Source organism: Phyllobates terribilis, unplaced genomic scaffold (genome assembly GCF_046119375.1).
Source record: "Phyllobates terribilis strain yellow unplaced genomic scaffold, ASM4611937v1 Scaffold_28__1_contigs__length_16237799, whole genome shotgun sequence".
Taxonomy (NCBI): Eukaryota; Metazoa; Chordata; class Amphibia; order Anura; family Dendrobatidae; genus Phyllobates; species Phyllobates terribilis.
In genome coordinates this window covers 6256212-6544569 of record NW_027362788.1, presented here as the reverse complement: position 1 = coordinate 6544569, position 288358 = coordinate 6256212, and positions in this window count along the sequence as shown.

Sequence of the window (288358 nt, the reverse complement as noted above, 5' to 3'; positions counted from 1 at the left end):
AGAACAATGGAAGAGTTCCGAAGCATTTTTAAATGTCAGCGGAATTCTGAGAACAATGGAAGAGTTCCGAAGCATTTTTAAACTTCAGCAGAATTCCGAGAACAATCGAAGAGTTCCGAAGCATACTTAAACTTCAGCAGAATTCCGAGAACAATGGAAGAGTTCTGAAGCATTTTTTAAAGTCAGCGGAATAACGAGAACAATGGAAGAGTTGTGAAGCATTTTTAAACGTCAGTGGAATTCCAAGAACAATGGAAGAGTTCTGAAGCATTTTTAAACGTCAGCGGAATTCCGAGAACAATGGAAGAGTTCCGAAGCATTTTTAAATGTAAGCGGAATTCTGAGAACAATGGAATAGTTCCGAAGCATTTTTAAACTTCAGCAGAATTCCGAGAACAATGGAAGAGTTCCGAAGCATACTTAAACTTCAGCGGAATTCCGAGAACAATGGAAGAGTTTCGAAGCATTTTTAAAAGTCAGCGGAATTCCGAGAACAATAGAAGAGTTGTGAAGCAATTTTAAGAGTCAGCGGAATTCCAAGAACAATGGAAGAGTTCCGAAGCATTTTTAAACGTCAGCGGAATTCCGAGAACAATGGAAGATTTCCGAAGCATTTTTAAACTTCAGCGGAATTCCGAGAACAATGGAAGAGTTCCGAAGCATTTTTAAACGTCAGCGGAATTCCGAGAACAATGGAAGAGTTCTGAAGCCTTTTTAAATGTCAGCGGAATTCCGAGAACAATGGAAAAGTTCCGAAGCATTTTTAAATGTCAGCGGAATTCTGAGAACAATGGAAGAGTTCCGAAGCATTTTTAAACTTCAGCAGAATTCCGAGAACAATGGAAGAGTTCCGAAGCATACTTAAACTTCAGCGGAATTCCGAGAACAATGGAAGAGTTTCGAAGCATTTTTAAAAGTCAGCGGAATTCCGAGAACAATAGAAGAGTTGTGAAGCAATTTTAAGAGTCAGCGGAATTCCGAGAACAATGGAAGAGTTCCGAAGCATTTTTAAACGTCAGCGGAATTCCGAGAACAATGGAAGAGTTCTGAAGCATTTTTAAAAGTCAGCGGAATTCTGAGAACAATAGAAGAGTTGTGAAGCATTTTTAAGCGTCAGCGGAATTCCGAGAACAATGGAAGAATTCCGAAGCATTTTTAAACTTCAAAACTTCAGCGGAATTCTTAGAACAATGGAAGAGTTCCAAAGCATTTTTAAAAGTCAGCAGAATTCCAAGAACAATAGAAGGGTACCAAAGCATGTTTAAACTTCAGCGGAATTCTGAGAACAATGTAAGCGTTCCGAAGCATTTTTAAACTTCACCGCAATTCCGAGAACAATGGAAGAGTTCCGAAGCATTTTTAAACGTCAGCGGAATTCCGAGAACAATGGAAGAGTTCCGAAGCATTTTTAAACGTCAGCGGAATTCCGAGAACAATGGAAGAGTTCCGAAGCATTTTTAAACTTCAGCGGAATTTGGAGAACAATCGAAGAGTTCCGAAGCATTTTTAAAAGTCAGCGGAATTCCGAGAACAATGGAAGCTTTGTGAAGCATTTTTAAACGTCAGCGGAATTCCGAGAACAATGGAAGAGTTCTGAAGCATTTTTAAACGTCAGCGGAATTTTGAAAACAATGGAAGATTTCCGAAGCATTTTTAAATGTCAGCGGAATTCTGCGAACACTGGAAGAGTTCCGAAGCATTTTTAAACTTCAGCGGAATTTGGAGAACAATCGAAGAGTTCCGAAGCATTTTTAAAAGTCAGCGGAATTCCGAGAACAATGGAAGCTTTGTGAAGCATTTTTAAACGTCAGCGGAATTCCGAGAACAATGGAAGAGTTCCGAAGCATTTTTAAACGTCAGCGGAATTCCGAGAACAATGGAAGAGTTCTGAAGCCTTTTTAAATGTCAGCAGAATTCCGAGAACAATGGAAGAGTTCCGAAGCATTTTTAAATGTCAGCGGAATTCTGAGAACAATGGAAGAGTTCCGAAGCATTTTTAAACTTCAGCAGAATTCCGAGAACAATCGAAGAGTCCCGAAGCATACTTAAACTTCAGCAGAATTCCGAGAACAATGGAAGAGTTCTGAAGCATTTTTTAAAGTCAGCGGAATAACGAGAACAATGGAAGAGTTTTGAAGTATTTTTAAACGTCAGTGGAATTCCAAGAACAATGGAAGAGTTCCGAAGCATTTTTAAACGTCAGCGGAATTCCGAGAACAATGGAAGAGTTCCGAAGCATTTTTAAATGTAAGCGGAATTCTGAGAACAATGGAAGAGTTCCGAAGCATTTTTAAACTTCAGCAGAATTCCGAGAACAATGGAAGAGTTCCGAAGCATACTTAAACTTCAGCGGAATTCCGAGAACAATGGAAGAGTTTCGAAGCATTTTTAAAAGTCAGCGGAATTCCGAGAACAATAGAAGAGTTGTGAAGCAATTTTAAGAGTCAGCGGAATTCCGAGAACAATGGAAGAGTTACGAAGCATTTTTAAACGTCAGCGGAATTCCGAGAACAATGGAAGAGTTCTGAAGCATTTTTAAAAGTCAGCGGAATTCTGAGAACAATAGAAGAGTTGTGAAGCATTTTTAAGCGTCAGCGTAATTCCGAGAACAATGGAAGAGTTCTGAAGCCTTTTTAAATGTCAGCGGAATTCCGAGAACAATGGAAGAGTTCCGAAGCATTTTTAAATGTCAGCGGAATTCTGAGAACAATGGAAGAGTTCCGAAGCATTTTTAAACTTCAGCAGAATTCCGAGAACAATCGAAGAGTTCCGAAGCATACTTAAACTTCAGCAGAATTCCGAGAACAATGGAAGAGTTCTGAAGCATTTTTTAAAGTCAGCGGAATAACGAGAACAATGGAAGAGTTGTGAAGCATTTTTAAACGTCAGTGGAATTCCAAGAACAATGGAAGAGTTCTGAAGCATTTTTAAACGTCAGCGGAATTCCGAGAACAATGGAAGAGTTCCGAAGCATTTTTAAATGTAAGCGGAATTCTGAGAACAATGGAATAGTTCCGAAGCATTTTTAAACTTCAGCAGAATTCCGAGAACAATGGAAGAGTTCCGAAGCATACTTAAACTTCAGCGGAATTCCGAGAACAATGGAAGAGTTTCGAAGCATTTTTAAAAATCAGCGGAATTCCGAGAACAATAGAAGAGTTGTGAAGCAATTTTAAGAGTCAGCGGAATTCCAAGAACAATGGAAGAGTTCCGAAGCATTTTTAAACGTCAGCGGAATTCCGAGAACAATGGAAGAGTTCTGAAGCCTTTTTAAATGTCAGCGGAATTCCGAGAACAATGGAAAAGTTCCGAAGCATTTTTAAATGTCAGCGGAATTCTGAGAACAATGGAAGAGTTCCGAAGCATTTTTAAACTTCAGCAGAATTCCGAGAACAATGGAAGAGTTCCGAAGCATACTTAAACTTCAGCGGAATTCCGAGAACAATGGAAGAGTTTCGAAGCATTTTTAAAAGTCAGCGGAATTCCGAGAACAATAGAAGAGTTGTGAAGCAATTTTAAGAGTCAGCGGAATTCCGAGAACAATGGAAGAGTTCCGAAGCATTTTTAAACGTCAGCGGAATTCCGAGAACAATGGAAGAGTTCTGAAGCATTTTTAAAAGTCAGCGGAATTCTGAGAACAATAGAAGAGTTGTGAAGCATTTTTAAGCGTCAGCGGAATTCCGAGAACAATGGAAGAGTTCCGAAGCATTTTTAAATGTCAGCGGAATTCTGAGAACAATGGAAGAGTTCCGAAGCATTTTTAAACTTCAGCAGAATTCCGAGAACAATCGAAGAGTTCCGAAGCATACTTAAACTTCAGCAGAATTCCGAGAACAATGGAAGAGTTCTGAAGCATTTTTAAAGTCAGCGGAATAACGAGAACAATGGAAGAGTTGTGAAGTATTTTTAAACGTCAGTGGAATTCCAAGAACAATAGAAGAGTTGTGAAGCAATTTTAAGAGTCAGCGGAATTCCGAGAACAATGGAAGAGTTCCGAAGCATTTTTAAACTTCAGCAGAATTCCGAGAACAATGGAAGAGTTCCGAAGCCTACTTAAACTTCAGCGGAATTCCGAGAACAATGGAAGAGTTTCGAAGCATTTTTAAAAGTCAGCGGAATTCCGAGAACAATAGAAGAGTTGTGAAGCAATTTTAAGAGTCAGCGGAATTCCGAGAACAATGGAAGATTTCCGAAGCATTTTTAAACGTCAGCGGAATTCCGAGAACAATGGAAGAGTTCCGAAGCATTTTTAAACTTCAGCGGAATTTGGAGAACAATCGAAGAGTTCCGAAGCATTTTTAAAAGTCAGCGGAATTCCGAGAACAATGGAAGCTTTGTGAAGCATTTTTAAACGTCAGCGGAATTCCGAGAACAATGGAAGAGTTCCGAAGCATTTTTAAACGTCAGCGGAATTCCGAGAACAATGGAAGAGTTCTGAAGCCTTTTTAAATGTCAGCGGAATTCCGAGAACAATGGAAAAGTTCCGATGCATTTTTAAATGTCAGCGGAATTCTGAGAACAATGGAAGAGTTCCGAAGCATACTTAAACTTCAGCGGAATTCCGAGAACAATGGAAGAGTTTCGAAGCATTTTTAAAAGTCAGCGGAATTCCGAGAACAATAGAAGAGTTGTGAAGCAATTTTAAGAGTCAGCGGAATTCCGAGAACAATGGAAGAGTTACGAAGCATTTTTAAACGTCAGCGGAATTCCGAGAACAATGGAAGAGTTCTGAAGCATTTTTAAAAGTCAGCGGAATTCTGAGAACAATAGAAGAGTTGTGAAGCATTTTTAAGCGTCAGCGGAATTCCGAGAACAATGGAAGAGTTCTGAAGCCTTTTTAAATGTCAGCGGAATTCCGAGAACAATGGAAGAGTTCCGAAGCATTTTTAAATGTCAGCGGAATTCTGAGAACAATGGAAGAGTTCCGAAGCATTTTTAAACTTCAGCAGAATTCCGAGAACAATCGAAGAGTTCCGAAGCATACTTAAACTTCAGCAGAATTCCGAGAACAATGGAAGAGTTCTGAAGCATTTTTTAAAGTCAGCGGAATAACGAGAACAATGGAAGAGTTGTGAAGCATTTTTAAACGTCAGTGGAATTCCAAGAACAATGGAAGAGTTCTGAAGCATTTTTAAACGTCAGCGGAATTCCGAGAACAATGGAAGAGTTCCGAAGCATTTTTAAATGTAAGCGGAATTCTGAGAACAATGGAATAGTTCCGAAGCATTTTTAAACTTCAGCAGAATTCCGAGAACAATGGAAGAGTTCCGAAGCATACTTAAACTTCAGCGGAATTCCGAGAACAATGGAAGAGTTTCGAAGCATTTTTAAAAGTCAGCGGAATTCCGAGAACAATAGAAGAGTTGTGAAGCAATTTTAAGAGTCAGCGGAATTCCAAGAACAATGGAAGAGTTCCGAAGCATTTTTAAACGTCAGCGGAATTCCGAGAACAATGGAAGATTTCCAAAGCATTTTTAAACTTCAGCGGAATTCCGAGAACAATGGAAGAGTTCCGAAGCATTTTTAAACGTCAGCGGAATTCCGAGAACAATGGAAGAGTTCTGAAGCCTTTTTAAATGTCAGCGGAATTCCGAGAACAATGGAAAAGTTCCGAAGCATTTTTAAATGTCAGCGGAATTCTGAGAACAATGGAAGAGTTCCGAAGCATTTTTAAACTTCAGCAGAATTCCGAGAACAATGGAAGAGTTCCGAAGCATACTTAAACTTCAGCGGAATTCCGAGAACAATGGAAGAGTTCTGAAGCATTTTTTAAAGTCAGCGGAATAACGAGAACAATGGAAGAGTTGTGAAGTATTTTTAAACGTCAGTGGAATTCCAAGAACAATGGAAGAGTTCCGAAGCATTTTTAAACGTCAGCGGAATTCCGAGAACAATGGAAGAGTTCCGAAGCATTTTTAAATGTAAGCGGAATTCTGAGAACAATGGAAGAGTTCCGAAGCATTTTTAAACTTCAGCAGAATTCCGAGAACAATGGAAGAGTTCCGAAGCATACTTAAACTTCAGCGGAATTCCGAGAACAATGGAAGAGTTTCGAAGCATTTTTAAAAGTCAGCGGAATTCCGAGAACAATAGAAGAGTTGTGAAGCAATTTTAAGAGTCAGCGGAATTCCGAGAACAATGGAAGAGTTACGAAGCATTTTTAAACGTCAGCGGAATTCCGAGAACAATGGAAGAGTTCTGAAGCATTTTTAAAAGTCAGCGGAATTCTGAGAACAATAGAAGAGTTGTGAAGCATTTTTAAGCGTCAGCGTAATTCCGAGAACAATGGAAGAGTTCTGAAGCCTTTTTAAATGTCAGCGGAATTCCGAGAACAATGGAAGAGTTCCGAAGCATTTTTAAATGTCAGCGGAATTCTGAGAACAATGGAAGAGTTCCGAAGCATTTTTAAACTTCAGCAGAATTCCGAGAACAATCGAAGAGTTCCGAAGCATACTTAAACTTCAGCAGAATTCCGAGAACAATGGAAGAGTTCTGAAGCATTTTTTAAAGTCAGCGGAATAACGAGAACAATGGAAGAGTTGTGAAGCATTTTTAAACGTCAGTGGAATTCCAAGAACAATGGAAGAGTTCCGAAGCATTTTTAAACGTCAGCGGAATTCCGAGAACAATGGAAGAGTTCCGAAGCATTTTTAAACTTCAGCGGAATTCCGAGAACAATGGAAGAGTTCCGAAGCATTTTTAAACGTCAGCGGAATTCCGAGAACAATGGAAGAGTTCTGAAGCCTTTTTAAATGTCAGCGGAATTCCGAGAACAATGGAAAAGTTCCGAAGCATTTTTAAATGTCAGCGGAATTCTGAGAACAATGGAAGAGTTCCGAAGCATTTTTAAACTTCAGCAGAATTCCGAGAACAATGGAAGAGTTCCGAAGCATACTTAAACTTCAGCGGAATTCCGAGAACAATGGAAGAGTTTCGAAGCATTTTTAAAAGTCAGCGGAATTCCGAGAACAATAGAAGAGTTGTGAAGCAATTTTAAGAGTCAGCGGAATTCCGAGAACAATGGAAGAGTTCCGAAGCATTTTTAAACGTCAGCGGAATTCCGAGAACAATGGAAGCGTTCTGAAGCATTTTTAAAAGTCAGCGGAATTCTGAGAACAATAGAAGAGTTGTGAAGCATTTTTAAGCGTCAGCGGAATTCCGAGAACAATGGAAGAATTCCGAAGCATTTTTAAACTTCAAAACTTCAGCGGAATTCTTAGAACAATGGAAGAGTTCCAAAGCATTTTTAAAAGTCAGCAGAATTCCAAGAACAATAGAAGGGTACCAAAGCATGTTTAAACTTCAGCGGAATTCTGAGAACAATGTAAGCGTTCCGAAGCATTTTTAAACTTCACCGCAATTCCGAGAACAATGGAAGAGTTCCGAAGCATTTTTAAACGTCAGCGGAATTCCGAGAACAATGGAAGAGTTCCGAAGCATTTTTAAACGTCAGCGGAATTCCGAGAACAATGGAAGAGTTCCGAAGCATTTTTAAACTTCAGCGGAATTTGGAGAACAATCGAAGAGTTCCGAAGCATTTTTAAAAGTCAGCGGAATTCCGAGAACAATGGAAGCTTTGTGAAGCATTATTAAACGTCAGCGGAATTCCGAGAACAATGGAAGAGTTCTGAAGCATTTTTAAACGTCAGCGGAATTTTGAAAACAATGGAAGATTTCCGAAGCATTTTTAAACGTCAGCGGAATTCTGCGAACACTGGAAGAGTTCCGAAGCATTTTTAAACTTCAGCGGAATTTGGAGAACAATCGAAGAGTTCCGAAGCATTTTTAAAAGTCAGCGGAATTCCGAGAACAATGGAAGCTTTGTGAAGCATTTTTAAACGTCAGCGGATTTCCGAGAACAATGGAAGAGTTCCGAAGCATTTTTAAACATCAGCGGAATTCCGAGAACAATGGAAGAGTTCTGAAGCCTTTTTAAATGTCAGCGGAATTCCGAGAACAATGGAAGAGTTCCGAAGCATTTTTAAATGTCAGCGGAATTCTGAGAACAATGGAAGAGTTCCGAAGCATTTTTAAACTTCAGCAGAATTCCGAGAACAATCGAAGAGTTCCGAAGCATACTTAAACTTCAGCAGAATTCCGAGAACAATGGAAGAGTTCTGAAGCATTTTTTAAAGTCAGCGGAATAACGAGAACAATGGAAGAGTTGTGAAGTATTTTTAAACGTCAGTGGAATTCCAAGAACAATGGAAGAGTTCTGAAGCATTTTTAAACGTCAGCGGAATTCCGAGAACAATGGAAGAGTTCCGAAGCATTTTTAAATGTAAGCGGAATTCTGAGAACAATGGAATAGTTCCGAAGCATTTTTAAACTTCAGCAGAATTCCGAGAACAATGGAAGAGTTCCGAAGCATACTTAAACTTCAGCGGAATTCCGAGAACAATGGAAGAGTTTCGAAGCATTTTTAAAAGTCAGCGGAATTCCGAGAACAATAGAAGAGTTGTGAAGCAATTTTAAGAGTCAGCGGAATTCCAAGAACAATGGAAGAGTTCCGAAGCATTTTTAAACGTCAGCGGAATTCCGAGAACAATGGAAGATTTCCAAAGCATTTTTAAACTTCAGCGGAATTCCGAGAACAATGGAAGAGTTCCGAAGCATTTTTAAACGTCAGCGGAATTCCGAGAACAATGGAAGAGTTCTGAAGCCTTTTTAAATGTCAGCGGAATTCCGAGAACAATGGAAAAGTTCCGAAGCATTTTTAAATGTCAGCGGAATTCTGAGAACAATGGAAGAGTTCCGAAGCATTTTTAAACTTCAGCAGAATTCCGAGAACAATGGAAGAGTTCCGAAGCATACTTAAACTTCAGCGGAATTCCGAGAACAATGGAAGAGTTTCGAAGCATTTTTAAAAGTCAGCGGAATTCCGAGAACAATAGAAGAGTTGTGAAGCAATTTTAAGAGTCAGCGGAATTCCGAGAACAATGGAAGAGTTCCGAAGCATTTTTAAACGTCAGCGGAATTCCGAGAACAATGGAAGAGTTCTGAAGCATTTTTAAAAGTCAGCGGAATTCTGAGAACAATAGAAGAGTTGTGAAGCATTTTTAAGCGTCAGCGGAATTCCGAGAACAATGGAAGAATTCCGAAGCATTTTTAAACTTCAAAACTTCAGCGGAATTCTTAGAACAATGGAAGAGTTCCAAAGCATTTTTAAAAGTCAGCAGAATTCCAAGAACAATAGAAGGGTACCAAAGCATGTTTAAACTTCAGCGGAATTCTGAGAACAATGTAAGCGTTCCGAAGCATTTTTAAACTTCACCGCAATTCCGAGAACAATGGAAGAGTTCCGAAGCATTTTTAAACGTCAGCGGAATTCCGAGAACAATGGAAGAGTTCCGAAGCATTTTTAAACGTCAGCGGAATTCCGAGAACAATGGAAGAGTTCCGAAGCATTTTTAAACTTCAGCGGAATTTGGAGAACAATCGAAGAGTTCCGAAGCATTTTTAAAAGTCAGCGGAATTCCGAGAACAATGGAAGCTTTGTGAAGCATTTTTAAACGTCAGCGGAATTCCGAGAACAATGGAAGAGTTCTGAAGCATTTTTAAACGTCAGCGGAATTTTGAAAACAATGGAAGATTTCCGAAGCATTTTTAAATGTCAGCGGAATTCTGCGAACACTGGAAGAGTTCCGAAGCATTTTTAAACTTCAGCGGAATTTGGAGAACAATCGAAGAGTTCCGAAGCATTTTTAAAAGTCAGCGGAATTCCGAGAACAATGGAAGCTTTGTGAAGCATTTTTAAACGTCAGCGGAATTCCGAGAACAATGGAAGAGTTCCGAAGCATTTTTAAACGTCAGCGGAATTCCGAGAACAATGGAAGAGTTCTGAAGCCTTTTTAAATGTCAGCAGAATTCCGAGAACAATGGAAGAGTTCCGAAGCATTTTTAAATGTCAGCGGAATTCTGAGAACAATGGAAGAGTTCCGAAGCATTTTTAAACTTCAGCAGAATTCCGAGAACAATCGAAGAGTCCCGAAGCATACTTAAACTTCAGCAGAATTCCGAGAACAATGGAAGAGTTCTGAAGCATTTTTTAAAGTCAGCGGAATAACGAGAACAATGGAAGAGTTGTGAAGTATTTTTAAACGTCAGTGGAATTCCAAGAACAATGGAAGAGTTCCGAAGCATTTTTAAACGTCAGCGGAATTCCGAGAACAATGGAAGAGTTCCGCAGCATTTTTAAATGTAAGCGGAATTCTGAGAACAATGGAAGAGTTCCGAAGCATTTTTAAACTTCAGCAGAATTCCGAGAACAATGGAAGAGTTCCGAAGCATACTTAAACTTCAGCGGAATTCCGAGAACAATGGAAGAGTTTCGAAGCATTTTTAAAAGTCAGCGGAATTCCGAGAACAATAGAAGAGTTGTGAAGCAATTTTAAGAGTCAGCGGAATTCCGAGAACAATGGAAGAGTTACGAAGCATTTTTAAACGTCAGCGGAATTCCGAGAACAATGGAAGAGTTCTGAAGCATTTTTAAAAGTCAGCGGAATTCTGAGAACAATAGAAGAGTTGTGAAGCATTTTTAAGCGTCAGCGTAATTCCGAGAACAATGGAAGAGTTCTGAAGCCTTTTTAAATGTCAGCGGAATTCCGAGAACAATGGAAGAGTTCCGAAGCATTTTTAAATGTCAGCGGAATTCTGAGAACAATGGAAGAGTTCCGAAGCATTTTTAAACTTCAGCAGAATTCCGAGAACAATCGAAGAGTTCCGAAGCATACTTAAACTTCAGCAGAATTCCGAGAACAATGGAAGAGTTCTGAAGCATTTTTTAAAGTCAGCGGAATAACGAGAACAATGGAAGAGTTGTGAAGCATTTTTAAACGTCAGTGGAATTCCAAGAACAATGGAAGAGTTCTGAAGCATTTTTAAACGTCAGCGGAATTCCGAGAACAATGGAAGAGTTCCGAAGCATTTTTAAATGTAAGCGGAATTCTGAGAACAATGGAATAGTTCCGAAGCATTTTTAAACTTCAGCAGAATTCCGAGAACAATGGAAGAGTTCCGAAGCATACTTAAACTTCAGCGGAATTCCGAGAACAATGGAAGAGTTTCGAAGCATTTTTAAAAATCAGCGGAATTCCGAGAACAATAGAAGAGTTGTGAAGCAATTTTAAGAGTCAGCGGAATTCCAAGAACAATGGAAGAGTTCCGAAGCATTTTTAAACGTCAGCGGAATTCCGAGAACAATGGAAGAGTTCCGAAGCATTTTTAAACTTCAGCGGAATTCCGAGAACAATGGAAGAGTTCCGAAGCATTTTTAAACGTCAGCGGAATTCCGAGAACAATGGAAGAGTTCTGAAGCCTTTTTAAATGTCAGCGGAATTCCGAGAACAATGGAAAAGTTCCGAAGCATTTTTAAATGTCAGCGGAATTCTGAGAACAATGGAAGAGTTCCGAAGCATTTTTAAACTTCAGCAGAATTCCGAGAACAATGGAAGAGTTCCGAAGCATACTTAAACTTCAGCGGAATTCCGAGAACAATGGAAGAGTTTCGAAGCATTTTTAAAAGTCAGCGGAATTCCGAGAACAATAGAAGAGTTGTGAAGCAATTTTAAGAGTCAGCGGAATTCCGAGAACAATGGAAGAGTTCCGAAGCATTTTTAAACGTCAGCGGAATTCCGAGAACAATGGAAGAGTTCTGAAGCATTTTTAAAAGTCAGCGGAATTCTGAGAACAATAGAAGAGTTGTGAAGCATTTTTAAGCGTCAGCGGAATTCCGAGAACAATGGAAGAATTCCGAAGCATTTTTAAACTTCAAAACTTCAGCGGAATTCTTAGAACAATGGAAGAGTTCCAAAGCATTTTTAAAAGTCAGCAGAATTCCAAGAACAATAGAAGGGTACCAAAGCATGTTTAAACTTCAGCGGAATTCTGAGAACAATGTAAGCGTTCCGAAGCATTTTTAAACTTCACCGCAATTCCGAGAACAATGGAAGAGTTCCGAAGCATTTTTAAACGTCAGCGGAATTCCGAGAACAATGGAAGAGTTCCGAAGCATTTTTAAACGTCAGCGGAATTCCGAGAACAATGGAAGAGTTCCGAAGCATTTTTAAACTTCAGCGGAATTTGGAGAACAATCGAAGAGTTCCGAAGCATTTTTAAAAGTCAGCGGAATTCCGAGAACAATGGAAGCTTTGTGAAGCATTATTAAACGTCAGCGGAATTCCGAGAACAATGGAAGAGTTCTGAAGCATTTTTAAACGTCAGCGGAATTTTGAAAACAATGGAAGATTTCCGAAGCATTTTTAAACGTCAGCGGAATTCTGCGAACACTGGAAGAGTTCCGAAGCATTTTTAAACTTCAGCGGAATTTGGAGAACAATCGAAGAGTTCCGAAGCATTTTTAAAAGTCAGCGGAATTCCGAGAACAATGGAAGCTTTGTGAAGCATTTTTAAACGTCAGCGGAATTCCGAGAACAATGGAAGAGTTCCGAAGCATTTTTAAACATCAGCGGAATTCCGAGAACAATGGAAGAGTTCTGAAGCCTTTTTAAATGTCAGCGGAATTCCGAGAACAATGGAAGAGTTCCGAAGCATTTTTAAATGTCAGCGGAATTCTGAGAACAATGGAAGAGTTCCGAAGCATTTTTAAACTTCAGCAGAATTCCGAGAACAATCGAAGAGTTCCGAAGCATACTTAAACTTCAGCAGAATTCCGAGAACAATGGAAGAGTTCTGAAGCATTTTTTAAAGTCAGCGGAATAACGAGAACAATGGAAGAGTTGTGAAGTATTTTTAAACGTCAGTGGAATTCCAAGAACAATGGAAGAGTTCCGAAGCATTTTTAAACGTCAGCGGAATTCCGAGAACAATGGAAGAGTTCCGAAGCATTTTTAAATGTCAGCGGAATTCTGAGAACAATGGAAGAGTTCCGAAGCATTTTTAAACTTCAGCAGAATTCCGAGAACAATCGAAGAGTTCCGAAGCATACTTAAACTTCAGCAGAATTCCGAGAACAATGGAAGAGTTCTGAAGCATTTTTTAAAGTCAGCGGAATAACGAGAACAATGGAAGAGTTGTGAAGCATTTTTAAACGTCAGTGGAATTCCAAGAACAATGGAAGAGTTCTGAAGCATTTTTAAACGTCAGCGGAATTCCGAGAACAATGGAAGAGTTCCGAAGCATTTTTAAATGTAAGCGGAATTCTGAGAACAATGGAATAGTTCCGAAGCATTTTTAAACTTCAGCAGAATTCCGAGAACAATGGAAGAGTTCCGAAGCATACTTAAACTTCAGCGGAATTCCGAGAACAATGGAAGAGTTTCGAAGCATTTTTAAAAATCAGCGGAATTCCGAGAACAATAGAAGAGTTGTGAAGCAATTTTAAGAGTCAGCGGAATTCCAAGAACAATGGAAGAGTTCCGAAGCATTTTTAAACGTCAGCGGAATTCCGAGAACAATGGAAGAGTTCCGAAGCATTTTTAAACTTCAGCGGAATTCCGAGAACAATGGAAGAGTTCCGAAGCATTTTTAAACGTCAGCGGAATTCCGAGAACAATGGAAGAGTTCTGAAGCCTTTTTAAATGTCAGCGGAATTCCGAGAACAATGGAAAAGTTCCGAAGCATTTTTAAATGTCAGCGGAATTCTGAGAACAATGGAAGAGTTCCGAAGCATTTTTAAACTTCAGCAGAATTCCGAGAACAATGGAAGAGTTCCGAAGCATACTTAAACTTCAGCGGAATTCCGAGAACAATGGAAGAGTTTCGAAGCATTTTTAAAAGTCAGCGGAATTCCGAGAACAATAGAAGAGTTGTGAAGCAATTTTAAGAGTCAGCGGAATTCCGAGAACAATGGAAGAGTTCCGAAGCATTTTTAAACGTCAGCGGAATTCCGAGAACAATGGAAGAGTTCTGAAGCATTTTTAAAAGTCAGCGGAATTCTGAGAACAATAGAAGAGTTGTGAAGCATTTTTAAGCGTCAGCGGAATTCCGAGAACAATGGAAGAATTCCGAAGCATTTTTAAACTTCAAAACTTCAGCGGAATTCTTAGAACAATGGAAGAGTTCCAAAGCATTTTTAAAAGTCAGCAGAATTCCAAGAACAATAGAAGGGTACCAAAGCATGTTTAAACTTCAGCGGAATTCTGAGAACAATGTAAGCGTTCCGAAGCATTTTTAAACTTCACCGCAATTCCGAGAACAATGGAAGAGTTCCGAAGCATTTTTAAACGTCAGCGGAATTCCGAGAACAATGGAAGAGTTCCGAAGCATTTTTAAACGTCAGCGGAATTCCGAGAACAATGGAAGAGTTCCGAAGCATTTTTAAACTTCAGCGGAATTTGGAGAACAATCGAAGAGTTCCGAAGCATTTTTAAAAGTCAGCGGAATTCCGAGAACAATGGAAGCTTTGTGAAGCATTATTAAACGTCAGCGGAATTCCGAGAACAATGGAAGAGTTCTGAAGCATTTTTAAACGTCAGCGGAATTTTGAAAACAATGGAAGATTTCCGAAGCATTTTTAAACGTCAGCGGAATTCTGCGAACACTGGAAGAGTTCCGAAGCATTTTTAAACTTCAGCGGAATTTGGAGAACAATCGAAGAGTTCCGAAGCATTTTTAAAAGTCAGCGGAATTCCGAGAACAATGGAAGCTTTGTGAAGCATTTTTAAACGTCAGCGGAATTCCGAGAACAATGGAAGAGTTCCGAAGCATTTTTAAACATCAGCGGAATTCCGAGAACAATGGAAGAGTTCTGAAGCCTTTTTAAATGTCAGCGGAATTCCGAGAACAATGGAAGAGTTCCGAAGCATTTTTAAATGTCAGCGGAATTCTGAGAACAATGGAAGAGTTCCGAAGCATTTTTAAACTTCAGCAGAATTCCGAGAACAATCGAAGAGTTCCGAAGCATACTTAAACTTCAGCAGAATTCCGAGAACAATGGAAGAGTTCTGAAGCATTTTTTAAAGTCAGCGGAATAACGAGAACAATGGAAGAGTTGTGAAGTATTTTTAAACGTCAGTGGAATTCCAAGAACAATGGAAGAGTTCCGAAGCATTTTTAAACGTCAGCGGAATTCCGAGAACAATGGAAGAGTTCCGAAGCATTTTTAAATGTAAGCGGAATTCTGAGAACAATGGAATAGTTCCGAAGCATTTTTAAACTTCAGCAGAATTCCGAGAACAATGGAAGAGTTCCGAAGCATACTTAAACTTCAGCGGAATTCCGAGAACAATGGAAGAGTTTCGAAGCATTTTTAAAAATCAACGGAATTCCGAGAACAATAGAAGAGTTGTGAAGCAATTTTAAGAGTCAGCGGAATTCCAAGAACAATGGAAGAGTTCCGAAGCATTTTTAAACGTCAGCGGAATTCCGAGAACAATGGAAGAGTTCCGAAGCATTTTTAAACTTCAGCGGAATTCCGAGAACAATGGAAGAGTTCCGAAGCATTTTTAAACGTCAGCGGAATTCCGAGAACAATGGAAGAGTTCTGAAGCCTTTTTAAATGTCAGCGGAATTCCGAGAACAATGGAAAAGTTCCGAAGCATTTTTAAATGTCAGCGGAATTCTGAGAACAATGGAAGAGTTCCGAAGCATTTTTAAACTTCAGCAGAATTCCGAGAACAATGGAAGAGTTCCGAAGCATACTTAAACTTCAGCGGAATTCCGAGAACAATGGAAGAGTTTCGAAGCATTTTTAAAAGTCAGCGGAATTCCGAGAACAATAGAAGAGTTGTGAAGCAATTTTAAGAGTCAGCGGAATTCCGAGAACAATGGAAGAGTTCCGAAGCATTTTTAAACGTCAGCGGAATTCCGAGAACAATGGAAGAGTTCTGAAGCATTTTTAAAAGTCAGCGGAATTCTGAGAACAATAGAAGAGTTGTGAAGCATTTTTAAGCGTCAGCGGAATTCCGAGAACAATGGAAGAATTCCGAAGCATTTTTAAACTTCAAAACTTCAGCGGAATTCTTAGAACAATGGAAGAGTTCCAAAGCATTTTTAAAAGTCAGCAGAATTCCAAGAACAATAGAAGGGTACCAAAGCATGTTTAAACTTCAGCGGAATTCTGAGAACAATGTAAGCGTTCCGAAGCATTTTTAAACTTCACCGCAATTCCGAGAACAATGGAAGAGTTCCGAAGCATTTTTAAACGTCAGCGGAATTCCGAGAACAATGGAAGAGTTCCGAAGCATTTTTAAACGTCAGCGGAATTCCGAGAACAATGGAAGAGTTCCGAAGCATTTTTAAACTTCAGCGGAATTTGGAGAACAATCGAAGAGTTCCGAAGCATTTTTAAAAGTCAGCGGAATTCCGAGAACAATGGAAGCTTTGTGAAGCATTATTAAACGTCAGCGGAATTCCGAGAACAATGGAAGAGTTCTGAAGCATTTTTAAACGTCAGCGGAATTTTGAAAACAATGGAAGATTTCCGAAGCATTTTTAAACGTCAGCGGAATTCTGCGAACACTGGAAGAGTTCCGAAGCATTTTTAAACTTCAGCGGAATTTGGAGAACAATCGAAGAGTTCCGAAGCATTTTTAAAAGTCAGCGGAATTCCGAGAACAATGGAAGCTTTGTGAAGCATTTTTAAACGTCAGCGGAATTCCGAGAACAATGGAAGAGTTCCGAAGCATTTTTAAATGTCAGCGGAATTCTGAGAACAATGGAAGAGTTCCGAAGCATTTTTAAACTTCAGCAGAATTCCGAGAACAATCGAAGAGTTCCGAAGCATACTTAAACTTCAGCAGAATTCCGAGAACAATGGAAGAGTTCTGAAGCATTTTTTAAAGTCAGCGGAATAACGAGAACAATGGAAGAGTTGTGAAGTATTTTTAAACGTCAGTGGAATTCCAAGAACAATGGAAGAGTTCCGAAGCATTTTTAAACGTCAGCGGAATTCCGAGAACAATGGAAGAGTTCCGAAGCATTTTTAAATGTAAGCGGAATTCTGAGAACAATGGAAGAGTTCCGAAGCATTTTTAAACTTCAGCAGAATTCCGAGAACAATGGAAGAGTTCCGAAGCATACTTAAACTTCAGCGGAATTCCGAGAACAATGGAAGAGTTTCGAAGCATTTTTAAAAGTCAGCGGAATTCCGAGAACAATAGAAGAGTTGTGAAGCAATTTTAAGAGTCAGCGGAATTCAGAGAACAATGGAACAGTTCCGAAGCATTTTTAAACATCAGCGGAATTCCGAGAACAATGGAAGAGTTCCGAAGCATTTTTAAACTTCAGCGGAATTTGGAGAACAATCGAAGAGTTCCGAAGCATTTTTAAATGTCAGCGGAATTCCGAGAACAATGGAAGCTTTGAGAAGCATTTTTAAACGTCAGCGGAATTCCGAGAACAATGGAAGAGTTCCGAAGCATTTTTAAACGTCAGCGGAATTCCGAGAACAATGGAAGAGTTCTGAAGCCTTTTTAAATGTCAGCGGAATTCCGAGAACAATGGAAAAGTTCCGAAGCATTTTTAAATGTCAGCGGAATTCTGAGAACAATGGAAGAGTTCCGAAGCATTTTTAAACTTCAGCAGAATTCCGAGAACAATGGAAGAGTTCCGAAGCATACTTAAACTTCAGCGGAATTCCGAGAACAATGGAAGAGCTTTGAAGCATTTTTAAAAGTCAGCGGAATTCCGAGAACAATAGAAGAGTTGTGAAGCAATTTTAAGAGTCAGCGGAATTCCGAGAACAATGGAAGAGTTCCGAAGCATTTTTAAACGTCAGCGGAATTCCGAGAACAATGGAAGAGTTCTGAAGCATTTTTAAAAGTCAGCGGAATTCTGAGAACAATAGAAGAGTTGTGAAGCATTTTTAAGCGTCAGCGGAGTTCCGAGAACAATGGAAGAATTCCGAAGCATTTTTAAACTTCAAAACTTCAGCGGAATTCTTAGAACAATGGAAGAGTTCCAAAGCATTTTTAAAAGTCAGCAGAATTCCGAGAACAAAAGAAGGGTACCAAAGCATGTTTAAACTTCAGCGGAATTCTGAGAACAATGTAAGCGTTCCGAAGCATTTTTAAACTTCACCGCAATTCCGAGAACAATGGAAGAGTTCCGAAGCATTTTTAAACGTCAGCGGAATTCCGAGAACAATGGAAGAGTTCCGAAGCATTTTTAAACTTCACCGGAATTCCGAGAACAATGGAAGAGTTCCGAAGCATTTTTAAACTTCAGCGGAATTTGGAGAACAATCGAAGAGTTCCGAAGCATTTTTAAAAGTCAGCGGAATTCCGAGAACAATGGAAGCTTTGTGAAGCATTTTTAAACGTCAGCGGAATTCCGAGAACAATGGAAGAGTTCCGAAGCATTTTTAAACGTCAGCGGAATTCCGAGAACAATGGAAGAGTTCTGAAGCCTTTTTAAATGTCAGCGGAATTCCGAGAACAATGGAAAAGTTCCGATGCATTTTTAAATGTCAGCGGAATTCTGAGAACAATGGAAGAGTTCCGAAGCATACTTAAACTTCAGCGGAATTCCGAGAACAATGGAAGAGTTTCGAAGCATTTTTAAAAGTCAGCGGAATTCCGAGAACAATAGAAGAGTTGTGAAGCAATTTTAAGAGTCAGCGGAATTCCGAGAACAATGGAAGAGTTCCGAAGCATTTTTAAACGTCAGCGGAATTCCGAGAACAATGGAAGAGTTCTGAAGCATTTTTAAAATTCAGCGGAATTCTGAGAACAATAGAAGAGTTGTGAAGCATTTTTAAGCGTCAGCGGAATTCCGAGAACAATGGAAGAGTTCTGAAGCCTTTTTAAATGTCAGCGGAATTCCGAGAACAATGGAAGAGTTCCGAAGCATTTTTAAATGTCAGCGGAATTCTGAGAACAATGGAAGAGTTCCGAAGCATTTTTAAACGTCAGCGGAATTCCGAGAACAATGGAAGAGTTCCGAAGCATTTTTAAACGTCAGCGGAATTCCGAGAACAATGGAAGAGTTCTGAAGCCTTTTTAAATGTCAGCGGAATTCCGAGAACAATGGAAAAGTTCCGAAGCATTTTTAAATGTCAGCGGAATTCTGAGAACAATGGAAGAGTTCCGAAGCATTTTTAAACTTCAGCAGAATTTCGAGAACAATGGAAGAGTTCCGAAGCATACTTAAACTTCAGCGGAATTCCGAGAACAATGGAAGAGTTTCGAAGCATTTTTAAAAGTCAGCGGAATTCCGAGAACAATAGAAGAGTTGTGAAGCAATTTTAAGAGTCAGCGGAATTCCGAGAACAATGGAAGAGTTCCGAAGCATTTTTAAACGTCAGCGGAATTCCGAGAACAATGGAAGAGTTCTGAAGCATTTTTAAAAGTCAGCGGAATTCTGAGAACAATAGAAGAGTTGTGAAGCATTTTTAAGCGTCAGCGGAATTCCGAGTACAATGGAAGAATTCCGAAGCATTTTTAAACTTCAAAACTTCAGCAGAATTCTTAGAACAATGGAAGAGTTCCAAAGCATTTTTAAAAGTCAGCAGAATTCCAAGAACAATAGAAGGGTACCAAAGCATGTTTAAACTTCAGCGGAATTCTGAGAACAATGTAAGCATTCCGAAGCATTTTTAAACTTCACCGCAATTCCGAGAACAATGGAAGAGTTCCGAAGCATTTTTAAACGTCAGCGGAATTCCGAGAACAATGGAAGAGTTCCGAAGCATTTTTAAACTTCAGCAGAATTCCGAGAACAATGGAAGAGTTCCGAAGCATACTTAAACTTCAGCGGAATTCCGAGAACAATGGAAGAGTTTCGAAGCATTTTTAAAAGTCAGCGGAATTCCGAGAACAATAGAAGAGTTGTGAAGCAATTTTAAGAGTCAGCGGAATTCCGAGAACAATGGAAGAGTTCCGAAGCATTTTTAAACGTCAGCGGAATTCCGAGAACAATGGAAGAGTTCTGAAGCATTTTTAAAAGTCAGCGGAATTCTGAGAACAATAGAAGAGTTGTGAAGCATTTTTAAGCGTCAGCGGAGTTCCGAGAACAATGGAAGAATTCCGAAGCATTTTTAAACTTCAAAACTTCAGCGGAATTCTTAGAACAATGGAAGAGTTCCAAAGCATTTTTAAAAGTCAGCAGAATTCCGAGAACAAAAGAAGGGTACCAAAGCATGTTTAAACTTCAGCGGAATTCTGAGAACAATGTAAGCGTTCCGAAGCATTTTTAAACTTCACCGCAATTCCGAGAACAATGGAAGAGTTCCGAAGCATTTTTAAACGTCAGCGGAATTCCGAGAACAATGGAAGAGTTCCGAAGCATTTTTAAACTTCACCGGAATTCCGAGAACAATGGAAGAGTTCCGAAGCATTTTTAAACTTCAGCGGAATTTGGAGAACAATCGAAGAGTTCCGAAGCATTTTTAAAAGTCAGCGGAATTCCGAGAACAATGGAAGCTTTGTGAAGCATTTTTAAACGTCAGCGGAATTCCGAGAACAATGGAAGAGTTCCGAAGCATTTTTAAACGTCAGCGGAATTCCGAGAACAATGGAAAAGTTCCGATGCATTTTTAAATGTCAGCGGAATTCTGAGAACAATGGAAGAGTTCCGAAGCATACTTAAACTTCAGCGGAATTCCGAGAACAATGGAAGAGTTTCGAAGCATTTTTAAAAGTCAGCGGAATTCCGAGAACAATAGAAGAGTTGTGAAGCAATTTTAAGAGTCAGCGGAATTCCGAGAACAATGGAAGTGTTCCGAAGCATTTTTAAACGTCAGCGGAATTCCGAGAACAATGGAAGAGTTCTGAAGCATTTTTAAAAGTCAGCGGAATTCTGAGAACAATAGAAGAGTTGTGAAGCATTTTTAAGCGTCAGCGGAATTCCGAGAACAATGGAAGAGTTCTGAAGCCTTTTTAAATGTCAGCGGAATTCCGAGAACAATGGAAGAGTTCCGAAGCATTTTTAAATGTCAGCGGAATTCTGAGAACAATGGAAGAGTTCCGAAGCATTTTTAAACGTCAGCGGAATTCCGAGAACAATGGAAGAGTTCCGAAGCATTTTTAAACTTCAGCGGAATTCCGAGAACAATGGAAGAGTTCCGAAGCATTTTTAAACGTCAGCGGAATTCCGAGAACAATGGAAGAGTTCTGAAGACTTTTTAAATGTCAGCGGAATTCCGAGAACAATGGAAAAGTTCCGAAGCATTTTTAAATGTCAGCGGAATTCTGAGAACAATGGGAGAGTTCCGAAGCTTTTTAAACTTCAGCAGAATTCCGAGAACAATGGAAGAGTTCCGAAGCATACTTAAACTTCAGCGGAATTCCGAGAACAACGGAAGAGTTTCGAAGCATTTTTAAAAGTCAGCGGAATTCCGAGAACAATAGAAGAGTTGTGAAGCAATTTTAAGAGTCAGCGGAATTCTGAGAACAATGGAAGAGTTCCGAAGCATTTTTAAACGTCAGCGGAATTCCGAGAACAATGGAAGAGTTCTGAAGCATTTTTAAAAGTCAGCGGAATTCTGAGAACAATAGAAGAGTTGTGAAGCATTTTTAAGCGTCAGCGGAATTCCGAGTACAATGGAAGAATTCCGAAGCATTTTTAAACTTCAAAACTTCAGCGGAATTCTTAGAACAATGGAAGAGTTCCAAAGCATTTTTAAAAGTCAGCAGAATTCCAAGAACAATAGAAGGGTACCAAAGCATGCTTAAACTTCAGCGGAATTCTGAGAACAATGTAAGCGTTCCGAAGCATTTTTAAACTTCACCGCAATTCCGAGAACAATGGAAGAGTTCCGAAGCATTTTTAAACGTCAGCGGAATTCCGAGAACAATGGAAGAGTTCCGAAGCATTTTTAAACGTCAGCGGAATTCCGAGAACAATGGAAGAGTTCCGAAGCATTTTTAAATGTAAGCGGAATTCTGAGAACAATGGAAGAGTTCCGAAGCATTTTTAAACTTCAGCAGAATTCCGAGAACAATGGAAGAGTTCCGAAGCATACTTAAACTTCAGCGGAATTCCGAGAACAATGGAAGAGTTTCGAAGCACTTTTAAAAGTCAGCGGAATTCCGAGAACAATAGAAGAGTTGTGAAGCAATTTTAAGAGTCAGCGGAATTCCGAGAACAATGGAAGAGTTCCGAAGCATTTTTAAACGTCAGCGGAATTCCGAGAACAATGGAAGAGTTCCGAAGCATTTTTAAACTTCAGCGGAATTTGGAGAACAATCGAAGAGTTCCGAAGCATTTTTAAAAGTCAGCGGAATTCCGAGAACAATGGAAGCTTTGTGAAGCATTTTTAAACGTCAGCGGAATTCTGAGAACAATGGAAGAGTTCCGAAGCATTTTTAAACGTCAGCGGAATTCCGAGAACAATGGAAGAGTTCTGAAGCCTTTTTAAATGTCAGCGGAATTCCGAGAACAATGGAAAAGTTCCGAAGCATTTTTAAATGTCAGCGGAATTCTGAGAACAATGGAAGAGTTCCGAAGCATTTTTAAACTTCAGCAGAATTCCGAGAACAATCGAAGAGTTCCGAAGCATACTTAAACTTCAGCGGAATTCCGAGAACAATGGAAGAGTTCCGAAGCATTTTTAAACTTCAGCGGAATTTGGAGAACAATCGAAGAGTTCCGAAGCATTTTTAAATGTCAGCGGAATTCCGAGAACAATGGAAGCTTTGAGAAGCATTTTTAAACGTCAGCGGAATTCCGAGAACAATGGAAGAGTTCCGAAGCATTTTTAAACGTCAGCGGAATTCCGAGAACAATGGAAGAGTTCTGAAGCCTTTTTAAATGTCAGCGGAATTCCGAGAACAATGGAAAAGTTCCGAAGCATTTTTAAATGTCAGCGGAATTCTGAGAACAATGGAAGAGTTCCGAAGCATTTTTAAACTTCAGCAGAATTCCGAGAACAATGGAAGAGTTCCGAAGCATCCTTAAACTTCAGCGGAATTCCGAGAACAATGGAAGAGTTTCGAAGCATTTTTAAAAGTCAGCGGAATTCCGAGAACAATAGAAGAGTTGTGAAGCAATTTTAAGAGTCAGCGGAATTCCGAGAACAATGGAAGAGTTCCGAAGCATTTTTAAACGTCAGCGGAATTCCGAGAACAATGGAAGAGTTCTGAAGCATTTTTAAAAGTCAGCGGAATTCTGAGAACAATGGAAGAGTTCCGAAGCATTTTTAAACTTCAGCAGAATTCCGAGAACAATGGAAGAGTTCCGAAGCATACTTAAACTTCAGCGGAATTCCGAGAACAATGGAAGAGTTTCGAAGCATTTTTAAAAGTCAGCGGAATTCCGAGAACAATAGAAGAGTTGTGAAGCAATTTTAAGAGTCAGCGGAATTCCGAGAACAATGGAAGAGTTCCGAAGCATTTTTAAACGTCAGCGGAATTCCGAGAACAATGGAAGAGTTCTGAAGCATTTTTAAAAGTCAGCGGAATTCTGAGAACAATAGAAGAGTTGTGAAGCATTTTTAAGCGTCAGCGGAATTCCGAGTACAATGGAAGAATTCCGAAGCATTTTTAAACTTCAAAACTTCAGCAGAATTCTTAGAACAATGGAAGAGTTCCAAAGCATTTTTAAAAGTCAGCAGAATTCCAAGAACAATAGAAGGGTACCAAAGCATGTTTAAACTTCAGCGGAATTCTGAGAACAATGTAAGCATTCCGAAGCATTTTTAAACTTCACCGCAATTCCGAGAACAATGGAAGAGTTCCGAAGCATTTTTAAACGTCAGCGGAATTCCGAGAACAATGGAAGAGTTCCGAAGCATTTTTAAACTTCAGCAGAATTCCGAGAACAATGGAAGAGTTCCGAAGCATACTTAAACTTCAGCGGAATTCCGAGAACAATGGAAGAGTTTCGAAGCATTTTTAAAAGTCAGCGGAATTCCGAGAACAATAGAAGAGTTGTGAAGCAATTTTAAGAGTCAGCGGAATTCCGAGAACAATGGAAGAGTTCCGAAGCATTTTTAAACGTCAGCGGAATTCCGAGAACAATGGAAGAGTTCTGAAGCATTTTTAAAAGTCAGCGGAATTCTGAGAACAATAGAAGAGTTGTGAAGCATTTTTAAGCGTCAGCGGAGTTCCGAGAACAATGGAAGAATTCCGAAGCATTTTTAAACTTCAAAACTTCAGCGGAATTCTTAGAACAATGGAAGAGTTCCAAAGCATTTTTAAAAGTCAGCAGAATTCCGAGAACAAAAGAAGGGTACCAAAGCATGTTTAAACTTCAGCGGAATTCTGAGAACAATGTAAGCGTTCCGAAGCATTTTTAAACTTCACCGCAATTCCGAGAACAATGGAAGAGTTCCGAAGCATTTTTAAACGTCAGCGGAATTCCGAGAACAATGGAAGAGTTCCGAAGCATTTTTAAACTTCACCGGAATTCCGAGAACAATGGAAGAGTTCCGAAGCATTTTTAAACTTCAGCGGAATTTGGAGAACAATCGAAGAGTTCCGAAGCATTTTTAAAAGTCAGCGGAATTCCGAGAACAATGGAAGCTTTGTGAAGCATTTTTAAACGTCAGCGGAATTCCGAGAACAATGGAAGAGTTCCGAAGCATTTTTAAACGTCAGCGGAATTCCGAGAACAATGGAAAAGTTCCGATGCATTTTTAAATGTCAGCGGAATTCTGAGAACAATGGAAGAGTTCCGAAGCATACTTAAACTTCAGCGGAATTCCGAGAACAAGGGAAGAGTTTCGAAGCATTTTTAAAAGTCAGCGGAATTCCGAGAACAATAGAAGAGTTGTGAAGCAATTTTAAGAGTCAGCGGAATTCCGAGAACAATGGAAGTGTTCCGAAGCATTTTTAAACGTCAGCGGAATTCCGAGAACAATGGAAGAGTTCTGAAGCATTTTTAAAAGTCAGCGGAATTCTGAGAACAATAGAAGAGTTGTGAAGCATTTTTAAGCGTCAGCGGAATTCCGAGAACAATGGAAGAGTTCTGAAGCCTTTTTAAATGTCAGCGGAATTCCGAGAACAATGGAAGAGTTCCGAAGCATTTTTAAATGTCAGCGGAATTCTGAGAACAATGGAAGAGTTCCGAAGCATTTTTAAACGTCAGCGGAATTCCGAGAACAATGGAAGAGTTCCGAAGCATTTTTAAACTTCAGCGGAATTCCGAGAACAATGGAAGAGTTCCGAAGCATTTTTAAACGTCAGCGGAATTCCGAGAACAATGGAAGAGTTCTGAAGACTTTTTAAATGTCAGCGGAATTCCGAGAACAATGGAAAAGTTCCGAAGCATTTTTAAATGTCAGCGGAATTCTGAGAACAATGGGAGAGTTCCGAAGCTTTTTAAACTTCAGCAGAATTCCGAGAACAATGGAAGAGTTCCGAAGCATACTTAAACTTCAGCGGAATTCCGAGAACAACGGAAGAGTTTCGAAGCATTTTTAAAAGTCAGCGGAATTCCGAGAACAATAGAAGAGTTGTGAAGCAATTTTAAGAGTCAGCGGAATTCTGAGAACAATGGAAGAGTTCCGAAGCATTTTTAAACGTCAGCGGAATTCCGAGAACAATGGAAGAGTTCTGAAGCATTTTTAAAAGTCAGCGGAATTCTGAGAACAATAGAAGAGTTGTGAAGCATTTTTAAGCGTCAGCGGAATTCCGAGTACAATGGAAGAATTCCGAAGCATTTTTAAACTTCAAAACTTCAGCGGAATTCTTAGAACAATGGAAGAGTTCCAAAGCATTTTTAAAAGTCAGCAGAATTCCAAGAACAATAGAAGGGTACCAAAGCATGCTTAAACTTCAGCGGAATTCTGAGAACAATGTAAGCGTTCCGAAGCATTTTTAAACTTCACCGCAATTCCGAGAACAATGGAAGAGTTCCGAAGCATTTTTAAACGTCAGCGGAATTCCGAGAACAATGGAAGAGTTCCGAAGCATTTTTAAACGTCAGCGGAATTCCGAGAACAATGGAAGAGTTCCGAAGCATTTTTAAATGTAAGCGGAATTCTGAGAACAATGGAAGAGTTCCGAAGCATTTTTAAACTTCAGCAGAATTCCGAGAACAATGGAAGAGTTCCGAAGCATACTTAAACTTCAGCGGAATTCCGAGAACAATGGAAGAGTTTCGAAGCACTTTTAAAAGTCAGCGGAATTCCGAGAACAATAGAAGAGTTGTGAAGCAATTTTAAGAGTCAGCGGAATTCCGAGAACAATGGAAGAGTTCCGAAGCATTTTTAAACGTCAGCGGAATTCCGAGAACAATGGAAGAGTTCCGAAGCATTTTTAAACTTCAGCGGAATTTGGAGAACAATCGAAGAGTTCCGAAGCATTTTTAAAAGTCAGCGGAATTCCGAGAACAATGGAAGCTTTGTGAAGCATTTTTAAACGTCAGCGGAATTCTGAGAACAATGGAAGAGTTCCGAAGCATTTTTAAACGTCAGCGGAATTCCGAGAACAATGGAAGAGTTCTGAAGCCTTTTTAAATGTCAGCGGAATTCCGAGAACAATGGAAAAGTTCCGAAGCATTTTTAAATGTCAGCGGAATTCTGAGAACAATGGAAGAGTTCCGAAGCATTTTTAAACTTCAGCAGAATTCCGAGAACAATCGAAGAGTTCCGAAGCATACTTAAACTTCAGCGGAATTCCGAGAACAATGGAAGAGTTCCGAAGCATTTTTAAACTTCAGCGGAATTTGGAGAACAATCGAAGAGTTCCGAAGCATTTTTAAATGTCAGCGGAATTCCGAGAACAATGGAAGCTTTGAGAAGCATTTTTAAACGTCAGCGGAATTCCGAGAACAATGGAAGAGTTCCGAAGCATTTTTAAACGTCAGCGGAATTCCGAGAACAATGGAAGAGTTCTGAAGCCTTTTTAAATGTCAGCGGAATTCCGAGAACAATGGAAAAGTTCCGAAGCATTTTTAAATGTCAGCGGAATTCTGAGAACAATGGAAGAGTTCCGAAGCATTTTTAAACTTCAGCAGAATTCCGAGAACAATGGAAGAGTTCCGAAGCATCCTTAAACTTCAGCGGAATTCCGAGAACAATGGAAGAGTTTCGAAGCATTTTTAAAAGTCAGCGGAATTCCGAGAACAATAGAAGAGTTGTGAAGCAATTTTAAGAGTCAGCGGAATTCCGAGAACAATGGAAGAGTTCCGAAGCATTTTTAAACGTCAGCGGAATTCCGAGAACAATGGAAGAGTTCTGAAGCATTTTTAAAAGTCAGCGGAATTCTGAGAACAATGGAAGAGTTCCGAAGCATTTTTAAACTTCAGCAGAATTCCGAGAACAATGGAAGAGTTCCGAAGCATACTTAAACTTCAGCGGAATTCCGAGAACAATGGAAGAGTTTCGAAGCATTTTTAAAAGTCAGCGGAATTCCGAGAACAATAGAAGAGTTGTGAAGCAATTTTAAGAGTCAGCGGAATTCCGAGAACAATGGAAGAGTTCCGAAGCATTTTTAAACGTCAGCGGAATTCCGAGAGCAATGGAAGAGTTCCGAAGCATTTTTAAACTTCAGCGGAATTTGGAGAACAATCGAAGAGTTCCGAAGCATTTTTAAAAGTCAGCGGAATTCCGAGAACAATGGAAGCTTTGTGAAGCATTTTTAAACGTCAGCGGAATTCTGAGAACAATGGAAGAGTTCCGAAGCATTTTTAAACGTCAGCGGAATTCCGAGAACAATGGAAGAGTTCTGAAGCCTTTTTAAATGTCAGCGGAATTCCGAGAACAATGGAAAAGTTCCGAAGCATTTTTAAATGTCAGCGGAATTCTGAGAACAATGGAAGAGTTCCGAAGCATTTTTAAACTTCAGCAGAATTCGAGAACAATGGAAGAGTTCCGAAGCATCCTTAAACTTCAGCGGAATTCCGAGAACAATGGAAGAGTTCCGAAGCATTTTTAAACGTCAGCGGAATTCCGAGAACAATGGAAGAGTTCTGAAGCATTTTTAAACGTCAGCGGAATTTTGAAAACAATGGAAGATTTCCGAAGCATTTTTAAACGTCAGCGGAATTCTGCGAACACTGGAAGAGTTCCGAAGCATTTTTAAACTTCAGCGGAATTTGGAGAACAATCGAAGAGTTCCGAAGCATTTTTAAAAGTCAGCGGAATTCCGAGAACAATGGAAGCTTTGAGAAGCATTTTTAAACGTCAGCGGAATTCCGAGAACAATGGAAGAGTTCCGAAGCATTTTTAAACGTCAGCGGAATTCCGAGAACAATGGAAGAGTTCTGAAGCCTTTTTAAATGTCAGCGGAATTCCGAGAACAATAGAAGAGTTCCGAAGCATTTTTAAATGTCAGCAGAATTCTGAGAACAATGGAAGAGTTCCGAAGCATTTTTAAACTTCAGCAGAATTCCGAGAACAATCGAAGAGTTCCGAAGCATACTTAAACTTCAGCAGAATTCCGAGAACAATGGAAGAGTTCTGAAGCATTTTTTAAAGTCAGCGGAATAACGAGAACAATGGAAGAGTTGTGAAGTATTTTTAAACGTCAGTGGAATTTCAAGAACAATGGAAGAGTTCCGAAGCATTTTTAAATGTAAGCGGAATTCTGAGAACAATGGAAGAGTTCCGAAGCATTTTTAAACTTCAGCAGAATTCCGAGAACAATGGAAGAGTTCCGAAGCATACTTAAACTTCAGCGGAATTCCGAGAACAATGGAAGAGTTTCGAAGCATTTTTAAAAGTCAGCGGAATTCCGAGAACAATAGAAGAGTTGTGAAGCAATTTTAAGAGTCAGCGGAATTCCGAGAACAATGGAAGAGTTCCGAAGCATTTTTAAACGTCAGCGGAATTCTGAGAACAATGGAAGAGTTCCGAAGCATTTTTAAACTTCAGCGGAATTTGGAGAACAATCGAAGAGTTCCGAAGCATTTTTAAATGTCAGCGGAAATCCGAGAACAATGGAAGCTTTGAGAAGCATTTTTAAACGTCAGCGGAATTCCGAGAACAATGGAAGAGTTCCGAAGCATTTTTAAACGTCAGCGGAATTCCGAGAACAATGGAAGAGTTCTGAAGCCTTTTTAAATGTCAGCGGAATTCCGAGAACAATGGAAAAGTTCCGAAGCATTTTTAAATGTCAGCGGAATTCTGAGAACAATGGAAGAGTTCCGATGCATTTTTAAACTTCAGCAGAATTCCGAGAACAATGGAAGAGTTCCGAAGCATTTTTAAAAGTCAGCGGAATTCCGAGAACAATAGAAGAGTTGTGAAGCAATTTTAAGAGTCAGCAGAATTCCGAGAACAATGGAAGAGTTCCGAAGCATTTTTAAACGTCAGCGGAATTCCGAGAACAATGGAAGAGTTCTGAAGCATTTTTAAAAGTCAGCGGAATTCTGAGAACAATAGAAGAGTTGTGAAGCATTTTTAAGCGTCAGCGGAATTCCGAGAACAATGGAAGAATTCCGAAGCATTTTTAAACTTCAAAACTTCAGCGGAATTCTTAGAACAATGGAAGAGTTCCAAAGCATTTTTAAAAGTCAGCAGAATTCCGAGAACAAAAGAAGGGTACCAAAGCATGTTTAAACTTCAGCGGAATTCTGAGAACAATGTAAGCGTTCCGAAGCATTTTTAAACTTCACCGCAATTCCGAGAACAATGGAAGAGTTCCGAAGCATTTTTAAACGTCAGCGGAATTCCGAGAACAATGGAAGAGTTCCGAAGCATTTTTAAACGTCAGCGGAATTCCGAGAACAATGGAAGAGTTCCGAAGCATTTTTAAATGTAAGCGGAATTCTGAGAACAATGGAAGAGTTCCGAAGCATTTTTAAACTTCAGCAGAATTCCGAGAACAATGGAAGAGTTCCGAAGCATACTTAAACTTCAGCGGAATTCCGAGAACAATGGAAGAGTTTCGAAGCATTTTTAAAAGTCAGCGGAATTCCGAGAACAATAGAAGAGTTGTGAAGCAATTTTAAGAGTCAGCGGAATTCCGAGAACAATGGAAGATTTCCGAAGCATTTTTAAACGTCAGCGGAATTCCGAGAACAATGGAAGAGTTCCGAAGCATTTTTAAACGTCAGCGGAATTCCGAGAACAATGGAAGAGTTCTGAAGCCTTTTTAAATGTCAGCGGAATTCCGAGAACAATGGAAAAGTTCCGAAGCATTTTTAAATGTCAGCGGAATTCTGAGAACAATGGAAGAGTTCCGATGCATTTTTAAACTTCAGCAGAATTCCGAGAACAATGGAAGAGTTCCGAAGCATTTTTAAAAGTCAGCGGAATTCCGAGAACAATAGAAGAGTTGTGAAGCAATTTTAAGAGTCAGCAGAATTCCGAGAACAATGGAAGAGTTCCGAAGCATTTTTAAACGTCAGCGGAATTCCGAGAACAATGGAAGAGTTCTGAAGCATTTTTAAAAGTCAGCGGAATTCTGAGAACAATAGAAGAGTTGTGAAGCATTTTTAAGCGTCAGCGGAATTCCGAGAACAATGGAAGAATTCCGAAGCATTTTTAAACTTCAAAACTTCAGCGGAATTCTTAGAACAATGGAAGAGTTCCAAAGCATTTTTAAAAGTCAGCAGAATTCCGAGAACAAAAGAAGGGTACCAAAGCATGTTTAAACTTCAGCGGAATTCTGAGAACAATGTAAGCGTTCCGAAGCATTTTTAAACTTCACCGCAATTCCGAGAACAATGGAAGAGTTCCGAAGCATTTTTAAACGTCAGCGGAATTCCGAGAACAATGGAAGAGTTCCGAAGCATTTTTAAACGTCAGCGGAATTCCGAGAACAATGGAAGAGTTCCGAAGCATTTTTAAATGTAAGCGGAATTCTGAGAACAATGGAAGAGTTCCGAAGCATTTTTAAACTTCAGCAGAATTCCGAGAACAATGGAAGAGTTCCGAAGCATACTTAAACTTCAGCGGAATTCCGAGAACAATGGAAGAGTTTCGAAGCATTTTTAAAAGTCAGCGGAATTCCGAGAACAATAGAAGAGTTGTGAAGCAATTTTAAGAGTCAGCGGAATTCCGAGAACAATGGAAGATTTCCGAAGCATTTTTAAACGTCAGCGGAATTCCGAGAACAATGGAAGAGTTCCGAAGCATTTTTAAACGTCAGCGGAATTCCGAGAACAATGGAAGAGTTCTGAAGCCTTTTTAAATGTCAGCGGAATTCCGAGAACAATGGAAAAGTTCCGAAGCATTTTTAAATGTCAGCGGAATTCTGAGAACAATGTAAGAGTTCCGATGCATTTTTAAACTTCAGCAGAATTCCGAGAACAATGGAAGAGTTCCGAAGCATTTTTAAAAGTCAGCGGAATTCCGAGAACAATAGAAGAGTTGTGAAGCAATTTTAAGAGTCAGCAGAATTCCGAGAACAATGGAAGAGTTCCGAAGCATTTTTAAACGTCAGCGGAATTCCGAGAACAATGGAAGAGTTCTGAAGCATTTTTAAAAGTCAGCGGAATTCTGAGAACAATAGAAGAGTTGTGAAGCATTTTTAAGCGTCAGCGGAATTCCGAGAACAATGGAAGAATTCCGAAGCATTTTTAAACTTCAAAACTTCAGCGGAATTCTTAGAACAATGGAAGAGTTCCAAAGCATTTTTAAAAGTCAGCAGAATTCCGAGAACAAAAGAAGGGTACCAAAGCATGTTTAAACTTCAGCGGAATTCTGAGAACAATGTAAGCGTTCCGAAGCATTTTTAAACTTCACCGCAATTCCGAGAACAATGGAAGAGTTCCGAAGCATTTTTAAACGTCAGCGGAATTCCGAGAACAATGGAAGAGTTCCGAAGCATTTTTAAACGTCAGCGGAATTCCGAGAACAATGGAAGAGTTCCGAAGCATTTTTAAATGTAAGCGGAATTCTGAGAACAATGGAAGAGTTCCGAAGCATTTTTAAACTTCAGCAGAATTCCGAGAACAATGGAAGAGTTCCGAAGCATACTTAAACTTCAGCGGAATTCCGAGAACAATGGAAGAGTTTCGAAGCATTTTTAAAAGTCAGCGGAATTCCGAGAACAATAGAAGAGTTGTGAAGCAATTTTAAGAGTCAGCGGAATTCCGAGAACAATGGAAGATTTCCGAAGCATTTTTAAACGTCAGCGGAATTCCGAGAACAATGGAAGAGTTCCGAAGCATTTTTAAACGTCAGCGGAATTCCGAGAACAATGGAAGCGTTCTGAAGCCTTTTTAAATGTCAGCGGAATTCCGAGAACAATGGAAAAGTTCCGATGCATTTTTAAATGTCAGCGGAATTCTGAGAACTATGGAAGAGTTCCGAAGCATACTTAAACTTCAGCGGAATTTCGAGAACAATGGAAGAGTTCTGAAGCATTTTTAAAAGTCAGCGGAATTCTGAGAACAATAGAAGAGTTGTGAAGCATTTTTAAGCGTCAGCGGAATTCCGAGAACAATGGAAGAATTCCGAAGCATTTTTAAACTTCAAAACTTCAGCGGAATTCTTAGAACAATGGAAGAGTTCCAAAGCATTTTTAAAAGTCAGCAGAATTCCGAGAACAAAAGAAGGGTACCAAAGCATGTTTAAACTTCAGCGGAATTCTGAGAACAATGTAAGCGTTCCGAAGCATTTTTAAACTTCACCGCAATTCCGAGAACAATGGAAGAGTTCCGAAGCATTTTTAAACGTCAGCGGAATTCCGAGAACAATGGAAGAGTTCCGAAGCATTTTTAAACGTCAGCGGAATTCCGAGAACAATGGAAGAGTTCCGAAGCATTTTTAAATGTAAGCGGAATTCTGAGAACAATGGAAGAGTTCCGAAGCATTTTTAAACTTCAGCAGAATTCCGAGAACAATGGAAGAGTTCCGAAGCATACTTAAACTTCAGCGGAATTCCGAGAACAATGGAAGAGTTTCGAAGCATTTTTAAAAGTCAGCGGAATTCCGAGAACAATAGAAGAGTTGTGAAGCAATTTTAAGAGTCAGCGGAATTCCGAGAACAATGGAAGATTTCCGAAGCATTTTTAAACGTCAGCGGAATTCCGAGAACAATGGAAGAGTTCCGAAGCATTTTTAAATTTCAGCGGAATTTGGAGAACAATCGAAGAGTTCCGAAGCATTTTTAAAAGTCAGCGGAATTCCGAGAACAATGGAAGCTTTGTGAAGCATTTTTAAACGTCAGCGGAATTCCGAGAACAATGGAAGAGTTCCGAAGCATTTTTAAACGTCAGCGGAATTCCGAGAACAATGGAAGCGTTCTGAAGCCTTTTTAAATGTCAGCGGAATTCCGAGAACAATGGAAAAGTTCCGATGCATTTTTAAATGTCAGCGGAATTCTGAGAACTATGGAAGAGTTCCGAAGCATACTTAAACTTCAGCGGAATTCCGAGAACAATGGAAGAGTTTCGAAGCATTTTTAAAAGTCAGCGGAATTCCGAGAACAATAGAAGAGTTGTGAAGCAATTTTAAGAGTCAGCGGAATTCCGAGAACAATGGAAGAGTTCCGAAGCATTTTTAAACGTCAGCGGAATTCCGAGAACAATGGAAGAGTTCTGAAGCATTTTTAAAAGTCAGCGGAATTCTGAGAACAATAGAAGAGTTGTGAAGCGTTTTTAAGCGTCAGCGGAATTCCGAGAACAATGGAAGAGTTCTGAAGCCTTTTTAAATGTCAGCGGAATTCCGAGAACAATGGAAGAGTTCCGAAGCATTTTTAAATGTCAGCGGAATTCTGAGAACAATGGAAGAGTTCCGAAGCATTTTTAAACTTCAGCAGAATTCCGAGAACAATCGAAGAGTTCCGAAGCATACTTAAACTTCAGCAGAATTCCGAGAACAATGGAAGAGTTCTGAAGCATTTTTTAAAGTCAGCGGAATAACGAGAACAATGGAAGAGTTGTGAAGCATTTTTAAACGTCAGTGGAATTCCAAGAACAATGGAAGAGTTCTGAAGCATTTTTAAATGTAAGCGGAATTCTGAGAACAATGGAAGAGTTCCGAAGCATTTTTAAACTTCAGCAGAATTCCGAGAACAATGGAAGAGTTCCGAATCATACTTAAACTTCAGCGGAATTCCGAGAACAATGGAAGAGTTTCGAAGCATTTTTAAAAGTCAGCGGAATTCCGAGAACAATAGAAGAGTTGTGAAGCAATTTTAAGAGTCAGCGGAATTCCGAGAACAATGGAAGAGTTCCGAAGCATTTTTAAACGTCAGCGGAATTCCGAGAACAATGGAAGAGTTCTGAAGCATTTTTAAAAGTCAGCGGAATTCTGAGAACAATAGAAGAGTTGTGAAGCATTTTTAAAAGTCAGCGGAGTTCCGAGAACAATGGAAGAATTCCGAAGCATTTTTAAACTTCAAAACTTCAGCGGAATTCTTAGAACAATGGAAGAGTTCCAAAGCATTTTTAAAAGTCAGCAGAATTCCGAGAACAAAAGAAGGGTACCAAAGCATGTTTAAACTTCAGCGGAATTCTGAGAACAATGTAAGCGTTCCGAAGCATTTTTAAACTTCACCGCAATTCCGAGAACAATGGAAGAGTTCCGAAGCATTTTTAAACGTCAGCGGAATTCCGAGAACAATGGAAGAGTTCCGAAGCATTTTTAAACTTCACCGGAATTCCGAGAACAATGGAAGAGTTCCGAAGCATTTTTAAACTTCAGCGGAATTTGGAGAACAATCGAAGAGTTCCGAAGCATTTTTAAAAGTCAGCGGAATTCCGAGAACAATGGAAGCTTTGTGAAGCATTTTTAAACGTCAGCGGAATTCCGAGAACAATGGAAGAGTTCCGAAGCATTTTTAAACGTCAGCGGAATTCCGAGAACAATGGAAGAGTTCTGAAGCCTTTTTAAATGTCAGCGGAATTCCGAGAACAATGGAAAAGTTCCGAAGCATACTTAAACTTCAGCGGAATTCCGAGAACAATGGAAGAGTTTCGAAGCATTTTTAAAAGTCAGCGGAATTCCGAGAACAATAGAAGAGTTGTGAAGCAATTTTAAGAGTCAGCGGAATTCCGAGAACAATGGAAGAGTTCCGAAGCATTTTTAAACGTCAGCGGAATTCCGAGAACAATGGAAGAGTTCTGAAGCATTTTTAAAAGTCAGCGGAATTCTGAGAACAATAGAAGAGTTGTGAAGCATTTTTAAAAGTCAGCGGAGTTCCGAGAACAATGGAAGAATTCCGAAGCATTTTTAAACTTCAAAACTTCAGCGGAATTCTTAGAACAATGGAAGAGTTCCAAAGCATTTTTAAAAGTCAGCAGAATTCCGAGAACAAAAGAAGGGTACCAAAGCATGTTTAAACTTCAGCGGAATTCTGAGAACAATGTAAGCGTTCCGAAGCATTTTTAAACTTCACCGCAATTCCGAGAACAATGGAAGAGTTCCGAAGCATTTTTAAACGTCAGCGGAATTCCGAGAACAATGGAAGAGTTCCGAAGCATTTTTAAACTTCACCGGAATTCCGAGAACAATGGAAGAGTTCCGAAGCCTTTTTAAATGTCAGCGGAATTCCGAGAACAATGGAAAAGTTCCGAAGCATACTTAAACTTCAGCGGAATTCCGAGAACAATGGAAGAGTTTCGAAGCATTTTTAAAAGTCAGCGGAATTCCGAGAACAATAGAAGAGTTGTGAAGCAATTTTAAGAGTCAGCGGAATTCCGAGAACAATGGAAGAGTTCCGAAGCATTTTTAAACGTCAGCGGAATTCCGAGAACAATGGAAGAGTTCTGAAGCATTTTTAAAAGTCAGCGGAATTCTGAGAACAATAGAAGAGTTGTGAAGCATTTTTAAGCGTCAGCGGAATTCCGAAAACAATGGAAGAGTTCTGAAGCCTTTTTAAATGTCAGCGGAATTCCGAGAACAATGGAAGAGTTCCGAAGCATTTTTAAATGTCAGCGGAATTCCGAGAACAATGGAAAAGTTCCGAAGCATTTTTAAATGTCAGCGGAATTCTGAGAACAATGGAAGAGTTCCGAAGCATTTTTAAACTTCAGCAGAATTTCGAGAACAATGGAAGAGTTCCGAAGCATACTTAAACTTCAGCGGAATTCCGAGAACAATGGAAGAGTTTCGAAGCATTTTTAAAAGTCAGCGGAATTCCGAGAACAATAGAAGAGTTGTGAAGCAATTTTAAGAGTCAGCGGAATTCCGAGAACAATGGAAGAGTTTCGAAGCATTTTTAAACGTCAGCGGAATTCCGAGAACAATGGAAGAGTTCTGAAGCATTTTTAAAAGTCAGCGGAAATCTGAGAACAATAGAAGAGTTGTGAAGCATTTTTAAGCGTCAGCGGAATTCCGAGTACAATGGAAGAATTCCGAAGCATTTTTAAACTTCAAAACTTCAGCGGAATTCTTAGAACAATGGAAGAGTTCCAAAGCATTTTTAAAAGTCAGCAGAATTCCAAGAACAATAGAAGGGTACCAAAGCATGTTTAAACTTCAGCGGAATTCTGAGAACAATGTAAGCATTCCGAAGCATTTTTAAACTTCACCGCAATTCCGAGAACAATGGAAGAGTTCCGAAGCATTTTTAAACGTCAGCGGAATTCCGAGAACAATGGAAGAGTTCCGAAGCATTTTTAAACTTCAGCAGAATTCCGAGAACAATGGAAGAGTTCCGAAGCATACTTAAACTTCAGCGGAATTCCGAGAACAATGGAAGAGTTTCGAAGCATTTTTAAAAGTCAGCGGAATTCCGAGAACAATAGAAGAGTTGTGAAGCAATTTTAAGAGTCAGCGGAATTCCGAGAACAATGGAAGAGTTCCGAAGCATTTTTAAACGTCAGCGGAATTCCGAGAACAATGGAAGAGTTCTGAAGCATTTTTAAAAGTCAGCGGAATTCTGAGAACAATAGAAGAGTTGTGAAGCATTTTTAAGCGTCAGCGGAGTTCCGAGAACAATGGAAGAATTCCGAAGCATTTTTAAACTTCAAAACTTCAGCGGAATTCTTAGAACAATGGAAGAGTTCCAAAGCATTTTTAAAAGTCAGCAGAATTCCGAGAACAAAAGAAGGGTACCAAAGCATGTTTAAACTTCAGCGGAATTCTGAGAACAATGTAAGCGTTCCGAAGCATTTTTAAACTTCACCGCAATTCCGAGAACAATGGAAGAGTTCCGAAGCATTTTTAAACGTCAGCGGAATTTCGAGAACAATGGAAGAGTTCCGAAGCATTTTTAAACTTCACCGGAATTCCGAGAACAATGGAAGAGTTCCGAAGCATTTTTAAACTTCAGCGGAATTTGGAGAACAATCGAAGAGTTCCGAAGCATTTTTAAAAGTCAGTGGAATTCCGAGAACAATGGAAGCTTTGTGAAGCATTTTTAAACGTCAGCGGAATTCCGAGAACAATGGAAGAGTTCCGAAGCATTTTTAAACGTCAGCGGAATTCCGAGAACAATGGAAGAGTTCTGAAGCCTTTTTAAATGTCAGCGGAATTCCGAGAACAATGGAAAAGTTCCGATGCATTTTTAAATGTCAGCGGAATTCTGAGAACAATGGAAGAGTTCCGAAGCATACTTAAACTTCAGCGGAATTCCGAGAACAATGGAAGAGTTTCGAAGCATTTTTAAAAGTCAGCGGAATTCCGAGAACAATAGAAGAGTTGTGAAGCAATTTTAAGAGTCAGCGGAATTCCGAGAACAATGGAAGTGTTCCGAAGCATTTTTAAACGTCAGCGGAATTCCGAGAACAATGGAAGAGTTCTGAAGCATTTTTAAAAGTCAGCGGAATTCTGAGAACAATAGAAGAGTTGTGAAGCATTTTTAAGCGTCAGCGGAATTCCGAGAACAATGGAAGAGTTCTGAAGCCTTTTTAAATGTCAGCGGAATTCCGAGAACAATGGAAGAGTTCCGAAGCATTTTTAAATGTCAGCGGAATTCTGAGAACAATGGAAGAGTTCCGAAGCATTTTTAAACGTCAGCGGAATTCCGAGAACAATGGAAGAGTTCCGAAGCATTTTTAAACTTCAGCGGAATTCCGAGAACAATGGAAGAGTTCCGAAGCATTTTTAAACGTCAGCGGAATTCCGAGAACAATGGAAGAGTTCTGAAGACTTTTTAAATGTCAGCGGAATTCCGAGAACAATGGAAAAGTTCCGAAGCATTTTTAAATGTCAGCGGAATTCTGAGAACAATGGAAGAGTTCCGAAGCTTTTTAAACTTCAGCAGAATTCCGAGAACAATGGAAGAGTTCCGAAGCATACTTAAACTTCAGCGGAATTCCGAGAACAATGGAAGAGTTTCGAAGCATTTTTAAAAGTCAGCGGAATTCCGAGAACAATAGAAGAGTTGTGAAGCAATTTTAAGAGTCAGCGGAATTCTGAGAACAATGGAAGAGTTCCGAAGCATTTTTAAACGTCAGCGGAATTCCGAGAACAATGGAAGAGTTCTGAAGCATTTTTAAAAGTCAGCAGAATTCTGAGAACAATAGAAGAGTTGTGAAGCATTTTTAAGCGTCAGCAGAATTCCGAGTACAATGGAAGAATTCCGAAGCATTTTTAAACTTCAAAACTTCAGCGGAATTCTTAGAACAATGGAAGAGTTCCAAAGCATTTTTAAAAGTCAGCAGAATTCCAAGAACAATAGAAGGGTACCAAAGCATGCTTAAACTTCAGCGGAATTCTGAGAACAATGTAAGCGTTCCGAAGCATTTTTAAACTTCACCGCAATTCCGAGAACAATGGAAGAGTTCCGAAGCATTTTTAAACGTCAGCGGAATTCCGAGAACAATGGAAGAGTTCCGAAGCATTTTTAAACGTCAGCGGAATTCCGAGAACAATGGAAGAGTTCTGAAGCCTTTTTAAATGTCAGCGGAATTCCGAGAACAATGGAAAAGTTCCGATGCATTTTTAAATGTCAGCGGAATTCTGAGAACAATGGAAGAGTTCCGAAGCATACTTAAACTTCAGCGGAATTCCGAGAACAATGGAAGAGTTTCGAAGCATTTTTAAAAGTCAGCGGAATTCCGAGAACAATAGAAGAGTTGTGAAGCAATTTTAAGAGTCAGCGGAATTCCGAGAACAATGGAAGTGTTCCGAAGCATTTTTAAACGTCAGCGGAATTCCGAGAACAATGGAAGAGTTCTGAAGCATTTTTAAAAGTCAGCGGAATTCTGAGAACAATAGAAGAGTTGTGAAGCATTTTTAAGCGTCAGCGGAATTCCGAGAACAATGGAAGAGTTCTGAAGCCTTTTTAAATGTCAGCGGAATTCCGAGAACAATGGAAGAGTTCCGAAGCATTTTTAAATGTCAGCGGAATTCTGAGAACAATGGAAGAGTTCCGAAGCATTTTTAAACGTCAGCGGAATTCCGAGAACAATGGAAGAGTTCCGAAGCATTTTTAAACTTCAGCGGAATTCCGAGAACAATGGAAGAGTTCCGAAGCATTTTTAAACGTCAGCGGAATTCCGAGAACAATGGAAGAGTTCTGAAGACTTTTTAAATGTCAGCGGAATTCCGAGAACAATGGAAAAGTTCCGAAGCATTTTTAAATGTCAGCAGAATTCTGAGAACAATGGAAGAGTTCCGAAGCTTTTTAAACTTCAGCAGAATTCCGAGAACAATGGAAGAGTTCCGAAGCATACTTAAACTTCAGCGGAATTCCGAGAACAATGGAAGAGTTTCGAAGCATTTTTAAAAGTCAGCGGAATTCCGAGAACAATAGAAGAGTTGTGAAGCAATTTTAAGAGTCAGCGGAATTCTGAGAACAATGGAAGAGTTCCGAAGCATTTTTAAACGTCAGCGGAATTCCGAGAACAATGGAAGAGTTCTGAAGCATTTTTAAAAGTCAGCGGAATTCTGAGAACAATAGAAGAGTTGTGAAGCATTTTTAAGCGTCAGCAGAATTCCGAGTACAATGGAAGAATTCCGAAGCATTTTTAAACTTCAAAACTTCAGCGGAATTCTTAGAACAATGGAAGAGTTCCAAAGCATTTTTAAAAGTCAGCAGAATTCCAAGAACAATAGAAGGGTACCAAAGCATGCTTAAACTTCAGCGGAATTCTGAGAACAATGTAAGCGTTCCGAAGCATTTTTAAACTTCACCGCAATTCCGAGAACAATGGAAGAGTTCCGAAGCATTTTTAAACGTCAGCGGAATTCCGAGAACAATGGAAGAGTTCCGAAGCATTTTTAAACGTCAGCGGAATTCCGAGAACAATGGAAGAGTTCCGAAGCATTTTTAAATGTAAGCGGAATTCTGAGAACAATGGAAGAGTTCCGAAGCATTTTTAAACTTCAGCAGAATTCCGAGAACAATGGAAGAGTTCCGAAGCATACTTAAACTTCAGCGGAATTCCGAGAACAATGGAAGAGTTTCGAAGCACTTTTAAAAGTCAGCGGAATTCCGAGAACAATAGAAGAGTTGTGAAGCAATTTTAAGAGTCAGCGGAATTCCGAGAACAATGGAAGAGTTCCGAAGCATTTTTAAACGTCAGCGGAATTCCGAGAACAATGGAAGAGTTCCGAAGCATTTTTAAACTTCAGCGGAATTTGGAGAACAATCGAAGAGTTCCGAAGCATTTTTAAAAGTCAGCGGAATTCCGAGAACAATGGAAGCTTTGTGAAGCATTTTTAAACGTCAGCGGAATTCTGAGAACAATGGAAGAGTTCCGAAGCATTTTTAAACGTCAGCGGAATTCCGAGAACAATGGAAGAGTTCTGAAGCCTTTTTAAATGTCAGCGGAATTCCGAGAACAATGGAAAAGTTCCGAAGCATTTTTAAATGTCAGCGGAATTCTGAGAACAATGGAAGAGTTCCGAAGCATTTTTAAACTTCAGCAGAATTCCGAGAACAATCGAAGAGTTCCGAAGCATTTTTAAACTTCAGCGGAATTTGGAGAACAATCGAAGAGTTCCGAAGCATTTTTAAATGTCAGCGGAATTCCGAGAACAATGGAAGCTTTGAGAAGCATTTTTAAACGTCAGCGGAATTCCGAGAACAATGGAAGAGTTCCGAAGCATTTTTAAACGTCAGCGGAATTCCGAGAACAATGGAAGAGTTCTGAAGCCTTTTTAAATGTCAGCGGAATTCCGAGAACAATGGAAAAGTTCCGAAGCATTTTTAAATGTCAGCGGAATTCTGAGAACAATGGAAGAGTTCCGAAGCATTTTTAAACTTCAGCAGAATTCCGAGAACAATGGAAGAGTTCCGAAGCATCCTTAAACTTCAGCGGAATTCCGAGAACAATGGAAGAGTTTCGAAGCATTTTTAAAAGTCAGCGGAATTCCGAGAACAATAGAAGAGTTGTGAAGCAATTTTAAGAGTCAGCGGAATTCCGAGAACAATGGAAGAGTTCTGAAGCATTTTTAAAAGTCAGCGGAATTCTGAGAACAATGGAAGAGTTCCGAAGCATACTTAAACTTCAGCGGAATTCCGAGAACAATGGAAGAGTTTCGAAGCATTTTTAAAAGTCAGCGGAATTCCGAGAACAATAGAAGAGTTGTGAAGCAATTTTAAGAGTCAGCGGAATTCCGAGAACAATGGAAGAGTTCCGAAGCATTTTTAAACGTCAGCGGAATTCCGAGAACAATGGAAGAGTTCCAAAGCATTTTTAAACGTCAGCGGAATTCCGAGAACAATGGAAGAGTTCTGAAGCCTTTTTAAATGTCAGCGGAATTCCGAGAACAATGGAAAAGTTCCGAAGCATTTTTAAATGTCAGCGGAATTCTGAGAACAATGGAAGAGTTCCGAAGCATTTTTAAACTTCAGCAGAATTCGAGAACAATGGAAGAGTTCCGAAGCATCCTTAAACTTCAGCGGAATTCCGAGAACAATGGAAGAGTTCCGAAGCATTTTTAAACGTCAGCGGAATTCCGAGAACAATGGAAGAGTTCTGAAGCATTTTTAAACGTCAGCGGAATTTTGAAAACAATGGAAGATTTCCGAAGCATTTTTAAACGTCAGCGGAATTCTGCGAACACTGGAAGAGTTCCGAAGCATTTTTAAACTTCAGCGGAATTTGGAGAACAATCGAAGAGTTCCGAAGCATTTTTAAAAGTCAGCGGAATTCCGAGAACAATGGAAGCTTTGAGAAGCATTTTTAAACGTCAGCGGAATTCCGAGAACAATGGAAGAGTTCCGAAGCATTTTTAAACGTCAGCGGAATTCCGAGAACAATGGAAGAGTTCTGAAGCCTTTTTAAATGTCAGCGGAATTCCGAGAACAATGGAAGAGTTCCGAAGCATTTTTAAATGTCAGCAGAATTCTGAGAACAATGGAAGAGTTCCGAAGCATTTTTAAACTTCAGCAGAATTCCGAGAACAATCGAAGAGTTCCGAAGCATACTTAAACTTCAGCAGAATTCCGAGAACAATGGAAGAGTTCTGAAGCATTTTTTAAAGTCAGCGGAATAACGAGAACAATGGAAGAGTTGTGAAGTATTTTTAAACGTCAGTGGAATTTCAAGAACAATGGAAGAGTTCCGAAGCATTTTTAAATGTAAGCGGAATTCTGAGAACAATGGAAGAGTTCCGAAGCATTTTTAAACTTCAGCAGAATTCCGAGAACAATGGAAGAGTTCCGAAGCATACTTAAACTTCAGCGGAATTCCGAGAACAATGGAAGAGTTCCGAAGCATTTTTAAACGTCAGCGGAATTCTGAGAACAATGGAAGAGTTCCGAAGCATTTTTAAACTTCAGCGGAATTTGGAGAACAATCGAAGAGTTCCGAAGCATTTTTAAATGTCAGCGGAAATCCGAGAACAATGGAAGCTTTGAGAAGCATTTTTAAACGTCAGCGGAATTCCGAGAACAATGGAAGAGTTCCGAAGCATTTTTAAACGTCAGCGGAATTCCGAGAACAATGGAAGAGTTCTGAAGCCTTTTTAAATGTCAGCGGAATTCCGAGAACAATGGAAAAGTTCCGAAGCATTTTTAAATGTCAGCGGAATTCTGAGAACAATGGAAGAGTTCCGATGCATTTTTAAACTTCAGCAGAATTCCGAGAACAATGGAAGAGTTCCGAAGCATACTTAATCTTCAGCGGAATTCCGAGAACAATGGAAGAGTTTCGAAGCATTTTTAAAAGTCAGCGGAATTCCGAGAACAATAGAAGAGTTGTGAAGCAATTTTAAGAGTCAGCAGAATTCCGAGAACAATGGAAGAGTTCCGAAGCATTTTTAAACGTCAGCGGAATTCCGAGAACAATGGAAGAGTTCTGAAGCATTTTTAAAAGTCAGCGGAATTCTGAGAACAATAGAAGAGTTGTGAAGCATTTTTAAGCGTCAGCGGAATTCCGAGAACAATGGAAGAATTCCGAAGCATTTTTAAACTTCAAAACTTCAGCGGAATTCTTAGAACAATGGAAGAGTTCCAAAGCATTTTTAAAAGTCAGCAGAATTCCGAGAACAAAAGAAGGGTACCAAAGCATGTTTAAACTTCAGCGGAATTCTGAGAACAATGTAAGCGTTCCGAAGCATTTTTAAACTTCACCGCAATTCCGAGAACAATGGAAGAGTTCCGAAGCATTTTTAAACGTCAGCGGAATTCCGAGAACAATGGAAGAGTTCCGAAGCATTTTTAAACGTCAGCGGAATTCCGAGAACAATGGAAGAGTTCCGAAGCATTTTTAAATGTAAGCGGAATTCTGAGAACAATGGAAGAGTTCCGAAGCATTTTTAAACTTCAGCAGAATTCCGAGAACAATGGAAGAGTTCCGAAGCATACTTAAACTTCAGCGGAATTCCGAGAACAATGGAAGAGTTTCGAAGCATTTTTAAAAGTCAGCGGAATTCCGAGAACAATAGAAGAGTTGTGAAGCAATTTTAAGAGTCAGCGGAATTCCGAGAACAATGGAAGATTTCCGAAGCATTTTTAAACGTCAGCGGAATTCCGAGAACAATGGAAGAGTTCCGAAGCATTTTTAAACTTCAGCGGAATTTGGAGAACAATCGAAGAGTTCCGAAGCATTTTTAAAAGTCAGCGGAATTCCGAGAACAATGGAAGCTTTGTGAAGCATTTTTAAACGTCAGCGGAATTCCGAGAACAATGGAAGAGTTCCGAAGCATTTTTAAACGTCAGCGGAATTCCGAGAACAATGGAAGCGTTCTGAAGCCTTTTTAAATGTCAGCGGAATTCCGAGAACAATGGAAAAGTTCCGATGCATTTTTAAATGTCAGCGGAATTCTGAGAACTATGGAAGAGTTCCGAAGCATACTTAAACTTCAGCGGAATTCCGAGAACAATGGAAGAGTTTCGAAGCATTTTTAAAAGTCAGCGGAATTCCGAGAACAATAGAAGAGTTGTGAAGCAATTTTAAGAGTCAGCGGAATTCCGAGAACAATGGAAGAGTTCCGAAGCATTTTTAAACGTCAGCGGAATTCCGAGAACAATGGAAGAGTTCTGAAGCATTTTTAAAAGTCAGCGGAATTCTGAGAACAATAGAAGAGTTGTGAAGCGTTTTTAAGCGTCAGCGGAATTCCGAGAACAATGGAAGAGTTCCGAAGCATTTTTAAACTTCAGCAGAATTCCGAGAACAATCGAAGAGTTCCGAAGCATACTTAAACTTCAGCAGAATTCCGAGAACAATGGAAGAGTTCTGAAGCATTTTTTAAAGTCAGCGGAATAACGAGAACAATGGAAGAGTTGTGAAGTATTTTTAAACGTCTGTGGAATTTCAAGAACAATGGAAGAGTTCCGAAGCATTTTTAAATGTAAGCGGAATTCTGAGAACAATGGAAGAGTTCCGAAGCATTTTTAAACTTCAGCAGAATTCCGAGAACAATGGAAGAGTTCCGAAGCATACTTAAACTTCAGCGGAATTCCGAGAACAATGAAAGAGTTTCGAAGCATTTTTAAAAGTCAGCGGAATTCCGAGAACAATAGAAGAGTTGTGAAGCAATTTTAAGAGTCAGCGGAATTCCGAGAACAATGGAAGAGTTCCGAAGCATTTTTAAACGTCAGCGGAATTCTGAGAACAATGGAAGAGTTCCGAAGCATTTTTAAACTTCAGCGGAATTTGGAGAACAATCGAAGAGTTCCGAAGCATTTTTAAATGTCAGCGGAAATCCGAGAACAATGGAAGCTTTGAGAAGCATTTTTAAACGTCAGCGGAATTCCGAGAACAATGGAAGAGTTCCGAAGCATTTTTAAACGTCAGCGGAATTCCGAGAACAATGGAAGAGTTCTGAAGCCTTTTTAAATGTCAGCGGAATTCCGAGAACAATGGAAAAGTTCCGAAGCATTTTTAAATGTCAGCGGAATTCTGAGAACAATGGAAGAGTTCCGATGCATTTTTAAACTTCAGCAGAATTCCGAGAACAATGGAAGAGTTCCGAAGCATACTTAATCTTCAGCGGAATTCCGAGAACAATGGAAGAGTTTCGAAGCATTTTTAAAAGTCAGCGGAATTCCGAGAACAATAGAAGAGTTGTGAAGCAATTTTAAGAGTCAGCAGAATTCCGAGAACAATGGAAGAGTTCCGAAGCATTTTTAAACGTCAGCGGAATTCCGAGAACAATGGAAGAGTTCTGAAGCATTTTTAAAAGTCAGCGGAATTCTGAGAACAATAGAAGAGTTGTGAAGCATTTTTAAGCGTCAGCGGAATTCCGAGAACAATGGAAGAATTCCGAAGCATTTTTAAACTTCAAAACTTCAGCGGAATTCTTAGAACAATGGAAGAGTTCCAAAGCATTTTTAAAAGTCAGCAGAATTCCGAGAACAAAAGAAGGGTACCAAAGCATGTTTAAACTTCAGCGGAATTCTGAGAACAATGTAAGCGTTCCGAAGCATTTTTAAACTTCACCGCAATTCCGAGAACAATGTAAGAGTTCCGAAGCATTTTTAAACGTCAGCGGAATTCCGAGAACAATGGAAGAGTTCCGAAGCATTTTTAAACGTCAGCGGAATTCCGAGAACAATGGAAGAGTTCCGAAGCATTTTTAAAAGTAAGCGGAATTCTGAGAACAATGGAAGAGTTTCGAAGCATTTTTAAAAGTCAGCGGAATTCCGAGAACAATAGAAGAGTTGTGAAGCAATTTTAAGAGTCAGCGGAATTCCGAGAACAATGGAAGATTTCCGAAGCATTTTTAAACGTCAGCGGAATTCCGAGAACAATGGAAGAGTTCCGAAGCATTTTTAAACTTCAGCGGAATTTGGAGAACAATCGAAGAGTTCCGAAGCATTTTTAAAAGTCAGCGGAATTCCGAGAACAATGGAAGCTTTGTGAAGCATTTTTAAACGTCAGCGGAATTCCGAGAACAATGGAAGAGTTCCGAAGCATTTTTAAACGTCAGCGGAATTCCGAGAACAATGGAAGCATTCTGAAGCCTTTTTAAATGTCAGCGGAATTCCGAGAACAATGGAAAAGTTCCGATGCATTTTTAAATGTCAGCGGAATTCTGAGAACTATGGAAGAGTTCCGAAGCATACTTAAACTTCAGCGGAATTCCGAGAACAATGGAAGAGTTTCGAAGCATTTTTAAAAGTCAGCGGAATTCCGAGAACAATAGAAGAGTTGTGAAGCAATTTTAAGAGTCAGCGGAATTCCGAGAACAATGGAAGAGTTCCGAAGCATTTTTAAACGTCAGCGGAATTCCGAGAACAATGGAAGAGTTCTGAAGCATTTTTAAAAGTCAGCGGAATTCTGAGAACAATAGAAGAGTTGTGAAGCGTTTTTAAGCGTCAGCGGAATTCCGAGAACAATGGAAGAGTTCTGAAGCCTTTTTAAATGTCAGCGGAATTCCGAGAACAATGGAAGAGTTCCGAAGCATTTTTAAATGTCAGCGGAATTCTGAGAACAATGGAAGAGTTCCGAAGCATTTTTAAACTTCAGCAGAATTCCGAGAACAATCGAAGAGTTCCGAAGCATACTTAAACTTCAGCAGAATTCCGAGAACAATGGAAGAGTTCTGAAGCATTTTTTAAAGTCAGCGGAATAACGAGAACAATGGAAGAGTTGTGAAGCATTTTTAAACGTCAGTGGAATTCCAAGAACAATGGAAGAGTTCTGAAGCATTTTTAAATGTAAGCGGAATTCTGAGAACAATGGAAGAGTTCCGAAGCATTTTTAAACTTCAGCAGAATTCCGAGAACAATGGAAGAGTTCCAAATCATACTTAAACTTCAGCAGAATTCCGAGAACAATGGAAGAGTTTCGAAGCATTTTTAAAAGTCAGCGGAATTCCGAGAACAATAGAAGAGTTGTGAAGCAATTTTAAGAGTCAGCGGAATTCCGAGAACAATGGAAGAGTTCCGAAGCATTTTTAAACGTCAGCGGAATTCCGAGAACAATGGAAGAGTTCCGAAGCATTTTTAAACTTCAGCGGAATTTGGAGAACAATCGAAGAGTTCCGAAGCATTTTTAAAAGTCAGCGGAATTCCGAGAACAATGGAAGCTTTGTGAAGCATTTTTAAACGTCAGCGGAATTCTGAGAACAATGGAAGAGTTCCGAAGCATTTTTAAACGTCAGCGGAATTCCGAGAACAATGGAAGAGTTCTGAAGCCTTTTTAAATGTCAGCGGAATTCCGAGAACAATGGAAAAGTTCCGAAGCATTTTTAAATGTCAGCGGAATTCTGAGAACAATGGAAGAGTTCCGAAGCATTTTTAAACTTCAGCAGAATTCCGAGAACAATCGAAGAGTTCCGAAGCATTTTTAAACTTCAGCGGAATTTGGAGAACAATCGAAGAGTTCCGAAGCATTTTTAAATGTCAGCGGAATTCCGAGAACAATGGAAGCTTTGAGAAGCATTTTTAAACGTCAGCGGAATTCCGAGAACAATGGAAGAGTTCCGAAGCATTTTTAAACGTCAGCGGAATTCCGAGAACAATGGAAGAGTTCTGAAGCCTTTTTAAATGTCAGCGGAATTCCGAGAACAATGGAAAAGTTCCGAAGCATTTTTAAATGTCAGCGGAATTCTGAGAACAATGGAAGAGTTCCGAAGCATTTTTAAACTTCAGCAGAATTCCGAGAACAATGGAAGAGTTCCGAAGCATCCTTAAACTTCAGCGGAATTCCGAGAACAATGGAAGAGTTTCGAAGCATTTTTAAAAGTCAGCGGAATTCCGAGAACAATAGAAGAGTTGTGAAGCAATTTTAAGAGTCAGCGGAATTCCGAGAACAATGGAAGAGTTCTGAAGCATTTTTAAAAGTCAGCGGAATTCTGAGAACAATGGAAGAGTTCCGAAGCATACTTAAACTTCAGCGGAATTCCGAGAACAATGGAAGAGTTTCGAAGCATTTTTAAAAGTCAGCGGAATTCCGAGAACAATAGAAGAGTTGTGAAGCAATTTTAAGAGTCAGCGGAATTCCGAGAACAATGGAAGAGTTCCGAAGCATTTTTAAACGTCAGCGGAATTCCGAGAACAATGGAAGAGTTCCAAAGCATTTTTAAACGTCAGCGGAATTCCGAGAACAATGGAAGAGTTCTGAAGCCTTTTTAAATGTCAGCGGAATTCCGAGAACAATGGAAAAGTTCCGAAGCATTTTTAAATGTCAGCGGAATTCTGAGAACAATGGAAGAGTTCCGAAGCATTTTTAAACTTCAGCAGAATTCGAGAACAATGGAAGAGTTCCGAAGCATCCTTAAACTTCAGCGGAATTCCGAGAACAATGGAAGAGTTCCGAAGCATTTTTAAACGTCAGCGGAATTCCGAGAACAATGGAAGAGTTCTGAAGCATTTTTAAACGTCAGCGGAATTTTGAAAACAATGGAAGATTTCCGAAGCATTTTTAAACGTCAGCGGAATTCTGCGAACACTGGAAGAGTTCCGAAGCATTTTTAAACTTCAGCGGAATTTGGAGAACAATCGAAGAGTTCCGAAGCATTTTTAAAAGTCAGCGGAATTCCGAGAACAATGGAAGCTTTGAGAAGCATTTTTAAACGTCAGCGGAATTCCGAGAACAATGGAAGAGTTCCGAAGCATTTTTAAACGTCAGCGGAATTCCGAGAACAATGGAAGAGTTCTGAAGCCTTTTTAAATGTCAGCGGAATTCCGAGAACAATGGAAGAGTTCCGAAGCATTTTTAAATGTCAGCAGAATTCTGAGAACAATGGAAGAGTTCCGAAGCATTTTTAAACTTCAGCAGAATTCCGAGAACAATCGAAGAGTTCCGAAGCATACTTAAACTTCAGCAGAATTCCGAGAACAATGGAAGAGTTCTGAAGCATTTTTTAAAGTCAGCGGAATAACGAGAACAATGGAAGAGTTGTGAAGTATTTTTAAACGTCAGTGGAATTTCAAGAACAATGGAAGAGTTCCGAAGCATTTTTAAATGTAAGCGGAATTCTGAGAACAATGGAAGAGTTCCGAAGCATTTTTAAACTTCAGCAGAATTCCGAGAACAATGGAAGAGTTCCGAAGCATACTTAAACTTCAGCGGAATTCCGAGAACAATGGAAGAGTTCCGAAGCATTTTTAAACGTCAGCGGAATTCTGAGAACAATGGAAGAGTTCCGAAGCATTTTTAAACTTCAGCGGAATTTGGAGAACAATCGAAGAGTTCCGAAGCATTTTTAAATGTCAGCGGAAATCCGAGAACAATGGAAGCTTTGAGAAGCATTTTTAAACGTCAGCGGAATTCCGAGAACAATGGAAGAGTTCCGAAGCATTTTTAAACGTCAGCGGAATTCCGAGAACAATGGAAGAGTTCTGAAGCCTTTTTAAATGTCAGCGGAATTCCGAGAACAATGGAAAAGTTCCGAAGCATTTTTAAATGTCAGCGGAATTCTGAGAACAATGGAAGAGTTCCGATGCATTTTTAAACTTCAGCAGAATTCCGAGAACAATGGAAGAGTTCCGAAGCATACTTAATCTTCAGCGGAATTCCGAGAACAATGGAAGAGTTTCGAAGCATTTTTAAAAGTCAGCGGAATTCCGAGAACAATAGAAGAGTTGTGAAGCAATTTTAAGAGTCAGCAGAATTCCGAGAACAATGGAAGAGTTCCGAAGCATTTTTAAACGTCAGCGGAATTCCGAGAACAATGGAAGAGTTCTGAAGCATTTTTAAAAGTCAGCGGAATTCTGAGAACAATAGAAGAGTTGTGAAGCATTTTTAAGCGTCAGCGGAATTCCGAGAACAATGGAAGAATTCCGAAGCATTTTTAAACTTCAAAACTTCAGCGGAATTCTTAGAACAATGGAAGAGTTCCAAAGCATTTTTAAAAGTCAGCAGAATTCCGAGAACAAAAGAAGGGTACCAAAGCATGTTTAAACTTCAGCGGAATTCTGAGAACAATGTAAGCGTTCCGAAGCATTTTTAAACTTCACCGCAATTCCGAGAACAATGGAAGAGTTCCGAAGCATTTTTAAACGTCAGCGGAATTCCGAGAACAATGGAAGAGTTCCGAAGCATTTTTAAACGTCAGCGGAATTCCGAGAACAATGGAAGAGTTCCGAAGCATTTTTAAATGTAAGCGGAATTCTGAGAACAATGGAAGAGTTCCGAAGCATTTTTAAACTTCAGCAGAATTCCGAGAACAATGGAAGAGTTCCGAAGCATACTTAAACTTCAGCGGAATTCCGAGAACAATGGAAGAGTTTCGAAGCATTTTTAAAAGTCAGCGGAATTCCGAGAACAATAGAAGAGTTGTGAAGCAATTTTAAGAGTCAGCGGAATTCCGAGAACAATGGAAGATTTCCGAAGCATTTTTAAACGTCAGCGGAATTCCGAGAACAATGGAAGAGTTCCGAAGCATTTTTAAACTTCAGCGGAATTTGGAGAACAATCGAAGAGTTCCGAAGCATTTTTAAAAGTCAGCGGAATTCCGAGAACAATGGAAGCTTTGTGAAGCATTTTTAAACGTCAGCGGAATTCCGAGAACAATGGAAGAGTTCCGAAGCATTTTTAAACGTCAGCGGAATTCCGAGAACAATGGAAGCGTTCTGAAGCCTTTTTAAATGTCAGCGGAATTCCGAGAACAATGGAAAAGTTCCGATGCATTTTTAAATGTCAGCGGAATTCTGAGAACTATGGAAGAGTTCCGAAGCATACTTAAACTTCAGCGGAATTCCGAGAACAATGGAAGAGTTTCGAAGCATTTTTAAAAGTCAGCGGAATTCCGAGAACAATAGAAGAGTTGTGAAGCAATTTTAAGAGTCAGCGGAATTCCGAGAACAATGGAAGAGTTCCGAAGCATTTTTAAACGTCAGCGGAATTCCGAGAACAATGGAAGAGTTCTGAAGCATTTTTAAAAGTCAGCGGAATTCTGAGAACAATAGAAGAGTTGTGAAGCGTTTTTAAGCGTCAGCGGAATTCCGAGAACAATGGAAGAGTTCCGAAGCATTTTTAAACTTCAGCAGAATTCCGAGAACAATCGAAGAGTTCCGAAGCATACTTAAACTTCAGCAGAATTCCGAGAACAATGGAAGAGTTCTGAAGCATTTTTTAAAGTCAGCGGAATAACGAGAACAATGGAAGAGTTGTGAAGTATTTTTAAACGTCTGTGGAATTTCAAGAACAATGGAAGAGTTCCGAAGCATTTTTAAATGTAAGCGGAATTCTGAGAACAATGGAAGAGTTCCGAAGCATTTTTAAACTTCAGCAGAATTCCGAGAACAATGGAAGAGTTCCGAAGCATACTTAAACTTCAGCGGAATTCCGAGAACAATGAAAGAGTTTCGAAGCATTTTTAAAAGTCAGCGGAATTCCGAGAACAATAGAAGAGTTGTGAAGCAATTTTAAGAGTCAGCGGAATTCCGAGAACAATGGAAGAGTTCCGAAGCATTTTTAAACGTCAGCGGAATTCTGAGAACAATGGAAGAGTTCCGAAGCATTTTTAAACTTCAGCGGAATTTGGAGAACAATCGAAGAGTTCCGAAGCATTTTTAAATGTCAGCGGAAATCCGAGAACAATGGAAGCTTTGAGAAGCATTTTTAAACGTCAGCGGAATTCCGAGAACAATGGAAGAGTTCCGAAGCATTTTTAAACGTCAGCGGAATTCCGAGAACAATGGAAGAGTTCTGAAGCCTTTTTAAATGTCAGCGGAATTCCGAGAACAATGGAAAAGTTCCGAAGCATTTTTAAATGTCAGCGGAATTCTGAGAACAATGGAAGAGTTCCGATGCATTTTTAAACTTCAGCAGAATTCCGAGAACAATGGAAGAGTTCCGAAGCATACTTAATCTTCAGCGGAATTCCGAGAACAATGGAAGAGTTTCGAAGCATTTTTAAAAGTCAGCGGAATTCCGAGAACAATAGAAGAGTTGTGAAGCAATTTTAAGAGTCAGCAGAATTCCGAGAACAATGGAAGAGTTCCGAAGCATTTTTAAACGTCAGCGGAATTCCGAGAACAATGGAAGAGTTCTGAAGCATTTTTAAAAGTCAGCGGAATTCTGAGAACAATAGAAGAGTTGTGAAGCATTTTTAAGCGTCAGCGGAATTCCGAGAACAATGGAAGAATTCCGAAGCATTTTTAAACTTCAAAACTTCAGCGGAATTCTTAGAACAATGGAAGAGTTCCAAAGCATTTTTAAAAGTCAGCAGAATTCCGAGAACAAAAGAAGGGTACCAAAGCATGTTTAAACTTCAGCGGAATTCTGAGAACAATGTAAGCGTTCCGAAGCATTTTTAAACTTCACCGCAATTCCGAGAACAATGTAAGAGTTCCGAAGCATTTTTAAACGTCAGCGGAATTCCGAGAACAATGGAAGAGTTCCGAAGCATTTTTAAACGTCAGCGGAATTCCGAGAACAATGGAAGAGTTCCGAAGCATTTTTAAAAGTAAGCGGAATTCTGAGAACAATGGAAGAGTTTCGAAGCATTTTTAAAAGTCAGCGGAATTCCGAGAACAATAGAAGAGTTGTGAAGCAATTTTAAGAGTCAGCGGAATTCCGAGAACAATGGAAGATTTCCGAAGCATTTTTAAACGTCAGCGGAATTCCGAGAACAATGGAAGAGTTCCGAAGCATTTTTAAACTTCAGCGGAATTTGGAGAACAATCGAAGAGTTCCGAAGCATTTTTAAAAGTCAGCGGAATTCCGAGAACAATGGAAGCTTTGTGAAGCATTTTTAAACGTCAGCGGAATTCCGAGAACAATGGAAGAGTTCCGAAGCATTTTTAAACGTCAGCGGAATTCCGAGAACAATGGAAGCATTCTGAAGCCTTTTTAAATGTCAGCGGAATTCCGAGAACAATGGAAAAGTTCCGATGCATTTTTAAATGTCAGCGGAATTCTGAGAACTATGGAAGAGTTCCGAAGCATACTTAAACTTCAGCGGAATTCCGAGAACAATGGAAGAGTTTCGAAGCATTTTTAAAAGTCAGCGGAATTCCGAGAACAATAGAAGAGTTGTGAAGCAATTTTAAGAGTCAGCGGAATTCCGAGAACAATGGAAGAGTTCCGAAGCATTTTTAAACGTCAGCGGAATTCCGAGAACAATGGAAGAGTTCTGAAGCATTTTTAAAAGTCAGCGGAATTCTGAGAACAATAGAAGAGTTGTGAAGCGTTTTTAAGCGTCAGCGGAATTCCGAGAACAATGGAAGAGTTCTGAAGCCTTTTTAAATGTCAGCGGAATTCCGAGAACAATGGAAGAGTTCCGAAGCATTTTTAAATGTCAGCGGAATTCTGAGAACAATGGAAGAGTTCCGAAGCATTTTTAAACTTCAGCAGAATTCCGAGAACAATCGAAGAGTTCCGAAGCATACTTAAACTTCAGCAGAATTCCGAGAACAATGGAAGAGTTCTGAAGCATTTTTTAAAGTCAGCGGAATAACGAGAACAATGGAAGAGTTGTGAAGCATTTTTAAACGTCAGTGGAATTCCAAGAACAATGGAAGAGTTCTGAAGCATTTTTAAATGTAAGCGGAATTCTGAGAACAATGGAAGAGTTCCGAAGCATTTTTAAACTTCAGCAGAATTCCGAGAACAATGGAAGAGTTCCAAATCATACTTAAACTTCAGCAGAATTCCGAGAACAATGGAAGAGTTTCGAAGCATTTTTAAAAGTCAGCGGAATTCCGAGAACAATAGAAGAGTTGTGAAGCAATTTTAAGAGTCAGCGGAATTCCGAGAACAATGGAAGAGTTCCGAAGCATTTTTAAACGTCAGCGGAATTCCGAGAACAATGGAAGAGTTCCGAAGCATTTTTAAACTTCAGCGGAATTTGGAGAACAATCGAAGAGTTCCGAAGCATTTTTAAAAGTCAGCGGAATTCCGAGAACAATGGAAGCTTTGTGAAGCATTTTTAAACGTCAGCGGAATTCCGAGAACAATGGAAGAGTTCCGAAGCATTTTTAAACGTCAGCGGAATTTCGAGAACAATGGAAGAGTTCTGTAGCCTTTTTAAATGTCAGCGGAATTCCGAGAACAATGGAAAAGTTCCGAAGCATTTTTAAATGTCAGCGGAATTCTGAGAACAATGGAAGAGTTCCGAAGCATTTTTAAACTTCAGCAGAATTCCGAGAACAATGGAAGAGTTCCGAAGCATACTTAAACTTCAGCGGAATTCCGAGAACAATGGAAGAGTTTCGAAGCATTTTTAAAAGTCAGCGGAATTCCGAGAACAATAGAAGAGTTGTGAAGCAATTTTAAGAGTCAGCGGAATTCCGAGAACAATGGAAGAGTTCCGAAGCATTTTTAAACGTCAGCGGAATTCCGAGAACAATGGAAGAGTTCTGAAGCATTTTTAAAAGTCAGCGGAATTCTGAGAACAATAGAAGAGTTGTGAAGCATTTTTAAGCGTCAGCGGAATTCCGAGAACAATGGAAGAATTCCGAAGCTTTTTAAACTTCAGCAGAATTCCGAGAACAATGGAAGCGTTCCGAAGCATACTTAAACTTCAGCGGAATTCCGAGAACAATGGAAGAGTTTCGAAGCATTTTTAAAAGTCAGCGGAATTCCGAGAACAATAGAAGAGTTGTGAAGCAATTTTAAGAGTCAGCGGAATTCCGAGAACAATGGAAGAGTTCCGAAGCATTTTTAAACGTCAGCGGAATTCCGAGAACAATGGAAGAGTTCTGAAGCATTTTTAAAAGTCAGCGGAATTCTGAGAACAATAGAAGAGTTGTGAAGCATTTTTAAGCGTCAGCGGAATTCCGAGTACAATGGAAGAATTCCGAAGCATTTTTAAACTTCAAAACTTCAGCGGAATTCTTAGAACAATGGAAGAGTTCCAAAGCATTTTTAAAAGTCAGCAGAATTCCAAGAACAATAGAAGGGTACCAAAGCATGTTTAAACTTCAGCGGAATTCTGAGAACAATGTAAGCGTTCCGAAGCATTTTTAAACTTCACCGCAATTCCGAGAACAATGGAAGAGTTCCGAAGCATTTTTAAACGTCAGCGGAATTCCGAGAACAATGGAAGAGTTCCGAAGCATTTTTAAACGTCAGCGGAATTCCGAGAACAATGGAAGAGTTCCGAAGCATTTTTAAATGTAAGCGGAATTCTGAGAACAATGGAAGAGTTCCGAAGCATTTTTAAACTTCAGCAGAATTCCGAGAACAATGGAAGAGTTCCGAAGCATACTTAAACTTCAGCGGAATTCCGAGAACAATGGAAGAGTTTCGAAGCACTTTTAAAAGTCAGCGGAATTCCGAGAACAATAGAAGAGTTGTGAAGCAATTTTAAGAGTCAGCGGAATTCCGAGAACAATGGAAGAGTTCCGAAGCATTTTTAAACGTCAGCGGAATTCCGAGAACAATGGAAGAGTTCCGAAGCATTTTTAAACTTCAGCGGAATTTGGAGAACAATCGAAGAGTTCCGAAGCATTTTTAAAAGTCAGCGGAATTCCGAGAACAATGGAAGCTTTGTGAAGCATTTTTAAACGTCAGCGGAATTCTGAGAACAATGGAAGAGTTCCGAAGCATTTTTAAACGTCAGCGGAATTCCGAGAACAATGGAAGAGTTCTGAAGCCTTTTTAAATGTCAGCGGAATTCCGAGAACAATGGAAAAGTTCCGAAGCATTTTTAAATGTCAGCGGAATTCTGAGAACAATGGAAGAGTTCTGAAGCATTTTTAAAAGTCAGCGGAATTCTGAGAACAATGGAAGAGTTCCGAAGCATTTTTAAACTTCAGCAGAATTCCGAGAACAATGGAAGAGTTCCGAAGCATACTTAAACTTCAGCGGAATTCCGAGAACAATGGAAGAGTTTCGAAGCATTTTTAAAAGTCAGCGGAATTCCGAGAACAATAGAAGAGTTGTGAAGCAATTTTAAGAGTCAGCGGAATTCTGAGAACAATGGAAGAGTTCCGAAGCATTTTTAAACGTCAGCGGAATTCCGAGAACAATGGAAGAGTTCTGAAGCATTTTTAAAAGTCAGCGGAATTCTGAGAACAATAGAAGAGTTGTGAAGCATTTTTAAGCGTCAGCAGAATTCCGAGTACAATGGAAGAATTCCGAAGCATTTTTAAACTTCAAAACTTCAGCGGAATTCTTAGAACAATGGAAGAGTTCCAAAGCATTTTTAAAAGTCAGCAGAATTCCAAGAACAATAGAAGGGTACCAAAGCATGCTTAAACTTCAGCGGAATTCTGAGAACAATGTAAGCGTTCCGAAGCATTTTTAAACTTCACCGCAATTCCGAGAACAATGGAAGAGTTCCGAAGCATTTTTAAACGTCAGCGGAATTCCGAGAACAATGGAAGAGTTCCGAAGCATTTTTAAACGTCAGCGGAATTCCGAGAACAATGGAAGAGTTCCGAAGCATTTTTAAATGTAAGCGGAATTCTGAGAACAATGGAAGAGTTCCGAAGCATTTTTAAACTTCAGCAGAATTCCGAGAACAATGGAAGAGTTCCGAAGCATACTTAAACTTCAGCGGAATTCCGAGAACAATGGAAGAGTTTCGAAGCACTTTTAAAAGTCAGCGGAATTCCGAGAACAATAGAAGAGTTGTGAAGCAATTTTAAGAGTCAGCGGAATTCCGAGAACAATGGAAGAGTTCCGAAGCATTTTTAAACGTCAGCGGAATTCCGAGAACAATGGAAGAGTTCCGAAGCATTTTTAAACTTCAGCGGAATTTGGAGAACAATCGAAGAGTTCCGAAGCATTTTTAAAAGTCAGCGGAATTCCGAGAACAATGGAAGCTTTGTGAAGCATTTTTAAACGTCAGCGGAATTCTGAGAACAATGGAAGAGTTCCGAAGCATTTTTAAACGTCAGCGGAATTCCGAGAACAATGGAAGAGTTCTGAAGCCTTTTTAAATGTCAGCGGAATTCCGAGAACAATGGAAAAGTTCCGAAGCATTTTTAAATGTCAGCGGAATTCTGAGAACAATGGAAGAGTTCCGAAGCATTTTTAAACTTCAGCAGAATTCCGAGAACAATCGAAGAGTTCCGAAGCATACTTAAACTTCAGCGGAATTCCGAGAACAATGGAAGAGTTCCGAAGCATTTTTAAACTTCAGCGGAATTTGGAGAACAATCGAAGAGTTCCGAAGCATTTTTAAATGTCAGCGGAATTCCGAGAACAATGGAAGCTTTGAGAAGCATTTTTAAACGTCAGTGGAATTCCGAGAACAATGGAAGAGTTCCGAAGCATTTTTAAACGTCAGCGGAATTCCGAGAACAATGGAAGAGTTCTGAAGCCTTTTTAAATGTCAGCGGAATTCCGAGAACAATGGAAAAGTTCCGAAGCATTTTTAAATGTCAGCGGAATTCTGAGAACAATGGAAGAGTTCCGAAGCATTTTTAAACTTCAGCAGAATTCCGAGAACAATGGAAGAGTTCCGAAGCATCCTTAAACTTCAGCGGAATTCCGAGAACAATGGAAGAGTTTCGAAGCATTTTTAAAAGTCAGCGGAATTCCGAGAACAATAGAAGAGTTGTGAAGCAATTTTAAGAGTCAGCGGAATTCCGAGAACAATGGAAGAGTTCCGAAGCATTTTTTAAACGTCAGCGGAATTCCGAGAACAATGGAAGAGTTCTGAAGCATTTTTAAAAGTCAGCGGAATTCTGAGAACAATGGAAGAGTTCCGAAGCATTTTTAAACTTCAGCAGAATTCCGAGAACAATGGAAGAGTTCCGAAGCATACTTAAACTTCAGCGGAATTCCGAGAACAATGGAAGAGTTTCGAAGCATTTTTAAAAGTCAGCGGAATTCCGAGAACAATAGAAGAGTTGTGAAGCAATTTTAAGAGTCAGCGGAATTCCGAGAACAATGGAAGAGTTCCGAAGCATTTTTAAACGTCAGCGGAATTCCGAGAACAATGGAAGAGTTCCGAAGCATTTTTAAACTTCAGCGGAATTTGGAGAACAATCGAAGAGTTCCGAAGCATTTTTAAACGTCAGCGGAATTCCGAGAACAATGGAAGAGTTCTGAAGCCTTTTTAAATGTCAGCGGAATTCCGAGAACAATGGAAAAGTTCCGAAGCATTTTTAAATGTCAGCGGAATTCTGAGAACAATGGAAGAGTTCCGAAGCATTTTTAAACGTCAGCGGAATTCCGAGAACAATGGAAGAGTTCTGAAGCATTTTTAAATGTCAGCGGAATTTTGAAAACAATGGAAGATTTCCGAAGCATTTTTAAACGTCAGCGGAATTCTGCGAACACTGGAAGAGTTCCGAAGCATTTTTAAACTTCAGCGGAATTTGGAGAACAATCGAAGAGTTCCGAAGCATTTTTAAAAGTCAGCGGAATTCCGAGAACAATGGAAGAGTTCTGAAGCCTTTTTAAATGTCAGCGGAATTCCGAGAACAATGGAAGAGTTCTGAAGCCTTTTTAAACGTCAGCGGAATTCCGAGAACAATGGAAGAGTTCTGAAGCCTTTTTAAATGTCAGCGGAATTCCGAGAACAATGGAAAAGTTCCGAAGCATTTTTAAATGTCAGCGGAATTCTGAGAACAATGGAAGAGTTCCGAAGCATTTTTAAACTTCAGCAGAATTCCGAGAACAATCGAAGAGTTCCGAAGCATACTTAAACTTCAGCGGAATTCCGAGAACAATGGAAGAGTTCCGAAGCATTTTTAAACTTCAGCGGAATTTGGAGAACAATCGAAGAGTTCCGAAGCATTTTTAAATGTCAGCGGAATTCCGAGAACAATGGAAGCTTTGAGAAGCATTTTTAAACGTCAGCGGAATTCCGAGAACAATGGAAGAGTTCCGAAGCATTTTTAAACGTCAGCGGAATTCCGAGAACAATGGAAGAGTTCTGAAGCCTTTTTAAATGTCAGCGGAATTCCGAGAACAATGGAAAAGTTCCGAAGCATTTTTAAATGTCAGCGGAATTCTGAGAACAATGGAAGAGTTCCGAAGCATTTTTAAACTTCAGCAGAATTCCGAGAACAATCGAAGAGTTCCGAAGCATACTTAAACTTCAGCGGAATTCCGAGAACAATGGAAGAGTTCCGAAGCATTTTTAAACTTCAGCGGAATTTGGAGAACAATCGAAGAGTTCCGAAGCATTTTTAAATGTCAGCGGAATTCCGAGAACAATGGAAGCTTTGAGAAGCATTTTTAAACGTCAGCGGAATTCCGAGAACAATGGAAGAGTTCCGAAGCATTTTTAAACGTCAGCGGAATTCCGAGAACAATGGAAGAGTTCTGAAGCATTTTTTAAAGTCAGCGGAATAACGAGAACAATGGAAGAGTTGTGAAGCATTTTTAAACGTCAGTGGAATTCCAAGAACAATGGAAGAGTTCTGAAGCATTTTTAAATGTAAGCGGAATTCTGAGAACAATGGAAGAGTTCCGAAGCATTTTTAAACTTCAGCAGAATTCCGAGAACAATGGAAGAGTTCCGAATCATACTTAAACTTCAGCGGAATTCCGAGAACAATGGAAGAGTTTCGAAGCATTTTTAAAAGTCAGCGGAATTCCGAGAACAATAGAAGAGTTGTGAAGCAATTTTAAGAGTCAGCGGAATTCCGAGAACAATGGAAGAGTTCCGAAGCATTTTTAAACGTCAGCGGAATTCCGAGAACAATGGAAGAGTTCCGAAGCATTTTTAAACTTCAGCGGAATTTGGAGAACAATCGAAGAGTTCCGAAGCATTTTTAAAAGTCAGCGGAATTCCGAGAACAATGGAAGCTTTGTGAAGCATTTTTAAACGTCAGCGGAATTCCGAGAACAATGGAAGAGTTCCGAAGCATTTTTAAACGTCAGCGGAATTTCGAGAACAATGGAAGAGTTCTGTAGCCTTTTTAAATGTCAGCGGAATTCCGAGAACAATGGAAAAGTTCCGAAGCATTTTTAAATGTCAGCGGAATTCTGAGAACAATGGAAGAGTTCCGAAGCATTTTTAAACTTCAGCAGAATTCCGAGAACAATGGAAGAGTTCCGAAGCATACTTAAACTTCAGCGGAATTCCGAGAACAATGGAAGAGTTTCGAAGCATTTTTAAAAGTCAGCGGAATTCCGAGAACAATAGAAGAGTTGTGAAGCAATTTTAAGAGTCAGCGGAATTCCGAGAACAATGGAAGAGTTCCGAAGCATTTTTAAACGTCAGCGGAATTCCGAGAACAATGGAAGAGTTCTGAAGCATTTTTAAAAGTCAGCGGAATTCTGAGAACAATAGAAGAGTTGTGAAGCATTTTTAAGCGTCAGCGGAATTCCGAGAACAATGGAAGAATTCCGAAGCTTTTTAAACTTCAGCAGAATTCCGAGAACAATGGAAGCGTTCCGAAGCATACTTAAACTTCAGCGGAATTCCGAGAACAATGGAAGAGTTTCGAAGCATTTTTAAAAGTCAGCGGAATTCCGAGAACAATAGAAGAGTTGTGAAGCAATTTTAAGAGTCAGCGGAATTCCGAGAACAATGGAAGAGTTCCGAAGCATTTTTAAACGTCAGCGGAATTCCGAGAACAATGGAAGAGTTCTGAAGCATTTTTAAAAGTCAGCGGAATTCTGAGAACAATAGAAGAGTTGTGAAGCATTTTTAAGCGTCAGCGGAATTCCGAGTACAATGGAAGAATTCCGAAGCATTTTTAAACTTCAAAACTTCAGCGGAATTCTTAGAACAATGGAAGAGTTCCAAAGCATTTTTAAAAGTCAGCAGAATTCCAAGAACAATAGAAGGGTACCAAAGCATGTTTAAACTTCAGCGGAATTCTGAGAACAATGTAAGCGTTCCGAAGCATTTTTAAACTTCACCGCAATTCCGAGAACAATGGAAGAGTTCCGAAGCATTTTTAAATGTCAGCGGAATTCCGAGAACAATGGAAGAGTTCCGAAGCATTTTTAAACGTCAGCGGAATTCCGAGAACAATGGAAGAGTTCCGAAGCATTTTTAAATGTAAGCGGAATTCTGAGAACAATGGAAGAGTTCCGAAGCATTTTTAAACTTCAGCAGAATTCCGAGAACAATGGAAGAGTTCCGAAGCATACTTAAACTTCAGCGGAATTCCGAGAACAATGGAAGAGTTTCGAAGCACTTTTAAAAGTCAGCGGAATTCCGAGAACAATAGAAGAGTTGTGAAGCAATTTTAAGAGTCAGCGGAATTCCGAGAACAATGGAAGAGTTCCGAAGCATTTTTAAACGTCAGCGGAATTCCGAGAACAATGGAAGAGTTCCGAAGCATTTTTAAACTTCAGCGGAATTTGGAGAACAATCGAAGAGTTCCGAAGCATTTTTAAAAGTCAGCGGAATTCCGAGAACAATGGAAGCTTTGTGAAGCATTTTTAAACGTCAGCGGAATTCTGAGAACAATGGAAGAGTTCCGAAGCATTTTTAAACGTCAGCGGAATTCCGAGAACAATGGAAGAGTTCTGAAGCCTTTTTAAATGTCAGCGGAATTCCGAGAACAATGGAAAAGTTCCGAAGCATTTTTAAATGTCAGCGGAATTCTGAGAACAATGGAAGAGTTCCGAAGCATTTTTAAACTTCAGCAGAATTCCGAGAACAATGGAAGAGTTCCGAAGCATCCTTAAACTTCAGCGGAATTCCGAGAACAATGGAAGAGTTTCGAAGCATTTTTAAAAGTCAGCGGAATTCCGAGAACAATAGAAGAGTTGTGAAGCAATTTTAAGAGTCAGCGGAATTCCGAGAACAATGGAAGAGTTCCGAAGCATTTTTAAACGTCAGCGGAATTCCGAGAACAATGGAAGAGTTCTGAAGCATTTTTAAAAGTCAGCGGAATTCTGAGAACAATGGAAGAGTTCCGAAGCATTTTTAAACTTCAGCAGAATTCCGAGAACAATGGAAGAGTTCCGAAGCATACTTAAACTTCAGCGGAATTCCGAGAACAATGGAAGAGTTTCGAAGCATTTTTAAAAGTCAGCGGAATTCCGAGAACAATAGAAGAGTTGTGAAGCAATTTTAAGAGTCAGCGGAATTCTGAGAACAATGGAAGAGTTCCGAAGCATTTTTAAACGTCAGCGGAATTCCGAGAACAATGGAAGAGTTCTGAAGCATTTTTAAAAGTCAGCGGAATTCTGAGAACAATAGAAGAGTTGTGAAGCATTTTTAAGCGTCAGCAGAATTCCGAGTACAATGGAAGAATTCCGAAGCATTTTTAAACTTCAAAACTTCAGCGGAATTCTTAGAACAATGGAAGAGTTCCAAAGCATTTTTAAAAGTCAGCAGAATTCCAAGAACAATAGAAGGGTACCAAAGCATGCTTAAACTTCAGCGGAATTCTGAGAACAATGTAAGCGTTCCGAAGCATTTTTAAACTTCACCGCAATTCCGAGAACAATGGAAGAGTTCCGAAGCATTTTTAAACGTCAGCGGAATTCCGAGAACAATGGAAGAGTTCCGAAGCATTTTTAAACGTCAGCGGAATTCCGAGAACAATGGAAGAGTTCCGAAGCATTTTTAAATGTAAGCGGAATTCTGAGAACAATGGAAGAGTTCCGAAGCATTTTTAAACTTCAGCAGAATTCCGAGAACAATGGAAGAGTTCCGAAGCATACTTAAACTTCAGCGGAATTCCGAGAACAATGGAAGAGTTTCGAAGCACTTTTAAAAGTCAGCGGAATTCCGAGAACAATAGAAGAGTTGTGAAGCAATTTTAAGAGTCAGCGGAATTCCGAGAACAATGGAAGAGTTCCGAAGCATTTTTAAACGTCAGCGGAATTCCGAGAACAATGGAAGAGTTCCGAAGCATTTTTAAACTTCAGCGGAATTTGGAGAACAATCGAAGAGTTCCGAAGCATTTTTAAAAGTCAGCGGAATTCCGAGAACAATGGAAGCTTTGTGAAGCATTTTTAAACGTCAGCGGAATTCTGAGAACAATGGAAGAGTTCCGAAGCATTTTTAAACGTCAGCGGAATTCCGAGAACAATGGAAGAGTTCTGAAGCCTTTTTAAATGTCAGCGGAATTCCGAGAACAATGGAAAAGTTCCGAAGCATTTTTAAATGTCAGCGGAATTCTGAGAACAATGGAAGAGTTCCGAAGCATTTTTAAACTTCAGCAGAATTCCGAGAACAATCGAAGAGTTCCGAAGCATACTTAAACTTCAGCGGAATTCCGAGAACAATGGAAGAGTTCCGAAGCATTTTTAAACTTCAGCGGAATTTGGAGAACAATCGAAGAGTTCCGAAGCATTTTTAAATGTCAGCGGAATTCCGAGAACAATGGAAGCTTTGAGAAGCATTTTTAAACGTCAGCGGAATTCCGAGAACAATGGAAGAGTTCCGAAGCATTTTTAAACGTCAGCGGAATTCCGAGAACAATGGAAGAGTTCTGAAGCCTTTTTAAATGTCAGCGGAATTCCGAGAACAATGGAAAAGTTCCGAAGCATTTTTAAATGTCAGCGGAATTCTGAGAACAATGGAAGAGTTCCGAAGCATTTTTAAACTTCAGCAGAATTCCGAGAACAATGGAAGAGTTCCGAAGCATCCTTAAACTTCAGCGGAATTCCGAGAACAATGGAAGAGTTTCGAAGCATTTTTAAAAGTCAGCGGAATTCCGAGAACAATAGAAGAGTTGTGAAGCAATTTTAAGAGTCAGCGGAATTCCGAGAACAATGGAAGAGTTCCGAAGCATTTTTTAAACGTCAGCGGAATTCCGAGAACAATGGAAGAGTTCTGAAGCATTTTTAAAAGTCAGCGGAATTCTGAGAACAATGGAAGAGTTCCGAAGCATTTTTAAACTTCAGCAGAATTCCGAGAACAATGGAAGAGTTCCGAAGCATACTTAAACTTCAGCGGAATTCCGAGAACAATGGAAGAGTTTCGAAGCATTTTTAAAAGTCAGCGGAATTCCGAGAACAATAGAAGAGTTGTGAAGCAATTTTAAGAGTCAGCGGAATTCCGAGAACAATGGAAGAGTTCCGAAGCATTTTTAAACGTCATCGGAATTCCGAGAACAATGGAAGAGTTCCGAAGCATTTTTAAACTTCAGCGGAATTTGGAGAACAATCGAAGAGTTCCGAAGCATTTTTAAACGTCAGCGGAATTCCGAGAACAATGGAAGAGTTCTGAAGCCTTTTTAAATGTCAGCGGAATTCCGAGAACAATGGAAAAGTTCCGAAGCATTTTTAAATGTCAGCGGAATTCTGAGAACAATGGAAGAGTTCCGAAGCATTTTTAAACTTCAGCAGAATTCGAGAACAATGGAAGAGTTCCGAAGCATCCTTAAACTTCAGCGGAATTCCGAGAACAATGGAAGAGTTCCGAAGCATTTTTAAACGTCAGCGGAATTCCGAGAACAATGGAAGAGTTCTGAAGCATTTTTAAATGTCAGCGGAATTTTGAAAACAATGGAAGATTTCCGAAGCATTTTTAAACGTCAGCGGAATTCTGCGAACACTGGAAGAGTTCCGAAGCATTTTTAAACTTCAGCGGAATTTGGAGAACAATCGAAGAGTTCCGAAGCATTTTTAAAAGTCAGCGGAATTCCGAGAACAATGGAAGAGTTCTGAAGCCTTTTTAAATGTCAGCGGAATTCCGAGAACAATGGAAGAGTTCTGAAGCCTTTTTAAACGTCAGCGGAATTCCGAGAACAATGGAAGAGTTCTGAAGCCTTTTTAAATGTCAGCGGAATTCCGAGAACAATGGAAAAGTTCCGAAGCATTTTTAAATGTCAGCGGAATTCTGAGAACAATGGAAGAGTTCCGAAGCATTTTTAAACTTCAGCAGAATTCCGAGAACAATCGAAGAGTTCCGAAGCATACTTAAACTTCAGCGGAATTCCGAGAACAATGGAAGAGTTCCGAAGCATTTTTAAACTTCAGCGGAATTTGGAGAACAATCGAAGAGTTCCGAAGCATTTTTAAATGTCAGCGGAATTCCGAGAACAATGGAAGCTTTGAGAAGCATTTTTAAACGTCAGCGGAATTCCGAGAACAATGGAAGAGTTCCGAAGCATTTTTAAACGTCAGCGGAATTCCGAGAACAATGGAAGAGTTCTGAAGCCTTTTTAAATGTCAGCGGAATTCCGAGAACAATGGAAAAGTTCCGAAGCATTTTTAAATGTCAGCGGAATTCTGAGAACAATGGAAGAGTTCCGAAGCATTTTTAAACTTCAGCAGAATTCCGAGAACAATCGAAGAGTTCCGAAGCATACTTAAACTTCAGCGGAATTCCGAGAACAATGGAAGAGTTCCGAAGCATTTTTAAACTTCAGCGGAATTTGGAGAACAATCGAAGAGTTCCGAAGCATTTTTAAATGTCAGCGGAATTCCGAGAACAATGGAAGCTTTGAGAAGCATTTTTAAACGTCAGCGGAATTCCGAGAACAATGGAAGAGTTCCGAAGCATTTTTAAACGTCAGCGGAATTCCGAGAACAATGGAAGAGTTCTGAAGCCTTTTTAAATGTCAGCGGAATTCCGAGAACAATGGAAAAGTTCCGAAGCATTTTTAAATGTCAGCGGAATTCTGAGAACAATGGAAGAGTTCCGAAGCATTTTTAAACTTCAGCAGAATTCCGAGAACAATGGAAGAGTTCCGAAGCATCCTTAAACTTCAGCGGAATTCCGAGAACAATGGAAGAGTTTCGAAGCATTTTTAAAAGTCAGCGGAATTCCGAGAACAATAGAAGAGTTGTGAAGCAATTTTAAGAGTCAGCGGAATTCCGAGAACAATGGAAGAGTTCCGAAGCATTTTTTAAACGTCAGCGGAATTCCGAGAACAATGGAAGAGTTCTGAAGCATTTTTAAAAGTCAGCGGAATTCTGAGAACAATGGAAGAGTTTCGAAGCATTTTTAAACTTCAGCAGAATTCCGAGAACAATGGAAGAGTTCCGAAGCATACTTAAACTTCAGCGGAATTCCGAGAACAATGGAAGAGTTTCGAAGCATTTTTAAAAGTCAGCGGAATTCCGAGAACAATAGAAGAGTTGTGAAGCAATTTTAAGAGTCAGCGGAATTCCGAGAACAATGGAAGAGTTCCGAAGCATTTTTAAACGTCAGCGGAATTCCGAGAACAATGGAAGAGTTCCGAAGCATTTTTAAACTTCAGCGGAATTTGGAGAACAATCGAAGAGTTCCGAAGCATTTTTAAAAGTCAGCGGAATTCCGAGAACAATGGAAGCTTTGTGAAGCATTTTTAAACGTCAGCGGAATTCTGAGAACAATGGAAGAGTTCCGAAGCATTTTTAAACGTCAGCGGAATTCCGAGAACAATGGAAGAGTTCTGAAGCCTTTTTAAATGTCAGCGGAATTCCGAGAACAATGGAAAAGTTCCGAAGCATTTTTAAATGTCAGCGGAATTCTGAGAACAATGGAAGAGTTCCGAAGCATTTTTAAACTTCAGCAGAATTCGAGAACAATGGAAGAGTTCCGAAGCATCCTTAAACTTCAGCGGAATTCCGAGAACAATGGAAGAGTTCCGAAGCATTTTTAAACGTCAGCGGAATTCCGAGAACAATGGAAGAGTTCTGAAGCATTTTTAAACGTCAGCGGAATTTTGAAAACAATGGAAGATTTCCGAAGCATTTTTAAACGTCAGCGGAATTCTGCGAACACTGGAAGAGTTCCGAAGCATTTTTAAACTTCAGCGGAATTTGGAGAACAATCGAAGAGTTCCGAAGCATTTTTAAAAGTCAGCGGAATTCCGAGAACAATGGAAGAGTTCTGAAGCCTTTTTAAATGTCAGCGGAATTCCGAGAACAATGGAAGAGTTCTGAAGCCTTTTTAAACGTCAGCGGAATTCCGAGAACAATGGAAGAGTTCTGAAGCCTTTTTAAATGTCAGCGGAATTCCGAGAACAATGGAAAAGTTCCGAAGCATTTTTAAATGTCAGCGGAATTCTGAGAACAATGGAAGAGTTCCGAAGCATTTTTAAACTTCAGCAGAATTCCGAGAACAATCGAAGAGTTCCGAAGCATACTTAAACTTCAGCGGAATTCCGAGAACAATGGAAGAGTTCCGAAGCATTTTTAAACTTCAGCGGAATTTGGAGAACAATCGAAGAGTTCCGAAGCATTTTTAAATGTCAGCGGAATTCCGAGAACAATGGAAGCTTTGAGAAGCATTTTTAAACGTCAGCGGAATTCCGAGAACAATGGAAGAGTTCCGAAGCATTTTTAAACGTCAGCGGAATTCCGAGAACAATGGAAGAGTTCTGAAGCCTTTTTAAATGTCAGCGGAATTCCGAGAACAATGGAAAAGTTCCGAAGCATTTTTAAATGTCAGCGGAATTCTGAGAACAATGGAAGAGTTCCGAAGCATTTTTAAACTTCAGCAGAATTCCGAGAACAATGGAAGAGTTCCGAAGCATCCTTAAACTTCAGCGGAATTCCGAGAACAATGGAAGAGTTTCGAAGCATTTTTAAAAGTCAGCGGAATTCCGAGAACAATAGAAGAGTTGTGAAGCAATTTTAAGAGTCAGCGGAATTCCGAGAACAATGGAAGAGTTCCGAAGCATTTTTTAAACGTCAGCGGAATTCCGAGAACAATGGAAGAGTTCTGAAGCATTTTTAAAAGTCAGCGGAATTCTGAGAACAATGGAAGAGTTCCGAAGCATTTTTAAACTTCAGCAGAATTCCGAGAACAATGGAAGAGTTCCGAAGCATACTTAAACTTCAGCGGAATTCCGAGAACAATGGAAGAGTTTCGAAGCATTTTTAAAAGTCAGCGGAATTCCGAGAACAATAGAAGAGTTGTGAAGCAATTTTAAGAGTCAGCGGAATTCCGAGAACAATGGAAGAATTCCGAAGCATTTTTAAACGTCAGCGGAATTCCGAGAACAATGGAAGAGTTCCGAAGCATTTTTAAACTTCAGCGGAATTTGGAGAACAATCGAAGAGTTCCGAAGCATTTTTAAAAGTCAGCGGAATTCCGAGAACAATGGAAGCTTTGTGAAGCATTTTTAAACGTCAGCGGAATTCTGAGAACAATGGAAGAGTTCCGAAGCATTTTTAAACGTCAGCGGAATTCCGAGAACAATGGAAGAGTTCTGAAGCCTTTTTAAATGTCAGCGGAATTCCGAGAACAATGGAAAAGTTCCGAAGCATTTTTAAATGTCAGCGGAATTCTGAGAACAATGGAAGAGTTCCGAAGCATTTTTAAACTTCAGCAGAATTCGAGAACAATGGAAGAGTTCCGAAGCATCCTTAAACTTCAGCGGAATTCCGAGAACAATGGAAGAGTTCCGAAGCATTTTTAAACGTCAGCGGAATTCCGAGAACAATGGAAGAGTTCTGAAGCATTTTTAAACGTCAGCGGAATTTTGAAAACAATGGAAGATTTCCGAAGCATTTTTAAACGTCAGCGGAATTCTGCGAACACTGGAAGAGTTCCGAAGCATTTTTAAACTTCAGCGGAATTTGGAGAACAATCGAAGAGTTCCGAAGCATTTTTAAAAGTCAGCGGAATTCCGAGAACAATGGAAGCTTTGAGAAGCATTTTTAAACGTCAGCGGAATTCCGAGAACAATGGAAGAGTTCCGAAGCATTTTTAAACGTCAGCGGAATTCCGAGAACAATGGAAGAGTTCTGAAGCCTTTTTAAATGTCAGCGGAATTCCGAGAACAATGGAAGAGTTCCGAAGCATTTTTAAATGTCAGCAGAATTCTGAGAACAATGGAAGAGTTCCGAAGCATTTTTAAACTTCAGCAGAATTCCGAGAACAATCGAAGAGTTCCGAAGCATACTTAAACTTCAGCAGAATTCCGAGAACAATGGAAGAGTTCTGAAGCATTTTTTAAAGTCAGCGGAATAACGAGAACAATGGAAGAGTTGTGAAGTATTTTTAAACGTCAGTGGAATTTCAAGAACAATGGAAGAGTTCCGAAGCATTTTTAAATGTAAGCGGAATTCTGAGAACAATGGAAGAGTTCCGAAGCATTTTTAAACTTCAGCAGAATTCCGAGAACAATGGAAGAGTTCCGAAGCATACTTAAACTTCAGCGGAATTCCGAGAACAATGGAAGAGTTTCGAAGCATTTTTAAAAGTCAGCGGAATTCCGAGAACAATAGAAGAGTTGTGAAGCAATTTTAAGAGTCAGCGGAATTCCGAGAACAATGGAAGAGTTCCGAAGCATTTTTAAACGTCAGCGGAATTCTGAGAACAATGGAAGAGTTCCGAAGCATTTTTAAACTTCAGCGGAATTTGGAGAACAATCGAAGAGTTCCGAAGCATTTTTAAATGTCAGCGGAAATCCGAGAACAATGGAAGCTTTGAGAAGCATTTTTAAACGTCAGCGGAATTCCGAGAACAATGGAAGAGTTCCGAAGCATTTTTAAACGTCAGCGGAATTCCGAGAACAATGGAAGAGTTCTGAAGCCTTTTTAAATGTCAGCGGAATTCCGAGAACAATGGAAAAGTTCCGAAGCATTTTTAAATGTCAGCGGAATTCTGAGAACAATGGAAGAGTTCCGATGCATTTTTAAACTTCAGCAGAATTCCGAGAACAATGGAAGAGTTCCGAAGCATACTTAATCTTCAGCGGAATTCCGAGAACAATGGAAGAGTTTCGAAGCATTTTTAAAAGTCAGCGGAATTCCGAGAACAATAGAAGAGTTGTGAAGCAATTTTAAGAGTCAGCAGAATTCCGAGAACAATGGAAGAGTTCCGAAGCATTTTTAAACGTCAGCGGAATTCCGAGAACAATGGAAGAGTTCTGAAGCATTTTTAAAAGTCAGCGGAATTCTGAGAACAATAGAAGAGTTGTGAAGCATTTTTAAGCGTCAGCGGAATTCCGAGAACAATGGAAGAATTCCGAAGCATTTTTAAACTTCAAAACTTCAGCGGAATTCTTAGAACAATGGAAGAGTTCCAAAGCATTTTTAAAAGTCAGCAGAATTCCGAGAACAAAAGAAGGGTACCAAAGCATGTTTAAACTTCAGCGGAATTCTGAGAACAATGTAAGCGTTCCGAAGCATTTTTAAACTTCACCGCAATTCCGAGAACAATGGAAGAGTTCCGAAGCATTTTTAAACGTCAGCGGAATTCCGAGAACAATGGAAGAGTTCCGAAGCATTTTTAAACGTCAGCGGAATTCCGAGAACAATGGAAGAGTTCCGAAGCATTTTTAAATGTAAGCGGAATTCTGAGAACAATGGAAGAGTTCCGAAGCATTTTTAAACTTCAGCAGAATTCCGAGAACAATGGAAGAGTTCCGAAGCATACTTAAACTTCAGCGGAATTCCGAGAACAATGGAAGAGTTTCGAAGCATTTTTAAAAGTCAGCGGAATTCCGAGAACAATAGAAGAGTTGTGAAGCAATTTTAAGAGTCAGCGGAATTCCGAGAACAATGGAAGATTTCCGAAGCATTTTTAAACGTCAGCGGAATTCCGAGAACAATGGAAGAGTTCCGAAGCATTTTTAAACGTCAGCGGAATTCCGAGAACAATGGAAGCGTTCTGAAGCCTTTTTAAATGTCAGCGGAATTCCGAGAACAATGGAAAAGTTCCGATGCATTTTTAAATGTCAGCGGAATTCTGAGAACTATGGAAGAGTTCCGAAGCATACTTAAACTTCAGCGGAATTCCGAGAACAATGGAAGAGTTTCGAAGCATTTTTAAAAGTCAGCGGAATTCCGAGAACAATAGAAGAGTTGTGAAGCAATTTTAAGAGTCAGCGGAATTCCGAGAACAATGGAAGAGTTCCGAAGCATTTTTAAACGTCAGCGGAATTCCGAGAACAATGGAAGAGTTCTGAAGCATTTTTAAAAGTCAGCGGAATTCTGAGAACAATAGAAGAGTTGTGAAGCGTTTTTAAGCGTCAGCGGAATTCCGAGAACAATGGAAGAGTTCCGAAGCATACTTAAACTTCAGCAGAATTCCGAGAACAATGGAAGAGTTCTGAAGCATTTTTTAAAGTCAGCGGAATAACGAGAACAATGGAAGAGTTGTGAAGTATTTTTAAACGTCAGTGGAATTTCAAGAACAATGGAAGAGTTCCGAAGCATTTTTAAATGTAAGCGGAATTCTGAGAACAATGGAAGAGTTCCGAAGCATTTTTAAACTTCAGCAGAATTCCGAGAACAATGGAAGAGTTCCGAAGCATACTTAAACTTCAGCGGAATTCCGAGAACAATGAAAGAGTTTCGAAGCATTTTTAAAAGTCAGCGGAATTCCGAGAACAATAGAAGAGTTGTGAAGCAATTTTAAGAGTCAGCGGAATTCCGAGAACAATGGAAGAGTTCCGAAGCATTTTTAAACGTCAGCGGAATTCTGAGAACAATGGAAGAGTTCCGAAGCATTTTTAAACTTCAGCGGAATTTGGAGAACAATCGAAGAGTTCCGAAGCATTTTTAAATGTCAGCGGAAATCCGAGAACAATGGAAGCTTTGAGAAGCATTTTTAAACGTCAGCGGAATTCCGAGAACAATGGAAGAGTTCCGAAGCATTTTTAAATGTCAGCGGAATTCCGAGAACAATGGAAAAGTTCCGAAGCATTTTTAAATGTCAGCGGAATTCTGAGAACAATGGAAGAGTTCCGATGCATTTTTAAACTTCAGCAGAATTCCGAGAACAATGGAAGAGTTCCGAAGCATACTTAATCTTCAGCGGAATTCCGAGAACAATGGAAGAGTTTCGAAGCATTTTTAAAAGTCAGCGGAATTCCGAGAACAATAGAAGAGTTGTGAAGCAATTTTAAGAGTCAGCAGAATTCCGAGAACAATGGAAGAGTTCCGAAGCATTTTTAAACGTCAGCGGAATTCCGAGAACAATGGAAGAGTTCTGAAGCATTTTTAAAAGTCAGCGGAATTCTGAGAACAATAGAAGAGTTGTGAAGCATTTTTAAGCGTCAGCGGAATTCCGAGAACAATGGAAGAATTCCGAAGCATTTTTAAACTTCAAAACTTCAGCGGAATTCTTAGAACAATGGAAGAGTTCCAAAGCATTTTTAAAAGTCAGCAGAATTCCGAGAACAAAAGAAGGGTACCAAAGCATGTTTAAACTTCAGCGGAATTCTGAGAACAATGTAAGCGTTCCGAAGCATTTTTAAACTTCACCGCAATTCCGAGAACAATGGAAGAGTTCCGAAGCATTTTTAAACGTCAGCGGAATTCCGAGAACAATGGAAGAGTTCCGAAGCATTTTTAAACGTCAGCGGAATTCCGAGAACAATGGAAGAGTTCCGAAGCATTTTTAAATGTAAGCGGAATTCTGAGAACAATGGAAGAGTTCCAAAGCATTTTTAAACTTCAGCAGAATTCCGAGAACAATGGAAGAGTTCCGAAGCATACTTAAACTTCAGCGGAATTCCTAGAACAATGGAAGAGTTTCGAAGCATTTTTAAAAGTCAGCGGAATTCCGAGAACAATAGAAGAGTTGTGAAGCAATTTTAAGAGTCAGCGGAATTCCGAGAACAATGGAAGATTTCCGAAGCATTTTTAAACGTCAGCGGAATTCCGAGAACAATGGAAGAGTTCCGAAGCATTTTTAAACTTCAGCGGAATTTGGAGAACAATCGAAGAGTTCCGAAGCATTTTTAAAAGTCAGCGGAATTTCGAGAACAATGGAAGCTTTGTGAAGCATTTTTAAACGTCAGCGGAATTCCGAGAACAATGGAAGAGTTCCGAAGCATTTTTAAACGTCAGCGGAATTCCGAGAACAATGGAAGCATTCTGAAGCCTTTTTAAATGTCAGCGGAATTCCGAGAACAATGGAAAAGTTCCGATGCATTTTTAAATGTCAGCGGAATTCTGAGAACTATGGAAGAGTTCCGAAGCATACTTAAACTTCAGCGGAATTCCGAGAACAATGGAAGAGTTTCGAAGCATTTTTAAAAGTCAGCGGAATTCCGAGAACAATAGAAGAGTTGTGAAGCAATTTTAAGAGTCAGCGGAATTCCGAGAACAATGGAAGAGTTCCGAAGCATTTTTAAACGTCAGCGGAATTCCGAGAACAATGGAAGAGTTCTGAAGCATTTTTAAAAGTCAGCGGAATTCTGAGAACAATAGAAGAGTTGTGAAGCGTTTTTAAGCGTCAGCGGAATTCCGAGAACAATGGAAGAGTTCTGAAGCCTTTTTAAATGTCAGCGGAATTCCGAGAACAATGGAAGAGTTCCGAAGCATTTTTAAATGTCAGCGGAATTCTGAGAACAATGGAAGAGTTCCGAAGCATTTTTAAACTTCAGCAGAATTCCGAGAACAATCGAAGAGTTCCGAAGCATTTTTTAAAGTCAGCGGAATAACGAGAACAATGGAAGAGTTGTGAAGCATTTTTAAACGTCAGTGGAATTCCAAGAACAATGGAAGAGTTCTGAAGCATTTTTAAATGTAAGCGGAATTCTGAGAACAATGGAAGAGTTCCGAAGCATTTTTAAACTTCAGCAGAATTCCGAGAACAATGGAAGAGTTCCGAATCATACTTAAACTTCAGCGGAATTCCGAGAACAATGGAAGAGTTTCGAAGCATTTTTAAAAGTCAGCGGAATTCCGAGAACAATAGAAGAGTTGTGAAGCAATTTTAAGAGTCAGCGGAATTCCGAGAACAATGGAAGAGTTCCGAAGCATTTTTAAACGTCAGCGGAATTCCGAGAACAATGGAAGAGTTCCGAAGCATTTTTAAACTTCAGCGGAATTTGGAGAACAATCGAAGAGTTCCGAAGCATTTTTAAAAGTCAGCGGAATTCCGATAACAATGGAAGCTTTGTGAAGCATTTTTAAACGTCAGCGGAATTCCGAGAACAATGGAAGAGTTCCGAAGCATTTTTAAACGTCAGCGGAATTTCGAGAACAATGGAAGAGTTCTGTAGCCTTTTTAAATGTCAGCGGAATTCCGAGAACAATGGAAAAGTTCCGAAGCATTTTTAAATGTCAGCGGAATTCTGAGAACAATGGAAGAGTTCCGAAGCATTTTTAAACTTCAGCAGAATTCCGAGAACAATGGAAGAGTTCCGAAGCATACTTAAACTTCAGCGGAATTCCGAGAACAATGGAAGAGTTTCGAAGCATTTTTAAAAGTCAGCGGAATTCCGAGAACAATAGAAGAGTTGTGAAGCAATTTTAAGAGTCAGCGGAATTCCGAGAACAATGGAAGAGTTCCGAAGCATTTTTAAACGTCAGCGGAATTCCGAGAACAATGGAAGAGTTCTGAAGCATTTTTAAAAGTCAGCGGAATTCTGAGAACAATAGAAGAGTTGTGAAGCATTTTTAAGCGTCAGCGGAATTCCGAGAACAATGGAAGAATTCCGAAGCTTTTTAAACTTCAGCAGAATTCCGAGAACAATGGAAGCGTTCCGAAGCATACTTAAACTTCAGCGGAATTCCGAGAACAATGGAAGAGTTTCGAAGCATTTTTAAAAGTCAGCGGAATTCCGAGAACAATAGAAGAGTTGTGAAGCAATTTTAAGAGTCAGCGGAATTCCGAGAACAATGGAAGAGTTCCGAAGCATTTTTAAACGTCAGCGGAATTCCGAGAACAATGGAAGAGTTCTGAAGCATTTTTAAAAGTCAGCGGAATTCTGAGAACAATAGAAGAGTTGTGAAGCATTTTTAAGCGTCAGCGGAATTCCGAGTACAATGGAAGAATTCCGAAGCATTTTTAAACTTCAAAACTTCAGCGGAATTCTTAGAACAATGGAAGAGTTCCAAAGCATTTTTAAAAGTCAGCAGAATTCCAAGAACAATAGAAGGGTACCAAAGCATGTTTAAACTTCAGCGGAATTCTGAGAACAATGTAAGCGTTCCGAAGCATTTTTAAACTTCACCGCAATTCCGAGAACAATGGAAGAGTTCCGAAGCATTTTTAAACGTCAGCGGAATTCCGAGAACAATGGAAGAGTTCCGAAGCATTTTTAAACGTCAGCGGAATTCCGAGAACAATGGAAGAGTTCCGAAGCATTTTTAAATGTAAGCGGAATTCTGAGAACAATGGAAGAGTTCCGAAGCATTTTTAAACTTCAGCAGAATTCCGAGAACAATGGAAGAGTTCCGAAGCATACTTAAACTTCAGCGGAATTCCGAGAACAATGGAAGAGTTTCGAAGCACTTTTAAAAGTCAGCGGAATTCCGAGAACAATAGAAGAGTTGTGAAGCAATTTTAAGAGTCAGCGGAATTCCGAGAACAATGGAAGAGTTCCGAAGCATTTTTAAACGTCAGCGGAATTCCGAGAACAATGGAAGAGTTCCGAAGCATTTTTAAACTTCAGCGGAATTTGGAGAACAATCGAAGAGTTCCGAAGCATTTTTAAAAGTCAGCGGAATTCCGAGAACAATGGAAGCTTTGTGAAGCATTTTTAAACGTCAGCGGAATTCTGAGAACAATGGAAGAGTTCCGAAGCATTTTTAAACGTCAGCGGAATTCCGAGAACAATGGAAGAGTTCTGAAGCCTTTTTAAATGTCAGCGGAATTCCGAGAACAATGGAAAAGTTCCGAAGCATTTTTAAATGTCAGCGGAATTCTGAGAACAATGGAAGAGTTCCGAAGCATTTTTAAACTTCAGCAGAATTCCGAGAACAATGGAAGAGTTCCGAAGCATCCTTAAACTTCAGCGGAATTCCGAGAACAATGGAAGAGTTTCGAAGCATTTTTAAAAGTCAGCGGAATTCCGAGAACAATAGAAGAGTTGTGAAGCAATTTTAAGAGTCAGCGGAATTCCGAGAACAATGGAAGAGTTCCGAAGCATTTTTAAACGTCAGCGGAATTCCGAGAACAATGGAAGAGTTCTGAAGCATTTTTAAAAGTCAGCGGAATTCTGAGAACAATGGAAGAGTTCCGAAGCATTTTTAAACTTCAGCAGAATTCCGAGAACAATGGAAGAGTTCCGAAGCATACTTAAATTTCAGCGGAATTCCGAGAACAATGGAAGAGTTTCGAAGCATTTTTAAAAGTCAGCGGAATTCCGAGAACAATAGAAGAGTTGTGAAGCAATTTTAAGAGTCAGCGGAATTCCGAGAACAATGGAAGAGTTCCGAAGCATTTTTAAACGTCAGCGGAATTCCGAGAACAATGGAAGAGTTCCGAAGCATTTTTAAACTTCAGCGGAATTTGGAGAACAATCGAAGAGTTCCGAAGCATTTTTAAAAGTCAGCGGAATTCCGAGAACAATGGAAGCTTTGTGAAGCATTTTTAAACGTCAGCGGAATTCTGAGAACAATGGAAGAGTTCCGAAGCATTTTTAAACGTCAGCGGAATTCCGAGAACAATGGAAGAGTTTCGAAGCATTTTTAAAAGTCAGCGGAATTCCGAGAACAATAGAAGAGTTGTGAAGCAATTTTAAGAGTCAGCGGAATTCCGAGAACAATCGAAGAGTTCCGAAGCATTTTTAAATGTCAGCGGAATTCCGAGAACAATGGAAGCTTTGAGAAGCATTTTTAAACGTCAGCGGAATTCCGAGAACAATGGAAGAGTTCCGAAGCATTTTTAAACGTCAGCGGAATTCCGAGAACAATGGAAGAGCTCTGAAGCCTTTTTAAATGTCAGCGGAATTCCGAGAACAATGGAAAAGTTCCGAAGCATTTTTAAATGTCAGCGGAATTCTGAGAACAATGGAAGAGTTCCGAAGCATTTTTAAACTTCAGCAGAATTCCGAGAACAATGGAAGAGTTCCGAAGCATTTTTAAACTTCAGCGGAATTTGGAGAACAATCGAAGAGTTCCGAAGCATTTTTAAATGTCAGCGGAAATCCGAGAACAATGGAAGCTTTGAGAAGCATTTTTAAACGTCAGCGGAATTCCGAGAACAATGGAAGAGTTCCGAAGCATTTTTAAATGTCAGCGGAATTCCGAGAACAATGGAAAAGTTCCGAAGCATTTTTAAATGTCAGCGGAATTCTGAGAACAATGGAAGAGTTCCGATGCATTTTTAAACTTCAGCAGAATTCCGAGAACAATGGAAGAGTTCCGAAGCATACTTAATCTTCAGCGGAATTCCGAGAACAATGGAAGAGTTTCGAAGCATTTTTAAAAGTCAGCGGAATTCCGAGAACAATAGAAGAGTTGTGAAGCAATTTTAAGAGTCAGCAGAATTCCGAGAACAATGGAAGAGTTCCGAAGCATTTTTAAACGTCAGCGGAATTCCGAGAACAATGGAAGAGTTCTGAAGCATTTTTAAAAGTCAGCGGAATTCTGAGAACAATAGAAGAGTTGTGAAGCATTTTTAAGCGTCAGCGGAATTCCGAGAACAATGGAAGAATTCCGAAGCATTTTTAAACTTCAAAACTTCAGCGGAATTCTTAGAACAATGGAAGAGTTCCAAAGCATTTTTAAAAGTCAGCAGAATTCCGAGAACAAAAGAAGGGTACCAAAGCATGTTTAAACTTCAGCGGAATTCTGAGAACAATGTAAGCGTTCCGAAGCATTTTTAAACTTCACCGCAATTCCGAGAACAATGGAAGAGTTCCGAAGCATTTTTAAACGTCAGCGGAATTCCGAGAACAATGGAAGAGTTCCGAAGCATTTTTAAACGTCAGCGGAATTCCGAGAACAATGGAAGAGTTCCGAAGCATTTTTAAATGTAAGCGGAATTCTGAGAACAATGGAAGAGTTCCAAAGCATTTTTAAACTTCAGCAGAATTCCGAGAACAATGGAAGAGTTCCGAAGCATACTTAAACTTCAGCGGAATTCCTAGAACAATGGAAGAGTTTCGAAGCATTTTTAAAAGTCAGCGGAATTCCGAGAACAATAGAAGAGTTGTGAAGCAATTTTAAGAGTCAGCGGAATTCCGAGAACAATGGAAGATTTCCGAAGCATTTTTAAACGTCAGCGGAATTCCGAGAACAATGGAAGAGTTCCGAAGCATTTTTAAACTTCAGCGGAATTTGGAGAACAATCGAAGAGTTCCGAAGCATTTTTAAAAGTCAGCGGAATTTCGAGAACAATGGAAGCTTTGTGAAGCATTTTTAAACGTCAGCGGAATTCCGAGAACAATGGAAGAGTTCCGAAGCATTTTTAAACGTCAGCGGAATTCCGAGAACAATGGAAGCATTCTGAAGCCTTTTTAAATGTCAGCGGAATTCCGAGAACAATGGAAAAGTTCCGATGCATTTTTAAATGTCAGCGGAATTCTGAGAACTATGGAAGAGTTCCGAAGCATACTTAAACTTCAGCGGAATTCCGAGAACAATGGAAGAGTTTCGAAGCATTTTTAAAAGTCAGCGGAATTCCGAGAACAATAGAAGAGTTGTGAAGCAATTTTAAGAGTCAGCGGAATTCCGAGAACAATGGAAGAGTTCCGAAGCATTTTTAAACGTCAGCGGAATTCCGAGAACAATGGAAGAGTTCTGAAGCATTTTTAAAAGTCAGCGGAATTCTGAGAACAATAGAAGAGTTGTGAAGCGTTTTTAAGCGTCAGCGGAATTCCGAGAACAATGGAAGAGTTCTGAAGCCTTTTTAAATGTCAGCGGAATTCCGAGAACAATGGAAGAGTTCCGAAGCATTTTTAAATGTCAGCGGAATTCTGAGAACAATGGAAGAGTTCCGAAGCATTTTTAAACTTCAGCAGAATTCCGAGAACAATCGAAGAGTTCCGAAGCATTTTTTAAAGTCAGCGGAATAACGAGAACAATGGAAGAGTTGTGAAGCATTTTTAAACGTCAGTGGAATTCCAAGAACAATGGAAGAGTTCTGAAGCATTTTTAAATGTAAGCGGAATTCTGAGAACAATGGAAGAGTTCCGAAGCATTTTTAAACTTCAGCAGAATTCCGAGAACAATGGAAGAGTTCCGAATCATACTTAAACTTCAGCGGAATTCCGAGAACAATGGAAGAGTTTCGAAGCATTTTTAAAAGTCAGCGGAATTCCGAGAACAATAGAAGAGTTGTGAAGCAATTTTAAGAGTCAGCGGAATTCCGAGAACAATGGAAGAGTTCCGAAGCATTTTTAAACGTCAGCGGAATTCCGAGAACAATGGAAGAGTTCCGAAGCATTTTTAAACTTCAGCGGAATTTGGAGAACAATCGAAGAGTTCCGAAGCATTTTTAAAAGTCAGCGGAATTCCGATAACAATGGAAGCTTTGTGAAGCATTTTTAAACGTCAGCGGAATTCCGAGAACAATGGAAGAGTTCCGAAGCATTTTTAAACGTCAGCGGAATTTCGAGAACAATGGAAGAGTTCTGTAGCCTTTTTAAATGTCAGCGGAATTCCGAGAACAATGGAAAAGTTCCGAAGCATTTTTAAATGTCAGCGGAATTCTGAGAACAATGGAAGAGTTCCGAAGCATTTTTAAACTTCAGCAGAATTCCGAGAACAATGGAAGAGTTCCGAAGCATACTTAAACTTCAGCGGAATTCCGAGAACAATGGAAGAGTTTCGAAGCATTTTTAAAAGTCAGCGGAATTCCGAGAACAATAGAAGAGTTGTGAAGCAATTTTAAGAGTCAGCGGAATTCCGAGAACAATGGAAGAGTTCCGAAGCATTTTTAAACGTCAGCGGAATTCCGAGAACAATGGAAGAGTTCTGAAGCATTTTTAAAAGTCAGCGGAATTCTGAGAACAATAGAAGAGTTGTGAAGCATTTTTAAGCGTCAGCGGAATTCCGAGAACAATGGAAGAATTCCGAAGCTTTTTAAACTTCAGCAGAATTCCGAGAACAATGGAAGCGTTCCGAAGCATACTTAAACTTCAGCGGAATTCCGAGAACAATGGAAGAGTTTCGAAGCATTTTTAAAAGTCAGCGGAATTCCGAGAACAATAGAAGAGTTGTGAAGCAATTTTAAGAGTCAGCGGAATTCCGAGAACAATGGAAGAGTTCCGAAGCATTTTTAAACGTCAGCGGAATTCCGAGAACAATGGAAGAGTTCTGAAGCATTTTTAAAAGTCAGCGGAATTCTGAGAACAATAGAAGAGTTGTGAAGCATTTTTAAGCGTCAGCGGAATTCCGAGTACAATGGAAGAATTCCGAAGCATTTTTAAACTTCAAAACTTCAGCGGAATTCTTAGAACAATGGAAGAGTTCCAAAGCATTTTTAAAAGTCAGCAGAATTCCAAGAACAATAGAAGGGTACCAAAGCATGTTTAAACTTCAGCGGAATTCTGAGAACAATGTAAGCGTTCCGAAGCATTTTTAAACTTCACCGCAATTCCGAGAACAATGGAAGAGTTCCGAAGCATTTTTAAACGTCAGCGGAATTCCGAGAACAATGGAAGAGTTCCGAAGCATTTTTAAACGTCAGCGGAATTCCGAGAACAATGGAAGAGTTCCGAAGCATTTTTAAATGTAAGCGGAATTCTGAGAACAATGGAAGAGTTCCGAAGCATTTTTAAACTTCAGCAGAATTCCGAGAACAATGGAAGAGTTCCGAAGCATACTTAAACTTCAGCGGAATTCCGAGAACAATGGAAGAGTTTCGAAGCACTTTTAAAAGTCAGCGGAATTCCGAGAACAATAGAAGAGTTGTGAAGCAATTTTAAGAGTCAGCGGAATTCCGAGAACAATGGAAGAGTTCCGAAGCATTTTTAAACGTCAGCGGAATTCCGAGAACAATGGAAGAGTTCCGAAGCATTTTTAAACTTCAGCGGAATTTGGAGAACAATCGAAGAGTTCCGAAGCATTTTTAAAAGTCAGCGGAATTCCGAGAACAATGGAAGCTTTGTGAAGCATTTTTAAACGTCAGCGGAATTCTGAGAACAATGGAAGAGTTCCGAAGCATTTTTAAACGTCAGCGGAATTCCGAGAACAATGGAAGAGTTCTGAAGCCTTTTTAAATGTCAGCGGAATTCCGAGAACAATGGAAAAGTTCCGAAGCATTTTTAAATGTCAGCGGAATTCTGAGAACAATGGAAGAGTTCCGAAGCATTTTTAAACTTCAGCAGAATTCCGAGAACAATGGAAGAGTTCCGAAGCATCCTTAAACTTCAGCGGAATTCCGAGAACAATGGAAGAGTTTCGAAGCATTTTTAAAAGTCAGCGGAATTCCGAGAACAATAGAAGAGTTGTGAAGCAATTTTAAGAGTCAGCGGAATTCCGAGAACAATGGAAGAGTTCCGAAGCATTTTTAAACGTCAGCGGAATTCCGAGAACAATGGAAGAGTTCTGAAGCATTTTTAAAAGTCAGCGGAATTCTGAGAACAATGGAAGAGTTCCGAAGCATTTTTAAACTTCAGCAGAATTCCGAGAACAATGGAAGAGTTCCGAAGCATACTTAAATTTCAGCGGAATTCCGAGAACAATGGAAGAGTTTCGAAGCATTTTTAAAAGTCAGCGGAATTCCGAGAACAATAGAAGAGTTGTGAAGCAATTTTAAGAGTCAGCGGAATTCCGAGAACAATGGAAGAGTTCCGAAGCATTTTTAAACGTCAGCGGAATTCCGAGAACAATGGAAGAGTTCCGAAGCATTTTTAAACTTCAGCGGAATTTGGAGAACAATCGAAGAGTTCCGAAGCATTTTTAAAAGTCAGCGGAATTCCGAGAACAATGGAAGCTTTGTGAAGCATTTTTAAACGTCAGCGGAATTCTGAGAACAATGGAAGAGTTCCGAAGCATTTTTAAACGTCAGCGGAATTCCGAGAACAATGGAAGAGTTTCGAAGCATTTTTAAAAGTCAGCGGAATTCCGAGAACAATAGAAGAGTTGTGAAGCAATTTTAAGAGTCAGCGGAATTCCGAGAACAATCGAAGAGTTCCGAAGCATTTTTAAATGTCAGCGGAATTCCGAGAACAATGGAAGCTTTGAGAAGCATTTTTAAACGTCAGCGGAATTCCGAGAACAATGGAAGAGTTCCGAAGCATTTTTAAACGTCAGCGGAATTCCGAGAACAATGGAAGAGCTCTGAAGCCTTTTTAAATGTCAGCGGAATTCCGAGAACAATGGAAAAGTTCCGAAGCATTTTTAAATGTCAGCGGAATTCTGAGAACAATGGAAGAGTTCCGAAGCATTTTTAAACTTCAGCAGAATTCCGAGAACAATGGAAGAGTTCCGAAGCATCCTTAAACTTCAGCGGAATTCCGAGAACAATGGAAGAGTTTCGAAGCATTTTTAAAAGTCAGCGGAATTCCGAGAACAATAGAAGAGTTGTGAAGCAATTTTAAGAGTCAGCGGAATTCCGAGAACAATGGAAGAGTTCCGAAGCATTTTTAAACGTCAGCGGAATTCCGAGAACAATGGAAGAGTTCTGAAGCATTTTTAAAAGTCAGCGGAATTCTGAGAACAATGGAAGAGTTCCGAAGCATTTTTAAACTTCAGCAGAATTCCGAGAACAATGGAAGAGTTCCGAAGCATACTTAAACTTCAGCGGAATTCCGAGAACAATGGAAGAGTTTCGAAGCATTTTTAAAAGTCAGCGGAATTCCGAGAACAATAGAAGAGTTGTGAAGCAATTTTAAGAGTCAGCGGAATTCCGAGAACAATGGAAGAGTTCCGAAGCATTTTTAAACGTCAGCGGAATTCCGAGAACAATGGAAGAGTTCCGAAGCATTTTTAAACTTCAGCGGAATTTGGAGAACAATCGAAGAGTTCCGAAGCATTTTTAAAAGTCAGCGGAATTCCGAGAACAATGGAAGCTTTGTGAAGCATTTTTAAACGTCAGCGGAATTCTGAGAACAATGGAAGAGTTCCGAAGCATTTTTAAACGTCAGCGGAATTCCGAGAACAATGGAAGAGTTTCGAAGCATTTTTAAAAGTCAGCGGAATTCCGAGAACAATAGAAGAGTTGTGAAGCAATTTTAAGAGTCAGCGGAATTCCGAGAACAATGGAAGAGTTCCGAAGCATTTTTAAACGTCAGCGGAATTCCGAGAACAATGGAAGAGTTCCGAAGCATTTTTAAACTTCAGCGGAATTTGGAGAACAATCGAAGAGTTCCGAAGCATTTTTAAAAGTCAGCGGAATTCCGAGAACAATGGAAGCTTTGTGAAGCATTTTTAAACGTCAGCGGAATTCCGAGAACAATGGAAGAGTTCCGAAGCATTTTTAAACGTCAGCGGAATTTCGAGAACAATGGAAGAGTTCTGTAGCCTTTTTAAATGTCAGCGGAATTCCGAGAACAATGGAAAAGTTCCGAAGCATTTTTAAACTTCAGCAGAATTCCGAGAACAATGGAAGAGTTCCGAAGCATACTTAAACTTCAGCGGAATTCCGAGAACAATGGAAGAGTTTCGAAGCATTTTTAAAAGTCAGCGGAATTCCGAGAACAATAGAAGAGTTGTGAAGCAATTTTAAGAGTCAGCGGAATTCCGAGAACAATGGAAGAGTTCCGAAGCATTTTTAAACGTCAGCGGAATTCCGAGAACAATGGAAGAGTTCTGAAGCATTTTTAAAAGTCAGCGGAATTCTGAGAACAATAGAAGAGTTGTGAAGCATTTTTAAGCGTCAGCGGAATTCCGAGAACAATGGAAGAATTCCGAAGCTTTTTAAACTTCAGCAGAATTCCGAGAACAATGGAAGCGTTCCGAAGCATACTTAAACTTCAGCGGAATTCCGAGAACAATGGAAGAGTTTCGAAGCATTTTTAAAAGTCAGCGGAATTCCGAGAACAATAGAAGAGTTGTGAAGCAATTTTAAGAGTCAGCGGAATTCCGAGAACAATGGAAGAGTTCCGAAGCATTTTTAAACGTCAGCGGAATTCCGAGAACAATGGAAGAGTTCTGAAGCATTTTTAAAAGTCAGCGGAATTCTGAGAACAATAGAAGAGTTGTGAAGCATTTTTAAGCGTCAGCGGAATTCCGAGTACAATGGAAGAATTCCGAAGCATTTTTAAACTTCAAAACTTCAGCGGAATTCTTAGAACAATGGAAGAGTTCCAAAGCATTTTTAAAAGTCAGCAGAATTCCAAGAACAATAGAAGGGTACCAAAGCATGTTTAAACTTCAGCGGAATTCTGAGAACAATGTAAGCGTTCCGAAGCATTTTTAAACTTCACCGCAATTCCGAGAACAATGGAAGAGTTCCGAAGCATTTTTAAACGTCAGCGGAATTCCGAGAACAATGGAAGAGTTCCGAAGCATTTTTAAACGTCAGCGGAATTCCGAGAACAATGGAAGAGTTCCGAAGCATTTTTAAATGTAAGCGGAATTCTGAGAACAATGGAAGAGTTCCGAAGCATTTTTAAACTTCAGCAGAATTCCGAGAACAATGGAAGAGTTCCGAAGCATACTTAAACTTCAGCGGAATTCCGAGAACAATGGAAGAGTTTCGAAGCACTTTTAAAAGTCAGCGGAATTCCGAGAACAATAGAAGAGTTGTGAAGCAATTTTAAGAGTCAGCGGAATTCCGAGAACAATGGAAGAGTTCCGAAGCATTTTTAAACGTCAGCGGAATTCCGAGAACAATGGAAGAGTTCCGAAGCATTTTTAAAGTTCAGCGGAATTTGGAGAACAATCGAAGAGTTCCGAAGCATTTTTAAAAGTCAGCGGAATTCCGAGAACAATGGAAGCTTTGTGAAGCATTTTTAAACGTCAGCGGAATTCTGAGAACAATGGAAGAGTTCCGAAGCATTTTTAAACGTCAGCGGAATTCCGAGAACAATGGAAGAGTTCTGAAGCCTTTTTAAATGTCAGCGGAATTCCGAGAACAATGGAAAAGTTCCGAAGCATTTTTAAATGTCAGCGGAATTCTGAGAACAATGGAAGAGTTCCGAAGCATTTTTAAACTTCAGCAGAATTCCGAGAACAATGGAAGAGTTCCGAAGCATCCTTAAACTTCAGCGGAATTCCGAGAACAATGGAAGAGTTTCGAAGCATTTTTAAAAGTCAGCGGAATTCCGAGAACAATAGAAGAGTTGTGAAGCAATTTTAAGAGTCAGCGGAATTCCGAGAACAATGGAAGAGTTCCGAAGCATTTTTAAACGTCAGCGGAATTCCGAGAACAATGGAAGAGTTCTGAAGCATTTTTAAAAGTCAGCGGAATTCTGAGAACAATGGAAGAGTTCCGAAGCATTTTTAAACTTCAGCAGAATTCCGAGAACAATGGAAGAGTTCCGAAGCATACTTAAACTTCAGCGGAATTCCGAGAACAATGGAAGAGTTTCGAAGCATTTTTAAAAGTCAGCGGAATTCCGAGAACAATAGAAGAGTTGTGAAGCAATTTTAAGAGTCAGCGGAATTCCGAGAACAATGGAAGAGTTCCGAAGCATTTTTAAACGTCAGCGGAATTCCGAGAACAATGGAAGAGTTCCGAAGCATTTTAAAACTTCAGCGGAATTTGGAGAACAATCGAAGAGTTCCGAAGCATTTTTAAAAGTCAGCGGAATTCCGAGAACAATGGAAGCTTTGTGAAGCATTTTTAAACGTCAGCGGAATTCTGAGAACAATGGAAGAGTTCCGAAGCATTTTTAAACGTCAGCGGAATTCCGAGAACAATGGAAGAGTTTCGAAGCATTTTTAAAAGTCAGCGGAATTCCGAGAACAATAGAAGAGTTGTGAAGCAATTTTAAGAGTCAGCGGAATTCCGAGAACAATGGAAGAGTTCCGAAGCATTTTTAAACGTCAGCGGAATTCCGAGAACAATGGAAGAGTTCCGAAGCATTTTTAAACTTCAGCGGAATTTGGAGAACAATCGAAGAGTTCCAAAGCATTTTTAAATGTCAGCGGAATTCCGAGAACAATGGAAGCTTTGAGAAGCATTTTTAAACGTCAGCGGAATTCCGAGAACAATGGAAGAGTTCCGAAGCATTTTTAAACGTCAGCGGAATTCCGAGAACAATGGAAGAGTTCTGAAGCCTTTTTAAATGTCAGCGGAATTCCGAGAACAATGGAAAAGTTCCGAAGCATTTTTAAATGTCAGCGGAATTCTGAGAACAATGGAAGAGTTCCGAAGCATTTTTAAACTTCAGCAGAATTCCGAGAACAATGGAAGAGTTCCGAAGCATCCTTAAACTTCAGCGGAATTCCGAGAACAATGGAAGAGTTTCGAAGCATTTTTAAAAGTCAGCGGAATTCCGAGAACAATAGAAGAGTTGTGAAGCAATTTTAAGAGTCAGCGGAATTCCGAGAACAATGGAAGAGTTCCGAAGCATTTTTAAACGTCAGCGGAATTCCGAGAACAATGGAAGAGTTCTGAAGCATTTTTAAAAGTCAGCGGAATTCTGAGAACAATGGAAGAGTTCCGAAGCATTTTTAAACTTCAGCAGAATTCCGAGAACAATGGAAGAGTTCCGAAGCATACTTAAACTTCAGCGGAATTCCGAGAACAATGGAAGAGTTTCGAAGCATTTTTAAAAGTCAGCGGAATTCCGAGAACAATAGAAGAGTTGTGAAGCAATTTTAAGAGTCAGCGGAATTCCGAGAACAATGGAAGAGTTCCGAAGCATTTTTAAACGTCAGCGGAATTCCGAGAACAATGGAAGAGTTCCGAAGCATTTTTAAACTTCAGCGGAATTTGGAGAACAATCGAAGAGTTCCGAAGCATTTTTAAAAGTCAGCGGAATTCCGAGAACAATGGAAGCTTTGTGAAGCATTTTTAAACGTCAGCGGAATTCTGAGAACAATGGAAGAGTTCCGAAGCATTTTTAAACGTCAGCGGAATTCCGAGAACAATGGAAGAGTTTCGAAGCATTTTTAAAAGTCAGCGGAATTCCGAGAACAATAGAAGAGTTGTGAAGCAATTTTAAGAGTCAGCGGAATTCCGAGAACAATGGAAGAGTTCCGAAGCATTTTTAAACGTCAGCGGAATTCCGAGAACAATGGAAGAGTTCCGAAGCATTTTTAAACTTCAGCGGAATTTGGAGAACAATCGAAGAGTTCCGAAGCATTTTTAAAAGTCAGCGGAATTCCGAGAACAATGGAAGCTTTGTGAAGCATTTTTAAACGTCAGCGGAATTCCGAGAACAATGGAAGAGTTCCGAAGCATTTTTAAACGTCAGCGGAATTTCGAGAACAATGGAAGAGTTCTGTAGCCTTTTTAAATGTCAGCGGAATTCCGAGAACAATGGAAAAGTTCCGAAGCATTTTTAAATGTCAGCGGAATTCTGAGAACAATGGAAGAGTTCCGAAGCATTTTTAAACTTCAGCAGAATTCCGAGAACAATGGAAGAGTTCCGAAGCATACTTAAACTTCAGCGGAATTCCGAGAACAATGGAAGAGTTTCGAAGCATTTTTAAAAGTCAGCGGAATTCCGAGAACAATAGAAGAGTTGTGAAGCAATTTTAAGAGTCAGCGGAATTCCGAGAACAATGGAAGAGTTCCGAAGCATTTTTAAACGTCAGCGGAATTCCGAGAACAATGGAGGAGTTCTGAAGCATTTTTAAAAGTCAGCGGAATTCTGAGAACAATAGAAGAGTTGTGAAGCATTTTTAAGCGTCAGCGGAATTCCGAGAACAATGGAAGAATTCCGAAGCTTTTTAAACTTCAGCAGAATTCCGAGAACAATGGAAGCGTTCCGAAGCATACTTAAACTTCAGCGGAATTCCGAGAACAATGGAAGAGTTTCGAAGCATTTTTAAAAGTCAGCGGAATTCCGAGAACAATAGAAGAGTTGTGAAGCAATTTTAAGAGTCAGCGGAATTCCGAGAACAATGGAAGAGTTCCGAAGCATTTTTAAACGTCAGCGGAATTCCGAGAACAATGGAAGAGTTCTGAAGCATTTTTAAAAGTCAGCGGAATTCTGAGAACAATAGAAGAGTTGTGAAGCATTTTTAAGCGTCAGCGGAATTCCGAGTACAATGGAAGAATTCCGAAGCATTTTTAAACTTCAAAACTTCAGCGGAATTCTTAGAACAATGGAAGAGTTCCAAAGCATTTTTAAAAGTCAGCAGAATTCCAAGAACAATAGAAGGGTACCAAAGCATGTTTAAACTTCAGCGGAATTCTGAGAACAATGTAAGCGTTCCGAAGCATTTTTAAACTTCACCGCAATTCCGAGAACAATGGAAGAGTTCCGAAGCATTTTTAAACGTCAGCGGAATTCCGAGAACAATGGAAGAGTTCCGAAGCATTTTTAAACGTCAGCGGAATTCCGAGAACAATGGAAGAGTTCCGAAGCATTTTTAAATGTAAGCGGAATTCTGAGAACAATGGAAGAGTTCCGAAGCATTTTTAAACTTCAGCAGAATTCCGAGAACAATGGAAGAGTTCCGAAGCATACTTAAACTTCAGCGGAATTCCGAGAACAATGGAAGAGTTTCGAAGCACTTTTAAAAGTCAGCGGAATTCCGAGAACAATAGAAGAGTTGTGAAGCAATTTTAAGAGTCAGCGGAATTCCGAGAACAATGGAAGAGTTCCGAAGCATTTTTAAACGTCAGCGGAATTCCGAGAACAATGGAAGAGTTCCGAAGCATTTTTAAACTTCAGCGGAATTTGGAGAACAATCGAAGAGTTCCGAAGCATTTTTAAAAGTCAGCGGAATTCCGAGAACAATGGAAGCTTTGTGAAGCATTTTTAAACGTCAGCGGAATTCTGAGAACAATGGAAGAGTTCCGAAGCATTTTTAAACGTCAGCGGAATTCCGAGAACAATGGAAGAGTTCTGAAGCCTTTTTAAATGTCATCGGAATTCCGAGAACAATGGAAAAGTTCCGAAGCATTTTTAAATGTCAGCGGAATTCTGAGAACAATGGAAGAGTTCCGAAGCATTTTTAAACTTCAGCAGAATTCCGAGAACAATGGAAGAGTTCCGAAGCATCCTTAAACTTCAGCGGAATTCCGAGAACAATGGAAGAGTTTCGAAGCATTTTTAAAAGTCAGCGGAATTCCGAGAACAATAGAAGAGTTGTGAAGCAATTTTAAGAGTCAGCGGAATTCCGAGAACAATGGAAGAGTTCCGAAGCATTTTTAAACGTCAGCGGAATTCCGAGAACAATGGAAGAGTTCCGAAGCATTTTTAAACTTCAGCGGAATTTGGAGAACAATCGAAGAGTTCCGAAGCATTTTTAAAAGTCAGCGGAATTCCGAGAACAATGGAAGCTTTGTGAAGCATTTTTAAACGTCAGCGGAATTCTGAGAACAATGGAAGAGTTCCGAAGCATTTTTAAACGTCAGCGGAATTCCGAGAACAATGGAAGAGTTTCGAAGCATTTTTAAAAGTCAGCGGAATTCCGAGAACAATAGAAGAGTTGTGAAGCAATTTTAAGAGTCAGCGGAATTCCGAGAACAATGGAAGAGTTCCGAAGCATTTTTAAACGTCAGCGGAATTCCGAGAACAATGGAAGAGTTCTGAAGCCTTTTTAAATGTCAGCGGAATTCCGAGAACAATGGAAAAGTTCCGAAGCATTTTTAAATGTCAGCGGAATTCTGAGAACAATGGAAGAGTTCCGAAGCATTTTTAAACTTCAGCAGAATTCCGAGAACAATGGAAGAGTTCCGAAGCATCCTTAAACTTCAGCGGAATTCCGAGAACAATGGAAGAGTTTCGAAGCATTTTTAAAAGTCAGCGGAATTCCGAGAACAATAGAAGAGTTGTGAAGCAATTTTAAGAGTCAGCGGAATTCCGAGAACAATGGAAGAGTTCCGAAGCATTTTTAAACGTCAGCGGAATTCCGAGAACAATGGAAGAGTTCTGAAGCATTTTTAAAAGTCAGCGGAATTCTGAGAACAATGGAAGAGTTCCGAAGCATTTTTAAACTTCAGCAGAATTCCGAGAAAAATGGAAGAGTTCCGAAGCATACTTAAACTTCAGCGGAATTCCGAGAACAATGGAAGAGTTTCGAAGCATTTTTAAAAGTCAGCGGAATTCCGAGAACAATAGAAGAGTTGTGAAGCAATTTTAAGAGTCAGCGGAATTCCGAGAACAATGGAAGAGTTCCGAAGCATTTTTAAACGTCAGCGGAATTCCGAGAACAATGGAAGAGTTCCGAAGCATTTTAAAACTTCAGCGGAATTTGGAGAACAATCGAAGAGTTCCGAAGCATTTTTAAAAGTCAGCGGAATTCCGAGAACAATGGAAGCTTTGTGAAGCATTTTTAAACGTCAGCGGAATTCTGAGAACAATGGAAGAGTTCCGAAGCATTTTTAAACGTCAGCGGAATTCCGAGAACAATGGAAGAGTTTCGAAGCATTTTTAAAAGTCAGCGGAATTCCGAGAACAATAGAAGAGTTGTGAAGCAATTTTAAGAGTCAGCGGAATTCCGAGAACAATGGAAGAGTTCCGAAGCATTTTTAAACGTCAGCGGAATTCCGAGAACAATGGAAGAGTTCCGAAGCATTTTTAAACTTCAGCGGAATTTGGAGAACAATCGAAGAGTTCCAAAGCATTTTTAAATGTCAGCGGAATTCCGAGAACAATGGAAGCTTTGAGAAGCATTTTTAAACGTCAGCGGAATTCCGAGAACAATGGAAGAGTTCCGAAGCATTTTTAAACGTCAGCGGAATTCCGAGAACAATGGAAGAGTTCTGAAGCCTTTTTAAATGTCAGCGGAATTCCGAGAACAATGGAAAAGTTCCGAAGCATTTTTAAATGTCAGCGGAATTCTGAGAACAATGGAAGAGTTCCGAAGCATTTTTAAACTTCAGCAGAATTCCGAGAACAATGGAAGAGTTCCGAAGCATCCTTAAACTTCAGCGGAATTCCGAGAACAATGGAAGAGTTTCGAAGCATTTTTAAAAGTCAGCGGAATTCCGAGAACAATAGAAGAGTTGTGAAGCAATTTTAAGAGTCAGCGGAATTCCGAGAACAATGGAAGAGTTCCGAAGCATTTTTAAACGTCAGCGGAATTCCGAGAACAATGGAAGAGTTCTGAAGCATTTTTAAAAGTCAGCGGAATTCTGAGAACAATGGAAGAGTTCCGAAGCATTTTTAAACTTCAGCAGAATTCCGAGAACAATGGAAGAGTTCCGAAGCATACTTAAACTTCAGCGGAATTCCGAGAACAATGGAAGAGTTTCGAAGCATTTTTAAAAGTCAGCGGAATTCCGAGAACAATAGAAGAGTTGTGAAGCAATTTTAAGAGTCAGCGGAATTCCGAGAACAATGGAAGAGTTCCGAAGCATTTTTAAACGTCAGCGGAATTCCGAGAACAATGGAAGAGTTCCGAAGCATTTTTAAACTTCAGCGGAATTTGGAGAACAATCGAAGAGTTCCGAAGCATTTTTAAAAGTCAGCGGAATTCCGAGAACAATGGAAGCTTTGTGAAGCATTTTTAAACGTCAGCGGAATTCTGAGAACAATGGAAGAGTTCCGAAGCATTTTTAAACGTCAGCGGAATTCCGAGAACAATGGAAGAGTTTCGAAGCATTTTTAAAAGTCAGCGGAATTCCGAGAACAATAGAAGAGTTGTGAAGCAATTTTAAGAGTCAGCGGAATTCCGAGAACAATGGAAGAGTTCCGAAGCATTTTTAAACGTCAGCGGAATTCCGAGAACAATGGAAGAGTTCCGAAGCATTTTTAAACTTCAGCGGAATTTGGAGAACAATCGAAGAGTTCCGAAGCATTTTTAAAAGTCAGCGGAATTCCGAGAACAATGGAAGCTTTGTGAAGCATTTTTAAACGTCAGCGGAATTCCGAGAACAATGGAAGAGTTCCGAAGCATTTTTAAACGTCAGCGGAATTTCGAGAACAATGGAAGAGTTCTGTAGCCTTTTTAAATGTCAGCGGAATTCCGAGAACAATGGAAAAGTTCCGAAGCATTTTTAAATGTCAGCGGAATTCTGAGAACAATGGAAGAGTTCCGAAGCATTTTTAAACTTCAGCAGAATTCCGAGAACAATGGAAGAGTTCCGAAGCATACTTAAACTTCAGCGGAATTCCGAGAACAATGGAAGAGTTTCGAAGCATTTTTAAAAGTCAGCGGAATTCCGAGAACAATAGAAGAGTTGTGAAGCAATTTTAAGAGTCAGCGGAATTCCGAGAACAATGGAAGAGTTCCGAAGCATTTTTAAACGTCAGCGGAATTCCGAGAACAATGGAAGAGTTCTGAAGCATTTTTAAAAGTCAGCGGAATTCTGAGAACAATAGAAGAGTTGTGAAGCATTTTTAAGCGTCAGCGGAATTCCGAGAACAATGGAAGAATTCCGAAGCTTTTTAAACTTCAGCAGAATTCCGAGAACAATGGAAGCGTTCCGAAGCATACTTAAACTTCAGCGGAATTCCGAGAACAATGGAAGAGTTTCGAAGCATTTTTAAAAGTCAGCGGAATTCCGAGAACAATAGAAGAGTTGTGAAGCAATTTTAAGAGTCAGCGGAATTCCGAGAACAATGGAAGAGTTCCGAAGCATTTTTAAACGTCAGCGGAATTCCGAGAACAATGGAAGAGTTCTGAAGCATTTTTAAAAGTCAGCGGAATTCTGAGAACAATAGAAGAGTTGTGAAGCATTTTTAAGCGTCAGCGGAATTCCGAGTACAATGGAAGAATTCCGAAGCATTTTTAAACTTCAAAACTTCAGCGGAATTCTTAGAACAATGGAAGAGTTCCAAAGCATTTTTAAAAGTCAGCAGAATTCCAAGAACAATAGAAGGGTACCAAAGCATGTTTAAACTTCAGCGGAATTCTGAGAACAATGTAAGCGTTCCGAAGCATTTTTAAACTTCACCGCAATTCCGAGAACAATGGAAGAGTTCCGAAGCATTTTTAAACGTCAGCGGAATTCCGAGAACAATGGAAGAGTTCCGAAGCATTTTTAAACGTCAGCGGAATTCCGAGAACAATGGAAGAGTTCCGAAGCATTTTTAAATGTAAGCGGAATTCTGAGAACAATGGAAGAGTTCCGAAGCATTTTTAAACTTCAGCAGAATTCCGAGAACAATGGAAGAGTTCCGAAGCATACTTAAACTTCAGCGGAATTCCGAGAACAATGGAAGAGTTTCGAAGCACTTTTAAAAGTCAGCGGAATTCCGAGAACAATAGAAGAGTTGTGAAGCAATTTTAAGAGTCAGCGGAATTCCGAGAACAATGGAAGAGTTCCGAAGCATTTTTAAACGTCAGCGGAATTCCGAGAACAATGGAAGAGTTCCGAAGCATTTTTAAACTTCAGCGGAATTTGGAGAACAATCGAAGAGTTCCGAAGCATTTTTAAAAGTCAGCGGAATTCCGAGAACAATGGAAGCTTTGTGAAGCATTTTTAAACGTCAGCGGAATTCTGAGAACAATGGAAGAGTTCCGAAGCATTTTTAAACGTCAGCGGAATTCCGAGAACAATGGAAGAGTTCTGAAGCCTTTTTAAATGTCATCGGAATTCCGAGAACAATGGAAAAGTTCCGAAGCATTTTTAAATGTCAGCGGAATTCTGAGAACAATGGAAGAGTTCCGAAGCATTTTTAAACTTCAGCAGAATTCCGAGAACAATGGAAGAGTTCCGAAGCATCCTTAAACTTCAGCGGAATTCCGAGAACAATGGAAGAGTTTCGAAGCATTTTTAAAAGTCAGCGGAATTCCGAGAACAATAGAAGAGTTGTGAAGCAATTTTAAGAGTCAGCGGAATTCCGAGAACAATGGAAGAGTTCCGAAGCATTTTTAAACGTCAGCGGAATTCCGAGAACAATGGAAGAGTTCTGAAGCATTTTTAAAAGTCAGCGGAATTCTGAGAACAATGGAAGAGTTCCGAAGCATTTTTAAACTTCAGCAGAATTCCGAGAACAATGGAAGAGTTCCGAAGCATACTTAAACTTCAGCGGAATTCCGAGAACAATGGAAGAGTTTCGAAGCATTTTTAAAAGTCAGCGGAATTCCGAGAACAATAGAAGAGTTGTGAAGCAATTTTAAGAGTCAGCGGAATTCCGAGAACAATGGAAGAGTTCCGAAGCATTTTTAAACGTCAGCGGAATTCCGAGAACAATGGAAGAGTTCCGAAGCATTTTTAAACTTCAGCGGAATTTGGAGAACAATCGAAGAGTTCCGAAGCATTTTTAAAAGTCAGCGGAATTCCGAGAACAATGGAAGCTTTGTGAAGCATTTTTAAACGTCAGCGGAATTCTGAGAACAATGGAAGAGTTCCGAAGCATTTTTAAACGTCAGCGGAATTCCGAGAACAATGGAAGAGTTTCGAAGCATTTTTAAAAGTCAGCGGAATTCCGAGAACAATAGAAGAGTTGTGAAGCAATTTTAAGAGTCAGCGGAATTCCGAGAACAATGGAAGAGTTCCGAAGCATTTTTAAACGTCAGCGGAATTCCGAGAACAATGGAAGAGTTCCGAAGCATTTTTAAACTTCAGCGGAATTTGGAGAACAATCGAAGAGTTCAGAGCATTTTTAAATGTCAGCGGAATTCCGAGAACAATGGAAGCTTTGAGAAGCATTTTTAAACGTCAGCGGAATTCCGAGAACAATGGAAGAGTTCCGAAGCATTTTTAAACGTCAGCGGAATTCCGAGAACAATGGAAGAGTTCTGAAGCCTTTTTAAATGTCAGCGGAATTCCGAGAACAATGGAAAAGTTCTGAAGCATTTTTAAAAGTCAGCGGAATTCTGAGAACAATGGAAGAGTTCCGAAGCATTTTTAAACTTCAGCAGAATTTCGAGAACAATGGAAGAGTTCCGAAGCATACTTAAACTTCAGCGGAATTCCGAGAACAATGGAAGAGTTTCGAAGCATTTTTAAACGTCAGCGGAATTCCGAGAACAATGGAAGAGTTCTGAAGCATTTTTAAACGTCAGCGGAATTTTGAAAACAATGGAAGATTTCCGAAGCATTTTTAAACGTCAGCGGAATTCTGCGAACACTGGAAGAGTTCCGAAGCATTTTTAAACTTCAGCGGAATTTGGAGAACAATCGAAGAGTTCCGAAGCATTTTTAAAAGTCAGCGGAATTCCGAGAACAATGGAAGCTTTGAGAAGCATTTTTAAACGTCAGCGGAATTCCGAGAACAATGGAAGAGTTCCGAAGCATTTTTAAACGTCAGCGGAATTCCGAGAACAATGGAAGAGTTCTGAAGCCTTTTTAAATGTCAGCGGAATTCCGAGAACAATGGAAGAGTTCCGAAGCATTTTTAAATGTCAGCAGAATTCTGAGAACAATGGAAGAGTTCCAAAGCATTTTTAAACTTCAGCAGAATTCCGAGAACAATCGAAGAGTTCCGAAGCATACTTAAACTTCAGCAGAATTCCGAGAACAATGGAAGAGTTCTGAAGCATTTTTAAATGTAAGCGGAATTCTGAGAACAATGGAAGAGTTCCGAAGCATTTTTAAACTTCAGCAGAATTCCGAGAACAATGGAAGAGTTCCGAAGCATACTTAAACTTCAGCGGAATTACGAGAACAATGGAAGAGTTTCAAAGCATTTTTAAAAGTCAGCGGAATTCCGAGAACAATAGAAGAGTTGTGAAGCAATTTTAAGAGTCAGCGGAATTCCGAGAACAATGGAAGAGTTCCGAAGCATTTTTAAACGTCAGCGGAATTCCGAGAACAATGGAAGAGTTCCGAAGCATTTTTAAACTTCAGCGGAATTTGGAGAACAATCGAAGAGTTCCGAAGCATTTTTAAATGTCAGCGGAATTCCGAGAACAATGGAAGCTTTGAGAAGCATTTTTAAACGTCAGCGGAATTCCGAGAACAATGGAAGAGTTCCGAAGCATTTTTAAACGTCAGCGGAATTCCGAGAACAATGGAAGAGTTCTGAAGCCTTTTTAAATGTCAGCGGAATTCCGAGAACAATGGAAAAGTTCCGAAGCATTTTTAAATGTCAGCGGAATTCTGAGAACAATGGAAGAGTTCCGAAGCATTTTTAAACTTCAGCAGAATTCCGAGAACAATGGAAGAGTTCCGAAGCATACTTAATCTTCAGCGGAATTCCGAGAACAATGGAAGAGTTTCGAAGCATTTTTAAAAGTCAGCGGAATTCCGAGAACAATAGAAGAGTTGTGAAGCAATTTTAAGAGTCAGCGGAATTCCGAGAACAATGGAAGAGTTCCGAAGCATTTTTAAACGTCAGCGGAATTCCGAGAACAATGGAAGAGTTCCGAAGCATTTTTAAACGTCAGCGGAATTCCGAGAACAATGGAAGAGTTCCGAAGCATTTTTAAATGTAAGCGGAATTCTGAGAACAATGGAAGAGTTCCGAAGCATTTTTAAACTTCAGCAGAATTCCGAGAACAATGGAAGAGTTCCGAAGCATACTTAAACTTCAGCGGAATTCCGAGAACAATGGAAGAGTTTCGAAGCATTTTTAAAAGTCAGCGGAATTCCGAGAACAATAGAAGAGTTGTGAAGCAATTTTAAGAGTCAGCGGAATTCCGAGAACAATGGAAGATTTCCAAAGCATTTTTAAACGTCAGCGGAATTCCGAGAACAATGGAAGAGTTCCGAAGCATTTTTAAACTTCAGCGGAATTTGGAGAACAATCGAAGAGTTCCGAAGCATTTTTAAAAGTCAGCGGAATTCCGAGAACAATGGAAGCTTTGTGAAGCATTTTTAAACGTCAGCGGAATTCCGAGAACAATGGAAGAGTTCCGAAGCATTTTTAAACGTCAGCGGAATTCCGAGAACAATGGAAGAGTTCTGAAGCCTTTTTAAATGTCAGCGGAATTCCGAGAACAATGGAAAAGTTCCGATGCATTTTTAAATGTCAGCGGAATTCTGAGAACTATGGAAGAGTTCCGAAGCATACTTAAACTTCAGCGGAATTCCGAGAACAATGGAAGAGTTTCGAAGCATTTTTAAAAGTCAGCGGAATTCCGAGAACAATAGAAGAGTTGTGAAGCAATTTTAAGAGTCAGCGGAATTCCGAGAACAATGGAAGAGTTCCGAAGCAATTTTAAACGTCAGCGGAATTCCGAGAACAATGGAAGAGTTCTGAAGCATTTTTAAAAGTCAGCGGAATTCTGAGAACAATAGAAGAGTTGTGAAGCGTTTTTAAGCGTCAGCGGAATTCCGAGAACAATGGAAGAGTTCTGAAGCCTTTTTAAATGTCAGCGGAATTCCGAGAACAATGGAAGAGTTCCGAAGCATTTTTAAATGTCAGCGGAATTCTGAGAACAATGGAAGAGTTCCGAAGCATTTTTAAACTTCAGCAGAATTCCGAGAACAATCGAAGAGTTCCGAAGCATACTTAAACTTCAGCAGAATTCCGAGAACAATGGAAGAGTTCTGAAGCATTTTTTAAAGTCAGCGGAATAACGAGAACAATGGAAGAGTTGTGAAGCATTTTTAAACGTCAGTGGAATTCCAAGAACAATGGAAGAGTTCTGAAGCATTTTTAAATGTAAGCGGAATTCTGAGAACAATGGAAGAGTTCCGAAGCATTTTTAAACTTCAGCAGAATTCCGAGAACAATGGAAGAGTTCCGAAGCATACTTAAACTTCAGCGGAATTCCGAGAACAATGGAAGAGTTTCGAAGCATTTTTAAAAGTCAGCGGAATTCCGAGAACAATAGAAGAGTTGTGAAGCAATTTTAAGAGTCAGCGGAATTCCGAGAACAATGGAAGAGTTCCGAAGCATTTTTAAACGTCAGCGGAATTCCGAGAACAATGGAAGAGTTCCGAAGCATTTTTAAACTTCAGCGGAATTTGGAGAACAATCGAAGAGTTCCGAAGCATTTTTAAAAGTCAGCGGAATTCCTAGAACAATGGAAGCTTTGTGAAGCATTTTTAAACGTCAGCGGAATTCTGAGAACAATGGAAGAGTTCCGAAGCATTTTTAAACGTCAGCGGAATTCCGAGAACAATGGAAGAGTTCTGAAGCCTTTTTAAATGTCAGCGGAATTCCGAGAACAATGGAAAAGTTCCGAAGCATTTTTAAATGTCAGCGGAATTCTGAGAACAATGGAAGAGTTCCGAAGCATTTTTAAACTTCAGCAGAATTCCGAGAACAATGGAAGAGTTCCGAAGCATCCTTAAACTTCAGCGGAATTCCGAGAACAATGGAAGAGTTTCGAAGCATTTTTAAAAGTCAGCGGAATTCCGAGAACAATAGAAGAGTTGTGAAGCAATTTTAAGAGTCAGCGGAATTCCGAGAACAATGGAAGAGTTCTGAAGCATTTTTAAAAGTCAGCGGAATTCTGAGAACAATAGAAGAGTTGTGAAGCATTTTTAAGCGTCAGCGGAATTCCGAGAACAATGGAAGAATTCCGAAGCTTTTTAAACTTCAGCAGAATTCCGAGAACAATGGAAGCGTTCCGAAGCATACTTAAACTTCAGCGGAATTCCGAGAACAATGGAAGAGTTTCGAAGCATTTTTAAAAGTCAGCGGAATTCCGAGAACAATAGAAGAGTTGTGAAGCAATTTTAAGAGTCAGCGGAATTCCGAGAACAATGGAAGAGTTCCGAAGCATTTTTAAACGTCAGCGGAATTCCGAGAACAATGGAAGAGTTCTGAAGCATTTTTAAAAGTCAGCGGAATTCTGAGAACAATAGAAGAGTTGTGAAGCATTTTTAAGCGTCAGCGGAATTCCGAGTACAATGGAAGAATTCCGAAGCATTTTTAAACTTCAAAACTTCAGCGGAATTCTTAGAACAATGGAAGAGTTCCAAAGCATTTTTAAAAGTCAGCAGAATTCCAAGAACAATAGAAGGGTACCAAAGCATGTTTAAACTTCAGCGGAATTCTGAGAACAATGTAAGCGTTCCGAAGCATTTTTAAACTTCACCGCAATTCCGAGAACAATGGAAGAGTTCCGAAGCATTTTTAAACGTCAGCGGAATTCCGAGAACAATGGAAGAGTTCCGAAGCATTTTTAAACGTCAGCGGAATTCCGAGAACAATGGAAGAGTTCCGAAGCATTTTTAAATGTAAGCGGAATTCTGAGAACAATGGAAGAGTTCCGAAGCATTTTTAAACTTCAGCAGAATTCCGAGAACAATGGAAGAGTTCCGAAGCATACTTAAACTTCAGCGGAATTCCGAGAACAATGGAAGAGTTTCGAAGCACTTTTAAAAGTCAGCGGAATTCCGAGAACAATAGAAGAGTTGTGAAGCAATTTTAAGAGTCAGCGGAATTCCGAGAACAATGGAAGAGTTCCGAAGCATTTTTAAACGTCAGCGGAATTCCGAGAACAATGGAAGAGTTCCGAAGCATTTTTAAACTTCAGCGGAATTTGGAGAACAATCGAAGAGTTCCGAAGCATTTTTAAAAGTCAGCGGAATTCCGAGAACAATGGAAGCTTTGTGAAGCATTTTTAAACGTCAGCGGAATTCTGAGAACAATGGAAGAGTTCCGAAGCATTTTTAAACGTCAGCGGAATTCCGAGAACAATGGAAGAGTTCTGAAGCCTTTTTAAATGTCAGCGGAATTCCGAGAACAATGGAAAAGTTCCGAAGCATTTTTAAATGTCAGCGGAATTCTGAGAACAATGGAAGAGTTCCGAAGCATTTTTAAACTTCAGCAGAATTCCGAGAACAATGGAAGAGTTCCGAAGCATCCTTAAACTTCAGCGGAATTCCGAGAACAATGGAAGAGTTTCGAAGCATTTTTAAAAGTCAGCGGAATTCCGAGAACAATAGAAGAGTTGTGAAGCAATTTTAAGAGTCAGCGGAATTCCGAGAACAATGGAAGAGTTCCGAAGCATTTTTAAACGTCAGCGGAATTCCGAGAACAATGGAAGAGTTCTGAAGCATTTTTAAAAGTCAGCGGAATTCTGAGAACAATGGAAGAGTTCCGAAGCATTTTTAAACTTCAGCAGAATTCCGAGAACAATGGAAGAGTTCCGAAGCATACTTAAACTTCAGCGGAATTCCGAGAACAATGGAAGAGTTTCGAAGCATTTTTAAAAGTCAGCGGAATTCCGAGAACAATAGAAGAGTTGTGAAGCAATTTTAAGAGTCAGCGGAATTCCGAGAACAATGGAAGAGTTCCGAAGCATTTTTAAACGTCAGCGGAATTCCGAGAACAATGGAAGAGTTCCGAAGCATTTTTAAACTTCAGCGGAATTTGGAGAACAATCGAAGAGTTCCGAAGCATTTTTAAAAGTCAGCGGAATTCCGAGAACAATGGAAGCTTTGTGAAGCATTTTTAAACGTCAGCGGAATTCTGAGAACAATGGAAGAGTTCCGAAGCATTTTTAAACGTCAGCGGAATTCCGAGAACAATGGAAGAGTTTCGAAGCATTTTTAAAAGTCAGCGGAATTCCGAGAACAATAGAAGAGTTGTGAAGCAATTTTAAGAGTCAGCGGAATTCCGAGAACAATGGAAGAGTTCCGAAGCATTTTTAAACGTCAGCGGAATTCCGAGAACAATGGAAGAGTTCCGAAGCATTTTTAAACTTCAGCGGAATTTGGAGAACAATCGAAGAGTTCCGAAGCATCCTTAAACTTCAGCGGAATTCTGAGAACAATGGAAGAGTTCCGAAGCATTTTTAAACGTCAGCGGAATTCCGAGAACAATGGAAGAGTTCTGAAGCATTTTTAAACGTCAGCGGAATTTTGAAAACAATGGAAGATTTCCGAAGCATTTTTAAACGTCAGCGGAATTCTGCGAACACTGGAAGAGTTCCGAAGCATTTTTAAACTTCAGCGGAATTTGGAGAACAATCGAAGAGTTCCGAAGCATTTTTAAAAGTCAGCGGAATTCCGAGAACAATGGAAGCTTTGAGAAGCATTTTTAAACGTCAGCGGAATTCCGAGAACAATGGAAGAGTTCCGAAGCATTTTTAAACGTCAGCGGAATTCCGAGAACAATGGAAGAGTTCTGAAGCCTTTTTAAATGTCAGCGGAATTCCGAGAACTATGGAAGAGTTCCGAAGCATTTTTAAATGTCAGCAGAATTCTGAGAACAATGGAAGAGTTCCGAAGCATTTTTAAACTTCAGCAGAATTCCGAGAACAATCGAAGAGTTCCGAAGCATACTTAAACTTCAGCAGAATTCCGAGAACAATGGAAGAGTTCTGAAGCATTTTTAAATGTAAGCGGAATTCTGAGAACAATGGAAGAGTTCCGAAGCATTTTTAAACTTCAGCAGAATTCCGAGAACAATGGAAGAGTTCCGAAGCATACTTAAACTTCAGCGGAATTCCGAGAACAATGGAAGAGTTTCGAAGCATTTTTAAAAGTCAGCGGAATTCCGAGAACAATAGAAGAGTTGTGAAGCAATTTTAAGAGTCAGCGGAATTCCGAGAACAATGGAAGAGTTCCGAAGCATTTTTAAACGTCAGCGGAATTCCGAGAACAATGGAAGAGTTCCGAAGCATTTTTAAACTTCAGCGGAATTTGGAGAACAATCGAAGAGTTCCGAAGCATTTTTAAATGTCAGCGGAATTCCGCGAACAATGGAAGCTTTGAGAAGCATTTTTAAACGTCAGTTGAATTCCGAGAACAATGGAAGAGTTCCGAAGCATTTTTAAACGTCAGCGGAATTCCGAGAACAATGGAAGAGTTCTGAAGCCTTTTTAAATGTCAGCGGAATTCCGAGAACAATGGAAAAGTTCCGAAGCATTTTTAAATGTCAGCGGAATTCTGAGAACAATGGAAGAGTTCCGAAGCATTTTTAAACTTCAGCAGAATTCCGAGAACAATGGAAGAGTTCTGAAGCATTTTTTAAAGTCAGCGGAATAACGAGAACAATGGAAGAGTTGTGAAGCATTTTTAAACGTCAGTGGAATTCCAAGAACAATGGAAGAGTTCTGAAGCATTTTTAAATGTAAGCGGAATTCTGAGAACAATGGAAGAGTTCCGAAGCATTTTTAAACTTCAGCAGAATTCCGAGAACAATGGAAGAGTTCCGAAGCATACTTAAACTTCAGCGGAATTCCGAGAACAATGGAAGAGTTTCGAAGCATTTTTAAAAGTCAGCGGAATTCCGAGAACAATAGAAGAGTTGTGAAGCAATTTTAAGAGTCAGCGGAATTCCGAGAACAATGGAAGAGTTCCGAAGCATTTTTAAACGTCAGCGGAATTCCGAGAACAATGGAAGAGTTCCGAAGCATTTTTAAACTTCAGCGGAATTTGGAGAACAATCGAAGAGTTCCGAAGCATTTTTAAAAGTCAGCGGAATTCCTAGAACAATGGAAGCTTTGTGAAGCATTTTTAAACGTCAGCGGAATTCTGAGAACAATGGAAGAGTTCCGAAGCATTTTTAAACGTCAGCGGAATTCCGAGAACAATGGAAGAGTTCTGAAGCCTTTTTAAATGTCAGCGGAATTCCGAGAACAATGGAAAAGTTCCGAAGCATTTTTAAATGTCAGCGGAATTCTGAGAACAATGGAAGAGTTCCGAAGCATTTTTAAACTTCAGCAGAATTCCGAGAACAATGGAAGAGTTCCGAAGCATCCTTAAACTTCAGCGGAATTCCGAGAACAATGGAAGAGTTTCGAAGCATTTTTAAAAGTCAGCGGAATTCCGAGAACAATAGAAGAGTTGTGAAGCAATTTTAAGAGTCAGCGGAATTCCGAGAACAATGGAAGAGTTCCGAAGCATTTTTAAACGTCAGCGGAATTCCGAGAACAATGGAAGAGTTCTGAAGCATTTTTAAAAGTCAGCGGAATTCTGAGAACAATAGAAGAGTTGTGAAGCATTTTTAAGCGTCAGCGGAATTCCGAGAACAATGGAAGAATTCCGAAGCATTTTTAAACTTCAAAACTTCAGCGGAATTCTTAGAACAATGGAAGAGTTCCAAAGCATTTTTAAAAGTCAGCAGAATTCCGAGAACAATAGAAGGGTACCAAAGCATGTTTAAACTTCAGCGGAATTCTGAGAACAATGTAAGCGTTCCGAAGCATTTTTAAACTTCACCGCAATTCCGAGAACAATGGAAGAGTTCCGAAGCATTTTTAAACGTCAGCGGAATTCCGAGAACAATGGAAGAGTTCTGAAGCATTTTTAAACTTCAGCGGAATTTTGAAAACAATGGAAGATTTCCGAAGCATTTTTAAACGTCAGCGGAATTCTGCGAACACTGGAAAAGTTCCGAAGCATTTTTAAACTTCAGCAGAATTTGGAGAACAATCGAAGAGTTCCGAGGCATTTTTAAAAGTTAGCGGAATTCCGAGAACAATTTAAGAGTTCTGAAGCATATTTAAACATCAGCGGAATTTTGAAAACAATGGAAGATTTCCGAAGCATTTTTAAAAGTCAGCAGAATTCTGAGAACAATAGAAGAGTTGTGAAGCATTTTTAAGCGTCAGCGGAATTCCGAGAACAATGGAAGAGTTCCGAAGCATTCTTAAACTTCAGCGGAATTCCGAGAACAATGGAAGAGTTCCGAAGCATTTTTAAAAGTCAGCGGAATTCCGAGAACAATAGAAGAGTTCAGAAGCATTTTTAAACTTCAGCAGAATTCCTGGATCAATGGAAGAGTTCCGAAGCATTTATAAACTTCAGCGGAATTTGGAGAACAATCGAAGAGTTCCGAAGCATTTTTAAAAGTCAGCGGAATTCCTAGAACACTGGAAGAGTTCCGAAGCATTTTTAAACTTCAGCGGAATTTGGAGAACAATCTAACAGTTCCGAAGCATTTTTAAAAGTCAGCGGAATTCCAAGAACAATGGAAGAGTTGTGAAGCATTTTTAAACGTCAGCGGAATTCCGAGAACAATGGAAGAGTTCCGAAGCATTTTTAAACGTCAGCGGAATTCCGAGAACAATGGAAGACTTCTGAAGCATTTTTAAATGTCATCGGAATTCTGAGAACAATGGAAGAGTTCCGAAGCATTTTTAAATGTCAGCGGAATTCCGAGAACAATAGAAGAGTTGTGAAGCATTTTTAAGCGTCAGCGGAATTCCGAGAACAATGGAAGTGTTCCAAAGCATTTTTAAACTTCAGCCGAATTCTGAGAACAATGGAAGAGTTCTGAAGCATTCTTAAATTTCAGCGGAATTCTGAGAACAATGGAAGAGTTTTGAAGCAATTTTAAGCGTCAGCGGAATTCCGACAACAATGGAAGAGTTCAGAAGCATTTTTAAAAGTCAGCGGAATTGTGAGAAAAATAGAAGAGTTGTGAAGCATTTTTAAGCGTCAGCGGAATTCCGAGAACAATGGAAGAGTTCCGAAGCATTCTTAAACTTCAGCAGAATTCCGAGAACAATGGAAGAGTTCCGAAGCATTTTTAAAAGTCAGCGGAATTCCGAGAACAATAGAAGAGTTCCGAAGCATTTTTAAACTTCAGCAGAATTCCTGGATCAATGGAAGAGTTTCGAAGCATTTTTAAAAGTCAGCAGAATTCCGAGAACAATAGAAGGGTACCAAAGCATGTTTAAACTTCAGCGGAATTCTGAGAACAATGTAAGAGTTCCGAAGCATTTTTAAACTTCACCGGAATTCCGAGAACAATGGAAGAGTTCCGAAGCATTTTTAAACGTCAGCGGAATTTTGAAAACAATGGAAGATTTCCGAAGCATTTTTAAACTTCAGCAGAATTCCTGGATCAATGGAAGAGTTCCGAAGCATTTTTAAAAGTCAGCAGAATTCCGAGAACAATAGAAGGGTACCAAAGCATGTTTAAACTTCATCGGAATTCTGAGAACAATGTAAGAGTTCCGAAGCATTTTTAAACTTCACCGGAATTCCGAGAACAATGGAAGAGTTCTGAAGCATTTTTAAACGTCAGCGGAATTTTGAAAACAATGGAAGATTTCCGAAGCATTTTTAAACGTCAGCGGAATTCCGAGAACAATGGAAGAGTTCTGAAGCATTTTTAAAAGTCAGCGGAATTCTGAGAACAATAGAAGAGTTGTGAAGCATTTTTAAGCGTCAGCGGAATTCCGAGAACAATGGAAGAATTCCGAAGCATTTTTAAACTTCAAAACTTCAGCGGAATTCTTAGAACAATGGAAGAGTTCCAAAGCATTTTTAAAAGTCAGCAGAATTCCGAGAACAATAGAAGGGTACCAAAGCATGTTTAAACTTCAGCGGAATTCTGAGAACAATGTAAGCGTTCCGAAGCATTTTTAAACTTCACCGCAATTCCGAGAACAATGGAAGAGTTCCGAAGCATTTTTAAACGTCAGCGGAATTCCGAGAACAATGGAAGAGTTCTGAAGCATTTTTAAACTTCAGCGGAATTTTGAAAACAATGGAAGATTTCCGAAGCATTTTTAAACGTCAGCGGAATTCTGCGAACACTGGAAAAGTTCCGAAGCATTTTTAAACTTCAGCAGAATTTGGAGAACAATCGAAGAGTTCCGAGGCATTTTTAAAAGTCAGCGGAATTCCGAGAACAATTTAAGAGTTCTGAAGCATTTTTAAACATCAGCGGAATTTTGAAAACAATGGAAGATTTCCGAAGCATTTTTAAAAGTCAGCAGAATTCTGAGAACAATAGAAGAGTTGTGAAGCATTTTTAAGCGTCAGCGGAATTCCGAGAACAATGGAAGAGTTCCGAAGCATTCTTAAACTTCAGCGGAATTCCGAGAACAATGGAAGAGTTCCGAAGCATTTTTAAAAGTCAGCGGAATTCCGAGAACAATAGAAGAGTTCAGAAGCATTTTTAAACTTCAGCAGAATTCCTGGATCAATGGAAGAGTTCCGAAGCATTTATAAACTTCAGCGGAATTTGGAGAACAATCGAAGAGTTCCGAAGCATTTTTAAAAGTCAGCGGAATTCCTAGAACACTGGAAGAGTTCCGAAGCATTTTTAAACTTCAGCGGAATTTGGAGAACAATCTAACAGTTCCGAAGCATTTTTAAAAGTCAGCGGAATTCCAAGAACAATGGAAGAGTTGTGAAGCATTTTTAAACATCAGCGGAATTCCGAGAACAATGGAAGAGTTCCGAAGCATTTTTAAACGTCAGCGGAATTCCGAGAACAATGGAAGAGTTCTGAAGCCTTTTTAAATGTCAGCGGAATTCCGAGAACAATGGAAGACTTCTGAAGCATTTTTAAATGTCATCGGAATTCTGAGAACAATGGAAGAGTTCCGAAGCATTTTTAAATGTCAGCGGAATTCCGAGAACAATAGAAGAGTTGTGAAGCATTTTTAAGCGTCAGCGGAATTCCGAGAACAATGGAAGAGTTCCGAAGCATTCTTAAACTTCAGCAGAATTCCGAGAACAATGGAAGAGTTCCGAAGCATTTTTAAAAGTCAGCGGAATTCCGAGAACAATAGAAGAGTTCCGAAGCATTTTTAAACTTCAGCAGAATTCCTGGATCAATGGAAGAGTTTCGAAGCATTTTTAAAAGTCAGCAGAATTCCGAGAACAATAGAAGGGTACCAAAGCATGTTTAAACTTCAGCGGAATTCTGAGAACAATGTAAGAGTTCCAAAGCATTTTTAAACTTCACCGGAATTCCGAGAACAATGGAAGAGTTCCGAAGCATTTTTAAACGTCAGCGGAATTTTGAAAACAATGGAAGATTTCCGAAGCATTTTTAAACTTCAGCAGAATTCCTGGATCAATGGAAGAGTTCCGAAGCATTTTTAAAAGTCAGCAGAATTCCGAGAACAATAGAAGGGTACCAAAGCATGTTTAAACTTCATCGGAATTCTGAGAACAATGTAAGAGTTCCGAAGCATTTTTAAACTTCACCGGAATTCCGAGAACAATGGAAGAGTTCTGAAGCATTTTTAAACGTCAGCGGAATTCCGAGAACAATGGAAGCTTTGTGAAGCATTTTTAAACGTCAGCGGAATTCTGAGAACAATGGAAGAGTTCCGAAGCATTTTTAAACGTCAGCGGAATTCCGAGAACAATGGAAGAGTTTCGAAGCATTTTTAAAAGTCAGCGGAATTCCGAGAACAATAGAAGAGTTGTGAAGCAATTTTAAGAGTCAGCGGAATTCCGAGAACAATGGAAGAGTTCCGAAGCATTTTTAAACGTCAGCGGAATTCCGAGAACAATGGAAGAGTTCCGAAGCATTTTTAAACTTCAGCGGAATTTGGAGAACAATGGAAGAGTTCCGAAGCATTTTTAAACTTCAGCAGAATTCCGAGAACAATGGAAGAGTTCCGAAGCATCCTTAAACTTCAGCGGAATTCCGAGAACAATGGAAGAGTTTCGAAGCATTTTTAAAAGTCAGCGGAATTCCGAGAACAATAGAAGAGTTGTGAAGCAATTTTAAGAGTCAGCGGAATTCCGAGAACAATGGAAGAGTTCCGAAGCATTTTTAAACGTCAGCGGAATTCCGAGAACAATGGAAGAGTTCCGAAGCATTTTTAAACTTCAGCGGAATTTGGAGAACAATCGAAGAGTTCCGAAGCATTTTTAAAAGTCAGCGGAATTCCGAGAACAATGGAAGCTTTGTGAAGCATTTTTAAACGTCAGCGGAATTCTGAGAACAATGGAAGAGTTCCGAAGCATTTTTAAACGTCAGCGGAATTCCGAGAACAATGGAAGAGTTCTGAAGCCTTTTTAAATGTCAGCGGAATTCCGAGAACAATGGAAAAGTTCCGAAGCATTTTTAAATGTCAGCGGAATTCTGAGAACAATGGAAGAGTTCCGAAGCATTTTTAAACTTCAGCAGAATTCGAGAACAATGGAAGAGTTCCGAAGCATCCTTAAACTTCAGCGGAATTCTGAGAACAATGGAAGAGTTCCGAAGCATTTTTAAACGTCAGCGGAATTCCGAGAACAATGGAAGAGTTCTGAAGCATTTTTAAACGTCAGCGGAATTTTGAAAACAATGGAAGATTTCCGAAGCATTTTTAAACGTCAGCGGAATTCTGCGAACACTGGAAGAGTTCCGAAGCATTTTTAAACTTCAGCGGAATTTGGAGAACAATCGAAGAGTTCCGAAGCATTTTTAAAAGTCAGCGGAATTCCGAGAACAATGGAAGCTTTGAGAAGCATTTTTAAACGTCAGCGGAATTCCGAGAACAATGGAAGAGTTCCGAAGCATTTTTAAACTTCAGCAGAATTCCGAGAACAATGGAAGAGTTCCGAAGCATACTTAAACTTCAGCGGAATTCCGAGAACAATGGAAGAGTTTCGAAGCATTTTTAAAAGTCAGCGGAATTCCGAGAACAATAGAAGAGTTGTGAAGCAATTTTAAGAGTCAGCGGAATTCCGAGAACAATGGAAGAGTTCCGAAGCATTTTTAAACGTCAGCGGAATTCCGAGAACAATGGAAGAGTTCCGAAGCATTTTTAAACTTCAGCGGAATTTGGAGAACAATCGAAGAGTTCCGAAGCATTTTTAAATGTCAGCGGAATTCCGAGAACAATGGAAGCTTTGAGAAGCATTTTTAAACGTCAGCGGAATTCCGAGAACAATGGAAGAGTTCCGAAGCATTTTTAAACGTCAGCGGAATTCCGAGAACAATGGAAGAGTTCTGAAGCCTTTTTAAATGTCAGCGGAATTCCGAGAACAATGGAAAAGTTCCGAAGCATTTTTAAATGTCAGCGGAATTCTGAGAACAATGGAAGAGTTCCGAAGCATTTTTAAACTTCAGCAGAATTCCGAGAACAATGGAAGAGTTCCGAAGCATACTTAATCTTCAGCGGAATTCCGAGAACAATGGAAGAGTTTCGAAGCATTTTTAAAAGTCAGCGGAATTCCGAGAACAATAGAAGAGTTGTGAAGCAATTTTAAGAGTCAGCGGAATTCCGAGAACAATGGAAGAGTTCCGAAGCATTTTTAAACGTCAGCGGAATTCCGAGAACAATGGAAGAGTTCTGAAGCATTTTTAAAAGTCAGCGGAATTCTGAGAACAATAGAAGAGTTGTGAAGCATTTTTAAGCGTCAGCGGAATTCCGAGAACAATGGAAGAATTCCGAAGCATTTTTAAACTTCAAAACTTCAGCGGAATTCTTAGAACAATGGAAGAGTTCCAAAGCATTTTTAAAAGTCAGCAGAATTCCGAGAACAAAAGAAGGGTACCAAAGCATGTTTAAACTTCAGCGGAATTCTGAGAACAGTGTAAGCGTTCCGAAGCATTTTTAAACTTCACCGCAATTCCGAGAACAATGGAAGAGTTCCGAAGCATTTTTAAACGTCAGCGGAATTCCGAGAACAATGGAAGAGTTCCGAAGCATTTTTAAACGTCAGCGGAATTCCGAGAACAATGGAAGAGTTCCGAAGCATTTTTAAATGTAAGCGGAATTCTGAGAACAATGGAAGAGTTCCGAAGCATTTTTAAACTTCAGCAGAATTCCGAGAACAATGGAAGAGTTCCGAAGCATACTTAAACTTCAGCGGAATTCCGAGAACAATGGAAGAGTTTCGAAGCATTTTTAAAAGTCAGCGGAATTCCGAGAACAATAGAAGAGTTGTGAAGCAATTTTAAGAGTCAGCGGAATTCCGAGAACAATGGAAGAGTTCCGAAGCAATTTTAAACGTCAGCGGAATTCCGAGAACAATGGAAGAGTTCTGAAGCATTTTTAAAAGTCAGCGGAATTCTGAGAACAATAGAAGAGTTGTGAAGCGTTTTTAAGCGTCAGCGGAATTCCGAGAACAATGGAAGAGTTCTGAAGCCTTTTTAAATGTCAGCGGAATTCCGAGAACAATGGAAGAGTTCCGAAGCATTTTTAAATGTCAGCGGAATTCTGAGAACAATGGAAGAGTTCCGAAGCATTTTTAAACTTCAGCAGAATTCCGAGAACAATCGAAGAGTTCCGAAGCATACTTAAACTTCAGCAGAATTCCGAGAACAATGGAAGAGTTCTGAAGCATTTTTTAAAGTCAGCGGAATAACGAGAACAATGGAAGAGTTGTGAAGCATTTTTAAACGTCAGTGGAATTCCAAGAACAATGGAAGAGTTCTGAAGCATTTTTAAATGTAAGCGGAATTCTGAGAACAATGGAAGAGTTCCGAAGCATTTTTAAACTTCAGCAGAATTCCGAGAACAATGGAAGAGTTCCGAAGCATACTTAAACTTCAGCGGAATTCCGAGAACAATGGAAGAGTTTCGAAGCATTTTTAAAAGTCAGCGGAATTCCGAGAACAATAGAAGAGTTGTGAAGCAATTTTAAGAGTCAGCGGAATTCCGAGAACAATGGAAGAGTTCCGAAGCATTTTTAAACGTCAGCGGAATTCCGAGAACAATGGAAGAGTTCCGAAGCATTTTTAAACTTCAGCGGAATTTGGAGAACAATCGAAGAGTTCCGAAGCATTTTTAAAAGTCAGCGGAATTCCTAGAACAATGGAAGCTTTGTGAAGCATTTTTAAACGTCAGCGGAATTCTGAGAACAATGGAAGAGTTCCGAAGCATTTTTAAACGTCAGCGGAATTCCGAGAACAATGGAAGAGTTCTGAAGCCTTTTTAAATGTCAGCGGAATTCCGAGAACAATGGAAAAGTTCCGAAGCATTTTTAAATGTCAGCGGAATTCTGAGAACAATGGAAGAGTTCCGAAGCATTTTTAAACTTCAGCAGAATTCCGAGAACAATGGAAGAGTTCCGAAGCATCCTTAAACTTCAGCGGAATTCCGAGAACAATGGAAGAGTTTCGAAGCATTTTTAAAAGTCAGCGGAATTCCGAGAACAATAGAAGAGTTGTGAAGCAATTTTAAGAGTCAGCGGAATTCCGAGAACAATGGAAGAGTTCCGAAGCATTTTTAAACGTCAGCGGAATTCCGAGAACAATGGAAGAGTTCTGAAGCATTTTTAAAAGTCAGCGGAATTCTGAGAACAATAGAAGAGTTGTGAAGCATTTTTAAGCGTCAGCGGAATTCCGAGAACAATGGAAGAATTCCGAAGCATTTTTAAACTTCAAAACTTCAGCGGAATTCTTAGAACAATGGAAGAGTTCCAAAGCATTTTTAAAAGTCAGCAGAATTCCGAGAACAATAGAAGGGTACCAAAGCATGTTTAAACTTCAGCGGAATTCTGAGAACAATGTAAGCGTTCCGAAGCATTTTTAAACTTCACCGCAATTCCGAGAACAATGGAAGAGTTCCGAAGCATTTTTAAACGTCAGCGGAATTCCGAGAACAATGGAAGAGTTCTGAAGCATTTTTAAACTTCAGCGGAATTTTGAAAACAATGGAAGATTTCCGAAGCATTTTTAAACGTCAGCGGAATTCTGCGAACACTGGAAAAGTTCCGAAGCATTTTTAAACTTCAGCAGAATTTGGAGAACAATCGAAGAGTTCCGAGGCATTTTTAAAAGTTAGCGGAATTCCGAGAACAATTTAAGAGTTCTGAAGCATTTTTAAACATCAGCGGAATTTTGAAAACAATGGAAGATTTCCGAAGCATTTTTAAAAGTCAGCAGAATTCTGAGAACAATAGAAGAGTTGTGAAGCATTTTTAAGCGTCAGCGGAATTCCGAGAACAATGGAAGAGTTCCGAAGCATTCTTAAACTTCAGCGGAATTCCGAGAACAATGGAAGAGTTCCGAAGCATTTTTAAAAGTCAGCGGAATTCCGAGAACAATAGAAGAGTTCAGAAGCATTTTTAAACTTCAGCAGAATTCCTGGATCAATGGAAGAGTTCCGAAGCATTTATAAACTTCAGCGGAATTTGGAGAACAATCGAAGAGTTCCGAAGCATTTTTAAAAGTCAGCGGAATTCCTAGAACACTGGAAGAGTTCCGAAGCATTTTTAAACTTCAGCGGAATTTGGAGAACAATCTAACAGTTCCGAAGCATTTTTAAAAGTCAGCGGAATTCCAAGAACAATGGAAGAGTTGTGAAGCATTTTTAAACGTCAGCGGAATTCCGAGAACAATGGAAGAGTTCCGAAGCATTTTTAAACGTCAGCGGAATTCCGAGAACAATGGAAGACTTGTGAAGCATTTTTAAATGTCATCGGAATTCTGAGAACAATGGAAGAGTTCCGAAGCATTTTTAAATGTCAGCGGAATTCCGAGAACAATAGAAGAGTTGTGAAGCATTTTTAAGCGTCAGCGGAATTCCGAGAACAATGGAAGTGTTCCAAAGCATTTTTAAACTTCAGCCGAATTCTGAGAACAATGGAAGAGTTCTGAAGCATTCTTAAATTTCAGCGGAATTCTGAGAACAATGGAAGAGTTTTGAAGCAATTTTAAGCGTCAGCGGAATTCCGACAACAATGGAAGAGTTCAGAAGCATTTTTAAAAGTCAGCGGAATTGTGAGAAAAATAGAAGAGTTGTGAAGCATTTTTAAGCGTCAGCGGAATTCCGAGAACAATGGAAGAGTTCCGAAGCATTCTTAAACTTCAGCAGAATTCCGAGAACAATGGAAGAGTTCCGAAGCATTTTTAAAAGTCAGCGGAATTCCGAGAACAATAGAAGAGTTCCGAAGCATTTTTAAACTTCAGCAGAATTCCTGGATCAATGGAAGAGTTTCGAAGCATTTTTAAAAGTCAGCAGAATTCCGAGAACAATAGAAGGGTACCAAAGCATGTTTAAACTTCAGCGGAATTCTGAGAACAATGTAAGAGTTCCGAAGCATTTTTAAACTTCACCGGAATTCCGAGAACAATGGAAGAGTTCCGAAGCATTTTTAAACGTCAGCGGAATTTTGAAAACAATGGAAGATTTCCGAAGCATTTTTAAACTTCAGCAGAATTCCTGGATCAATGGAAGAGTTCCGAAGCATTTTTAAAAGTCAGCAGAATTCCGAGAACAATAGAAGGGTACCAAAGCATGTTTAAACTTCATCGGAATTCTGAGAACAATGTAAGAGTTCCGAAGCATTTTTAAACTTCACCGGAATTCCGAGAACAATGGAAGAGTTCTGAAGCATTTTTAAACGTCAGCGGAATTTTGAAAACAATGGAAGATTTCCGAAGCATTTTTAAACGTCAGCGGAATTCCGAGAACAATGGAAGAGTTCTGAAGCATTTTTAAAAGTCAGCGGAATTCTGAGAACAATAGAAGAGTTGTGAAGCATTTTTAAGCGTCAGCGGAATTCCGAGAACAATGGAAGAATTCCGAAGCATTTTTAAACTTCAAAACTTCAGCGGAATTCTTAGAACAATGGAAGAGTTCCAAAGCATTTTTAAAAGTCAGCAGAATTCCGAGAACAATAGAAGGGTACCAAAGCATGTTTAAACTTCAGCGGAATTCTGAGAACAATGTAAGCGTTCCGAAGCATTTTTAAACTTCACCGCAATTCCGAGAACAATGGAAGAGTTCCGAAGCATTTTTAAACGTCAGCGGAATTCCGAGAACAATGGAAGAGTTCTGAAGCATTTTTAAACTTCAGCGGAATTTTGAAAACAATGGAAGATTTCCGAAGCATTTTTAAACGTCAGCGGAATTCTGCGAACACTGGAAAAGTTCCGAAGCATTTTTAAACTTCAGCAGAATTTGGAGAACAATCGAAGAGTTCCGAGGCATTTTTAAAAGTCAGCGGAATTCCGAGAACAATTTAAGAGTTCTGAAGCATTTTTAAACATCAGCGGAATTTTGAAAACAATGGAAGATTTCCGAAGCATTTTTAAAAGTCAGCAGAATTCTGAGAACAATAGAAGAGTTGTGAAGCATTTTTAAGCGTCAGCGGAATTCCGAGAACAATGGAAGAGTTCCGAAGCATTCTTAAACTTCAGCGGAATTCCGAGAACAATGGAAGAGTTCCGAAGCATTTTTAAAAGTCAGCGGAATTCCGAGAACAATAGAAGAGTTCAGAAGCATTTTTAAACTTCAGCAGAATTCCTGGATCAATGGAAGAGTTCCGAAGCATTTATAAACTTCAGCGGAATTTGGAGAACAATCGAAGAGTTCCGAAGCATTTTTAAAAGTCAGCGGAATTCCTAGAACACTGGAAGAGTTCCGAAGCATTTTTAAACTTCAGCGGAATTTGGAGAACAATCTAACAGTTCCGAAGCATTTTTAAAAGTCAGCGGAATTCCAAGAACAATGGAAGAGTTGTGAAGCATTTTTAAACGTCAGCGGAATTCCGAGAACAATGGAAGAGTTCCGAAGCATTTTTAAACGTCAGCGGAATTCCGAGAACAATGGAAGAGTTCTGAAGCCTTTTTAAATGTCAGCGGAATTCCGAGAACAATGGAAGACTTCTGAAGCATTTTTAAATGTCATCGGAATTCTGAGAACAATGGAAGAGTTCCGAAGCATTTTTAAATGTCAGCGGAATTCCGAGAACAATAGAAGAGTTGTGAAGCATTTTTAAGCGTCAGCGGAATTCCGAGAACAATGGAAGAGTTCCGAAGCATTCTTAAACTTCAGCAGAATTCCGAGAACAATGGAAGAGTTCCGAAGCATTTTTAAAAGTCAGCGGAATTCCGAGAACAATAGAAGAGTTCCGAAGCATTTTTAAACTTCAGCAGAATTCCTGGATCAATGGAAGAGTTTCGAAGCATTTTTAAAAGTCAGCAGAATTCCGAGAACAATAGAAGGGTACCAAAGCATGTTTAAACTTCAGCGGAATTCTGAGAACAATGTAAGAGTTCCAAAGCATTTTTAAACTTCACCGGAATTCCGAGAACAATGGAAGAGTTCCGAAGCATTTTTAAACGTCAGCGGAATTTTGAAAACAATGGAAGATTTCCGAAGCATTTTTAAACTTCAGCAGAATTCCTGGATCAATGGAAGAGTTCCGAAGCATTTTTAAAAGTCAGCAGAATTCCGAGAACAATAGAAGGGTACCAAAGCATGTTTAAACTTCATCGGAATTCTGAGAACAATGTAAGAGTTCCGAAGCATTTTTAAACTTCACCGGAATTCCGAGAACAATGGAAGAGTTCTGAAGCATTTTTAAACGTCAGCGGAATTTTGAAAACAATGGAAGATTTCCGAAGCATTTTTAAACGTCAGCGGAATTTGGAGAACAATCGAAGAGTTCCGAAGCATTTTTAAACTTCAACGGAATTTGGAGAACAATGGAAGAGTTCAGAAGCATTTTTAAAAGTCAGCGGAATTCCGAGAACAATGGAAGAGTTGTGAAGCATTTTTAAACGACAGCGGAATTCCGAGAACAATGGAAGAGTTCCGAAGCATTTTTAAACGTCAGCAGAATTCCAAGAACAATGCAAGAGTTCTGAAGCCTTTTTAAATGTCAGCGGAATTCCGAGAACAATGGAAGAGTTCCGAAGCATTTTTAAACTTCAGAAGAATTCCGAGAACAATGGAAGAGTTCCGAAGCATTCTTAAACTTCAGCGGAATTCCGAAAACAATGGAAGAGTTCCGAAGCATTTTTAAATGTCAGCGGAATTCCGAGAACAATAGAAGAGTTGTGAAGCATTTTTAAGCGTCAGCAGAATTCCGAGAACAATGGAAGAGTTCCGAAGCATTCTTAAACTTCAGCGGAATTCCGAGAACAATGGAAGAGTTCCGAAGCATTTTTAAAAGTCAGCGGAATTCCGAGAACAATGGAAGAGTTCCGAAGCATTTTTAAACTTCAGCAGAATTCCTGGATCAATGGAAGAGTTCCGAAACATTTTTAAAAGTCAGCAGAACTCCGAGAACAATAGAAGGGTACCAAAGCATGTTTAAACTTCAGCGGAATTCTGAGAACAATGTAAGAGTTCCGAAGCATTTTTAAACTTCACCGGAATTCCGAGAACAATGGAAGATTTCCGAAGCATTTTTAAACGTCAGCGGAATTCTGCGAACACTGGAAGAGTTCCGAAGCATTTTTAAACTTCAGCGGAATTTGGAGAACAATCGAAGAGTTCCGAAGCATTTTTAAAAGTCAGCGGAATTCCGAGAACACTGGAAGAGTTCCGAAGCATTTTTAAACTTCAGCGGAATTTGGAGAACAATCGAAGAGTTCCGAAGCATTTTTAAAAGTCAGCGGAATTCCGAGAACAATGGAAGAGTTCCGAAGCATTTTTAAACGTCAGCGGAATTCCGAGAACAATGGAAGAGTTCTGAAGCATTTTTAAAAGTCAGCGGAATTCTGAGAACAATAGAAGAGTTGTGAAGCATTTTTAAGCGTCAGCGGAATTCCGAGAACAATGGAAGAATTCCGAAGCATTTTTAAACTTCAAAACTTCAGCGGAATTCTTAGAACAATGGAAGAGTTCCGAAGCATTTTTAAACTTCAGCGGAATTTGGAGAACAATCGAAGAGTTCCGAAGCATTTTTAAAAGTCAGCGGAATTCCGAGAACAATGGAAGCTTTGTGAAGCATTTTTAAACGTCAGCGGAATTCCGAGAACAATGGAAGAGTTCCGAAGCATTTTTAAACGTCAGCGGAATTCCGAGAACAATGGAAGAGTTCTGAAGCCTTTTTAAATGTCAGCGGAATTCCGAGAACAATGGAAAAGTTCCGATGCATTTTTAAATGTCAGCGGAATTCTGAGAACAATGGAAGAGTTCCGAAGCATACTTAAACTTCAGCGGAATTCCGAGAACAATGGAAGAGTTTCGAAGCATTTTTAAAAGTCAGCGGAATTCCGAGAACAATAGAAGAGTTGTGAAGCAATTTTAAGAGTCAGCGGAATTCCGAGAACAATGGAAGAGTTCCGAAGCATTTTTAAACGTCAGCGGAATTCCGAGAACAATGGAAGAGTTCTGAAGCATTTTTAAAAGTCAGCGGAATTCTGAGAACAATAGAAGAGTTGTGAAGCATTTTTAAGCGTCAGCGGAATTCCGAGAACAATGGAAGAGTTCTGAAGCCTTTTTAAATGTCAGCGGAATTCCGAGAACAATGGAAGAGTTCCGAAGCATTTTTAAATTTCAGCGGAATTCTGAGAACAATGGAAGAGTTCCGAAGCATTTTTAAACTTCAGCAGAATTCCGAGAACAATCGAAGAGTTCCGAAGCATACTTAAACTTCAGCAGAATTCCGAGAACAATGGAAGAGTTCTGAAGCATTTTTTAAAGTCAGCGGAATAACGAGAACAATGGAAGAGTTGTGAAGCATTTTTAAACGTCAGTGGAATTCCAAGAACAATGGAAGAGTTGTGAAGCATTTTTAAACGTCAGCGGAATTCCGAGAACAATGGAAGAGTTCCGAAGCATTTTTAAATGTCAGCGGAATTCTGAGAACAATGGAAGAGTTCTGAAGCATTTTTAAACGTCAGCGGATTTTGAAAACAATGGAAGATTTCCGAAGCATTTTTAAACGTCAGCGGAATTTGGAGAACAATCGAAGAGTTCCGAAGCATTTTTAAACTTCAACGGAATTTGGAGAACAATGGAAGAGTTCAGAAGCATTTTTAAAAGTCAGCGGAATTCCGAGAACAATGGAAGAGTTGTGAAGCATTTTTAAACGACAGCGGAATTCCGAGAACAATGGAAGAGTTCCGAAGCATTTTTAAACGTCAGCAGAATTCCAAGAACAATGCAAGAGTTCTGAAGCCTTTTTAAATGTCAGCGGAATTCCGAGAACAATGGAAGAGTTCCGAAGCATTTTTAAACTTCAGAAGAATTCCGAGAACAATGGAAGAGTTCCGAAGCATTCTTAAACTTCAGCGGAATTCCGAAAACAATGGAAGAGTTCCGAAGCATTTTTAAATGTCAGCGGAATTCCGAGAACAATAGAAGAGTTGTGAAGCATTTTTAAGCGTCAGCAGAATTCCGAGAACAATGGAAGAGTTCCGAAGCATTCTTAAACTTCAGCGGAATTCCGAGAACAATGGAAGAGTTCCGAAGCATTTTTAAAAGTCAGCGGAATTCCGAGAACAATGGAAGAGTTCCGAAGCATTTTTAAACTTCAGCAGAATTCCTGGATCAATGGAAGAGTTCCGAAACATTTTTAAAAGTCAGCAGAACTCCGAGAACAATAGAAGGGTACCAAAGCATGTTTAAACTTCAGCGGAATTCTGAGAACAATGTAAGAGTTCCGAAGCATTTTTAAACTTCACCGGAATTCCGAGAACAATGGAAGATTTCCGAAGCATTTTTAAACGTCAGCGGAATTCTGCGAACACTGGAAGAGTTCCGAAGCATTTTTAAACTTCAGCGGAATTTGGAGAACAATCGAAGAGTTCCGAAGCATTTTTAAAAGTCAGCGGAATTCCGAGAACACTGGAAGAGTTCCGAAGCATTTTTAAACTTCAGCGGAATTTGGAGAACAATCGAAGAGTTCCGAAGCATTTTTAAAAGTCAGCGGAATTCCGAGAACAATGGAAGAGTTCCGAAGCATTTTTAAACGTCAGCGGAATTCCGAGAACAATGGAAGAGTTCTGAAGCATTTTTAAAAGTCAGCGGAATTCTGAGAACAATAGAAGAGTTGTGAAGCATTTTTAAGCGTCAGCGGAATTCCGAGAACAATGGAAGAATTCCGAAGCATTTTTAAACTTCAAAACTTCAGCGGAATTCTTAGAACAATGGAAGAGTTCCAAAGCATTTTTAAAAGTCAGCAGAATTCCGAGAACAAAAGAAGGGTACCAAAGCATGTTTAAACTTCAGCGGAATTCTTAGAACAATGTAAGCGTTCCGAAGCATTTTTAAACTTCACCGCAATTCCGAGAACAATGGAAGAGTTCCGAAGCATTTTTAAACGTCAGCGGAATTCCGAGAACAATGGAAGAGTTCCGAAGCATTTTTAAACGTCAGCGGAATTCCGAGAACAATGGAAGAGTTCCGAAGCATTTTTAAATGTAAGCGGAATTCTGAGAACAATGGAAGAGTTCCGAAGCATTTTTAAACTTCAGCAGAATTCCGAGAACAATGGAAGAGTTCCGAAGCATACTTAAACTTCAGCGGAATTCCGAGAACAATGGAAGAGTTTCGAAGCATTTTTAAAAGTCAGCGGAATTCCGAGAACAATAGAAGAGTTGTGAAGCAATTTTAAGAGTCAGCGGAATTCCGAGAACAATGGAAGATTTCCGAAGCATTTTTAAACGTCAGCGGAATTCCGAGAACAATGGAAGAGTTCCGAAGCATTTTTAAACTTCAGCGGAATTTGGAGAACAATCGAAGAGTTCCGAAGCATTTTTAAAAGTCAGCGGAATTCCGAGAACAATGGAAGAGTTCCGAAGCATTTTTAAACGTCAGCGGAATTCCGAGAACAATGGAAGAGTTCTGAAGCATTTTTAAAAGTCAGCGGAATTCTGAGAACAATAGAAGAGTTGTGAAGCATTTTTAAGCGTCAGCGGAATTCCGAGAACAATGGATGAATTCCGAAGCATTTTTAAACTTCAAAACTTCAGCGGAATTCTTAGAACAATGGAAGAGTTCCAAAGCATTTTTAAAAGTCAGCAGAATTCCGAGAACAAAAGAAGGGTACCAAAGCATGTTTAAACTTCAGCGGAATTCTTAGAACAATGTAAGCGTTCCGAAGCATTTTTAAACTTCACCGCAATTCCGAGAACAATGGAAGAGTTCCGAAGCATTTTTAAACGTCAGCGGAATTCCGAGAACAATGGAAGAGTTCCGAAGCATTTTTAAACGTCAGCGGAATTCCGAGAACAATGGAAGAGTTCCGAAGCATTTTTAAATGTAAGCGGAATTCTGAGAACAATGGAAGAGTTCCGAAGCATTTTTAAACTTCAGCAGAATTCCGAGAACAATGGAAGAGTTCCGAAGCATACTTAAACTTCAGCGGAATTCCGAGAACAATGGAAGAGTTTCGAAGCATTTTTAAAAGTCAGCGGAAATCCGAGAACAATAGAAGAGTTGTGAAGCAATTTTAAGAGTCAGCGGAATTCCGAGAACAATGGAAGATTTCCGAAGCATTTTTAAACGTCAGCGGAATTCCGAGAACAATGGAAGAGTTCCGAAGCATTTTTAAACTTCAGCGGAATTTGGAGAACAATCGAAGAGTTCCGAAGCATTTTTAAAAGTCAGCGGAATTCCGAGAACAATGGAAGCTTTGTGAAGCATTTTTAAACGTCAGCGGAATTCCGAGAACAATGGAAGAGTTCCGAAGCATTTTTAAACGTCAGCGGAATTCCAAGAACAATGGAAGAGTTCTGAAGCCTTTTTAAATGTCAGCGGAATTCCGAGAACAATGGAAAAGTTCCGATGCATTTTTAAATGTCAGCGGAATTCTGAGAACAATGGAAGAGTTCCGAAGCATACTTAAACTTCAGCGGAATTCCGAGAACAATGGAAGAGTTTCGAAGCATTTTTAAAAGTCAGCGGAATTCCGAGAACAATAGAAGAGTTGTGAAGCAATTTTAAGAGTCAGCGGAATTCCGAGAACAATGGAAGAGTTCCGAAGCATTTTTAAACGTCAGCGGAATTCCGAGAACAATGGAAGAGTTCTGAAGCATTTTTAAAAGTCAGCGGAATTCTGAGAACAATAGAAGAGTTGTGAAGCATTTTTAAGCGTCAGCGGAATTCCGAGAACAATGGAAAAGTTCCGAAGCATTTTTAAATGTCAGCGGAATTCTGAGAACAATGGAAGAGTTCCGAAGCATTTTTAAACTTCAGCAGAATTCCGAGAACAATGGAAGAGTTCCGAAGCATACTTAAACTTCAGCGGAATTCCGAGAACAATGGAAGAGTTTCGAAGCATTTTTAAAAGTCAGCGGAATTCCGAGAACAATAGAAGAGTTGTGAAGCAATTTTAAGAGTCAGCGGAATTCCGAGAACAATGGAAGAGTTCCGAAGCATTTTTAAACGTCAGCGGAATTCCGAGAACAATGGAAGAGTTCTGAAGCATTTTTAAAAGTCAGCGGAATTCTGAGAACAATAGAAGAGTTGTGAAGCATTTTTAAGCGTCAGCGGAATTCCGAGAACAATGGAAGAATTCCGAAGCATTTTTAAACTTCAAAACTTCAGCGGAATTCTTAGAACAATGGAAGAGTTCCAAAGCATTTTTAAAAGTCAGCAGAATTCCAAGAACAATAGAAGGGTACCAAAGCATGTTTAAACTTCAGCGGAATTCTGAGAACAATGTAAGCGTTGCGAAGCATTTTTAAACTTCACCGCAATTCCGAGAACAATGGAAGAGTTCCGAAGCATTTTTAAACGTCAGCGGAATTCCGAGAACAATGGAAGAGTTCCGAAGCATTTTTAAACGTCAGCGGAATTCCGAGAACAATGGAAGAGTTCCGAAGCATTTTTAAACATCAGCGGAATTTTGAAAACAATGGAAGATTTCCGAAGCATTTTTAAAAGTCAGCAGAATTCTGAGAACAATAGAAGAGTTGTGAAGCATTTTTAAGCGTCAGCGGAATTCCGAGAACAATGGAAGAGTTCCGAAGCATTCTTAAACTTCAGCGGAATTCCGAGAACAATGGAAGAGTTCCGAAGCATTTTTAAAAGTCAGCGGAATTCCGAGAACAATAGAAGAGTTCAGAAGCATTTTTAAACTTCAGCAGAATTCCTGGATCAATGGAAGAGTTCCGAAGCATTTTTAAACTTCAGCGGAATTTGGAGAACAATCTAACAGTTCCGAAGCATTTTTAAAAGTCAGCGGAATTCCAAGAACAATGGAAGAGTTGTGAAGCATTTTTAAACGTCAGCGGAATTCCGAGAACAATGGAAGAGTTCCGAAGCATTTTTAAACGTCAGCGGAATTCCGAGAACAATGGAAGAGTTCTGAAGCCTTTTTAAATGTCAGCGGAATTCCGAGAACAATGGAAGACTTCTGAAGCATTTTTAAATGTCATCGGAATTCTGAGAACAATGGAAGAGTTCCGAAGCATTTTTAAATGTCAGCGGAATTCCGAGAACAATAGAAGAGTTGTGAAGCATTTTTAAGCGTCAGCGGAATTCCGAGAACAATGGAAGAGTTCCAAAGCATTTTTAAACTTCAGCCGAATTCTGAGAACAATGGAAGAGTTCCGAAGCATTTTTAAATGTCAGCGGAATTCTGAGAACAATGGAAGAGTTCCGAAGCATTTTTAAACTTCAGCAGAATTCCGAGAACAATCGAAGAGTTCCGAAGCATACTTAAACTTCAGCAGAATTCCGAGAACAATGGAAGAGTTCTGAAGCATTTTTTAAAGTCAGCGGAATAACGAGAACAATGGAAGAGTTGTGAAGCATTTTTAAATGTCAGCGGAATTCCGAGAACAATGGAAGAGTTCCGAAGCATTTTTAAATGTCAGCGGAATTCCGAGAACAATGGAAGAGTTCTGAAGCATTTTTAAACGTCAGCGGATTTTGAAAACAATGGAAGATTTCCGAAGCATTTTTAAACGTCAGCGGAATTTGGAGAACAATCGAAGAGTTCCGAAGCATTTTTAAACTTCAACGGAATTTGGAGAACAATGGAAGAGTTCAGAAGCATTTTTAAAAGTCAGCGGAATTCCGAGAACAATGGAAGAGTTGTGAAGCATTTTTAAACGACAGCGGAATTCCGAGAACAATGGAAGAGTTCCGAAGCATTTTTAAACGTCAGCAGAATTCCAAGAACAATGCAAGAGTTCTGAAGCCTTTTTAAATGTCAGCGGAATTCCGAGAACAATGGAAGAGTTCCGAAGCATTTTTAAACTTCAGAAGAATTCCGAGAACAATGGAAGAGTTCCGAAGCATTCTTAAACTTCAGCGGAATTCCGAAAACAATGGAAGAGTTCCGAAGCATTTTTAAATGTCAGCGGAATTCCGAGAACAATAGAAGAGTTGTGAAGCATTTTTAAGCGTCAGCAGAATTCCGAGAACAATGGAAGAGTTCCGAAGCATTCTTAAACTTCAGCGGAATTCCGAGAACAATGGAAGAGTTCCGAAGCATTTTTAAAAGTCAGCGGAATTCCGAGAACAATGGAAGAGTTCCGAAGCATTTTTAAACTTCAGCAGAATTCCTGGATCAATGGAAGAGTTCCGAAACATTTTTAAAAGTCAGCAGAACTCCGAGAACAATAGAAGGGTACCAAAGCATGTTTAAACTTCAGCGGAATTCTGAGAACAATGTAAGAGTTCCGGAGCATTTTTAAACTTCACCGGAATTCCGAGAACAATGGAAGATTTCCGAAGCATTTTTAAACGTCAGCGGAATTCTGCGAACACTGGAAGAGTTCCGAAGCATTTTTAAACTTCAGCGGAATTTGGAGAACAATCGAAGAGTTCCGAAGCATTTTTAAAAGTCAGCGGAATTCCGAGAACACTGGAAGAGTTCCGAAGCATTTTTAAACTTCAGCGGAATTTGGAGAACAATCGAAGAGTTCCGAAGCATTTTTAAACTTCAAAACTTCAGCGGAATTCTTAGAACAATGGAAGAGTTCCAAAGCATTTTTAAAAGTCAGCAGAATTCCGAGAACAATAGAAGGGTACCAAAGCATGTTTAAACTTCAGCGGAATTCTGAGAACAATGTAAGCGTTCCGAAGCATTTTTAAACTTCACCGCAATTCCGAGAACAATGGAAGAGTTCCGAAGCATTTTTAAACGTCAGCGGAATTCCGAGAACAATGGAAGAGTTCTGAAGCATTTTTAAACTTCAGCGGAATTTTGAAAACAATGGAAGATTTCCGAAGCATTTTTAAACGTCAGCGGAATTCTGCTAACACTGGAAAAGTTCCGAAGCATTTTTAAACTTCAGCAGAATTTGGAGAACAATCGAAGAGTTCCGAGGCATTTTTAAAAGTCAGCGGAATTCCGAGAACAATTTAAGAGTTCTGAAGCATTTTTAAACATCAGCGGAATTTTGAAAACAATGGAAGATTTCCGAAGCATTTTTAAAAGTCAGCAGAATTCTGAGAACAATAGAAGAGTTGTGAAGCATTTTTAAGCGTCAGCGGAATTCCGAGAACAATGGAAGAGTTCCGAAGCATTTTTAAAAGTCAGCGGAATTCCGAGAACAATAGAAGAGTTCAGAAGCATTTTTAAACTTCAGCAGAATTCCTGGATCAATGGAAGAGTTCCGAAGCATTTATAAACTTCAGCGGAATTTGGAGAACAATCGAAGAGTTCCGAAGCATTTTTAAAAGTCAGCGGAATTCCTAGAACACTGGAAGAGTTCCGAAGCATTTTTAAACTTCAGCGGAATTTGGAGAACAATCTAACAGTTCCGAAGCATTTTTAAAAGTCAGCGGAATTCCAAGAACAATGGAAGAGTTGTGAAGCATTTTTAAACGTCAGCGGAATTCCGAGAACAATGGAAGAGTTCCGAAGCATTTTTAAACGTCAGCGGAATTCCGAGAACAATGGAAGAGTTCTGAAGCCTTTTTAAATGTCAGCGGAATTCCGAGAACAATGGAAGACTTCTGAAGAATTTTTAAATGTCATCGGAATTCTGAGAACAATGGAAGAGTTCCGAAGCATTTTTAAATGTCAGCGGAATTCCGAGAACAATAGAAGAGTTGTGAAGCATTTTTAAGCGTCAGCGGAATTCCGAGAACAATGGAAGAGTTCCGAAGCATTCTTAAACTTCAGCAGAATTCCGAGAACAATGGAAGAGTTCCGAAGCATTTTTAAAAGTCAGCGGAATTCCGAGAACAATAGAAGAGTTCCGAAGCATTTTTAAACTTCAGCAGAATTCCTGGATCAATGGAAGAGTTTCGAAGCATTTTTAAAAGTCAGCAGAATTCCGAGAACAATAGAAGGGTACCAAAGCATGTTTAAACTTCAGCGGAATTCTGAGAACAATGTAAGAGTTCCAAAGCATTTTTAAACTTCACCGGAATTCCGAGAACAATGGAAGAGTTCCGAAGCATTTTTAAACGTCAGCGGAATTTTGAAAACAATGGAAGATTTCCGAAGCATTTTTAAACTTCAGCAGAATTCCTGGATCAATGGAAGAGTTCCGAAGCATTTTTAAAAGTCAGCAGAATTCCGAGAACAATAGAAGGGTACCAAAGCATGTTTAAACTTCATCGGAATTCTGAGAACAATGTAAGAGTTCCGAAGCATTTTTAAACTTCACCGGAATTCCGAGAACAATGGAAGAGTTCTGAAGCATTTTTAAACGTCAGCGGAATTTTGAAAACAATGGAAGATTTCCGAAGCATTTTTAAACGTCAGCAGAATTCTGCAAACACTGGAAGAGTTCCGAAGCATTTTTAAACTTCAGCGGAATTTGGAGAACAATCGAAGAGTTCCGAAGCATTTTTAAAAGTCAGCGGAATTCCGAGAACACTGGAAGAGTTCCGAAGCATTTTCAAACTTCAGCGGAATTTGGAGAACAATCAAAGAGTTCCGAAGCATTTTTAAAAGTCAGCGGAATTCCGAGAATAATGGAAGAGTTGTGAAGCATTTTTAAACGTCAGCGGAATTCCGAGAACAATGGAAGAGTTCCGAAGCATTTTTAAATGTCAGCGGAATTCCGAGAACAATGGAAGAGTTCTGAAGCATTTTTAAACGTCAGCGGATTTTGAAAACAATGGAAGATTTCCGAAGCATTTTTAAACGTCAGCGGAATTTGGAGAACAATCGAAGAGTTCCGAAGCATTTTTAAACTTCAACGGAATTTGGAGAACAATGGAAGAGTTCAGAAGCATTTTTAAAAGTCAGCGGAATTCCGAGAACAATGGAAGAGTTGTGAAGCATTTTTAAACGACAGCGGAATTCCGAGAACAATGGAAGAGTTCCAAAGCATTTTTAAACGTCAGCAGAATTCCAAGAACAATGCAAGAGTTCTGAAGCCTTTTTAAATGTCAGCGGAATTCCGAGAACAATGGAAGAGTTCCGAAGCATTTTTAAACTTCAGAAGAATTCCGAGAACAATGGAAGAGTTCCGAAGCATTCTTAAACTTCAGCGGAATTCCGAAAACAATGGAAGAGTTCCGAAGCATTTTTAAATGTCAGCGGAATTCCGAGAACAATAGAAGAGTTGTGAAGCATTTTTAAGCGTCAGCAGAATTCCGAGAACAATGGAAGAGTTCCGAAGCATTCTTAAACTTCAGCGGAATTCCGAGAACAATGGAAGAGTTCCGAAGCATTTTTAAAAGTCAGCGGAATTCCGAGAACAATGGAAGAGTTCCGAAGCATTTTTAAACTTCAGCAGAATTCCTGGATCAATGGAAGAGTTCCGAAACATTTTTAAAAGTCAGCAGAACTCCGAGAACAATAGAAGGGTACCAAAGCATGTTTAAACTTCAGCGGAATTCTGAGAACAATGTAAGAGTTCCGAAGCATTTTTAAACTTCACCGGAATTCCGAGAACAATGGAAGATTTCCGAAGCATTTTTAAACGTCAGCGGAATTCTGCGAACACTGGAAGAGTTCCGAAGCATTTTTAAACTTCAGCGGAATTTGGAGAACAATCGAAGAGTTCCGAAGCATTTTTAAAAGTCAGCGGAATTCCGAGAACACTGGAAGAGTTCCGAAGCATTTTTAAACTTCAGCGGAATTTGGAGAACAATCGAAGAGTTCCGAAGCATTTTTAAAAGTCAGCGGAATTCCGAGAACAATGGAAGAGTTCCGAAGCATTTTTAAACGTCTGCGGAATTCCGAGAACAATGGAAGAGTTCCGAAACATTTTTAAAAGTCAGCAGAACTCCGAGAACAATAGAAGGGTACCAAAGCATGTTTAAACTTCAGCGGAATTCTGAGAACAATGTAAGAGTTCCGAAGCATTTTTAAACTTCACCGGAATTCCGAGAACAATGGAAGATTTCCGAAGCATTTTTAAACGTCAGCGGAATTCTGCGAACACTGGAAGAGTTCCGAAGCATTTTTAAACTTCAGCGGAATTTGGAGAACAATCGAAGAGTTCCGAAGCATTTTTAAAAGTCAGCGGAATTCCGAGAACACTGGAAGAGTTCCGAAGCATTTTTAAACTTCAGCGGAATTTGGAGAACAATCGAAGAGTTCCGAAGCATTTTTAAAAGTCAGCGGAATTCCGAGAACAATGGAAGAGTTCCGAAGCATTTTTAAACGTCTGCGGAATTCCGAGAACAATGGAAGAGTTCTGAAGCATTTTTAAAAGTCAGCGGAATTCTGAGAACAATAGAAGAGTTGTGAAGCATTTTTAAGCGTCAGCGGAATTCCGAGAACAATGGAAGAATTCCGAAGCATTTTTAAACTTCAAAACTTCAGAAGAATTCTTAGAACAATGGAAGAGTTCCGAAGCATTTTTAAACTTCAGCGGAATTTGGAGAACAATCGAAGAGTTCCGAAGCATTTTTAAAAGTCAGCGGAATTCCGAGAACAATGGAAGCTTTGTGAAGCATTTTTAAACGTCAGCGGAATTCCGAGAACAATGGAAGAGTTCCGAAGCATTTTTAAACGTCAGCGGAATTCCGAGAACAATGGAAGAGTTCTGAAGCCTTTTTAAATGTCAGCGGAATTCCGAGAACAATGGAAAAGTTCCGATGCATTTTTAAATGTCAGCGGAATTCTGAGAACAATGGAAGAGTTCCGAAGCATACTTAAACTTCAGCGGAATTCCGAGAACAATGGAAGAGTTTCGAAGCATTTTTAAAAGTCAGCGGAATTCCGAGAACAATAGAAGAGTTGTGAAGCAATTTTAAGAGTCAGCGGAATTCCGAGAACAATGGAAGAGTTCCGAAGCATTTTTAAACGTCAGCGGAATTCCGAGAACAATGGAAGAGTTCTGAAGCATTTTTAAAAGTCAGCGGAATTCTGAGAACAATAGAAGAGTTGTGAAGCATTTTTAAGCGTCAGCGGAATTCCGAGAACAATGGAAGAGTTCTGAAGCCTTTTTAAATGTCAGCGGAATTCCGAGAACAATGGAAGAGTTCCGAAGCATTTTTAAATGTCAGCGGAATTCTGAGAACAATGGAAGAGTTCCGAAGCATTTTTAAACTTCAGCAGAATTCCGAGAACAATCGAAGAGTTCCGAAGCATACTTAAACTTCAGCAGAATTCCGAGAACAATGGAAGAGTTCTGAAGCATTTTTTAAAGTCAGCGGAATAACGAGAACAATGGAAGAGTTGTGAAGCATTTTTAAACGTCAGTGGAATTCCAAGAACAATGGAAGAGTTGTGAAGCATTTTTAAACGTCAGCGGAATTCCGAGAACAATGGAAGAGTTCCGAAGCATTTTTAAATGTCAGCGGAATTCCGAGAACAATGGAAGAGTTCTGAAGCATTTTTAAACGTCAGCGGATTTTGAAAACAATGGAAGATTTCCGAAGCATTTTTAAACGTCAGCGGAATTTGGAGAACAATCGAAGAGTTCCGAAGCATTTTTAAACTTCAACGGAATTTGGAGAACAATGGAAGAGTTCAGAAGCATTTTTAAAAGTCAGCGGAATTCCGAGAACAATGGAAGAGTTGTGAAGCATTTTTAAACGACAGCGGAATTCCGAGAACAATGGAAGAGTTCCGAAGCATTTTTAAACGTCAGCAGAATTCCAAGAACAATGCAAGAGTTCTGAAGCCTTTTTAAATGTCAGCGGAATTCCGAGAACAATGGAAGAGTTCCGAAGCATTTTTAAACTTCAGAAGAATTCCGAGAACAATGGAAGAGTTCCGAAGCATTCTTAAACTTCAGCGGAATTCCGAAAACAATGGAAGAGTTCCGAAGCATTTTTAAATGTCAGCGGAATTCCGAGAACAATAGAAGAGTTGTGAAGCATTTTTAAGCGTCAGCAGAATTCCGAGAACAATGGAAGAGTTCCGAAGCATTCTTAAACTTCAGCGGAATTCCGAGAACAATGGAAGAGTTCCGAAGCATTTTTAAAAGTCAGCGGAATTCCGAGAACAATGGAAGAGTTCCGAAGCATTTTTAAACTTCAGCAGAATTCCTGGATCAATGGAAGAGTTCCGAAACATTTTTAAAAGTCAGCAGAACTCCGAGAACAATAGAAGGGTACCAAAGCATGTTTAAACTTCAGCGGAATTCTGAGAACAATGTAAGAGTTCCGAAGCATTTTTAAACTTCACCGGAATTCCGAGAACAATGGAAGATTTCCGAAGCATTTTTAAACGTCAGCGGAATTCTGCGAACACTGGAAGAGTTCCGAAGCATTTTTAAACTTCAGCGGAATTTGGAGAACAATCGAAGAGTTCCGAAGCATTTTTAAAAGTCAGCGGAATTCCGAGAACACTGGAAGAGTTCCGAAGCATTTTTTAACTTCAGCGGAATTTGGAGAACAATCGAAGAGTTCCGAAGCATTTTTAAAAGTCAGCGGAATTCCGAGAACAATGGAAGAGTTCCGAAGCATTTTTAAACGTCAGCGGAATTCCGAGAACAATGGAAGAGTTCTGAAGCATTTTTAAAAGTCAGCGGAATTCTGAGAACAATAGAAGAGTTGTGAAGCATTTTTAAGCGTCAGCGGAATTCCGAGAACAATGGAAGAATTCCGAAGCATTTTTAAACTTCAAAACTTCAGCGGAATTCTTAGAACAATGGAAGAGTTCCAAAGCATTTTTAAAAGTCAGCAGAATTCCGAGAACAAAAGAAGGGTACCAAAGCATGTTTAAACTTCAGCGGAATTCTTAGAACAATGTAAGCGTTCCGAAGCATTTTTAAACTTCACCGCAATTCCGAGAACAATGGAAGAGTTCCGAAGCATTTTTAAACGTCAGCGGAATTCCGAGAACAATGGAAGAGTTCCGAAGCATTTTTAAACGTCAGCGGAATTCCGAGAACAATGGAAGAGTTCCGAAGCATTTTTAAATGTAAGCGGAATTCTGAGAACAATGGAAGAGTTCCGAAGCATTTTTAAACTTCAGCAGAATTCCGAGAACAATGGAAGAGTTCCGAAGCATACTTAAACTTCAGCGGAATTCCGAGAACAATGGAAGAGTTTCGAAGCATTTTTAAAAGTCAGCGGAATTCCGAGAACAATAGAAGAGTTGTGAAGCAATTTTAAGAGTCAGCGGAATTCCGAGAACAATGGAAGATTTCCGAAGCATTTTTAAACGTCAGCGGAATTCCGAGAACAATGGAAGAGTTCCGAAGCATTTTTAAACTTCAGCGGAATTTGGAGAACAATCGAAGAGTTCCGAAGCATTTTTAAAAGTCAGCGGAATTCCGAGAACAATGGAAGAGTTCCGAAGCATTTTTAAACGTCAGCGGAATTCCGAGAACAATGGAAGAGTTCTGAAGCATTTTTAAAAGTCAGCGGAATTCTGAGAACAATAGAAGAGTTGTGAAGCATTTTTAAGCGTCAGCGGAATTCCGAGAACAATGGAAGAATTCCGAAGCATTTTTAAACTTCAAAACTTCAGCGGAATTCTTAGAACAATGGAAGAGTTCCAAAGCATTTTTAAAAGTCAGCAGAATTCCGAGAACAAAAGAAGGGTACCAAAGCATGTTTAAACTTCAGCGGAATTCTTAGAACAATGTAAGCGTTCCGAAGCATTTTTAAACTTCACCGCAATTCCGAGAACAATGGAAGAGTTCCGAAGCATTTTTAAACGTCAGCGGAATTCCGAGAACAATGGAAGAGTTCCGAAGCATTTTTAAACGTCAGCGGAATTCCGAGAACAATGGAAGAGTTCCGAAGCATTTTTAAATGTAAGCGGAATTCTGAGAACAATGGAAGAGTTCCGAAGCATTTTTAAACTTCAGCAGAATTCCGAGAACAATGGAAGAGTTCCGAAGCATACTTAAACTTCAGCGGAATTCCGAGAACAATGGAAGAGTTTCGAAGCATTTTTAAAAGTCAGCGGAAATCCGAGAACAATAGAAGAGTTGTGAAGCAATTTTAAGAGTCAGCGGAATTCCGAGAACAATGGAAGATTTCCGAAGCATTTTTAAACGTCAGCGGAATTCCGAGAACAATGGAAGAGTTCCGAAGCATTTTTAAACTTCAGCGGAATTTGGAGAACAATCGAAGAGTTCCGAAGCATTTTTAAAAGTCAGCGGAATTCCGAGAACAATGGAAGCTTTGTGAAGCATTTTTAAACGTCAGCGGAATTCCGAGAACAATGGAAGAGTTCCGAAGCATTTTTAAACGTCAGCGGAATTCCGAGAACAATGGAAGAGTTCTGAAGCCTTTTTAAATGTCAGCGGAATTCCGAGAACAATGGAAAAGTTCCGATGCATTTTTAAATGTCAGCGGAATTCTGAGAACAATGGAAGAGTTCCGAAGCATACTTAAACTTCAGCGGAATTCCGAGAACAATGGAAGAGTTTCGAAGCATTTTTAAAAGTCAGCGGAATTCCGAGAACAATAGAAGAGTTGTGAAGCAATTTTAAGAGTCAGCGGAATTCCGAGAACAATGGAAGAGTTCCGAAGCATTTTTAAACGTCAGCGGAATTCCGAGAACAATGGAAGAGTTCTGAAGCATTTTTAAAAGTCAGCGGAATTCTGAGAACAATAGAAGAGTTGTGAAGCATTTTTAAGCGTCAGCGGAATTCCGAGAACAATGGAAAAGTTCCGAAGCATTTTTAAATGTCAGCGGAATTCAGAGAACAATGGAAGAGTTCCGAAGCATTTTTAAACTTCAGCAGAATTCCGAGAACAATGGAAGAGTTCCGAAGCATACTTAAACTTCAGCGGAATTCCGAGAACAATGGAAGAGTTTCGAAGCATTTTTAAAAGTCAGCGGAATTCCGAGAACAATAGAAGAGTTGTGAAGCAATTTTAAGAGTCAGCGGAATTCCGAGAACAATGGAAGAGTTCCGAAGCATTTTTAAACGTCAGCGGAATTCCGAGAACAATGGAAGAGTTCTGAAGCATTTTTAAAAGTCAGCGGAATTCTGAGAACAATAGAAGAGTTGTGAAGCATTTTTAAGCGTCAGCGGAATTCCGAGAACAATGGAAGAATTCCGAAGCATTTTTAAACTTCAAAACTTCAGCGGAATTCTTAGAACAATGGAAGAGTTCCAAAGCATTTTTAAAAGTCAGCAGAATTCCAAGAACAATAGAAGGGTACCAAAGCATGTTTAAACTTCAGCGGAATTCTGAGAACAATGTAAGCGTTCCGAAGCATTTTTAAACTTCACCGCAATTCCGAGAACAATGGAAGAGTTCCGAAGCATTTTTAAAAGTCAGCAGAATTCTGAGAACAATAGAAGAGTTGTGAAGCATTTTTAAGCGTCAGCGGAATTCCGAGAACAATGGAAGAGTTCCGAAGCATTCTTAAACTTCAGCGGAATTCCGAGAACAATGGAAGAGTTCCGAAGCATTTTTAAAAGTCAGCGGAATTCCGAGAACAATAGAAGAGTTCAGAAGCATTTTTAAACTTCAGCAGAATTCCTGGATCAATGGAAGAGTTCCGAAGCATTTATAAACTTCAGCGGAATTTGGAGAACAATCGAAGAGTTCCGAAGCATTTTTAAAAGTCAGCGGAATTCCTAGAACACTGGAAGAGTTCCGAAGCATTTTTAAACTTCAGCGGAATTTGGAGAACAATCTAACAGTTCCGAAGCATTTTTAAAAGTCAGCGGAATTCCAAGAACAATGGAAGAGTTGTGAAGCATTTTTAAACGTCAGCGGAATTCCGAGAACAATGGAAGAGTTCCGAAGCATTTTTAAACGTCAGCGGAATTCCGAGAACAATGGAAGAGTTCTGAAGCCTTTTTAAATGTCAGCGGAATTCCGAGAACAATGGAAGACTTCTGAAGCATTTTTAAATGTCATCGGAATTCTGAGAACAATGGAAGAGTTCCGAAGCATTTTTAAATGTCAGCGGAATTCCGAGAACAATAGAAGAGTTCCGAAGCATTTTTAAACGTCAGCGGAATTCCGAGAACAATGGAAGAGTTCCGAAGCATTTTTAAACATCAGCGGAATTTTGAAAACAATGGAAGATTTCCGAAGCATTTTTAAAAGTCAGCAGAATTCTGAGAACAATAGAAGAGTTGTGAAGCATTTTTAAGCGTCAGCGGAATTCCGAGAACAATGGAAGAGTTCCGAAGCATTCTTAAACTTCAGCGGAATTCCGAGAACAATGGAAGAGTTCCGAAGCATTTTTAAAAGTCAGCGGAATTCCGAGAACAATAGAAGAGTTCAGAAGCATTTTTAAACTTCAGCAGAATTCCTGGATCAATGGAAGAGTTCCGAAGCATTTATAAACTTCAGCGGAATTTGGAGAACAATCGAAGAGTTCCGAAGCATTTTTAAAAGTCAGCGGAATTCCTAGAACACTGGAAGAGTTCCGAAGCATTTTTAAACTTCAGCGGAATTTTGAGAACAATCTAACAGTTCCGAAGCATTTTTAAAAGTCAGCGGAATTCCAAGAACAATGGAAGAGTTGTGAAGCATTTTTAAACGTCAGCGGAATTCCGAGAACAATGGAAGAGTTCCGAAGCATTTTTAAACGTCAGCGGAATTCCGAGAACAATGGAAGAGTTCTGAAGCCTTTTTAAATGTCAGCGGAATTCCGAGAACAATGGAAGACTTCTGAAGCATTTTTAAATGTCATCGGAATTCTGAGAACAATGGAAGAGTTCCGAAGCATTTTTAAATGTCAGCGGAATTCCGAGAACAATAGAAGAGTTGTGAAGCATTTTTAAGCGTCAGCGGAATTCCGAGAACAATGGAAGAGTTCCAAAGCATTTTTAAACTTCAGCCGAATTCTGAGAACAATGGAAGAGTTCTGAAGCATTCTTAAATTTCAGCGGAATTCTGAGAACAATGGAAGAGTTTTGAAGCAATTTTAAGCGTCAGCGGAATTCCGACAACAATGGAAGAGTTCAGAAGCATTTTTAAAAGTCAGCGGAATTGTGAGAAAAATAGAAGAGTTGTGAAGCATTTTTAAGCGTCAGCGGAATTCCGAGAACAATGGAAGAGTTCCGAAGCATTCTTAAACTTCAGCAGAATTCCGAGAACAATGGAAGAGTTCCGAAGCATTTTTAAAAGTCAGCGGAATTCCGAGAACAATAGAAGAGTTCCGAAGCATTTTTAAACTTCAGCAGAATTCCTGGATCAATGGAAGAGTTTCGAAGCATTTTTAAAAGTCAGCAGAATTCCGAGAACAATAGAAGGGTACCAAAGCATGTTTAAACTTCAGCGGAATTCTGAGAACAATGTAAGAGTTCCAAAGCATTTTTAAACTTCACCGGAATTCCGAGAACAATGGAAGAGTTCCGAAGCATTTTTAAATGTAAGCGGAATTCTGAGAACAATGGAAGAGTTCCGAAGCATTTTTAAACTTCAGCAGAATTCCGAGAACAATGGAAGAGTTCCGAAGCATACTTAAACTTCAGCGGAATTCCGAGAACAATGGAAGAGTTTCGAAGCATTTTTAAAAGTCAGCGGAAATCCGAGAACAATAGAAGAGTTGTGAAGCAATTTTAAGAGTCAGCGGAATTCCGAGAACAATGGAAGATTTCCGAAGCATTTTTAAACGTCAGCGGAATTCCGAGAACAATGGAAGAGTTCCGAAGCATTTTTAAACTTCAGCGGAATTTGGAGAACAATCTAAGAGTTCCGAAGCATTTTTAAAAGTCAGCGGAATTCCGAGAACAATGGAAGCTTTGTGAAGCATTTTTAAACGTCAGCGGAATTCCGAGAACAATGGAAGAGTTCCGAAGCATTTTTAAACGTCAGCGGAATTCCGAGAACAATGGAAGAGTTCTGAAGCCTTTTTAAATGTCAGCGGAATTCCGAGAACAATGGAAAAGTTCCGATGCATTTTTAAATGTCAGCGGAATTCTGAGAACAATGGAAGAGTTCCGAAGCATACTTAAACTTCAGCGGAATTCCGAGAACAATGGAAGAGTTTCGAAGCATTTTTAAAAGTCAGCGGAATTCCGAGAACAATAGAAGAGTTGTGAAGCAATTTTAAGAGTCAGCGGAATTCCGAGAACAATGGAAGAGTTCCGAAGCATTTTTAAACGTCAGCGGAATTCCGAGAACAATGGAAGAGTTCTGAAGCATTTTTAAAAGTCAGCGGAATTCTGAGAACAATAGAAGAGTTGTGAAGCATTTTTAAGCGTCAGCGGAATTCCGAGAACAATGGAAAAGTTCCGAAGCATTTTTAAATGTCAGCGGAATTCAGAGAACAATGGAAGAGTTCCGAAGCATTTTTAAACTTCAGCAGAATTCCGAGAACAATGGAAGAGTTCCGAAGCATACTTAAACTTCAGCGGAATTCCGAGAACAATGGAAGAGTTTCGAAGCATTTTTAAAAGTCAGCGGAATTCCGAGAACAATAGAAGAGTTGTGAAGCAATTTTAAGAGTCAGCGGAATTCCGAGAACAATGGAAGAGTTCCGAAGCATTTTTAAACGTCAGCGGAATTCCGAGAACAATGGAAGAGTTCTGAAGCATTTTTAAAAGTCAGCGGAATTCTGAGAACAATAGAAGAGTTGTGAAGCATTTTTAAGCGTCAGCGGAATTCCGAGAACAATGGAAGAGTTCTGAAGCCTTTTTAAATGTCAGCGGAATTCCGAGAACAATGGAAGAGTTCCGAAGCATTTTTAAATGTCAGCGGAATTCTGAGAACAATGGAAGAGTTCCGAAGCATTTTTAAACTTCAGCAGAATTCCGAGAACAATCGAAGAGTTCCGAAGCATACTTAAACTTCAGCAGAATTCCGAGAACAATGGAAGAGTTCTGAAGCATTTTTTAAAGTCAGCGGAATAACGAGAACAATGGAAGAGTTGTGAAGCATTTTTAAACGTCAGTGGAATTCCAAGAACAATGGAAGAGTTGTGAAGCATTTTTAAACGTCAGCGGAATTCCGAGAACAATGGAAGAGTTCCGAAGCATTTTTAAATGTCAGCGGAATTCCGAGAACAATGGAAGAGTTCTGAAGCATTTTTAAACGTCAGCGGATTTTGAAAACAATGGAAGATTTCCGAAGCATTTTTAAACGTCAGCGGAATTTGGAGAACAATCGAAGAGTTCCGAAGCATTTTTAAACTTCAACGGAATTTGGAGAACAATGGAAGAGTTCAGAAGCATTTTTAAAAGTCAGCGGAATTCCGAGAACAATGGAAGAGTTGTGAAGCATTTTTAAACGACAGCGGAATTCCGAGAACAATGGAAGAGTTCCGAAGCATTTTTAAACGTCAGCAGAATTCCAAGAACAATGCAAGAGTTCTGAAGCCTTTTTAAATGTCAGCGGAATTCCGAGAACAATGGAAGAGTTCCGAAGCATTTTTAAACTTCAGAAGAATTCCGAGAACAATGGAAGAGTTCCGAAGCATTCTTAAACTTCAGCGGAATTCCGAAAACAATGGAAGAGTTCCGAAGCATTTTTAAATGTCAGCGGAATTCCGAGAACAATAGAAGAGTTGTGAAGCATTTTTAAGCGTCAGCAGAATTCCGAGAACAATGGAAGAGTTCCGAAGCATTCTTAAACTTCAGCGGAATTCCGAGAACAATGGAAGAGTTCCGAAGCATTTTTAAAAGTCAGCGGAATTCCGAGAACAATGGAAGAGTTCCGAAGCATTTTTAAACTTCAGCAGAATTCCTGGATCAATGGAAGAGTTCCGAAACATTTTTAAAAGTCAGCAGAACTCCGAGAACAATAGAAGGGTACCAAAGCATGTTTAAACTTCAGCGGAATTCTGAGAACAATGTAAGAGTTCCGAAGCATTTTTAAACTTCACCGGAATTCCGAGAACAATGGAAGATTTCCGAAGCATTTTTAAACGTCAGCGGAATTCTGCGAACACTGGAAGAGTTCCGAAGCATTTTTAAACTTCAGCGGAATTTGGAGAACAATCGAAGAGTTCCGAAGCATTTTTAAAAGTCAGCGGAATTCCGAGAACACTGGAAGAGTTCCGAAGCATTTTTTAACTTCAGCGGAATTTGGAGAACAATCGAAGAGTTCCGAAGCATTTTTAAAAGTCAGCGGAATTCCGAGAACAATGGAAGAGTTCCGAAGCATTTTTAAACGTCAGCGGAATTCCGAGAACAATGGAAGAGTTCTGAAGCATTTTTAAAAGTCAGCGGAATTCTGAGAACAATAGAAGAGTTGTGAAGCATTTTTAAGCGTCAGCGGAATTCCGAGAACAATGGAAGAATTCCGAAGCATTTTTAAACTTCAAAACTTCAGCGGAATTCTTAGAACAATGGAAGAGTTCCAAAGCATTTTTAAAAGTCAGCAGAATTCCGAGAACAAAAGAAGGGTACCAAAGCATGTTTAAACTTCAGCGGAATTCTTAGAACAATGTAAGCGTTCCGAAGCATTTTTAAACTTCACCGCAATTCCGAGAACAATGGAAGAGTTCCGAAGCATTTTTAAACGTCAGCGGAATTCCGAGAACAATGGAAGAGTTCCGAAGCATTTTTAAACGTCAGCGGAATTCCGAGAACAATGGAAGAGTTCCGAAGCATTTTTAAATGTAAGCGGAATTCTGAGAACAATGGAAGAGTTCCGAAGCATTTTTAAACTTCAGCAGAATTCCGAGAACAATGGAAGAGTTCCGAAGCATACTTAAACTTCAGCGGAATTCCGAGAACAATGGAAGAGTTTCGAAGCATTTTTAAAAGTCAGCGGAATTCCGAGAACAATAGAAGAGTTGTGAAGCAATTTTAAGAGTCAGCGGAATTCCGAGAACAATGGAAGATTTCCGAAGCATTTTTAAACGTCAGCGGAATTCCGAGAACAATGGAAGAGTTCCGAAGCATTTTTAAACTTCAGCGGAATTTGGAGAACAATCGAAGAGTTCCGAAGCATTTTTAAAAGTCAGCGGAATTCCGAGAACAATGGAAGAGTTCCGAAGCATTTTTAAACGTCAGCGGAATTCCGAGAACAATGGAAGAGTTCTGAAGCATTTTTAAAAGTCAGCGGAATTCTGAGAACAATAGAAGAGTTGTGAAGCATTTTTAAGCGTCAGCGGAATTCCGAGAACAATGGAAGAATTCCGAAGCATTTTTAAACTTCAAAACTTCAGCGGAATTCTTAGAACAATGGAAGAGTTCCAAAGCATTTTTAAAAGTCAGCAGAATTCCGAGAACAAAAGAAGGGTACCAAAGCATGTTTAAACTTCAGCGGAATTCTTAGAACAATGTAAGCGTTCCGAAGCATTTTTAAACTTCACCGCAATTCCGAGAACAATGGAAGAGTTCCGAAGCATTTTTAAACGTCAGCGGAATTCCGAGAACAATGGAAGAGTTCCGAAGCATTTTTAAACGTCAGCGGAATTCCGAGAACAATGGAAGAGTTCCGAAGCATTTTTAAATGTAAGCGGAATTCTGAGAACAATGGAAGAGTTCCGAAGCATTTTTAAACTTCAGCAGAATTCCGAGAACAATGGAAGAGTTCCGAAGCATACTTAAACTTCAGCGGAATTCCGAGAACAATGGAAGAGTTTCGAAGCATTTTTAAAAGTCAGCGGAAATCCGAGAACAATAGAAGAGTTGTGAAGCAATTTTAAGAGTCAGCGGAATTCCGAGAACAATGGAAGATTTCCGAAGCATTTTTAAACGTCAGCGGAATTCCGAGAACAATGGAAGAGTTCCGAAGCATTTTTAAACTTCAGCGGAATTTGGAGAACAATCGAAGAGTTCCGAAGCATTTTTAAAAGTCAGCGGAATTCCGAGAACAATGGAAGCTTTGTGAAGCATTTTTAAACGTCAGCGGAATTCCGAGAACAATGGAAGAGTTCCGAAGCATTTTTAAACGTCAGCGGAATTCCGAGAACAATGGAAGAGTTCTGAAGCCTTTTTAAATGTCAGCGGAATTCCGAGAACAATGGAAAAGTTCCGATGCATTTTTAAATGTCAGCGGAATTCTGAGAACAATGGAAGAGTTCCGAAGCATACTTAAACTTCAGCGGAATTCCGAGAACAATGGAAGAGTTTCGAAGCATTTTTAAAAGTCAGCGGAATTCCGAGAACAATAGAAGAGTTGTGAAGCAATTTTAAGAGTCAGCGGAATTCCGAGAACAATGGAAGAGTTCCGAAGCATTTTTAAACGTCAGCGGAATTCCGAGAACAATGGAAGAGTTCTGAAGCATTTTTAAAAGTCAGCGGAATTCTGAGAACAATAGAAGAGTTGTGAAGCATTTTTAAGCGTCAGCGGAATTCCGAGAACAATGGAAAAGTTCCGAAGCATTTTTAAATGTCAGCGGAATTCAGAGAACAATGGAAGAGTTCCGAAGCATTTTTAAACTTCAGCAGAATTCCGAGAACAATGGAAGAGTTCCGAAGCATACTTAAACTTCAGCGGAATTCCGAGAACAATGGAAGAGTTTCGAAGCATTTTTAAAAGTCAGCGGAATTCCGAGAACAATAGAAGAGTTGTGAAGCAATTTTAAGAGTCAGCGGAATTCCGAGAACAATGGAAGAGTTCTGAAGCATTTTTAAAAGTCAGCGGAATTCTGAGAACAATAGAAGAGTTGTGAAGCATTTTTAAGCGTCAGCGGAATTCCGAGAACAATGGAAGAATTCCGAAGCATTTTTAAACTTCAAAACTTCAGCGGAATTCTTAGAACAATGGAAGAGTTCCAAAGCATTTTTAAAAGTCAGCAGAATTCCAAGAACAATAGAAGGGTACCAAAGCATGTTTAAACTTCAGCGGAATTCTGAGAACAATGTAAGCGTTCCGAAGCATTTTTAAACTTCACCGCAATTCCGAGAACAATGGAAGAGTTCCGAAGCATTTTTAAACGTCAGCGGAATTCCGAGAACAATGGAAGAGTTCCGAAGCATTTTTAAATGTCAGCGGAATTCCGAGAACAATGGAAGAGTTCCGAAGCATTTTTAAACATCAGCAGAATTTTGAAAACAATGGAAGATTTCCGAAGCATTTTTAAAAGTCAGCAGAATTCTGAGAACAATAGAAGAGTTGTGAAGCATTTTTAAGCGTCAGCGGAATTCCGAGAACAATGGAAGAGTTCCGAAGCATTCTTAAACTTCAGCGGAATTCCGAGAACAATGGAAGAGTTCCGAAGCATTTTTAAAAGTCAGCGGAATTCCGAGAACAATAGAAGAGTTCAGAAGCATTTTTAAACTTCAGCAGAATTCCTGGATCAATGGAAGAGTTCCGAAGCATTTATAAACTTCAGCGGAATTTGGAGAACAATCGAAGAGTTCCGAAGCATTTTTAAAAGTCAGCGGAATTCCTAGAACACTGGAAGAGTTCCGAAGCATTTTTAAACTTCAGCGGAATTTGGAGAACAATCTAACAGTTCCGAAGCATTTTTAAAAGTCAGCGGAATTCCAAGAACAATGGAAGAGTTGTGAAGCATTTTTAAACGTCAGCGGAATTCCGAGAACAATGGAAGAGTTCCGAAGCATTTTTAAACGTCAGCGGAATTCCGAGAACAATGGAAGAGTTCTGAAGCCTTTTTAAATGTCAGCGGAATTCCGAGAACAATGGAAGACTTCTGAAGCATTTTTAAATGTCATCGGAATTCTGAGAACAATGGAAGAGTTCCGAAGCATTTTTAAATGTCAGCGGAATTCCGAGAACAATAGAAGAGTTCCGAAGCATTTTTAAACGTCAGCGGAATTCCGAGAACAATGGAAGAGTTCCGAAGCATTTTTAAACATCAGCGGAATTTTGAAAACAATGGAAGATTTCCGAAGCATTTTTAAAAGTCAGCAGAATTCTGAGAACAATAGAAGAGTTGTGAAGCATTTTTAAGCGTCAGCGGAATTCCGAGAACAATGGAAGAGTTCCGAAGCATTCTTAAACTTCAGCGGAATTCCGAGAACAATGGAAGAGTTCCGAAGCATTTTTAAAAGTCAGCGGAATTCCGAGAACAATAGAAGAGTTCAGAAGCATTTTTAAACTTCAGCAGAATTCCTGGATCAATGGAAGAGTTCCGAAGCATTTATAAACTTCAGCGGAATTTGGAGAACAATCGAAGAGTTCCGAAGCATTTTTAAAAGTCAGCGGAATTCCTAGAACACTGGAAGAGTTCCGAAGCATTTTTAAACTTCAGCGGAATTTGGAGAACAATCTAACAGTTCCGAAGCATTTTTAAAAGTCAGCGGAATTCCAAGAACAATGGAAGAGTTGTGAAGCATTTTTAAACGTCAGCGGAATTCCGAGAACAATGGAAGAGTTCCGAAGCATTTTTAAACGTCAGCGGAATTCCGAGAACAATGGAAGAGTTCTGAAGCCTTTTTAAATGTCAGCGGAATTCCGAGAACAATGGAAGACTTCTGAAGCATTTTTAAATGTCATCGGAATTCTGAGAACAATGGAAGAGTTCCGAAGCATTTTTAAATGTCAGCGGAATTCCGAGAACAATAGAAGAGTTGTGAAGCATTTTTAAGCGTCAGCGGAATTCCGAGAACAATGGAAGAGTTCCAAAGCATTTTTAAACTTCAGCCGAATTCTGAGAACAATGGAAGAGTTCTGAAGCATTCTTAAATTTCAGCGGAATTCTGAGAACAATGGAAGAGTTTTGAAGCAATTTTAAGCGTCAGCGGAATTCCGACAACAATGGAAGAGTTCAGAAGCATTTTTAAAAGTCAGCGGAATTGTGAGAAAAATAGAAGAGTTGTGAAGCATTTTTAAGCGTCAGCGGAATTCCGAGAACAATGGAAGAGTTCCGAAGCATTCTTAAACTTCAGCAGAATTCCGAGAACAATGGAAGAGTTCCGAAGCATTTTTAAAAGTCAGCGGAATTCCGAGAACAATAGAAGAGTTCCGAAGCATTTTTAAACTTCAGCAGAATTCCTGGATCAATGGAAGAGTTTCGAAGCATTTTTAAAAGTCAGCAGATTTCCGAGAACAATAGAAGGGTACCAAAGCATGTTTAAACTTCAGCGGAATTCTGAGAACAATGTAAGAGTTCCAAAGCATTTTTAAACTTCACCGGAATTCCGAGAACAATGGAAGAGTTCCGAAGCATTTTTAAATGTAAGCGGAATTCTGAGAACAATGGAAGAGTTCCGAAGCATTTTTAAACTTCAGCAGAATTCCGAGAACAATGGAAGAGTTCCGAAGCATACTTAAACTTCAGCGGAATTCCGAGAACAATGGAAGAGTTTCGAAGCATTTTTAAAAGTCAGCGGAAATCCGAGAACAATAGAAGAGTTGTGAAGCAATTTTAAGAGTCAGCGGAATTCCGAGAACAATGGAAGATTTCCGAAGCATTTTTAAACGTCAGCGGAATTCCGAGAACAATGGAAGAGTTCCGAAGCATTTTTAAACTTCAGCGGAATTTGGAGAACAATCGAAGAGTTCCGAAGCATTTTTAAAAGTCAGCGGAATTCCGAGAACAATGGAAGCTTTGTGAAGCATTTTTAAACGTCAGCGGAATTCCGAGAACAATGGAAGAGTTCCGAAGCATTTTTAAACGTCAGCGGAATTCCGAGAACAATGGAAGAGTTCTGAAGCCTTTTTAAATGTCAGCGGAATTCCGAGAACAATGGAAAAGTTCCGATGCATTTTTAAATGTCAGCGGAATTCTGAGAACAATGGAAGAGTTCCGAAGCATACTTAAACTTCAGCGGAATTCCGAGAACAATGGAAGAGTTTCGAAGCATTTTTAAAAGTCAGCGGAATTCCGAGAACAATAGAAGAGTTGTGAAGCAATTTTAAGAGTCAGCGGAATTCCGAGAACAATGGAAGAGTTCCGAAGCATTTTTAAACGTCAGCGGAATTCCGAGAACAATGGAAGAGTTCTGAAGCATTTTTAAAAGTCAGCGGAATTCTGAGAACAATAGAAGAGTTGTGAAGCATTTTTAAGCGTCAGCGGAATTCCGAGAACAATGGAAAAGTTCCGAAGCATTTTTAAATGTCAGCGGAATTCAGAGAACAATGGAAGAGTTCCGAAGCATTTTTAAACTTCAGCAGAATTCCGAGAACAATGGAAGAGTTCCGAAGCATACTTAAACTTCAGCGGAATTCCGAGAACAATGGAAGAGTTTCGAAGCATTTTTAAAAGTCAGCGGAATTCCGAGAACAATAGAAGAGTTGTGAAGCAATTTTAAGAGTCAGCGGAATTCCGAGAACAATGGAAGAGTTCCGAAGCATTTTTAAACGTCAGCGGAATTCCGAGAACAATGGAAGAGTTCCGAAGCATTTTTAAACTTCAGCAGAATTCCTGGATCAATGGAAGAGTTCCGAAACATTTTTAAAAGTCAGCAGAACTCCGAGAACAATAGAAGGGTACCAAAGCATGTTTAAACTTCAGCGGAATTCTGAGAACAATGTAAGAGTTCCGAAGCATTTTTAAACTTCACCGGAATTCCGAGAACAATGGAAGATTTCCGAAGCATTTTTAAACGTCAGCGGAATTCTGCGAACACTGGAAGAGTTCCGAAGCATTTTTAAACTTCAGCGGAATTTGGAGAACAATCGAAGAGTTCCGAAGCATTTTTAAAAGTCAGCGGAATTCCGAGAACACTGGAAGAGTTCCGAAGCATTTTTTAACTTCAGCGGAATTTGGAGAACAATCGAAGAGTTCCGAAGCATTTTTAAAAGTCAGCGGAATTCCGAGAACAATGGAAGAGTTCCGAAGCATTTTTAAACGTCAGCGGAATTCCGAGAACAATGGAAGAGTTCTGAAGCATTTTTAAAAGTCAGCGGAATTCTGAGAACAATAGAAGAGTTGTGAAGCATTTTTAAGCGTCAGCGGAATTCCGAGAACAATGGAAGAATTCCGAAGCATTTTTAAACTTCAAAACTTCAGCGGAATTCTTAGAACAATGGAAGAGTTCCAAAGCATTTTTAAAAGTCAGCAGAATTCCGAGAACAAAAGAAGGGTACCAAAGCATGTTTAAACTTCAGCGGAATTCTTAGAACAATGTAAGCGTTCCGAAGCATTTTTAAACTTCACCGCAATTCCGAGAACAATGGAAGAGTTCCGAAGCATTTTTAAACGTCAGCGGAATTCCGAGAACAATGGAAGAGTTCCGAAGCATTTTTAAACGTCAGCGGAATTCCGAGAACAATGGAAGAGTTCCGAAGCATTTTTAAATGTAAGCGGAATTCTGAGAACAATGGAAGAGTTCCGAAGCATTTTTAAACTTCAGCAGAATTCCGAGAACAATGGAAGAGTTCCGAAGCATACTTAAACTTCAGCGGAATTCCGAGAACAATGGAAGAGTTTCGAAGCATTTTTAAAAGTCAGCGGAATTCCGAGAACAATAGAAGAGTTGTGAAGCAATTTTAAGAGTCAGCGGAATTCCGAGAACAATGGAAGATTTCCGAAGCATTTTTAAACGTCAGCGGAATTCCGAGAACAATGGAAGAGTTCCGAAGCATTTTTAAACTTCAGCGGAATTTGGAGAACAATCGAAGAGTTCCGAAGCATTTTTAAAAGTCAGCGGAATTCCGAGAACAATGGAAGAGTTCCGAAGCATTTTTAAACGTCAGCGGAATTCCGAGAACAATGGAAGAGTTCTGAAGCATTTTTAAAAGTCAGCGGAATTCTGAGAACAATAGAAGAGTTGTGAAGCATTTTTAAGCGTCAGCGGAATTCCGAGAACAATGGAAGAATTCCGAAGCATTTTTAAACTTCAAAACTTCAGCGGAATTCTTAGAACAATGGAAGAGTTCCAAAGCATTTTTAAAAGTCAGCAGAATTCCGAGAACAAAAGAAGGGTACCAAAGCATGTTTAAACTTCAGCGGAATTCTTAGAACAATGTAAGCGTTCCGAAGCATTTTTAAACTTCACCGCAATTCCGAGAACAATGGAAGAGTTCCGAAGCATTTTTAAACGTCAGCGGAATTCCGAGAACAATGGAAGAGTTCCGAAGCATTTTTAAACGTCAGCGGAATTCCGAGAACAATGGAAGAGTTCCGAAGCATTTTTAAATGTAAGCGGAATTCTGAGAACAATGGAAGAGTTCCGAAGCATTTTTAAACTTCAGCAGAATTCCGAGAACAATGGAAGAGTTCCGAAGCATACTTAAACTTCAGCGGAATTCCGAGAACAATGGAAGAGTTTCGAAGCATTTTTAAAAGTCAGCGGAAATCCGAGAACAATAGAAGAGTTGTGAAGCAATTTTAAGAGTCAGCGGAATTCCGAGAACAATGGAAGATTTCCGAAGCATTTTTAAACGTCAGCGGAATTCCGAGAACAATGGAAGAGTTCCGAAGCATTTTTAAACTTCAGCGGAATTTGGAGAACAATCGAAGAGTTCCGAAGCATTTTTAAAAGTCAGCGGAATTCCGAGAACAATGGAAGCTTTGTGAAGCATTTTTAAACGTCAGCGGAATTCCGAGAACAATGGAAGAGTTCCGAAGCATTTTTAAACGTCAGCGGAATTCCGAGAACAATGGAAGAGTTCTGAAGCCTTTTTAAATGTCAGCGGAATTCCGAGAACAATGGAAAAGTTCCGATGCATTTTTAAATGTCAGCGGAATTCTGAGAACAATGGAAGAGTTCCGAAGCATACTTAAACTTCAGCGGAATTCCGAGAACAATGGAAGAGTTTCGAAGCATTTTTAAAAGTCAGCGGAATTTCCGAGAACAATAGAAGAGTTGTGAAGCAATTTTAAGAGTCAGCGGAATTCCGAGAACAATGGAAGAGTTCCGAAGCATTTTTAAACGTCAGCGGAATTCCGAGAACAATGGAAGAGTTCTGAAGCATTTTTAAAAGTCAGCGGAATTCTGAGAACAATAGAAGAGTTGTGAAGCATTTTTAAGCGTCAGCGGAATTCCGAGAACAATGGAAAAGTTCCGAAGCATTTTTAAATGTCAGCGGAATTCAGAGAACAATGGAAGAGTTCCGAAGCATTTTTAAACTTCAGCAGAATTCCGAGAACAATGGAAGAGTTCCGAAGCATACTTAAACTTCAGCGGAATTCCGAGAACAATGGAAGAGTTTCGAAGCATTTTTAAAAGTCAGCGGAATTCCGAGAACAATAGAAGAGTTGTGAAGCAATTTTAAGAGTCAGCGGAATTCCGAGAACAATGGAAGAGTTCTGAAGCATTTTTAAAAGTCAGCGGAATTCTGAGAACAATAGAAGAGTTGTGAAGCATTTTTAAGCGTCAGCGGAATTCCGAGAACAATGGAAGAATTCCGAAGCATTTTTAAACTTCAAAACTTCAGCGGAATTCTTAGAACAATGGAAGAGTTCCAAAGCATTTTTAAAAGTCAGCAGAATTCCAAGAACAATAGAAGGGTACCAAAGCATGTTTAAACTTCAGCGGAATTCTGAGAACAATGTAAGCGTTCCGAAGCATTTTTAAACTTCACCGCAATTCCGAGAACAATGGAAGAGTTCCGAAGCATTTTTAAACGTCAGCGGAATTCCGAGAACAATGGAAGAGTTCCGAAGCATTTTTAAACGTCAGCGGAATTCCGAGAACAATGGAAGAGTTCCGAAGCATTTTTAAACATCAGCAGAATTTTGAAAACAATGGAAGATTTCCGAAGCATTTTTAAAAGTCAGCAGAATTCTGAGAACAATAGAAGAGTTGTGAAGCATTTTTAAGCGTCAGCGGAATTCCGAGAACAATGGAAGAGTTCCGAAGCATTCTTAAACTTCAGCGGAATTCCGAGAACAATGGAAGAGTTCCGAAGCATTTTTAAAAGTCAGCGGAATTCCGAGAACAATAGAAGAGTTCAGAAGCATTTTTAAACTTCAGCAGAATTCCTGGATCAATGGAAGAGTTCCGAAGCATTTATAAACTTCAGCGGAATTTGGAGAACAATCGAAGAGTTCCGAAGCATTTTTAAAAGTCAGCGGAATTCCTAGAACACTGGAAGAGTTCCGAAGCATTTTTAAACTTCAGCGGAATTTGGAGAACAATCTAACAGTTCCGAAGCATTTTTAAAAGTCAGCGGAATTCCAAGAACAATGGAAGAGTTGTGAAGCATTTTTAAACGTCAGCGGAATTCCGAGAACAATGGAAGAGTTCCGAAGCATTTTTAAACGTCAGCGGAATTCCGAGAACAATGGAAGAGTTCTGAAGCCTTTTTAAATGTCAGCGGAATTCCGAGAACAATGGAAGACTTCTGAAGCATTTTTAAATGTCATCGGAATTCTGAGAACAATGGAAGAGTTCCGAAGCATTTTTAAATGTCAGCGGAATTCCGAGAACAATAGAAGAGTTCCGAAGCATTTTTAAACGTCAGCGGAATTCCGAGAACAATGGAAGAGTTCCGAAGCATTTTTAAACATCAGCGGAATTTTGAAAACAATGGAAGATTTCCGAAGCATTTTTAAAAGTCAGCAGAATTCTGAGAACAATAGAAGAGTTGTGAAGCATTTTTAAGCGTCAGCGGAATTCCGAGAACAATGGAAGAGTTCCGAAGCATTCTTAAACTTCAGCGGAATTCCGAGAACAATGGAAGAGTTCCGAAGCATTTTTAAAAGTCAGCGGAATTCCGAGAACAATAGAAGAGTTCAGAAGCATTTTTAAACTTCAGCAGAATTCCTGGATCAATGGAAGAGTTCCGAAGCATTTATAAACTTCAGCGGAATTTGGAGAACAATCGAAGAGTTCCGAAGCATTTTTAAAAGTCAGCGGAATTCCTAGAACACTGGAAGAGTTCCGAAGCATTTTTAAACTTCAGCGGAATTTGGAGAACAATCTAACAGTTCCGAAGCATTTTTAAAAGTCAGCGGAATTCCAAGAACAATGGAAGAGTTGTGAAGCATTTTTAAACGTCAGCGGAATTCCGAGAACAATGGAAGAGTTCCGAAGCATTTTTAAACGTCAGCGGAATTCCGAGAACAATGGAAGAGTTCTGAAGCCTTTTTAAATGTCAGCGGAATTCCGAGAACAATGGAAGACTTCTGAAGCATTTTTAAATGTCATCGGAATTCTGAGAACAATGGAAGAGTTCCGAAGCATTTTTAAATGTCAGCGGAATTCCGAGAACAATAGAAGAGTTGTGAAGCATTTTTAAGCGTCAGCGGAATTCCGAGAACAATGGAAGAGTTCCAAAGCATTTTTAAACTTCAGCCGAATTCTGAGAACAATGGAAGAGTTCTGAAGCATTCTTAAATTTCAGCGGAATTCTGAGAACAATGGAAGAGTTTTGAAGCAATTTTAAGCGTCAGCGGAATTCCGACAACAATGGAAGAGTTCAGAAGCATTTTTAAAAGTCAGCGGAATTGTGAGAAAAATAGAAGAGTTGTGAAGCATTTTTAAGCGTCAGCGGAATTCCGAGAACAATGGAAGAGTTCCGAAGCATTCTTAAACTTCAGCAGAATTCCGAGAACAATGGAAGAGTTCCGAAGCATTTTTAAAAGTCAGCGGAATTCCGAGAACAATAGAAGAGTTCCGAAGCATTTTTAAACTTCAGCAGAATTCCTGGATCAATGGAAGAGTTTCGAAGCATTTTTAAAAGTCAGCAGATTTCCGAGAACAATAGAAGGGTACCAAAGCATGTTTAAACTTCAGCGGAATTCTGAGAACAATGTAAGAGTTCCAAAGCATTTTTAAACTTCACCGGAATTCCGAGAACAATGGAAGAGTTCCGAAGCATTTTTAAATGTAAGCGGAATTCTGAGAACAATGGAAGAGTTCCGAAGCATTTTTAAACTTCAGCAGAATTCCGAGAACAATGGAAGAGTTCCGAAGCATACTTAAACTTCAGCGGAATTCCGAGAACAATGGAAGAGTTTCGAAGCATTTTTAAAAGTCAGCGGAAATCCGAGAACAATAGAAGAGTTGTGAAGCAATTTTAAGAGTCAGCGGAATTCCGAGAACAATGGAAGATTTCCGAAGCATTTTTAAACGTCAGCGGAATTCCGAGAACAATGGAAGAGTTCCGAAGCATTTTTAAACTTCAGCGGAATTTGGAGAACAATCGAAGAGTTCCGAAGCATTTTTAAAAGTCAGCGGAATTCCGAGAACAATGGAAGCTTTGTGAAGCATTTTTAAACGTCAGCGGAATTCCGAGAACAATGGAAGAGTTCCGAAGCATTTTTAAACGTCAGCGGAATTCCGAGAACAATGGAAGAGTTCTGAAGCCTTTTTAAATGTCAGCGGAATTCCGAGAACAATGGAAAAGTTCCGATGCATTTTTAAATGTCAGCGGAATTCTGAGAACAATGGAAGAGTTCCGAAGCATACTTAAACTTCAGCGGAATTCCGAGAACAATGGAAGAGTTTCGAAGCATTTTTAAAAGTCAGCGGAATTCCGAGAACAATAGAAGAGTTGTGAAGCAATTTTAAGAGTCAGCGGAATTCCGAGAACAATGGAAGAGTTCCGAAGCATTTTTAAACGTCAGCGGAATTCCGAGAACAATGGAAGAGTTCTGAAGCATTTTTAAAAGTCAGCGGAATTCTGAGAACAATAGAAGAGTTGTGAAGCATTTTTAAGCGTCAGCGGAATTCCGAGAACAATGGAAAAGTTCCGAAGCATTTTTAAATGTCAGCGGAATTCAGAGAACAATGGAAGAGTTCCGAAGCATTTTTAAACTTCAGCAGAATTCCGAGAACAATGGAAGAGTTCCGAAGCATACTTAAACTTCAGCGGAATTCCGAGAACAATGGAAGAGTTTCGAAGCATTTTTAAAAGTCAGCGGAATTCCGAGAACAATAGAAGAGTTGTGAAGCAATTTTAAGAGTCAGCGGAATTCCGAGAACAATGGAAGAGTTCCGAAGCATTTTTAAACGTCAGCGGAATTCCGAGAACAATGGAAGAGTTCTGAAGCATTTGTAAAAGTCAGCGGAATTCTGAGAACAATAGAAGAGTTGTGAAGCATTTTTAAGCGTCAGCGGAATTCCGAGAACAATGGAAGAATTCCGAAGCATTTTTAAACTTCAAAACTTCAGCGGAATTCTTAGAACAATGGAAGAGTTCCAAAGCATTTTTAAAAGTCAGCAGAATTCCAAGAACAATAGAAGGGTACCAAAGCATGTTTAAACTTCAGCGGAATTCTGAGAACAATGGAAGAGTTCCGAAGCATTTTTAAACGTCAGCGGAATTCCGAGAACAATGGAAGAGTTCCGAAGCATTTTTAAACGTCAGCGGAATTCCGAGAACAATGGAAGAGTTCCGAAGCATTTTTAAACATCAGCGGAATTTTGAAAACAATGGAAGATTTCCGAAGCATTTTTAAAAGTCAGCAGAATTCTGAGAACAATAGAAGAGTTGTGAAGCATTTTTAAGCGTCAGCGGAATTCCGAGAACAATGGAAGAGTTCCGAAGCATTCTTAAACTTCAGCGGAATTCCGAGAACAATGGAAGAGTTCCGAAGCATTTTTAAAAGTCAGCGGAATTCCGAGAACAATAGAAGAGTTCAGAAGCATTTTTAAACTTCAGCAGAATTCCTGGATCAATGGAAGAGTTCCGAAGCATTTATAAACTTCAGCGGAATTTGGAGAACAATCGAAGAGTTCCGAAGCATTTTTAAAAGTCAGCGGAATTCCTAGAACACTGGAAGAGTTCCGAAGCATTTTTAAACTTCAGCGGAATTTGGAGAACAATCTAACAGTTCCGAAGCATTTTTAAAAGTCAGCGGAATTCCAAGAACAATGGAAGAGTTGTGAAGCATTTTTAAACGTCAGCGGAATTCCGAGAACAATGGAAGAGTTCCGAAGCATTTTTAAACGTCAGCGGAATTCCGAGAACAATGGAAGAGTTCTGAAGCCTTTTTAAATGTCAGCGGAATTCCGAGAACAATGGAAGACTTCTGAAGCATTTTTAAATGTCATCGGAATTCTGAGAACAATGGAAGAGTTCCGAAGCATTTTTAAATGTCAGCGGAATTCCGAGAACAATAGAAGAGTTCCGAAGCATTTTTAAACGTCAGCGGAATTCCGAGAACAATGGAAGAGTTCCGAAGCATTTTTAAACATCAGCGGAATTTTGAAAACAATGGAAGATTTCCGAAGCATTTTTAAAAGTCAGCAGAATTCTGAGAACAATAGAAGAGTTGTGAAGCATTTTTAAGCGTCAGCGGAATTCCGAGAACAATGGAAGAGTTCCGAAGCATTCTTAAACTTCAGCGGAATTCCGAGAACAATGGAAGAGTTCCGAAGCATTTTTAAAAGTCAGCGGAATTCCGAGAACAATAGAAGAGTTCAGAAGCATTTTTAAACTTCAGCAGAATTCCTGGATCAATGGAAGAGTTCCGAAGCATTTATAAACTTCAGCGGAATTTGGAGAACAATCGAAGAGTTCCGAAGCATTTTTAAAAGTCAGCGGAATTCCTAGAACACTGGAAGAGTTCCGAAGCATTTTTAAACTTCAGCGGAATTTGGAGAACAATCTAACAGTTCCGAAGCATTTTTAAAAGTCAGCGGAATTCCAAGAACAATGGAAGAGTTGTGAAGCATTTTTAAACGTCAGCGGAATTCCGAGAACAATGGAAGAGTTCCGAAGCATTTTTAAACGTCAGCGGAATTCCGAGAACAATGGAAGAGTTCTGAAGCCTTTTTAAATGTCAGCGGAATTCCGAGAACAATGGAAGACTTCTGAAGCATTTTTAAATGTCATCGGAATTCTGAGAACAATGGAAGAGTTCCGAAGCATTTTTAAATGTCAGCGGAATTCCGAGAACAATAGAAGAGTTGTGAAGCATTTTTAAGCGTCAGCGGAATTCCGAGAACAATGGAAGAGTTCCAAAGCATTTTTAAACTTCAGCCGAATTCTGAGAACAATGGAAGAGTTCTGAAGCATTCTTAAATTTCAGCGGAATTCTGAGAACAATGGAAGAGTTTTGAAGCAATTTTAAGCGTCAGCGGAATTCCGACAACAATGGAAGAGTTCAGAAGCATTTTTAAAAGTCAGCGGAATTGTGAGAAAAATAGAAGAGTTGTGAAGCATTTTTAAGCGTCAGCGGAATTCCGAGAACAATGGAAGAGTTCCGAAGCATTCTTAAACTTCAGCAGAATTCCGAGAACAATGGAAGAGTTCCGAAGCATTTTTAAAAGTCAGCGGAATTCCGAGAACAATAGAAGAGTTCCGAAGCATTTTTAAACTTCAGCAGAATTCCTGGATCAATGGAAGAGTTTCGAAGCATTTTTAAAAGTCAGCAGAATTCCGAGAACAATAGAAGGGTACCAAAGCATGTTTAAACTTCAGCGGAATTCTGAGAACAATGTAAGAGTTCCAAAGCATTTTTAAACTTCACCGGAATTCCGAGAACAATGGAAGAGTTCCGAAGCATTTTTAAACGTCAGCGGAATTTTGAAAACAATGGAAGATTTTCGAAGCATTTTTAAACTTCAGCAGAATTCCTGGATCAATGGAAGAGTTCCGAAGCATTTTTAAAAGTCAGCAGAATTCCGAGAACAATAGAAGGGTACCAAAGCATGTTTAAACTTCATCAGAATTCTGAGAACAATGTAAGAGTTCCGAAGCATTTTTAAACTTCACCGGAATTCCGAGAACAATGGAAGAGTTCTGAAGCATTTTTAAACGTCAGCGGAATTTTGAAAACAATGGAAGATTTCCGAAGCATTTTTAAACGTCAGCAGAATTCTGCAAACACTGGAAGAGTTCCGAAGCATTTTTAAACTTCAGCGGAATTTGGAGAACAATCGAAGAGTTCCGAAGCATTTTTAAAAGTCAGTGGAATTCCGAGAACACTGGAAGAGTTCCGTAGCATTTTCAAACTTCAGCGGAATTTGGAGAACAATCAAAGAGTTCCGAAGCATTTTTAAAAGTCAGCGGCATTCCGAGAATAATGGAAGAGTTGTGAAGCATTTTTAAACGTCAGCGGAATTCCGAGAACAATGGAAGAGTTCCGAAGCATTTTTAAATGTCAGCGGAATTCCGAGAACAATGGAAGAGTTCTGAAGCATTTTTAAACGTCAGCGGATTTTGAAAACAATGGAAGATTTCCGAAGCATTTTTAAACGTCAGCGGAATTTGGAGAACAATCGAAGAGTTCCGAAGCATTTTTAAACTTCAACGGAATTTGGAGAACAATGGAAGAGTTCAGAAGCATTTTTAAAAGTCAGCGGAATTCCGAGAACAATGGAAGAGTTGTGAAGCATTTTTAAACGACAGCGGAATTCCGAGAACAATGGAAGAGTTCCGAAGCATTTTTAAACGTCAGCAGAATTCCAAGAACAATGCAAGAGTTCTGAAGCCTTTTTAAATGTCAGCGGAATTCCGAGAACAATGGAAGAGTTCCGAAGCATTTTTAAACTTCAGAAGAATTCCGAGAACAATGGAAGAGTTCCGAAGCATTCTTAAACTTCAGCGGAATTCCGAAAACAATGGAAGAGTTCCGAAGCATTTTTAAATGTCAGCGGAATTCCGAGAACAATAGAAGAGTTGTGAAGCATTTTTAAGCGTCAGCAGAATTCCGAGAACAATGGAAGAGTTCCGAAGCATTCTTAAACTTCAGCGGAATTCCGAGAACAATGGAAGAGTTCCGAAGCATTTTTAAAAGTCAGCGGAATTCCGAGAACAATGGAAGAGTTCCGAAGCATTTTTAAACTTCAGCGGAATTTGGAGAACAATCGAAGAGTTCCGAAGCATTTTTAAACTTCACCGGAATTCCGAGAACAATGGAAGAGTTCCGAAGCATTTTTAAACGTCAGCGGAATTTTGAAAACAATGGAAGATTTCCGAAGCATTTTTAAACTTCAGCAGAATTCCTGGATCAATGGAAGAGTTCCGAAGCATTTTTAAAAGTCAGCAGAATTCCGAGAACAATAGAAGGGTACCAAAGCATGTTTAAACTTCATCGGAATTCTGAGAACAATGTAAGAGTTCCGAAGCATTTTTAAACTTCACCGGAATTCCGAGAACAATGGAAGAGTTCTGAAGCATTTTTAAACGTCAGCGGAATTTTGAAAACAATGGAAGATTTCCGAAGCATTTTTAAACGTCAGCGGAATTCCGAGAACAATGGAAGAGTTCTGAAGCATTTTTAAAAGTCAGCGGAATTCTGAGAACAATAGAAGAGTTGTGAAGCATTTTTAAGCGTCAGCGGAATTCCGAGAACAATGGAAGAATTCCGAAGCATTTTTAAACTTCAAAACTTCAGCGGAATTCTTAGAACAATGGAAGAGTTCCAAAGCATTTTTAAAAGTCAGCAGAATTCCGAGAACAATAGAAGGGTACCAAAGCATGTTTAAACTTCAGCGGAATTCTGAGAACAATGTAAGCGTTCCGAAGCATTTTTAAACTTCACCACAATTCCGAGAACAATGGAAGAGTTCCGAAGCATTTTTAAACGTCAGCGGAATTCCGAGAACAATGGAAGAGTTCTGAAGCATTTTTAAACTTCAGCGGAATTTTGAAAACAATGGAAGATTTCCGAAGCATTTTTAAACGTCAGCGGAATTCTGCGAACACTGGAAAAGTTCCGAAGCATTTTTAAACTTCAGCAGAATTTGGAGAACAATCGAAGAGTTCCGAGGCATTTTTAAAAGTCAGCGGAATTCCGAGAACAATTTAAGAGTTGTGAAGCATTTTTAAGCGTCAGCGGAATTCCGAGAACAATGGAAGAGTTCCGAAGCATTCTTAAACTTCAGCGGAATTCCGAGAACAATGGAAGAGTTCCGAAGCATTTTTAAAAGTCAGCGGAATTCCGAGAACAATAGAAGAGTTCAGAAGCATTTTTAAACTTCAGCAGAATTCCTGGATCAATGGAAGAGTTCCGAAGCATTTATAAACTTCTGCGGAATTTGGAGAACAATCGAAGAGTTCCGAAGCATTTTTAAAAGTCAGCGGAATTCCTAGAACACTGGAAGAGTTCCGAAGCATTTTTAAACTTCAGCGGAATTTGGAGAACAATCTAACAGTTCCGAAGCATTTTTAAAAGTCAGCGGAATTCCAAGAACAATGGAAGAGTTGTGAAGCATTTTTAAACGTCAGCGGAATTCCGAGAACAATGGAAGAGTTCCGAAGCATTTTTAAACGTCAGCGGAATTCCGAGAACAATGGAAGAGTTCTGAAGCCTTTTTAAATGTCAGCGGAATTCCGAGAACAATGGAAGAGTTCCGAAGCATTTTTAAACGTCAGCGGAATTCCGAGAACAATAGAAGAGTTGTGAAGCATTTTTAAGCGTCAGCGGAATTCCGAGAACAATGGAAGAGTTCCAAAGCATTTTTAAACTTCAGCCGAATTCTGAGAACAATGGTAGAGTTCTGAAGCATTCTTAAATTTCAGCGGAATTCTGAGAACAATGGAAGAGTTTTGAAGCAATTTTAAGCGTCAGCGGAATTCCGACAACAATGGAAGAGTTCAGAAGCATTTTTAAAAGTCAGCGGAATTGTGAGAAAAATAGAAGAGTTGTGAAGCATTTTTAAGCGTCAGCGGAATTCCGAGAACAATGGAAGAGTTCCGAAGCATTCTTAAACTTCAGCAGAATTCCGAGAACAATGGAAGAGTTCCGAAGAATTTTTAAAAGTCAGCGGAATTCCGAGAACAATAGAAGAGTTCCGAAGCATTTTTAAACTTCAGCAGAATTCCTGGATCAATGGAAGAGTTTCGAAGCATTTTTAAAAGTCAGCAGAATTCCGAGAACAATAGAAGGGTACCAAAGCATGTTTAAACTTCAGCGGAATTCTGAGAACAATGTAAGAGTTCCGAAGCATTTTTAAACTTCACCGGAATTCCGAGAACAATGGAAGAGTTCCGAAGCATTTTTAAACGTCAGCGGAATTTTGAAAACAATGGAAGATTTCCGAAGCATTTTTAAACTTCAGCAGAATTCCTGGATCAATGGAAGAGTTCCGAAGCATTTTTAAAAGTCAGCAGAATTCCGAGAACAATAGAAGGGTACCAAAGCATGTTTAAACTTCATCGGAATTCTGAGAACAATGTAAGAGTTCCGAAGCATTTTTAAACTTCACCGGAATTCCGAGAACAATGGAAGAGTTCTGAAGCATTTTTAAACGTCAGCGGAATTTTGAAAACAATGGAAGATTTCCGAAGCATTTTTAAACGTCAGCAGAATTCTGCAAACACTGGAAGAGTTCCGAAGCATTTTTAAACTTCAGCGGAATTTGGAGAACAATCGAAGAGTTCCGAAGCATTTTTAAAAGTCAGCGGAATTCCGAGAACACTGGAAGAGTTCCGAAGCATTTTCAAACTTCAGCGGAATTTGGAGAACAATCAAAGAGTTCCGAAGCATTTTTAAAAGTCAGCGGAATTCCGAGAATAATGGAAGAGTTGTGAAGCATTTTTAAACGTCAGCGGAATTCCGAGAACAATGGAAGAGTTCCGAAGCATTTTTAAATGTCAGCGGAATTCCGAGAACAATGGAAGAGTTCTGAAGCATTTTTAAACGTCAGCGGATTTTGAAAACAATGGAAGATTTCCGAAGCATTTTTAAACGTCAGCGGAATTTGGAGAACAATCGAAGAGTTCCGAAGCATTTTTAAACTTCAACGGAATTTGGAGAACAATGGAAGAGTTCAGAAGCATTTTTAAAAGTCAGCGGAATTCCGAGAACAATGGAAGAGTTGTGAAGCATTTTTAAACGACAGCGGAATTCCGAGAACAATGGAAGAGTTCCGAAGCATTTTTAAACGTAAGCAGAATTCCAAGAACAATGCAAGAGTTCTGAAGCCTTTTTAAATGTCAGCGGAATTCCGAGAACAATGGAAGAGTTCCGAAGCATTTTTAAACTTCAGAAGAATTCCGAGAACAATGGAAGAGTTCCGAAGCATTCTTAAACTTCAGCGGAATTCCGAAAACAATGGAAGAGTTCCGAAGCATTTTTAAATGTCAGCGGAATTCCGAGAACAATAGAAGAGTTGTGAAGCATTCTTAAACTTCAGCGGAATTCCGAGAACAATGGAAGAGTTCCGAAGCATTTTTAAAAGTCAGCGGAATTCCGAGAACAATGGAAGAGTTCCGAAGCATTTTTAAACTTCAGCAGAATTCCTGGATCAATGGAAGAGTTCCGAAACATTTTTAAAAGTCAGCAGAACTCCGAGAACAATAGAAGGGTACCAAAGCATGTTTAAACTTCAGCGGAATTCTGAGAACAATGTAAGAGTTCCGAAGCATTTTTAAACTTCACCGGAATTCCGAGAACAATGGAAGATTTCCGAAGCATTTTTAAACGTCAGCGGAATTCTGCGAACACTGGAAGAGTTCCGAAGCATTTTTAAACTTCAGCGGAATTTGGAGAACAATCGAAGAGTTCCGAAGCATTTTTAAAAGTCAGCGGAATTCCGAGAACACTGGAAGAGTTCCGAAGCATTTTTAAACTTCAGCGGAATTTGGAGAACAATCGAAGAGTTCCGAAGCATTTTTAAAAGTCAGCGGAATTCCGAGAACAATGGAAGAGTTCCGAAGCATTTTTAAACGTCAGCGGAATTCCGAGAACAATGGAAGAGTTCTGAAGCATTTTTAAAAGTCAGCGGAATTCTGAGAACAATAGAAGAGTTGTGAAGCATTTTTAAGCGTCAGCGGAATTCCGAGAACAATGGAAGAATTCCGAAGCATTTTTAAACTTCAAAACTTCAGCGGAATTCTTAGAACAATGGAAGAGTTCCGAAGCATTTTTAAACTTCAGCGGAATTTGGAGAACAATCGAAGAGTTCCGAAGCATTTTTAAAAGTCAGCGGAATTCCGAGAACAATGGAAGCTTTGTGAAGCATTTTTAAACGTCAGCGGAATTCCGAGAACAATGGAAGAGTTCCGAAGCATTTTTAAACGTCAGCGGAATTCCGAGAACAATGGAAGAGTTCTGAAGCCTTTTTAAATGTCAGCGGAATTCCGAGAACAATGGAAAAGTTCCGATGCATTTTTAAATGTCAGCGGAATTCTGAGAACAATGGAAGAGTTCCGAAGCATACTTAAACTTCAGCGGAATTCCGAGAACAATGGAAGAGTTTCGAAGCATTTTTAAAAGTCAGCGGAATTCCGAGAACAATAGAAGAGTTGTGAAGCAATTTTAAGAGTCAGCGGAATTCCGAGAACAATGGAAGAGTTCCGAAGCATTTTTAAACGTCAGCGGAATTCCGAGAACAATGGAAGAGTTCTGAAGCATTTTTAAAAGTCAGCGGAATTCTGAGAACAATAGAAGAGTTGTGAAGCATTTTTAAGCGTCAGCGGAATTCCGAGAACAATGGAAGAGTTCTGAAGCCTTTTTAAATGTCAGCGGAATTCCGAGAACAATGGAAGAGTTCCGAAGCATTTTTAAATGTCAGCGGAATTCTGAGAACAATGGAAGAGTTCCGAAGCATTTTTAAACTTCAGCAGAATTCCGAGAACAATCGAAGAGTTCCGAAGCATACTTAAACTTCAGCAGAATTCCGAGAACAATGGAAGAGTTCTGAAGCATTTTTTAAAGTCAGCGGAATAACGAGAACAATGGAAGAGTTGTGAAGCATTTTTAAACGTCAGTGGAATTCCAAGAACAATGGAAGAGTTGTGAAGCATTTTTAAACGTCAACGGAATTCCGAGAACAATGGAAGAGTTCCGAAGCATTTTTAAATGTCAGCGGAATTCCGAGAACAATGGAAGAGTTCTGAAGCATTTTTAAACGTCAGCGGATTTTGAAAACAATGGAAGATTTCCGAAGCATTTTTAAACGTCAGCGGAATTTGGAGAACAATCGAAGAGTTCCGAAGCATTTTTAAACTTCAACGGAATTTGGAGAACAATGGAAGAGTTCAGAAGCATTTTTAAAAGTCAGCGGAATTCCGAGAACAATGGAAGAGTTGTGAAGCATTTTTAAACGACAGCGGAATTCCGAGAACAATGGAAGAGTTCCGAAGCATTTTTAAACGTCAGCAGAATTCCAAGAACAATGCAAGAGTTCTGAAGCCTTTTTAAATGTCAGCGGAATTCCGAGAACAATGGAAGAGTTCCGAAGCATTTTTAAACTTCAGAAGAATTCCGAGAACAATGGAAGAGTTCCGAAGCATTCTTAAACTTCAGCAGAATTCCGAAAACAATGGAAGAGTTCCGAAGCATTTTTAAATGTCAGCGGAATTCCGAGAACAATAGAAGAGTTGTGAAGCATTTTTAAGCGTCAGCAGAATTCCGAGAACAATGGAAGAGTTCCGAAGCATTCTTAAACTTCAGCGGAATTCCGAGAACAATGGAAGAGTTCCGAAGCATTTTTAAAAGTCAGCGGAATTCCGAGAACAATGGAAGAGTTCCGAAGCATTTTTAAACTTCAGCAGAATTCCTGGATCAATGGAAGAGTTCCGAAACATTTTTAAAAGTCAGCAGAACTCCGAGAACAATAGAAGGGTACCAAAGCATGTTTAAACTTCAGCGGAATTCTGAGAACAATGTAAGAGTTCCGAAGCATTTTTAAACTTCACCGGAATTCCGAGAACAATGGAAGATTTCCGAAGCATTTTTAAACGTCAGCGGAATTCTGCGAACACTGGAAGAGTTCCGAAGCATTTTTAAACTTCAGCGGAATTTGGAGAACAATCGAAGAGTTCCGAAGCATTTTTAAAAGTCAGCGGAATTCCGAGAACACTGGAAGAGTTCCGAAGCATTTTTAAACTTCAGCGGAATTTGGAGAACAATCGAAGAGTTCCGAAGCATTTTTAAAAGTCAGCGGAATTCCGAGAACAATGGAAGAGTTCCGAAGCATTTTTAAACGTCAGCGGAATTCCGAGAACAATGGAAGAGTTCTGAAGCATTTTTAAAAGTCAGCGGAATTCTGAGAACAATAGAAGAGTTGTGAAGCATTTTTAAGCGTCAGCGGAATTCCGAGAACAATGGAAGAATTCCGAAGCATTTTTAAACTTCAAAACTTCAGCGGAATTCTTAGAACAATGGAAGAGTTCCAAAGCATTTTTAAAAGTCAGCAGAATTCCGAGAACAAAAGAAGGGTACCAAAGCATGTTTAAACTTCAGCGGAATTCTTAGAACAATGTAAGCGTTCCGAAGCATTTTTAAACTTCACCGCAATTCCGAGAACAATGGAAGAGTTCCGAAGCATTTTTAAACGTCAGCGGAATTCCGAGAACAATGGAAGAGTTCCGAAGCATTTTTAAACGTCAGCGGAATTCCGAGAACAATGGAAGAGTTCCGAAGCATTTTTAAATGTAAGCGGAATTCTGAGAACAATGGAAGAGTTCCGAAGCATTTTTAAACTTCAGCAGAATTCCGAGAACAATGGAAGAGTTCCGAAGCATACTTAAACTTCAGCGGAATTCCGAGAACAATGGAAGAGTTTCGAAGCATTTTTAAAAGTCAGCGGAATTCCGAGAACAATAGAAGAGTTGTGAAGCAATTTTAAGAGTCAGCGGAATTCCGAGAACAATGGAAGATTTCCGAAGCATTTTTAAACGTCAGCGGAATTCCGAGAACAATGGAAGAGTTCCGAAGCATTTTTAAACTTCAGCGGAATTTGGAGAACAATCGAAGAGTTCCGAAGCATTTTTAAAAGTCAGCGGAATTCCGAGAACAATGGAAGCTTTGTGAAGCATTTTTAAACGTCAGCGGAATTCCGAGAACAATGGAAGAGTTCCGAAGCATTTTTAAACGTCAGCGGAATTCCGAGAACAATGGAAGAGTTCTGAAGCCTTTTTAAATGTCAGCGGAATTCCGAGAACAATGGAAAAGTTCCGATGCATTTTTAAATGTCAGCGGAATTCTGAGAACAATGGAAGAGTTCCGAAGCATACTTAAACTTCAGCGGAATTCCGAGAACAATGGAAGAGTTTCGAAGCATTTTTAAAAGTCAGCGGAATTCCGAGAACAATAGAAGAGTTGTGAAGCAATTTTAAGAGTCAGCGGAATTCCGAGAACAATGGAAGAGTTCCGAAGCATTTTTAAACGTCAGCGGAATTCCGAGAACAATGGAAGAGTTCTGAAGCATTTTTAAAAGTCAGCGGAATTCTGAGAACAATAGAAGAGTTGTGAAGCATTTTTAAGCGTCAGCGGAATTCCGAGAACAATGGAAAAGTTCCGAAGCATTTTTAAATGTCAGCGGAATTCTGAGAACAATGGAAGAGTTCCGAAGCATTTTTAAACTTCAGCAGAATTCCGAGAACAATGGAAGAGTTCCGAAGCATACTTAAACTTCAGCGGAATTCCGAGAACAATGGAAGAGTTTCGAAGCATTTTTAAAAGTCAGCGGAATTCCGAGAACAATAGAAGAGTTGTGAAGCAATTTTAAGAGTCAGCGGAATTCCGAGAACAATGGAAGAGTTCCGAAGCATTTTTAAACGTCAGCGGAATTCCGAGAACAATGGAAGAGTTCTGAAGCATTTTTAAAAGTCAGCGGAATTCTGAGAACAATAGAAGAGTTGTGAAGCATTTTTAAGCGTCAGCGGAATTCCGAGAACAATGGAAGAATTCCGAAGCATTTTTAAACTTCAAAACTTCAGCGGAATTCTTAGAACAATGGAAGAGTTCCAAAGCATTTTTAAAAGTCAGCAGAATTCCAAGAACAATAGAAGGGTACCAAAGCATGTTTAAACTTCAGCGGAATTCTGAGAACAATGTAAGCGTTCCGAAGCATTTTTAAACTTCACCGCAATTCCGAGAACAATGGAAGAGTTCCGAAGCATTTTTAAACGTCAGCGGAATTCCGAGAACAATGGAAGAGTTCCGAAGCATTTTTAAACGTCAGCGGAATTCCGAGAACAATGGAAGAGTTCCGAAGCATTTTTAAATGTAAGCGGAATTCTGAGAACAATGGAAGAGTTCCGAAGCATTTTTAAACTTCAGCAGAATTCCGAGAACAATGGAAGAGTTCCGAAGCATACTTAAACTTCAGCGGAATTCCGAGAACAATGGAAGAGTTTCGAAGCATTTTTAAAAGTCAGCGGAATTCCGAGAACAATAGAAGAGTTGTGAAGCAATTTTAAGAGTCAGCGGAATTCCGAGAACAATGGAAGAGTTCCGAAGCATTTTTAAACGTCAGCGGAATTCCGAGAACAATGGAAGAGTTCCGAAGCATTTTTAAACTTCAGCGGAATTTGGAGAACAATCGAAGAGTTCCGAAGCATTTTTAAAAGTCAGCGGAATTCCGAGAACAATGGAAGCTTTGTGAAGCATTTTTAAACGTCAGCGGAATTCTGAGAACAATGGAAGAGTTCCGAAGCATTTTTAAACGTCAGCGGAATTCCGAGAACAATGGAAGAGTTCTGAAGCCTTTTTAAATGTCAGCGGAATTCCGAGAACAATGGAAAAGTTCCGAAGCATTTTTAAATGTCAGCGGAATTCTGAGAACAATGGAAGAGTTCCGAAGCATTTTTAAACTTCAGCAGAATTCCGAGAACAATGGAAGAGTTCCGAAGCATCCTTAAACTTCAGCGGAATTCCGAGAACAATGGAAGAGTTTCGAAGCATTTTTAAAAGTCAGCGGAATTCCGAGAACAATAGAAGAGTTGTGAAGCAATTTTAAGAGTCAGCGGAATTCCGAGAACAATGGAAGAGTTCCGAAGCATTTTTAAACGTCAGCGGAATTCCGAGAACAATGGAAGAGTTCTGAAGCATTTTTAAAAGTCAGCGGAATTCTGAGAACAATAGAAGAGTTGTGAAGCATTTTTAAGCGTCAGCGGAATTCCGAGAACAATGGAAGAATTCCGAAGCATTTTTAAACTTCAAAACTTCAGCGGAATTCTTAGAACAATGGAAGAGTTCCAAAGCATTTTTAAAAGTCAGCAGAATTCCGAGAACAATAGAAGGGTACCAAAGCATGTTTAAACTTCAGCGGAATCCTGAGAACAATGTAAGCGTTCCGAAGCATTTTTAAACTTCACCGCAATTCCGAGAACAATGGAAGAGTTCCGAAGCATTTTTAAACGTCAGCGGAATTCCGAGAACAATGGAAGATTTCCGAAGCATTTTTAAACGTCAGCGGAATTCTGCGAACACTGGAAAAGTTCCGAAGCATTTTTAAACTTCAGCAGAATTTGCAGAACAATCGAGGAGTTCCGCGGCATTTTTAAAAGTCAGCGGAATTCCGAGAACAATTTAAGAGTTCTGAAGCATTTTTAAACATCAGCGGAATTTTGAAAACAATGGAAGATTTCCGAAGCATTTTTAAAAGTCAGCAGAATTCTGAGAACAATAGAAGAGTTGTGAAGCATTTTTAAGCGTCAGCGGAATTCCGAGAACAATGGAAGAGTTCCGAAGCATTCTTAAACTTCAGCGGAATTCCGAGAACAATGGAAGAGTTCCGAAGCATTTTTAAAAGTCAGCGGAATTCCGAGAACAATAGAAGAGTTCAGAAGCATTTTTAAACTTCAGCAGAATTCCTGGATCAATGGAAGAGTTCCGAAGCATTTTTAAAAGTCAGCGGAATTCCGAGAACAATAGAAGAGTTCCGAAGCATTTTTAAATGTAAGCGGAATTCTGAGAACAATGGAAGAGTTCCGAAGCATTTTTAAACTTCAGCAGAATTCCGAGAACAATGGAAGAGTTCCGAAGCATACTTAAACTTCAGCGGAATTCCGAGAACAATGGAAGAGTTTCGAAGCATTTTTAAAAGTCAGCGGAATTCCGAGAACAATAGAAGAGTTGTGAAGCAATTTTAAGAGTCAGCGGAATTCCGAGAACAATGGAAGAGTTCCGAAGCATTTTTAAACGTCAGCGGAATTCCGAGAACAATGGAAGAGTTCCGAAGCATTTTTAAACTTCAGCGGAATTTGGAGAACAATCGAAGAGTTCCGAAGCATTTTTAAAAGTCAGCGGAATTCCGAGAACAATGGAAGCTTTGTGAAGCATTTTTAAACGTCAGCGGAATTCTGAGAACAATGGAAGAGTTCCGAAGCATTTTTAAACGTCAGCGGAATTCCGAGAACAATGGAAGAGTTCTGAAGCCTTTTTAAATGTCAGCGGAATTCCGAGAACAATGGAAAAGTTCCGAAGCATTTTTAAATGTCAGCGGAATTCTGAGAACAATGGAAGAGTTCCGAAGCATTTTTAAACTTCAGCAGAATTCCGAGAACAATGGAAGAGTTCCGAAGCATCCTTAAACTTCAGCGGAATTCCGAGAACAATGGAAGAGTTTCGAAGCATTTTTAAAAGTCAGCGGAATTCCGAGAACAATAGAAGAGTTGTGAAGCAATTTTAAGAGTCAGCGGAATTCCGAGAACAATGGAAGAGTTCCGAAGCATTTTTAAACGTCAGCGGAATTCCGAGAACAATGGAAGAGTTCTGAAGCATTTTTAAAAGTCAGCGGAATTCTGAGAACAATAGAAGAGTTGTGAAGCATTTTTAAGCGTCAGCGGAATTCCGAGAACAATGGAAGAATTCCGAAGCATTTTTAAACTTCAAAACTTCAGCGGAATTCTTAGAACAATGGAAGAGTTCCAAAGCATTTTTAAAAGTCAGCAGAATTCCGAGAACAATAGAAGGGTACCAAAGCATGTTTAAACTTCAGCGGAATCCTGAGAACAATGTAAGCGTTCCGAAGCATTTTTAAACTTCACCGCAATTCCGAGAACAATGGAAGAGTTCCGAAGCATTTTTAAACGTCAGCGGAATTCCGAGAACAATGGAAGATTTCCGAAGCATTTTTAAACGTCAGCGGAATTCTGCGAACACTGGAAAAGTTCCGAAGCATTTTTAAACTTCAGCAGAATTTGCAGAACAATCGAGGAGTTCCGAGGCATTTTTAAAAGTCAGCGGAATTCCGAGAACAATTTAAGAGTTCTGAAGCATTTTTAAACATCAGCGGAATTTTGAAAACAATGGAAGATTTCCGAAGCATTTTTAAAAGTCAGCAGAATTCTGAGAACAATAGAAGAGTTGTGAAGCATTTTTAAGCGTCAGCGGAATTCCGAGAACAATGGAAGAGTTCCGAAGCATTCTTAAACTTCAGCGGAATTCCGAGAACAATGGAAGAGTTCCGAAGCATTTTTAAAAGTCAGCGGAATTCCGAGAACAATAGAAGAGTTCAGAAGCATTTTTAAACTTCAGCAGAATTCCTGGATCAATGGAAGAGTTCCGAAGCATTTATAAACTTCAGCGGAATTTGGAGAACAATCGACGAGTTCCGAAGCATTTTTAAAAGTCAGCGGAATTCCTAGAACACTGGAAGAGTTCCGAAGCATTTTTAAACTTCAGCGGAATTTGGAGAACAATCTAACAGTTCCGAAGCATTTTTAAAAGTCAGCGGAATTCCAAGAACAATAGAAGAGTTGTGAAGCATTTTTAAGCGTCAGCGGAATTCCGAGAACAATGGAAGAGTTCCGAAGCATTTTTAAACTTCAGCAGAATTCCGAGAACAATGGAAGAGTTCCGAAGCATTTTTAAACTTCAGCAGAATTCCGAGAACAATGGAAGAGTTCCAAAGCATTCTTAAACTTCAGCGGAATTCCGAAAACAATGGAAGAGTTCCGAATCATTTTTAAATGTCAGCGGAATTCCGAGAACAATAGAAGAGTTGTGAAGCATTTTTAAGCGTCAGCGGAATTCCGACAACAATGGAAGAGTTCCGAAGCATTTTTAAAAGTCAGCGGAATTCTGAGAACAATAGAAGAGTTGCGAAGCATTTTTAAGCGTCAGCGGAATTCCGAGAACAATGGAAGAATTCCGAAGCATTTTTAAACTTCAAAACTTCAGCAGAATTCCGAGAACAATGGAAGACTTCCGAAGCATTCTTAAACTTCAGCGGAATTCCGAGAACAATGGAAGAGTTCCGAAGCATTTTTAAAAGTCAGCGGAATTCCGAGGACAATGGAAGAGTTGTGAAGCATTTTTAAACGTTAGCGGAATACCAGAACAATGGAAGAGTTCCGAAGCATTTTTAAATGTCAGCGGAATTCCGAGAACAATGGAAGAGTTCTGAAGCATTTTTAAACGTCAGCGGATTTTGAAAACAATGGAAGATTTCCGAAGCATTTTTAAACGTCAGCGGAATTCTGCGAACATGGAAGAGTTCCGAAGTATTTTTAAACTTCAGCAGAATTCTGAGAACAATGGAAGAGTTCTGAAGCATTCTTAAACTTCAGTGGAATTCCGAGAACAATGGAACAGTTTTGAAGCAATTTTAAGCGTCAGCGGAATTCCGACAACAATGGAAGAGTTCCGAAGCATTTTTAAAAGTCAGCGGAATTCTGAGAACAATAGAAGAGTTGTGAAGCATTTTTAAGCGTCAGCGGAATTCCGAGAACAATGGAAGAATTCCGAAGCATTTTTAAACTTCAAAACTTCAGAAGAATTCCGAGAACAATGGAAGAGTTCCGAAGCATTCTTAAACTTCAGCGGAATTCCGAGAACAATGGAAGAGTTCCGAAGCATTTTTAAAGGTCAGCGGAATTCCGAGAACAATGGAAGAGTTCCGAAGCATTTTTAAACATCAGCAGAATTCCTGGATCAATGGAAGAGTTCCGAATCATTTTTAAAAGTCAGCAGAATTCCGAGAACAATGGAAGAGTTCCGAAGCATTCTTAAACTTCAGCGGAATTCCGAGAACAATGGAAGAGTTCCGAAGCATTTTTAAAAGTCAGCGGAATTCCGAGAACAATGGAAGAGTTCCGAAGCATTTTTAAACTTCAGCAGAATTCCTGGATCAATGGAAGAGTTCCGAAACATTTTTAAAAGTCAGCAGAACTCCGAGAACAATAGAAGGGTACCAAAGCATGTTTAAACTTCAGCGGAATTCTGAGAACAATGTAAGAGTTCCGAAGCATTTTTAAACTTCACCGGAATTCCGAGAACAATGGAAGATTTCCGAAGCATTTTTAAAAGTCAGCGGAATTCCGAGAACACTGGAAGAGTTCCGAAGCATTTTTAAACTTCAGCGGAATTTGGAGAACAATCGAAGAGTTCCGAAGCATTTTTAAAAGTCAGCGGAATTCCGAGAACAATGGAAGAGTTCCGAAGCATTTTTAAATGTCAGCGGAATTCCGAGAACAATGGAAGAGTTCTGAAGCATTTTTAAACGTCAGCGGATTTTGAAAACAATGGAAGATTTCCGAAGCATTTTTAAACGTCAGCGGAATTCTGCGAACACTGGAAGAGTTCCGAAGCATTTTTAAACTTCAGCGGAATTTGGAGAACAATCGAAGAGTTCCGAAGCAATTTTAAAAGTCAGCGGAATTCCGAGAACAATGGAAGAGTTGTGAAGCATTTTTAAACGTCAGTGGAATTCCAAGAACAAAGGAAGAGTTCCGAAGCATTTTTAAACGTCAGCGGATTTTGAAAACAATGGAAGATTTCCAAAGCATTTTTAAACGTCAGCGGAATTGGGAGAACAATCGAAGAGTTCCGAAGCATTTTTAAACTTCAACGGAATTTGGAGAACAATCGAAGAGTTCCGAAGCAATTTTAAAAGTCAGCGGAATTCCGAGAACAATGGAAGAGTTGTGAAGCATTTTTAAACGTCAGTGGAATTCCAAGAACAATGGAAGAGTTCCGAAGCATTTTTAAATGTCAGCAGAATTCTGAGAACAATGGAAGAGTTCCGAAGCATTTTTAAACGTCAGCGGAATTCCAAGAACAATGGAAGAGTTCTGAAGCCTTTTTAAATGTCAGCGGAATTCCGAGAACAATGGAAGAGTTCCGAAGCATTTTTAAACTTCAGCAGAATTCCGAGAATAATGGAAGAGTTCCGAAGCATTCTTAAACTTCAGCGGAATTCCGAAAACAATGGAAGAGTTCCGAAGCATTTTTAAATGTCAGCGGAATTCCAAGAACAATAGAAGAGTTGTGAAGCATTTTTAAGCGTCAGCGGAATTCCGAGAACAATGGAAGAGTTCCGAAGCATTTTTAAACTTCAGCAGAATTCCGAGAACAATGGAAGAGTTCCGAAGCATTTTTAAACTTCAGCAGAATTCCGAGAACAATGGAAGAGTTCCAAAGCATTCTTAAACTTCAGCGGAATTCCGAAAACAATGGAAGAGTTCCGAATCATTTTTAAATGTCAGCGGAATTCCGAGAACAATAGAAGAGTTGTGAAGCATTTTTAAGCGTCAGCGGAATTCCGACAACAATGGAAGAGTTCCGAAGCATTTTTAAAAGTCAGCGGAATTCTGAGAACAATAGAAGAGTTGCGAAGCATTTTTAAGCGTCAGCGGAATTCCGAGAACAATGGAAGAATTCCGAAGCATTTTTAAACTTCAAAACTTCAGCAGAATTCCGAGAACAATGGAAGACTTCCGAAGCATTCTTAAACTTCAGCGGAATTCCGAGAACAATGGAAGAGTTCCGAAGCATTTTTAAAAGTCAGCGGAATTCCGAGAACAATGGAAGAGTTCCGAAGCATTTTTAAACTTCAGCAGAATTCCGAGAACAATGGAAGAGTTCCGAAGCATTCTTAAACTTCAGCGGAATTCCGAGAACAATGAAAGAGTTCCGAAGCATTTTTAAAAGTCAGCGGAATTCCGAGAACAATAGAAGAGTTCAGAAGCATTTTTAAACTTCAGCAGAATTCCTGGATCAATGGAAGAGTTCCGAAGCATTTTTAAAAGTCAGCGGAATTCCGAGAACAATAGAAGAGTTCCGAAGCATTTTTAAATGTAAGCGGAATTCTGAGAACAATGGAAGAGTTCCGAAGCATTTTTAAACTTCAGCAGAATTCCGAGAACAATGGAAGAGTTCCGAAGCATACTTAAACTTCAGCGGAATTCCGAGAACAATGGAAGAGTTTCGAAGCATTTTTAAAAGTCAGCGGAATTCCGAGAACAATAGAAGAGTTGTGAAGCAATTTTAAGAGTCAGCGGAATTCCGAGAACAATGGAAGAGTTCCGAAGCATTTTTAAACGTCAGCGGAATTCCGAGAACAATGGAAGAGTTCCGAAGCATTTTTAAACTTCAGCGGAATTTGGAGAACAATCGAAGAGTTCCGAAGCATTTTTAAAAGTCAGCGGAATTCCGAGAACAATGGAAGCTTTGTGAAGCATTTTTAAACGTCAGCGGAATTCTGAGAACAATGGAAGAGTTCCGAAGCATTTTTAAACGTCAGCGGAATTCCGAGAACAATGGAAGAGTTCTGAAGCCTTTTTAAATGTCAGCGGAATTCCGAGAACAATGGAAAAGTTCCGAAGCATTTTTAAATGTCAGCGGAATTCTGAGAACAATGGAAGAGTTCCGAAGCATTTTTAAACTTCAGCAGAATTCCGAGAACAATGGAAGAGTTCCGAAGCATCCTTAAACTTCAGCGGAATTCCGAGAACAATGGAAGAGTTTCGAAGCATTTTTAAAAGTCAGCGGAATTCCGAGAACAATAGAAGAGTTGTGAAGCAATTTTAAGAGTCAGCGGAATTCCGAGAACAATGGAAGAGTTCCGAAGCATTTTTAAACGTCAGCGGAATTCCGAGAACAATGGAAGAGTTCTGAAGCATTTTTAAAAGTCAGCGGAATTCTGAGAACAATAGAAGAGTTGTGAAGCATTTTTAAGCGTCAGCGGAATTCCGAGAACAATGGAAGAATTCCGAAGCATTTTTAAACTTCAAAACTTCAGCGGAATTCTTAGAACAATGGAAGAGTTCCAAAGCATTTTTAAAAGTCAGCAGAATTCCGAGAACAATAGAAGGGTACCAAAGCATGTTTAAACTTCAGCGGAATCCTGAGAACAATGTAAGCGTTCCGAAGCATTTTTAAACTTCACCGCAATTCCGAGAACAATGGAAGAGTTCCGAAGCATTTTTAAACGTCAGCGGAATTCCGAGAACAATGGAAGATTTCCGAAGCATTTTTAAACGTCAGCGGAATTCTGCGAACACTGGAAAAGTTCCGAAGCATTTTTAAACTTCAGCAGAATTTGCAGAACAATCGAGGAGTTCCGAGGCATTTTTAAAAGTCAGCGGAATTCCGAGAACAATTTAAGAGTTCTGAAGCATTTTTAAACATCAGCGGAATTTTGAAAACAATGGAAGATTTCCGAAGCATTTTTAAAAGTCAGCAGAATTCTGAGAACAATAGAAGAGTTGTGAAGCATTTTTAAGCGTCAGCGGAATTCCGAGAACAATGGAAGAGTTCCGAAGCATTCTTAAACTTCAGCGGAATTCCGAGAACAATGGAAGAGTTCCGAAGCATTTTTAAAAGTCAGCGGAATTCCGAGAACAATAGAAGAGTTCAGAAGCATTTTTAAACTTCAGCAGAATTCCTGGATCAATGGAAGAGTTCCGAAGCATTTATAAACTTCAGCGGAATTTGGAGAACAATCGAAGAGTTCCGAAGCATTTTTAAAAGTCAGCGGAATTCCTAGAACACTGGAAGAGTTCCGAAGCATTTTTAAACTTCAGCGGAATTTGGAGAACAATCTAACAGTTCCGAAGCATTTTTAAAAGTCAGCGGAATTCCAAGAACAATAGAAGAGTTGTGAAGCATTTTTAAGCGTCAGCGGAATTCCGAGAACAATGGAAGAGTTCCGAAGCATTTTTAAACTTCAGCAGAATTCCGAGAACAATGGAAGAGTTCCGAAGCATTTTTAAACTTCAGCAGAATTCCGAGAACAATGGAAGAGTTCCAAAACATTCTTAAACTTCAGCGGAATTCCGAAAACAATGGAAGAGTTCCGAATCATTTTTAAATGTCAGCGGAATTCCGAGAACAATAGAAGAGTTGTGAAGCATTTTTAAGCGTCAGCGGAATTCCGACAACAATGGAAGAGTTCCGAAGCATTTTTAAAAGTCAGCGGAATTCTGAGAACAATAGAAGAGTTGCGAAGCATTTTTAAGCGTCAGCGGAATTCCGAGAACAATGGAAGAATTCCGAAGCATTTTTAAACTTCAAAACTTCAGCAGAATTCCGAGAACAATGGAAGACTTCCGAAGCATTCTTAAACTTCAGCGGAATTCCGAGAACAATGGAAGAGTTCCGAAGCATTTTTAAAAGTCAGCGGAATTCCGAGGACAATGGAAGAGTTGTGAAGCATTTTTAAACGTTAGCGGAATACCAGAACAATGGAAGAGTTCCGAAGCATTTTTAAATGTCAGCGGAATTCCGAGAACAATGGAAGAGTTCTGAAGCATTTTTAAACGTCAGCGGATTTTGAAAACAATGGAAGATTTCCGAAGCATTTTTAAACGTCAGCGGAATTCTGCGAACATGGAAGAGTTCCGAAGTATTTTTAAACTTCAGCAGAATTCTGAGAACAATGGAAGAGTTCTGAAGCATTCTTAAACTTCAGTGGAATTCCGAGAACAATGGAACAGTTTTGAAGCAATTTTAAGCGTCAGCGGAATTCCGACAACAATGGAAGAGTTCCGAAGCATTTTTAAAAGTCAGCGGAATTCTGAGAACAATAGAAGAGTTGTGAAGCATTTTTAAGCGTCAGCGGAATTCCGAGAACAATGGAAGAATTCCGAAGCATTTTTAAACTTCAAAACTTCAGAAGAATTCCGAGAACAATGGAAGAGTTCCGAAGCATTCTTAAACTTCAGCGGAATTCCGAGAACAATGGAAGAGTTCCGAAGCATTTTTAAAGGTCAGCGGAATTCCGAGAACAATGGAAGAGTTCCGAAGCATTTTTAAACATCAGCAGAATTCCTGGATCAATGGAAGAGTTCCGAATCATTTTTAAAAGTCAGCAGAATTCCGAGAACAATGGAAGAGTTCCGAAGCATTCTTAAACTTCAGCGGAATTCCGAGAACAATGGAAGAGTTCCGAAGCATTTTTAAAAGTCAGCGGAATTCCGAGAACAATGGAAGAGTTCCGAAGCATTTTTAAACTTCAGCAGAATTCCTGGATCAATGGAAGAGTTCCGAAACATTTTTAAAAGTCAGCAGAACTCCGAGAACAATAGAAGGGTACCAAAGCATGTTTAAACTTCAGCGGAATTCTGAGAACAATGTAAGAGTTCCGAAGCATTTTTAAACTTCACCGGAATTCCGAGAACAATGGAAGATTTCCGAAGCATTTTTAAAAGTCAGCGGAATTCCGAGAACACTGGAAGAGTTCCGAAGCATTTTTAAACTTCAGCGGAATTTGGAGAACAATCGAAGAGTTCCGAAGCATTTTTAAAAGTCAGCGGAATTCCGAGAACAATGGAAGAGTTCCGAAGCATTTTTAAATGTCAGCGGAATTCCGAGAACAATGGAAGAGTTCTGAAGCATTTTTAAACGTCAGCGGATTTTGAAAACAATGGAAGATTTCCGAAGCATTTTTAAACGTCAGCGGAATTCTGCGAACACTGGAAGAGTTCCGAAGCATTTTTAAACTTCAGAGGAATTTGGAGAACAATCGAAGAGTTCCGAAGCAATTTTAAAAGTCAGCGGAATTCCGAGAACAATGGAAGAGTTGTGAAGCATTTTTAAACGTCAGTGGAATTCCAAGAACAAAGGAAGAGTTCCGAAGCATTTTTAAACGTCAGCGGATTTTGAAAACAATGGAAGATTTCCGAAGCATTTTTAAACGTCAGCGGAATTGGGAGAACAATCGAAGAGTTCCGAAGCATTTTTAAACTTCAACGGAATTTGGAGAACAATCGAAGAGTTCCGAAGCAATTTTAAAAGTCAGCGGAATTCCGAGAACAATGGAAGAGTTGTGAAGCATTTTTAAACGTCAGTGGAATTCCAAGAACAATGGAAGAGTTCCGAAGCATTTTTAAATGTCAGCAGAATTCTGAGAACAATGGAAGAGTTCCGAAGCATTTTTAAACGTCAGCGGAATTCCAAGAACAATGGAAGAGTTCTGAAGCCTTTTTAAATGTCAGCGGAATTCCGAGAACAATGGAAGAGTTCCGAAGCATTTTTAAACTTCAGCAGAATTCCGAGAATAATGGAAGAGTTCCGAAGCATTCTTAAACTTCAGCGGAATTCCGAAAACAATGGAAGAGTTCCGAAGCATTTTTAAATGTCAGCGGAATTCCAAGAACAATAGAAGAGTTGTGAAGCATTTTTAAGCGTCAGCGGAATTCCGAGAACAATGGAAGAGTTCCGAAGCATTTTTAAACTTCAGCAGAATTCCGAGAACAATGGAAGAGTTCCGAAGCATTTTTAAACTTCAGCAGAATTCCGAGAACAATGGAAGAGTTCCAAAGCATTCTTAAACTTCAGCGGAATTCCGAAAACAATGGAAGAGTTCCGAATCATTTTTAAATGTCAGCGGAATTCCGAGAACAATAGAAGAGTTGTGAAGCATTTTTAAGCGTCAGCGGAATTCCGACAACAATGGAAGAGTTCCGAAGCATTTTTAAAAGTCAGCGGAATTCTGAGAACAATAGAAGAGTTGCGAAGCATTTTTAAGCGTCAGCGGAATTCCGAGAACAATGGAAGAATTCCGAAGCATTTTTAAACTTCAAAACTTCAGCAGAATTCCGAGAACAATGGAAGACTTCCGAAGCATTCTTAAACTTCAGCGGAATTCCGAGAACAATGGAAGAGTTCCGAAGCATTTTTAAAAGTCAGCGGAATTCCGAGAACAATGGAAGAGTTCCGAAGCATTTTTAAACTTCAGCAGAATTCCTGGATCAATGGAAGAGTTCCGAAACATTTTTAAAACTCAGCAGAACTCCGAGAACAATAGAAGGGTACCAAAGCATGTTTAAACTTCAGCGGAATTCTGAGAACAATGTAAGAGTTCCGAAGCATTTTTAAACTTCACCGGAATTCCGAGAACAATGGAAGAGTTCCGAATCATTTTTAAATGTCAGAGGAATTCCGAGAACAATAGAAGAGTTGTGAAGCATTTTTAAGCGTCAGCGGAATTCCGACAACAATGGAAGAGTTCCGAAGCATTTTTAAAAGTCAGCGGAATTCTGAGAACAACAGAAGAGTTGCGAAGCATTTTTAAGCGTCAGCGGAATTCCGAGAACAATGGAAGAATTCCGAAGCATTTTTAAACTTCAAAACTTCAGCAGAATTCCGAGAACAATGGAAGACTTCCGAAGCATTCTTAAACTTCAGCGGAATTCCGAGAACAATGGAAGAGTTCCGAAGCATTTTTAAAAGTCAGCGGAATTCCGAGAACAATGGAAGAGTTCCGAAGCATTTTTAAACTTCAGCAGAATTCCGAGAACAATGGAAGAGTTCCGAAGCATTTTTAAACTTCAGCAGAATTCCGAGAACAATGGAAGAGTTCCGAAGCATTCTTAAACTTCAGCGGAATTCCGAAAACAATGGAAGAGTTCCGAATCATTCTTAAACTTCAGCGGAATTCCGAGAACAATGGAAGAGTTCCGAAGCATTTTTAAAGGTCAGCGGAATTCCGAGAACAATGGAAGAGTTCCGAAGCATTTTTAAACATCAGCAGAATTCCTGGATCAATGGAAGAGTTCCGAATCATTTTTAAAAGTCAGCAGAATTCCGAGAACAATAGAAGGGTACCAAAGCATGTTTAAACTTCAGCGGAATTCTGAGAACAATGTAAGAGTTCCGAAGCATTTTTAAACTTCACCAGAATTCCGAAAACAATGGAAGAGTTCCGAAGCATTTTTAAACGTCAGCGGAATTCCGAGAACAATGGAAGAGTTCCGAAGCATTTTTAAACGTCAGCGGAATTCCGAGAACAATGGAAGCGTTCTGAAGCATTTTTAAACATCAGCGGAATTTTGAAAACAATGGAAGATTTCCGAAGCATTTTTAAACGTCAGCGGAATTCTGCGAACACTGGAAGAGTTCCGAAGCATTTTTAAACTTCAGCGGAATTTGGAGAACAATCGAAGAGTTCCGAAGCATTTTTAAAAGTCAGCGGAATTCCGAGAACACTGGAAGAGTTCCGAAGCATTTTTAAACTTCAGCGGAATTTGGAGAACAATCGAAGAGTTCCGAAGCATTTTTAAAAGTCAGCGGAATTCCGAGAACAATGGAAGAGTTGTGAAGCATTTTTAAACGTCAGCGGAATTCCGAGAACAATGGAAGAGTTCCGAAGCATTTTTAAACTTCAGCAGAATTCCTGGATTAATGGAAGAGTTCCGAAACATTTTTAAAAGTCAGCAGAACTCCGAGAACAATAGAAGGGTACCAAAGCATGTTTAAACTTCAGCGGAATTCTGAGAACAATGTAAGAGTTCCGAAGCATTTTTAAACTTCACCGGAATTTGGAGAACAATCGAAGAGTTCCGAAGCATTTTTAAAAGTCAGCGGAATTCCGAGAACACTGGAAGAATTCCGAAGCATTTTTAAACTTCAGCGGAATTTGGAGAACAATCGAAAGGTTCCGAAGCATTTTTAAAAGTCAGCGGAATTCCGAGAACAATGGAAGAGTTGTGAAGCATTTTTAAACGTCAGTGGAATTCCAAGAACAAAGGAAGAGTTCCGAAGCATTTTTAAACGTCAGCGGATTTTGAAAACAATGGAAGATTTCCGAAGCATTTTTAAACGTCAGCGGAATTGGGAGAACAATCGAAGAGTTCCGAAGCATTTTTAAACTTCAACGGAATTTGGAGAACAATCGAAGAGTTCCGAAGCAATTTTAAAAGTCAGCGGAATTCCGAGAACAATGGAAGAGTTGTGAAGCATTTTTAAACGTCAGTGGAATTCCAAGAACAATGGAAGAGTTCCGAAGCATTCTTAAACTTCAGCGGAATTCCGAAAACAATGGAAGAGTTCCGAATCATTTTTAAATGTCAGCGGAATTCCGAGAACAATGGAAGAGTTCTGAAGCATTTTTAAACGTCAGCGGATTTTGAAAACAATGGAAGATTTCCGAAGCATTTTTAAACGTCAGCGGAATTTGGAGAACAATCGAAGAGTTCCGAAGCATTTTTAAACTTCAACGGAATTTGGAGAACAATGGAAGAGTTCAGAAGCATTTTTAAAAGTCAGCGGAATTCCGAGAACAATGGAAGAGTTGTGAAGCATTTTTAAACGACAGCGGAATTCCGAGAACAATGGAAGAGTTCCGAAGCATTTTTAAACGTCAGCAGAATTCCAAGAACAATGCAAGAGTTCTGAAGCCTTTTTAAATGTCAGCGGAATTCCGAGAACAATGGAAGAGTTCCGAAGCATTTTTAAACTTCAGAAGAATTCCGAGAACAATGGAAGAGTTCCGAAGCATTCTTAAACTTCAGCGGAATTCCGAAAACAATGGAAGAGTTCCGAAGCATTTTTAAATGTCAGCGGAATTCCGAGAACAATAGAAGAGTTGTGAAGCATTTTTAAGCGTCAGCAGAATTCCGAGAACAATGGAAGAGTTCCGAAGCATTCTTAAACTTCAGCGGAATTCCGAGAACAATGGAAGAGTTCCGAAGCATTTTTAAAAGTCAGTGGAATTCCGAGAACAATGGAAGAGTTCCGAAGCATTTTTAAACTTCAGCAGAATTCCTGGATCAATGGAAGAGTTCCGAAACATTTTTAAAAGTCAGCAGAACTCCGAGAACAATAGAAGGGTACCAAAGCATGTTTAAACTTCAGCGGAATTCTGAGAACAATGTAAGAGTTCCGAAGCATTTTTAAACTTCACCGGAATTCCGAGAACAATGGAAGATTTCCGAAGCATTTTTAAAAGTCAGCGGAATTCCGAGAACACTGGAAGAGTTCCGAAGCATTTTTAAACTTCAGCGGAATTTGGAGAACAATCGAAGAGTTCCGAAGCATTTTTAAAAGTCAGCGGAATTCCGAGAACAATGGAAGAGTTCCGAAGCATTTTTAAATGTCAGCGGAATTCCGAGAACAATGGAAGAGTTCTGAAGCATTTTTAAACGTCAGCGGATTTTGAAAACAATGGAAGATTTCCGAAGCATTTTTAAACGTCAGCGGAATTCTGCGAACACTGGAAGAGTTCCGAAGCATTTTTAAACTTCAGCGGAATTTGGAGAACAATCGAAGAGTTCCGAAGCAATTTTAAAAGTCAGCGGAATTCCGAGAACAATGGAAGAGTTGTGAAGCATTTTTAAACGTCAGTGGAATTCCAAGAACAAAGGAAGAGTTCCGAAGCATTTTTAAACGTCAGCGGATTTTGAAAACAATGGAAGATTTCTGAAGCATTTTTAAACGTCAGCGGAATTGGGAGAACAATCGAAGAGTTCCGAAGCATTTTTAAACTTCAACGGAATTTGGAGAACAATCGAAGAGTTCCGAAGCAATTTTAAAAGTCAGCGGAATTCCGAGAACAATGGAAGAGTTGTGAAGCATTTTTAAACGTCAGTGGAATTCCAAGAACAATGGAAGAGTTCCGAAGCATTTTTAAATGTCAGCAGAATTCTGAGAACAATGGAAGAGTTCCGAAGCATTTTTAAACGTCAGCGGAATTCCAAGAACAATGGAAGAGTTCTGAAGCCTTTTTAAATGTCAGCGGAATTCCGAGAACAATGGAAGAGTTCCGAAGCATTTTTAAACTTCAGCAGAATTCCGAGAATAATGGAAGAGTTCCGAAGCATTCTTAAACTTCAGCGGAATTCCGAAAACAATGGAAGAGTTCCGAAGCATTTTTAAATGTCAGCGGAATTCCAAGAACAATAGAAGAGTTGTGAAGCATTTTTAAGCGTCAGCGGAATTCCGAGAACAATGGAAGAGTTCCGAAGCATTTTTAAACTTCAGCAGAATTCCGAGAACAATGGAAGAGTTCCGAAGCATTTTTAAACTTCAGCAGAATTCCGAGAACAATGGAAGAGTTCCAAAGCATTCTTAAACTTCAGCGGAATTCCGAAAACAATGGAAGAGTTCCGAATCATTTTTAAATGTCAGCGGAATTCCGAGAACAATAGAAGAGTTGTGAAGCATTTTTAAGCGTCAGCGGAATTCCGAGAACAATGGAAGAATTCCGAAGCATTTTTAAACTTCAAAACTTCAGCAGAATTCCGAGAACAATGGAAGATTTCCGAAGCATTCTTAAACTTCAGCGGAATTCCGAGAACAATGGAAGAGTTCCGAAGCATTTTTAAAAGTCAGCGGAATTCCGAGAACAATGGAAGAGTTCCGAAGCATTTTTAAACTTCAGCAGAATTCCTGGATCAATGGAAGAGTTCCGAAACATTTTTAAAAGTCAGCAGAACTCCGAGAACAATAGAAGGGTACCAAAGCATGTTTAAACTTCAGCGGAATTCTGAGAACAATGTAAGAGTTCCGAAGCATTTTTAAACTTCACCGGAATTCCGAGAACAATGGAAGAGTTCCGAAGCATTTTTAAACGTCAGCGGAATTCCGAGAACAATGGAAGAGTTCTGAAGCATTTTTAAACGTCAGCGGAATTTTGAAAACAATGGAAGATTTCCGAAGCATTTTTAAACGTCAGCGGAATTCTGCGAACACTGGAAGAGTTCCGAAGCATTTTTAAACTTCAGCGGAATTTGGAGAACAATCGAAGAGTTCCGAAGCATTTTTAAAAGTCAGCGGAATTCCGAGAACACTGGAAGAATTCCGAAGCATTTTTAAACTTTAGCGGAATTTGGAGAACAATCGAAGAGTTCCGAAGCATTTTTAAAAGTCAGCGGAATTCCGAGAACAATGGAAGAGTTGTGAAGCATTTTTAAACGTTAGCGGAATACCAGAACAATGGAAGAGTTCCGAAGCATTTTTAAATGTCAGCGGAATTCCGAGAACAATGGAAGAGTTCTGAAGCATTTTTAAACGTCAGCGGATTTTGAAAACAATGGAAGATTTCCGAAGCATTTTTAAACGTCAGCGGAATTCTGCGAACATGGAAGAGTTCCGAAGCATTTTTAAACTTCAGCAGAATTCTGAGAACAATGGAAGAGTTCTGAAGCATTCTTAAACTTCAGTGGAATTCCGAGAACAATGGAACAGTTTTGAAGCAATTTTAAGCGTCAGCGGAATTCCGACAACAATGGAAGAGTTCCGAAGCATTTTTAAAAGTCAGCGGAATTCTGAGAACAATAGAAGAGTTGTGAAGCATTTTTAAGCGTCAGCGGAATTCCGAGAACAATGGAAGAATTCCGAAGCATTTTTAAACTTCAAAACTTCAGAAGAATTCCGAGAACAATGGAAGAGTTCCGAAGCATTCTTAAACTTCAGCGGAATTCCGAGAACAATGGAAGAGTTCCGAAGCATTTTTAAAGGTCAGCGGAATTCCGAGAACAATGGAAGAGTTCCGAAGCATTTTTAAACATCAGCAGAATTCCTGGATCAATGGAAGAGTTCCGAATCATTTTTAAAAGTCAGCAGAATTCCGAGAATAATGGAAGAGTTGTGAAGCATTTTTAAACGTCAGTGGAATTCCAAGAACAATGGAAGAGTTCCGAAGCATTTTTAAATGTCAGCAGAATTCTGAGAACAATGGAAGAGTTCCGAAGCATTTTTAAACGTCAGCGGAATTCCAAGAACAATGGAAGAGTTCTGAAGCCTTTTTAAATGTCAGCGGAATTCCGAGAACAATGGAAGAGTTCCGAAGCATTTTTAAACTTCAGCAGAATTCCGAGAATAATGGAAGAGTTCCGAAGCATTCTTAAACTTCAGCGGAATTCCGAAAACAATGGAAGAGTTCCGAAGCATTTTTAAATGTCAGCGGAATTCCGAGAACAATAGAAGAGTTGTGAAGCATTTTTAAGCGTCAGCGGAATTCCGAGAACAATGGAAGAGTTCCGAAGCATTTTTACACTTCAGCAGAATTCCGAGAACAATGGAAGAGTTCCGAAGCATTTTTAAACTTCAGCAGAATTCCGAGAACAATGGAAGAGTTCCGAAGCATTCTTAAACTTCAGCGGAATTCCGAAAACAATGGAAGAGTTCCGAATCATTTTTAAATGTCAGCGGAATTCCGAGAACAATGGAAGAGTTCTGAAGCATTTTTAAACGTCAGCGGATTTTGAAAACAATGGAAGATTTCCGAAGCATTTTTAAACGTCAGCGGAATTTGGAGAACAATCGAAGAGTTCCGAAGCATTTTTAAACTTCAACGGAATTTGGAGAACAATGGAAGAGTTCAGAAGCATTTTTAAAAGTCAGCGGAATTCCGAGAACAATGGAAGAGTTGTGAAGCATTTTTAAACGACAGCGGAATTCCGAGAACAATGGAAGAGTTCCGAAGCATTTTTAAACGTCAGCAGAATTCCAAGAACAATGCAAGAGTTCTGAAGCCTTTTTAAATGTCAGCGGAATTCCGAGAACAATGGAAGAGTTCCGAAGCATTTTTAAACTTCAGAAGAATTCCGAGAACAATGGAAGAGTTCCGAAGCATTCTTAAACTTCAGCGGAATTCCGAAAACAATGGAAGAGTTCCGAAGCATTTTTAAATGTCAGCGGAATTCCGAGAACAATAGAAGAGTTGTGAAGCATTTTTAAGCGTCAGCAGAATTCCGAGAACAATGGAAGAGTTCCGAAGCATTCTTAAACTTCAGCGGAATTCCGAGAACAATGGAAGAGTTCCGAAGCATTTTTAAAAGTCAGCGGAATTCCGAGAACAATGGAAGAGTTCCGAAGCATTTTTAAACTTCAGCAGAATTCCTGGATCAATGGAAGAGTTCCGAAACATTTTTAAAAGTCAGCAGAACTCCGAGAACAATAGAAGGGTACCAAAGCATGTTTAAACTTCAGCGGAATTCTGAGAACAATGTAAGAGTTCCGAAGCATTTTTAAACTTCACCGGAATTCCGAGAACAATGGAAGATTTCCGAAGCATTTTTAAAAGTCAGCTGAATTCCGAGAACACTGGAAGAGTTCCGAAGCATTTTTAAACTTCAGCGGAATTTGGAGAACAATCGAAGAGTTCCGAAGCATTTTTAAAAGTCAGCGGAATTCCGAGAACAAGGAAGAGTTCCGAAGCATTTTTAAATGTCAGCGGAATTCCGAGAACAATGGAAGAGTTCTGAAGCATTTTTAAACGTCAGCGGATTTTGAAAACAATGGAAGATTTCCGAAGCATTTTTAAACGTCAGCGGAATTCTGCGAACACTGGAAGAGTTCCGAAGCATTTTTAAACTTCAGCGGAATTTGGAGAACAATCGAAGAGTTCCGAAGCAATTTTAAAAGTCAGCGGAATTCCGAGAACAATGGAAGAGTTGTGAAGCATTTTTAAACGTCAGTGGAATTCCAAGAACAAAGGAAGAGTTCCGAAGCATTTTTAAACGTCAGCGGATTTTGAAAACAATGGAAGATTTCCGAAGCATTTTTAAACGTCAGCGGAATTGGGAGAACAATCGAAGAGTTCCGAAGCATTTTTAAACTTCAACGGAATTTGGAGAACAATCGAAGAGTTCCGAAGCAATTTTAAAAGTCAGCGGAATTCCGAGAACAATGGAAGAGTTGTGAAGCATTTTTAAACGTCAGTGGAATTCCAAGAACAATGGAAGAGTTCCGAAGCATTTTTAAATGTCAGCAGAATTCTGAGAACAATGGAAGAGTTCCGAAGCATTTTTAAACGTCAGCGGAATTCCAAGAACAATGGAAGAGTTCTGAAGCCTTTTTAAATGTCAGCGGAATTCCGAGAACAATGGAAGAGTTCCGAAGCATTTTTAAACTTCAGCAGAATTCCGAGAATAATGGAAGAGTTCCGAAGCATTCTTAAACTTCAGCGGAATTCCGAAAACAATGGAAGAGTTCCGAAGCATTTTTAAATGTCAGCGGAATTCCAAGAACAATAGAAGAGTTGTGAAGCATTTTTAAGCGTCAGCGGAATTCCGAGAACAATGGAAGAGTTCCGAAGCATTTTTAAACTTCAGCAGAATTCCGAGAACAATGGAAGAGTTCCGAAGCATTTTTAAACTTCAGCAGAATTCCGAGAACAATGGAAGAGTTCCAAAGCATTCTTAAACTTCAGCGGAATTCCGAAAACAATGGAAGAGTTCCGAATCATTTTTAAATGTCAGCGGAATTCCGAGAACAATAGAAGAGTTGTGAAGCATTTTTAAGCGTCAGCGGAATTCCGACAACAATGGAAGAGTTCCGAAGCATTTTTAAAAGTCAGCGGAATTCTGAGAACAATAGAAGAGTTGCGAAGCATTTTTAAGCGTCAGCGGAATTCCGAGAACAATGGAAGAATTCCGAAGCATTTTTAAACTTCAAAACTTCAGCAGAATTCCGAGAACAATGGAAGACTTCCGAAGCATTCTTAAACTTCAGCGGAATTCCGAGAACAATGGAAGAGTTCCGAAGCATTTTTAAAAGTCAGCGGAATTCCGAGAACAATGGAAGAGTTCCGAAGCATTGTTAAACTTCAGCAGAATTCCTGGATCAATGGAAGAGTTCCGAAACATTTTTAAAAGTCAGCAGAACTCCGAGAACAATAGAAGGGTACCAAAGCATGTTTAAACTTCAGCGGAATTCTGAGAACAATGTAAGAGTTCCGAAGCATTTTTAAACTTCACCGGAATTCCGAGAACAATGGAAGAGTTCCGAAGCATTTTTAAACGTCAGCGGAATTCCGAGAACAATGGAAGAGTTCTGAAGCATTTTTAAACGTCAGCGGAATTTTGAAAACAATGGAAGATTTCCGAAGCATTTTTAAACGTCAGCGGAATTCTGCGAACACTGGAAGAGTTCCGAAGCATTTTTAAACTTCAGCGGAATTTGGAGAACAATCGAAGAGTTCCGAAGCATTTTTAAAAGTCAGCGGAATTCCGAGAACACTGGAAGAATTCCGAAGCATTTTTAAACTTTAGCGGAATTTGGAGAACAATCGAAGAGTTCCGAAGCATTTTTAAAAGTCAGCGGAATTCCGAGAACAATGGAAGAGTTGTGAAGCATTTTTAAACGTTAGCGGAATACCAGAACAATGGAAGAGTTCCGAAGCATTTTTAAACGTCAGCGGATTTTGAAAACAATGGAAGATTTCCGAAGCATTTTTAAACGTCAGCGGAATTCTGCGAACATGGAAGAGTTCCGAAGCATTTTTAAACTTCAGCAGAATTCTGAGAACAATGGAAGAGTTCTGAAGCATTCTTAAACTTCAGTGGAATTCCGAGAACAATGGAACAGTTTTGAAGCAATTTTAAGCGTCAGCGGAATTCCGACAACAATGGAAGAGTTCCGAAGCATTTTTAAAAGTCAGCGGAATTCTGAGAACAATAGAAGAGTTGTGAAGCATTTTTAAGCGTCAGCGGAATTCCGAGAACAATGGAAGAATTCCGAAGCATTTTTAAACTTCAAAACTTCAGAAGAATTCCGAGAACAATGGAAGAGTTCCGAAGCATTCTTAAACTTCAGCGGAATTCCGAGAACAATGGAAGAGTTCCGAAGCATTTTTAAAGGTCAGCGGAATTCCGAGAACAATGGAAGAGTTCCGAAGCATTTTTAAACATCAGCAGAATTCCTGGATCAATGGAAGAGTTCCGAATCATTTTTAAAAGTCAGCAGAATTCCGAGAATAATGGAAGAGTTGTGAAGCATTTTTAAACGTCAGCGGAATTCCGAGAACAATGGAAGAGTTCCGAAGCATTTTTAAACGTCAGCAGAATTCCAAGAACAATGCAAGAGTTCTGAAGCCTTTTTAAATGTCAGCGGAATTCCGAGAACAATGGAAGAGTTCCGAAGCATTTTTAAACTTCAGAAGAATTCCGAGAACAATGGAAGAGTTCCGAAGCATTCTTAAACTTCAGCGGAATTCCGAGAACAATGGAAGAGTTCCGAAGCATTTTTAAAAGTCAGCGGAATTCCGAAAACAATGGAAGAGTTCCAAAGCATTTTTAAACTTCAGCAGAATTCCTGGATCAATGGAAGAGTTCCGAAACATTTTTAAAAGTCAACAGAACTCCGAGAACAATAGAAGGGTACCAAAGCATGTTTAAACTTCAGCGGAATTCTGAGAACAATGTAAGAGTTCCGAAGCATTTTTAAACTTCACCGGAATTCCGAGAACAATGGAAGATTTCCGAAGCATTTTTAAACGTCAGCGGAATTCTGCGAACACTGGAAGAGTTCCGAAGCATTTTTAAACTTCAGCGGAATTTGGAGAACAATCGAAGAGTTCCGAAGAATTTTTAAAAGTCAGCGGAATTCCGAGAACACTGGAAGAGTTCCGAAGCATTTTTAAACTTCAGCGGAATTTGGAGAACAATCAAAGAGTTCCGAAGCATTTTTAAAAGTCAGCGGAATTCCGAGAACAATGGAAGAGTTCCGAAGCATTTTTAAATGTCAGCGGAATTCCGAGAACAATGGAAGAGTTCTGAAGCATTTTTAAACGTCAGCGGATTTTGAAAACAATGGAAGATTTCCGAAGCATTTTTAAACGTCAGCGGAATTCTGCGAACACTGGACGAGTTCCGAAGCATTTTTAAACTTCAGCGGAATTTGGAGAACAATCGAAGAGTTCCGAAGCAATTTTAAAAGTCAGCGGAATTCCGAGAACAATGGAAGAGTTGTGAAGCATTTTTAAACGTCAGTGGAATTCCAAGAACAAAGGAAGAGTTCCGAAGCATTTTTAAACGTCAGCGGATTTTGAAAACAATGGAAGATTTCCGAAGCATTTTTAAACGTCAGCGGAATTGGGAGAACAATCGAAGAGTTCCGAAGCATTTTTAAACTTCAACGGAATTTGGAGAACAATCGAAGAGTTCCGAAGCAATTTTAAAAGTCAGCGGAATTCCGAGAACAATGGAAGAGTTGTGAAGCATTTTTAAACGTCAGTGGAATTCCAAGAACAATGGAAGAGTTCCGAAGCATTTTTAAATGTCAGCAGAATTCTGAGAACAATGGAAGTGTTCCGAAGCATTTTTAAACTTCAGCAGAATTCCGAGAATAATGGAAGAGTTCCGAAGCATTCTTAAACTTCAGCGGAATTCCGAAAACAATGGAAGAGTTCCGAAGCATTTTTAAATGTCAGCGGAATTCCGAGAACAATAGAAGAGTTGTGAAGCATTTTTAAGCGTCAGCGGAATTCCGAGAACAATGGAAGAGTTCCGAAGCATTTTTAAACTTCAGCAGAATTCCGAGAACAATGGAAGAGTTCCGAAGCATTTTTAAACTTCAGCAGAATTCCGAGAACAATGGAAGAGTTCCGAAGCATTCTTAAACTTCAGCGGAATTCCGAAAACAATGGAAGAGTTCCGAATCATTTTTAAATGTCAGAGGAATTCCGAGAACAATAGAAGAGTTGTGAAGCATTTTTAAGCGTCAGCGGAATTCCGACAACAATGGAAGAGTTCCGAAGCATTTTTAAAAGTCAGCGGAATTCTGAGAACAATAGAAGAGTTGCGAAGCATTTTTAAGCGTCAGCGGAATTCCGAGAACAATGGAAGAATTCCGAAGCATTTTTAAACTTCAAAACTTCAGCAGAATTCCGAGAACAATGGAAGACTTCCGAAGCATTCTTAAACTTCAGCGGAATTCCGAGAACAATGGAAGAGTTCCGAAGCATTTTTAAAAGTCAGCGGAATTCCGAGAACAATGGAAGAGTTCCGAAGCATTTTTAAACTTCAGCAGAATTCCGAAAAAAATGGAAGAGTTCCGAAGCATTTTTAAACTTCAGCAGAATTCCGAGAACAATGGAAGAGTTCCGAAGCATTCTTAAACTTCAGCGGAATTCCGAAAACAATGGAAGAGTTCCGAATCATTTTTAAATGTCAGAGGAATTCCGAGAACAATGGAAGAGTTGTGAAGCATTTTTAAGCGTCAGCGGAATTCCGACAACAATGGAAGAGTTCCGAAGCATTTTTAAAAGTCAGCGGAATTCTGAGAACAATAGAAGAGTTGCGAAGCATTTTTAAGCGTCAGCGGAATTCCGAGAACAATGGAAGAATTCCGAAGCCTTTTTAAACTTCAAAACTTCAGCAGAATTCCGAGAACAATGGAAGACTTTCGAAGCATTCTTAAACTTCAGCGGAATTCCGAGAACAATGGAAGAGTTTCGAAGCATTTTTAAAAGTCAGCGGAATTCCGAGAACAATGGAAGAGTTCCGAAGCATTTTTAAACTTCAGCAGAATTCCTGGATCAATGGAAGAGTTCCGAAACATTTTTAAAAGTCAGCAGAACTCCGAGAACAATAGAAGGGTACCAAAGCATGTTTAAACTTCAGCGGAATTCTGAGAACAATGTAAGAGTTCCGAAGCATTTTTAAACTTCACCGGAATTCCGAGAACAATGGAAGAGTTCCGAAGCATTTTTAAACGTCAGCGGAATTCCGAGAACAATGGAAGAGTTCTGAAGCATTTTTAAACGTCAGCGGAATTTTGAAAACAATGGAAGATTTCCGAAGCATTTTTAAACGTCAGCGGAATTCTGCGAACACTGGAAGAGTTCCGAAGCATTTTTAAACTTCAGCGGAATTTGGAGAACAATCGAAGAGTTCCGAAGCATTTTTAAAAGTCAGCGGAATTCCGAGAACACTGGAAGAATTCCGAAGCATTTTTAAACTTTAGCGGAATTTGGAGAACAATCGAAGAGTTCCGAAGCATTTTTAAAAGTCAGCGGAATTCCGAGAACAATGGAAGAGTTGTGAAGCATTTTTAAACGTTAGCGGAATACCAGAACAATGGAAGAGTTCCGAAGCATTTTTAAATGTCAGCGGAATTCCGAGAACAATGGAAGAGTTCTGAAGCATTTTTAAACGTCAGCGGATTTTGAAAACAATGGAAGATTTCCGAAGCATTTTTAAACGTCAGCAGAATTCTGCGAACATGGAAGAGTTCCGAAGCATTTTTAAACTTCAGCAGAATTCTGAGAACAATGGAAGAGTTCTGAAGCATTCTTAAACTTCAGTGGAATTCCGAGAACAATGGAACAGTTTTGAAGCAATTTTAAGCGTCAGCGGAATTCCGACAACAATGGAAGAGTTCCGAAGCATTTTTAAAAGTCAGCGGAATTCTGAGAACAATAGAAGAGTTGTGAAGCATTTTTAAGCGTCAGCGGAATTCCGAGAACAATGGAAGAATTCCGAAGCATTTTTAAACTTCAAAACTTCAGAAGAATTCCGAGAACAATGGAAGAGTTCCGAAGCATTCTTAAACTTCAGCGGAATTCCGAGAACAATGGAAGAGTTCCGAAGCATTTTTAAAGGTCAGCGGAATTCCGAGAACAATGGAAGAGTTCCGAAGCATTTTTAAACATCAGCAGAATTCCTGGATCAATGGAAGAGTTCCGAATCATTTTTAAAAGTCAGCAGAATTCCGAGAACAATAGAAGGGTACCAAAGCATGTTTAAACTTCAGCGGAATTCTGAGAACAATGTAAGAGTTCCGAAGCATTTTTAAACTTCACCAGAATTCCGAAAACAATGGAAGAGTTCCGAAGCATTTTTAAACGTCAGCGGAATTCCGAGAACAATGGAAGAGTTCCGAAGCATTTTTAAACGTCAGCGGAATTCCGAGAACAATGGAAGCGTTCTGAAGCATTTTTAAACATCAGCGGAATTTTGAAAACAATGGAAGATTTCCGAAGCATTTTTAAACGTCAGCGGAATTCTGCGAACACTGGAAGAGTTCCGAAGCATTTTTAAACTTCAGCGGAATTTGGAGAACAATCGAAGAGTTCCGAAGCATTTTTAAAAGTCAGCGGAATTCCGAGAACACTGGAAGAGTTCCGAAGCATTTTTAAACTTCAGCGGAATTTGGAGAACAATCGAAGAGTTCCGAAGCATTTTTAAAAGTCAGCGGAATTCCGAGAACAATGGAAGAGTTGTGAAGCATTTTTAAACGTCAGCGGAATTCCGAGAACAATGGAAGAGTTCCGAAGCATTTTTAAACTTCAGCAGAATTCCTGGATCAATGGAAGAGTTCCGAAACATTTTTAAAAGTCAGCAGAACTCCGAGAACAATAGAAGGGTACCAAAGCATGTTTAAACTTCAGCGGAATTCTGAGAACAATGTAAGAGTTCCAAAGCATTTTTAAACTTCACCGGAATTTGGAGAACAATCGAAGAGTTCCGAAGCATTTTTAAAAGTCAGCGGAATTCCGAGAACACTGGAAGAATTCCGAAGCATTTTTAAACTTCAGCGGAATTTGGAGAACAATCGAAAGGTTCCGAAGCATTTTTAAAAGTCAGCGGAATTCCGAGAACAATGGAAGAGTTGTGAAGCATTTTTAAACGTCAGTGGAATTCCAAGAACAAAGGAAGAGTTCCGAAGCATTTTTAAACGTCAGCGGATTTTGAAAACAATGGAAGATTTCCGAAGCATTTTTAAACGTCAGCGGAATTGGGAGAACAATCGAAGAGTTCCGAAGCATTTTTAAACTTCAACGGAATTTGGAGAACAATCGAAGAGTTCCGAAGCAATTTTAAAAGTCAGCGGAATTCCGAGAACAATGGAAGAGTTGTGAAGCATTTTTAAACGTCAGTGGAATTCCAAGAACAATGGAAGAGTTCCGAAGCATTTTTAAATGTCAGCAGAATTCTGAGAACAATGGAAGAGTTCCGAAGCATTTTTAAACGTCAGCGGAATTCCAAGAACAATGGAAGAGTTCTGAAGCCTTTTTAAATGTCAGCGGAATTCCGAGAACAATGGAAGAGTTCCGAAGCATTTTTAAACTTCAGCAGAATTCTGAGAATAATGGAAGAGTTCCGAAGCATTCTTAAACTTCAGCGGAATTCCGAAAACAATGGAAGAGTTCCGAAGCATTTTTAAATGTCAGCGGAATTCCGAGAACAATAGAAGAGTTGTGAAGCATTTTTAAGCGTCAGCGGAATTCCGAGAACAGTGGAAGAGTTCCGAAGCATTTTTACACTTCAGCAGAATTCCGAGAACAATGGAAGAGTTCCGAAGCATTTTTAAACTTCAGCAGAATTCCGAGAACAATGGAAGAGTTCCGAAGCATTCTTAAACTTCAGCGGAATTCCGAAAACAATGGAAGAGTTCCGAATCATTTTTAAATGTCAGCGGAATTCCGAGAACAATAGAAGAGTTGTGAAGCATTTTTAAGCGTCAGCGGAATTCCGAGAACAATGGAAGAGTTCTGAAGCATTTTTAAACGTCAGCGGAATTTTGAAAACAATGGAAGATTTCCGAAGCATTTTTAAACGTCAGCGGAATTCTGCGAACACTGGAAGAGTTCCGAAGCATTTTTAAACTTCAACGGAATTTGGAGAACAATCGAAGAGTTCCGAAGCAATTTTAAAAGTCAGCGGAATTCCGAGAACAATGGAAGAGTTGTGAAGCATTTTTAAACGTCAGTGGAATTCCAAGAACAATGGAAGAGTTCCGAAGCATTTTTAAATGTCAGCAGAATTCTGAGAACAATGGAAGAGTTCCGAAGCATTTTTAAACGTCAGCGGAATTCCAAGAACAATGGAAGAGTTCTGAAGCCTTTTTAAATGTCAGCGGAATTCCGAGAACAATGGAAGAGTTCCGAAGCATTTTTAAACTTCAGCAGAATTCCGAGAATAATGGAAGAGTTCCGAAGCATTCTTAAACTTCAGCGGAATTCCGAAAACAATGGAAGAGTTCCGAAGCATTTTTAAATGTCAGCGGAATTCCGAGAACAATAGAAGAGTTGTGAAGCATTTTTAAGCGTCAGCGGAATTCCGAGAACAATGGAAGAGTTCCGAAGCATTTTTACACTTCAGCAGAATTCCGAGAACAATGGAAGAGTTCCGAAGCATTTTTAAACTTCAGCAGAATTCCGAGAACAATGGAAGAGTTCCGAAGCATTCTTAAACTTCAGCGGAATTCCGAAAACAATGGAAGAGTTCCGAATCATTTTTAAATGTCAGCGGAATTCCGAGAACAATAGAAGAGTTGTGAAGCATTTTTAAGCGTCAGCGGAATTCCGACAACAATGGAAGAGTTCCGAAGCATTTTTAAAAGTCAGCGGAATTCTGAGAACAATAGAAGAGTTGTGAAGCATTTTTAAGCGTCAGCGGAATTCCGAGAACAATGGAAGAATTCCGAAGCATTTTTAAACTTCAAAACTTCAGCAGAATTCCGAGAACAATGGAAGACTTCCGAAGCATTCTTAAACTTCAGCGGAATTCCGAGAACAATGGAAGAGTTCCGAAGCATTTTTAAAAGTCAGCGGAATTCCGAGAACAATGGAAGAGTTCCGAAGCATTTTTAAACTTCAGCAGAATTCCTGGATCAATGGAAGATTTCCGAAACATTTTTAAAAGTCAGCAGAACTCCGAGAACAATAGAAGGGTACCAAAGCATGTTTAAACTTCAGCGGAATTCTGAGAACAATGTAAGAGTTCCGAAGCATTTTTAAACTTCACCGGAATTCCGAGAACAATGGAAGAGTTCCGAAGCATTTTTAAACGTCAGCGGAATTCCGAGAACAATGGAAGAGTTCTGAAGCATTTTTAAACGTCAGCGGAATTTTGAAAACAATGGAAGATTTCCGAAGCATTTTTAAACGTCAGCGGAATTCTGCGAACACTGGAAGAGTTCCGAAGCATTTTTAAACTTCAGCGGAATTTGGAGAACAATCGAAGAGTTCCGAAGCATTTTTAAAAGTCAGCGGAATTCCGAGAACACTGGAAGAATTCCGAAGCATTTTTAAACTTCAGCGGAATTTGGAGAACAATCGAAGAGTTCCGAAGCATTTTTAAAAGACAGCGGAATTACGAGAACAATGGAAGAGTTGTGAAGCATTTTTAAACGTCAGCAGAATACCAGAACAATGGAAGAGTTCCGAAGCATTTTTAAATGTCAGCGGAATTCCGAGAACAATGGAAGAGTTCTGAAGCATTTTTAAACGTCAGCGGATTTTGAAAACAATGGAAGAGTTCCGAAGCATTTTTAAACGTCAGCGGAATTCTGCGAACATGGAAGAGTTCCGAAGCATTTTTAAACTTCAGCAGAATTCTGAGAACAATGGAAGAGTTCTGAAGCATTCTTAAACTTCAGTGGAATTCCGAGAACAATGGAACAGTTTTGAAGCAATTTTAAGCGTCAGCGGAATTCCGACAACAATGGAAGAGTTCCGAAGCATTTTTAAAAGTCAGCGGAATTCTGAGAACAATAGAAGAGTTGTGAAGCATTTTTAAGCGTCAGCGGAATTCCGAGAACAATGGAAGAATTCCGAAGCATTTTTAAACTTCAAAACTTCAGAAGAATTCCGAGAACAATGGAAGAGTTCCGAAGCATTCTTAAACTTCAGCGGAATTCCGAGAACAATGGAAGAGTTCCGAAGCATTTTTAAAGGTCAGCGGAATTCCGAGAACAATGGAAGAGTTCCGAAGCATTTTTAAACATCAGCAGAATTCCTGGATCAATGGAAGAGTTCCGAATCATTTTTAAAAGTCAGCAGAATTCCGAGAACAATAGAAGGGTACCAAAGCATGTTTAAACTTCAGCGGAATTCTGAGAACAATGTAAGAGTTCCGAAGCATTTTTAAACTTCACCAGAATTCCGAAAACAATGGAAGAGTTCCGAAGCATTTTTAAACGTCAGCGGAATTCCGAGAACAATGGAAGAGTTCCGAAGCATTTTTAAACTTTACCGGAATTCCGAGAACAATGGAAGAGTTCCGAAGCATTTTTAAACGTCAGCGGAATTCCGAGAACAATGGAAGAGTTCTGAAGCATTTTTAAACATCAGCGGAATTTTGAAAACAATGGAAGATTTCCGAAGCATTTTTAAACGTCAGCGGAATTCTGCGAACACTGGAAGAGTTCCGAAGCATTTTTAAACTTCATCGGAATTTGGAGAACAATCGAAGAGTTCCGAAGCATTTTTAAAAGTCAGCGGAATTCCGAGAACACTGGAAGAGTTCCGAAGCATTTTTAAACTTCAGCGGAATTTGGAGAACAATCGAAGAGTTCCGAAGCATTTTTAAAAGTCAGCGGAATTCCGAGAACAATGGAAGAGTTGTGAAGCATTTTTAAATGTCAGCGGAATTCCGAGAACAATAGAAGAGTTGTGAAGCATTTTTAAGCGTCAGCGGAATTCCGACAACAATGGAAGAGTTCCGAAGCATTTTTAAAAGTCAGCGGAATTCTGAGAACAATAGAAGAGTTGTGAAGCATTTTTAAGCGTCAGCGGAATTCCGAGAACAATGGAAGAATTCCGAAGCATTTTTAAACTTCAAAACTTCAGCAGAATTCCGAGAACAATGGAAGACTTCCGAAGCATTCTTAAACTTCAGCGGAATTCCGAGAACAATGGAAGAGTTCCGAAGCATTTTTAAAAGTCAGCGGAATTCCGAGAACAATGGAAGAGTTCCGAAGCATTTTTAAACTTCAGCAGAATTCCTGGATCAATGGAAGATTTCCGAAACATTTTTAAAAGTCAGCAGAACTCCGAGAACAATAGAAGGGTACCAAAGCATGTTTAAACTTCAGCGGAATTCTGAGAACAATGTAAGAGTTCCGAAGCATTTTTAAACTTCACCGGAATTCCGAGAACAATGGAAGAGTTCCGAAGCATTTTTAAACGTCAGCGGAATTCCGAGAACAATGGAAGAGTTCTGAAGCATTTTTAAACGTCAGCGGAATTTTGAAAACAATGGAAGATTTCCGAAGCATTTTTAAACGTCAGCGGAATTCTGCGAACACTGGAAGAGTTCCGAAGCATTTTTAAACTTCAGCGGAATTTGGAGAACAATCGAAGAGTTCCGAAGCATTTTTAAAAGTCAGCGGAATTCCGAGAACACTGGAAGAATTCCGAAGCATTTTTAAACTTCAGCGGAATTTGGAGAACAATCGAAGAGTTCCGAAGCATTTTTAAAAGACAGCGGAATTACGAGAACAATGGAAGAGTTGTGAAGCATTTTTAAACGTCAGCAGAATACCAGAACAATGGAAGAGTTCCGAAGCATTTTTAAATGTCAGCGGAATTCCGAGAACAATGGAAGAGTTCTGAAGCATTTTTAAACGTCAGCGGATTTTGAAAACAATGGAAGAGTTCCGAAGCATTTTTAAACGTCAGCGGAATTCTGCGAACATGGAAGAGTTCCGAAGCATTTTTAAACTTCAGCAGAATTCTGAGAACAATGGAAGAGTTCTGAAGCATTCTTAAACTTCAGTGGAATTCCGAGAACAATGGAACAGTTTTGAAGCAATTTTAAGCGTCAGCGGAATTCCGACAACAATGGAAGAGTTCCGAAGCATTTTTAAAAGTCAGCGGAATTCTGAGAACAATAGAAGAGTTGTGAAGCATTTTTAAGCGTCAGCGGAATTCCGAGAACAATGGAAGAATTCCGAAGCATTTTTAAACTTCAAAACTTCAGAAGAATTCCGAGAACAATGGAAGAGTTCCGAAGCATTCTTAAACTTCAGCGGAATTCCGAGAACAATGGAAGAGTTCCGAAGCATTTTTAAAGGTCAGCGGAATTCCGAGAACAATGGAAGAGTTCCGAAGCATTTTTAAACATCAGCAGAATTCCTGGATCAATGGAAGAGTTCCGAATCATTTTTAAAAGTCAGCAGAATTCCGAGAACAATAGAAGGGTACCAAAGCATGTTTAAACTTCAGCGGAATTCTGAGAACAATGTAAGAGTTCCGAAGCATTTTTAAACTTCACCAGAATTCCGAAAACAATGGAAGAGTTCCGAAGCATTTTTAAACGTCAGCGGAATTCCGAGAACAATGGAAGAGTTCCGAAGCATTTTTAAACTTTACCGGAATTCCGAGAACAATGGAAGAGTTCCGAAGCATTTTTAAACGTCAGCGGAATTCCGAGAACAATGGAAGAGTTCTGAAGCATTTTTAAACATCAGCGGAATTTTGAAAACAATGGAAGATTTCCGAAGCATTTTTAAACGTCAGCGGAATTCTGCGAACACTGGAAGAGTTCCGAAGCATTTTTAAACTTCATCGGAATTTGGAGAACAATCGAAGAGTTCCGAAGCATTTTTAAAAGTCAGCGGAATTCCGAGAACACTGGAAGAGTTCCGAAGCATTTTTAAACTTCAGCGGAATTTGGAGAACAATCGAAGAGTTCCGAAGCATTTTTAAAAGTCAGCGGAATTCCGAGAACAATGGAAGAGTTGTGAAGCATTTTTAAACGTCAGCGGAATTCCGAGAACAATGGAAGAGTTCCGAAGCATTTTTAAACTTCAGCAGAATTCCTGGATCAATGGAAGAGTTCCGAAGCATTTTTAAAAGTCAGCGGAATTCCGAGAACACTGGAAGAATTCCGAAGCATTTTTAAACTTCAGCGGAATTTGGAGAACAATCGAAAGGTTCCGAAGCATTTTTAAAAGTCAGCGGAATTCCAAGAACAATGAAAGAGTTCTGAAGCATTTTTAAACGTCAGCGGATTTTGAAAACAATGGAAGATTTCCGAAGCATTTTTAAACGTCAGCGGAATTCTGCGAACACTGGAAGAGTTCCGAAGCATTTTTAAACTTCAACAGAATTCTGAGAACAATGGAAGAGTTCTGAAGCATTCTTAAACTTCAGTGGAATTCCGAGAACAATGGAACAGTTTTGAAGCAATTTTAAGCGTCAGAGGAATTCCGACAACAATGGAAGAGTTCCGAAGCATTTTTAAAAGTCAGCGGAATTCTGAGAACAATAGAAGAGTTGTGAAGCATTTTTAAGCGTCAGCGGAATTCCGAGAACAATGGAAGAATTCCGAAGCATTTTTAAACTTCAAAACTTCAGAAGAATTCCGAGAACAATGGAAGAGTTCCGAAGCATTCTTAAACTTCAGCGGAATTCCGAGAACAATGGAAGAGTTCCGAAGCATTTTTAAAGGTCAGCGGAATTCCGAGAACAATGGAAGAGTTCCGAAGCATTTTTAAACATCAGCAGAATTCCTGGATCAATGGAAGAGTTCCGAATCACTTTTAAAAGTCAGCAGAATTCCGAGAACAATAGAAGGGTACCAAAGCATGTTTAAACTTCAGCGGAATTCTGAGAACAATGTAAGAGTTCCGTAGCATTTTTAAACTTCACCAGAATTCCGAGAACAATGGAAGAGTTCCGAAGCATTTTTAAAAGTCAGCGGAATTCAGAGAACAATGGAAGAGTTGTGAAGCATTTTTAAACGTCAGCGGAATTCCGAGAACAATGGAAGAGTTCCGAAGCATTTTTAAACTTCAGCAGAATTCCTGGATCAATGGAAGAGTTCCGAAACATTTTTAAAAGTCAGCAGAACTCCGAGAACAATAGAAGGGTACCAAAGCATGTTTAAACTTCAGCGGAATTCTGAGAACAATGTAAGAGTTCCGAAGCATTTTTAAACTTCACCAGAATTCCGAAAACAATGGAAGAGTTCCGAAGCATTTTTAAACGTCAGCGGAATTCCGAGAACAATGGAAGAGTTCCGAAGCATTTTTAAACGTCAGCGGAATTCCGAGAACAATGGAAGCGTTCTGAAGCATTTTTAAACATCAGCGGAATTTTGAAAACAATGGAAGATTTCCGAAGCATTTTTAAACATCAGCGGAATTCTGCGAACACTGGAAGAGTTCCGAAGCATTTTTAAACTTCAGCGGAATTTGGAGAACAATCGAAGAGTTCCGAAGCATTTTTAAAAGTCAGCGGAATTCCGAGAACACTGGAAGAGTTCCGAAGCATTTTTAAACTTCAGCGGAATTTGGAGAACAATCGAAGAGTTCCGAAGCATTTTTAAAAGTCAGCGGAATTCCGAGAACAATGGAAGAGTTGTGAAGCATTTTTAAACGTCAGCGGAATTCCGAGAACAATGGAAGAGTTCCGAAGCATTTTTAAACTTCAGCAGAATTCCTGGATCAATGGAAGAGTTCCGAAACATTTTTAAAAGTCAGCAGAACTCCGAGAACAATAGAAGGGTACCAAAGCATGTTTAAACTTCAGCGGAATTCTGAGAACAATGTAAGAGTTCCAAAGCATTTTTAAACTTCACCGGAATTTGGAGAACAATGGAAGAGTTCCGAAGCATTTTTAAAAGTCAGCGGAATTCCGAGAACACTGGAAGAATTCCGAAGCATTTTTAAACTTCAGCGGAATTTGGAGAACAATCGAAAGGTTCCGAAGCATTTTTAAAAGTCAGCGGAATTCCGAGAACAATGGAAGAGTTGTGAAGCATTTTTAAACGTCAGTGGAATTCCAAGAACAAAGGAAGAGTTCCGAAGCATTTTTAAACGTCAGCGGATTTTGAAAACAATGGAAGATTTCCGAAGCATTTTTAAACGTCAGCGGAATTGGGAGAACAATCGAAGAGTTCCGAAGCATTTTTAAACTTCAACGGAATTTGGAGAACAATCGAAGAGTTCCGAAGCAATTTTAAAAGTCAGCGGAATTCCGAGAACAATGGAAGAGTTGTGAAGCATTTTTAAACGTCAGTGGAATTCCAAGAACAATGGAAGAGTTCCGAAGCATTTTTAAATGTCAGCAGAATTCTGAGAACAATGGAAGAGTTCCGAAGCATTTTTAAACTTCAGCAGAATTCCTGGATCAATGGAAGATTTCCGAAACATTTTTAAAAGTCAGCAGAACTCCGAGAACAATAGAAGGGTACCAAAGCATGTTTAAACTTCAGCGGAATTCTGAGAACAATGTAAGAGTTCCGAAGCATTTTTAAACTTCACCGGAATTCCGAGAACAATGGAAGAGTTCCGAAGCATTTTTAAACGTCAGCGGAATTCCGAGAACAATGGAAGAGTTCTGAAGCATTTTTAAACGTCAGCGGAATTTTGAAAACAATGGAAGATTTCCGAAGCATTTTTAAACGTCAGCGGAATTCTGCGAACACTGGAAGAGTTCCGAAGCATTTTTAAACTTCAGCGGAATTTGGAGAACAATCGAAGAGTTCCGAAGCATTTTTAAAAGTCAGCGGAATTCCGAGAACACTGGAAGAATTCCGAAGCATTTTTAAACTTCAGCGGAATTTGGAGAACAATCGAAGAGTTCCGAAGCATTTTTAAAAGACAGCGGAATTACGAGAACAATGGAAGAGTTGTGAAGCATTTTTAAACGTCAGCAGAATACCAGAACAATGGAAGAGTTCCGAAGCATTTTTAAATGTCAGCGGAATTCCGAGAACAATGGAAGAGTTCTGAAGCATTTTTAAACGTCAGCGGATTTTGAAAACAATGGAAGAGTTCCGAAGCATTTTTAAACGTCAGCGGAATTCTGCGAACATGGAAGAGTTCCGAAGCATTTTTAAACTTCAGCAGAATTCTGAGAACAATGGAAGAGTTCTGAAGCATTCTTAAACTTCAGTGGAATTCCGAGAACAATGGAACAGTTTTGAAGCAATTTTAAGCGTCAGCGGAATTCCGACAACAATGGAAGAGTTCCGAAGCATTTTTAAAAGTCAGCGGAATTCTGAGAACAATAGAAGAGTTGTGAAGCATTTTTAAGCGTCAGCGGAATTCCGAGAACAATGGAAGAATTCCGAAGCATTTTTAAACTTCAAAACTTCAGAAGAATTCCGAGAACAATGGAAGAGTTCCGAAGCATTCTTAAACTTCAGCGGAATTCCGAGAACAATGGAAGAGTTCCGAAGCATTTTTAAAGGTCAGCGGAATTCCGAGAACAATGGAAGAGTTCCGAAGCATTTTTAAACATCAGCAGAATTCCTGGATCAATGGAAGAGTTCCGAATCATTTTTAAAAGTCAGCAGAATTCCGAGAACAATAGAAGGGTACCAAAGCATGTTTAAATTTCAGCGGAATTCTGAGAACAATGTAAGAGTTCCGAAGCATTTTTAAACTTCACCAGAATTCCGAAAACAATGGAAGAGTTCCGAAGCATTTTTAAACGTCAGCGGAATTCCGAGAACAATGGAAGAGTTCCGAAGCATTTTTAAACTTTACCGGAATTCCGAGAACAATGGAAGAGTTCCGAAGCATTTTTAAACGTCAGCGGAATTCCGAGAACAATGGAAGAGTTCTGAAGCATTTTTAAACATCAGCGGAATTTTGAAAACAATGGAAGATTTCCGAAGCATTTTTAAACGTCAGCGGAATTCTGCGAACACTGGAAGAGTTCCGAAGCATTTTTAAACTTCATCGGAATTTGGAGAACAATCGAAGAGTTCCGAAGCATTTTTAAAAGTCAGCGGAATTCCGAGAACACTGGAAGAGTTCCGAAGCATTTTTAAACTTCAGCGGAATTTGGAGAACAATCGAAGAGTTCCGAAGCATTTTTAAAAGTCAGCGGAATTCCGAGAACAATGGAAGAGTTGTGAAGCATTTTTAAACGTCAGCGGAATTCCGAGAACAATGGAAGAGTTCCGAAGCATTTTTAAACTTCAGCAGAATTCCTGGATCAATGGAAGAGTTCCGAAGCATTTTTAAAAGTCAGCGGAATTCCGAGAACACTGGAAGAATTCCGAAGCATTTTTAAACTTCAGCGGAATTTGGAGAACAATCGAAAGGTTCCGAAGCATTTTTAAAAGTCAGCGGAATTCCAAGAACAATGAAAGAGTTCTGAAGCATTTTTAAACGTCAGCGGATTTTGAAAACAATGGAAGATTTCCGAAGCATTTTTAAACGTCAGCGGAATTCTGCGAACACTGGAAGAGTTCCGAAGCATTTTTAAACTTCAACAGAATTCTGAGAACAATGGAAGAGTTCTGAAGCATTCTTAAACTTCAGTGGAATTCCGAGAACAATGGAACAGTTTTGAAGCAATTTTAAGCGTCAGAGGAATTCCGACAACAATGGAAGAGTTCCGAAGCATTTTTAAAAGTCAGCGGAATTCTGAGAACAATAGAAGAGTTGTGAAGCATTTTTAAGCGTCAGCGGAATTCCGAGAACAATGGAAGAATTCCGAAGCATTTTTAAACTTCAAAACTTCAGAAGAATTCCGAGAACAATGGAAGAGTTCCGAAGCATTCTTAAACTTCAGCGGAATTCCGAGAACAATGGAAGAGTTCCGAAGCATTTTTAAAGGTCAGCGGAATTCCGAGAACAATGGAAGAGTTCCGAAGCATTTTTAAACATCAGCAGAATTCCTGGATCAATGGAAGAGTTCCGAATCACTTTTAAAAGTCAGCAGAATTCCGAGAACAATAGAAGGGTACCAAAGCATGTTTAAACTTCAGCGGAATTCTGAGAACAATGTAAGAGTTCCGTAGCATTTTTAAACTTCACCAGAATTCCGAGAACAATGGAAGAGTTCCGAAGCATTTTTAAAAGTCAGCGGAATTCAGAGAACAATGGAAGAGTTGTGAAGCATTTTTAAACGTCAGCGGAATTCCGAGAACAATGGAAGAGTTCCGAAGCATTTTTAAACTTCAGCAGAATTCCTGGATCAATGGAAGAGTTCCGAAACATTTTTAAAAGTCAGCAGAACTCCGAGAACAATAGAAGGGTACCAAAGCATGTTTAAACTTCAGCGGAATTCTGAGAACAATGTAAGAGTTCCGAAGCATTTTTAAACTTCACCAGAATTCCGAAAACAATGGAAGAGTTCCGAAGCATTTTTAAACGTCAGCGGAATTCCGAGAACAATGGAAGAGTTCCGAAGCATTTTTAAACGTCAGCGGAATTCCGAGAACAATGGAAGCGTTCTGAAGCATTTTTAAACATCAGCGGAATTTTGAAAACAATGGAAGATTTCCGAAGCATTTTTAAACATCAGCGGAATTCTGCGAACACTGGAAGAGTTCCGAAGCATTTTTAAACTTCAGCGGAATTTGGAGAACAATCGAAGAGTTCCGAAGCATTTTTAAAAGTCAGCGGAATTCCGAGAACACTGGAAGAGTTCCGAAGCATTTTTAAACTTCAGCGGAATTTGGAGAACAATCGAAGAGTTCCGAAGCATTTTTAAAAGTCAGCGGAATTCCGAGAACAATGGAAGAGTTGTGAAGCATTTTTAAACGTCAGCGGAATTCCGAGAACAATGGAAGAGTTCCGAAGCATTTTTAAACTTCAGCAGAATTCCTGGATCAATGGAAGAGTTCCGAAACATTTTTAAAAGTCAGCAGAACTCCGAGAACAATAGAAGGGTACCAAAGCATGTTTAAACTTCAGCGGAATTCTGAGAACAATGTAAGAGTTCCAAAGCATTTTTAAACTTCACCGGAATTTGGAGAACAATGGAAGAGTTCCGAAGCATTTTTAAAAGTCAGCGGAATTCCGAGAACACTGGAAGAATTCCGAAGCATTTTTAAACTTCAGCGGAATTTGGAGAACAATCGAAAGGTTCCGAAGCATTTTTAAAAGTCAGCGGAATTCCGAGAACAATGGAAGAGTTGTGAAGCATTTTTAAACGTCAGTGGAATTCCAAGAACAAAGGAAGAGTTCCGAAGCATTTTTAAACGTCAGCGGATTTTGAAAACAATGGAAGATTTCCGAAGCATTTTTAAACGTCAGCGGAATTGGGAGAACAATCGAAGAGTTCCGAAGCATTTTTAAACTTCAACGGAATTTGGAGAACAATCGAAGAGTTCCGAAGCAATTTTAAAAGTCAGCGGAATTCCGAGAACAATGGAAGAGTTGTGAAGCATTTTTAAACGTCAGTGGAATTCCAAGAACAATGGAAGAGTTCCGAAGCATTTTTAAATGTCAGCAGAATTCTGAGAACAATGGAAGAGTTCCGAAGCATTTTTAAACGTCAGCGGAATTCCAAGAACAATGGAAGAGTTCTGAAGCCTTTTTAAATGTCAGCGGAATTCCGAGAACAATGGAAGAGTTCCGAAGCATTTTTAAACTTCAGCAGAATTCCGAGAATAATGGAAGAGTTCCGAAGCATTCTTAAACTTCAGCGGAATTCCGAAAACAATGGAAGAGTTCCGAAGCATTTTTAAATGTCAGCGGAATTCCGAGAACAATAGAAGAGTTGTGAAGCATTTTTAAGCGTCAGCGGAATTCCGAGAACAATGGAAGAGTTCCGAAGCATTTTTACACTTCAGCAGAATTCCGAGAACAATGGAAGAGTTCCGAAGCATTTTTAAACTTCAGCAGAATTCCGAGAACAATGGAAGAGTTCCGAAGCATTCTTAAACTTCAGCGGAATTCCGAAAACAATGGAAGAGTTCCGAATCATTTTTAAATGTCAGCGGAATTCCGAGAACAATAGAAGAGTTGTGAAGCATTTTTAAGCGTCAGCGGAATTCCGACAACAATGGAAGAGTTCCGAAGCATTTTTAAAAGTCAGCGGAATTCTGAGAACAATAGAAGAGTTGTGAAGCATTTTTAAGCGTCAGCGGAATTCCGAGAACAATGGAAGAATTCCGAAGCATTTTTAAACTTCAAAACTTCAGCAGAATTCCGAGAACAATGGAAGACTTCCGAAGCATTCTTAAACTTCAGCGGAATTCCGAGAACAATGGAAGAGTTCCGAAGCATTTTTAAAAGTCAGCGGAATTCCGAGAACAATGGAAGAGTTCCGAAGCATTTTTAAACTTCAGCAGAATTCCTGGATCAATGGAAGATTTCCGAAACATTTTTAAAAGTCAGCAGAACTCCGAGAACAATAGAAGGGTACCAAAGCATGTTTAAACTTCAGCGGAATTCTGAGAACAATGTAAGAGTTCCGAAGCATTTTTAAACTTCACCGGAATTCCGAGAACAATGGAAGAGTTCCGAAGCATTTTTAAACGTCAGCGGAATTCCGAGAACAATGGAAGAGTTCTGAAGCATTTTTAAACGTCAGCGGAATTTTGAAAACAATGGAAGATTTCCGAAGCATTTTTAAACGTCAGCGGAATTCTGCGAACACTGGAAGAGTTCCGAAGCATTTTTAAACTTCAACGGAATTTGGAGAACAATCGAAGAGTTCCGAAGCAATTTTAAAAGTCAGCGGAATTCCGAGAACAATGGAAGAGTTGTGAAGCATTTTTAAACGTCAGTGGAATTCCAAGAACAATGGAAGAGTTCCGAAGCATTTTTAAATGTCAGCAGAATTCTGAGAACAATGGAAGAGTTCCGAAGCATTTTTAAACGTCAGCGGAATTCCAAGAACAATGGAAGAGTTCTGAAGCCTTTTTAAATGTCAGCGGAATTCCGAGAACAATGGAAGAGTTCCGAAGCATTTTTAAACTTCAGCAGAATTCCGAGAATAATGGAAGAGTTCCGAAGCATTCTTAAACTTCAGCGGAATTCCGAAAACAATGGAAGAGTTCCGAAGCATTTTTAAATGTCAGCGGAATTCCGAGAACAATAGAAGAGTTGTGAAGCATTTTTAAGCATCAGCGGAATTCCGAGAACAATGGAAGAGTTCCGAAGCATTTTTACACTTCAGCAGAATTCCGAGAACAATGGAAGAGTTCCGAAGCATTTTTAAACTTCAGCAGAATTCGAGAACAATGGAAGAGTTCCGAAGCATTCTTAAACTTCAGCGGAATTCCGAAAACAATGGAAGAGTTCCGAATCATTTTTAAATGTCAGCGGAATTCCGAGAACAATAGAAGAGTTGTGAAGCATTTTTAAGCGTCAGCGGAATTCCGACAACAATGGAAGAGTTCCGAAGCATTTTTAAAAGTCAGCGGAATTCTGAGAACAATAGAAGAGTTGTGAAGCATTTTTAAGCGTCAGCGGAATTCCGAGAACAATGGAAGAATTCCGAAGCATTTTTAAACTTCAAAACTTCAGCAGAATTCCGAGAACAATGGAAGACTTCCGAAGCATTCTTAAACTTCAGCGGAATTCCGAGAACAATGGAAGAGTTCCGAAGCATTTTTAAAAGTCAGCGGAATTCCGAGAACAATGGAAGAGTTCCGAAGCATTTTTAAACTTCAGCAGAATTCCTGGATCAATGGAAGATTTCCGAAACATTTTTAAAAGTCAGCAGAACTCCGAGAACAATAGAAGGGTACCAAAGCATGTTTAAACTTCAGCGGAATTCTGAGAACAATGTAAGAGTTCCGAAGCATTTTTAAACTTCACCGGAATTCCGAGAACAATGGAAGAGTTCCGAAGCATTTTTAAACGTCAGCGGAATTCCGAGAACAATGGAAGAGTTCTGAAGCATTTTTAAACGTCAGGGGAATTTTGAAAACAATGGAAGATTTCCGAAGCATTTTTAAACGTCAGCGGAATTCTGCGAACACTGGAAGAGTTCCGAAGCATTTTTAAACTTCAGCGGAATTTGGAGAACAATCGAAGAGTTCCGAAGCATTTTTAAAAGTCAGCGGAATTCCGAGAACACTGGAAGAATTCCGAAGCATTTTTAAACTTCAGCGGACTTTGGAGAACAATCGAAGAGTTCCGAAGCATTTTTAAAAGACAGCGGAATTACGAGAACAATGGAAGAGTTGTGAAGCATTTTTAAACGTCAGCGGAATACCAGAACAATGGAAGAGTTCTGAAGCATTTTTAAATGTCAGCGGAATTCCGAGAACAATGGAAGAGTTCTGAAGCATTTTTAAACGTCAGCGGATTTTGAAAACAATGGAAGATTTCCGAAGCATTTTTAAACGTCAGCGGAATTCTGCGAACATGGAAGAGTTCCGAAGCATTTTTAAACTTCAGCAGAATTCTGAGAACAATGGAAGAGTTCTGAAGCATTCTTAAACTTCAGTGGAATTCCGAGAACAATGGAACAGTTTTGAAGCAATTTTAAGCGTCAGCGGAATTCCGACAACAATGGAAGAGTTCCGAAGCATTTTTAAAAGTCAGCGGAATTCTGAGAACAATAGAAGAGTTGTGAAGCATTTTTAAGCGTCAGCGGAATTCCGAGAACAATGGAAGAATTCCGAAGCATTTTTAAACTTCAAAACTTCAGAAGAATTCCGAGAACAATGGAAGAGTTCCGAAGCATTCTTAAACTTCAGCGGAATTCCGAGAACAATGGAAGAGTTCCGAAGCATTTTTAAAGGTCAGCGGAATTCCGAGAACAATGGAAGAGTTCCGAAGCATTTTTAAACATCAGCAGAATTCCTGGATCAATGGAAGAGTTCCGAATCATTTTTAAAAGTCAGCAGAATTCCGAGAACAATAGAAGGGTACCAAAGCATGTTTAAACTTCAGCGGAATTCTGAGAACAATGTAAGAGTTCCGAAGCATTTTTAAACTTCACCAGAATTCCGAAAACAATGGAAGAGTTCCGAAGCATTTTTAAACGTCAGCGGAATTCCGAGAACAATGGAAGAGTTCCGAAGCATTTTTAAACTTTACCGGAATTCCGAGAACAATGGAAGAGTTCCGAAGCATTTTTAAACGTCAGCGGAATTCCGAGAACAATGGAAGAGTTCTGAAGCATTTTTAAACATCAGCGGAATTTTGAAAACAATGGAAGATTTCCGAAGCATTTTTAAACGTCAGCGGAATTCTGCGAACACTGGAAGAGTTCCGAAGCATTTTTAAACTTCAGCGGAATTTGGAGAACAATCGAAGAGTTCCGAAGCATTTTTAAAAGTCAGCGGAATTCTGAGAACAATAGAAGAGTTGTGAAGCATTTTTAAGCGTCAGCGGAATTCCGAGAACAATGGAAGAATTCCGAAGCATTTTTAAACTTCAAAACTTCAGAAGAATTCCGAGAACAATGGAAGAGTTCCGAAGCATTCTTAAACTTCAGCGGAATTCCGAGAACAATGGAAGAGTTCCGAAGCATTTTTAAAGGTCAGCGGAATTCCGAGAACAATGGAAGAGTTCCGAAGCATTTTTAAACATCAGCAGAATTCCTGGATCAATGGAAGAGTTCCGAATCATTTTTAAAAGTCAGCAGAATTCCGAGAACAATAGAAGGGTACCAAAGCATGTTTAAACTTCAGCGGAATTCTGAGAACAATGTAAGAGTTCCGAAGCATTTTTAAACTTCACCAGAATTCCGAAAACAATGGAAGAGTTCCGAAGCATTTTTAAACGTCAGCGGAATTCCGAGAACAATGGAAGAGTTCCGAAGCATTTTTAAACTTTACCGGAATTCCGAGAACAATGGAAGAGTTCCGAAGCATTTTTAAACTTCAGCAGAATTCCTGGATCAATGGAAGAGTTCCGAAGCATTTTTAAAAGTCAGCGGAATTCCGAGAACACTGGAAGAATTCCGAAGCATTTTTAAACTTCAGCGGAATTTGGAGAACAATCGAAAGGTTCCGAAGCATTTTTAAAAGTCAGCGGAATTCCAAGAACAATGAAAGAGTTCTGAAGCATTTTTAAACGTCAGCGGATTTTGAAAACAATGGAAGATTTCCGAAGCATTTTTAAACGTCAGCGGAATTCTGCGAACACTGGAAGAGTTCCGAAGCATTTTTAAACTTCAACAGAATTCTGAGAACAATGGAAGAGTTCTGAAGCATTCTTAAACTTCAGTGGAATTCCGAGAACAATGGAACAGTTTTGAAGCAATTTTAAGCGTCAGAGGAATTCCGACAACAATGGAAGAGTTCCGAAGCATTTTTAAAAGTCAGCGGAATTCTGAGAACAATAGAAGAGTTGTGAAGCATTTTTAAGCGTCAGCGGAATTCCGAGAACAATGGAAGAATTCCGAAGCATTTTTAAACTTCAAAACTTCAGAAGAATTCCGAGAACAATGGAAGAGTTCCGAAGCATTCTTAAACTTCAGCGGAATTCCGAGAACAATGGAAGAGTTCCGAAGCATTTTTAAAGGTCAGCGGAATTCCGAGAACAATGGAAGAGTTCCGAAGCATTTTTAAACATCAGCAGAATTCCTGGATCAATGGAAGAGTTCCGAATCACTTTTAAAAGTCAGCAGAATTCCGAGAACAATAGAAGGGTACCAAAGCATGTTTAAACTTCAGCGGAATTCTGAGAACAATGTAAGAGTTCCGTAGCATTTTTAAACTTCACCAGAATTCCGAGAACAATGGAAGAGTTCCGAAGCATTTTTAAAAGTCAGCGGAATTCAGAGAACAATGGAAGAGTTGTGAAGCATTTTTAAACGTCAGCGGAATTCCGAGAACAATGGAAGAGTTCCGAAGCATTTTTAAACTTCAGCAGAATTCCTGGATCAATGGAAGAGTTCCGAAACATTTTTAAAAGTCAGCAGAACTCCGAGAACAATAGAAGGGTACCAAAGCATGTTTAAACTTCAGCGGAATTCTGAGAACAATGTAAGAGTTCCGAAGCATTTTTAAACTTCACCAGAATTCCGAAAACAATGGAAGAGTTCCGAAGCATTTTTAAACGTCAGCGGAATTCCGAGAACAATGGAAGAGTTCCGAAGCATTTTTAAACGTCAGCGGAATTCCGAGAACAATGGAAGCGTTCTGAAGCATTTTTAAACATCAGCGGAATTTTGAAAACAATGGAAGATTTCCGAAGCATTTTTAAACATCAGCGGAATTCTGCGAACACTGGAAGAGTTCCGAAGCATTTTTAAACTTCAGCGGAATTTGGAGAACAATCGAAGAGTTCCGAAGCATTTTTAAAAGTCAGCGGAATTCCGAGAACACTGGAAGAGTTCCGAAGCATTTTTAAACTTCAGCGGAATTTGGAGAACAATCGAAGAGTTCCGAAGCATTTTTAAAAGTCAGCGGAATTCCGAGAACAATGGAAGAGTTGTGAAGCATTTTTAAACGTCAGCGGAATTCCGAGAACAATGGAAGAGTTCCGAAGCATTTTTAAACTTCAGCAGAATTCCTGGATCAATGGAAGAGTTCCGAAACATTTTTAAAAGTCAGCAGAACTCCGAGAACAATAGAAGGGTACCAAAGCATGTTTAAACTTCAGCGGAATTCTGAGAACAATGTAAGAGTTCCAAAGCATTTTTAAACTTCACCGGAATTTGGAGAACAATGGAAGAGTTCCGAAGCATTTTTAAAAGTCAGCGGAATTCCGAGAACACTGGAAGAATTCCGAAGCATTTTTAAACTTCAGCGGAATTTGGAGAACAATCGAAAGGTTCCGAAGCATTTTTAAAAGTCAGCGGAATTCCGAGAACAATGGAAGAGTTGTGAAGCATTTTTAAACGTCAGTGGAATTCCAAGAACAAAGGAAGAGTTCCGAAGCATTTTTAAACGTCAGCGGATTTTGAAAACAATGGAAGATTTCCGAAGCATTTTTAAACGTCAGCGGAATTGGGAGAACAATCGAAGAGTTCCGAAGCATTTTTAAACTTCAACGGAATTTGGAGAACAATCGAAGAGTTCCGAAGCAATTTTAAAAGTCAGCGGAATTCCGAGAACAATGGAAGAGTTGTGAAGCATTTTTAAACGTCAGTGGAATTCCAAGAACAATGGAAGAGTTCCGAAGCATTTTTAAATGTCAGCAGAATTCTGAGAACAATGGAAGAGTTCCGAAGCATTTTTAAACGTCAGCGGAATTCCAAGAACAATGGAAGAGTTCTGAAGCCTTTTTAAATGTCAGCGGAATTCCGAGAACAATGGAAGAGTTCCGAAGCATTTTTAAACTTCAGCAGAATTCCGAGAATAATGGAAGAGTTCCGAAGCATTCTTAAACTTCAGCGGAATTCCGAAAACAATGGAAGAGTTCCGAAGCATTTTTAAATGTCAGCGGAATTCCGAGAACAATAGAAGAGTTGTGAAGCATTTTTAAGCGTCAGCGGAATTCCGAGAACAATGGAAGAGTTCCGAAGCATTTTTACACTTCAGCAGAATTCCGAGAACAATGGAAGAGTTCCGAAGCATTTTTAAACTTCAGCAGAATTCCGAGAACAATGGAAGAGTTCCGAAGCATTCTTAAACTTCAGCGGAATTCCGAAAACAATGGAAGAGTTCCGAATCATTTTTAAATGTCAGCGGAATTCCGAGAACAATAGAAGAGTTGTGAAGCATTTTTAAGCGTCAGCGGAATTCCGACAACAATGGAAGAGTTCCGAAGCATTTTTAAAAGTCAGCGGAATTCTGAGAACAATAGAAGAGTTGTGAAGCATTTTTAAGCGTCAGCGGAATTCCGAGAACAATGGAAGAATTCCGAAGCATTTTTAAACTTCAAAACTTCAGCAGAATTCCGAGAACAATGGAAGACTTCCGAAGCATTCTTAAACTTCAGCGGAATTCCGAGAACAATGGAAGAGTTCCGAAGCATTTTTAAAAGTCAGCGGAATTCCGAGAACAATGGAAGAGTTCCGAAGCATTTTTAAACTTCAGCAGAATTCCTGGATCAATGGAAGATTTCCGAAACATTTTTAAAAGTCAGCAGAACTCCGAGAACAATAGAAGGGTACCAAAGCATGTTTAAACTTCAGCGGAATTCTGAGAACAATGTAAGAGTTCCGAAGCATTTTTAAACTTCACCGGAATTCCGAGAACAATGGAAGAGTTCCGAAGCATTTTTAAACGTCAGCGGAATTCCGAGAACAATGGAAGAGTTCTGAAGCATTTTTAAACGTCAGCGGAATTTTGAAAACAATGGAAGATTTCCGAAGCATTTTTAAACGTCAGCGGAATTCTGCGAACACTGGAAGAGTTCCGAAGCATTTTTAAACTTCAACGGAATTTGGAGAACAATCGAAGAGTTCCGAAGCAATTTTAAAAGTCAGCGGAATTCCGAGAACAATGGAAGAGTTGTGAAGCATTTTTAAACGTCAGTGGAATTCCAAGAACAATGGAAGAGTTCCGAAGCATTTTTAAATGTCAGCAGAATTCTGAGAACAATGGAAGAGTTCCGAAGCATTTTTAAACGTCAGCGGAATTCCAAGAACAATGGAAGAGTTCTGAAGCCTTTTTAAATGTCAGCGGAATTCCGAGAACAATGGAAGAGTTCCGAAGCATTTTTAAACTTCAGCAGAATTCCGAGAATAATGGAAGAGTTCCGAAGCATTCTTAAACTTCAGCGGAATTCCGAAAACAATGGAAGAGTTCCGAAGCATTTTTAAATGTCAGCGGAATTCCGAGAACAATAGAAGAGTTGTGAAGCATTTTTAAGCATCAGCGGAATTCCGAGAACAATGGAAGAGTTCCGAAGCATTTTTACACTTCAGCAGAATTCCGAGAACAATGGAAGAGTTCCGAAGCATTTTTAAACTTCAGCAGAATTCGAGAACAATGGAAGAGTTCCGAAGCATTCTTAAACTTCAGCGGAATTCCGAAAACAATGGAAGAGTTCCGAATCATTTTTAAATGTCAGCGGAATTCCGAGAACAATAGAAGAGTTGTGAAGCATTTTTAAGCGTCAGCGGAATTCCGACAACAATGGAAGAGTTCCGAAGCATTTTTAAAAGTCAGCGGAATTCTGAGAACAATAGAAGAGTTGTGAAGCATTTTTAAGCGTCAGCGGAATTCCGAGAACAATGGAAGAATTCCGAAGCATTTTTAAACTTCAAAACTTCAGCAGAATTCCGAGAACAATGGAAGACTTCCGAAGCATTCTTAAACTTCAGCGGAATTCCGAGAACAATGGAAGAGTTCCGAAGCATTTTTAAAAGTCAGCGGAATTCCGAGAACAATGGAAGAGTTCCGAAGCATTTTTAAACTTCAGCAGAATTCCTGGATCAATGGAAGATTTCCGAAACATTTTTAAAAGTCAGCAGAACTCCGAGAACAATAGAAGGGTACCAAAGCATGTTTAAACTTCAGCGGAATTCTGAGAACAATGTAAGAGTTCCGAAGCATTTTTAAACTTCACCGGAATTCCGAGAACAATGGAAGAGTTCCGAAGCATTTTTAAACGTCAGCGGAATTCCGAGAACAATGGAAGAGTTCTGAAGCATTTTTAAACGTCAGGGGAATTTTGAAAACAATGGAAGATTTCCGAAGCATTTTTAAACGTCAGCGGAATTCTGCGAACACTGGAAGAGTTCCGAAGCATTTTTAAACTTCAGCGGAATTTGGAGAACAATCGAAGAGTTCCGAAGCATTTTTAAAAGTCAGCGGAATTCCGAGAACACTGGAAGAATTCCGAAGCATTTTTAAACTTCAGCGGACTTTGGAGAACAATCGAAGAGTTCCGAAGCATTTTTAAAAGACAGCGGAATTACGAGAACAATGGAAGAGTTGTGAAGCATTTTTAAACGTCAGCGGAATACCAGAACAATGGAAGAGTTCTGAAGCATTTTTAAATGTCAGCGGAATTCCGAGAACAATGGAAGAGTTCTGAAGCATTTTTAAACGTCAGCGGATTTTGAAAACAATGGAAGATTTCCGAAGCATTTTTAAACGTCAGCGGAATTCTGCGAACATGGAAGAGTTCCGAAGCATTTTTAAACTTCAGCAGAATTCTGAGAACAATGGAAGAGTTCTGAAGCATTCTTAAACTTCAGTGGAATTCCGAGAACAATGGAACAGTTTTGAAGCAATTTTAAGCGTCAGCGGAATTCCGACAACAATGGAAGAGTTCCGAAGCATTTTTAAAAGTCAGCGGAATTCTGAGAACAATAGAAGAGTTGTGAAGCATTTTTAAGCGTCAGCGGAATTCCGAGAACAATGGAAGAATTCCGAAGCATTTTTAAACTTCAAAACTTCAGAAGAATTCCGAGAACAATGGAAGAGTTCCGAAGCATTCTTAAACTTCAGCGGAATTCCGAGAACAATGGAAGAGTTCCGAAGCATTTTTAAAGGTCAGCGGAATTCCGAGAACAATGGAAGAGTTCCGAAGCATTTTTAAACATCAGCAGAATTCCTGGATCAATGGAAGAGTTCCGAATCATTTTTAAAAGTCAGCAGAATTCCGAGAACAATAGAAGGGTACCAAAGCATGTTTAAACTTCAGCGGAATTCTGAGAACAATGTAAGAGTTCCGAAGCATTTTTAAACTTCACCAGAATTCCGAAAACAATGGAAGAGTTCCGAAGCATTTTTAAACGTCAGCGGAATTCCGAGAACAATGGAAGAGTTCCGAAGCATTTTTAAACTTTACCGGAATTCCGAGAACAATGGAAGAGTTCCGAAGCATTTTTAAACGTCAGCGGAATTCCGAGAACAATGGAAGAGTTCTGAAGCATTTTTAAACATCAGCGGAATTTTGAAAACAATGGAAGATTTCCGAAGCATTTTTAAACGTCAGCGGAATTCTGCGAACACTGGAAGAGTTCCGAAGCATTTTTAAACTTCAGCGGAATTTGGAGAACAATCGAAGAGTTCCGAAGCATTTTTAAAAGTCAGCGGAATTCTGAGAACAATAGAAGAGTTGTGAAGCATTTTTAAGCGTCAGCGGAATTCCGAGAACAATGGAAGAATTCCGAAGCATTTTTAAACTTCAAAACTTCAGAAGAATTCCGAGAACAATGGAAGAGTTCCGAAGCATTCTTAAACTTCAGCGGAATTCCGAGAACAATGGAAGAGTTCCGAAGCATTTTTAAAGGTCAGCGGAATTCCGAGAACAATGGAAGAGTTCCGAAGCATTTTTAAACATCAGCAGAATTCCTGGATCAATGGAAGAGTTCCGAATCATTTTTAAAAGTCAGCAGAATTCCGAGAACAATAGAAGGGTACCAAAGCATGTTTAAACTTCAGCGGAATTCTGAGAACAATGTAAGAGTTCCGAAGCATTTTTAAACTTCACCAGAATTCCGAAAACAATGGAAGAGTTCCGAAGCATTTTTAAACGTCAGCGGAATTCCGAGAACAATGGAAGAGTTCCGAAGCATTTTTAAACTTTACCGGAATTCCGAGAACAATGGAAGAGTTCCGAAGCATTTTTAAACGTCAGCGGAATTCCGAGAACAATGGAAGAGTTCTGAAGCATTTTTAAACATCAGCGGAATTTTGAAAACAATGGAAGATTTCCGAAGCATTTTTAAACGTCAGCGGAATTCTGCGAACACTGGAAGAGTTCCGAAGCATTTTTAAACTTCAGCGGAATTTGGAGAACAATCGAAGAGTTCCGAAGCATTTTTAAAAGTCAGCGGAATTCCGAGAACACTGGAAGAGTTCCGAAGCATTTTTAAACTTCAGCGGAATTTGGAGAACAATCGAAGAGTTCCGAAGCATTTTTAAAAGTCAGCGGAATTCCGAGAACAATGGAAGAGTTGTGAAGCATTTTTAAACGTCAGCGGAATTCCGAGAACAATGGAAGAGTTCCGAAGCATTTTTAAACTTCAGCAGAATTCCTGGATCAATGGAAGAGTTCCGAAACATTTTTAAAAGTCAGCAGAACTCCGAGAACAATAGAAGGGTACCAAAGCATGTTTAAACTTCAGCGGAATTCTGAGAACAATGTAAGAGTTCCGAAGCATTTTTAAACTTCACCGGAATTTGGAGAACAATCGAAGAGTTCCGAAGCATTTTTAAAAGTCAGCGGAATTCCGAGAACACTGGAAGAATTCCGAAGCATTTTTAAACTTCAGCGGAATTTGGAGAACAATCGAAAGGTTCCGAAGCATTTTTAAAAGTCAGCGGAATTCCGAGAACAATGAAAGAGTTGTGAAGCATTTTTAAACGTCAGCGGAATACCAGAACAATGGAAGAGTTCCGAAGCATTTTTAAATGTCAGCGGAATTCCGAGAACAATGGAAGAGTTCTGAAGCATTTTTAAACGTCAGCGGATTTTGAAAACAATGGAAGATTTCCGAAGCATTTTTAAACGTCAGCGGAATTCTGCGAACACTGGAAGAGTTCCGAAGCATTTTTAAACTTCAACAGAATTCTGAGAACAATGGAAGAGTTCTGAAGCATTCTTAAACTTCAGTGGAATTCCGAGAACAATGGAACAGTTTTGAAGCAATTTTAAGCGTCAGAGGAATTCCGACAACAATGGAAGAGTTCCGAAGCATTTTTAAAAGTCAGCGGAATTCTGAGAACAATAGAAGAGTTGTGAAGCATTTTTAAGCGTCAGCGGAATTCCGAGAACAATGGAAGAATTCCGAAGCATTTTTAAACTTCAAAACTTCAGAAGAATTCCGAGAACAATGGAAGAGTTCCGAAGCATTCTTAAACTTCAGCGGAATTCCGAGAACAATGGAAGAGTTCCGAAGCATTTTTAAAGGTCAGCGGAATTCCGAGAACAATGGAAGAGTTCCGAAGCATTTTTAAACATCAGCAGAATTCCTGGATCAATGGAAGAGTTCCGAATCACTTTTAAAAGTCAGCAGAATTCCGAGAACAATAGAAGGGTACCAAAGCATGTTTAAACTTCAGCGGAATTCTGAGAACAATGTAAGAGTTCCGTAGCATTTTTAAACTTCACCAGAATTCCGAGAACAATGGAAGAGTTCCGAAGCATTTTTAAAAGTCAGCGGAATTCAGAGAACAATGGAAGAGTTGTGAAGCATTTTTAAACGTCAGCGGAATACCGAGAACAATGGAAGAGTTCCGAAGCATTTTTAAACTTCAGCAGAATTCCTGGATCAATGGAAGAGTTCCGAAACATTTTTAAAAGTCAGCAGAACTCCGAGAACAATAGAAGGGTACCAAAGCATGTTTAAACTTCAGCGGAATTCTGAGAACAATGTAAGAGTTCCGAAGCATTTTTAAACTTCACCGGAATTCCGAGAACAATGGAAGAGTTCCGAAGCATTTTTAAACGTCAGCGGAATTCCGAGAACAATGGAAGAGTTCTGAAGCATTTTTAAACGTCAGCGGAATTTTGAAAACAATGGAAGATTTCCGAAGCATTTTTAAACGTCAGCGGAATTCTGCGAACACTGGAAGAGTTCCGAAGCATTTTTAAACTTCAACGGAATTTGGAGAACAATCGAAGAGTTCCGAAGCAATTTTAAAAGTCAGCGGAATTCCGAGAACAATGGAAGAGTTGTGAAGCATTTTTAAACGTCAGTGGAATTCCAAGAACAATGGAAGAGTTCCGAAGCATTTTTAAATGTCAGCAGAATTCTGAGAACAAAGGAAGAGTTCCGAAGCATTTTTAAACGTCAGCGGAATTCCAAGAACAATGGAAGAGTTCTGAAGCCTTTTTAAATGTCAGCGGAATTCCGAGAACAATGGAAGAGTTCCGAAGCATTTTTAAACTTCAGCAGAATTCCGAGAATAATGGAAGAGTTCCGAAGCATTCTTAAACTTCAGCGGAATTCCGAAAACAATGGAAGAGTTCCGAAGCATTTTTAAATGTCAGCGGAATTCTGAGAACAATAGAAGAGTTGTGAAGCATTTTTAAGCGTCAGCGGAATTCCGAGAACAATGGAAGAGTTCCGAAGCATTTTTACACTTCAGCAGAATTCCGAGAACAATGGAAGAGTTCCGAAGCATTTTTAAACTTCAGCAGAATTCCGAGAACAATGGAAGAGTTCCGAAGCATTCTTAAACTTCAGCGGAATTCCGAAAACAATGGAAGAGTTCCGAATCATTTTTAAATGTCAGCGGAATTCCGAGAACAATAGAAGAGTTGTGAAGCATTTTTAAGCGTCAGCGGAATTCCGACAACAATGGAAGAGTTCCGAAGCATTTTTAAAAGTCAGCGGAATTCTGAGAACAATAGAAGAGTTGTGAAGCATTTTTAAGCGTCAGCGGAATTCCGAGAACAATGGAAGAATTCCGAAGCATTTTTAAACTTCAAAACTTCAGCAGAATTCCGAGAACAATGGAAGACTTCTGAAGCATTCTTAAACTTCAGCGGAATTCCGAGAACAATGGAAGAGTTCCGAAGCATTTTTAAAAGTCAGCGGAATTCCGAGAACAATGGAAGAGTTCCGAAGCATTTTTAAACTTCAGCAGAATTCCTGGATCAATGGAAGATTTCCGAAACATTTTTAAAAGTCAGCAGAACTCCGAGAACAATAGAAGGGTACCAAAGCATGTTTAAACTTCAGCGGAATTCTGAGAACAATGTAAGAGTTCCGAAGCATTTTTAAACTTCACCGGAATTCCGAGAACAATGGAAGAGTTCCGAAGCATTTTTAAACGTCAGCGGAATTCCGAGAACAATGGAAGAGTTCTGAAGCATTTTTAAACGTCAGCGGAATTTTGAAAACAATGGAAGATTTCCGAAGCATTTTTAAACGTCAGCGGAATTCTGCGAACACTGGAAGAGTTCCGAAGCATTTTTAAACTTCAGCGGAATTTGGAGAACAATCGAAGAGTTCCGAAGCATTTTTAAAAGTCAGCGGAATTCCGAGAACACTGGAAGAATTCCGAAGCATTTTTAAACTTCAGCGGAATTTGGAGAACAATCGAAGAGTTCCGAAGCATTTTTAAAAGACAGCGGAATTACGAGAACAATGGAAGAGTTGTGAAGCATTTTTAAACGTCAGCAGAATACCAGAACAATGGAAGAGTTCCGAAGCATTTTTAAATGTCAGCGGAATTCCGAGAACAATGGAAGAGTTCTGAAGCATTTTTAAACGTCAGCGGATTTTGAAAACAATGGAAGATTTCCGAAGCATTTTTAAACGTCAGCGGAATTCTGCGAACATGGAAGAGTTCCGAAGCATTTTTAAACTTCAGCAGAATTCTGAGAACAATGGAAGAGTTCTGAAGCATTCTTAAACTTCAGTGGAATTCCGAGAACAATGGAACAGTTTTGAAGCAATTTTAAGCGTCAGCGGAATTCCGACAACAATGGAAGAGTTCCGAAGCATTTTTAAAAGTCAGCGGAATTCTGAGAACAATAGAAGAGTTGTGAAGCATTTTTAAGCGTCAGCGGAATTCCGAGAACAATGGAAGAATTCCGAAGCATTTTTAAACTTCAAAACTTCAGAAGAATTCCGAGAACAATGGAAGAGTTCCGAAGCATTCTTAAACTTCAGCGGAATTCCGAGAACAATGGAAGAGTTCCGAAGCATTTTTAAAGGTCAGCGGAATTCCGAGAACAATGGAAGAGTTCCGAAGCATTTTTAAACATCAGCAGAATTCCTGGATCAATGGAAGAGTTCCGAATCATTTTTAAAAGTCAGCAGAATTCCGAGAACAATAGAAGGGTACCAAAGCATGTTTAAACTTCAGCGGAATTCTGAGAACAATGTAAGAGTTCCGAAGCATTTTTAAACTTCACCAGAATTCCGAAAACAATGGAAGAGTTCCGAAGCATTTTTAAACGTCAGCGGAATTCCGAGAACAATGGAAGAGTTCCGAAGCATTTTTAAACTTCAGCAGAATTCCTGGATCAATGGAAGATTTCCGAAACATTTTTAAAAGTCAGCAGAACTCCGAGAACAATAGAAGGGTACCAAAGCATGTTTAAACTTCAGCGGAATTCTGAGAACAATGTAAGAGTTCCGAAGCATTTTTAAACTTCACCGGAATTCCGAGAACAATGTAAGAGTTCCGAAGCATTTTTAAACGTCAGCGGAATTCCGAGAACAATGGAAGAGTTCTGAAGCATTTTTAAACGTCAGGGGAATTTTGAAAACAATGGAAGATTTCCGAAGCATTTTTAAACGTCAGCGGAATTCTGCGAACACTGGAAGAGTTCCGAAGCATTTTTAAACTTCAGCGGAATTTGGAGAACAATCGAAGAGTTCCGAAGCATTTTTAAAAGTCAGCGGAATTCCGAGAACACTGGAAGAATTCCGAAGCATTTTTAAACTTCAGCGGACTTTGGAGAACAATCGAAGAGTTCCGAAGCATTTTTAAAAGACAGCGGAATTACGAGAACAATGGAAGAGTTGTGAAGCATTTTTAAACGTCAGCGGAATACCAGAACAATGGAAGAGTTCTGAAGCATTTTTAAATGTCAGCGGAATTCCGAGAACAATGGAAGAGTTCTGAAGCATTTTTAAACGTCAGCGGATTTTGAAAACAATGGAAGATTTCCGAAGCATTTTTAAACGTCAGCGGAATTCTGCGAACATGGAAGAGTTCCGAAGCATTTTTAAACTTCAGCAGAATTCTGAGAACAATGGAAGAGTTCTGAAGCATTCTTAAACTTCAGTGGAATTCCGAGAACAATGGAACAGTTTTGAAGCAATTTTAAGCGTCAGCGGAATTCCGACAACAATGGAAGAGTTCCGAAGCATTTTTAAAAGTCAGCGGAATTCTGAGAACAATAGAAGAGTTGTGAAGCATTTTTAAGCGTCAGCGGAATTCCGAGAACAATGGAAGAATTCCGAAGCATTTTTAAACTTCAAAACTTCAGAAGAATTCCGAGAACAATGGAAGAGTTCCGAAGCATTCTTAAACTTCAGCGGAATTCCGAGAACAATGGAAGAGTTCCGAAGCATTTTTAAACTTCACCAGAATTCCGAAAACAATGGAAGAGTTCCGAAGCATTTTTAAACGTCAGCGGAATTCCGAGAACAATGGAAGAGTTCCGAAGCATTTTTAAACTTTACCGGAATTCCGAGAACAATGGAAGAGTTCCGAAGCATTTTTAAACGTCAGCGGAATTCCGAGAACAATGGAAGAGTTCTGAAGCATTTTTAAACATCAGCGGAATTTTGAAAACAATGGAAGATTTCCGAAGCATTTTTAAACGTCAGCGGAATTCTGCGAACACTGGAAGAGTTCCGAAGCATTTTTAAACTTCAGCGGAATTTGGAGAACAATCGAAGAGTTCCGAAGCATTTTTAAAAGTCAGCGGAATTCTGAGAACAATAGAAGAGTTGTGAAGCATTTTTAAGCGTCAGCGGAATTCCGAGAACAATGGAAGAATTCCGAAGCATTTTTAAACTTCAAAACTTCAGAAGAATTCCGAGAACAATGGAAGAGTTCCGAAGCATTCTTAAACTTCAGCGGAATTCCGAGAACAATGGAAGAGTTCCGAAGCATTTTTAAAGGTCAGCGGAATTCCGAGAACAATGGAAGAGTTCCGAAGCATTTTTAAACATCAGCAGAATTCCTGGATCAATGGAAGAGTTCCGAATCATTTTTAAAAGTCAGCAGAATTCCGAGAACAATAGAAGGGTACCAAAGCATGTTTAAACTTCAGCGGAATTCTGAGAACAATGTAAGAGTTCCGAAGCATTTTTAAACTTCACCAGAATTCCGAAAACAATGGAAGAGTTCCGAAGCATTTTTAAACGTCAGCGGAATTCCGAGAACAATGGAAGAGTTCCGAAGCATTTTTAAACTTTACCGGAATTCCGAGAACAATGGAAGAGTTCCGAAGCATTTTTAAACGTCAGCGGAATTCCGAGAACAATGGAAGAGTTCTGAAGCATTTTTAAACATCAGCGGAATTTTGAAAACAATGGAAGATTTCCGAAGCATTTTTAAACGTCAGCGGAATTCTGCGAACACTGGAAGAGTTCCGAAGCATTTTTAAACTTCAGCGGAATTTGGAGAACAATCGAAGAGTTCCGAAGCATTTTTAAAAGTCAGCGGAATTCCGAGAACACTGGAAGAGTTCCGAAGCATTTTTAAACTTCAGCGGAATTTGGAGAACAATCGAAGAGTTCCGAAGCATTTTTAAAAGTCAGCGGAATTCCGAGAACAATGGAAGAGTTGTGAAGCATTTTTAAACGTCAGCGGAATTCCGAGAACAATGGAAGAGTTCCGAAGCATTTTTAAACTTCAGCAGAATTCCTGGATCAATGGAAGAGTTCCGAAACATTTTTAAAAGTCAGCAGAACTCCGAGAACAATAGAAGGGTACCAAAGCATGTTTAAACTTCAGCGGAATTCTGAGAACAATGTAAGAGTTCCGAAGCATTTTTAAACTTCACCGGAATTTGGAGAACAATCGAAGAGTTCCGAAGCATTTTTAAAAGTCAGCGGAATTCCGAGAACACTGGAAGAATTCCGAAGCATTTTTAAACTTCAGCGGAATTTGGAGAACAATCGAAAGGTTCCGAAGCATTTTTAAAAGTCAGCGGAATTCCGAGAACAATGAAAGAGTTGTGAAGCATTTTTAAACGTCAGCGGAATACCAGAACAATGGAAGAGTTCCGAAGCATTTTTAAATGTCAGCGGAATTCCGAGAACAATGGAAGAGTTCTGAAGCATTTTTAAACGTCAGCGGATTTTGAAAACAATGGAAGATTTCCGAAGCATTTTTAAACGTCAGCGGAATTCTGCGAACACTGGAAGAGTTCCGAAGCATTTTTAAACTTCAACAGAATTCTGAGAACAATGGAAGAGTTCTGAAGCATTCTTAAACTTCAGTGGAATTCCGAGAACAATGGAACAGTTTTGAAGCAATTTTAAGCGTCAGAGGAATTCCGACAACAATGGAAGAGTTCCGAAGCATTTTTAAAAGTCAGCGGAATTCTGAGAACAATAGAAGAGTTGTGAAGCATTTTTAAGCGTCAGCGGAATTCCGAGAACAATGGAAGAATTCCGAAGCATTTTTAAACTTCAAAACTTCAGAAGAATTCCGAGAACAATGGAAGAGTTCCGAAGCATTCTTAAACTTCAGCGGAATTCCGAGAACAATGGAAGAGTTCCGAAGCATTTTTAAAGGTCAGCGGAATTCCGAGAACAATGGAAGAGTTCCGAAGCATTTTTAAACATCAGCAGAATTCCTGGATCAATGGAAGAGTTCCGAATCACTTTTAAAAGTCAGCAGAATTCCGAGAACAATAGAAGGGTACCAAAGCATGTTTAAACTTCAGCGGAATTCTGAGAACAATGTAAGAGTTCCGTAGCATTTTTAAACTTCACCAGAATTCCGAGAACAATGGAAGAGTTCCGAAGCATTTTTAAAAGTCAGCGGAATTCAGAGAACAATGGAAGAGTTGTGAAGCATTTTTAAACGTCAGCGGAATTCCGAGAACAATGGAAGAGTTCCGAAGCATTTTTAAACTTCAGCAGAATTCCTGGATCAATGGAAGAGTTCCGAAACATTTTTAAAAGTCAGCAGAACTCCGAGAACAATAGAAGGGTACCAAAGCATGTTTAAACTTCAGCGGAATTCTGAGAACAATGTAAGAGTTCCGAAGCATTTTTAAACTTCACCGGAATTCCGAGAACAATGGAAGAGTTCCGAAGCATTTTTAAACGTCAGCGGAATTCCGAGAACAATGGAAGAGTTCTGAAGCATTTTTAAACGTCAGCGGAATTTTGAAAACAATGGAAGATTTCCGAAGCATTTTTAAACGTCAGCGGAATTCTGCGAACACTGGAAGAGTTCCGAAGCATTTTTAAACTTCAACGGAATTTGGAGAACAATCGAAGAGTTCCGAAGCAATTTTAAAAGTCAGCGGAATTCCGAGAACAATGGAAGAGTTGTGAAGCATTTTTAAACGTCAGTGGAATTCCAAGAACAATGGAAGAGTTCCGAAGCATTTTTAAATGTCAGCAGAATTCTGAGAACAATGGAAGAGTTCCGAAGCATTTTTAAACGTCAGCGGAATTCCAAGAACAATGGAAGAGTTCTGAAGCCTTTTTAAATGTCAGCGGAATTCCGAGAACAATGGAAGAGTTCCGAAGCATTTTTAAACTTCAGCAGAATTCCGAGAATAATGGAAGAGTTCCGAAGCATTCTTAAACTTCAGCGGAATTCCGAAAACAATGGAAGAGTTCCGAAGCATTTTTAAATGTCAGCGGAATTCCGAGAACAATAGAAGAGTTGTGAAGCATTTTTAAGCGTCAGCGGAATTCCGAGAACAATGGAAGAGTTCCGAAGCATTTTTACACTTCAGCAGAATTCCGAGAACAATGGAAGAGTTCCGAAGCATTTTTAAACTTCAGCAGAATTCCGAGAACAATGGAAGAGTTCCGAAGCATTCTTAAACTTCAGCGGAATTCCGAAAACAATGGAAGAGTTCCGAATCATTTTTAAATGTCAGCGGAATTCCGAGAACAATAGAAGAGTTGTGAAGCATTTTTAAGCGTCAGCGGAATTCCGACAACAATGGAAGAGTTCCGAAGCATTTTTAAAAGTCAGCGGAATTCTGAGAACAATAGAAGAGTTGTGAAGCATTTTTAAGCGTCAGCGGAATTCCGAGAACAATGGAAGAATTCCGAAGCATTTTTAAACTTCAAAACTTCAGCAGAATTCCGAGAACAATGGAAGACTTCCGAAGCATTCTTAAACTTCAGCGGAATTCCGAGAACAATGGAAGAGTTCCGAAGCATTTTTAAAAGTCAGCGGAATTCCGAGAACAATGGAAGAGTTCCGAAGCATTTTTAAACTTCAGCAGAATTCCTGGATCAATGGAAGATTTCCGAAACATTTTTAAAAGTCAGCAGAACTCCGAGAACAATAGAAGGGTACCAAAGCATGTTTAAACTTCAGCGGAATTCTGAGAACAATGTAAGAGTTCCGAAGCATTTTTAAACTTCACCGGAATTCCGAGAACAATGGAAGAGTTCCGAAGCATTTTTAAACGTCAGCGGAATTCCGAGAACAATGGAAGAGTTCTGAAGCATTTTTAAACGTCAGCGGAATTTTGAAAACAATGGAAGATTTCCGAAGCATTTTTAAACGTCAGCGGAATTCTGCGAACACTGGAAGAGTTCCGAAGCATTTTTAAACTTCAGCGGAATTTGGAGAACAATCGAAGAGTTCCGAAGCATTTTTAAAAGTCAGCGGAATTCCGAGAACACTGGAAGAATTCCGAAGCATTTTTAAACTTCAGCGGAATTTGGAGAACAATCGAAGAGTTCCGAAGCATTTTTAAAAGACAGCGGAATTACGAGAACAATGGAAGAGTTGTGAAGCATTTTTAAACGTCAGCAGAATACCAGAACAATGGAAGAGTTCCGAAGCATTTTTAAATGTCAGCGGAATTCCGAGAACAATGGAAGAGTTCTGAAGCATTTTTAAACGTCAGCGGATTTTGAAAACAATGGAAGATTTCCGAAGCATTTTTAAACGTCAGCGGAATTCTGCGAACATGGAAGAGTTCCGAAGCATTTTTAAACTTCAGCAGAATTCTGAGAACAATGGAAGAGTTCTGAAGCATTCTTAAACTTCAGTGGAATTCCGAGAACAATGGAACAGTTTTGAAGCAATTTTAAGCGTCAGCGGAATTCCGACAACAATGGAAGAGTTCCGAAGCATTTTTAAAAGTCAGCGGAATTCTGAGAACAATAGAAGAGTTGTGAAGCATTTTTAAGCGTCAGCGGAATTCCGAGAACAATGGAAGAATTCCGAAGCATTTTTAAACTTCAAAACTTCAGAAGAATTCCGAGAACAATGGAAGAGTTCCGAAGCATTCTTAAACTTCAGCGGAATTCCGAGAACAATGGAAGAGTTCCGAAGCATTTTTAAAGGTCAGCGGAATTCCGAGAACAATGGAAGAGTTCCGAAGCATTTTTAAACATCAGCAGAATTCCTGGATCAATGGAAGAGTTCCGAATCATTTTTAAAAGTCAGCAGAATTCCGAGAACAATAGAAGGGTACCAAAGCATGTTTAAACTTCAGCGGAATTCTGAGAACAATGTAAGAGTTCCGAAGCATTTTTAAACTTCACCAGAATTCCGAAAACAATGGAAGAGTTCCGAAGCATTTTTAAACGTCAGCGGAATTCCGAGAACAATGGAAGAGTTCCGTAGCATTTTTAAACTTTACCGGAATTCCGAGAACAATGGAAGAGTTCCGAAGCATTTTTAAACGTCAGCGGAATTCCGAGAACAATGGAAGAGTTCTGAAGCATTTTTAAACATCAGCGGAATTTTGAAAACAATGGAAGATTTCCGAAGCATTTTTAAACGTCAGCGGAATTCTGCGAACACTGGAAGAGTTCCGAAGCATTTTTAAACTTCAGCGGAATTTGGAGAACAATCGAAGAGTTCCGAAGCATTTTTAAAAGTCAGCGGAATTCCGAGAACACTGGAAGAGTTCCGAAGCATTTTTAAACTTCAGCGGAATTTGGAGAACAATCGAAGAGTTCCGAAGCATTTTTAAAAGTCAGCGGAATTCCGAGAACAATGGAAGAGTTGTGAAGCATTTTTAAACGTCAGCGGAATTCCGAGAACAATGGAAGAGTTCCGAAGCATTTTTAAACTTCAGCAGAATTCCTGGATCAATGTAAGAGTTCCGAAACATTTTTAAAAGTCAGCAGAACTCCGAGAACAATAGAAGGGTACCAAAGCATGTTTAAACTTCAGCGGAATTCTGAGAACAATGTAAGAGTTCCGAAGCATTTTTAAACTTCACCGGAATTTGGAGAACAATCGAAGAGTTCCGAAGCATTTTTAAAAGTCAGCGGAATTCCGAGAACACTGGAAGAATTCCGAAGCATTTTTAAACTTCAGCGGAATTTGGAGAACAATCGAAGAGTTCCGAAGCATTTTTAAGCGTCAGCGGAATTCCGAGAACAATGGAAGAATTCCGAAGCATTTTTAAACTTCAAAACTTCAGAAGAATTCCGAGAACAATGGAAGAGTTCCGAAGCATTCTTAAACTTCAGCGGAATTCCGAGAACAATGGAAGAGTTCCGAAGCATTTTTAAAGGTCAGCGGAATTCCGAGAACAATGGAAGAGTTGTGAAGCATTTTTAAACGTCAGCGGAATACCAGAACAATCGAAGAGTTCCGAAGCATTTTTAAAAGTCAGCGGAATTCCGAGAACAATGGAAGAGTTCTGAAGCATTTTTAAACGTCAGCGGATTTTGAAAACAATGGAAGATTTCCGAAGCATTTTTAAACGTCAGCGGAATTCTGCGAACACTGGAAGAGTTCCGAAGCATTTTTAAACTTCAGCAGAATTCTGAGAACAATGGAAGAGTTCTGAAGCATTCTTAAACTTCAGTGGAATTCCGAGAACAATGGAACAGTTTTGAAGCAATTTTAAGCGTCAGCGGAATTCCGACAACAATGGAAGAGTTCCGAAGCATTTTTAAAAGTCAGCGGAATTCTGAGAACAATAGAAGAGTTGTGAAGCATTTTTAAGCGTCAGCGGAATTCCGAGAACAATGGAAGAATTCCGAAGCATTTTTAAACTTCAAAACTTCAGAAGAATTCCGAGAACAATGGAAGAGTTCCGAAGCATTCTTAAACTTCAGCGGAATTCCGAGAACAATGGAAGAGTTCCGAAGCATTTTTAAAGGTCAGCGGAATTCCGAGAACAATGGAAGAGTTCCGAAGCATTTTTAAACATCAGCAGAATTCCTGGATCAATGGAAGAGTTCCGAATCATTTTTAAAAGTCAGCAGTATTCCGAGAACAATAGAAGGGTACCAAAGCATGTTTAAACTTCAGCGGAATTCTGAGAACAATGTAAGAGTTCCGAAGCATTTTTAAACTTCACCAGAATTCCGATAACAATGGAAGAGTTCCGAAGCATTTTTAAACGTCAGCGGAATTCCGAGAACAATGGAAGAGTTCCGAAGCATTTTTAAACTTCACCGGAATTTCGAGAACAATGGAAGAGTTCCGAAGCATTTTTAAACGTCAGCGGAATTCCGAGAACAATGGAAGAGTTCTGAAGCATTTTTAAACATCAGCGGAATTTTGAAAACAATGGAAGATTTCCGAAGCATTTTTAAACGTCAGCGGAATTCTGCGAACACTGGAAGAGTTCCGAAGCATTTTTAAACTTCAGCTGAATTTGGAGAACAATCGAAGAGTTCCGAAGCATTTTTAAACGTCAGCGGAATTCCGAGAACAATGGAAGAGTTCCGAAGCATTTTTAAACTTCAGCAGAATTCCTGGATCAATGGAAGAGTTCCGAAACATTTTTAAAAGTCAGCAGAACTCCGAGAACAATAGAAGGGTACCAAAGCATGTTTAAACTTCAGCGGAATTCTGAGAACAATGTAAGAGTTCCGAAGCATTTTTAAACTTCACCGGAATTTGGAGAACAATCGAAAGGTTCCGAAGCATTTTTAAAAGTCAGCGGAATTCCGAGAACAATGGAAGAGTTGTGAAGCATTTTTAAACGTCAGCGGAATACCAGAACAATGGAAGAGTTCTGAAGCATTTTTAAACGTCAGCGGATTTTGAAAACAATGGAAGATTTCCGAAGCATTTTTAAACGTCAGCGGAATTCTGCGAACACTGGAAGAGTTCCGAAGCATTTTTAAACTTCAGCGGAATTTGGAGAACAATCGAAGAGTTCCGAAGCAATTTTAAAAGTCAGCGGAATTCCGAGAACAATGGAAGAGTTGTGAAGCATTTTTAAACGTCAGTGGAATTCCAAGAACAAAGGAAGAGTTCCGAAGCATTTTTAAACGTCAGCGGATTTTGAAAACAATGGAAGATTTCCGAAGCATTTTTAAACCTCAGCGGAATTGGGAGAACAATCGAAGAGTTCCGAAGCATTTTTAAACTTCAACGGAATTTGGAGAACAATCGAAGAGTTCCGAAGCAATTTTAAAAGTCAGCGGAATTCCGAGAACAATGGAAGAGTTGTGAAGCATTTTTAAACGTCAGCGGATTTTGAAAACAATGGAAGATTTCCGAAGCATTTTTAAACGTCAGCGGAATTGGGAGAACAATCGAAGAGTTCCAAAGCATTTTTAAACTTCAACGGAATTTGGAGAACAATCGAAGAGTTCCGAAGCAATTTTAAAAGTCAGCGGAATTCCGAGAACAATGGAAGAGTTCCGAAGCATTTTTAAACGTCAGCGGAATTCCAAGAACAATGGAAGAGTTCTGAAGCCTTTTTAAATGTCAGCGGAATTCCGAGAACAATGGAAGAGTTCCGAAGCATTTTTAAACTTCAGCAGAATTCCGAGAATAATGGAAGAGTTCCGAAGCATTCTTAAACTTCAGCGGAATTCCGAAAACAATGGAAGAGTTCCGAAGCATTTTTAAATGTCAGCGGAATTCCGAGAACAATAGAAGAGTTGTGAAGCATTTTTAAGCGTCAGCGGAATTCCGAGAACAATGGAAGTTCCGAAGCATTTTTAAACTTCAGCAGAATTCCGAGAACAATGGAAGAGTTCCGAAGCATTTTTAAACTTCAGCAGAATTCCGAGAACAATGGAAGAGTTCCGAAGCATTCTTAAACTTCAGCGGATTTCCGAAAACAATGGAAGAGTTCCGAATCATTTTTAAATGTCAGCGGAATTCCGAGAACAATAGAAGAGTTGTGAAGCATTTTTAAGCGTCAGCGGAATTCCGAGAACAATGGAAGACTTCCGAAGCATTCTTAAACTTCAGCGGAATTCCGAGAACAATGGAAGAGTTCCGAAGCATTTTTAAAAGTCAGCGGAATTCCGAGAACAATGGAAGAGTTCCGAAGCATTTTTAAACTTCAGCAGAATTCCTGGATCAATGGAAGAGTTCCGAAACATTTTTAAAAGTCAGCAGAACTCCGAGAACAATAGAAGGGTACCAAAGCATGTTTAAACTTCAGCGGAATTCTGAGAACAATGTAAGAGTTCCGAAGCATTTTTAAACTTCACCGGAATTCCGAGAACAATGGAAGAGTTCCGAAGCATTTTTAAACGTCAGCGGAATTCCGAGAACAATGGAAGAGTTCTGAAGCATTTTTAAACGTCAGCGGAATTTTGAAAACAATGGAAGATTTCCGAAGCATTTTTAAACGTCAGCGGAATTCTGCGAACACTGGAAGAGTTCCGAAGCATTTTTAAACTTCAGCGGAATTTGGAGAACAATCGAAGAGTTCCGAAGCATTTTTAAAAGTCAGCGGAATTCCGAGAACACTGGAAGAATTCCGAAGCATTTTTAAACTTCAGCGGAATTTGGAGAACAATCGAAGAGTTCCGAAGCATTTTTAAAAGTCAGCGGAATTCCGAGAACAATGGAAGAGTTGTGAAGCATTTTTAAACGTCAGCGGAATACCAGAACAATGGAAGAGTTCCGAAGCATTTTTAAATGTCAGCGGAATTCCGAGAACAATGGAAGAGTTCTGAAGCATTTTTACACGTCAGCGGATTTTGAAAACAATGGAAGATTTCAAAAGCATTTTTAAACGTCAGCGGAATTCTGCGAACACTGGAAGAGTTCCGAAGCCTTTTTAAACTTCAGCAGAATTCTGAGAACAATGGAAGAGTTCTGAAGCATTCTTAAACTTCAGTGGAATTCCGAGAACAATGGAACAGTTTTGAAGCAATTTTAAGCGTCAGCGGAATACCGACAACAATGGAAGAGTTCCGAAGCATTTTTAAAAGTCAGCGGAATTCTGAGAACAATAGAAGAGTTGTGAAGCATTTTTAAGCGTCAGCGGAATTTCGAGAACAATGGAAGAATTCCGAAGCATTTTTAAACTTCAAAACTTCAGAAGAATTCCGAGAACAATGGAAGAGTTCCGAAGCATTCTTAAACTTCAGCGGAATTCCGAGAACAATGGAAGAGTTCCGAAGCATTTTTAAAGGTCAGCGGAATTCCGAGAACAATGGAAGAGTTCCGAAGCATTTTTAAACATCAGCAGAATTCCTGGATCAATGGAAGAGTTCCGAATCATTTTTAAAAGTCAGCAGAATTCCGAGAACAATAGAAGGGTACCAAAGCATGTTTAAACTTCAGCGGAATTCTGAGAACAATGTAAGAGTTCCGAAGCATTTTTAAACTTCACCAGAATTCCGAGAGCAATGGAAGAGTTCCGAAGCATTTTTAAACGTCAGCGGAATTCCGAGAACAATGGAAGAGTTCCGAAGCATTTTTAAACTTCACCGGAATTTCGAGAACAATGGAAGAGTTCCGAAGCATTTTTAAACGTCAGCGGAATTCCGAGAACAATGGGAGAGTTCTGAAGCATTTTTAAACATCAGCGGAATTTTGAAAACAATGGAAGATTTCCGAAGCATTTTTAAACGTCAGCGGAATTCTGCGAACACTGGAAGAGTTCCGAAGCATTTTTAAACTTCAGCTGAATTTGGAGAACAATCGAAGAGTTCCGAAGCATTTTTAAATGTCAGCGGAATTCCGAGAACACTGGAAGAGTTCCGAAGCATTTTTAAACTTCAGCGGAATTTGGAGAACAATCGAAGAGTTCCGAAGCATTTTTAAAAGTCAGCGGAATTCCGAGAACAATGGAAGAGTTGTGAAGCATTTTTAAACGTCAGCGGAATTCCGAGAACAATGGAAGAGTTCCGAAGCATTTTTAAACTTCAGCAGAATTCCTGGATCAATGGAAGAGTTCCGAAACATTTTTAAAAGTCAGCAGAACTCCGAGAACAATAGAAGGGTACCAAAGCATGTTTAAACTTCAGCGGAATTCTGAGAACAATGGAAGAGTTCCGAAGCATTTTTAAACGTCAGCGGAATTCTGCGAACACTGGAAGAGTTCCGAAGCATTTTTAAACTTCAGCGGAATTTGGAGAACAATCGAAGAGTTCCGAAGCATTTTTAAAAGTCAGCGGAATTCCGAGAACAATGGAAGAGTTCTGAAGCATTTTTAAACGTCAGCGGAATACCAGAACAATGGAAGAGTTCCGAATCATTTTTAAATGTCAGCAGAATTCCGAGAACACTGGAAGAATCCCGAAGCATTTTTAAACTTCAGCGGAATTTGGAGAACAATCGAAGAGTTCCGAAGCATTTTTAAAAGTCAGCGGAATTCCGAGAACAATGGAAGAGTTCCGAAGCATTTTTAAACTTCAGCAGAATTCCTGGATCAATGGAAGAGTTCCGAAACATTTTTAAAAGTCAGCAGAACTCCGAGAACAATAGAAGGGTACCAAAGCATGTTTAAACTTCAGCGGAATTCTGAGAACAATGTAAGAGTTCCGAAGCATTTTTAAACTTCACCGGAATTTGGAGAACAATCGAAAGATTCCGAAGCATTTTTAAAAGTCAGCGGAATTCCGAGAACAATGGAAGAGTTGTGAAGCATTTTTAAACGTCAGCGGAATACCAGAACAATGGAAGAGTTCTGAAGCATTTTTAAACGTCAGCGGATTTTGAAAACAATGGAAGATTTCCGAAGCAATTTTAAAAGTCAGCGGAATTCCGAGAACAATGGAAGAGTTGTGAAGCATTTTTAAACGTCAGTGGAATTCCAAGAACAAAGGAAGAGTTCCGAAGCATTTTTAAACGTCAGCGGATTTTGAAAACAATGGAAGATTTCCGAAGCATTTTTAAACGTCAGCGGAATTGGGAGAACAATCGAAGAGTTCCGAAGCATTTTTAAACTTCAACGGAATTTGGAGAACAATCGAAGAGTTCCGAAGCAATTTTAAAAGTCAGCGGAATTCCGAGAACAATGGAAGAGTTGTGAAGCATTTTTAAACGTCAGTGGAATTCCAAGAACAATGGAAGAGTTCCGAAGCATTTTTAAATGTCAGCAGAATTCTGAGAACAATGGAAGAGTTCCGAAGCATTTTTAAACGTCAGCGGAATTCCAAGAACAATGGAAGAGTTCTGAAGCCTTTTTAAATGTCAGCGGAATTCCGAGAACAATGGAAGAGTTCCGAAGCATTTTTAAACTTCAGCAGAATTCCGAGAATAATGGAAGAGTTCCGAAGCATTCTTAAACTTCAGCGGAATTCCGAAAACAATGGAAGAGTTCCGAAGCATTTTTAAATGTCAGCGGAATTCCGAGAACAATAGAAGAGTTGTGAAGCATTTTTAAGCGTCAGCGGAATTCCGAGAACAATGGAAGTTCCGAAGCATTTTTAAACTTCAGCAGAATTCCGAGAACAATGGAAGAGTTCCGAAGCATTTTTAAACTTCAGCAGAATTCCGAGAACAATGGAAGAGTTCCGAAGCATTCTTAAACTTCAGCGGATTTCCGAAAACAATGGAAGAGTTCCGAATCATTTTTAAATGTCAGCGGAATTCCGAGAACAATAGAAGAGTTGTGAAGCATTTTTAAGCGTCAGCGGAATTCCGACAACAATGGAAGAGTTCCGAAGCATTTTTAAAAGTCAGCGGAATTCTGAGAACAATAGAAGAGTTGTGAAGCATTTTTAAGCGTCAGCGGAATTCCGAGAACAATGGAAGAATTCCGAAGCATTTTTAAACTTCAAAACTTCAGCAGAATTCCGAGAACAATGGAAGACTTCCGAAGCATTCTTAAACTTCAGCGGAATTCCGAGAACAATGGAAGAGTTCCGAAGCATTTTTAAAAGTCAGCGGAATTCCGAGAACAATGGAAGAGTTCCGAAGCATTTTTAAACTTCAGCAGAATTCCTGGATCAATGGAAGAGTTCCGAAACATTTTTAAAAGTCAGCAGAACTCCGAGAACAATAGAAGGGTACCAAAGCATGTTTAAACTTCAGCGGAATTCTGAGAACAATGTAAGAGTTCCGAAGCATTTTTAAACTTCACCGGAATTCCGAGAACAATGGAAGAGTTCCGAAGCATTTTTAAACGTCAGCGGAATTCCGAGAACAATGGAAGAGTTCTGAAGCATTTTTAAACATCAGCGGAATTTTGAAAACAATGGAAGATTTCCGAAGCATTTTTAAACGTCAGCGGAATTCTGCGAACACTGGAAGAGTTCCGAAGCATTTTTAAACTTCAGCTGAATTTGGAGAACAATCGAAGAGTTCCGAAGCATTTTTAAATGTCAGCGGAATTCCGAGAACACTGGAAGAGTTCCGAAGCATTTTTAAACTTCAGCGGAATTTGGAGAACAATCGAAGAGTTCCGAAGCATTTTTAAAAGTCAGCGGAATTCCGAGAACAATGGAAGAGTTGTGAAGCATTTTTAAACGTCAGCGGAATTCCGAGAACAATGGAAGAGTTCCGAAGCATTTTTAAACTTCAGCAGAATTCCTGGATCAATGGAAGAGTTCCGAAACATTTCTAAAAGTCAGCAGAACTCCGAGAACAATAGAAGGGTACCAAAGCATGTTTAAACTTCAGCGGAATTCTGAGAACAATGTAAGAGTTCCGAAGCATTTTTAAACTTCACCGGAATTCCGAGAACAATGGAAGAGTTCCGAAGCATTTTTAAACGTCAGCGGAATTCCGAGAACAATGGAAGAGTTCTGAAGCATTTTTAAACGTCAGCGGAATTTTGAAAACAATGGAAGATTTCCGAAGCATTTTTAAACGTCAGCGGAATTCTGCGAACACTGGAAGAGTTCCGAAGCATTTTTAAACTTCAGCGGAATTTGGAGAACAATCGAAGAGTTCCGAAGCATTTTTAAAAGTCAGCGGAATTCCGAGAACACTGGAAGAATCCCGAAGCATTTTTAAACTTCAGCGGAATTTGGAGAACAATCGAAGAGTTCCGAAGCATTTTTAAAAGTCAGCGGAATTCCGAGAACAATGGAAGAGTTCTGAAGCATTTTTAAACGTCAGCGGAATACCAGAACAATGGAAGAGTTCCGAATCATTTTTAAATGTCAGCGGAATTCCGAGAACAATGGAAGAGTTCTGAAGCATTTTTAAACGTCAGCGGATTTTGAAAACAATGGAAGATTTCCGAAGCATTTTTAAACGTCAGCGGAATTCTGCGAACACTGGAAGAGTTCCGAAGCATTTTTAAACTTCAGCGGAATTTGGAGAACAATCGAAGAGTTCCGAAGCATTTTTAAAAGTCAGCGGAATTCCGAGAACAATGGAAGAGTTGTGAAGCATTTTTAAACGTCAGCGGAATTCCGAGAACAATGGAAGAGTTCCGAAGCATTTTTAAACTTCAGCAGAATTCCTGGATCAATGGAAGAGTTCCGAAACATTTTTAAAAGTCAGCAGAACTCCGAGAACAATAGAAGGGTACCAAAGCATGTTTAAACTTCAGCGGAATTCTGAGAACAATGTAAGAGTTCCGAAGCATTTTTAAACTTCACCGGAATTTGGAGAACAATCGAAAGGTTCCGAAGCATTTTTAAAAGTCAGCGGAATTCCGAGAACAATGGAAGAGTTGTGAAGCATTTTTAAACGTCAGCGGAATACCAGAACAATGGAAGAGTTCTGAAGCATTTTTAAACGTCAGCGGATTTTGAAAACAATGGAAGATTTCCGAAGCATTTTTAAACGTCAGCGGAATTCTGCGAACACTGGAAGAGTTCCGAAGCATTTTTAAACTTCAGCGGAATTTGGAGAACAATCGAAGAGTTCCGAAGCAATTTTAAAAGTCAGCGGAATTCCGAGAACAATGGAAGAGTTGTGAAGCATTTTTAAACGTCAGTGGAATTCCAAGAACAAAGGAAGAGTTCCGAAGCATTTTTAAACGTCAGCGGATTTTGAAAACAATGGAAGATTTCTGAAGCATTTTTAAACGTCAGCGGAATTGGGAGAACAATCGAAGAGTTCCGAAGCATTTTTAAACTTCAACGGAATTTGGAGAACAATCGAAGAGTTCCGAAGCAATTTTAAAAGTCAGCGGAATTCCGAGAACAATGGAAGAGTTGTGAAGCATTTTTAAACGTCAGTGGAATTCCAAGAACAATGGAAGAGTTCCGAAGCATTTTTAAATGTCAGCAGAATTCTGAGAACAATGGAAGAGTTCCGAAGCATTTTTAAACGTCAGCGGAATTCCAAGAACAATGGAAGAGTTCTGAAGCCTTTTTAAATGTCAGCGGAATTCCGAGAACAATGGAAGAGTTCCGAAGCATTTTTAAACTTCAGCAGAATTCCGAGAATAATGGAAGAGTTCCGAAGCATTCTTAAACTTCAGCGGAATTCCGAAAGCAATGGAAGAGTTCCGAAGCATTTTTAAATGTCAGCGGAATTCCGAGAACAATAGAAGAGTTGTGAAGCATTTTTAAGCGTCAGCGGAATTCCGAGAACAATGGAAGTTCCGAAGCATTTTTAAACTTCAGCAGAATTCCGAGAACAATGGAAGAGTTCCGAAGCATTTTTAAACTTCAGCAGAATTCCGAGAACAATGGAAGAGTTCCGAAGCATTCTTAAACTTCAGCGGATTTCCGAAAACAATGGAAGAGTTCCGAATCATTTTTAAATGTCAGCGGAATTCCGAGAACAATAGAAGAGTTGTGAAGCATTTTTAAGCGTCAGCGGAATTCCGACAACAATGGAAGAGTTCCGAAGCATTTTTAAAAGTCAGCGGAATTCTGAGAACAATAGAAGAGTTGTGAAGCATTTTTAAGCGTCAGCGGAATTCCGAGAACAATGGAAGAATTCCGAAGCATTTTTAAACTTCAAAACTTCAGCAGAATTCCGAGAACAATGGAAGACTTCCGAAGCATTCTTAAACTTCAGCGGAATTCCGAGAACAATGGAAGAGTTCCGAAGCATTTTTAAAAGTCAGCGGAATTCCGAGAACAATGGAAGAGTTCCGAAGCATTTTTAAACTTCAGCAGAATTCCTGGATCAATGGAAGAGTTCCGAAACATTTTTAAAAGTCAGCAGAACTCCGAGAACAATAGAAGGGTACCAAAGCATGTTTAAACTTCAGCGGAATTCTGAGAACAATGTAAGAGTTCCGAAGCATTTTTAAACTTCACCGGAATTCCGAGAACAATGGAAGAGTTCCGAAGCATTTTTAAACGTCAGCGGAATTCCGAGAACAATGGAAGAGTTCTGAAGCATTTTTAAACGTCAGCGGAATTTTGAAAACAATGGAAGATTTCCGAAGCATTTTTAAACGTCAGCGGAATTCTGCGAACACTGGAAGAGTTCCGAAGCATTTTTAAACTTCAGCGGAATTTGGAGAACAATCGAAGAGTTCCGAAGCATTTTTAAAAGTCAGCGGAATTCCGAGAACACTGGAAGAATTCCGAAGCATTTTTAAACTTCAGCGGAATTTGGAGAACAATCGAAGAGTTCCGAAGCATTTTTAAATGTCAGCGGAATTCCGAGAACAATGGAAGAGTTCTGAAGCATTTTTAAACGTCAGCGGATTTTGAAAACAATGGAAGATTTCCGAAGCATTTTTAAACGTCAGCGGAATTCTGCGAACACTGGAAGAGTTCCGAAGCATTTTTAAACTTCAGCAGAATTCTGAGAACAATGGAAGAGTTCTGAAGCATTCTTAAACTTCAGTGGAATTCCGAGAACAATGGAACAGTTTTGAAGCAATTTTAAGCGTCAGCGGAATTCCGACAACAATGGAAGAGTTCCGAAGCATTTTTAAAAGTCAGCGGAATTCTGAGAACAATAGAAGAGTTGTGAAGCATTTTTAAGCGTCAGCGGAATTTCGAGAACAATGGAAGAATTCCGAAGCATTTTTAAACTTCAAAACTTCAGAAGAATTCCGAGAACAATGGAAGAGTTCCGAAGCATTCTTAAACTTCAGCGGAATTCCGAGAACAATGGAAGAGTTCCGAAGCATTTTTAAAGGTCAGCGGAATTCCGAGAACAATGGAAGAGTTCCGAAGCATTTTTAAACATCAGCAGAATTCCTGGATCAATGGAAGAGTTCCGAATCATTTTTAAAAGTCAGCAGAATTCCGAGAACAATAGAAGGGTACCAAAACATGTTTAAACTTCAGCGGAATTCTGAGAACAATGTAAGAGTTCCGAAGCATTTTTAAACTTCACCAGAATTCCGAGAACAATGGAAGAGTTCCGAAGCATTTTTAAACGTCAGCGGAATTCCGAGAACAATGGAAGAGTTCCGAAGCATTTTTAAACTTCACCGGAATTTCGAGAACAATGGAAGAGTTCCGAAGCATTTTTAAACGTCAGCGGAATTCCGAGAACAATGGAAGAGTTCTGAAGCATTTTTAAACATCAGCGGAATTTTGAAAACAATGGAAGATTTCCGAAGCATTTTTAAACGTCAGCGGAATTCTGCGAACACTGGAAGAGTTCCGAAGCATTTTTAAACTTCAGCTGAATTTGGAGAACAATCGAAGAGTTCCGAAGCATTTTTAAATGTCAGCGGAATTCCGAGAACACTGGAAGAGTTCCGAAGCATTTTTAAACTTCAGCGGAATTTGGAGAACAATCGAAGAGTTCCGAAGCATTTTTAAAAGTCAGCGGAATTCCGAGAACAATGGAAGAGTTGTGAAGCATTTTTAAACGTCAGCGGAATTCCGAGAACAATGGAAGAGTTCCGAAGCATTTTTAAACTTCAGCAGAATTCCTGGATCAATGGAAGAGTTCCGAAACATTTTTAAAAGTCAGCAGAACTCCGAGAACAATAGAAGGGTACCAAAGCATGTTTAAACTTCAGCGGAATTCTGAGAACAATGTAAGAGTTCCGAAGCATTTTTAAACTTCACCGGAATTCCGAGAACAATGGAAGAGTTCCGAAGCATTTTTAAACGTTAGCGGAATTCCGAGAACAATGGAAGAGTTCTGAAGCATTTTTAAACGTCAGCGGAATTTTGAAAACAATGGAAGATTTCCGAAGCATTTTTAAACGTCAGCGGAATTCTGCGAACACTGGAAGAGTTCCGAAGCATTTTTAAACTTCAGCGGAATTTGGAGAACAATCGAAGAGTTCCGAAGCATTTTTAAAAGTCAGCGGAATTCCGAGAACACTGGAAGAATCCCGAAGCATTTTTAAACTTCAGCGGAATTTGGAGAACAATCGAAGAGTTCCGAAGCATTTTTAAAAGTCAGCGGAATTCCGAGAACAATGGAAGAGTTCTGAAGCATTTTTAAACGTCAGCGGAATACCAGAACAATGGAAGAGTTCCGAACCATTTTTAAATGTCAGCGGAATTCCGAGAACAATGGAAGAGTTCTGAAGCATTTTTAAACGTCAGCGGATTTTGAAAACAATGGAAGATTTCCGAAGCATTTTTAAACGTCAGCGGAATTCTGCGAACACTGGAAGAGTTCCGAAGCATTTTTAAACTTCAGCGGAATTTGGAGAACAATCGAAGAGTTCCGAAGCATTTTTAAAAGTCAGCGGAATTCCGAGAACAATGGAAGAGTTCTGAAGCATTTTTAAACGTCAGCGGAATACCAGAACAATGGAAGAGTTCCGAATCATTTTTAAATGTCAGCGGAATTCCGAGAACAATGGAAGAGTTCTGAAGCATTTTTAAACGTCAGCGGATTTTGAAAACAATGGAAGATTTCCGAAGCATTTTTAAACGTCAGCGGAATTCTGCGAACACTGGAAGAGTTCCGAAGCATTTTTAAACTTCAGCGGAATTTGGAGAACAATCGAAGAGTTCCGAAGCATTTTTAAAAGTCAGCGGAATTCCGAGAACAATGGAAGAGTTGTGAAGCATTTTTAAACGTCAGCGGAATTCCGAGAACAATGGAAGAGTTCCGAAGCATTTTTAAACTTCAGCAGAATTCCTGGATCAATGGAAGAGTTCCGAAACATTTTTAAAAGTCAGCAGAACTCCGAGAACAATAGAAGGGTACCAAAGCATGTTTAAACTTCAGCGGAATTCTGAGAACAATGTAAGAGTTCCGAAGCATTTTTAAACTTCACCGGAATTTGGAGAACAATCGAAAGGTTCCGAAGCATTTTTAAAAGTCAGCGGAATTCCGAGAACAATGGAAGAGTTGTGAAGCATTTTTAAACGTCAGCGGAATACCAGAACAATGGAAGAGTTCTGAAGCATTTTTAAACGTCAGCGGATTTTGAAAACAATGGAAGATTTCCGAAGCATTTTTAAACGTCAGTGGAATTCTGCGAACACTGGAAGAGTTCCGAAGCATTTTTAAACTTCAGCGGAATTTGGAGAACAATCGAAGAGTTCCGAAGCAATTTTAAAAGTCAGCGGAATTCCGAGAACAATGGAAGAGTTGTGAAGCATTTTTAAACGTCAGTGGAATTCCAAGAACAAAGGAAGAGTTCCGAAGCATTTTTAAACGTCAGCGGATTTTGAAAACAATGGAAGATTTCCGAAGCATTTTTAAACGTCAGCGGAATTGGGAGAACAATCGAAGAGTTCCGAAGCATTTTTAAACTTCAACGGAATTTGGAGAACAATCGAAGAGTTCCGAAGCAATTTTAAAAGTCAGCGGAATTCCGAGAACAATGGAAGAGTTGTGAAGCATTTTTAAACGTCAGTGGAATTCCAAGAACAATGGAAGAGTTCCGAAGCATTTTTAAATGTCAGCAGAATTCTGAGAACAATGGAAGAGTTCCGAAGCATTTTTAAACGTCAGCGGAATTCCAAGAACAATGGAAGAGTTCTGAAGCCTTTTTAAATGTCAGCGGAATTCCGAGAACAATGGAAGAGTTCCGAAGCATTTTTAAACTTCAGCAGAATTCCGAGAATAATGGAAGAGTTCCGAAGCATTCTTAAACTTCAGCGGAATTCCGAAAGCAATGGAAGAGTTCCGAAGCATTTTTAAATGTCAGCGGAATTCCGAGAACAATAGAAGAGTTGTGAAGCATTTTTAAGCGTCAGCGGAATTCCGAGAACAATGGAAGTTCCGAAGCATTTTTAAACTTCAGCAGAATTCCGAGAACAATGGAAGAGTTCCGAAGCATTTTTAAACTTCAGCAGAATTCCGAGAACAATGGAAGAGTTCCGAAGCATTCTTAAACTTCAGCGGATTTCCGAAAACAATGGAAGAGTTCCGAATCATTTTTAAATGTCAGCGGAATTCCGAGAACAATAGAAGAGTTGTGAAGCATTTTTAAGCGTCAGCGGAATTCCGACAACAATGGAAGAGTTCCGAAGCATTTTTAAAAGTCAGCGGAATTCTGAGAACAATAGAAGAGTTGTGAAGCATTTTTAAGCGTCAGCGGAATTCCGAGAACAATGGAAGAATTCCGAAGCATTTTTAAACTTCAAAACTTCAGCAGAATTCCGAGAACAATGGAAGACTTCCGAAGCATTCTTAAACTTCAGCGGAATTCCGAGAACAATGGAAGAGTTCCGAAGCATTTTTAAAAGTCAGCGGAATTCCGAGAACAATGGAAGAGTTCCGAAGCATTTTTAAACTTCAGCAGAATTCCTGGATCAATGGAAGAGTTCCGAAACATTTTTAAAAGTCAGCAGAACTCCGAGAACAATAGAAGGGTACCAAAGCATGTTTAAACTTCAGCGGAATTCTGAGAACAATGTAAGAGTTCCGAAGCATTTTTAAACTTCACCGGAATTCCGAGAACAATGGAAGAGTTCCGAAGCATTTTTAAACGTCAGCGGAATTCCGAGAACAATGGAAGAGTTCTGAAGCATTTTTAAACGTCAGCGGAATTTTGAAAACAATGGAAGATTTCCGAAGCATTTTTAAACGTCAGCGGAATTCTGCGAACACTGGAAGAGTTCCGAAGCATTTTTAAACTTCAGCGGAATTTGGAGAACAATCGAAGAGTTCCGAAGCATTTTTAAAAGTCAGCGGAATTCCGAGAACACTGGAAGAATTCCGAAGCATTTTTAAACTTCAGCGGAATTTGGAGAACAATCGAAGAGTTCCGAAGCATTTTTAAATGTCAGCGGAATTCCGAGAACAATGGAAGAGTTCTGAAGCATTTTTAAACGTCAGCGGATTTTGAAAACAATGGAAGATTTCCGAAGCATTTTTAAACGTCAGCGGAATTCTGCGAACACTGGAAGAGTTCCGAAGCATTTTTAAACTTCAGCAGAATTCTGAGAACAATGGAAGAGTTCTGAAGCATTCTTAAACTTCAGTGGAATTCCGAGAACAATGGAACAGTTTTGAAGCAATTTTAAGCGTCAGCGGAATTCCGACAACAATGGAAGAGTTCCGAAGCATTTTTAAAAGTCAGCGGAATTCTGAGAACAATAGAAGAGTTGTGAAGCATTTTTAAGCGTCAGCGGAATTTCGAGAACAATGGAAGAATTCCGAAGCATTTTTAAACTTCAAAACTTCAGAAGAATTCCGAGAACAATGGAAGAGTTCCGAAGCATTCTTAAACTTCAGCGGAATTCCGAGAACAATGGAAGAGTTCCGAAGCATTTTTAAAGGTCAGCGGAATTCCGAGAACAATGGAAGAGTTCCGAAGCATTTTTAAACATCAGCAGAATTCCTGGATCAATGGAAGAGTTCCGAATCATTTTTAAAAGTCAGCAGAATTCCGAGAACAATAGAAGGGTACCAAAGCATGTTTAAACTTCAGCGGAATTCTGAGAACAATGTAAGAGTTCCGAAGCATTTTTAAACTTCACCAGAATTCCGAGAACAATGGAAGAGTTCCGAAGCATTTTTAAACGTCAGCGGAATTCCGAGAACAATGGAAGAGTTCCGAAGCATTTTTAAACTTCACCGGAATTTCGAGAACAATGGAAGAGTTCCGAAGCATTTTTAAACGTCAGCGGAATTCCGAGAACAATGGAAGAGTTCTGAAGCATTTTTAAACATCAGCGGAATTTTGAAAACAATGGAAGATTTCCGAAGCATTTTTAAACGTCAGCGGAATTCTGCGAACACTGGAAGAGTTCCGAAGCATTTTTAAACTTCAGCTGAATTTGGAGAACAATCGAAGAGTTCCGAAGCATTTTTAAATGTCAGCGGAATTCCGAGAACACTGGAAGAGTTCCGAAGCATTTTTAAACTTCAGCGGAATTTGGAGAACAATCGAAGAGTTCCGAAGCATTTTTAAAAGTCAGCGGAATTCCGAGAACAATGGAAGAGTTGTGAAGCATTTTTAAACGTCAGCGGAATTCCGAGAACAATGGAAGAGTTCCGAAGCATTTTTAAACTTCAGCAGAATTCCTGGATCAATGGAAGAGTTCCGAAACATTTTTAAAAGTCAGCAGAACTCCGAGAACAATAGAAGGGTACCAAAGCATGTTTAAACTTCAGCGGAATTCTGAGAACAATGTAAGAGTTCCGAAGCATTTTTAAACTTCACCGGAATTCCGAGAACAATGGAAGAGTTCCGAAGCATTTTTAAACGTTAGCGGAATTCCGAGAACAATGGAAGAGTTCTGAAGCATTTTTAAACGTCAGCGGAATTTTGAAAACAATGGAAGATTTCCGAAGCATTTTTAAACGTCAGCGGAATTCTGCGAACACTGGAAGAGTTCCGAAGCATTTTTAAACTTCAGCGGAATTTGGAGAACAATCGAAGAGTTCCGAAGCATTTTTAAAAGTCAGCGGAATTCCGAGAACACTGGAAGAATCCCGAAGCATTTTTAAACTTCAGCGGAATTTGGAGAACAATCGAAGAGTTCCGAAGCATTTTTAAAAGTCAGCGGAATTCCGAGAACAATGGAAGAGTTCTGAAGCATTTTTAAACGTCAGCGGAATACCAGAACAATGGAAGAGTTGCGAATCATTTTTAAATGTCAGCGGAATTCCGAGAACAATGGAAGAGTTCTGAAGCATTTTTAAACGTCAGCGGATTTTGAAAACAATGGAAGATTTCCGAAGCATTTTTAAACGTCAGCGGAATTCTGCGAACACTGGAAGAGTTCCGAAGCATTTTTAAACTTCAGCGGAATTTGGAGAACAATCGAAGAGTTCCGAAGCATTTTTAAAAGTCAGCGGAATTCCGAGAACAATGGAAGAGTTGTGAAGCATTTTTAAACGTCAGCGGAATTCCGAGAACAATGGAAGAGTTCCGAAGCATTTTTAAACTTCAGCAGAATTCCTGGATCAATGGAAGAGTTCCAAAACATTTTTAAAAGTCAGCAGAACTCCGAGAACAATAGAAGGGTACCAAAGCATGTTTAAACTTCAGCGGAATTCTGAGAACAATGTAAGAGTTCCGAAGCATTTTTAAACTTCACCGGAATTTGGAGAACAATCGAAAGGTTCCGAAGCATTTTTAAAAGTCAGCGGAATTCCGAGAACAATGGAAGAGTTGTGAAGCATTTTTAAACGTCAGCGGAATACCAGAACAATGGAAGAGTTCTGAAGCATTTTTAAACGTCAGCGGATTTTGAAAACAATGGAAGATTTCCGAAGCATTTTTAAACGTCAGCGGAATTCTGCGAACACTGGAAGAGTTCCGAAGCATTTTTAAACTTCAGCGGAATTTGGAGAACAATCGAAGAGTTCCGAAGCAATTTTAAAAGTCAGCGGAATTCCGAGAACAATGGAAGAGTTGTGAAGCATTTTTAAACGTCAGTGGAATTCCAAGAACAAAGGAAGAGTTCCGAAGCATTTTTAAACGTCAGCGGATTTTGAAAACAATGGAAGATTTCCGAAGCATTTTTAAACGTCAGCGGAATTGGGAGAACAATCGAAGAGTTCCGAAGCATTTTTAAACTTCAACGGAATTTGGAGAACAATCGAAGAGTTCCGAAGCAATTTTAAAAGTCAGCGGAATTCCGAGAACAATGGAAGAGTTGTGAAGCATTTTTAAACGTCAGTGGAATTCCAAGAACAATGGAAGAGTTCCGAAGCATTTTTAAATGTCAGCAGAATTCTGAGAACAATGGAAGAGTTCCGAAGCATTTTTAAACGTCAGCGGAATTCCAAGAACAATGGAAGAGTTCTGAAGCCTTTTTAAATGTCAGCGGAATTCCGAGAACAATGGAAGAGTTCCGAAGCATTTTTAAACTTCAGCAGAATTCCGAGAATAATGGAAGAGTTCCGAAGCATTCTTAAACTTCAGCGGAATTCCGAAAACAATGGAAGAGTTCCGAAGCATTTTTAAATGTCAGCGGAATTCCGAGAACAATAGAAGAGTTGTGAAGCATTTTTAAGCGTCAGCGGAATTCCGAGAACAATGGAAGTTCCGAAGCATTTTTAAACTTCAGCAGAATTCCGAGAACAATGGAAGAGTTCCGAAGCATTTTTAAACTTCAGCAGAATTCCGAGAACAATGGAAGAGTTCCGAAGCATTCTTAAACTTCAGCGGATTTCCGAAAACAATGGAAGAGTTCCGAATCATTTTTAAATGTCAGCGGAATTCCGAGAACAATAGAAGAGTTGTGAAGCATTTTTAAGCGTCAGCGGAATTCCGACAACAATGGAAGAGTTCCGAAGCATTTTTAAAAGTCAGCGGAATTCTGAGAACAATAGAAGAGTTGTGAAGCATTTTTAAGCGTCAGCGGAATTCCGAGAACAATGGAAGAATTCCGAAGCATTTTTAAACTTCAAAACTTCAGCAGAATTCCGAGAACAATGGAAGACTTCCGAAGCATTCTTAAACTTCAGCGGAATTCCGAGAACAATGGAAGAGTTCCGAAGCATTTTTAAAAGTCAGCGGAATTCCGAGAACAATGGAAGAGTTCCGAAGCATTTTTAAACTTCAGCAGAATTCCTGGATCAATGGAAGAGTTCCGAAACATTTTTAAAAGTCAGCAGAACTCCGAGAACAATAGAAGGGTACCAAAGCATGTTTAAACTTCAGCGGAATTCTGAGAACAATGTAAGAGTTCCGAAGCATTTTTAAACTTCACCGGAATTCCGAGAACAATGGAAGAGTTCCGAAGCATTTTTAAACGTCAGCGGAATTCCGAGAACAATGGAAGAGTTCTGAAGCATTTTTAAACGTCAGCGGAATTTTGAAAACAATGGAAGATTTCCGAAGCATTTTTAAACGTCAGCGGAATTCTGCGAACACTGGAAGAGTTCCGAAGCATTTTTAAACTTCAGCGGAATTTGGAGAACAATCGAAGAGTTCCGAAGCATTTTTAAAAGTCAGCGGAATTCCGAGAACACTGGAAGAATTCCGAAGCATTTTTAAACTTCAGCGGAATTTGGAGAACAATCGAAGAGTTCCGAAGCATTTTTAAAAGTCAGCGGAATTCCGAGAACAATGGAAGAGTTGTGAAGCATTTTTAAACGTCAGCGGAATACCAGAACAATGGAAGAGTTCCGAAGCATTTTTAAATGTCAGCGGAATTCCGAGAACAATGGAAGAGTTCTGAAGCATTTTTAAACGTCAGCGGATTTTGAAAACAATGGAAGATTTCCGAAGCATTTTTAAACGTCAGCGGAATTCTGCGAACACTGGAAGAGTTCCGAAGCATTTTTAAACTTCAGCAGAATTCTGAGAACAATGGAAGAGTTCTGAAGCATTCTTAAACTTCAGTGGAATTCCGAGAACAATGGAACAGTTTTGAAGCAATTTTAAGCGTCAGCGGAATTCCGACAACAATGGAAGAGTTCCGAAGCATTTTTAAAAGTCAGCGGAATTCTGAGAACAATAGAAGAGTTGTGAAGCATTTTTAAGCGTCAGCGGAATTTCGAGAACAATGGAAGAATTCCGAAGCATTTTTAAACTTCAAAACTTCAGAAGAATTCCGAGAACAATGGAAGAGTTCCGAAGCATTCTTAAACTTCAGCGGAATTCCGAGAACAATGGAAGAGTTCCGAAGCATTTTTAAAGGTCAGCGGAATTCCGAGAACAATGGAAGAGTTCCGAAGCATTTTTAAACATCAGCAGAATTCCTGGATCAATGGAAGAGTTCCGAATCATTTTTAAAAGTCAGCAGAATTCCGAGAACAATAGAAGGGTACCAAAGCATGTTTAAACTTCAGCGGAATTCTGAGAACAATGTAAGAGTTCCGAAGCATTTTTAAACTTCACCAGAATTCCGAGAACAATGGAAGAGTTCCGAAGCATTTTTAAACGTCAGCGGAATTCCGAGAACAATGGAAGAGTTCCGAAGCATTTTTAAACTTCACCGGAATTTCGAGAACAATGGAAGAGTTCCGAAGCATTTTTAAACGTCAGCGGAATTCCGAGAACAATGGAAGAGTTCTGAAGCATTTTTAAACATCAGCGGAATTTTGAAAACAATGGAAGATTTCCGAAGCATTTTTAAACGTCAGCGGAATTCTGCGAACACTGGAAGAGTTCCGAAGCATTTTTAAACTTCAGCTGAATTTGGAGAACAATCGAAGAGTTCCGAAGCATTTTTAAATGTCAGCGGAATTCCGAGAACACTGGAAGAGTTCCGAAGCATTTTTAAACTTCAGCGGAATTTGGAGAACAATCGAAGAGTTCCGAAGCATTTTTAAAAGTCAGCGGAATTCCGAGAACAATGGAAGAGTTGTGAAGCATTTTTAAACGTCAGCGGAATTCCGAGAACAATGGAAGAGTTCCGAAGCATTTTTAAACTTCAGCAGAATTCCTGGATCAATGGAAGAGTTCCGAAACATTTTTAAAAGTCAGCAGAACTCCGAGAACAATAGAAGGGTACCAAAGCATGTTTAAACTTCAGCGGAATTCTGAGAACAATGTAAGAGTTCCGAAGCATTTTTAAACTTCACCGGAATTCCGAGAACAATGGAAGAGTTCCGAAGCATTTTTAAACGTCAGCGGAATTCCGAGAACAATGGAAGAGTTCTGAAGCATTTTTAAACGTCAGCGGAATTTTGAAAACAATGGAAGATTTCCGAAGCATTTTTAAACGTCAGCGGAATTCTGCGAACACTGGAAGAGTTCCGAAGCATTTTTAAACTTCAGCGGAATTTGGAGAACAATCGAAGAGTTCCGAAGCATTTTTAAAAGTCAGCGGAATTCCGAGAACACTGGAAGAATCCCGAAGCATTTTTAAACTTCAGCGGAATTTGGAGAACAATCGAAGAGTTCCGAAGCATTTTTAAAAGTCAGCGGAATTCCGAGAACAATGGAAGAGTTCTGAAGCATTTTTAAACGTCAGCGGAATACCAGAACAATGGAAGAGTTCCGAATCATTTTTAAATGTCAGCGGAATTCCGAGAACAATGGAAGAGTTCTGAAGCATTTTTAAACGTCAGCGGATTTTGAAAACAATGGAAGATTTCCGAAGCATTTTTAAACGTCAGCGGAATTCTGCGAACACTGGAAGAGTTCCGAAGCATTTTTAAACTTCAGCGGAATTTGGAGAACAATCGAAGAGTTCCGAAGCATTTTTAAAAGTCAGCGGAATTCCGAGAACAATGGAAGAGTTGTGAAGCATTTTTAAACGTCAGCGGAATTCCGAGAACAATGGAAGAGTTCCGAAGCATTTTTAAACTTCAGCAGAATTCCTGGATCAATGGAAGAGTTCCGAAACATTTTTAAAAGTCAGCAGAACTCCGAGAACAATAGAAGGGTACCAAAGCATGTTTAAACTTCAGCGGAATTCTGAGAACAATGTAAGAGTTCCGAAGCATTTTTAAACTTCACCGGAATTTGGAGAACAATCGAAAGGTTCCGAAGCATTTTTAAAAGTCAGCGGAATTCCGAGAACAATGGAAGAGTTGTGAAGCATTTTTAAACATCAGCGGAATACCAGAACAATGGAAGAGTTCTGAAGCATTTTTAAACGTCAGCGGATTTTGAAAACAATGGAAGATTTCCGAAGCATTTTTAAACGTCAGCGGAATTCTGCGAACACTGGAAGAGTTCCGAAGCATTTTTAAACTTCAGCGGAATTTGGAGAACAATCGAAGAGTTCCGAAGCAATTTTAAAAGTCAGCGGAATTCCGAGAACAATGGAAGAGTTGTGAAGCATTTTTAAACGTCAGTGGAATTCCAAGAACAAAGGAAGAGTTCCGAAGCATTTTTAAACGTCAGCGGATTTTGAAAACAATGGAAGATTTCCGAAGCATTTTTAAACGTCAGCGGAATTGGGAGAACAATCGAAGAGTTCCGAAGCATTTTTAAACTTCAACGGAATTTGGAGAACAATCGAAGAGTTCCGAAGCAATTTTAAAAGTCAGCGGAATTCCCAGAACAATGGAAGAGTTGTGAAGCATTTTTAAACGTCAGTGGAATTCCAAGAACAATGGAAGAGTTCCGAAGCATTTTTAAATGTCAGCAGAATTCTGAGAACAATGGAAGAGTTCCGAAGCATTTTTAAACGTCAGCGGAATTCCAAGAACAATGGAAGAGTTCTGAAGCCTTTTTAAATGTCAGCGGAATTCCGAGAACAATGGAAGAGTTCCGAAGCATTTTTAAACTTCAGCAGAATTCCGAGAATAATGGAAGAGTTCCGAAGCATTCTTAAACTTCAGCGGAATTCCGAAAACAATGGAAGAGTTCCGAAGCATTTTTAAATGTCAGCGGAATTCCGAGAACAATAGAAGAGTTGTGAAGCATTTTTAAGCGTCAGCGGAATTCCGAGAACAATGGAAGTTCCGAAGCATTTTTAAACTTCAGCAGAATTCCGAGAACAATGGAAGAGTTCCGAAGCATTTTTAAACTTCAGCAGAATTCCGAGAACAATGGAAGAGTTCCGAAGCATTCTTAAACTTCAGCGGATTTCCGAAAACAATGGAAGAGTTCCGAATCATTTTTAAATGTCAGCGGAATTCCGAGAACAATAGAAGAGTTGTGAAGCATTTTTAAGCGTCAGCGGAATTCCGACAACAATGGAAGAGTTCCGAAGCATTTTTAAAAGTCAGCGGAATTCTGAGAACAATAGAAGAGTTGTGAAGCATTTTTAAGCGTCAGCGGAATTCCGAGAACAATGGAAGAATTCCGAAGCATTTTTAAACTTCAAAACTTCAGCAGAATTCCGAGAACAATGGAAGACTTCCGAAGCATTCTTAAACTTCAGCGGAATTCCGAGAACAATGGAAGAGTTCCGAAGCATTTTTAAAAGTCAGCGGAATTCCGAGAACAATGGAAGAGTTCCGAAGCATTTTTAAACTTCAGCAGAATTCCTGGATCAATGGAAGAGTTCCGAAACATTTTTAAAAGTCAGCAGAACTCCGAGAACAATAGAAGGGTACCAAAGCATGTTTAAACTTCAGCGGAATTCTGAGAACAATGTAAGAGTTCCGAAGCATTTTTAAACTTCACCGGAATTCCGAGAACAATGGAAGAGTTCCGAAGCATTTTTAAACGTCAGCGGAATTCCGAGAACAATGGAAGAGTTCTGAAGCATTTTTAAACGTCAGCGGAATTTTGAAAACAATGGAAGATTTCCGAAGCATTTTTAAACGTCAGCGGAATTCTGCGAACACTGGAAGAGTTCCGAAGCATTTTTAAACTTCAGCGGAATTTGGAGAACAATCGAAGAGTTCCGAAGCATTTTTAAAAGTCAGCGGAATTCCGAGAACACTGGAAGAATTCCGAAGCATTTTTAAACTTCAGCGGAATTTGGAGAACAATCGAAGAGTTCCGAAGCATTTTTAAAAGTCAGCGGAATTCCGAGAACAATGGAAGAGTTGTGAAGCATTTTTAAACGTCAGCGGAATACCAGAACAATGGAAGAGTTCCGAAGCATTTTTAAATGTCAGCGGAATTCCGAGAACAATGGAAGAGTTCTGAAGCATTTTTAAACGTCAGCGGATTTTGAAAACAATGGAAGATTTCCGAAGCATTTTTAAACGTCAGCGGAATTCTGCGAACACTGGAAGAGTTCCGAAGCATTTTTAAACTTCAGCAGAATTCTGAGAACAATGGAAGAGTTCTGAAGCATTCTTAAACTTCAGTGGAATTCCGAGAACAATGGAACAGTTTTGAAGCAATTTTAAGCGTCAGCGGAATTCCGACAACAATGGAAGAGTTCCGAAGCATTTTTAAAAGTCAGCGGAATTCTGAGAACAATAGAAGAGTTGTGAAGCATTTTTAAGCGTCAGCGGAATTTCGAGAACAATGGAAGAATTCCGAAGCATTTTTAAACTTCAAAACTTCAGAAGAATTCCGAGAACAATGGAAGAGTTCCGAAGCATTCTTAAACTTCAGCGGAATTCCGAAAACAATGGAAGAGTTCCGAAGCATTTTTAAATGTCAGCGGAATTCCGAGAACAATAGAAGAGTTGTGAAGCATTTTTAAGCGTCAGCGGAATTCCGAGAACAATGGAAGTTCCGAAGCATTTTTAAACTTCAGCAGAATTCCGAGAACAATGGAAGAGTTCCGAAGCATTTTTAAACTTCAGCAGAATTCCGAGAACAATGGAAGAGTTCCGAAGCATTCTTAAACTTCAGCGGATTTCCGAAAACAATGGAAGAGTTCCGAATCATTTTTAAATGTCAGCGGAATTCCGAGAACAATAGAAGAGTTGTGAAGCATTTTTAAGCGTCAGCGGAATTCCGACAACAATGGAAGAGTTCCGAAGCATTTTTAAAAGTCAGCGGAATTCTGAGAACAATAGAAGAGTTGTGAAGCATTTTTAAGCGTCAGCGGAATTCCGAGAACAATGGAAGAATTCCGAAGCATTTTTAAACTTCAAAACTTCAGCAGAATTCCGAGAACAATGGAAGACTTCCGAAGCATTCTTAAACTTCAGCGGAATTCCGAGAACAATGGAAGAGTTCCGAAGCATTTTTAAAAGTCAGCGGAATTCCGAGAACAATGGAAGAGTTCCGAAGCATTTTTAAACTTCAGCAGAATTCCTGGATCAATGGAAGAGTTCCGAAACATTTTTAAAAGTCAGCAGAACTCCGAGAACAATAGAAGGGTACCAAAGCATGTTTAAACTTCAGCGGAATTCTGAGAACAATGTAAGAGTTCCGAAGCATTTTTAAACTTCACCGGAATTCCGAGAACAATGGAAGAGTTCCGAAACATTTTTAAACGTCAGCGGAATTCCGAGAACAATGGAAGAGTTCTGAAGCATTTTTAAACGTCAGCGGAATTTTGAAAACAATGGAAGATTTCCGAAGCATTTTTAAACGTCAGCGGAATTCTGCGAACACTGGAAGAGTTCCGAAGCATTTTTAAACTTCAGCGGAATTTGGAGAACAATCGAAGAGTTCCGAAGCATTTTTAAAAGTCAGCGGAATTCCGAGAACACTGGAAGAATTCCGAAGCATTTTTAAACTTCAGCGGAATTTGGAGAACAATCGAAGAGTTCCGAAGCATTTTTAAAAGTCAGCGGAATTCCGAGAACAATGGAAGAGTTGTGAAGCATTTTTAAACGTCAGCGGAATACCAGAACAATGGAAGAGTTCCGAAGCATTTTTAAATGTCAGCGGAATTCCGAGAACAATGGAAGAGTTCTGAAGCATTTTTAAACGTCAGCGGATTTTGAAAACAATGGAAGATTTCCGAAGCATTTTTAAACGTCAGCGGAATTCTGCGAACACTGGAAGAGTTCCGAAGCATTTTTAAACTTCAGCAGAATTCTGAGAACAATGGAAGAGTTCTGAAGCATTCTTAAACTTCAGTGGAATTCCGAGAACAATGGAACAGTTTTGAAGCAATTTTAAGCGTCAGCGGAATTCCGACAACAATGGAAGAGTTCCGAAGCATTTTTAAAAGTCAGCGGAATTCCGAGAACACTGGAAGAATCCCGAAGCATTTTTAAACTTCAGCGGAATTTGGAGAACAATCGAAGAGTTCCGAAGCATTTTTAAAAGTCAGCGGAATTCCGAGAACAATGGAAGAGTTCTGAAGCATTTTTAAACGTCAGCGGAATACCAGAACAATGGAAGAGTTCCGAATCATTTTTAAATGTCAGCGGAATTCCGAGAACAATGGAAGAGTTCTGAAGCATTTTTAAACGTCAGCGGATTTTGAAAACAATGGAAGATTTCCGAAGCATTTTTAAACGTCAGCGGAATTCTGCGAACACTGGAAGAGTTCCGAAGCATTTTTAAACTTCAGCGGAATTTGGAGAACAATCGAAGAGTTCCGAAGCATTTTTAAAAGTCAGCGGAATTCCGAGAACAATGGAAGAGTTGTGAAGCATTTTTAAACGTCAGCGGAATTCCGAGAACAATGGAAGAGTTCCGAAGCATTTTTAAACTTCAGCAGAATTCCTGGATCAATGGAAGAGTTCCGAAACATTTTTAAAAGTCAGCAGAACTCCGAGAACAATAGAAGGGTACCAAAGCATGTTTAAACTTCAGCGGAATTCTGAGAACAATGTAAGAGTTCCGAAGCATTTTTAAACTTCAGCGGAATTTGGAGAACAATCGAAGAGTTCCGAAGCAATTTTAAAAGTCAGCGGAATTCCGAGAACAATGGAAGAGTTGTGAAGCATTTTTAAACGTCAGTGGAATTCCAAGAACAATGGAAGAGTTCCGAAGCATTTTTAAATGTCAGCAGAATTCTGAGAACAATGGAAGAGTTCCGAAGCATTTTTAAACGTCAGCGGAATTCCAAGAACAATGGAAGAGTTCTGAAGCCTTTTTAAATGTCAGCGGAATTCCGAGAACAATGGAAGAGTTCCGAAGCATTTTTAAACTTCAGCAGAATTCCGAGAATAATGGAAGAGTTCCGAAGCATTCTTAAACTTCAGCGGAATTCCGAAAACAATGGAAGAGTTCCGAAGCATTTTTAAATGTCAGCGGAATTCCGAGAACAATAGAAGAGTTGTGAAGCATTTTTAAGCGTCAGCGGAATTCCGAGAACAATGGAAGTTCCGAAGCATTTTTAAACTTCAGCAGAATTCCGAGAACAATGGAAGAGTTCCGAAGCATTTTTAAACTTCAGCAGAATTCCGAGAACAATGGAAGAGTTCCGAAGCATTCTTAAACTTCAGCGGATTTCCGAAAACAATGGAAGAGTTCCGAATCATTTTTAAATGTCAGCGGAATTCCGAGAACAATAGAAGAGTTGTGAAGCATTTTTAAGCGTCAGCGGAATTCCGACAACAATGGAAGAGTTCCGAAGCATTTTTAAAAGTCAGCGGAATTCTGAGAACAATAGAAGAGTTGTGAAGCATTTTTAAGCGTCAGCGGAATTCCGAGAACAATGGAAGAATTCCGAAGCATTTTTAAACTTCAAAACTTCAGCAGAATTCCGAGAACAATGGAAGACTTCCGAAGCATTCTTAAACTTCAGCGGAATTCCGAGAACAATGGAAGAGTTCCGAAGCATTTTTAAAAGTCAGCGGAATTCCGAGAACAATGGAAGAGTTCCGAAGCATTTTTAAACTTCAGCAGAATTCCTGGATCAATGGAAGAGTTCCGAAACATTTTTAAAAGTCAGCAGAACTCCGAGAACAATAGAAGGGTACCAAAGCATGTTTAAACTTCAGCGGAATTCTGAGAACAATGTAAGAGTTCCGAAGCATTTTTAAACTTCACCGGAATTCCGAGAACAATGGAAGAGTTCCGAAGCATTTTTAAACGTCAGCGGAATTCCGAGAACAATGGAAGAGTTCTGAAGCATTTTTAAACATCAGCGGAATTTTGAAAACAATGGAAGATTTCCGAAGCATTTTTAAACGTCAGCGGAATTCTGCGAACACTGGAAGAGTTCCGAAGCATTTTTAAACTTCAGCTGAATTTGGAGAACAATCGAAGAGTTCCGAAGCATTTTTAAATGTCAGCGGAATTCCGAGAACACTGGAAGAGTTCCGAAGCATTTTTAAACTTCAGCGGAATTTGGAGAACAATCGAAGAGTTCCGAAGCATTTTTAAAAGTCAGCGGAATTCCGAGAACAATGGAAGAGTTGTGAAGCATTTTTAAACGTCAGCGGAATTCCGAGAACAATGGAAGAGTTCCGAAGCATTTTTAAACTTCAGCAGAATTCCTGGATCAATGGAAGAGTTCCGAAACATTTTTAAAAGTCAGCAGAACTCCGAGAACAATAGAAGGGTACCAAAGCATGTTTAAACTTCAGCGGAATTCTGAGAACAATGTAAGAGTTCCGAAGCATTTTTAAACTTCACCGGAATTTGGAGAACAATCGAAAGGTTCCGAAGCATTTTTAAAAGTCAGCGGAATTCCGAGAACAATGGAAGAGTTGTGAAGCATTTTTAAACGTCAGCGGAATACCAGAACAATGGAAGAGTTCTGAAGCATTTTTAAACGTCAGCGGATTTTGAAAACAATGGAAGATTTCCGAAGCATTTTTAAACGTCAGCGGAATTCTGCGAACACTGGAAGAGTTCCGAAGCATTTTTAAACTTCAGCGGAATTTGGAGAACAATCGAAGAGTTCCGAAGCAATTTTAAAAGTCAGCGGAATTCCGAGAACAATGGAAGAGTTGTGAAGCATTTTTAAACGTCAGTGGAATTCCAAGAACAAAGGAAGAGTTCCGAAGCATTTTTAAACGTCAGCGGATTTTGAAAACAATGGAAGATTTCCGAAGCATTTTTAAACGTCAGCGGAATTGGGAGAACAATCGAAGAGTTCCGAAGCATTTTTAAACTTCAACGGAATTTGGAGAACAATCGAAGAGTTCCGAAGCAATTTTAAAAGTCAGCAGAATTCCGAGAACAATGGAAGAGTTGTGAAGCATTTTTAAACGTCAGTGGAATTCCAAGAACAATGGAAGAGTTCCGAAGCATTTTTAAATGTCAGCAGAATTCTGAGAACAATGGAAGAGTTCCGAAGCATTTTTAAACGTCAGCGGAATTCCAAGAACAATGGAAGAGTTCTGAAGCCTTTTTAAATGTCAGCGGAATTCCGAGAACAATGGAAGAGTTCCGAAGCATTTTTAAACTTCAGCAGAATTCCGAGAATAATGGAAGAGTTCCGAAGCATTCTTAAACTTCAGCGGAATTCCGAAAACAATGGAAGAGTTCCGAAGCATTTTTAAATGTCAGCGGAATTCCGAGAACAATAGAAGAGTTGTGAAGCATTTTTAAGCGTCAGCGGAATTCCGAGAACAATGGAAGTTCCGAAGCATTTTTAAACTTCAGCAGAATTCCGAGAACAATGGAAGAGTTCCGAAGCATTTTTAAACTTCAGCAGAATTCCGAGAACAATGGAAGAGTTCCGAAGCATTCTTAAACTTCAGCGGATTTCCGAAAACAATGGAAGAGTTCCGAATCATTTTTAAATGTCAGCGGAATTCCGAGAACAATAGAAGAGTTGTGAAGCATTTTTAAGCGTCAGCGGAATTCCGACAACAATGGAAGAGTTCCGAAGCATTTTTAAAAGTCAGCGGAATTCTGAGAACAATAGAAGAGTTGTGAAGCATTTTTAAGCGTCAGCGGAATTCCGAGAACAATGGAAGAATTCCGAAGCATTTTTAAACTTCAAAACTTCAGCAGAATTCCGAGAACAATGGAAGACTTCCGAAGCATTCTTAAACTTCAGCGGAATTCCGAGAACAATGGAAGAGTTCCGAAGCATTTTTAAAAGTCAGCGGAATTCCGAGAACAATGGAAGAGTTCCGAAGCATTTTTAAACTTCAGCAGAATTCCTGGATCAATGGAAGAGTTCCGAAACATTTTTAAAAGTCAGCAGAACTCCGAGAACAATAGAAGGGTACCAAAGCATGTTTAAACTTCAGCGGAATTCTGAGAACAATGTAAGAGTTCCGAAGCATTTTTAAACTTCACCGGAATTCCGAGAACAATGGAAGAGTTCCGAAGCATTTTTAAACGTCAGCGGAATTCCGAGAACAATGGAAGAGTTCTGAAGCATTTTTAAACGTCAGCGGAATTTTGAAAACAATGGAAGATTTCCGAAGCATTTTTAAACGTCAGCGGAATTCTGCGAACACTGGAAGAGTTCCGAAGCATTTTTAAACTTCAGCGGAATTTGGAGAACAATCGAAGAGTTCCGAAGCATTTTTAAAAGTCAGCGGAATTCCGAGAACACTGGAAGAATTCCGAAGCATTTTTAAACTTCAGCGGAATTTGGAGAACAATCGAAGAGTTCCGAAGCATTTTTAAAAGTCAGCGGAATTCCGAGAACAATGGAAGAGTTGTGAAGCATTTTTAAACGTCAGCGGAATACCAGAACAATGGAAGAGTTCCGAAGCATTTTTAAATGTCAGCGGAATTCCGAGAACAATGGAAGAGTTCTGAAGCATTTTTAAACGTCAGCGGATTTTGAAAACAATGGAAGATTTCCGAAGCATTTTTAAACGTCAGCGGAATTCTGCGAACACTGGAAGAGTTCCGAAGCATTTTTAAACTTCAGCAGAATTCTGAGAACAATGGAAGAGTTCTGAAGCATTCTTAAACTTCAGTGGAATTCCGAGAACAATGGAACAGTTTTGAAGCAATTTTAAGCGTCAGCGGAATTCCGACAACAATGGAAGAGTTCCGAAGCATTTTTAAAAGTCAGCGGAATTCTGAGAACAATAGAAGAGTTGTGAAGCATTTTTAAGCGTCAGCGGAATTTCGAGAACAATGGAAGAATTCCGAAGCATTTTTAAACTTCAAAACTTCAGAAGAATTCCGAGAACAATGGAAGAGTTCCGAAGCATTCTTAAACTTCAGCGGAATTCCGAGAACAATGGAAGAGTTCCGAAGCATTTTTAAAGGTCAGCGGAATTCCGAGAACAATGGAAGAGTTCCGAAGCATTTTTAAACATCAGCAGAATTCCTGGATCAATGGAAGAGTTCCGAATCATTTTTAAAAGTCAGCAGAATTCCGAGAACAATAGAAGGGTACCAAAGCATGTTTAAACTTCAGCGGAATTCTGAGAACAATGTAAGAGTTCCGAAGCATTTTTAAACTTCACCAGAATTCCGAGAACAATGGAAGAGTTCCGAAGCATTTTTAAACGTCAGCGGAATTCCGAGAACAATGGAAGAGTTCCGAAGCATTTTTAAACTTCACCGGAATTTCGAGAACAATGGAAGAGTTCCGAAGCATTTTTAAACGTCAGCGGAATTCCGAGAACAATGGAAGAGTTCTGAAGCATTTTTAAACATCAGCGGAATTTTGAAAACAATGGAAGATTTCCGAAGCATTTTTAAACGTCAGCGGAATTCTGCGAACACTGGAAGAGTTCCGAAGCATTTTTAAACTTCAGCTGAATTTGTAGAACAATCGAAGAGTTCCGAAGCATTTTTAAATGTCAGCGGAATTCCGAGAACACTGGAAGAGTTCCGAAGCATTTTTAAACTTCAGCGGAATTTGGAGAACAATCGAAGAGTTCCGAAGCATTTTTAAAAGTCAGCGGAATTCCGAGAACAATGGAAGAGTTGTGAAGCATTTTTAAACGTCAGCGGAATTCCGAGAACAATGGAAGAGTTCCGAAGCATTTTTAAACTTCAGCAGAATTCCTGGATCAATGGAAGAGTTCCGAAACATTTTTAAAAGTCAGCAGAACTCCGAGAACAATAGAAGGGTACCAAAGCATGTTTAAACTTCAGCGGAATTCTGAGAACAATGTAAGAGTTCCGAAGCATTTTTAAACTTCACCGGAATTCCGAGAACAATGGAAGAGTTCCGAAGCATTTTTAAACGTCAGCGGAATTCCGAGAACAATGGAAGAGTTCTGAAGCATTTTTAAACGTCAGCGGAATTTTGAAAACAATGGAAGATTTCCGAAGCATTTTTAAACGTCAGCGGAATTCTGCGAACACTGGAAGAGTTCCGAAGCATTTTTAAACTTCAGCGGAATTTGGAGAACAATCGAAGAGTTCCGAAGCATTTTTAAAAGTCAGCGGAATTCCGAGAACACTGGAAGAATCCCGAAGCATTTTTAAACTTCAGCGGAATTTGGAGAACAATCGAAGAGTTCCGAAGCATTTTTAAAAGTCAGCGGAATTCCGAGAACAATGGAAGAGTTCTGAAGCATTTTTAAACGTCAGCGGAATACCAGAACAATGGAAGAGTTCCGAATCATTTTTAAATGTCAGCGGAATTCCGAGAACAATGGAAGAGTTCTGAAGCATTTTTAAACGTCAGCGGATTTTGAAAACAATGGAAGATTTCCGAAGCATTTTTAAACGTCAGCGGAATTCTGCGAACACTGGAAGAGTTCCGAAGCATTTTTAAACTTCAGCGGAATTTGGAGAACAATCGAAGAGTTCCGAAGCATTTTTAAAAGTCAGCGGAATTCCGAGAACAATGGAAGAGTTGTGAAGCATTTTTAAACGTCAGCGGAATTCCGAGAACAATGGAAGAGTTCCGAAGCATTTTTAAACTTCAGCAGAATTCCTGGATCAATGGAAGAGTTCCGAAACATTTTTAAAAGTCAGCAGAACTCCGAGAACAATAGAAGGGTACCAAAGCATGTTTAAACTTCAGCGGAATTCTGAGAACAATGTAAGAGTTCCGAAGCATTTTTAAACTTCAGCGGAATTTGGAGAACAATCGAAGAGTTCCGAAGCAATTTTAAAAGTCAGCGGAATTCCGAGAACAATGGAAGAGTTGTGAAGCATTTTTAAACGTCAGTGGAATTCCAAGAACAATGGAAGAGTTCCGAAGCATTTTTAAATGTCAGCAGAATTCTGAGAACAATGGAAGAGTTCCGAAGCATTTTTAAACGTCAGCGGAATTCCAAGAACAATGGAAGAGTTCTGAAGCCTTTTTAAATGTCAGCGGAATTCCGAGAACAATGGAAGAGTTCCGAAGCATTTTTAAACTTCAGCAGAATTCCGAGAATAATGGAAGAGTTCCGAAGCATTCTTAAACTTCAGCGGAATTCCGAAAACAATGGAAGAGTTCCGAAGCATTTTTAAACTTCAGCAGAATTCCGAGAACAATGGAAGAGTTCCGAAGCATTTTTAAACTTCAGCAGAATTCCGAGAACAATGGAAGAGTTCCGAAGCATTCTTAAACTTCAGCGGATTTCCGAAAACAATGGAAGAGTTCCGAATCATTTTTAAATGTCAGCGGAATTCCGAGAACAATAGAAGAGTTGTGAAGCATTTTTAAGCGTCAGCGGAATTCCGACAACAATGGAAGAGTTCCGAAGCATTTTTAAAAGTCAGCGGAATTCTGAGAACAATAGAAGAGTTGTGAAGCATTTTTAAGCGTCAGCGGAATTCCGAGAACAATGGAAGAATTCCGAAGCATTTTTAAACTTCAAAACTTCAGCAGAATTCCGAGAACAATGGAAGACTTCCGAAGCATTCTTAAACTTCAGCGGAATTCCGAGAACAATGGAAGAGTTCCGAAGCATTTTTAAAAGTCAGCGGAATTCCGAGAACAATGGAAGAGTTCCGAAGCATTTTTAAACTTCAGCAGAATTCCTGGATCAATGGAAGAGTTCCGAAACATTTTTAAAAGTCAGCAGAACTCCGAGAACAATAGAAGGGTACCAAAGCATGTTTAAACTTCAGCGGAATTCTGAGAACAATGTAAGAGTTCCGAAGCATTTTTAAACTTCACCGGAATTCCGAGAACAATGGAAGAGTTCCGAAGCATTTTTAAACGTCAGCGGAATTCCGAGAACAATGGAAGAGTTCTGAAGCATTTTTAAACGTCAGCGGAATTTTGAAAACAATGGAAGATTTCCGAAGCATTTTTAAACGTCAGCGGAATTCTGCGAACACTGGAAGAGTTCCGAAGCATTTTTAAACTTCAGCGGAATTTGGAGAACAATCGAAGAGTTCCGAAGCATTTTTAAAAGTCAGCGGAATTCCGAGAACACTGGAAGAATTCCGAAGCATTTTTAAACTTCAGCGGAATTTGGAGAACAATCGAAGAGTTCCGAAGCATTTTTAAAAGTCAGCGGAATTCCGAGAACAATGGAAGAGTTGTGAAGCATTTTTAAACGTCAGCGGAATACCAGAACAATGGAAGAGTTCCGAAGCATTTTTAAATGTCAGCGGAATTCCGAGAACAATGGAAGAGTTCTGAAGCATTTTTAAACGTCAGCGGATTTTGAAAACAATGGAAGATTTCCGAAGCATTTTTAAACGTCAGCGGAATTCTGCGAACACTGGAAGAGTTCCGAAGCATTTTTAAACTTCAGCAGAATTCTGAGAACAATGGAAGAGTTCTGAAGCATTCTTAAACTTCAGTGGAATTCCGAGAACAATGGAACAGTTTTGAAGCAATTTTAAGCGTCAGCGGAATTCCGACAACAATGGAAGAGTTCCGAAGCATTTTTAAAAGTCAGCGGAATTCTGAGAACAATAGAAGAGTTGTGAAGCATTTTTAAGCGTCAGCGGAATTTCGAGAACAATGGAAGAATTCCGAAGCATTTTTAAACTTCAAAACTTCAGAAGAATTCCGAGAACAATGGAAGAGTTCCGAAGCATTCTTAAACTTCAGCGGAATTCCGAGAACAATGGAAGAGTTCCGAAGCATTTTTAAAGGTCAGCGGAATTCCGAGAACAATGGAAGAGTTCCGAAGCATTTTTAAACATCAGCAGAATTCCTGGATCAATGGAAGAGTTCCGAATCATTTTTAAAAGTCAGCAGAATTCCGAGAACAATAGAAGGGTACCAAAGCATGTTTAAACTTCAGCGGAATTCTGAGAACAATGTAAGAGTTCCGAAGCATTTTTAAACTTCACCAGAATTCCGAGAACAATGGAAGAGTTCCGAAGCATTTTTAAACGTCAGCGGAATTCCGAGAACAATGGAAGAGTTCCGAAGCATTTTTAAACTTCACCGGAATTTCGAGAACAATGGAAGAGTTCCGAAGCATTTTTAAACGTCAGCGGAATTCCGAGAACAATGGAAGAGTTCTGAAGCATTTTTAAACATCAGCGGAATTTTGAAAACAATGGAAGATTTCCGAAGCATTTTTAAACGTCAGCGGAATTCTGCGAACACTGGAAGAGTTCCGAAGCATTTTTAAACTTCAGCTGAATTTGGAGAACAATCGAAGAGTTCCGAAGCATTTTTAAATGTCAGCGGAATTCCGAGAACACTGGAAGAGTTCCGAAGCATTTTTAAACTTCAGCGGAATTTGGAGAACAATCGAAGAGTTCCGAAGCATTTTTAAAAGTCAGCGGAATTCCGAGAACAATGGAAGAGTTGTGAAGCATTTTTAAACGTCAGCGGAATTCCGAGAACAATGGAAGAGTTCCGAAGCATTTTTAAACTTCAGCAGAATTCCTGGATCAATGGAAGAGTTCCGAAACATTTTTAAAAGTCAGCAGAACTCCGAGAACAATAGAAGGGTACCAAAGCATGTTTAAACTTCAGCGGAATTCTGAGAACAATGTAAGAGTTCCGAAGCATTTTTAAACTTCACCGGAATTCCGAGAACAATGGAAGAGTTCCGAAGCATTTTTAAACGTCAGCGGAATTCCGAGAACAATGGAAGAGTTCTGAAGCATTTTTAAACGTCAGCGGAATTTTGAAAACAATGGAAGATTTCCGAAGCATTTTTAAACGTCAGCGGAATTCTGCGAACACTGGAAGAGTTCCGAAGCATTTTTAAACTTCAGCGGAATTTGGAGAACAATCGAAGAGTTCCGAAGCATTTTTAAAAGTCAGCGGAATTCCGAGAACACTGGAAGAATCCCGAAGCATTTTTAAACTTCAGCGGAATTTGGAGAACAATCGAAGAGTTCCGAAGCATTTTTAAAAGTCAGCGGAATTCCGAGAACAATGGAAGAGTTCTGAAGCATTTTTAAACGTCAGCGGAATACCAGAACAATGGAAGAGTTCCGAATCATTTTTAAATGTCAGCGGAATTCCGAGAACAATGGAAGAGTTCTGAAGCATTTTTAAACGTCAGCGGATTTTGAAAACAATGGAAGATTTCCGAAGCATTTTTAAACGTCAGCGGAATTCTGCGAACACTGGAAGAGTTCCGAAGCATTTTTAAACTTCAGCGGAATTTGGAGAACAATCGAAGAGTTCCGAAGCATTTTTAAAAGTCAGCGGAATTCCGAGAACAATGGAAGAGTTGTGAAGCATTTTTAAACGTCAGCGGAATTCCGAGAACAATGGAAGAGTTCCGAAGCATTTTTAAACTTCAGCAGAATTCCTGGATCAATGGAAGAGTTCCGAAACATTTTTAAAAGTCAGCAGAACTCCGAGAACAATAGAAGGGTACCAAAGCATGTTTAAACTTCAGCGGAATTCTGAGAACAATGTAAGAGTTCCGAAGCATTTTTAAACTTCAGCGGAATTTGGAGAACAATCGAAGAGTTCCGAAGCAATTTTAAAAGTCAGCGGAATTCCGAGAACAATGGAAGAGTTGTGAAGCATTTTTAAACGTCAGTGGAATTCCAAGAACAATGGAAGAGTTCCGAAGCATTTTTAAATGTCAGCAGAATTCTGAGAACAATGGAAGAGTTCCGAAGCATTTTTAAACGTCAGCGGAATTCCAAGAACAATGGAAGAGTTCTGAAGCCTTTTTAAATGTCAGCGGAATTCCGAGAACAATGGAAGAGTTCCGAAGCATTTTTAAACTTCAGCAGAATTCCGAGAATAATGGAAGAGTTCCGAAGCATTCTTAAACTTCAGCGGAATTCCGAAAACAATGGAAGAGTTCCGAAGCATTTTTAAATGTCAGCGGAATTCCGAGAACAATAGAAGAGTTGTGAAGCATTTTTAAGCGTCAGCGGAATTCCGAGAACAATGGAAGTTCCGAAGCATTTTTAAACTTCAGCAGAATTCCGAGAACAATGGAAGAGTTCCGAAGCATTTTTAAACTTCAGCAGAATTCCGAGAACAATGGAAGAGTTCCGAAGCATTCTTAAACTTCAGCGGATTTCCGAAAACAATGGAAGAGTTCCGAATCATTTTTAAATGTCAGCGGAATTCCGAGAACAATAGAAGAGTTGTGAAGCATTTTTAAGCGTCAGCGGAATTCCGACAACAATGGAAGAGTTCCGAAGCATTTTTAAAAGTCAGCGGAATTCTGAGAACAATAGAAGAGTTGTGAAGCATTTTTAAGCGTCAGCGGAATTCCGAGAACAATGGAAGAATTCCGAAGCATTTTTAAACTTCAAAACTTCAGCAGAATTCCGAGAACAATGGAAGACTTCCGAAGCATTCTTAAACTTCAGCGGAATTCCGAGAACAATGGAAGAGTTCCGAAGCATTTTTAAAAGTCAGCGGAATTCCGAGAACAATGGAAGAGTTCCGAAGCATTTTTAAACTTCAGCAGAATTCCTGGATCAATGGAAGAGTTCCGAAACATTTTTAAAAGTCAGCAGAACTCCGAGAACAATAGAAGGGTACCAAAGCATGTTTAAACTTCAGCGGAATTCTGAGAACAATGTAAGAGTTCCGAAGCATTTTTAAACTTCACCGGAATTCCGAGAACAATGGAAGAGTTCCGAAGCATTTTTAAACGTCAGCGGAATTCCGAGAACAATGGAAGAGTTCTGAAGCATTTTTAAACATCAGCGGAATTTTGAAAACAATGGAAGATTTCCGAAGCATTTTTAAACGTCAGCGGAATTCTGCGAACACTGGAAGAGTTCCGAAGCATTTTTAAACTTCAGCTGAATTTGGAGAACAATCGAAGAGTTCCGAAGCATTTTTAAATGTCAGCGGAATTCCGAGAACACTGGAAGAGTTCCGAAGCATTTTTAAACTTCAGCGGAATTTGGAGAACAATCGAAGAGTTCCGAAGCATTTTTAAAAGTCAGCGGAATTCCGAGAACAATGGAAGAGTTGTGAAGCATTTTTAAACGTCAGCGGAATTCCGAGAACAATGGAAGAGTTCCGAAGCATTTTTAAACTTCAGCAGAATTCCTGGATCAATGGAAGAGTTCCGAAACATTTTTAAAAGTCAGCAGAACTCCGAGAACAATAGAAGGGTACCAAAGCATGTTTAAACTTCAGCGGAATTCTGAGAACAATGTAAGAGTTCCGAAGCATTTTTAAACTTCACCGGAATTTGGAGAACAATCGAAAGGTTCCGAAGCATTTTTAAAAGTCAGCGGAATTCCGAGAACAATGGAAGAGTTGTGAAGCATTTTTAAACGTCAGCGGAATACCAGAACAATGGAAGAGTTCTGAAGCATTTTTAAACGTCAGCGGATTTTGAAAACAATGGAAGATTTCCGAAGCATTTTTAAACGTCAGCGGAATTCTGCGAACACTGGAAGAGTTCCGAAGCATTTTTAAACTTCAGCGGAATTTGGAGAACAATCGAAGAGTTCCGAAGCAATTTTAAAAGTCAGCGGAATTCCGAGAACAATGGAAGAGTTGTGAAGCATTTTTAAACGTCAGTGGAATTCCAAGAACAAAGGAAGAGTTCCGAAGCATTTTTAAACGTCAGCGGATTTTGAAAACAATGGAAGATTTCCGAAGCATTTTTAAACGTCAGCGGAATTGGGAGAACAATCGAAGAGTTCCGAAGCATTTTTAAACTTCAACGGAATTTGGAGAACAATCGAAGAGTTCCGAAGCAATTTTAAAAGTCAGCAGAATTCCGAGAACAATGGAAGAGTTGTGAAGCATTTTTAAACGTCAGTGGAATTCCAAGAACAATGGAAGAGTTCCGAAGCATTTTTAAATGTCAGCAGAATTCTGAGAACAATGGAAGAGTTCCGAAGCATTTTTAAACGTCAGCGGAATTCCAAGAACAATGGAAGAGTTCTGAAGCCTTTTTAAATGTCAGCGGAATTCCGAGAACAATGGAAGAGTTCCGAAGCATTTTTAAACTTCAGCAGAATTCCGAGAATAATGGAAGAGTTCCGAAGCATTCTTAAACTTCAGCGGAATTCCGAAAACAATGGAAGAGTTCCGAAGCATTTTTAAATGTCAGCGGAATTCCGAGAACAATAGAAGAGTTGTGAAGCATTTTTAAGCGTCAGCGGAATTCCGAGAACAATGGAAGTTCCGAAGCATTTTTAAACTTCAGCAGAATTCCGAGAACAATGGAAGAGTTCCGAAGCATTTTTAAACTTCAGCAGAATTCCGAGAACAATGGAAGAGTTCCGAAGCATTCTTAAACTTCAGCGGATTTCCGAAAACAATGGAAGAGTTCCGAATCATTTTTAAATGTCAGCGGAATTCCGAGAACAATAGAAGAGTTGTGAAGCATTTTTAAGCGTCAGCGGAATTCCGACAACAATGGAAGAGTTCCGAAGCATTTTTAAAAGTCAGCGGAATTCTGAGAACAATAGAAGAGTTGTGAAGCATTTTTAAGCGTCAGCGGAATTCCGAGAACAATGGAAGAATTCCGAAGCATTTTTAAACTTCAAAACTTCAGCAGAATTCCGAGAACAATGGAAGACTTCCGAAGCATTCTTAAACTTCAGCGGAATTCCGAGAACAATGGAAGAGTTCCGAAGCATTTTTAAAAGTCAGCGGAATTCCGAGAACAATGGAAGAGTTCCGAAGCATTTTTAAACTTCAGCAGAATTCCTGGATCAATGGAAGAGTTCCGAAACATTTTTAAAAGTCAGCAGAACTCCGAGAACAATAGAAGGGTACCAAAGCATGTTTAAACTTCAGCGGAATTCTGAGAACAATGTAAGAGTTCCGAAGCATTTTTAAACTTCACCGGAATTCCGAGAACAATGGAAGAGTTCCGAAGCATTTTTAAACGTCAGCGGAATTCCGAGAACAATGGAAGAGTTCTGAAGCATTTTTAAACGTCAGCGGAATTTTGAAAACAATGGAAGATTTCCGAAGCATTTTTAAACGTCAGCGGAATTCTGCGAACACTGGAAGAGTTCCGAAGCATTTTTAAACTTCAGCGGAATTTGGAGAACAATCGAAGAGTTCCGAAGCATTTTTAAAAGTCAGCGGAATTCCGAGAACACTGGAAGAATTCCGAAGCATTTTTAAACTTCAGCGGAATTTGGAGAACAATCGAAGAGTTCCGAAGCATTTTTAAAAGTCAGCGGAATTCCGAGAACAATGGAAGAGTTGTGAAGCATTTTTAAACGTCAGCGGAATACCAGAACAATGGAAGAGTTCCGAAGCATTTTTAAATGTCAGCGGAATTCCGAGAACAATGGAAGAGTTCTGAAGCATTTTTAAACGTCAGCGGATTTTGAAAACAATGGAAGATTTCCGAAGCATTTTTAAACGTCAGCGGAATTCTGCGAACACTGGAAGAGTTCCGAAGCATTTTTAAACTTCAGCAGAATTCTGAGAACAATGGAAGAGTTCTGAAGCATTCTTAAACTTCAGTGGAATTCCGAGAACAATGGAACAGTTTTGAAGCAATTTTAAGCGTCAGCGGAATTCCGACAACAATGGAAGAGTTCCGAAGCATTTTTAAAAGTCAGCGGAATTCTGAGAACAATAGAAGAGTTGTGAAGCATTTTTAAGCGTCAGCGGAATTTCGAGAACAATGGAAGAATTCCGAAGCATTTTTAAACTTCAAAACTTCAGAAGAATTCCGAGAACAATGGAAGAGTTCCGAAGCATTCTTAAACTTCAGCGGAATTCCGAGAACAATGGAAGAGTTCCGAAGCATTTTTAAAGGTCAGCGGAATTCCGAGAACAATGGAAGAGTTCCGAAGCATTTTTAAACATCAGCAGAATTCCTGGATCAATGGAAGAGTTCCGAATCATTTTTAAAAGTCAGCAGAATTCCGAGAACAATAGAAGGGTACCAAAGCATGTTTAAACTTCAGCGGAATTCTGAGAACAATGTAAGAGTTCCGAAGCATTTTTAAACTTCACCAGAATTCCGAGAACAATGGAAGAGTTCCAAAGCATTTTTAAACGTCAGCGGAATTCCGAGAACAATGGAAGAGTTCCGAAGCATTTTTAAACTTCACCGGAATTTCGAGAACAATGGAAGAGTTCCGAAGCATTTTTAAACGTCAGCGGAATTCCGAGAACAATGGAAGAGTTCTGAAGCATTTTTAAACATCAGCGGAATTTTGAAAACAATGGAAGATTTCCGAAGCATTTTTAAACGTCAGCGGAATTCTGCGAACACTGGAAGAGTTCCGAAGCATTTTTAAACTTCAGCTGAATTTGGAGAACAATCGAAGAGTTCCGAAGCATTTTTAAATGTCAGCGGAATTCCGAGAACACTGGAAGAGTTCCGAAGCATTTTTAAACTTCAGCGGAATTTGGAGAACAATCGAAGAGTTCCGAAGCATTTTTAAAAGTCAGCGGAATTCCGAGAACAATGGAAGAGTTGTGAAGCATTTTTAAACGTCAGCGGAATTCCGAGAACAATGGAAGAGTTCCGAAGCATTTTTAAACTTCAGCAGAATTCCTGGATCAATGGAAGAGTTCCGAAACATTTTTAAAAGTCAGCAGAACTCCGAGAACAATAGAAGGGTACCAAAGCATGTTTAAACTTCAGCGGAATTCTGAGAACAATGTAAGAGTTCCGAAGCATTTTTAAACTTCACCGGAATTCCGAGAACAATGGAAGAGTTCCGAAGCATTTTTAAACGTCAGCGGAATTCCGAGAACAATGGAAGAGTTCTGAAGCATTTTTAAACGTCAGCGGAATTTTGAAAACAATGGAAGATTTCCGAAGCATTTTTAAACGTCAGCGGAATTCTGCGAACACTGGAAGAGTTCCGAAGCATTTTTAAACTTCAGCGGAATTTGGAGAACAATCGAAGAGTTCCGAAGCATTTTTAAAAGTCAGCGGAATTCCGAGAACACTGGAAGAATCCCGAAGCATTTTTAAACTTCAGCGGAATTTGGAGAACAATCGAAGAGTTCCGAAGCATTTTTAAAAGTCAGCGGAATTCCGAGAACAATGGAAGAGTTCTGAAGCATTTTTAAACGTCAGCGGAATACCAGAACAATGGAAGAGTTCCGAATCATTTTTAAATGTCAGCGGAATTCCGAGAACAATGGAAGAGTTCTGAAGCATTTTTAAACGTCAGCGGATTTTGAAAACAATGGAAGATTTCCGAAGCATTTTTAAACGTCAGCGGAATTCTGCGAACACTGGAAGAGTTCCGAAGCATTTTTAAACTTCAGCGGAATTTGGAGAACAATCGAAGAGTTCCGAAGCATTTTTAAAAGTCAGCGGAATTCCGAGAACAATGGAAGAGTTGTGAAGCATTTTTAAACGTCAGCGGAATTCCGAGAACAATGGAAGAGTTCCGAAGCATTTTTAAACTTCAGCAGAATTCCTGGATCAATGGAAGAGTTCCGAAACATTTTTAAAAGTCAGCAGAACTCCGAGAACAATAGAAGGGTACCAAAGCATGTTTAAACTTCAGCGGAATTCTGAGAACAATGTAAGAGTTCCGAAGCATTTTTAAACTTCAGCGGAATTTGGAGAACAATCGAAGAGTTCCGAAGCAATTTTAAAAGTCAGCGGAATTCCGAGAACAATGGAAGAGTTGTGAAGCATTTTTAAACGTCAGTGGAATTCCAAGAACAATGGAAGAGTTCCGAAGCATTTTTAAATGTCAGCAGAATTCTGAGAACAATGGAAGAGTTCCGAAGCATTTTTAAACGTCAGCGGAATTCCAAGAACAATGGAAGAGTTCTGAAGCCTTTTTAAATGTCAGCGGAATTCCGAGAACAATGGAAGAGTTCCGAAGCATTTTTAAACTTCAGCAGAATTCCGAGAATAATGGAAGAGTTCCGAAGCATTCTTAAACTTCAGCGGAATTCCGAAAACAATGGAAGAGTTCCGAAGCATTTTTAAATGTCAGCGGAATTCCGAGAACAATAGAAGAGTTGTGAAGCATTTTTAAGCGTCAGCGGAATTCCGAGAACAATGGAAGTTCCGAAGCATTTTTAAACTTCAGCAGAATTCCGAGAACAATGGAAGAGTTCCGAAGCATTTTTAAACTTCAGCAGAATTCCGAGAACAATGGAAGAGTTCCGAAGCATTCTTAAACTTCAGCGGATTTCCGAAAACAATGGAAGAGTTCCGAATCATTTTTAAATGTCAGCGGAATTCCGAGAACAATAGAAGAGTTGTGAAGCATTTTTAAGCGTCAGCGGAATTCCGACAACAATGGAAGAGTTCCGAAGCATTTTTAAAAGTCAGCGGAATTCTGAGAACAATAGAAGAGTTGTGAAGCATTTTTAAGCGTCAGCGGAATTCCGAGAACAATGGAAGAATTCCGAAGCATTTTTAAACTTCAAAACTTCAGCAGAATTCCGAGAACAATGGAAGACTTCCGAAGCATTCTTAAACTTCAGCGGAATTCCGAGAACAATGGAAGAGTTCCGAAGCATTTTTAAAAGTCAGCGGAATTCCGAGAACAATGGAAGAGTTCCGAAGCATTTTTAAACTTCAGCAGAATTCCTGGATCAATGGAAGAGTTCCGAAACATTTTTAAAAGTCAGCAGAACTCCGAGAACAATAGAAGGGTACCAAAGCATGTTTAAACTTCAGCGGAATTCTGAGAACAATGTAAGAGTTCCGAAGCATTTTTAAACTTCACCGGAATTCCGAGAACAATGGAAGAGTTCCGAAGCATTTTTAAACGTCAGCGGAATTCCGAGAACAATGGAAGAGTTCTGAAGCATTTTTAAACATCAGCGGAATTTTGAAAACAATGGAAGATTTCCGAAGCATTTTTAAACGTCAGCGGAATTCTGCGAACACTGGAAGAGTTCCGAAGCATTTTTAAACTTCAGCTGAATTTGGAGAACAATCGAAGAGTTCCGAAGCATTTTTAAATGTCAGCGGAATTCCGAGAACACTGGAAGAGTTCCGAAGCATTTTTAAACTTCAGCGGAATTTGGAGAACAATCGAAGAGTTCCGAAGCATTTTTAAAAGTCAGCGGAATTCCGAGAACAATGGAAGAGTTGTGAAGCATTTTTAAACGTCAGCGGAATTCCGAGAACAATGGAAGAGTTCCGAAGCATTTTTAAACTTCAGCAGAATTCCTGGATCAATGGAAGAGTTCCGAAACATTTTTAAAAGTCAGCAGAACTCCGAGAACAATAGAAGGGTACCAAAGCATGTTTAAACTTCAGCGGAATTCTGAGAACAATGTAAGAGTTCCGAAGCATTTTTAAACTTCACCGGAATTTGGAGAACAATCGAAAGGTTCCGAAGCATTTTTAAAAGTCAGCGGAATTCCGAGAACAATGGAAGAGTTGTGAAGCATTTTTAAACGTCAGCGGAATACCAGAACAATGGAAGAGTTCTGAAGCATTTTTAAACGTCAGCGGATTTTGAAAACAATGGAAGATTTCCGAAGCATTTTTAAACGTCAGCGGAATTCTGCGAACACTGGAAGAGTTCCGAAGCATTTTTAAACTTCAGCGGAATTTGGAGAACAATCGAAGAGTTCCGAAGCAATTTTAAAAGTCAGCGGAATTCCGAGAACAATGGAAGAGTTGTGAAGCATTTTTAAACGTCAGTGGAATTCCAAGAACAAAGGAAGAGTTCCGAAGCATTTTTAAACGTCAGCGGATTTTGAAAACAATGGAAGATTTCCGAAGCATTTTTAAACGTCAGCGGAATTGGGAGAACAATCGAAGAGTTCCGAAGCATTTTTAAACTTCAACGGAATTTGGAGAACAATCGAAGAGTTCCGAAGCAATTTTAAAAGTCAGCAGAATTCCGAGAACAATGGAAGAGTTGTGAAGCATTTTTAAACGTCAGTGGAATTCCAAGAACAATGGAAGAGTTCCGAAGCATTTTTAAATGTCAGCAGAATTCTGAGAACAATGGAAGAGTTCCGAAGCATTTTTAAACGTCAGCGGAATTCCAAGAACAATGGAAGAGTTCTGAAGCCTTTTTAAATGTCAGCGGAATTCCGAGAACAATGGAAGAGTTCCGAAGCATTTTTAAACTTCAGCAGAATTCCGAGAATAATGGAAGAGTTCCGAAGCATTCTTAAACTTCAGCGGAATTCCGAAAACAATGGAAGAGTTCCGAAGCATTTTTAAATGTCAGCGGAATTCCGAGAACAATAGAAGAGTTGTGAAGCATTTTTAAGCGTCAGCGGAATTCCGAGAACAATGGAAGTTCCGAAGCATTTTTAAACTTCAGCAGAATTCCGAGAACAATGGAAGAGTTCCGAAGCATTTTTAAACTTCAGCAGAATTCCGAGAACAATGGAAGAGTTCCGAAGCATTCTTAAACTTCAGCGGATTTCCGAAAACAATGGAAGAGTTCCGAATCATTTTTAAATGTCAGCGGAATTCCGAGAACAATAGAAGAGTTGTGAAGCATTTTTAAGCGTCAGCGGAATTCCGACAACAATGGAAGAGTTCCGAAGCATTTTTAAAAGTCAGCGGAATTCTGAGAACAATAGAAGAGTTGTGAAGCATTTTTAAGCGTCAGCGGAATTCCGAGAACAATGGAAGAATTCCGAAGCATTTTTAAACTTCAAAACTTCAGCAGAATTCCGAGAACAATGGAAGACTTCCGAAGCATTCTTAAACTTCAGCGGAATTCCGAGAACAATGGAAGAGTTCCGAAGCATTTTTAAAAGTCAGCGGAATTCCGAGAACAATGGAAGAGTTCCGAAGCATTTTTAAACTTCAGCAGAATTCCTGGATCAATGGAAGAGTTCCGAAACATTTTTAAAAGTCAGCAGAACTCCGAGAACAATAGAAGGGTACCAAAGCATGTTTAAACTTCAGCGGAATTCTGAGAACAATGTAAGAGTTCCGAAGCATTTTTAAACTTCACCGGAATTCCGAGAACAATGGAAGAGTTCCGAAGCATTTTTAAACGTCAGCGGAATTCCGAGAACAATGGAAGAGTTCCGAAGCATTTTTAAACGTCAGCGGATTTTGAAAACAATGGAAGATTTCCGAAGCATTTTTAAACGTCAGCGGAATTGGGAGAACAATCGAAGAGTTCCGAAGCATTTTTAAACTTCAACGGAATTTGGAGAACAATCGAAGAGTTCCGAAGCAATTTTAAAAGTCAGCAGAATTCCGAGAACAATGGAAGAGTTGTGAAGCATTTTTAAACGTCAGTGGAATTCCAAGAACAAAGGAAGAGTTCCGAAGCATTTTTAAACGTCAGCGGATTTTGAAAACAATGGAAGATTTCCGAAGCATTTTTAAACGTCAGCGGAATTGGGAGAACAATCGAAGAGTTCCGAAGCATTTTTAAACTTCAACGGAATTTGGAGAACAATCGAAGAGTTCCGAAGCAATTTTAAAAGTCAGCAGAATTCCGAGAACAATGGAAGAGTTGTGAAGCATTTTTAAACGTCAGTGGAATTCCAAGAACAATGGAAGAGTTCCGAAGCATTTTTAAATGTCAGCAGAATTCTGAGAACAATGGAAGAGTTCCGAAGCATTTTTAAACGTCAGCGGAATTCCAAGAACAATGGAAGAGTTCTGAAGCCTTTTTAAATGTCAGCGGAATTCCGAGAACAATGGAAGAGTTCCGAAGCATTTTTAAACTTCAGCAGAATTCCGAGAATAATGGAAGAGTTCCGAAGCATTCTTAAACTTCAGCGGAATTCCGAAAACAATGGAAGAGTTCCGAAGCATTTTTAAATGTCAGCGGAATTCCGAGAACAATAGAAGAGTTGTGAAGCATTTTTAAGCGTCAGCGGAATTCCGAGAACAATGGAAGTTCCGAAGCATTTTTAAACTTCAGCAGAATTCCGAGAACAATGGAAGAGTTCCGAAGCATTTTTAAACTTCAGCAGAATTCCGAGAACAATGGAAGAGTTCCGAAGCATTCTTAAACTTCAGCGGATTTCCGAAAACAATGGAAGAGTTCCGAATCATTTTTAAATGTCAGCGGAATTCCGAGAACAATAGAAGAGTTGTGAAGCATTTTTAAGCGTCAGCGGAATTCCGACAACAATGGAAGAGTTCCGAAGCATTTTTAAAAGTCAGCGGAATTCTGAGAACAATAGAAGAGTTGTGAAGCATTTTTAAGCGTCAGCGGAATTCCGAGAACAATGGAAGAATTCCGAAGCATTTTTAAACTTCAAAACTTCAGCAGAATTCCGAGAACAATGGAAGACTTCCGAAGCATTCTTAAACTTCAGCGGAATTCCGAGAACAATGGAAGAGTTCCGAAGCATTTTTAAAAGTCAGCGGAATTCCGAGAACAATGGAAGAGTTCCGAAGCATTTTTAAACTTCAGCAGAATTCCTGGATCAATGGAAGAGTTCCGAAACATTTTTAAAAGTCAGCAGAACTCCGAGAACAATAGAAGGGTACCAAAGCATGTTTAAACTTCAGCGGAATTCTGAGAACAATGTAAGAGTTCCGAAGCATTTTTAAACTTCACCGGAATTCCGAGAACAATGGAAGAGTTCCGAAGCATTTTTAAACGTCAGCGGAATTCCGAGAACAATGGAAGAGTTCCGAAGCATTTTTAAACGTCAGCGGATTTTGAAAACAATGGAAGATTTCCGAAGCATTTTTAAACGTCAGCGGAATTGGGAGAACAATCGAAGAGTTCCGAAGCATTTTTAAACTTCAACGGAATTTGGAGAACAATCGAAGAGTTCCGAAGCAATTTTAAAAGTCAGCAGAATTCCGAGAACAATGGAAGAGTTGTGAAGCATTTTTAAACGTCAGTGGAATTCCAAGAACAAAGGAAGAGTTCCGAAGCATTTTTAAACGTCAGCGGATTTTGAAAACAATGGAAGATTTCCGAAGCATTTTTAAACGTCAGCGGAATTGGGAGAACAATCGAAGAGTTCCGAAGCATTTTTAAACTTCAACGGAATTTGGAGAACAATCGAAGAGTTCCGAAGCAATTTTAAAAGTCAGCAGAATTCCGAGAACAATGGAAGAGTTGTGAAGCATTTTTAAACGTCAGTGGAATTCCAAGAACAATGGAAGAGTTCCGAAGCATTTTTAAATGTCAGCAGAATTCTGAGAACAATGGAAGAGTTCCGAAGCATTTTTAAACGTCAGCGGAATTCCAAGAACAATGGAAGAGTTCTGAAGCCTTTTTAAATGTCAGCGGAATTCCGAGAACAATGGAAGAGTTCCGAAGCATTTTTAAACTTCAGCAGAATTCCGAGAATAATGGAAGAGTTCCGAAGCATTCTTAAACTTCAGCGGAATTCCGAAAACAATGGAAGAGTTCCGAAGCATTTTTAAATGTCAGCGGAATTCCGAGAACAATAGAAGAGTTGTGAAGCATTTTTAAGCGTCAGCGGAATTCCGAGAACAATGGAAGTTCCGAAGCATTTTTAAACTTCAGCAGAATTCCGAGAACAATGGAAGAGTTCCGAAGCATTTTTAAACTTCAGCAGAATTCCGAGAACAATGGAAGAGTTCCGAAGCATTCTTAAACTTCAGCGGATTTCCGAAAACAATGGAAGAGTTCCGAATCATTTTTAAATGTCAGCGGAATTCCGAGAACAATAGAAGAGTTGTGAAGCATTTTTAAGCGTCAGCGGAATTCCGACAACAATGGAAGAGTTCCGAAGCATTTTTAAAAGTCAGCGGAATTCTGAGAACAATAGAAGAGTTGTGAAGCATTTTTAAGCGTCAGCGGAATTCCGAGAACAATGGACGAATTCCGAAGCATTTTTAAACTTCAAAACTTCAGCAGAATTCCGAGAACAATGGAAGACTTCCGAAGCATTCTTAAACTTCAGCGGAATTCCGAGAACAATGGAAGAGTTCCGAAGCATTTTTAAAAGTCAGCGGAATTCCGAGAACAATGGAAGAGTTCCGAAGCATTTTTAAACTTCAGCAGAATTCCTGGATCAATGGAAGAGTTCCGAAACATTTTTAAAAGTCAGCAGAACTCCGAGAACAATAGAAGGGTACCAAAGCATGTTTAAACTTCAGCGGAATTCTGAGAACAATGTAAGAGTTCCGAAGCATTTTTAAACTTCACCGGAATTCCGAGAACAATGGAAGAGTTCCGAAGCATTTTTAAACGTCAGCGGAATTCCGAGAACAATGGAAGAGTTCTGAAGCATTTTTAAACATCAGCGGAATTTTGAAAACAATGGAAGATTTCCGAAGCATTTTTAAACGTCAGCGGAATTCTGCGAACACTGGAAGAGTTCCGAAGCATTTTTAAACTTCAGCTGAATTTGGAGAACAATCGAAGAGTTCCGAAGCATTTTTAAATGTCAGCGGAATTCCGAGAACACTGGAAGAGTTCCGAAGCATTTTTAAACTTCAGCGGAATTTGGAGAACAATCGAAGAGTTCCGAAGCATTTTTAAAAGTCAGCGGAATTCCGAGAACAATGGAAGAGTTGTGAAGCATTTTTAAACGTCAGCGGAATTCCGAGAACAATGGAAGAGTTCCGAAGCATTTTTAAACTTCAGCAGAATTCCTGGATCAATGGAAGAGTTCCGAAACATTTTTAAAAGTCAGCAGAACTCTGAGAACAATAGAAGGGTAGAAAAGCAAGTTTAAACTTCAGCGGAATTCTGAGAACAATGTAAGAGTTCCGAAGCATTTTTAAACTTCACCGGAATTCCGAGAACAATGGAAGAGTTCCGAAGCATTTTTAAATGTCAGCGGAATTCCGAGAACAATGGAAGAGTTGTGAAGCATTTTTAAACGTCAGCGGAATACCAGAACAATGGAAGAGTTCCGAAGCATTTTTAAATGTCAGCGGAATTCCGAGAACAATGGAAGAGTTCTGAAGCATTTTTAAACGTCAGCGGATTTTGAAAACAATGGAAGATTTCCGAAGCATTTTTAAACGTTAGCGGAATTCTGCGAACACTGGAAGAGTTCCGAAGCATTTTTAAACTTCAGCAGAATTCTGAGAACAATGGAAGAGTTCTGAAGCATTCTTAAACTTCAGTGGAATTCCGAGAACAATGGAACAGTTTTGAAGCAATTTTAAGCGTCAGCGGAATTCCGACAACAATGGAAGAGTTCCGAAGCATTTTTAAAAGTCAGCGGAATTCTGAGAACAATAGAAGAGTTGTGAAGCATTTTTAAGCGTCAGCGGAATTTCGAGAACAATGGAAGAATTCCGAAGCATTTTTAAACTTCAAAACTTCAGAAGAATTCCGAGAACAATGGAAGAGTTCCGAAGCATTCTTAAACTTCAGCGGAATTCCGAGAACAATGGAAGAGTTCCGAAGCATTTTTAAAGGTCAGCGGAATTCCGAGAACAATGGAAGAGTTCCGAAGCATTTTTAAACATCAGCAGAATTCCTGGATCAATGGAAGAGTTCCGAATCATTTTTAAAAGTCAGCAGAATTCCGAGAACAATAGAAGGGTACCAAAGCATGTTTAAACTTCAGCGGAATTCTGAGAACAATGTAAGAGTTCCGAAGCATTTTTAAACTTCACCAGAATTCCGAGAACAATGGAAGAGTTCCGAAGCATTTTTAAACGTCAGCGGAATTCCGAGAACAATGGAAGAGTTCCGAAGCATTTTTAAACTTCACCGGAATTTCGAGAACAATGGAAGAGTTCCGAAGCATTTTTAAACGTCAGCGGAATTCTGAGAACAATGGAAGAGTTCTGAAGCATTTTTAAACATCAGCGGAATTTTGAAAACAATGGAAGATTTCCGAAGCATTTTTAAACGTCAGCGGAATTCTGCGAACACTGGAAGAGTTCCGAAGCATTTTTAAACTTCAGCTGAATTTGGAGAACAATCGAAGAGTTCCGAAGCATTTTTAAATGTCAGCGGAATTCCGAGAACACTGGAAGAGTTCCGAAGCATTTTTAAACTTCAGCGGAATTTGGAGAACAATCGAAGAGTTCCGAAGCATTTTTAAAAGTCAGCGGAATTCCGAGAACAATGGAAGAGTTGTGAAGCATTTTTAAACGTCAGCGGAATTCCGAGAACAATGGAAGAGTTCCGAAGCATTTTTAAACTTCAGCAGAATTCCTGGATCAATGGAAGAGTTCCGAAACATTTTTAAAAGTCAGCAGAACTCCGAGAACAATAGAAGGGTACCAAAGCATGTTTAAACTTCAGCGGAATTCTGAGAACAATGTAAGAGTTCCGAAGCATTTTTAAACTTCACCGGAATTCCGAGAACAATGGAAGAGTTCCGAAGCATTTTTAAACGTCAGCGGAATTCCGAGAACAATGGAAGAGTTCTGAAGCATTTTTAAACGTCAGCGGAATTTTGAAAACAATGGAAGATTTCCGAAGCATTTTTAAACGTCAGCGGAATTCTGCGAACACTGGAAGAGTTCCGAAGCATTTTTAAACTTCAGCGGAATTTGGAGAACAATCGAAGAGTTCCGAAGCATTTTTAAAAGTCAGCGGAATTCCGAGAACACTGGAAGAATCCCGAAGCATTTTTAAACTTCAGCGGAATTTGGAGAACAATCGAAGAGTTCCGAAGCATTTTTAAAAGTCAGCGGAATTCCGAGAACAATGGAAGAGTTCTGAAGCATTTTTAAACGTCAGCGGAATACCAGAACAATGGAAGAGTTCCGAATCATTTTTAAATGTCAGCGGAATTCCGAGAACAATGGAAGAGTTCTGAAGCATTTTTAAACGTCAGCGGATTTTGAAAACAATGGAAGATTTCCGAAGCATTTTTAAACGTCAGCGGAATTCTGCGAACACTGGAAGAGTTCCGAAGCATTTTTAAACTTCAGCGGAATTTGGAGAACAATCGAAGAGTTCCGAAGCATTTTTAAAAGTCAGCGGAATTCCGAGAACAATGGAAGAGTTGTGAAGCATTTTTAAACGTCAGCGGAATTCCGAGAACAATGGAAGAGTTCCGAAGCATTTTTAAACTTCAGCAGAATTCCTGGATCAATGGAAGAGTTCCGAAACATTTTTAAAAGTCAGCAGAACTCCGAGAACAATAGAAGGGTACCAAAGCATGTTTAAACTTCAGCGGAATTCTGAGAACAATGTAAGAGTTCCGAAGCATTTTTAAACTTCAGCGGAATTTGGAGAACAATCGAAGAGTTCCGAAGCAATTTTAAAAGTCAGCGGAATTCCGAGAACAATGGAAGAGTTGTGAAGCATTTTTAAACGTCAGTGGAATTCCAAGAACAATGGAAGAGTTCCGAAGCATTTTTAAATGTCAGCAGAATTCTGAGAACAATGGAAGAGTTCCGAAGCATTTTTAAACGTCAGCGGAATTCCAAGAACAATGGAAGAGTTCTGAAGCCTTTTTAAATGTCAGCGGAATTCCGAGAACAATGGAAGAGTTCCGAAGCATTTTTAAACTTCAGCAGAATTCCGAGAATAATGGAAGAGTTCCGAAGCATTCTTAAACTTCAGCGGAATTCCGAAAACAATGGAAGAGTTCCGAAGCATTTTTAAATGTCAGCGGAATTCCGAGAACAATAGAAGAGTTGTGAAGCATTTTTAAGCGTCAGCGGAATTCCGAGAACAATGGAAGTTCCGAAGCATTTTTAAACTTCAGCAGAATTCCGAGAACAATGGAAGAGTTCCGAAGCATTTTTAAACTTCAGCAGAATTCCGAGAACAATGGAAGAGTTCCGAAGCATTCTTAAACTTCAGCGGATTTCCGAAAACAATGGAAGAGTTCCGAATCATTTTTAAATGTCAGCGGAATTCCGAGAACAATAGAAGAGTTGTGAAGCATTTTTAAGCGTCAGCGGAATTCCGACAACAATGGAAGAGTTCCGAAGCATTTTTAAAAGTCAGCGGAATTCTGAGAACAATAGAAGAGTTGTGAAGCATTTTTAAGCGTCAGCGGAATTCCGAGAACAATGGAAGAATTCCGAAGCATTTTTAAACTTCAAAACTTCAGCAGAATTCCGAGAACAATGGAAGACTTCCGAAGCATTCTTAAACTTCAGCGGAATTCCGAGAACAATGGAAGAGTTCCGAAGCATTTTTAAAAGTCAGCGGAATTCCGAGAACAATGGAAGAGTTCCGAAGCATTTTTAAACTTCAGCAGAATTCCTGGATCAATGGAAGAGTTCCGAAACATTTTTAAAAGTCAGCAGAACTCCGAGAACAATAGAAGGGTACCAAAGCATGTTTAAACTTCAGCGGAATTCTGAGAACAATGTAAGAGTTCCGAAGCATTTTTAAACTTCACCGGAATTCCGAGAACAATGGAAGAGTTCCGAAGCATTTTTAAACGTCAGCGGAATTCCGAGAACAATGGAAGAGTTCCGAAGCATTTTTAAACGTCAGCGGATTTTGAAAACAATGGAAGATTTCCGAAGCATTTTTAAACGTCAGCGGAATTGGGAGAACAATCGAAGAGTTCCGAAGCATTTTTAAACTTCAACGGAATTTGGAGAACAATCGAAGAGTTCCGAAGCAATTTTAAAAGTCAGCAGAATTCCGAGAACAATGGAAGAGTTGTGAAGCATTTTTAAACGTCAGTGGAATTCCAAGAACAAAGGAAGAGTTCCGAAGCATTTTTAAACGTCAGCGGATTTTGAAAACAATGGAAGATTTCCGAAGCATTTTTAAACGTCAGCGGAATTGGGAGAACAATCGAAGAGTTCCGAAGCATTTTTAAACTTCAACGGAATTTGGAGAACAATCGAAGAGTTCCGAAGCAATTTTAAAAGTCAGCAGAATTCCGAGAACAATGGAAGAGTTGTGAAGCATTTTTAAACGTCAGTGGAATTCCAAGAACAATGGAAGAGTTCCGAAGCATTTTTAAATGTCAGCAGAATTCTGAGAACAATGGAAGAGTTCCGAAGCATTTTTAAACGTCAGCGGAATTCCAAGAACAATGGAAGAGTTCTGAAGCCTTTTTAAATGTCAGCGGAATTCCGAGAACAATGGAAGAGTTCCGAAGCATTTTTAAACTTCAGCAGAATTCCGAGAATAATGGAAGAGTTCCGAAGCATTCTTAAACTTCAGCGGAATTCCGAAAACAATGGAAGAGTTCCGAAGCATTTTTAAATGTCAGCGGAATTCCGAGAACAATAGAAGAGTTGTGAAGCATTTTTAAGCGTCAGCGGAATTCCGAGAACAATGGAAGTTCCGAAGCATTTTTAAACTTCAGCAGAATTCCGAGAACAATGGAAGAGTTCCGAAGCATTTTTAAACTTCAGCAGAATTCCGAGAACAATGGAAGAGTTCCGAAGCATTCTTAAACTTCAGCGGATTTCCGAAAACAATGGAAGAGTTCCGAATCATTTTTAAATGTCAGCGGAATTCCGAGAACAATAGAAGAGTTGTGAAGCATTTTTAAGCGTCAGCGGAATTCCGACAACAATGGAAGAGTTCCGAAGCATTTTTAAAAGTCAGCGGAATTCTGAGAACAATAGAAGAGTTGTGAAGCATTTTTAAGCGTCAGCGGAATTCCGAGAACAATGGACGAATTCCGAAGCATTTTTAAACTTCAAAACTTCAGCAGAATTCCGAGAACAATGGAAGACTTCCGAAGCATTCTTAAACTTCAGCGGAATTCCGAGAACAATGGAAGAGTTCCGAAGCATTTTTAAAAGTCAGCGGAATTCCGAGAACAATGGAAGAGTTCCGAAGCATTTTTAAACTTCAGCAGAATTCCTGGATCAATGGAAGAGTTCCGAAACATTTTTAAAAGTCAGCAGAACTCCGAGAACAATAGAAGGGTACCAAAGCATGTTTAAACTTCAGCGGAATTCTGAGAACAATGTAAGAGTTCCGAAGCATTTTTAAACTTCACCGGAATTCCGAGAACAATGGAAGAGTTCCGAAGCATTTTTAAACGTCAGCGGAATTCCGAGAACAATGGAAGAGTTCTGAAGCATTTTTAAACATCAGCGGAATTTTGAAAACAATGGAAGATTTCCGAAGCATTTTTAAACGTCAGCGGAATTCTGCGAACACTGGAAGAGTTCCGAAGCATTTTTAAACTTCAGCTGAATTTGGAGAACAATCGAAGAGTTCCGAAGCATTTTTAAATGTCAGCGGAATTCCGAGAACACTGGAAGAGTTCCGAAGCATTTTTAAACTTCAGCGGAATTTGGAGAACAATCGAAGAGTTCCGAAGCATTTTTAAAAGTCAGCGGAATTCCGAGAACAATGGAAGAGTTGTGAAGCATTTTTAAACGTCAGCGGAATTCCGAGAACAATGGAAGAGTTCCGAAGCATTTTTAAACTTCAGCAGAATTCCTGGATCAATGGAAGAGTTCCGAAACATTTTTAAAAGTCAGCAGAACTCTGAGAACAATAGAAGGGTAGAAAAGCAAGTTTAAACTTCAGCGGAATTCTGAGAACAATGTAAGAGTTCCGAAGCATTTTTAAACTTCACCGGAATTCCGAGAACAATGGAAGAGTTCCGAAGCATTTTTAAATGTCAGCGGAATTCCGAGAACAATGGAAGAGTTGTGAAGCATTTTTAAACGTCAGCGGAATACCAGAACAATGGAAGAGTTCCGAAGCATTTTTAAATGTCAGCGGAATTCCGAGAACAATGGAAGAGTTCTGAAGCATTTTTAAACGTCAGCGGATTTTGAAAACAATGGAAGATTTCCGAAGCATTTTTAAACGTTAGCGGAATTCTGCGAACACTGGAAGAGTTCCGAAGCATTTTTAAACTTCAGCAGAATTCTGAGAACAATGGAAGAGTTCTGAAGCATTCTTAAACTTCAGTGGAATTCCGAGAACAATGGAACAGTTTTGAAGCAATTTTAAGCGTCAGCGGAATTCCGACAACAATGGAAGAGTTCCGAAGCATTTTTAAAAGTCAGCGGAATTCTGAGAACAATAGAAGAGTTGTGAAGCATTTTTAAGCGTCAGCGGAATTTCGAGAACAATGGAAGAATTCCGAAGCATTTTTAAACTTCAAAACTTCAGAAGAATTCCGAGAACAATGGAAGAGTTCCGAAGCATTCTTAAACTTCAGCGGAATTCCGAGAACAATGGAAGAGTTCCGAAGCATTTTTAAAGGTCAGCGGAATTCCGAGAACAATGGAAGAGTTCCGAAGCATTTTTAAACATCAGCAGAATTCCTGGATCAATGGAAGAGTTCCGAATCATTTTTAAAAGTCAGCAGAATTCCGAGAACAATAGAAGGGTACCAAAGCATGTTTAAACTTCAGCGGAATTCTGAGAACAATGTAAGAGTTCCGAAGCATTTTTAAACTTCACCAGAATTCCGAGAACAATGGAAGAGTTCCGAAGCATTTTTAAACGTCAGCGGAATTCCGAGAACAATGGAAGAGTTCCGAAGCATTTTTAAACTTCACCGGAATTTCGAGAACAATGGAAGAGTTCCGAAGCATTTTTAAACGTCAGCGGAATTCTGAGAACAATGGAAGAGTTCTGAAGCATTTTTAAACATCAGCGGAATTTTGAAAACAATGGAAGATTTCCGAAGCATTTTTAAACGTCAGCGGAATTCTGCGAACACTGGAAGAGTTCCGAAGCATTTTTAAACTTCAGCTGAATTTGGAGAACAATCGAAGAGTTCCGAAGCATTTTTAAATGTCAGCGGAATTCCGAGAACACTGGAAGAGTTCCGAAGCATTTTTAAACTTCAGCGGAATTTGGAGAACAATCGAAGAGTTCCGAAGCATTTTTAAAAGTCAGCGGAATTCCGAGAACAATGGAAGAGTTGTGAAGCATTTTTAAACGTCAGCGGAATTCCGAGAACAATGGAAGAGTTCCGAAGCATTTTTAAACTTCAGCAGAATTCCTGGATCAATGGAAGAGTTCCGAAACATTTTTAAAAGTCAGCAGAACTCCGAGAACAATAGAAGGGTACCAAAGCATGTTTAAACTTCAGCGGAATTCTGAGAACAATGTAAGAGTTCCGAAGCATTTTTAAACTTCACCGGAATTCCGAGAACAATGGAAGAGTTCCGAAGCATTTTTAAACGTCAGCGGAATTCCGAGAACAATGGAAGAGTTCTGAAGCATTTTTAAACGTCAGCGGAATTTTGAAAACAATGGAAGATTTCCGAAGCATTTTTAAACGTCAGCGGAATTCTGCGAACACTGGAAGAGTTCCGAAGCATTTTTAAACTTCAGCGGAATTTGGAGAACAATCGAAGAGTTCCGAAGCATTTTTAAAAGTCAGCGGAATTCCGAGAACACTGGAAGAATCCCGAAGCATTTTTAAACTTCAGCGGAATTTGGAGAACAATCGAAGAGTTCCGAAGCATTTTTAAAAGTCAGCGGAATTCCGAGAACAATGGAAGAGTTCTGAAGCATTTTTAAACGTCAGCGGAATACCAGAACAATGGAAGAGTTCCGAATCATTTTTAAATGTCAGCGGAATTCCGAGAACAATGGAAGAGTTCTGAAGCATTTTTAAACGTCAGCGGATTTTGAAAACAATGGAAGATTTCCGAAGCATTTTTAAACGTCAGCGGAATTCTGCGAACACTGGAAGAGTTCCGAAGCATTTTTAAACTTCAGCGGAATTTGGAGAACAATCGAAGAGTTCCGAAGCATTTTTAAAAGTCAGCGGAATTCCGAGAACAATGGAAGAGTTGTGAAGCATTTTTAAACGTCAGCGGAATTCCGAGAACAATGGAAGAGTTCCGAAGCATTTTTAAACTTCAGCAGAATTCCTGGATCAATGGAAGAGTTCCGAAACATTTTTAAAAGTCAGCAGAACTCCGAGAACAATAGAAGGGTACCAAAGCATGTTTAAACTTCAGCGGAATTCTGAGAACAATGTAAGAGTTCCGAAGCATTTTTAAACTTCACCGGAATTTGGAGAACAATCGAAAGGTTCCGAAGCATTTTTAAAAGTCAGCGGAATTCCGAGAACAATGGAAGAGTTGTGAAGCATTTTTAAACGTCAGCGGAATACCAGAACAATGGAAGAGTTCTGAAGCATTTTTAAACGTCAGCGGATTTTGAAAACAATGGAAGATTTCCGAAGCATTTTTAAACGTCAGCGGAATTCTGCGAACACTGGAAGAGTTCCGAAGCATTTTTAAACTTCAGCGGAATTTGGAGAACAATCGAAGAGTTCCGAAGCAATTTTAAAAGTCAGCGGAATTCCGAGAACAATGGAAGAGTTGTGAAGCATTTTTAAACGTCAGTGGAATTCCAAGAACAAAGGAAGAGTTCCGAAGCATTTTTAAACGTCAGCGGATTTTGAAAACAATGGAAGATTTCCGAAGCATTTTTAAACGTCAGCGGAATTGGGAGAACAATCGAAGAGTTCCGAAGCATTTTTAAACTTCAACGGAATTTGGAGAACAATCGAAGAGTTCCGAAGCAATTTTAAAAGTCAGCAGAATTCCGAGAACAATGGAAGAGTTGTGAAGCATTTTTAAACGTCAGTGGAATTCCAAGAACAATGGAAGAGTTCCGAAGCATTTTTAAATGTCAGCAGAATTCTGAGAACAATGGAAGAGTTCCGAAGCATTTTTAAACGTCAGCGGAATTCCAAGAACAATGGAAGAGTTCTGAAGCCTTTTTAAATGTCAGCGGAATTCCGAGAACAATGGAAGAGTTCCGAAGCATTTTTAAACTTCAGCAGAATTCCGAGAATAATGGAAGAGTTCCGAAGCATTCTTAAACTTCAGCGGAATTCCGAAAACAATGGAAGAGTTCCGAAGCATTTTTAAATGTCAGCGGAATTCCGAGAACAATAGAAGAGTTGTGAAGCATTTTTAAGCGTCAGCGGAATTCCGAGAACAATGGAAGTTCCGAAGCATTTTTAAACTTCAGCAGAATTCCGAGAACAATGGAAGAGTTCCGAAGCATTTTTAAACTTCAGCAGAATTCCGAGAACAATGGAAGAGTTCCGAAGCATTCTTAAACTTCAGCGGATTTCCGAAAACAATGGAAGAGTTCCGAATCATTTTTAAATGTCAGCGGAATTCCGAGAACAATAGAAGAGTTGTGAAGCATTTTTAAGCGTCAGCGGAATTCCGACAACAATGGAAGAGTTCCGAAGCATTTTTAAAAGTCAGCGGAATTCTGAGAACAATAGAAGAGTTGTGAAGCATTTTTAAGCGTCAGCGGAATTCCGAGAACAATGGAAGAATTCCGAAGCATTTTTAAACTTCAAAACTTCAGCAGAATTCCGAGAACAATGGAAGACTTCCGAAGCATTCTTAAACTTCAGCGGAATTCCGAGAACAATGGAAGAGTTCCGAAGCATTTTTAAAAGTCAGCGGAATTCCGAGAACAATGGAAGAGTTCCGAAGCATTTTTAAACTTCAGCAGAATTCCTGGATCAATGGAAGAGTTCCGAAACATTTTTAAAAGTCAGCAGAACTCCGAGAACAATAGAAGGGTACCAAAGCATGTTTAAACTTCAGCGGAATTCTGAGAACAATGTAAGAGTTCCGAAGCATTTTTAAACTTCACCGGAATTCCGAGAACAATGGAAGAGTTCCGAAGCATTTTTAAACGTCAGCGGAATTCCGAGAACAATGGAAGAGTTCCGAAGCATTTTTAAACGTCAGCGGATTTTGAAAACAATGGAAGATTTCCGAAGCATTTTTAAACGTCAGCGGAATTGGGAGAACAATCGAAGAGTTCCGAAGCATTTTTAAACTTCAACGGAATTTGGAGAACAATCGAAGAGTTCCGAAGCAATTTTAAAAGTCAGCAGAATTCCGAGAACAATGGAAGAGTTGTGAAGCATTTTTAAACGTCAGTGGAATTCCAAGAACAATGGAAGAGTTCCGAAGCATTTTTAAATGTCAGCAGAATTCTGAGAACAATGGAAGAGTTCCGAAGCATTTTTAAACGTCAGCGGAATTCCAAGAACAATGGAAGAGTTCTGAAGCCTTTTTAAATGTCAGCGGAATTCCGAGAACAATGGAAGAGTTCCGAAGCATTTTTAAACTTCAGCAGAATTCCGAGAATAATGGAAGAGTTCCGAAGCATTCTTAAACTTCAGCGGAATTCCGAAAACAATGGAAGAGTTCCGAAGCATTTTTAAATGTCAGCGGAATTCCGAGAACAATAGAAGAGTTGTGAAGCATTTTTAAGCGTCAGCGGAATTCCGAGAACAATGGAAGTTCCGAAGCATTTTTAAACTTCAGCAGAATTCCGAGAACAATGGAAGAGTTCCGAAGCATTTTTAAACTTCAGCAGAATTCCGAGAACAATGGAAGAGTTCCGAAGCATTCTTAAACTTCAGCGGATTTCCGAAAACAATGGAAGAGTTCCGAATCATTTTTAAATGTCAGCGGAATTCCGAGAACAATAGAAGAGTTGTGAAGCATTTTTAAGCGTCAGCGGAATTCCGACAACAATGGAAGAGTTCCGAAGCATTTTTAAAAGTCAGCGGAATTCTGAGAACAATAGAAGAGTTGTGAAGCATTTTTAAGCGTCAGCGGAATTCCGAGAACAATGGAAGAATTCCGAAGCATTTTTAAACTTCAAAACTTCAGCAGAATTCCGAGAACAATGGAAGACTTCCGAAGCATTCTTAAACTTCAGCGGAATTCCGAGAACAATGGAAGAGTTCCGAAGCATTTTTAAAAGTCAGCGGAATTCCGAGAACAATGGAAGAGTTCCGAAGCATTTTTAAACTTCAGCAGAATTCCTGGATCAATGGAAGAGTTCCGAAACATTTTTAAAAGTCAGCAGAACTCCGAGAACAATAGAAGGGTACCAAAGCATGTTTAAACTTCAGCGGAATTCTGAGAACAATGTAAGAGTTCCGAAGCATTTTTAAACTTCACCGGAATTCCGAGAACAATGGAAGAGTTCCGAAGCATTTTTAAACGTCAGCGGAATTCCGAGAACAATGGAAGAGTTCTGAAGCATTTTTAAACATCAGCGGAATTTTGAAAACAATGGAAGATTTCCGAAGCATTTTTAAACGTCAGCGGAATTCTGCGAACACTGGAAGAGTTCCGAAGCATTTTTAAACTTCAGCTGAATTTGGAGAACAATCGAAGAGTTCCGAAGCATTTTTAAATGTCAGCGGAATTCCGAGAACACTGGAAGAGTTCCGAAGCATTTTTAAACTTCAGCGGAATTTGGAGAACAATCGAAGAGTTCCGAAGCATTTTTAAAAGTCAGCGGAATTCCGAGAACAATGGAAGAGTTGTGAAGCATTTTTAAACGTCAGCGGAATTCCGAGAACAATGGAAGAGTTCCGAAGCATTTTTAAACTTCAGCAGAATTCCTGGATCAATGGAAGAGTTCCGAAACATTTTTAAAAGTCAGCAGAACTCTGAGAACAATAGAAGGGTAGAAAAGCAAGTTTAAACTTCAGCGGAATTCTGAGAACAATGTAAGAGTTCCGAAGCATTTTTAAACTTCACCGGAATTCCGAGAACAATGGAAGAGTTCCGAAGCATTTTTAAATGTCAGCGGAATTCCGAGAACAATGGAAGAGTTGTGAAGCATTTTTAAACGTCAGCGGAATACCAGAACAATGGAAGAGTTCCGAAGCATTTTTAAATGTCAGCGGAATTCCGAGAACAATGGAAGAGTTCTGAAGCATTTTTAAACGTCAGCGGATTTTGAAAACAATGGAAGATTTCCGAAGCATTTTTAAACGTCAGCGGAATTCTGCGAACACTGGAAGAGTTCCGAAGCATTTTTAAACTTCAGCAGAATTCTGAGAACAATGGAAGAGTTCTGAAGCATTCTTAAACTTCAGTGGAATTCCGAGAACAATGGAACAGTTTTGAAGCAATTTTAAGCGTCAGCGGAATTCCGACAACAATGGAAGAGTTCCGAAGCATTTTTAAAAGTCAGCGGAATTCTGAGAACAATAGAAGAGTTGTGAAGCATTTTTAAGCGTCAGCGGAATTTCGAGAACAATGGAAGAATTCCGAAGCATTTTTAAACTTCAAAACTTCAGAAGAATTCCGAGAACAATGGAAGAGTTCCGAAGCATTCTTAAACTTCAGCGGAATTCCGAGAACAATGGAAGAGTTCCGAAGCATTTTTAAAGGTCAGCGGAATTCCGAGAACAATGGAAGAGTTCCGAAGCATTTTTAAACATCAGCAGAATTCCTGGATCAATGGAAGAGTTCCGAATCATTTTTAAAAGTCAGCAGAATTCCGAGAACAATAGAAGGGTACCAAAGCATGTTTAAACTTCAGCGGAATTCTGAGAACAATGTAAGAGTTCCGAAGCATTTTTAAACTTCACCAGAATTCCGAGAACAATGGAAGAGTTCCGAAGCATTTTTAAACGTCAGCGGAATTCCGAGAACAATGGAAGAGTTCCGAAGCATTTTTAAACTTCACCGGAATTTCGAGAACAATGGAAGAGTTCCGAAGCATTTTTAAACGTCAGCGGAATTCCGAGAACAATGGAAGAGTTCTGAAGCATTTTTAAACATCAGCGGAATTTTGAAAACAATGGAAGATTTCCGAAGCATTTTTAAACGTCAGCGGAATTCTGCGAACACTGGAAGAGTTCCGAAGCATTTTTAAACTTCAGCTGAATTTGGAGAACAATCGAAGAGTTCCGAAGCATTTTTAAATGTCAGCGGAATTCCGAGAACACTGGAAGAGTTCCGAAGCATTTTTAAACTTCAGCGGAATTTGGAGAACAATCGAAGAGTTCCGAAGCATTTTTAAAAGTCAGCGGAATTCCGAGAACAATGGAAGAGTTGTGAAGCATTTTTAAACGTCAGCGGAATTCCGAGAACAATGGAAGAGTTCCGAAGCATTTTTAAACTTCAGCAGAATTCCTGGATCAATGGAAGAGTTCCGAAACATTTTTAAAAGTCAGCAGAACTCCGAGAACAATAGAAGGGTACCAAAGCATGTTTAAACTTCAGCGGAATTCTGAGAACAATGTAAGAGTTCCGAAGCATTTTTAAACTTCACCGGAATTCCGAGAACAATGGAAGAGTTCCGAAGCATTTTTAAACGTCAGCGGAATTCCGAGAACAATGGAAGAGTTCTGAAGCATTTTTAAACGTCAGCGGAATTTTGAAAACAATGGAAGATTTCCGAAGCATTTTTAAACGTCAGCGGAATTCTGCGAACACTGGAAGAGTTCCGAAGCATTTTTAAACTTCAGCGGAATTCCGAGAACAATGGAAGAGTTCCGAAGCATTTTTAAACTTCAGCAGAATTCCTGGATCAATGGAAGAGTTCCGAAACATTTTTAAAAGTCAGCAGAACTCCGAGAACAATAGAAGGGTACCAAAGCATGTTTAAACTTCAGCGGAATTCTGAGAACAATGTAAGAGTTCCGAAGCATTTTTAAACTTCACCGGAATTCCGAGAACAATGGAAGAGTTCCGAAGCATTTTTAAACGTCAGCGGAATTCCGAGAACAATGGAAGAGTTCTGAAGCATTTTTAAACGTCAGCGGAATTTTGAAAACAATGGAAGATTTCCGAAGCATTTTTAAACGTCAGCGGAATTCTGCGAACACTGGAAGAGTTCCGAAGCATTTTTAAACTTCAGCGGAATTTGGAGAACAATCGAAGAGTTCCGAAGCATTTTTAAAAGTCAGCGGAATTCCGAGAACACTGGAAGAATCCCGAAGCATTTTTAAACTTCAGCGGAATTTGGAGAACAATCGAAGAGTTCCGAAGCATTTTTAAAAGTCAGCGGAATTCCGAGAACAATGGAAGAGTTCTGAAGCATTTTTAAACGTCAGCGGAATACCAGAACAATGGAAGAGTTCCGAAAAATTTTTAAATGTCAGCGGAATTCCGAGAACAATGGAAGAGTTCTGAAGCATTTTTAAACGTCAGCGGATTTTGAAAACAATGGAAGATTTCCGAAGCATTTTTAAACGTCAGCGGAATTCTGCGAACACTGGAAGAGTTCCGAAGCATTTTTAAACTTCAGCGGAATTTGGAGAACAATCGAAGAGTTCCGAAGCATTTTTAAAAGTCAGCGGAATTCCGAGAACAATGGAAGAGTTGTGAAGCATTTTTAAACGTCAGCGGAATTCCGAGAACAATGGAAGAGTTCCGAAGCATTTTTAAACTTCAGCAGAATTCCTGGATCAATGGAAGAGTTCCGAAACATTTTTAAAAGTCAGCAGAACTCCGAGAACAATAGAAGGGTACCAAAGCATGTTTAAACTTCAGCGGAATTCTGAGAACAATGTAAGAGTTCCGAAGCATTTTTAAACTTCACCGGAATTTGGAGAACAATCGAAAGGTTCCGAAGCATTTTTAAAAGTCAGCGGAATTCCGAGAACAATGGAAGAGTTGTGAAGCATTTTTAAACGTCAGCGGAATACCAGAACAATGGAAGAGTTCTGAAGCATTTTTAAACGTCAGCGGATTTTGAAAACAATGGAAGATTTCCGAAGCATTTTTAAACGTCAGCGGAATTCTGCGAACACTGGAAGAGTTCCGAAGCATTTTTAAACTTCAGCGGAATTTGGAGAACAATGGAAGAGTTCCGAAGCATTCTTAAACTTCAGCGGATTTCCGAAAACAATGGAAGAGTTCCGAATCATTTTTAAATGTCAGCGGAATTCCGAGAACAATAGAAGAGTTGTGAAGCATTTTTAAGCGTCAGCGGAATTCCGACAACAATGGAAGAGTTCCGAAGCATTTTTAAAAGTCAGCGGAATTCTGAGAACAATAGAAGAGTTGTGAAGCATTTTTAAGCGTCAGCGGAATTCCGAGAACAATGGAAGAATTCCGAAGCATTTTTAAACTTCAAAACTTCAGCAGAATTCCGAGAACAATGGAAGACTTCCGAAGCATTCTTAAACTTCAGCGGAATTCCGAGAACAATGGAAGAGTTCCGAAGCATTTTTAAAAGTCAGCGGAATTCCGAGAACAATGGAAGAGTTCCGAAGCATTTTTAAACTTCAGCAGAATTCCTGGATCAATGGAAGAGTTCCGAAACATTTTTAAAAGTCAGCAGAACTCCGAGAACAATAGAAGGGTACCAAAGCATGTTTAAACTTCAGCGGAATTCTGAGAACAATGTAAGAGTTCCGAACCATTTTTAAACTTCACCGGAATTCCGAGAACAATGGAAGAGTTCCGAAGCATTTTTAAACGTCAGCGGAATTCCGAGAACAATGGAAGAGTTCTGAAGCATTTTTAAACATCAGCGGAATTTTGAAAACAATGGAAGATTTCCGAAGCATTTTTAAACGTCAGCGGAATTCTGCGAACACTGGAAGAGTTCCGAAGCATTTTTAAACTTCAGCTGAATTTGGAGAACAATCGAAGAGTTCCGAAGCATTTTTAAATGTCAGCGGAATTCCGAGAACACTGGAAGAGTTCCGAAGCATTTTTAAACTTCAGCGGAATTTGGAGAACAATCGAAGAGTTCCGAAGCATTTTTAAAAGTCAGCGGAATTCCGAGAACAATGGAAGAGTTGTGAAGCATTTTTAAACGTCAGCGGAATTCCGAGAACAATGGAAGAGTTCCGAAGCATTTTTAAACTTCAGCAGAATTCCTGGATCAATGGAAGAGTTCCGAAACATTTTTAAAAGTCAGCAGAACTCCGAGAACAATAGAAGGGTACCAAAGCATGTTTAAACTTCAGCGGAATTCTGAGAACAATGTAAGAGTTCCGAAGCATTTTTAAACTTCACCGGAATTCCGAGAACAATGGAAGAGTTCCGAAGCATTTTTAAACGTCAGCGGAATTCCGAGAACAATGGAAGAGTTCTGAAGCATTTTTAAACGTCAGCGGAATTTTGAAAACAATGGAAGATTTCCGAAGCATTTTTAAACGTCAGCGGAATTCTGCGAACACTGGAAGAGTTCCGAAGCATTTTTAAACTTCAGCGGAATTTGGAGAACAATCGAAGAGTTCCGAAGCATTTTTAAAAGTCAGCGGAATTCCGAGAACACTGGAAGAATCCCGAAGCATTTTTAAACTTCAGCGGAATTTGGAGAACAATCGAAGAGTTCCGAAGCATTTTTAAAAGTCAGCGGAATTCCGAGAACAATGGAAGAGTTCTGAAGCATTTTTAAACGTCAGCGGAATACCAGAACAATGGAAGAGTTCCGAATCATTTTTAAATGTCAGCGGAATTCCGAGAACAATGGAAGAGTTCTGAAGCATTTTTAAACGTCAGCGGATTTTGAAAACAATGGAAGATTTCCGAAGCATTTTTAAACGTCAGCGGAATTCTGCGAACACTGGAAGAGTTCCGAAGCATTTTTAAACTTCAGCGGAATTTGGAGAACAATCGAAGAGTTCCGAAGCATTTTTAAAAGTCAGCGGAATTCCGAGAACAATGGAAGAGTTGTGAAGCATTTTTAAACGTCAGCGGAATTCCGAGAACAATGGAAGAGTTCCGAAGCATTTTTAAACTTCAGCAGAATTCCTGGATCAATGGAAGAGTTCCGAAACATTTTTAAAAGTCAGCAGAACTCCGAGAACAATAGAAGGGTACCAAAGCATGTTTAAACTTCAGCGGAATTCTGAGAACAATGTAAGAGTTCCGAAGCATTTTTAAACTTCACCGGAATTTGGAGAACAATCGAAAGGTTCCGAAGCATTTTTAAAAGTCAGCGGAATTCCGAGAACAATGGAAGAGTTGTGAAGCATTTTTAAACGTCAGCGGAATACCAGAACAATGGAAGAGTTCTGAAGCATTTTTAAACGTCAGCGGATTTTGAAAACAATGGAAGATTTCCGAAGCATTTTTAAACGTCAGCGGAATTCTGCGAACACTGGAAGAGTTCCGAAGCATTTTTAAACTTCAGCGGAATTTGGAGAACAATGGAAGAGTTCCGAAGCATTCTTAAACTTCAGCGGATTTCCGAAAACAATGGAAGAGTTCCGAATCATTTTTAAATGTCAGCGGAATTCCGAGAACAATAGAAGAGTTGTGAAGCATTTTTAAGCGTCAGCGGAATTCCGACAACAATGGAAGAGTTCCGAAGCATTTTTAAAAGTCAGCGGAATTCTGAGAACAATAGAAGAGTTGTGAAGCATTTTTAAGCGTCAGCGGAATTCCGAGAACAATGGAAGAATTCCGAAGCATTTTTAAACTTCAAAACTTCAGCAGAATTCCGAGAACAATGGAAGACTTCCGAAGCATTCTTAAACTTCAGCGGAATTCCGAGAACAATGGAAGAGTTCCGATGCATTTTTAAAAGTCAGCGGAATTCCGAGAACAATGGAAGAGTTCCGAAGCATTTTTAAACTTCAGCAGAATTCCTGGATCAATGGAAGAGTTCCGAAACATTTTTAAAAGTCAGCAGAACTCCGAGAACAATAGAAGGGTACCAAAGCATGTTTAAACTTCAGCGGAATACTGAGAACAATGTAAGAGTTCCGAAGCATTTTTAAACTTCACCGGAATTCCGAGAACAATGGAAGAGTTGTGAAGCATTTTTAAACGTCAGCGGAATTCCGAGAACAATGGAAGAGTTCCGAAGCATTTTTAAGCTTCAGCAGAATTCCTGGATCAATGGAAGAGTTCCGAAACATTTTTAAAAGTCAGCAGAACTCCGAGAACAATAGAAGGGTACCAAAGCATGTTTAAACTTCAGCGGAATTCTGAGAACAATGTAAGAGTTCCGAAGCATTTTTAAACTTCACCGGAATTTGGAGAACAATCGAAAGGTTCCGAAGCATTTTTAAAAGTCAGCGGAATTCTGAGAACAATGGAAGAGTTGTGAAGCATTTTTAAACGTCAGCGGAATACCAGAACAATGGAAGAGTTCTGAAGCATTTTTAAACGTCAGCGGATTTTGAAAACAATGGAAGATTTCCGAAGCATTTTTAAACGTCAGCGGAATTCTGCGAACACTGGAAGAGTTCCGAAGCATTTTTAAACTTCAGCGGAATTTGGAGAACAATCGAAGAGTTCCGAAGCAATTTTAAAAGTCAGCGGAATTCCGAGAACAATGGAAGAGTTGTGAAGCATTTTTAAACGTCAGTGGAATTCCAAGAACAAAGGAAGAGTTCCGAAGCATTTTTAAACGTCAGCGGATTTTGAAAACAATGGAAGATTTCCGAAGCATTTTTAAACGTCAGCGGAATTGGGAGAACAATCGAAGAGTTCCGAAGCATTTTTAAACTTCAACGGAATTTGGAGAACAATCGAAGAGTTCCGAAGCAATTTTAAAAGTCAGCAGAATTCCGAGAACAATGGAAGAGTTGTGAAGCATTTTTAAACGTCAGTGGAATTCCAAGAACAATGGAAGAGTTCCGAAGCATTT